At 30.1% G+C, this 243,793-nt stretch overlaps 14 protein-coding genes and 1 long non-coding RNA gene across 26 annotated transcripts; 7 read left to right on the forward strand and 8 right to left on the reverse strand.

Annotated features, from left to right (window-relative positions):
- The first annotated feature begins 33 nt into the window (after positions 1 to 33).
- LOC126838782 (uncharacterized) lies at positions 34 to 1,823 on the forward strand. The gene is made up of 4 exons (XR_007685730.1): positions 34 to 151; positions 339 to 378; positions 429 to 491; positions 679 to 1,823. It is a non-coding gene; the product is annotated as an uncharacterized LOC126838782 (long non-coding RNA).
- Positions 1,824 to 11,511: 9,688 nt separating this feature from the next.
- Positions 11,512 to 23,981, reverse strand: LOC126838870 (uncharacterized). The gene is made up of 2 exons (XM_050573635.1): positions 21,683 to 23,981; positions 11,512 to 12,781 (listed from the first exon to the last, which is right to left on the reverse strand). The coding sequence occupies exons 1-2, from the start codon at positions 23,725 to 23,727 to the stop codon at positions 12,718 to 12,720; spliced, it is 2,109 nt and encodes a 702-aa protein (XP_050429592.1). The 5' UTR covers positions 23,728 to 23,981; the 3' UTR covers positions 11,512 to 12,717.
- Positions 23,982 to 37,662: 13,681 nt separating this feature from the next.
- LOC126838495 (low choriolytic enzyme-like) lies at positions 37,663 to 45,459 on the reverse strand. Its single transcript, XM_050572986.1, has 5 exons — positions 45,251 to 45,459; positions 43,875 to 44,006; positions 41,786 to 42,130; positions 41,337 to 41,470; positions 37,663 to 37,860 (listed from the first exon to the last, which is right to left on the reverse strand). The coding sequence occupies exons 1-5, from the start codon at positions 45,423 to 45,425 to the stop codon at positions 37,717 to 37,719; spliced, it is 930 nt and encodes a 309-aa protein (XP_050428943.1). The 5' UTR covers positions 45,426 to 45,459; the 3' UTR covers positions 37,663 to 37,716.
- Positions 45,460 to 47,751: 2,292 nt separating this feature from the next.
- Positions 47,752 to 52,743, reverse strand: LOC126838353 (U11/U12 small nuclear ribonucleoprotein 48 kDa protein-like). Of its 2 annotated transcripts, none has more exons than XM_050572710.1 (6): positions 52,422 to 52,743; positions 52,173 to 52,341; positions 50,582 to 50,641; positions 50,164 to 50,311; positions 49,949 to 50,084; positions 47,752 to 48,537 (listed from the first exon to the last, which is right to left on the reverse strand). In XM_050572710.1, the coding sequence occupies exons 1-6, from the start codon at positions 52,551 to 52,553 to the stop codon at positions 47,842 to 47,844; spliced, it is 1,341 nt and encodes a 446-aa protein (XP_050428667.1). In that variant the 5' UTR covers positions 52,554 to 52,743; the 3' UTR covers positions 47,752 to 47,841. The 2 variants fall into 2 exon arrangements, with proteins under 2 accessions (XP_050428667.1, XP_050428666.1); XM_050572709.1 differs by having other exon boundaries at positions 49,949 to 50,087.
- Positions 52,744 to 52,849: 106 nt separating this feature from the next.
- On the forward strand, positions 52,850 to 57,126 carry LOC126838480 (replication factor C subunit 2). The gene is made up of 7 exons (XM_050572963.1): positions 52,850 to 53,144; positions 53,200 to 53,311; positions 54,453 to 54,661; positions 55,092 to 55,287; positions 55,356 to 55,565; positions 55,647 to 55,760; positions 56,594 to 57,126. Exons 1-7 carry the CDS (start codon positions 53,008 to 53,010, stop codon positions 56,705 to 56,707), a joined length of 1,092 nt encoding a protein of 363 aa, XP_050428920.1. The 5' UTR covers positions 52,850 to 53,007; the 3' UTR covers positions 56,708 to 57,126.
- On the reverse strand, positions 56,591 to 62,072 carry LOC126838481 (uncharacterized). The gene is made up of 6 exons (XM_050572964.1): positions 61,844 to 62,072; positions 61,668 to 61,785; positions 59,175 to 59,374; positions 58,730 to 58,858; positions 58,511 to 58,657; positions 56,591 to 58,451 (listed from the first exon to the last, which is right to left on the reverse strand). The coding sequence occupies exons 1-6, from the start codon at positions 61,901 to 61,903 to the stop codon at positions 58,020 to 58,022; spliced, it is 1,086 nt and encodes a 361-aa protein (XP_050428921.1). The 5' UTR covers positions 61,904 to 62,072; the 3' UTR covers positions 56,591 to 58,019.
- A 2,087-nt stretch (positions 62,073 to 64,159) lies between these two features.
- LOC126838252 (malectin-like) lies at positions 64,160 to 67,851 on the forward strand. Its single transcript, XM_050572542.1, has 4 exons — positions 64,160 to 64,811; positions 64,866 to 65,048; positions 65,739 to 65,796; positions 67,391 to 67,851. The coding sequence occupies exons 1-4, from the start codon at positions 64,473 to 64,475 to the stop codon at positions 67,633 to 67,635; spliced, it is 825 nt and encodes a 274-aa protein (XP_050428499.1). The 5' UTR covers positions 64,160 to 64,472; the 3' UTR covers positions 67,636 to 67,851.
- Positions 67,852 to 68,336: 485 nt separating this feature from the next.
- On the reverse strand, positions 68,337 to 80,267 carry LOC126838564 (serine/arginine repetitive matrix protein 2). Of its 9 annotated transcripts, none has more exons than XM_050573078.1 (10): positions 80,151 to 80,267; positions 79,491 to 79,732; positions 79,312 to 79,413; positions 77,853 to 78,092; positions 77,686 to 77,763; positions 73,815 to 73,889; positions 71,893 to 73,104; positions 70,093 to 70,641; positions 68,897 to 68,935; positions 68,344 to 68,818 (listed from the first exon to the last, which is right to left on the reverse strand). In XM_050573078.1, the coding sequence occupies exons 2-10, from the start codon at positions 79,727 to 79,729 to the stop codon at positions 68,710 to 68,712; spliced, it is 2,643 nt and encodes an 880-aa protein (XP_050429035.1). In that variant the 5' UTR covers positions 79,730 to 79,732; positions 80,151 to 80,267; the 3' UTR covers positions 68,344 to 68,709. The 9 variants fall into 9 exon arrangements, 7 of the variants coding, with proteins under 7 accessions (XP_050429030.1, XP_050429035.1, XP_050429034.1 ...); XM_050573077.1 differs by lacking the exon at positions 80,151 to 80,267 and adding an exon at positions 79,816 to 80,121 and having other exon boundaries at positions 68,345 to 68,818; XM_050573076.1 differs by lacking the exon at positions 80,151 to 80,267 and adding an exon at positions 79,795 to 80,121 and having other exon boundaries at positions 68,345 to 68,818.
- A 37-nt stretch (positions 80,268 to 80,304) lies between these two features.
- Positions 80,305 to 82,868, forward strand: LOC126838568 (39S ribosomal protein L19, mitochondrial). Its single transcript, XM_050573083.1, has 6 exons — positions 80,305 to 80,694; positions 80,758 to 81,006; positions 81,989 to 82,123; positions 82,204 to 82,391; positions 82,453 to 82,601; positions 82,673 to 82,868. Exons 1-6 carry the CDS (start codon positions 80,652 to 80,654, stop codon positions 82,800 to 82,802), a joined length of 894 nt encoding a protein of 297 aa, XP_050429040.1. The 5' UTR covers positions 80,305 to 80,651; the 3' UTR covers positions 82,803 to 82,868.
- Positions 82,869 to 85,028: 2,160 nt separating this feature from the next.
- LOC126838563 (ubiquitin-like modifier-activating enzyme 1) lies at positions 85,029 to 88,788 on the reverse strand. Its single transcript, XM_050573072.1, has 2 exons — positions 85,395 to 88,788; positions 85,029 to 85,291 (listed from the first exon to the last, which is right to left on the reverse strand). The coding sequence occupies exon 1, from the start codon at positions 88,533 to 88,535 to the stop codon at positions 85,398 to 85,400; it is 3,138 nt and encodes a 1,045-aa protein (XP_050429029.1). The 5' UTR covers positions 88,536 to 88,788; the 3' UTR covers positions 85,029 to 85,291; positions 85,395 to 85,397.
- Positions 88,789 to 90,466: 1,678 nt separating this feature from the next.
- LOC126838566 (DNA ligase 1) lies at positions 90,467 to 97,272 on the forward strand. The gene is made up of 14 exons (XM_050573081.1): positions 90,467 to 90,606; positions 90,663 to 90,734; positions 91,744 to 91,854; positions 91,931 to 92,200; positions 92,586 to 92,796; positions 93,270 to 93,455; positions 93,531 to 93,659; positions 94,000 to 94,139; positions 94,210 to 94,411; positions 94,494 to 94,700; positions 94,764 to 94,980; positions 95,137 to 95,372; positions 96,178 to 96,468; positions 97,075 to 97,272. Exons 1-14 carry the CDS (start codon positions 90,497 to 90,499, stop codon positions 97,150 to 97,152), a joined length of 2,460 nt encoding a protein of 819 aa, XP_050429038.1. The 5' UTR covers positions 90,467 to 90,496; the 3' UTR covers positions 97,153 to 97,272.
- A 170-nt stretch (positions 97,273 to 97,442) lies between these two features.
- On the reverse strand, positions 97,443 to 101,897 carry LOC126838569 (apolipoprotein D-like). Its single transcript, XM_050573084.1, has 4 exons — positions 101,197 to 101,897; positions 100,956 to 101,086; positions 99,790 to 99,992; positions 97,443 to 98,125 (listed from the first exon to the last, which is right to left on the reverse strand). Exons 1-4 carry the CDS (start codon positions 101,323 to 101,325, stop codon positions 97,983 to 97,985), a joined length of 606 nt encoding a protein of 201 aa, XP_050429041.1. The 5' UTR covers positions 101,326 to 101,897; the 3' UTR covers positions 97,443 to 97,982.
- Positions 101,898 to 105,388: 3,491 nt separating this feature from the next.
- Positions 105,389 to 109,526, forward strand: LOC126838567 (probable cytosolic Fe-S cluster assembly factor AGAP009023). Its single transcript, XM_050573082.1, has 9 exons — positions 105,389 to 105,596; positions 105,688 to 105,780; positions 106,227 to 106,382; positions 106,482 to 106,590; positions 107,024 to 107,182; positions 107,742 to 107,990; positions 108,332 to 108,548; positions 108,634 to 108,791; positions 109,003 to 109,526. Exons 1-9 carry the CDS (start codon positions 105,528 to 105,530, stop codon positions 109,233 to 109,235), a joined length of 1,443 nt encoding a protein of 480 aa, XP_050429039.1. The 5' UTR covers positions 105,389 to 105,527; the 3' UTR covers positions 109,236 to 109,526.
- Positions 109,527 to 121,950: 12,424 nt separating this feature from the next.
- LOC126837902 (uncharacterized) lies at positions 121,951 to 236,760 on the reverse strand. Of its 3 annotated transcripts, XM_050571880.1 has the most exons (7): positions 236,399 to 236,760; positions 223,479 to 223,743; positions 169,005 to 169,061; positions 155,332 to 155,358; positions 147,457 to 147,550; positions 123,799 to 124,084; positions 121,951 to 123,291 (listed from the first exon to the last, which is right to left on the reverse strand). In XM_050571880.1, the coding sequence occupies exons 2-7, from the start codon at positions 223,579 to 223,581 to the stop codon at positions 123,121 to 123,123; spliced, it is 738 nt and encodes a 245-aa protein (XP_050427837.1). In that variant the 5' UTR covers positions 223,582 to 223,743; positions 236,399 to 236,760; the 3' UTR covers positions 121,951 to 123,120. The 3 variants fall into 3 exon arrangements, with proteins under 3 accessions (XP_050427837.1, XP_050427839.1, XP_050427838.1); XM_050571881.1 differs by lacking the exons at positions 223,479 to 223,743; positions 236,399 to 236,760 and adding an exon at positions 206,222 to 206,732 and having other exon boundaries at positions 121,952 to 123,291; XM_050571882.1 differs by lacking the exons at positions 155,332 to 155,358; positions 169,005 to 169,061; positions 223,479 to 223,743; positions 236,399 to 236,760 and adding an exon at positions 153,101 to 153,581.
- LOC126837904 (uncharacterized) lies at positions 192,779 to 194,677 on the forward strand. The gene is made up of 3 exons (XM_050571883.1): positions 192,779 to 193,029; positions 193,113 to 193,263; positions 193,328 to 194,677. Exons 1-3 carry the CDS (start codon positions 192,900 to 192,902, stop codon positions 193,725 to 193,727), a joined length of 681 nt encoding a protein of 226 aa, XP_050427840.1. The 5' UTR covers positions 192,779 to 192,899; the 3' UTR covers positions 193,728 to 194,677.
- Positions 236,761 to 243,793: the final 7,033 nt, after the last annotated feature.

Below are 243,793 nucleotides of genomic sequence, written 5' to 3' on the forward strand. Positions count from 1 at the left end.
ATCATAAACATTTTTTTTATGGTCTAGACTCTAGTATAACGGGACGTAGCGTAGATTGGTTTATAAGTATTGTAATTGACGAGCTTGGATTAAATTATAATTTCAAGTGGATACAAATATACACAGAGACGACGCAAGTGATACAATATAGGTTGGTAGTATTAAATTAAATAGCTAAATAGTAAAGCAAGGTAAATTAAAAAAAAATGTTTAAATATATATTTTATTATACATTGTATTCATAAAACACTACAGAGTTTAAGGAAATCAAGGGAGAATTTGAAATTCAATTGAAATACTTAATGTTAAATAGCATTCGTTATATTTTTTACTTCCAGCTAAATTAATACAACAAGAGATTAAAGTCAATGAGAAAAAGTAAGAAACCCAATCAAAGTTACTAATAATTTAATTAAGTTTCCTGTAAGATGTTTCAGGTAGAATTTGCCAAGACGTAGAATGACATTAAATTGTATCCTAACTTATATTTTGTGAGTATGATCAAGGAAGTTATTATTGATTTAATGTTAAGTGAAACATTAAAGGAATGGTAGAGAAGTTTACTTATATTAATTTACAAACGGGTTATTTTTTTAACCCTATCGAATATGAGTTAATATAAATCTGATATGGCATGTATTATACTATAATTAAACTTGGATTTGGTTATGCTTTTAGAAATAGAAACAACTATTTACGCTGATCGCTATATAAATGGAAGAATCTGCGTCGAAAAAATCTAGGAGTTGATGGGTGGATAACGAGGGTAGGTTATCAAGCGGCTCCCCATCCCCATTGTGCTGGATTTTTTTGAAATTTAATGTTTTCAAAAATGTTTATTTTATAATTATTCTCTTAAAATTTAAGTTATTTAATTACTGTCTTAAATGTTAAGCTATATATAAGTTTATCGAATAGTAAACTGTGTCTAGCTGGCATCTAATGTTGCGTCAAAATTAAGAAGTCCACTTTACAAATATTTTTGAATAAAGTTGTTAATATCTATAATAATTTAAAGTAGTGTGTCAAATTACAAGACATGATATGTCTTACTATATGAAGATAATTAAAAAATAATTAGTAATCAGAGCCCCGAAGATGAAACCAGAAACATGCAAGTGTTTCGAAACGTTGGCCAACCAGTCGAGATAATCAAATGGGAATAATCGCAAGGTGTGTAAATATAATACCCCATTCAATTTTTAATAATTTTTTAAATAATTAGTGATTACTTTTATAATATAATATGTAGGTCATATGCCGATAATGAGGAACGTCAGTACTAAAATTATAGTTATTTATTTTTATTGCACTTGTTTAATGCAACTGTTTATCTTAAAGATTGCATTCGTTTTAGATCGGTTATATCATAAGAACTTATAAGTAATTTATATAATATTCCCGAATTATTGTTGCATTCATCACGATTCGTGTATAATAGCTTACGACACAATACCTACAATTACATTCATGGTGAAAATATATTTTACATATTGTATAGTCACATTTTGTCATTTTAAAATAGTTTTATATGTTAAAATCTGTGACATAATACAATTATGGTATACATCAAAAATTTAAACGCAGCGAGAGTAACTTAAAACTAAAATACCCCATCCACACAAGCTCTACTAGTAGGAGGCGCGTTAAAGATGAAAATAATTTCTTTACACCATACGCTTATGTATCCCATAGGTACGAGGCCCGTAAATTTGCTCGTACAGAAAAAGTGTTTAATCAATAGTTAGTAATAATAATTAATTGTTAATAATTTATGTCCATTTACAGTTACCGAATATCTGTATTCTTGAGAAAAATGTATTGAAATTTTGTACTTAATAATTTTTTTCGCCTAATACCTAATTATAACTTTTCTTCCTAAAGAATTTTTTATTAAAAAGCTAATACTATAATACCCACTAATTTCTTTAACTATAATCATTACAAATAAAACAGCCAGGTCATCAATTTTGTTTATTTATTTTTACTTAAAATTAATTCCTTTCATTTAAATCCGCGATTTACTGATGTGACATATTTAGCAACTCATCGACTAATTTGAATTATAACATTTTTTCGGCGGAAAAGGGAATTGTCGGGATAGGGCAAGATACGATCTTGGCGCCAAAGCGACTCTTATCTCGTTGGAGGGAAAGGGAAGTTACTGTTTTTGGTGGAAAACGGTCATGCTATTGTTATCAAAGTCGTCAATCCCTACCTAGTGCGGCTGTGCAAACAGTGATGGAAGCATCGCGGAGATAGGAAACCGGTAACAGAACGTTAAGATACCCGGCCGCCGCCAGGTACCGCTTTAAGATTTTACCTTACTAGACTATTGACAAAGCGGATATCGAACCAAACCTGTCTTATTTTCAGAAGAAAAAATCATTATTCACTGATATGAGATAAGAGATAGGGGTGAGTGATAGGGATGGGAGATAGGGGGTGAATGATAGGGGTTGGGCGATATGGGTGGAAGATAGGGGTGGGCAATAGGGATGAGTGATAGGGTGGGAGATAGGGGGTAAGTGGTAGGGGTGGGGGATAGGGGTTAGTGATTGGGACGGGAGATAGTGGGTAGGGGATAGGGGTAAGATATAGAAGATAAGATATAAGAGATATGTTGTACGTTCAACGTTCAAATTAGAACTAAATAATAAATTCAAAATAGTTTAATTCTCTATGTAAAGTTACTTTTGGCCAGATAATAAACACTACAATAGCCAGAAACTTGATTGTACATAATTTTTTAATCTCCTTGGCTTATGCTGTAACTGGAAGCTCCATGTAATTTTTTTTTTTTTTTAATTATAATTCCACAACTAATCTAAATTTATTCGGTACTTCAACGAGACATGAAAATGCTCTTTCGTGGTTGCAGACTCAGCTGAAAAACTTTTTTTAATAATTTTTTATACAATTTAAACAATAGCTAGACATGCTAGAACAATTCAGAGACTTAACTCAAAATCAGTTAAAAAAATTCGAAAAAAAAAATATGTAATCTGAAATTGTGTTGTACACTTTCAATTGTAATAAAGGATTAAAAGAATTAAATATAATTTATACAAAAACTTGGAAGATACTACGACAAAAAATGACTTTTAATTTCTAATTTTTATTATCAATTGTATTATTTTGTTTTTAAACCGGGTAATCGATAATATTATAATTAGTTTTTGTAGATATGGTATAACTGTAATTTGGGTCTGAGAAGCCAAAACTTATCATTTTCGTGCAATTGGAGGTCTTAACTTTTTTCTCCCATTTTTTTTATTTTTGTCTAGGTAGTGTCATTTTTTCACACAACATATAGGTTAATTTACTTACATATTATTTATTATTAAAAACTCATTTTGGCCGATGAGTTTTCTGATTGATTATGCTTTTTTCGACTCAATTGGCCGATATATTATATAGTACGCGTATACGAATTATATTTTGATAAACATGACGAGTACTGCTGTTCTGTACTATTAACTAGTACAGGTGCTGTAGTTCCCTTTGCAGCATGGTGTTTGATCTCTATCCCTACTTTATACCGACATTAACGACAAAGTAGTTCTGATTCCTGGATATTGTTTAAAAAAAAAAAAACCATAACGTTTACATAACCACTTGTTACGCATTGGTATTCCATAAAACGTGCACCAAAAGACACAACTTGTGTATACCTATTCATGTACGATAAAACCTAGAATTAGTTAGGAAGCAATTGAAATGTGGCCTTATCTATAGTATAAATGCTTACGAATTGTCTTTTATATGATTTGGAAAACAATTTCAACGTACATTTAGGCCTTACCTGGTTTCGAACGTAACTAGGATGTTGCAGCGTGGCCAAGGGCACGTACCATTCATGACAATCAAATTTTATTCCTGGAATCAGTTGTTCAAATAACGCTTTGTTTTCGAAATATTTTTTTTAAAGCCTCGGCATGTTGATCAAGTTTTGTTTGGATTTTAGCTTTTAGACACATTTTGTTCCCACAAGAGAATAATTTATGTTTATTTTAACATAAAAAATAATTTTACGAAAAACAAACTGTTGTACCATTTATTTTCCTGGAATAAGTGATATTTAAAAAAACATGTTTCCTAAATTAAGTTTATTAATAAATACTATCAACAGGCTATATTAAAACGGATAAATGACAATATTAAAAATTGGGTAGTTAAATACTACAATAAACTACACTACTCAATAGGTATTAATTTTTAATTATTGAATAATAAAATCTTAAGAATTCTGTTCAAACTTTCATGGATTTAACTATTAGTTTGATCATTTTCGGATCTATCCATGTTGTCATAAGTTAGCTGACGTCTTGAACTCATTGCAAGGTCTATCAGAGAAATTGTTACCATTCAATTTTTGCGATTATAACCTATATATAGACGAAAATATTGGCTTTTATATATCTATGTATATTTGTAACAGTGAAACGGTGACTATTTCTCTGAAGATGTACCCTGCTACCGGTTCGAAACGTCAGTTCACTAATGACAACATGAATAGATACGATAATGATCAAACTAATCTTTAGAGTTGTGTTTAAAAGTTTAAGAAGGAGGAGCTCTATCACATTTATAATATTTCAGTACTTTGATGAAGCATAAATAAAATACATATACTTATTACTTTATAGGAAAGCCTAAAAACCCAAAAAAGGCTGGATAGCTTGTAAACATTCAACAATGCAGCGGCTAACAGCGCAAGTTGAATTTTTCACTAAAAATTATTAAAATTTGTAAAATTTACATATTAGTAAGTCTGACAATTTGATATAGTATACTAATATGTATTTACAAATTCAACTATTAATTTATATAGTATTGATGTTTTATTCAAATTTAATAACATTGATGACTAGACAAGAAAAATATTAAGCCAAAGGCAAAAGCCTGGTATTATAATTTCAAAATTAAAGATATACATATATTATATACCACATCAAAAAAAAGTACCAAATAAAGTAACACCTAATTATGAAAAACATTGTCAATATACAGTGTAACAAGTATAACCATATTTTTTTTCAAGTTATCGCTAATTACAAATTACAATATCACTGATGTAAAGATATAATCTATTTAAATGTAATAGCTATATTTAAAAAAAAACTAGCATTTTACAAGAAAAAACTAATTTTAACTACCTCAGACTTATTCAACGTGTCAAGAAATAAACTTGTTTAATTAATAAGCCACCTTTTACCAAGACAAATATATGAGTATCCAAAAATGTATTCTATATAAGATATGATATTTTTATAACTAATTGTATTATGATACGCGGTAACCTGATTATAATAATGATATAGCTAGCATAAAAAAATAATAATACTGTTTAAATGTAGAGGACCTTACGAACCGAGGTATACTGAATATCAATGCTCCGTACAAAAAAATAATTAGGTAAAAAATTAATTACCTCAAATACGTGAATGGAGGTTCCATTATGCGCTATACAATGTTCCCAGCATCATAACATGAAAATTCACATTTTTCGCTTAGTTTGATGGAGTATTTCTTTTGCGTATCTTCGGTTTTATTTGTATGACCTTAACCTAAAACTTATCATGCCAATAATTTAAGCAGACAAAACATTTTTTTAAAGTTCTTGCCAAGAAAGAATTTGACAAGATACGTTTTATGTTATATACATTAGTAATGTATACGATCTACAGTGTATTATACCTGTTATATTAAAACAAGCCAATTCATTTAAAAATGCTATCAAAATACAAATTTGTATATTTGGATTTTAAAAAACTTTAAATTTCTTTTTAAAAATGTTAGTTAACTCACCTTTAAGTTCTTAAATATTTAGGTAAGCTTTTCTTTGTCATTCCGGTTGGTGTCAAATTAAAATTTTTTTCTAATTCTCAAGAATCTCTCTCGCATTTTTTTACTTTTTATTAGTTTATAACTCTTTTTTTATTATTTATAATTAGTGATTGAATAATTGTTTAATTATATTGCCTATCGTGAAACTATATATATTATCTTTAAAAAAACATCGTATAATATGAAACTTGCATCACTCAAAATGTCATTCAATATAATACCTAACAATAAAATGGCTTCGCCTATTGACATTTTTTTGAAATTTCAATATTAAATTTAATACTAGGTTTATAAAACAAGGTATCCAATATCTATCAACTTTTATTTTTATAATAAGATAATTATAGTAAACTCACTATGTCACTAAGTACCTAGTATTCTTAACCATATGTTTTGGTAAAGTAAAATGCCTAACTATACATTAGACAAGTGGAAAACCCTTCTATAACTGCAGTTCGAATTTAAGTTGGTCACGTGGCTATCTAAGAATGTCTCGTAAATGTAAAATTTACGTCGACCAAATTATGTATATGTATACAGTGTACCATGAGTAATAACGTCTAAGTCTCTAATGGACGATATGTATGCTGCTAATACTACTAAAGGGTGGTCCATAAAGAACGTTGAATTTTAAGTTGCTATTAATCAATTTTATTTTTGAAAAATATCATTTAAGACACACCATTCTCTTTAGGGCATATTAAGGTTTATACATGTAAAACAATATCGGCTATGTGACCCACCCCTCTCCTACTAGACGTACACCTAATTTCTCGGTCCATGAAATTCACCATGACCCGATCAAATATCTCCCTATTAAGTTCGTTGAGGACTCGTCGAATTTCTTCCTTAAATTCTACAAATTCCCGGGTTTGTTCTGGTAAAATTTTGACTTAGTGTACCCCCATGAGAAAATAATCACACGGTGTCAAGTCACAAGATCAGTAAGGTTGGTCTCCTCGCAACGAGATTATTCGGCCCAGGAACTTCTCACGCAGCACCGTGATGATGTTAAATCAATAACAGTAAATACTTAATACTAACATATTTTATTATTGAAATAGCAGGATGTTATATTATACCAACGCTAATAAAAGTGCCAGTTAAACCTGCCGGATGGAATAATCAACCAGTTGCTGTTCAGTAAGCTTTAAAATAACTGTCAGTTCTATAGATTTAGAATTAGTTTACTACAATATGTAATGTTTAACGCAATTTCTATTGAGCGATAGCTATATTTTGACTCGATAATGGTATTGGGTTTTAATTTTCTTCATCCTTATAGCATGCCAAAAGATACATAGGCGTGTTACAAATGCATTATTTTATGTTATGAAAAGGCACAATTTTGTAACTTTATATGACAGGTGTAACAGTTAAGAAAATTGGGTTTTTTTAATAAAAACTGGTCAATGTATTGTCAATGCGAAGAGAGTAGCGCTATGGTGTCTTGGTGCTGCTCTCTGGGGAGTTTTGCTAGTGGTTAAATTAAATTGGCCTAGTTTTCCGACGAGCAGAGTGACTATACTTAAAGGTCATTTTTATCAGTTGGTTATTTTTCGCAAAGTCACTGAGGGTTTTTTCTAGGAGAGTAAAATAAAGTTCTGTAGTCTTCAAAATATAAATATACTTATGTATAATCGTAATATTGTAGATTAAAATAATCGTATCATTATTATTATTACTACTAATCAACAATTATATAAAAAAAAGTTATAACAGTTATTAAATATTAACTTGCCGCTCGATTATAATATAAGCCTTGACCCATATTTGCTTCCATTTTAAATTATGTTTTTAATTCCTAGTCGAGTGTATCCTATACGGTGTCTGTACTGTCACAATAATAATAGGTTGTGAGCTTAAATAATTTACAATTCCGCTTGTGCGTAGTTTCCCATTGAAAGTCTACAGCGAAGCAGCGCAAAGCGTTCATCGTATATTATCGATTGACGAGTGTGTCACACTTCAAAAATTCAAGTCCTGCCATGGCTGGCTCCCTATAGATAGATAAATAATTTATTAATTTTTGAAGATTTAAATTTAACAAAAAGGATAGGCTACATTTTTGTTACCAGGGAAAAATATATAAAAAAATACCCAAAACTACTTGTAAGTAGTGATGTAAATGGCCGCCACGTTATAATCTTTTTGGAGAATTTTTGGTAATTTCCTTTAAAAACCTATGGTCTATAAATTTATTTTAAACAGAGAATGTTAACAAACTTATCAGTATTCAATTATTAGTTTTCAATTCACCATGTGTGTCTTTCACTCCTACAGTGTTGTCAAGTGTACAAATTACAAAACTTCATCAGGCGTGCAGTATTAATAAATTATCGCATTTCATTCAATATACTTCGAAATTATTTTAATTTCACAATTTTCAGAATATTCTCTCCGGTAATAATCTCCATGGGAATATTCTCGTGACCAAAAATATTCTTTTGAGAATATTCTATGCACACACCACTAATTGTAAGTACACGGGACTGAGTCAAGGGATCCCCACCCCTCCCCCCTTCTTTTTTATAGCTTATATAATATGTAATTTTTATATTATCATTATTAAATACATTTTTTTTAAAATTTAAATCGTTAATTTTTGTTTGTACCTCAGAAAATATAATTAATATTAAAACACCTAAAAATAAGAGGTGTATATCCTGTATTTATAAATATAAACATACATTTTCATGAATAATATATTAAATAATAATACAAATTCATAGATGGCTATAGCTACTGTTATTTTTTCTTTCTCTTTATAATTTTTGAGTTAGGGTAAATATTTGAGATTTGTATTTATTAGTAGGTATTATAATTGGTTGCATATATTTGCATGTGGTGTGTAGCGAACAATATATTATACTATAAACTCGGTAAACATACCGAAAAAAAGACCCTACAAGAAAAAAGCCTACCAGGATTTGCCCGGTATTTCGGTGAGCCTATCCGCCTATAATTTGAAAAATAATTAAATAAATAACAACAAATTACGTCAGTTTTCGACTTGTGTTATGAGTTCACAAAAAATGAAACTGATTGTTTTAATATTTACACATTTATAGCTAATAATTAAAATAAAATCTAAGAAGAATTAATGAGACAGTGGATCTAAAATTAATATAAGTCGTAAATCAAGATAACACTGATGTATTATATTATACTATGGAAACAATAATAATAAAAATTTCCCTGTTAAATTATTTGTCACGTATCATTACAACGGATTTACAGATATCATGTAAATTATCGCACCATATCATGTTTATCATCATGTTTATTATCTTACCTACCAGAGTTTTAATAAAGTACAAAACTAATTTAAATTTAATTAATGTGAAAATGGATTTAAAATTATTCTATCGATTAAAAAAAAAATTGTTTTCTAATAACCACGGAGTGTGCTCTTTAGGCTATGACAATATACAGATAATGTGTGTATTACAAACTATGTAATTTCAGGTGATTAAAATAAAACTATGCTCTTTTCGACCGCACTGGCTTATTTTAAACTAAACGTTTCGTCTTTCATGTCCTTACAAGTTGCCAACCATGTGTTGTCTGTACGTATAATTTCCTTGTTATTCCATTTAATAATTAACAAAATATTAATAAATAAATAATAATACTATCAAATAATGGTGCTCCTGTTTTCTGTATTTCCAACTAGTTACTTCCTCATGAGTGACAGTGTACATGCAATCTGTTTGTAAAGTTTATATAAGTGAACTTATGGGCTAAGCTTTGTCAAAAGCTTGAATCATATCAGGAAATAGATACCCCAAAGCATTATTCTCTTTTATAATGCCGAGTTTATTTATTTTATACCGCAATGGGTATAGATAAAATGTTCAAAGTGTAAAATGGGTAATGTGACAATATATTTTGTAGTTCTAATTAATTGAGGAGGAGGAGGAGTGGTCGAGTGGGTAAGGCGAGCAATCTTCCGGTGGAAAGGAACCGCCATCCCCCTCTCCAGCGACAGACTGACGATCCGTCCCGGACAGTGAACCTATCTAGAAACCACCATCCCACAATGGCAGCGTTTGGCCTTAAAGGCCCGTTAAGCTTGATGATGATGTTCTTATAAATTATAATATTTTATATAATACCGACAAACCACAGCGGATTTATTAACCTATTGTATTTATGTCGACTGTCAATATATCAAATTATTCGTAATTTCAATATGTGTTTTGTTCCACTCGTAACTTTCATAACAATCGATGATTTATTACTATTGATAACGCCAACTAAAATATCTGTTTTTTTTTGCCATACCGAATATTTCAATAGAATCTGCTGTACAATTTTAATATTTTTTCTGAAAGGTCAATAACATATTTCCATACGAGGCAACTCGTGTGGCTCGTTGGGATTTTATCATCATTTTCCTAAAATTGAATTGGGTATTGATTGCAACGTATCGTTTGCCTTTAGATGGTATAAGTTAATTATAGGTTATCATTTTAACACTGTTATAATTAAATTTCTAATGTTAATATATATTTTTAAATGTTTAGTTACCTAAATATACAGTATGGTAAAAATCAAAAGAATTTTTTAGAACACAAATAACGTCTAAAATTTTAATAATATAGTAAGAATTGAACTTTAGATAGGTAATAAGAAAATAATGCTTGGATTTTAATTTTTTTCAAATATAAAACTGTTGCGTTTATTTACTAATCATGAGAAACCTAACTAGTCCATTTTAGCTTTGGAAGTCTAATAGCTTTTTAATTTTATTATATTGAGAGAAATGGACTAGTATAAAAGACGTTGCTAAACAATTTTCAATTGAGGTTGAATACTTGTACTTGCACGTTACTGACAACGATTAATGCCGATTTATAAGTTGCGATTACATTATCATTTATCCAACATACTTACTTGTTAATATCATTATGAGATTAACTACACTCTTTTGTGTACAATTTTTGACAGCTGTTTTAACTTATTTAATTATTTTCAGTCAACTCATTTTAAAACTTTGTAACTTTGATTACATACATAGTTCCTGTTGTGTTGATATCTGAAGAAATAAAATAATAACCAAAAAAATAATTTACGCCGATATTTTGTAATTTTTATTTTATTATATTGTATAATAATAGTTTTTAATTTTTATCATTTCTTTTTAACGTATGAACAAATATATTTAGGTATACATATAGAAACATCAATGGAAAATAAAAAACGAATAAATAAATAAATAAATAATAAACATAAAATTAAATTAAAATCTAATCAGACTTTCTATAGGGTAGAGGAATAAAATAATCATACAAAAAATAATACAATTATTATTACATTTATAGGTAATAAAAAAAACACTGCATTGTTTCATAACAAAAAACCAATAATTTTTTAATCCTTGAGGAGAGGTATTACATAAAGAATGCTTAAAAATTATTTAAATTATATTTTTAGAAGTTACTAAAACAATTTTATCAATGAAGAAAAATGTCCATAAAAAAAATATTTATTTATTCTGATTCCTTAATTATGATAAAACTAATAGAATTTATACTAAGATAAATTATTTTATTTTATAATTTATCTTTAAATAACAGAATGTATTTCCTTAAGAACAGAACATTTTAAAATTTTTTTTTTAATTTTAAATAAAATTAAATACTAGGTGAAACTCATATATATATATATATATATATATTTATATAATCCGCAATAAAACAATTGTGGAATCCGAAAAGCTTACATACAATTAACTAGGAGTATAAAACAATGAAATATACATTATTGTTTTATGAACATTTTTCTAAATTAATTTAATTAAGGCTTAATAAAAAAAAAATAAACATGAGTGTAGAGATAATTTGATTTTCCTTAACAAACTACATAAAATGCTTATTTTTTTCGGCACGCAGAGGAATTTTTCAGTCCCGCTTTTATGTTAGGTACTAGATAGTAATAATTAAATTGTTATTATGAAATCCAAAATATTTCTACATTGGTGTATTACAGGAACAATAAATTATTATTATTAATTATTAGTTATTACTATTAATGACTGATTATAATTTAATAGCTATCTTCTAGAGTATTTTAACGTCATTAAAATAAAATAAATTAATGTATACATAGGTAAGCGCGTCACTTTTAAATAGACATTTCTTATACACACAAAATAATATATTTTTACCTTAAAATTAGGTGAGACTAGTACAGAAGACTGAAATGCCAATACATTGGTAAAAGAAACCGAAAATGTCGTACTTACATTTGCATGAGGTCTCAAAAGTTAAAGACAAACAAATAACTCATATTATAATACTATAATCTATTTTTAAACCTGTCAAAGTTAAACGATTAACCGACACATAAACATCAAACCCCATTCAATAATAATTTAACTTAAAAATACACAAAAACACAAAAGGACAACAAAAATAAAATTATACAAAAGAAAACATAAAACAAACAATATTTTTAATTATAACTACAGGTGGAATTTGTTTACATTAAACGAAATAAAAATAATAATTCAAAACTAAAATAAAAAGTCTACATTTTTTTCAGCACCACACTTATTAGCTCATACTTAGATGTTATCTTCTTTTCCAAAAACAGAAAAACGTCGTCCAAAAAGGCGAAGGCAAGATTTCAAAATCGATCGCTTTACAAATAATTATACTTTAAGTTTAGAAGGGAAAAATTGCGGGAAACAAACCCCGATACCGATTTCTTAAGGGTCAAGGACAATCGACAATCGATTTTTGTTTATTACACTACAATATACTGTATATCTATTCTACTATGGGGTATAATATTAACTTACAAGCAGGACATAATGTTGTTTCTATAATAATGGCACAATAACTTAATAATAATACGGTGTTAAGGATTATGCCATTGAGACATATTTGATGGTTCTGAATCTTCATTATTATGCGGTCTCGGGCTGAAATAAAAATTATAAAATCAAATTATTTGTTTATTAAATACAAACTATTTTTAAAACATTTGTTTTTAAATAAATACTTAAGCGCATTGTATTTTTTATGAAGTTTGTTTTAATTTAAAATGTTAAAACTGTTAGACCTCAAACGAAAATAAATAACATAACAAAGGCCAACAAATTTAAACCGTCGTAATTTTTTGATTTTCTTGGCCGATGTCGTAATTTAACAATTGGATTGTTCCACGATACCGAGTTCTCTAGCATTACTTAGCATAATACTTAATTGTCTATTATTGACTATCATCCGTTTTGTGAGCTAATTAGTATTTGGTATTCAATTAAATACTTTTATAAACAATTTTAAATAGCCGTGTCTAATTAAACGGAATTTTACAAATTGATCAAAACGATTAAGAGCAAGAAAAAAAATGAAAACGGTTCAAATAATGCACAGCAAGGTCAATATGCTAAATGCTGAGTAAACAAAAATATTAAGGAAATTCAGGATGTTTAGTTTTTCTATCATTTTTCTTCTGCTTTTGGAATGGGTTTGATGGAATATATATTATTCAAAATCGTCGTAAATTTATCACCAAATAAACTCACATAATAGAAGTGCTTTCAATTACTCTAACTACAAAAGACCTAACAACCATACATTTCACATATGCATGAGTTTTATTACTGTATTATCTTACCCAGCCCACGATTTCTTTTCCAGAAATCGTAAAAATGTAAGCACATCTTTTTTATTGTTATTTAGTTACTTTAGTTTTATCAAACTAATATACTGCATAGTTTGTTCAACAAAAACTATTTACAAACTTTTAAATTTCTAAAGAATATGTTGTAAATAAATATTAGCTTAATCAAAATACCAACTGCTTATTTTCATAAGATACTAATAATAATTTCAAAGTATATTTTATAAAACATACTCAAACTTATAACTGTTAATTTTTGTTTTTTAAATGATGAATTGAAATCGGCAAAATGGTTATTATTCAAAAATATAATTTTAGTTTTATTAGTGTACCTAAAATAGTGTAGCTTATAGATTTTTTAAATAAATACCCTTAGATATGTTTAATTGTATGCCATCTACTGATCTATAAGAGCAATTAAATGCAATGACAACTCATTAGTTTAAATTAAGATGCCTAATATATTTTTGTTTTAATGCTTACTCTTGGGAACTGTTTGCGGAACACGTTTCCATAAATTACATTTGTGATATTTTTAATTGAAGTTAATTATTAAATGCATGATAATTCTGTATAGAAGTCATTGGTTATTAAAAAAGTATTGTTAAGTTAAATATTTAAAAAAAAAACGAATTTAGCCTCATTAAAGTTTCTATGACAAATAATATATAGTATAATTTTTATTTTACCTTAGAATAAATACATTTAAAAAGGACGATATACCTCTGCTTTAAAAGAGTAAAAACATATATTACAAAATTGAAAGAAAATGACATTTTGGAGTGAATGCTATGTCTTGTTTTTTAAATGTACTAAAAAAAAGGTGTTAGTTTGTAAAAGTAAAATATGCGTTTTTTGAACATTAAATATTTAGCTGCATACATTGAAACACGGAGATGATGTTCTCTTCAAAATGTCATCATGAATCAATTTCATAACGGATGTTGTTGCTTAAAACCACCTTGGATCCAGTAAACCGTACCCCAACAATAACCTAATAGTGAATAGGCCAAATTCTAGACCGCTTCCCAAAAGAGTCAGCCCATCAAAGTAGTGATATTTACATTGGGGCCAAGTCTGCTATTTCTTTAGTACATAACCTCACTTCACTCTTACTTTCATGAGCAACACTGCTCTTTTATTTGTAATGCTTAACACTAGGCCAGTTACTGAATGAAACATGATCTTTCTGAGTGAGGCATAAAATAGACTTAGCCACAATGTAGATACAACTACTTTGATTGGCTGACTTTTAAGGAGGGGATCTAAACTTTTTTTCTTTTCTTCTGAGTTATCGCCTTCTTATCACCCATGTAACTCCTAAGTGAGTACATTTGATAATAATGTTTTATGCAGCTGTTTAAAATTAAAAATCAAACAGTTGGCTTTTATTTATAATAGTATTTAATTATCGATAGAACTATTTTTTTAAAACATTATAAAACTAAAAAAAATATGTTTTTAACTTTGACTTAAATTTTGAATCGGGGAAAAAATTTAGTTTTTCAACAAAAAAAATGTCACTTTTTTTAGCCTTGATTAATACAATATGGCGGCTCAACAATTACATATTATATTTAAGTTAACAAGTAGAATGATAAATATATAAAGTAGCATTTCATTATAACGGAGATAATTGGAAATGGACGGGAATTAAGAATATTCATTTATTTCCCTTTATTGTAGAAAAATGTCAATTCCTTGTTCTTAAAAAATATTTTATTAACTATTACTACAATGAACAGAACAAAAACAAAACTACAAATATGCAATTTTTAACGTTTTTTGTAGTAGATAATACATAATAATTTATAATATACTCCATGAGAAATCGGTTTGAAGATTTAATACTGGATACCTTTATTTTTATTTTTTATTTTAATAATAATAAGGTATACCAATTGGGTCCAATCAGATACTTAAAATATGTGAGTATGTGACACACAAATGTTAACAATAATATTGAAAATGTATTTGTGATCATTAAGAGGCTGATTTAGTGATTAGGATAATATTATAGTGCTTACTAAACTCCCCTAAACATTTGCTGATTTTTTAACTTTTAGTGTTTTCTTTTTATTATTTCGATTAAAATCGATCGAAATGACATTTTTATAAGACATTTAAGTGTCATGCCCTTACATACGGCTTTAACAATAGTCATAAAATGAAATGTCGCCAAACTCTCTACAAAAACGAGTAAAGATAAAAAGAATGTTTTTTTAATAATCAAATGCAATCTTCTAGTTATTTATAAAAACTTAGAAAATTGTAGTTCTAAAAGTATATTTTTATTAGCTATTAAAAACATTTATTCATCGCTTGTTGTAAATTGTGACATATTATAAAAAAACTAAGGCCCTATTTTCACTTGTTCATTTTTTTTAAAGTATTTTGATAATATTTTATATGCCAGATTTTATAATATATAGTAAAACTTATAAGATAGTACAATTTGTAATGATTAGACGACAATTTCTTTTATTATTATTATTATGTTTGTCTTTTAAAATTTAATTTGAGTTATTTGTTACTCCTTCATTTAAGGAGTTTTCAATCTCGTCTGATTATCTTGTGGCAAATGAGGTCTTAGGCGCCTATTTTTCGTTGTACCCAAATTAAATATTAAATATTAGAACTACTATAGGACAAGTTCATAAAATAATACTTAAATTTTCTTTTTGGAAAAATCATTTTTTGTCACTGTATATGTTTTGTGGGATTTAAATAAGTAAGGTATACAAAGTTGTATCACTATGATAAATATGTTTTAAACGCATATTGTATTAAATATGTTGAAGTATTAGACTTAATAACGTCAACCTAATTTTTCTACATTTATACAATTAAGATTTTATTTAGACTTGGAAATGGATGATTTATTTTAAAAACTATATTTAGAAACAGGGTTTCAAAACATTTGTAAAGTTGTTTCATGTTTGATCTTTGGCCAAAATTGTTTTATTAAATATTGCTCAAGTCAAAATTTAAATAAAGTCGCGATATTAAACATGCTATACATGTAACTTTATACTAAATCTGTTCAGTTCCTCAGAAAAGTGCATCTCTTAAAACATGATTTACACGCAAATAAAAAGTGGATTTAACGTGACGCCCTCTTAAAACAACAAATGCATAAAAATAATTATTTAACATGTTACTTTTTCATCCACAAAACATTTTCTTTAGTATTTAACCTTATATACGTAATACATTTTAAACGTGGTAATTATACAATAATATAACAGAATGAACATGTTTGAAATAGAATTAGAGCTCTCTTTTAAAAAAACTAAATTGTGAACTTACATATTTTTAATTTATATACAATTGTTAAGATTGTGGTCTTTGAAATAGTTCCCTTATAATATACTATTTTTCACAATACAACAAACTTTTAACAGGTATTTGCAATTTTTTTTGTTATGACTAAAGTTATAGATAGAGACGATTGGGAACAATTTTAATTATTTATCATTCAAATTTAATTCGATTAGTTAAGTGGATTTACAAAAATAGCTCGTCCTATGTAAAGGAAATCAAATCACACACATTAATGAATAAAGATTATTTACTTAACGTCCCAGCGGCCAGCTAATACAAAATTATTATTTATCAATAATTCTATGCTGTTTCTGTGCAAAAATAAGACATGATACATTAACGAAACCCAACATTAGCCTAAAGAGTACTACTGAGTATACATACTAGAAATAGCACATTAACAAAGGGTTTGTGAAAAGGGCTTCATATTATTATAAGTCCGTTGCTTAACTGTTGTTTCTTCAATGACTCATTCACAACATACTACCTCATTCAAAACTGTTATTCAATTTGCTAATTGCAATATTCTATAATAATTAGGGATACGATAAAAAAAAAATTATAAAAGAAGGGAGAACGGGTTTGGATACCTCTTTATTTTGTAAATAACTGATATCAGAAATTAAAAGGCTTTTTCCATATTTCACTTCTGTTAGTCCTAATTGTTTATAGACAAAAATCATATTTATGTGTTAATATAAACACGGTTCTATCATTACTCTTTTTGCTTACGTATAAGTTATAACATAACAAACAATTTCATAATTATTTTTAAAAAAGTGTAAGTAGAATTATTTTATAATATTTAACATACATTTCATAAAAATTATATTTTATGAAAGAGCTTACGACTATTACAACTTAATAATATTAATAAAAATTAGTATCATCTCTACTCTACTGGGAGCTGATTCCTGAATAAAAAATAATTTTATTTCATTTGACAAGATATTGTCACTACTCGATCGAGTAATGAAAGTAGTATTGTACATTTCGATACCTTAGAGAACACTAGTGCTATGTCCATTTTTTTCAAAATCATGATACCTATCCAATTTATATTTTCAATCGAAATAGGCGTTTTTAATGATTACTAATATTTTATATATTCAAAAGTTGTATCTTAAAAATAATGTAATTATAGAAATTGTGTATAAGTGTTAAATTGATTAACCGTTATCCATGAGAATCGCAGATGAACATATTATTAAAATGATGCTTATTAATAAACTATACATAATAAATACAAAAATTTACTTTAAATATAAACAAAAAATAATTAGTATACACAAAGTTAGAAATTATTTTAAAGCTATCAACAATAAATTGTAAACCGTGCCTAACTGCACTCATGATCCTATTTTCTGGAAAATAGTATTTGTAACCTAATGTTATTAAAACAAATATTGAGTTTTATTTTTACATAAATTTAATGTTAACATATTACAGTGTACAATATATAATATGTTTATTTATATATATATAAAATAAGAAGAAAATCACATTACCAATTAGTTTAGGTCTTAAGATGATAGTTACATAGGTTTTAAACGTGAAATTCAATTTCTTAATTTAAGTTTTATAAATATCGAGAGGGCTTAGTAAAATCTAAAAAAATGATCACGGCACCGTTTATATTAGATGCTATTTTCTATACTTGTATTACTTGGGTACACTTTACCCATACCGAAAATTACTTTTAATAGATTCTAATATCCTAAATATAAGTATTTGTAGAAACCCCTACCATTCAAAAACCTCTATGGCCCTAGAAGTTTTTTAAACGTTTAAAACCTCGTAGGATACCAATGTATAAAAAATAATCCTAAGTATTCATAAAAAAACTCAATTTTACGTTTTTTATCAGAAGTCCATTTATAAATATATATTTTGTATTAAAAAAGCAAAATAACATATTTTATTTCTATGTAAAATTTAACCATAATTACCCTATTTTGTATTCAATGTATTTTTAAACCCCTGTTAATAGTAATATATTTATAATCCCTAGGATTAGCATATTTAATCAAAATGGAATGGAAAGCTTTTATGGTTAAGAAATGTGGTTTTAAAGGTATTTAAATTTTAAAGTAGAAGTGAGAAAGGTGGGTGAGATTATGTAAGCATCATAACTTCATTAAACGTAACCATTTCTTTTATGAAACAAATTTGCATTTGTTTTTTAGTTTGTTATTTAGTAATAAAACATATTATCTTTTTTCTAGCGAGAAGCTTATATAATATAAATTAGTTACTGAATAATTCAAACAGGAAAAATGTTTTGTATTGTTTATAATTTGTAGGTAAATGGTAGTATAGACTTAAATATTCAACTATGAATTTTGGTAGATACAACTATGACATACAATATACTTACCTTGTTAACTAGGGACGGGCTAGCGTATGACTAGGCAAAAATTTAACAATATTCCTGAAATAATTGTTACATCAAAACAAGAAAATATTTTATAAATTAATAAAAAGACATTGCAATTAAGCAGCTTATAAACTTAAATGGATTTCCTCATGTTTTCTACTTAATGTATTTTTTAGCAACACTAAATAAAATCTATGATTATATATTATGCAGTGTCATCAATATTGTTACTATCTATGATCTGTCTCTTTAACAAATTTATAACTTCGGAAGAAAAATTTGAAAGTCTAAAGAAAACTTTATTTTTACAATGTAATATGTATAAAGATAATACATAAATGTACAGATTATAAGCAATTTTTCTGTTAAAAGTAGTATTATGGATTATAATACCAACAAAATTCCCCTTACGAAAATAGATTGATAGTTTTAAACTATGTATCTATCATCTATCGTACAAAATTAAAAAAAAAGTGGAGTACCTAGGCAGAAGAAGGGCTGACACAAGTATCACACATTACAAGTCATGGAAACAAGATTTTGCTCGCCCATAATTTGAAATCTGCAGATCAAACCAGACCCTACTTCAACCATTCGGATAATTGGATATCATTTTTTCTTAAGTATTTTACAGGTGAAATAACTCAAATAAGAAGCTTTAAATCATCTTTGGCAACGGTATAGGTGTGATAAAACATTTTCGAGTTGAGTTGTGGTAACTATTGTAATCGAATCGAAAATAATGTGTTTGCTATTCAATGGCACAATAAGACGGAGGAAGATGCTAGGAAATAATTCCCCTACTGGGTTGATCGAGCAGTGGATATTGGGGTGGACACCACTACAAATAAAATAAAAAAGGATAAATATTGAAAATATTTCTTTTCATCGACATAGTTAACATACGTTAAATTACGTTTGCAAGGTGTAATAGACAACAGTAGTCGTTGTATTATTACTTGGACTAAATTATAATATTGTTTAACGCTGTACGTGTCATGAACTGTTGATCAGATCGCCTTTAGAATATTCCTACAGATAAACTACTATCACACACCCAAGTTAAGTTAGGAATTGAGATATTGAACTCAATCATTATATTATCATATTGCAATATATTATTTGATGTATTTTTTTATTAAAACAAAAAATTAGTACAAATTGGTTTGACTCTGCCTTATAATATTTTGAATTAATCACATGGAATTCTTTGTTAAAGAAAATATCATCCTTAGATATCAGAAACTCAAGTCACTAGGATCTTATGCCTAAAAGCGTAAACACATTATTTTAGAGTTCTGCAACTGGTACTATTAGGTATATTTTTTCCTCACGTAAGTTTTCTAATTTTGAAATCATGACCAGTATAATATAAGGTCTTTACTCAAATAAAAATATTTTTATTTGCTCTAGATATTTTGTTTTATCATTAATTATACTGAACTAGACCTCAATAATATGACCCACTCTCGAAAAATAAAATAAAATATTTGTCATCTACAATTATGACGCCGCTATTAACTATAAGTAAATGTTTTCTCTCTTGCGCAAGTGAATCTTAGTAACCTGCTTTGATAGAGTTGATTACACATAGATAATTTAAACAAAAACCTACACCGAAGAAACTTTAGTTCAAATGCCGTTATCAAATATTTTAATATTGACAAAAAAAAAGATTATTCCGGAGAGTGGTTATGCTAAACAGTGACAAAACATTTACTACAGCGCACTTTAATATTGATATCTTAAAGTAGTATAACAATAGTACCTATATTAAATAGTGATCAGATCATTAAATAATCTGAACAATACTTAATGCTTGCTTTAAAAAGCGGGCACAACACATCTGCTATACATATTATTAACTGAATATATACTATTATATGTATTTAAAAAAACACAAAATTGTCTATTGAGTACGTTTGTCCAAGTGGTTCTAAATAATTTATACATACACACTTGGGAGTGATAAGTAGATAAGTAGATGTAATCCAGTGAACCTGTTCTAAGTAAAGCTCAAGCGTTATATATTAACGATATATAACGGGCGCGTGGGAAAAAGGGGTTAAGCCATGATTTTTGTTAATTGGAATAATATATAAAAGGCCGAAATAAATTCTATCGAAAATGGAAAAGATCTAACTTTGTTATCAATAACAGGTGTTGTTATCTTAGTCTGCACTTTGCTATATTTCACCTATTTCATGATTTATAGATGATAAAATAATATTGTAAGTGATTTTTTTTTCAAGTTTTTGTACAAGACTGTACAATAGTTTACAATTTTAATTGCCTGTTTCTTATGTTATAAATTAATTCTAATTTGTACTACGTCTCATTGAAAATTTTGTTTTTTTTTCTTAACTCTTTTTTCATCCACACCAAGCAATTGTAATATTCTATAAGACGGTTTTTATTTGTTGACCTTTATGGCGAATTAGTATTTGCAAAACGCGCGTTTTATGATTGTTTATAATAATAAATTATAATATTTACCTGCTATTGAACGGGTTCCATACACGAGAAGTCACTCTTACGTTTATTAAGTTTGTAGGAGGTGGAATTTCACGACTGTGATATGGAGTTCTGACTCTGATGATTGGCAGTTGTGGTGAAGGACAGCTGCCTTGGCTGCTTCTGGAAGGCGTGTTGTAGGAGGACTGATGGTGTTCAGATCCAGTATTAGAAGTAGCAGGAGACTGGCGATCACCGCTGCTATCACAACTGCTATTGCCGGTACTACTATTATCAATAGAGGGTTGGTGGTAGTTTAAACTAGTTTCTCGGAGAATGTGTTCACCCGGTGGTGGCGTATATGATATGGCCTGTTGTTGTGATAAATGTGATGGTGGAAGCAGCGGGTTATACGTCGATGCTAGCGTATCGGATGCGTTGTATGCGAGAGCGTGGTTGGCGGGATATTGTTTATAGTTTAGAATATTGTTGTTGATCGGATATGCGTTATGAGGTGTCTTCGGAGTGTCGTGAACAATTGGCGGGATTGCAAACGAATCGTAACCGGGTTTGGGCCAAAAGGTACCATAAGGAGCAGACGACTTGTTGCAACAAGACTTCTGTCGCTGTCTGGTCGGCCGTTTCATTGGCGAAGGCGATATAGTCGGAAAAGGTTGTTTACAGCATTCTCCCGGCTTATTACAATCGGTCGTAGGGTATGGAGGTGGCACCGGCTTAGGAGGACCAACGGGGTAAGAAGGATCTCGCCAAGAATTAATTTGCTGATTGTAACTGAATGCCTGTTGATCGGGTGCATAGTTAGATAACGGCAACATCATCTGTTCCGCAATCGATTCCGCTACGTCCTTAGGCGAATACTTTAACATATGGTTAATAAATTGCTCATTATCTTCAGTTTTTTGATCATTTTTCAAAAAAACATAATCTTTAAGCATCGCTTCTAAACTAGCAATCGGCACTTCCAACATTTCTCCGTCTTTTGAAGACGTAGGAGGCACACGCAAAAGACTGAATATTTCGTTTATCGGGTTAACCATAAGAGCGTTTAACCTACCCGAAGGTATTTTAATTGGATCAGTCATGGTAATACCCGAGTAGGAAAATAGTGACTTGAGATCAGTTAACGAATCAAAATCGTTGTACTCACTTATAGGAAGTGGAGTAACTGAAGGGGGTACCGTACGTTCCTTTTTGGCGGGTTGGCCTTCTAGTCTAGGCTCCAGCGAAGACCGTTTGCCCGAGGTTTCTAAATTAAGCGGTTCCTTTTGTTGTGGCTCCGGTGTAATTGTCAACTCGCCAAACGTGCATATCGGAGTCATAGGAGGCGGCTGACCCGGACTGACCGGCGTGCTGACGAATCCTTCATCCTTCACCTCGTGGATTGTGGTGCCTTCGGGCAACTTGATGATGTTCGAATCGATTAAGGATTCTTCAGATTTTACAACGCACTCAGATGAGTCCAGAAACTGTACGGTCCTATCGACGTAGGCTCTCCTTTCTTCGTTTTCGTTTTCTTCATCGTCGTCTATGACGAACGCGGTTTCCAATAACTCGACAGAGTTGTCGTTGACATCAAACAACTGGTCTTTGTCGCCGGATACGGGGCAGTCGACGTCGCCAGCGATTTCGACCATAGGAGAGTCGGGTTTTCCTTGGATTTTCTTCTGTACCGGAGCCGCCGCTATCGCCGGAGTGACACCGCCTGTCAAACCTTCCGAAACCGGCCCGGCTTTCCAAATATCACCGTTGACTCTCGTTATCCTTAAACTGATGTCGTGATCCGCGCAGACCACGTCGGTGATATTCATATTGTCGGTTTTAGCCCACACCGTCATAGGACTCACTCGGTTATGATCCTTACCGTTACGATTACTACGATGGTGATGACGTTTCTTGCGTTTCTTACCGGATTTGCGTTGGCTTATTAAGTATTCTTTCTCGGAGTCGGATGATTTGATTTCGACCACCTCGTCATCGGCCGTCATAACGTCTAGTTCACTGGATGCTCCATTCGTATCAGAAGATCCGGCCACTCTGGTAGTCTTCTTACTTCGCAGAGCTTTCATTTTTCCGGCAAAACCGTCGTCATCGGTCTTAACGGCGAATACGATAAACGCGAATCACTTGTCAACCGCGTTCGACACTAACCGATCGACCCGTTCATAGTTTTTACCTCTGGGTTCGGTACCAACGGATACACACTAGACGCCCGAGTCACCTAAACAATAATACGATAAACGCGCACACGGCGTACATACGCAAACACTGGGACATACGCGTACACAGACCGACACATAAAACAGCTGTATATACCACTATTAACCGGTAGGAGCCACTAGCCGGCGGCGCGGCGGCGGCGACGGCGCTGTTGACGGCTTGCGCTAACATTCCGTCGGCTCGGCTCATGTCGGCAACGGTCGACCCGGTTACCGTAAGCTATTGGTCGGCCGAGTTTTCACGTTTAGGCGTTACCGCGTTGTAGACGTTCCGAAAATATCCCCCGTCTCCCCCCGGTTTTCACTCTCCTCCCCCCGTCGTCCGGTCGACCTTTCCCGAGAAGGATGTGAATTTTCATCGGTGCTCTCTGGAAACGGCGGCCGGTGGTTATTTTCTGCTTCCGCCGCATCCGCCACCGCTCCATCGTATCGATCTCTCGCTCGGTTTAAAATTTACAAACTGTAAGGTCCCTCGTGATTTGCGGACTGTCATCAAAAATAACAATATTTGGCAATATATACAACATGGAACGGCCGGTCGTGGGGGCGTAGAGGGGGAATTAATGGATAATTTTGTTATCTAATAATCACGTCGACGTTATTTAGATTATTTGGAAACCGTATACATGTAATTCGAACACCATCCTTAAACACGTATCAAATAGATGAATGAGTGACAGTAAATTAATTAAACATAATTTCAATTTTAGTTAAAAATAATTAAAGATTTCATTTCAGACTTCACATAAGGCGCACTTATTATTTAGAACACTAGTTCGCTTAACTAGGAGAGCGATTATTGTAAAATTAAAATAATACAGGCTACTGGGCCGAAGTATAGTCGAATCGGAATAAATACGTATACATTATATACAGTCTACAGATTCGCATACATACGTTGTTGGATTTTTTTAAGAGAAATATAAGTTATAGTATATTTCTTGATGTCAAAAACAAATATAAATGTTTGAACAATTTTTTCGAAAATAAAAAAAAATATGTATGTAAAATTTCACAATAGAATTCAATGACTGTGACAACTTATTTTAAGTTTACCTTACATCAATATCACGAGTAGTTTAAAAAATGGTTAATGGTGTTTGCAAATTAAAAATAATAAATAAATTCATAATATTAAAACGATCAAATTGTACTATGGGATATTTTATGGATGCAAATTTTAAATGTCAATTGGGTAAATCTGATTTACCTAATATACCCCGTTAAGTAAATAATATGGTATATTTGGTAAATGTATTATCTAATGTAATAGTAATATACATTGTAATACTATTATTGTGTAATAATAGTATACATTCATATAATTTAACGTAATATTACACAATATATCTTTGTAAGTGTAGATCCTTGCCAGACCTGTAGATAAATAGTAATTTTATTGATGGACAGTAAAATAATAGTGAATTTTGAAATTATAGCGTTATCATGGAATAATCAAAACCAATAATTTATAAAATTCGGAAAAGTATCCATTTCTAAAAAAAAAAATTGAGGTCTTTAAAAAACATGTTGTTTTAAAAATGTACAAGTCAAATAGCATAAAAAAAATTTTAAATATTTTAATATAAAATTAAACGAATCACCATGGTTTGAATTTCAAAATAAAATGAATTTAATTGTTTTACTATACCTATCTAGCAAAGATAGGGATAGATACAATATTGTTTTATTTAGTTATCACTATATAATACAAACTTAATTTTTTTTCTTTTTTGCATCATTTGATACACATTTTATATGAAACCAAATAAAAACAAATGTAATTTAAGTTAACAAAGAAAGATAATGTTATTATTACAATTTTTTACTCAATGTTAAATCTTCATACAGGAAACATTTAATTTACTTTCTAACTGACACTTTAATAACTGTTTTTAATTGCTTATTTTATAGTATCAAAACATCTAGTATCGCCCCTTTTACAAATTTTTTGATTAAGTATTGATAAAAACTAAAATTACATTATCGCATGATAGAACAATTATTTTGTACGTACATCTAGTGCAATCAATGATTAATTAACACTATTTAAGCAACATGATTATTAATAATTTGAATTTTCATTAAAATATTTGATGCTATCATCTTTTATAGCATTTTTTTACAATTATTTGTAAAGTGTTGTTATTTACCATTGTTGGTTTTAAGGTATCGTTTTATATTACAGTTGGTATTTTATGAATTTATCGTGTACCTGTTTGTTTGTAGTTCTATTTTGAATAAAATAATATTTATTTTATCACTAATTTTTACTTAAACTTAAATAACTTAAAATATAATTTATACGAAAATTATCTGTTATGGATCATACATTTTAAATCAATAAGGATTCAGTCATGTTTGCGTGAATAAAATACCTCAACACATTTTAAGTAAGTTTTAACTACTGATAATGTGGGCCTTTTTTCCCTTCATACTTATATCTCATACTTAAATATTATCTAGAAGAGAGATACTTTACAGCTCATTCAAGCCTAGAACTATCTGAGATTTTCTCAATTAAAGCTGGCGTTCTTCAAGGAGCTGTAGCCACGCCATTACTGTCAACCTATTGACATCTGAAAAAAAACACCACCCTCCTCACTATCACGGCTGACTTCGTAGATGACAAAATTATTTATTAATCCTCCATCCAGATCTTAAGATGTCCTCAAATATTCTACTATGACATTTTTCTAGTATGAATAAGTTCTATACTAGTTTTTAAGTTCATAACATGGAAAACATGGTGGCTGTCTGGCTGGATGCCGATAGAGAGGTCGTCGGCGATAAGATATCGAATGCGTTCAAGGTCCACCGCCAGTTTTTGTAAAAATCACCATAATTTAATTATCATTTGCGCCGAGTGACGTATTATACGCCGTGAAACGGTAACCAAGTACTATAAAACCATGTTACCGAAAAATCGGTGTTACCCAGTCTGATAGATTAAAATATCATTATTCTACATATGAAATTGTGTACTTGAAATATTGTTTTCATTATGTGGCTACACTGATGTTGTCGTTTAGTACAAATGCTAAGAAGATAAATTGGTAATCACCATACGTTTACGCTCAGGCGCAAAGAATGTCCCATTATCACTCACAACAATATTCCCTTCCATATTGTTGCTTATCTTATCTTGGTTTACACATAGATCGCCTACTAACCTAGGCAACCCACATCCAAAACAAATGAACTACTCCAAACAATAGATTCCGTTAAATCGGATTTCTCTTCATATCACGTCTCAGCTTAAATAATAAAATTATTTTAAATAAAACACTACTCAACCCCATGTGGAATTATAGGGTCCAGCAATGGGACTCAGCCAAGTCTTCAAAAATAAATCATATGCAAACTTCTCAATTAAAATGTCTCCGTCAAAATTTTCAAAGCCCCATTCTATATCTACAACCACACACTTCATCATGATCTCTCTAACGCTGTTGTCTCCTCCTATAAAAGATTTCACTCCGTTCACAATATCACTAAATCACCTGATACGACTTGTAGTAAATTATGTTGTAACAATTTTATTGTTCAACATCAATATATTATTATAATTATAAAATATTTCATTTTTTTTACTATTATTTAAATTAATAAGAGATAATTAGTACTTGCAACTAAAAAACAAATTGGAATGCTGTCCTTAAATACGAATGCCTACTGCCTACAAATACTTATCAATACAAAAACCTTTTGTTACATGTACAAATACATCTTTTTAAGCATACATAATTGTAATGTATAGGTATGTTAAAATTCAAAGACAAAATATGAGTAAAAAAAGAATATGTAAACAAATATATTAGAGTTCCGAAAAAAGATAAAAATTATCGAGTATCCACACTACAAGCGGATACATAGACACATGTATATGTCTTTATATTCAAGTATAGGACCCTGGAACTTTTTGGTACTTTTCTTATCTCTAATCTCATATCTCTAATCTATTTTTGACATTTTATGTCTTTGCTTTGGCACACAACCTGAAAAATCGACAGTTTTTATCATAACGAAAATTTCTGATGATTTACTGATAAGATAAGAGAGATACGAGATAAGAGATTAAAGATAAAATGTCTCCCGTGGTTGCGGACTCGTACGCAAGCTGATGTAAAGGGATGGGGATGGGAATGGAGTTGAAGATGGAGTTGGAGTTGGTTTTACTTTTCTAAGATTTTCGAAGTTCCCCTTTTATTTGAAAATAGAGATTTGGATTTTGATCATTAATCAACATTTCTCCCCTCCTTTCTTAAAACCCTTAGATTTTTATCCCTTATCTCTTACCTTTAATCCATTATCTCTATTTTTATCTCTAATCTCTTTTCTATAATATCTTATCTCTAATCTATTATCTCTACTTTTATCTATAAAATATTGTCCCTTATTTCTCATCCCTAATCTATTTTCTCTATTTTTATCTCTAATTTCCCCCTCCTTCCTCCGCTGCCGCCGAGTGTGACATCCAGCGTTACGTTTCGGACAAATATTTAGCCCCCAGCGATAAAACATATTACTTATACATGTTATAACTAAAGCGAAGAATTATTAATGGAATTAAATATGAATAATGTAAAAAAGAAATCTAGAATCTATTTTTCCGTCCAGGCATTTATATCCTAAAGCTGATCATATATTTGAATACATTTTACCAAATATTTAAAAGAAGAGAAGTTAAGTATTCGAACTGTTTTATATTAAAGCACCGCAACATGTACAAAAATTAACTATTTTTTTATTTATCAATTAAAAAAGATCAAATGGGTTCAACTTATCATTTTTTTTTAAATAGATAACTTAAAATGTCTATTGTATTTTTGTAGTTTGTACCATTGGGAGATTTCATACAAAGCAATTCTCCCATTTAACAAATTTAACCTACAGAATGCATTATATATCATTACAATAATTATGAAAATAAACGAAGTATTGTGTAATCGTAAACGTGTTACAAAGAACCTTTTGTAAAAACAATAGCTCTGTAAAATAAATTTGATTTTTGTATTTAACGTTATTTACAGAGTTGTCGTTCTGGTCGTGCAAAAATACAATACATTATACAATAACCGCACAATACAATAATGGTGTATCAAGTGTGTTGTTTTGCAACTATATCTTTTGACAACATTATTTTGCTATTGTATATTATAATATATTATATAAAATAATAATCTAATGATTTGTATTCCTTTAAAGTTTAAATGATCGTCATTTATTGTTTTTATTTCAATAACTGTGGAATATAATGAATATAATTTTTTAGGGTACAGTAACACTATTTGATTCGACTGATCCGGTTAGATGGCCACACTATCCGTTTTGGTCATCAGTCGACCGGACGTCTATGGCAGCTTAATGCGTTAACATCGGATTCGTTTTTAATTTTTAACGTGGCCGGGGAAGACATGACATACAAAAAAAAATCACAATTTTAAATGCATCTTTTAAAATACAACAGTTTGTCTAGTAAAAACCACAAGCACATACTGAAAATTAAATTGATTGTAGAGATTTACGGTCTAAATATTGTACAACTTAAAATAAGTGTAATATATTAACAACTTTATTGAACCTTTAATCAACCAACCTAAACTAAACTAGCCCTAACTTAACTCCTAACTAATTTTTTTTATTTCGTGTCGTTTTTTGGCAAATTAGTCATCACAAAAGTAAATTCTATGCTAAAAATTGCAGCCACATCGTAAATCGAACCCGAGGCTCTCACATGTCATCCAGTCTCTCTAGTACTGAGCTATCCGACTCCATTTTCTTAATAAATGTGATAATACGCTTTTACATATAACGTTAACACACGTATCCTGTAGGTGTGTTTAATCTTATTTTCGTTGTATTTTATTTGAAGAGGAAACTTATTGAAGGAATATTATTTATCGTTTATTTTCAGTCGAATTGCTGCGTCAAATCCAACATTTATAATATATTAAAAAATAAATTTCTCTTAGTTGCAAATCCCTTTTGCTATTTTCGTGTCGTTTCACTAAACCCAAAGACCATAAGCAAACACATCTGAAAAGTTTCCTATTTGAAATGTCTGATTGAGATGCGGAGACGAGAAAAGAGTTGTGTAAACCACGGAATCGGTACAATACAGGCTTTATGTAAGTGTCAACAAAATACTTTAACTGTTGGTGACAAATTTTAAATTGATTTTATTGCGTATGATTCCGTAAAGGTTTTTAATAGAAAATATGATGAGATTATTTTGTAATCTTTAATATGAACGTTATATATATTTTGCTTGTACTCAAAATATAATTTCACTGTTTACAAAATTGACGGAATCTGACTTTACTACTTAATTATTTCAATATAATTATAAGTGCTATCACAAGTGGCAATGTCAATTATTTAATTTAAATTATTACTAATGCTAATAATAGCATTATACTACTGTACATTTTTACCAACGACTATCAAACTAACCTTAATGTTGTACATTGCAATGCTTTAACATTTAAAATTCAGGTAATTCATAATGTGAACTATTGAAATATCAAAGACAATATTTATTTTAAAAGTTTAGCATTACAATTTTATTAGTAGCTACAAACTACTTATTAATAATATATATTATTTAAACTACCAAAATACGTTTTAAAATTTTAACTTTAAATGGCCTATTTCCGTTCGTTTATAAAATAAAGGAATGATAATTTCACTACTAAATTCAGATTCAAATGTTTTGTTAGGAAAGCACTTAAATACGAAGAAATATTTTTATAAGATATAATTTCTCAATACTTGTGTGATCATAAGGAAGTAATAAGCGGATTTCCGATTTTATGAACATTACATATTTTATACATATAGGAAAACGGTAAAAACATAGGATCCTGATTGGAGTAATAAGGACTATTACAGCTTCTTGGACGACGTTTTTCACAATTCGTACTAACCTAATCATACATATCTACGCAGATACCGTTTAAAGTATTTTCGGTCCATTATGGTTTTAAAACAAACAACAGAAATTGTCAAAATCTCAAAAATAGTTTTTATCATTTCCCCAAACAAAAACTTTCGTTTTTAAATAGTTAATAGTCCCAGGTTTAGTTATTGAATGACGTTTCTAAAATCCGGCAAAATACTGCACTCAAAAATATTATATTCTTTCCATTTATAAAAATAGATTTTTTGATTATATTAATAGGCGTTTCAAAGTCAAAAGTAGCAAGCTGTCATCATAGGTTCCCATACAGTATTATTCTTCAAATGGTAAACTTGGTTAAAAACCAAGCAAAAAATAAAAGAACCACGAAGGGTGGGGGTAATACGGGACTTCGGCGTTAACCGTTATAAGTTATAACCAAAGTGGTCACTTGTTATCATTTGGGAACTTATGACCGAATGCCGTCAAAATCTAAGATTACGGGTAAGTGCGACCATGTGTTTTGTCAAGGTTGTATGTGCAGCGCTATTTTGAAAAATATCATGATTACTGATATAATTTTTTTTATTCGACAGGCGACTGTATGCAATTTAACGGTAAATGTAATTTTTTACGTTCGACATTAAGTTTGAAAAATCAACGGACGAAACGTTTCCAATTTTTCGTTCAACCTTTGCGCAGACATTGTTTCGTGCGCACACATTGGAAAACTTGTAGGAAATGACAATAAAAACGTATAGCGTCATGTTGTACTTCCTACCACGCAGTTGTTTTATGGCACCTCCAGCGCGGATCTGATACGTGTACGCACAAGACCCGTCAGGAAGGGATGGCCATCGCGGCAGCACATAACGTTCATACTTCATAGTAATATTCAACAAAGTGCGTACACGGTACACGACCCATTGTATAAATATTTGCTCTGTTATGTCCACATGGGCGAAAGAGCGTGCGCGTGCGCGCATACACAATTCATATTATTATCATCGTAGTCTGTGTCGTCTCAAGGGGAGGCGGTGGACAGAGCAAGGTGGCGGGACATGAGGAATACCGACGGGCGACGGTTCAGTGCGTGCGTGCGACACGGTGTACTTTGCCACCACGTTGCCATCCCAACACGTACAGGACAACGCCGCCGTACGACTGCGCACGCCGTAGGTCTCCCGTAATCCGACAGGTCGATTTTTATTTTTATTTTTTAACATTATTACACCAGACTTGTCACTCTCGGGCCACAGCTACGGCAGCCCTTCGTCTGAGCTTTCCGAAAATCCCCAGCTAAGTCGAGTGACGCGTTTTTACTCGTATATTCCACGAAATAGGAAATCTATTTTACACAGAGTACGTAGGTACGTCGGAGAACACCGCGCTACTAACATAATAATAACAATGTAATTATGCTCTTCAATTTGGTGTACGTCCCGCAGGTGTTCTTAAGAGCGGCGTACAACAATTTGATTTTAAACGAGTACGACGCCGTAATTCGATTTCTTCCCGGGTATACCTATCAAAAAATGATATTACTATGAAAATGACTACGGTAAAAATATCGCACGAAATCCCCCAGGAAAATTATTATTAAAAGCACAATACAGTCAACAGACAAAAAGTTATGTATTGTTATTAAGCGTCGCTAATGGTATTCATAACAACTGGATGAGTGATTTCAACTCGATATAATGGAAAAAAATGTCCAAACGCGATTATGAAACTCGACTTGATATAAATAACTTATAAGGAAATGGGATTGCAAAGGCTTCACTAACGCTCCAATAACATAATAATACATTAGTCATTACGTATTAACTTTTACGTAAATTGATGTACGGCATATCGGTTATCAGATAGCGTTAACGTTATTATTACCCTGCTTTCGCTTAACGTAAAATAATGTAGGTATCGGTTAGCGAATAACGCTAACGCACGCTATTAGAAAATATTTAATATTTTTAAATTGTAACAATACTCGTATGAATGTAAAAAACTTATCTTAATGGTTTGAGTTGTTACGAAATATTTAAATACTTAGTGGCTTTAAAAATTGTTTCTTCGATCAAATATAAATCTATTATTCTTGATTAAAATAGTTTTCGTTATTCCAAAATCTATTTTGACCAATCGCTTTACATTCATGCATATATCAGCCATACTTTGCAATCTAGTCACCAAATATGTGTCAAATATACTGACTTCGCTAAAGTTTTCGATTAAGGTAACCAAATCATTCTTTATAAATGGGTAAAGATTAGCTTTTGGTTTTTAAGATCCGTATTTATATTATAGCTGCATAATTTTTATTCTGATCAAATGTATGATGTCAAGTATAAAAATGTTGTCTCTATTTTTTTCCAATTACTTCTAGAATGCATGGAGGATTTCATCTAGCACTATTTCTGATCTTTAACTTTATAAATGATGATTTGTTATTTAATGATTTACATAAACGTATTTGCTGATTATCTAAAAATGTTCAAAGTTATCTCACCAATTTCCTACTCCACACAATCCCTGTCTTTTATTTTTAACGCCTACTCATTTCTTTAGTATAGCTCAACCTCTAAGTCCCTCAATAACTTATTCCAGGAAAGTATTTCCCGACGGCACGCCGAGTGCTGCTCAAATAGAATTAAACATCTATTACTCATTTTAATATTGCGTTTTCTCCAATCGCTAACATGCCAAAAACTATTCAATCTATTCTCACTCATTATTACTTATATTGGCACAACTTTTAAACCACCTCACGCTAATGCCTAATTTTATCTAACCTAGTTTATAGCTCATTCACACATTCACCTCAACTCAAAATTCGTACTACAGTTTCCTTTCATTTTTATTTCATCTATCATTAAAAATATAATGCCAGCACGCGTTTCCATACATTCTTCATTTTTAACTCATCTTATCAGTCTTAGAAGTAAAAAAATTGAAAATGTAATTTTTTCACCTAGTTGAACTTTTTCTCTATAATTTTATAAATGGAAATTTATAATTATAATATAAACATTATAAGCAGCAAGTCAAACATCTTGAAATGTGGTATGCAGTTTTTTTATGTTATGCGTGTGCCAGAAAAAACAAATGTTTTACTGTGATTCTCTTAAATCTTAATTAAATATTTGCATACTATTACGTTAATTTTTTCAAACAAATTCCAAGGAAAACAAATTGTCATTGAGTTAAAAATAATTGTTTTAAATATTCACTTACAAACTATTTGTATTCTAAGATATAATAAGGTAAACAGAAAAATATTGTATTACATTTTCCCGTTAATTGAGTGACTAAATGGATTTTAAGTAGAATAGAGTAATTTAGGCGTTTGGTGTAAGAAAATTTACGAATAAAATGTTACAATCGATCCCGTTAATTATTCGATTATTACTAATAATGAAAGCGAAAACAGAAATCAAAATTATTCTTCTATACCTTGAATGCATCCAATCTTATAAAAGCTTATTCCCAAAAATACCAGCAAATATATATTATATATACATTAGAACTTTAAATTGAACTGAACGCAAAGCTGTGTTAATTAACAATTAGTTTGTTCATTGAGTAATTTGTTGTATTTCTTTTCAAAATCAAGATGTGCATTTATAAAGTTAAAGGGCAATACGAACAACCAATACACGTTAACAAATTAGGTATATATATATATATATATATATATATATATATGTACATATATGTATATATGTATGGTTGTTCGTATTGCCCTTTAACTGGCTCCGCCTCTATTTCAAGTCCAATAAGTGTGATTGGAAAGAAAATCTGAATGGGCTGAGGGCTCTTAGGTCTGAGGGACGAGGGTGATAAGAAAGTGCCTCAGTATGTTTTAGACTCTATTTTGGCTGTTAATTATTATTTGGTGTTCAGAAGGAAAGAAAATGCCGTACAGCTACAACTTTCCGAAATGCGATGAAAAAATAACACAATATCACCCAATTTATCTTTTAATTATCAAATTATAATAAAATACTAAATTATCTAAGAAGGTTACAATTATAAAGCAAGACAACAAGTTTTAGTACAAGAACTTCCTCAATTTTCTGTTCCACAAAAAAAATGTGTAAATTATTTTTCCAGTCATTAAAGGAAGTAAACAGAGTCTAAAATGTATCGGACCCAAAACATCTGCATGGTAAGTCGACATATCGAGTAAATAGTATACAAAATTAATCTTAACGTGCGTTTCTACTAGACCAGAATGATTAGCCAATCGCTATATCAGTAAATGAAGTACAATGGAGGATTTAAACCACATCATAGAACTGAAAGGTTTTGAATTGGAGCAAAATATAGTTCGACAAGAAGATAATATGCAAAATCCAACAACACAGAAACAAATTAAAAAGAATCGTCACAATAAAATAACAATACAATTAAACGCCAGCATAATGGAGTCAAACGAAACGCACGTTTCAAAAATGATTAAAAAACGAGCAAAATATAAAAAATATCGAAGGATTTTAAATAAATTGGGTATTCTTAATCAGCTAAGTAATTTTTCATCATGGAGAATTCCTAAAATAACTAAACAACCAATATAGACAGAATATAAATTATAATTCCAAAACTCACGTACAACATTCTTAAGAACTAAATACATTATACACACCGTCATAAAACAACACATCAAAAAGAATTAGAAAATGCTAAATTGCAAGTTGGAATACAAGAATTAGTGGAATTAATTTCGTGATTCAAACAAGCTGTCATTACTGAAATATCTTTGTAAGTTTATCATAATTTCATATTATGTTTAAAATTGTTTAATATTATTGTAACGTTATATCTAAGTTTAATCCCGTAGCTTTTCTACAATTACTATACATTGTAAAAGAAAATAAATAAAATTATTTAACATATCATGTTTTAATTATAGTTAAATTATTAACAAATTAAATTAAGAAATACACTATTTTAAGGAAGATAAATAAAATTAAACACCAATCATATAAAACTCAGCATGCTCAATTAAATAGGACTCAACAAATAAGACGATTTTTAAACAGCAACTTTATATTCTTACCTTCTTATCGAAATTTTTACTTCTTACCTTGGGAAGCAGTTTGGGTATCTTAATTACGTGTTTAGTATTTATTTGAATGGTATCTCAATTGATAAACAATTTTATGAATAAGGTTCTTTGTAGACTAAAGTTAAAAAAATCAACTCCTCTCTCGTGCAAATCTTTAAAATTACAACTTTGACAGTCTATGATTTTTTTCTCAATTTCACAAAATTAGGAAAAATAATACTTAAAAATAGATATGTTTGTTGCGCAATATTGTTTAAAACGTTTAAATTACATAGGTACTAACAATATAAGTGCTACTGGTATCAATACACGTTTGAAGACAATTCAGTTCGTTCAAAATTGAGCGTTATCTTTTATTTTTTCCACTATGATTCAACAAATTTAATCACATACATACTAATAGTGAAATTTGTCTACGAAATTAAAAGAAATATATTATTTTAATGAACTATACAAACTAAAATTGGATTTTAATAACTTTGCCTAAAAAATAACTCTATTAAGAGCTAGACTACCAAATGATTTCCTATTTAAATTTAATCATTTTATACAATAATAGTACCTATATTAAAATAATTAATTAGGTACCAACTGTCATCATAAATAGGTAGGAGATAGTATTCACAATATATTATAAAGAAGTCAAAATTTGTCTTGTTTGATGATAAAAAAGCAAATTTATTTACTTTTGCTTTTTTTCATCAATACACCCAGCCAGTCTAATTACTCATAACATTTAAATTCGTCGATGACGCCTAAAACCAATTTCACGAAGTGTGTTTTCTGTATATTGATGCACATATGCATTCAAAATAAGACAGTACTAAAAATAAAGTATCTTTTTATTATATTATAACATAATAATATCGTAACAATATACTAAATAGGTTGAAGTTAAATAATATATATTTAGGCTGTGACCTCGGGTCCCAAAAGACATTACACTGGCTAGCTGCCTGAACAATATTGAAATTTAGTTTACAGTGCCAAAATTAATATTATAGACCCAATAATTACATAGTAAACCTTAAATCACGTTAAGCAATATTCTAATAACATTTGAGACCGTTTAACAATATAGGATTACATGATCGTTTAATTAATCGAGGGTTTAGTTTAAAGCGTAGACTAAATTGAAATTTAGGTTTATGTAAAATCTAATATAATATTCTGAATTTGATTTAATCCTGTTTTACAATCTGAAAAAAAATCTCCAGAAGACAAACTAATATAAAACCAATGTTAGTCATGAATTACATTATAAAATGAACAGATCGACTGCTGTTTACTTTATAACGGTTAGACTTACCATTGCAACGTATCAATTTCTTTTTTAAATTACCCGGTAATGTGTTTTATGAACTTAAACTAAGGAAAAATGAATTGCTAAACTACAATTTGTTGCTGCTTAAAATTATATAAATCAGCTGGATTTCTATACAAAAATGTAGAAAGATTTATAGATAAATTGAGACCAATTTAATTGCTTCATTTTAGTCTTCAATTCAATAAATATCTTATCCTTAGTAATTAATATTAGGCAATATCAAAAATTAACGTCTAGTTTATTTTAATTTGAATACACGTTAAACTTGACAGCCTAGTTGTCTATTATTTTTACAACCTTTTTGTGAAACTTAATAATTGTATAATGGTAAACAGTAGTCGTGTTAAAATCGTACGTCCACTGCATATACCACATTTATGTGATCATGCATATAAGTATTAATTATTAAAAAACATATTAATATACATATATTGATTTTAGAAAATACAAAATTAGTCTTTTAACAGTAATAGTTTATTTAAAAATGTATGATCAGTGCATTTTTACAAAATTTCATTTTTTTTTAAATTATTATAGTTTGCGAATCTAAAATATTCGAAATGTATTACCTAAATAGTCACCAGAATTTGACATGGACGAAACTCCAGTACAGCTGTACATTGCATATACTTTTTGCAAATCAGTCGCTGTAGCTCCATTTCTTTGTCCGAGCGCCATATTCGGATCGTTCTAAAAAATTCAAAATTAGTCAATTAGAACAAACGAAGTGTACTTCAATAATAAATTACGAATATAATTCTGATGAAAGTGCACAGCAACACAGATGTGTTATGTACATTTTTTTTATCAATTAAATTATCTTAAAAAATCGACAAACAATAAATGTCGACACAAAATAAGTTTTAAAATTTTAGGGATGGTTAAAATGACAAATTTGTGAAATGTCATATGAATATGACATAATATCAACATTCAAACGTCGGTTTTGTAGAATTATTTAAAATACATACTTATCACCAACAAAGACTATGATAATCGGAAACCGCCTTAGCAGTCCAAGTAGGGCAATTATTAAAATTGTTTTTGTTATATTTTATAGCAAATTAAAATTCTCAGAAAACTGACTTTTATCGTGTACAGCCTACACAGAAAAAACATGGCTCCGTCGACTAAAATATATGACTAACATAACAACAGCCAGATGTTCTAGTTGACTTTAAACTAAATAAATAGTTCTCTAAATAAACTTTTAGTTAATGCAACTTTAATTTAGAAGATTGATATAATAATTATTTAAAAATTGAATGAACTATTTATTTAGTAAAGATAACTTTAAAATCAAAATTGTAACTACTTTTTTTCTCGAGTACTATTATTATATTATAGTATATTATATTGCCATACAATTTAGATAATTGTTAAATGAATATAATAGTTAGGCATAATTTTGTAAATTATTTGAGTAATTAAACACTATATTATATAGGTCAAACAAGCGAAAAGGTTTTTTTGCAAATGGGTAAATAATATATATACACACTACATCACCATGACAGATTTTTGTCAAGTACGCCCTCGCCATGGTTTGTTTTAATTTTATTTGACAGTACCTAATTATATAACTAGTACAACAACATGTCTAATTATTTGGCCTACAACTCATTTGAAGTATTGTACTACAGCCGTTACAAAAGCGGGCCATTAACATGTAAATAAGTTTTAAGTTAAGTTTATTCTAACTTAATAGTTCTAACTTATATTAAGTATTAATGTGATTAAATTATTCATAGCTTTACACTATCTAAGTAGTTAAACTAATGTAATCTGTTTTTTAAATCGTTTTGATTTGGAGCGTGAAGAATAGGATGGGTAAAAATAATTGATTTAATCAACTTTAAATGAAATAAGGGGTAAATATAGGCAATAATTGTTTAGAGTCCGTTATAAGATTACACTTAATAGTATACCCAAATATACAATTTCAAAAACATTAAGCTATAAGATATAAAAAAAATAGTTATTTATTACATCTAAGCATATTGTAATTATATAGTTGAAATAGCAATATTTAATCAGAATAAACTAAAGGGACAATTCGTTTTAAAATCGGATTTTTAACAATTCAGGAATGATTAAAACATATTTCTAAACTTTAATTTTTTAATTTTGTTTTATAGTTTTTCTTTAATCATTTTGAAAAAACTAAAACGTATTTTTAAAAACGCACTAAAGACATTTATTTAGGTTTACTATGCAATAATGGTATTTTGAAAAAGTTCTTGGATTTATTCCTTAGTAAAACTAAAAATTTTCCTGTTTTTATTAAATTATTTGGTGTCAACATTTGGTTCACAAGTTAATTGTTTCCATAATTAGAACTAACGTAAATTGGATGTATACACAATTTAAATAATTGATAAGTACATAAAACCGACATCATAACAGCTATGAGTTATTTTTGACACTATTTAAGTTTTGTAATTTATAATATTTTGCTATAAAAAGCAAGGGTGGAATCCACTTGAGAGTTTTCTTAAAATCTGACTTTTAAATTTTTTTGTTGTACCTTGTCTAAAGGATTTTCGATTAAAATTCAAATTGGTTCCATTGAATATCAATCAACATAGCCAACGCGCTTGTATGAGGCCAATTTTCATTAATATTTATATATTAAACACAAATATAAAACATGTAACGTGGAAAAAATAATTAGTTACATCAATACTATAGTTGAATCATTAGTGAAAAAAAACAAACAGTACAAGAACTAAAAAGGTTATTTTTGAAATTAACAGATTCATTATTTTGAAAGGACCACAAGCGTTCGTCGCTAGAAATTTAAGCCATTCTATTTTTATAAAAAAATGTTAATTTTAGATTTAAATGAAACATAATATTTATACATAGTTAACCGGATATATCCTTTGGCCGAGGGCCCGAGTTGAATTCATAAAAACAATTGTTAGTTCGTTTTCTGTTATTATAAAAAATAGAGATGGTATGTTCTTTACTTAGGGTCATAACAAAAAAAATACTCTACTCTTTGAAGTCGAGGGTAATAATTTAGTTGACTAATGCATAACTCGATTATCAGCCATAGATGCAGCTATTGGTGCCTATATTTTGCTAAAACCGAACTTATTTCATGCAACACATCATTTTGAGGTTGAATTTTCAAACCAGTGGTAAGAATTTTCGTTATTTCCCGTTATAATACAATTAATATTAAAGAATGTAGTTAAAAAATCCTAAGTTATAGTTAATCAATAATGAATAACGTGAACAATTTTTCTTTTACCTTTTTTTTTTTGTAAAAGCGGCCAACCTAAGGATACAAACATGTTTAGAAATAACATTTTACAAATATTTAAAGACTCGCTGTAACAACGAATAAGACAAGCTAACTTATATCTTTTTTAATAAAAAGAAACCCTGATTTTTATCTACCTATACTTATAATAGTATTATTGAAATTTTTACTATTTAGGTATACGTAAAAGAAGTATTATAAAGACTAGCCATTAGGTTAGCAATTAATATTTATTTGAGAATTGTAAATAAAATTATTATTCTTGTTAAAAATGTATTTATTTCTAACCATCATCTTTAAAAAACTTACCATGCTGTTATTTAAATAGATACTACATACTAGGTAATTTTTCAAAATCAGTTTTAATGCACCAGCAAAATAACAAAGTAAATTATTGAATTAAAACCTACTATCGAGAATTAAATTAAAATATGATAACCTTTAGAAATATATAACAATGAATTGATGCGAAATATGAATTTAACAAACGTTATATTGATGTTTGCTAATGATGTATGATGAGCACATTTTTTAATATATATTGTTATAACTTTGTTTACTTAATAAATATTCAAAAAATGTTTGGCAGACTATATTTGACTAATATCTAACATACGTAGGCCATTCATGGTAAACTAATGATTAAAGTAATTTAATTTTGTAATAATATTGCATTAATATTCTTAATTCACTATCCAACAACTATTAGGTGAGTACTCATATCATAATTTTTATTAATATTTGTATATTCCTCAAAATAAACTCATTGAACTGATAGTATGTTCCAATTGTCACTCTAGACTCTTTTTTTAATTAATAATAACTTTAAAATAGGTGTTTTTCTAAAATTAAATATGAAATAATTTAAGTGTTTATACTTTATGGTTTAACTTACTCTGGCAACGATAGTCTCCTTTCCATTTTTGGAAAAGGCATAACGTGGATAATGCATGACACTTGTGTAATCGTACGGTAGACCATATGTAGTAGTATAGTTATCCGCGACTTTATTAAAATCTGACCAATATGCTGCAAAAAAAATATTTAAGTTAATTAACCGTTTTGAAAATAACGCAATACAATACACTGTGACTAATAATGGCAAAATACAATATTTTATATTTTTCTTTTAATTAAAAAGCTGATTTGAGCTCAAATTTTATTTTTAAAAAAACTGATTTGTAAACATCTAAATTGGATGTGATAAATTACATTTATCGATACATTTCGATTGTAATCGGTGAATAATACAAGATATTTTAAAATACTGGCAGTAAAAAAACTTTAGCTCAAGTCAAAATTGATACAAAAATTAATTTTAGTATTTAAGACTGAAATAATTACTTTTATCTATATTTTCCCAATAAATAACCACAGCATTGTCGCGGTCATAACGTGACTGTTCGTGGAGCAACCCAGCCACGTGCAGGAGTTCATGCTGAATAGTGCCTTGGGTATTAAGACAAATTGGTGATTCCAGGTTCATCGTATGTGGCTTTCCAAAATTCTGTTGATAACCGATCATCGCGTAACAACCTTTCTTCAGTTCACGTGTGATAGACAAGTAATCGTTATGGGCCAGATTCATTGCTTGCATAGCCTTACCGTCATTCTTATCCACAAACTTCAAACATGTCTTTGACTCGATAGCGTCCATAGCTTTACGGATCTTTGACCGTTCTTCTATCGCTAATAATCATATTCAATCAAATGGTTATTATTATAGCTACTTTTTTAAACGACACTTTTTTAGTTGTTATTTTATATTAGTCTTACAAATAGCTGTAACAACTGTGAATAAATGTGTAAGTCGATTTCAGTGATTTTACAGGGGATCGATTTTAAACTTTGACCAGCTGCCATAAATCAGTATTTTATTTAAAATATTTGATTTTTTTATGATCCTCTTATATTCATAAATACTTTAGAGGTACTCAAGTGGTTTCTTTCGTGTTTAAAATCGCTCCCCTGTAAAATCACTGAAATCGACTTACACCATTATTCACAGTTATTACAGATATGTTGTAGAACTGGTATAGCACTTCGATGGCTAGCTGAGACCTGATCAGATTATAATTTCTCTGAGGCTTTAAAATTGTATCGGTATTCTGAAAGAAATTTAATTAAATATTCCCGCTTAGTGTCAGTCTACAAAACATTTACTAAAGCCTGATCAATAATAGTCTCAAGTATTTTCTCTGAAAATAACTCTGATCAAAAATGCATAGCCAATTAACCGAATGCATTTTTAGAAACCTCTATCCATTGCCACACGCAAGCAAATTGGGTCAAACTATGACGAACACGCCTAACCTTTTTTTTTCCTCCATGCATCCATTGCATTCCGGGGAGGAAGAACACACCTAACCTAACCGTTATGAATATCACGTATGATTGAAGTACACTTAACTAATTAAATTAGAACTTGGATACAGCTTTAAAACTTAAAATACCGCGTCAAATGACTCTTGATGCCTTTAACTTGAAACATGTTTTTTATTCGGTATTCTACAAAATAAACTGTACAGCAGTATGAGATTTGTTAAAGTGACATTAAATACATTTTTTTTCTTTTTTTACTAGTTTCTAAAGAAATCAACCAAAACTTTTAAGTCCATACTATAGTTGTATAATACATTTCTTATATACGTTTGCAAATAATAAACTTCATTCTATCTATAACTAGTTATTTAATATAGTTTTCTCTATTAAATATTTGTTTGTTGAATTATTATTTTATGACACTTATTTCTATATGGTGGTACTCAAGGCTTTTGGACGTTTCCAAAATGTATACATTTATTTATTTCGAATTATCTCAGACATAAGCGTGTTACGAAAATAGTTCAATATGATTCGCAACATGATGAGTATGGTAGTATGGTAGCAACATGAAATGGTCAGACAATGTAACATTTATAGGATTATTATACATTAAATAGTAGTTACAATAAAAGGATGTTATATAAGTCATGTTTTTTTTGACAACCGCTTATTGGGATTTCATAACGCTTCTCACTTAACATAATTTAAACTGCAAATATGAACTTAAATTCGAACATTTTTATATTTTTGTAATTATTAATGAATGAGCCAATATTAAAATATATTTATTTAAAATTTGTGTAATAATAATAATATACTCCTAAGTATATTCCCGTTCATTTTCTATAATCATAGGGTAAAAATTTAACCATTACAACTGGAACCTATTTACATATTGGCTATTATTATTTCGTAAACAAATTTCCTTTCCCAGACAAAATCAGAAATGATTAGTATATTTATATTTATATTAGTTAGGTATAAAAACAATTTAATGGCATGTTAACTAATCAATAGATAGTCGAATACAATATATACATCGAATAGTATCAAACATACATATTATTATCTACCAAGAAAATGTAATAGATGAGTTCAATCTACTTACTAAAATATGGCTGTATCGTGTAAGGAATAACTCCCCATGGCCATTTATAATAATTAGATATAATAGCATTTCTGGTAACGGGCAGCAAAATATCACCTTGATATAAATTTGACTTCAATTCTGGATATGATTCTAGTGAGAAAATAATACAACGATTTAATTCAACAAAAATAAATTGCATGTTTTTAATTTTAATCAATTATACGTTTAGTAATAAATTTTAAAAAATATCATTGCTTGACATAAATTGATTTAGAATAAAATTATAGCTAATAACCAGCGATACACCTATTCGAGGTAATTTGAAGATAATGGGAATAAATAAATGTCCATCCCATTGCCTAGTATTACTACCGTCCAATACTACAATAATACGTCTTTTAACTAGGTATTTCAATATTTTCCATTTTACAATTTTACACTCATCTATCTCCTCTCTCCCTTATCGTTAGTAACTTTTTAATTAAAAATATAGGTAGTATAAAATACCTCTATCCACAGTTTATTACACATCAATTATAAGTCTGACACCAAGAAGTAAAGTTTGATTTTACAAAATCCAACATTGGTATAAAATGTTATAAACTTTTATCTTAATGAAAATCAGGTAAAAATAAAACCTGAAAACACGAGAGAGCATATAATTTATTTTACCCTTTCAATGTTTTTGTTAACATTTTATAATGCCATTTTTGGCGTATGTTTGACACAATGATCTTGACAGTTTACTCGTAAAATACTGATATAATACCATTGCCACCAATCATTGCGATCACCGTTGGTATAAACGTTTATATTATTAATTGATATCATTTAAATAATAAATACAACGTTAGCGTTACTCGAACTAGTCAAACTAACTACAAAACGGTATACCTAGCTCATTTATACGAAAAATTTACTATGATCGTTTTGCCCGCAACTCTTCATGTTTATTATCATTAAGTTTGGAAACCTTTTATAGTTGTTCTTACGATTTACTAGGTACATAGACATGGGATAACTGGTCGCTATTTATTCGTCTCGTTGATAGCGATCTTCCTGGATCTTCCGGTACGTAGATTATAAACGTATTATAAACTACGGAATATTGACATTTGAGCTTAGCCTATTCAATTTTCTTCTAATTGCGCCATGTGTGCCGCGCAATTTTATTACATGTTACACTTTACAATAGGTAAACGGCGTGTAATGAAAATATAACACCTGTAAAACAACGTGATATAGCATCGGGGCTGCTACAAAAAGTCTTGATGTATTAGGATGTCAATCATATGAAAAATATTGACTCAGAAAACTTATGTAGAAACGGCTAGTAAAAAGCGAGTAAAGAAAAATGATTTATGTTTTTATTTTCATATTATCATAGCATTTACCTGGGGTAAAATATGACGGCTTAGAGCTTTCCTTGAACTTCTCGTAAAACACTCCTAAAAACTTGCCCTCTGGACGAGCCTCGCAAAAACTCAACAACCATAAGGCTGCGTGAAAGGACAACGTAAGACCAATCATCGTGTAATGCAAATACAGACTTAGACGTATATTTTTCATAGGGAAATGCTTTGTGCGCAGTTAGGTAAGTGTTAATTTATCTTCTTCTTTTATGCTGCCGAATGTCGACCAGTGCCCTATTTTGGTTCCATTTAATTGTGCAAATATTCTATTTTATTCCGCTGATACGGACGAATGCATAACAATGCAGATAATAATCACATTATTCATTTAATATATAAATGGACGTGGATTGCTTTACCCTTGTTGAATAAATTATAACTAAGTGCCACAAAATAGTACTTATATTATTTACGACACTCACTTTAAAAATGTATATCAATAAATAATTAACACTTGTTCTACTAATGATATACCCAATGACCCTCATGTTATTCCACTTATTTTATTTTAAATTAAAAAAAAAACACATTTTATTTTCTCACGATCATACTGATTTCTTTGGATATTGTGTCACATTAACAGCTTATATTACCTATTGCATCTCCCATTACACTACTACAGATTACAATGGTATAAGTTAAAAAAAAAAAAATCTGTATCGTGAAATAAAAGTTGTATCTTTTGTTGGAAAATCTATAGGTAGCTGCCGGTACCCAAGAAAATTAAATTATATACATTTTGTCCCTCATACTATTTAATATGCAAGTTGATTATATGTAAACCTGTATGAAGTCAATTCAAAGTTGCTCACAAATAATATATTTCAAAAAAACAAGACAATAATAATCATAGACATTTTTTTTTATTTGTTAACATTAAATAACTTTTTTGAAATATTATTAGTTAATAATAATTGTTGTTTAGTTCAATATAATATGCAGAGAGAGAGAAGACAAAATACGAATTTTCAATCATCATTAGTAATAAAAAAAAATAATTTGTAATTAATGTGTAGTGTTCTAACTCCTATTTGTAAGATTTATGAGAAACTTTTTATTTTTTTTTTTAAACATTTACAATCTGTACATAAAAAAAAGTATACAATAAGCAAATATGTTAGCAATGTAAATATGTGACTTGAAGATTTTGGGTAGGGAAACTATCCAGCGATAGGACCCTATGACATGTTTCGGCTAGAAATTGAACGGTAGCATTACAATTTAGGAGGTCTCGACATCAACGTCTAATGAGAAACTTAAATTAACTTTTAATCTATTTGCGTTAATAGCAATTGGTATAAATAAAGGAGTAAGTGTTACTATTGTAATAATACATCTTATCGCTGAAAAAAAGAAAACTATTTTGGATGAAAGGGTAGTTCAAAAAAACAATTTTCCCTGATTATAATTTATAATCTCCTTGAAGTATTAATTGCTGTCATCGACATCGGATCATAAAAACTTTGTATGGACCATGCGATACTTTTTAGTTAGGTATGACTTATAAAGGGTAGTTACGCCAATTACCTACCTATAATCTTAACGTGTTGTTTTTTTTCTGGTACCTAGTATTTTCGTCAGCATTCGAATAGATTATTTTTAGTTTTTCCGTTAATTAGTATATTGCAGCTGGCTTTGATATCGTATTCTTGTAAATCTCACTTTTCAGCGAGATGGTAAACTTTATAATAGTAATTTTCATTATTTAATTTTATGAGAGACATTTTGTACTATAATATTAGGTACCGTTACTAACCACTTTTTGACTGACACAACGAACACGGTCAGCCTTGAACGTCATCTTGACTGATGTAAAACATTTAAACAAGTTTGAAATTTATCAAATTACAGAAAATTGACTGTAAATTATTAACATTTATATTTCATATTACATATATAGTCAGTTTTCATTGTCAATCCTCAAGACTAATAGCTAATCGTATATGGCCGGCTTGAGACGTGATTGGCAGCATATATTATAGTAGAGCGACGGTGGCAGTCAGTGCAGACGTAAGACGTTTACATTTTGTCTCGCTACTCAGTTATTAAATAATAACTTCAAATTTACCAATAAATTGTATTGTTACTTAACTCGGAGTAATAAACTACTATTTATAATATAGCATAGGATAAGCGTATGCTACCTCTAACGTCTTCGTTTCTTATTCTATCTTCTTTCGTCACTCCACTCATCCACTTAAGCATTATCATCTTCGCTACTGGCTACATTCATTTTCTGTTGTATTTTCCTGTCTACCGTCCAACGCTCCGTACCATACAACATAGTCGATCTCACCACCCTCCTGTAGAACTTACTTATTATAACCGTAGATTAAATATACAGTAGTGGTACAAGTAGTATACTTAATCTAAGTTATAACTTACGAGGAAATACAAAATAAGTCGATAATATTCATTTTTTATTTCTCAATACAAACCACATTAGTTGAGTACAAAAAATTAACGACAATTATTGAAAAAACTCAACTTCTGCTCAGTTTTAATATGTTAAACAAGAATAATATAAAACAATGTAACATAAAGTCTATGAGCGTTTCGATCTTTTATGACTTTCAGAATGCTTGGATTTCTTTTTTTTGTTTTTTTTTACTTGATTTTGTATCTTTATTTTTAGTTTCGTAGTGATTAGACCGGGATCTAGACCTATGCGATTTTGAACTAGATCTACGAGATCTAGACCCATGAGAGCTAGGCTCACGAGATCTTGAACTATGAGTAACTTTATGACTCCTGGAACGTTTTGTCTTTTTATTATGTTTATGTTTTGTATGAATAGATTCTGAATATGCATTGCAATTTTTATTGCAAGGTAACGCCAATTCCAATGATTCATTATGACTCATAGATTGATTATCTTTTTTTTTTGAATCAGACCATTCCGAATAAAACTTATACCTGGAATCTTCTTTTTTGTGTTGATTTGAAATTGAACTACTGATTGACCTTCTATGTAATATAGTTTGACTAGTTGATATTTCTTTTGAATTTTTTTCACTAGAACTAGCAGGGGTAAAGGAATCGTTACTTTTATTTTTTAAATAATCAAACAATTTTGATTCTTCTTTTTCGATAGTAATCCAACGAGTGTACGGATTTCCAGAAAAGAATTTACTTCCTTCATATTTATAATGTACTCGATCGCTGTTGGTTGGTTCTACGTTAGTCTCTTGCCAGTTCCCACAGTTTGTCTGCTGATCCTCGTGACATGTCATACTATTGATTTGTCCGTCGATGACTTCTTTTAAAACCTAAATAAAATATAAGTACTTGTATTATATCTAAACAATTAACTTCAATGTTTATTTCAGATTTGATGTATCAAGAAGGTATTATTTATAATTTTAGAGTGCTATTACAGTAATTTATTTTATAAGACTGATAAAATTAAAAACAGACTAGTAATAAAATATCGGTGTTTGCTTGTGTCGATAAGAAGACATAAAAGATAGACGGAAACAATATTCTATTGAGTTTGTTGAACAAAAAGTTTCCAAAAGAATTACAAGAAGTGGAAAGTTAGTAAATTAAATTAAGGAATAGGAAAAGCAAAAGTGGTAAATGTAATAGAAAGTGGTGTCTATCAGTCTATGGTTTGTGGATGATGTAGTTTTATTAAATAAGAGTACATATTGTTAGGAAACAAATTAGAGAAATGGGGGGAAGTTTCTTCTTCTTCTTTTAAAAGGAACGAATGTGAAATAGTAAAAAATGTTAAAGAGATCAAGATAGACCTAAGTTGTAATAAATGAAGACATGAAGGTGTACGGAGTTAATAAAGAAATTGCTGGCGAGGAATAGAGATTTAAGGAGAGAGTAAATTTGGTTCGCATCATTTGTAGGATAAGGCAAAGAAGACAACGATAAATAAAATTCCTACTCTGTTTTGTTATAATTATTTTAAATAATATTAAGTTAAAATAACGAAAAATAAAATATAAATATCTTGTGTTAATATAATACCAATAAATATTTAAATGTGGTATATCTACAAATCATAGTATAAAACAAAGGGTAAATTACTATTAAATGTTTTTAACAACAGATTACCAGACAATTCTAAATATAACCTACTGGAAATCAGCAGAGGTTTCCAAAAATGTGTACACTGGTTATCAGCAGTGGTTACACTCTGGTATAAAACATGTATATATGTTTTAGATATATTCAGAGATATTTTTTTAAAGTTTTGATGAGTAACAACATTATAGCTATTTGAAAAAAGTCAGTTTTTGTTCATAAATGTATTAAAATGTAAAAGTGTGGTATCCTCATAAATTTGGTGTTCGTTTTATTAAATAATACGAGTTTTCTCTAAACTATTATGGACTGTGCAAAACACATTATGTATAGCTATGTAGCTTAAATTATTTTCTAGTCCCATATACATCTCATAATTAATAATTTAAAAGAGTCAAAATATATTATCAAATTAATTAATTACTTTCAGAGAAAATAAATTAATCATCGAACAATATATTTTTTTTTCCAATTTAATTTTCAACGTTTATGACCCTCCAAATAAGCAGAGCTTTTGTGAAAAGTGGATAACATCTGCTTTGTAGTGAAGTAGGAATCGAGCCAGATATTTATAGTACCAAATTTGACTGCCTTATACACCCCCCTACACACATTAATCTCTTATTAAGTTATAATTGTTACTTCTAAGTATGATTTGCGATCAGTGTGAACCCGTTTTCCTCGATAAGCTACTCTTCTACGTTTGGCATCTCTTTGTTCTTGCAACAACTCAAGCTCTGTTTTTGTCTTTTCATTGTCCGTCTTATTAAATGTATCACTGCTGAAAAATTAAATAAAACAAATTTTTCTTATAGAAATACACAAAAAGATGGTAAATTACATTTATAGACATTTACTTATGTAAGACATTATCTGCAATATTACAATTTGGGCCCTTTGTATTCTGCACTGCATAATCATACAATACTCTACGCTCGTCCGGTGTGAAATCACAAACATAGCGCTCTATACTTTGAGATATACCCCTAAACTCTGATTTTACATCTAAAATAAAAATATACAAATATTTAAATATAACTTTAAAACTACTAGAATATAAAAATCAAAATATAATCTATAATCAAAATATTAAAAGGATACATTGGTGTAAACTTAAACTAAAATAAAAGGATATAGTATACATTTTTTGTCAAACGCATGAGAGAAATTATTTCAATATTTCATGACACTCACTTATTTGTATCTGAAAAATGATACAGGTGAAAAATGATAAGACTATAATACTCAACCATTTTTAATAATAACTATACCTACCCAATGTAAAATTGGACTCAATCTGAGACTTATTAATAATTTCCATTTGAGTTGATTCATCTGCAATCAATAAATGTTAGAACAATTAACATTTTATGCTATTTTATTATAGTTTCATTGTGGAGCTGAGACAGTATTGTTTTTACAATAATGTTTTTTTTTTTTTGTGAACCTATGATATCTTTTAAACCGCTGAACCAATTTCTTTATGTAGCAATTCTATAAGTTAGAAATCGTACCTAAGAGGTACTTTATTGGCCAAAAATATAAAAAAAGTTCACTCATTCCTCTTCAAAATCAACACCCAAAAGATATTTTTCAACTTAAAATTACAGTGCTATTTAACTTTTTTTAAATAATCGAATAAGTTTTAAATTTGTATGGAATATTTTTTAGATACAATACTATTGATATTTATATATTAATAAACAAAACAAAATATAAACTTTACTCATGAATGAAGTGGTGGGAAGTTTTTGTTCAGATTAAAGATACATCTATAGTATATAAAATTTTCTTGAAAACCTTAAATTATGCTTTTTTATGTGTTGTTTTAGGACTTAAGGTCTAAAATTAGATTGATGATTACAAATTTCTTAAAGATGTGTAGTCAACTTATTTTTTCAATAAAGAGAAACCAAAGAAAAATGGGAAATTACACGCTGACTGTAGTAAATGTCTAGGTGAGAGTGAATTAACAGTCAACTAAAAAAGAGTTTCATTGTGTTGTCAATTATACATAGACAGACAGTTCAATTCTAATCCTTCCACCCTAATACTAAAATAACAATTTTAAGCATATATTGTCATTACAATGCCTTTATCAATATTTGTATTTCTACTATGTATGATGTTTTTATTTGGTGTTTAAGTGATTTCATCACTTTCAGTTATAATAATTCCAGTATACCAATAACCTCCTCTGCCACAATACGCTCTGAACCCACAGTAGTGGCTTTTTTAATTTAAAAAGCATATTTAACAGATTTTATACAATTAATAACCCCAAAACCTCTACATGTTTGTATAACTAATTCAAGTAAAATAACAAAAATTACATAATTTTTTATTTAGGAAATTATAAAAAATGCCAAATATATAACCGTCTAAACCCAGTTTGGAGGGAGTATATAGTATAAAACATGAAAAAAAAGGATTTATTGAATATAAAATAATATCAAAATTTAAATTTAATATAAAGCACAATGGGGTCGGGACATAGTTGTAACATTGAGGTGTCAGGTGGCTATAAGGTGGATCATAAGTTTTCAGGAATAGTTGGGTATAACGGAAATTATTATCAGATTCCAAATGAATTACAAATATCTATAAAAGCATTGTAAATAAAACAATGTACTAATTGTAAATCCCCTTAATGTAATTCCCTTAATCCCAATATTACTCGAAAAAAAATATTCCACCCCTTCTAAGAGAAAGAGATTTTTATATTTATTAGTCAACAAATATATTGGTACTAATGATTTTTCCATAAAAATTTGAAACTAATTGCCACTTGTATAAAATGTAATAAGCCAAATGTTCATGAGCTGGTGGTTTCAGGTATAATAAATACAAATTAAATGTATTTTACCCATTTTAATAGTTTGAGTGTCTGGTACTGAACAGCCAAGCTCAGGGTACAGTAAATCTGTTTTGTTATAACCTTGTTGTTTAAATTTGCATAATTCCAAATGAGAGTCAATCTTTAATGATGGTATTTTATGTTCACTATTTATTGGACATTCCACCATTGAATCAGCCTAAAAAAAAATGTATAAATATTCATATAATATTCATTTTTTTATAGTGACAAATGAAAAAAATTAGGAATAATGATTACAGTTGTCGGTGTATCCTTCCATGACCATCCTATGGTATCCATAATATTTTGCATGATTTTATAACGGTCAGCCAAATTATCTTTAAACTGCTTTAATGTAGCTAGCCTACGCTGGAGTTCTGCTGGATCCATTTTACTTAACACACGCAATCTCAATAGTGACAATATTACACCTATATTTTATAACTACACAAATTAAGAAAATAATTTTTAAAAAATTGTATAAACTATAATATCTAGTCGATAGTTTTTTAATTTTACACTCATATTAAAACAGAATTAAATTACAATATAATAAAGAAATATTACAGTGTTATGATAATAATTGATAGGTATTTCAGTTTTCACTAAAAACATTATAATTTATAGTTGATAAAATTGTGATAGTATTATCACTTAATGAGTTATTATCAAATGGAAATCAAATTTCCCGCTTTTCGATAACAACACAACCTCACGAGAACTGCTGCTGTTGAGGGTTGCCACTTACCAGTTGCCGGTTGCCCGTTTATATTGTTCATATTTATTTATGTAGCACATTTATTTATGTATACATTATTTTATTAAACTAAAAAAACCGATAAATATGGAGACTATGGAAGTAGATTCTAGATCAGAAAATGATACTGTCAGCGAAAATGACCCAATGGAAGGTTCTTCAGGTACAAATGGAACAACTGAGCCATCCAAAGAAAAAAGAAAAAGTGATTTCAACATGCCATGGTAAGTTTTTGTAAATTATATTATTCAAATTAATTTATTGGTTTGTTCATTACAGGATAGAAAAGTATCGACCCAAAACATTCATGGACATTGTTGGAAATCAAGAGACTGTGTTACGACTAGAAAAATTTTCCACTTGTGGAAATGTACCTAACATAATTATTGCTGTACGTAAAGCAAACTTTACCTAAAATAAAAAATAATTATCATAATAGACTTGAATGTGTAGCTCAGATTATTGTTATTAGTTTCTAGTTATTGCATTTGGCTTAATTTGGTGTACAGCTTATAAATGCGTATTAAATATACAACAGAGACTGATAATTGATTAAGGCTATTGGGTACCGGCCAATTTTTCCATCAAAAACTACCCATTTAACTTCAATCGGTCTGATTGTTGTATTGAAGCGATAAGACTTCTGAAAACAGATTTGAATTCGGCATGAAGTCTACTTGAGATCGGTTGGAGTATTTTTTCAATTTTTAATTTTAACCCTTTTCAAATTTGATTTTTAAATTGGAATTTTATGTAATGTATTTTTTACATAGTTGGAATAAGTTATCAAAAAAGTACTCTGACCAACGTCAAGTAGACTTCATGGCGAATTCAAATCTATTTTCAGCTTACTTTTTGGATCACTGGTTCAGCCTGTGCGATGGAACAAAAAATGTATATTATATTATCTAAAATGCCTTTACTCATAGACAAAATTATTTAAATTAAAAATAATACCATGAAGCTTATACAAATTAACCGGTAAATTAATTGACATGGTCAAAATTAATTAAACTACTTTTTTCTTAAATATTACCTATACAAAACTCTTTAAAAATTGGCCAGTGCCCAATAGCCTTAATGTAGTTAAGTTAATTTTATAAAAGTATTGGTTTTATGTATAGTATATTTTATTTTAACAAAATATTTAATTATTAGAATGATACTAATGACTTGTAAATTAGGTAGGTATTTATATAAAATTAAAGATTTATTTTTAGGAACATCAGCACCAGGCAGAATGTTTTACTGGAAAATGGTACTTTTCTTTTAAAATAAAAAAGACTTTAAAAGTGATAAAATAACATTTACTAATCAAACAAACACCTGTACATTGAAAAGAATTTAGAAAATTAAAAAAATAAATATTATGAATTTGTTTAACCTTTCAACATACATACACTCTTTTCAATAGCTATTTGATGTTGTATATTTTACAATAGTGCGCCTGCTGGAAGGATAAGGCTTTCATAAATTTAAATATTATAAGCATTTTTATTTATAAATTAACATTTTTTTAAAAAATTTTTTAGGGTCCTCCGGGTGTTGGCAAAACTACAACTATATTAGCTCTCGCACGGATACTTTTGGGTAAATCCTTTAAAGAAGGTGTACTTGAATTAAATGCATCAAATGACCGTGGGATAGATACTGTAAGAAACAAAATCAAAATGTTTGCACAGCAAAAGGTCACATTGCCACCGGGAAGACATAAAATCATTATTTTAGATGAAGCAGATAGGTAGTTGTTTTGAACAATAACTATAAGAGGATAGATGAGTATTAAAAATAAAAAGCATATGGTAAAGTCGTAAGAGTACATACAGTATACAGCTTACAACTACACAATTAAAATAAAAGAGCCATTAACTCAATACCACTTTTACTAGTGTGGGGTAAAAATTTACCCCAATATAATATATCTGTTAAAATATATAATAAATTTGGGTATCCAGAAATTATTTTTAATAGAATATTTGTATACACAACAAACCTGTCAACATAAAAAGTTTTTCATTTCATAGTTAAAAATATATGTTCTTGATTTTTATTTTAGTAACCCACCCCGAAAAATATTTCTGTTTGCACTGCTGGCTTAAATAGTCACATTTTAAATCTTGCATATTTACATGAAATATATATGTAAAAATATTATGTTTATTTATAATTAGTATGACTGATGGAGCTCAACAAGCTCTTAGACGTACAATGGAATTGTGGAGTAATACAACCAGATTTGCTCTCGCCTGCAATAACAGTGATAAGATTATCGAAGCTATTCAATCACGTTGTGCTATGTTGCGATATGGAAAACTTTCCGACCAAGAAATAATGACTCAAATAGTAAAAGTTTGCCAAGCAGAAGAGGTTATTTTTTTTAATTACCTGATAGGCAAGAGCACAAGTGTATGTATTTAACTTGCATATTTTATTAGGTTTCTTACAGCGCAGATGGCTTGGAAGCTGTTGTATTCACAGCTCAAGGAGATATGCGTCAGGCATTGAATAATTTACAATCTACTTGGAATGGTTTTCGACATGTCGATAGCGCTAATGTCTTTAAAGTTTGTGATGAACCACATCCATTACTTGTCAAAGAAATGTTACTGGAATGTGTAGATAAAAATATTTCCAAAGCATATAAAGTACTTGCTTTTAAAATGATGTGTTTACAATTTGACTTACCAATTGTTACATTAATTGTATTTTTATTTATACCTAAACAGATTATGGCTCATTTATGGCGACTGGGATACGCACCAGAAGATATCATAACAAATATTTTTAGAGTAACCAAACATTTAGAAATTAAAGAGTCTTTAAAATTAAAATTTGTTCAGGTAAATTCTAGAGGAATATTTATTCTAAAATATATATTCATGCTTTCATACACAATATTTTTTAAAATATTTAAAATTTCATTTAACACTTTGGAATCGAAGCTTTTTCCAGAAAAAACAAATCATTTGTTAGACGTGTAATTCCTCTTTAGTCGTTAAACAGTCTTCAGTTGCAGATTGTGTACATTGTATATTTAACAAATAACAATAATAAAAATAGATGTTTATAGCTTAGACTTGATAATAATATGGACCGTGCATATCAGCCACCAACAATGTATTAAGATGAATCAAACATTACATATTATAATATAAGAGAGAGATATAGCTAGTTTGGGCAAAATGATAAGATTTAAAAACATGTCCAAATTACCTTTGTCTCTCTATGCGATGCTGAGCCACAATTAGTCAGAAAATCTCAGCAGTGTTTATTACTCTATTTCTACATTGATTAAATTGTATGAATTTTTTGGCATATAAAGAAAGTACTTTAATTCTTATGTATTATAATATGTATAGTTATTTAATTTTCATATTTTTGGTAGGGGATGTAATTGCACATAGGCTTGAACCACTAGTACCAGTCTTAACAATCTGTAAATAGCATTTACGTCAAGTTGTATAGCCATGATACTATTACACAAAATCAATAATCATATTGTACAATCAATTAAAAAATTGTTATTTATACCAATATGATAAAAAAAACAATGATTTTAACAAAAATATTGTTTTTGCTCTTTAGCTTGTATACGTCAGTCAATACATGTTATTTATTAATATTAGCTGAATTAGTCTATACAATAACTAATGAATAAAATTTATATTTACAGGAAATTGGCAAGGTACATATAAGAATTGTTGAAGGAATGAATTCATTATTACAGTTATCGGGATTATTGGCCAAGTTATGCACAGTTGCTTCTAAATCAGAAAATGAGAATTAAATACAATTATAATTATACCTTTTAGCATATAAGTGATTTAAAATTAAATAATATTTTACTACTAGCCAACATAATTTTGAATTATTTATTAAAATATGGTATTTTAAAACCATAAAAATTTTGAAAATCAAATATTAAACTTCCAAGTATAAATTGTTTAATACTCTTATCTGCATTACAAACATATATTTTATATTAAATTATCATTTATTTTTGCTGTTGTTTTTCCGTAGAAAAAATTAAACCATATTAAAATTGAAAAAATATACTATTATTTGCGTAAAGAGGTGTAAAGCTTCCCTTGGATATAAGCTATTATGTCCAAAAGCTTCATACGAATATTTTGATAATTAAACTAAGATAGTTTTGTAAAAAAAATTAAATGTCGTATATTCATGTTAGAAAAAATATAAAAACAAAACATTAGCATTCCAATATATCAGTTGTTAACTTTTTTAATTTCTTCACTTTATTAGAAAAAAATAAATTAATAATTAATCAATTTTTACATTTACTTGAATTGATTCAAACAGTTGGAAACTATAAATGTAGTCATACCGATTTGATTTTTAAAACAATGAGTAAAAAACTTAAATTTCTTATACTTTTTTAAATATAACTTTATTTTTGTTTTAAAGAAATAAAATAATTAATTAATAATTTATGCATTGTTTGAATTAGGATAAATGTTTTTAAATTATTGGTATAATTTAAATCATTAATCTGACAACTGAAAATTGATATTATGCCTGTACGTTTAACTTATAAAGGAAAAGGGGTAATCCCAATTTGTGCCTATTAAGTGTTGCTTATATAAATTGTTCATTTCACAATTTTAATTTAAAACATAAGGCTATAAGCTATAAGCAAATATATATATATAGCTTAGTGTTACTTTTTTGGTAATAATTACCCACAAGTGTGTTCTATTCTAGATGTTGAAAAAATTAAACCTGCTCAATTTGAATGTGTGCTTTTAATCTTTTTATTTAAAAACTTTAAATAAATCATATACTCTTGGTTGTTTACTTGAAAGGTTAGAAAAATATTTTCCAAAATAATATCTTAGAAAAATATTCTAATATAGTAATATATTAATGTAATAGAAATAAGGATAACACAATCGTGCTTTAATAAATTAATTTCTTGTAAAAACTAAACAAAAATATATTTTCCTTATTTAAGCTTACATTTAAATTAATGAGAACACGTTAAAGAATGTCTTAATGAATATTAATAAATAAAATTATACATTTTATTAATATATTAATAAAATATATTAACTCAAAACTTCAGATTTTCACAAATGTCATTAATATGAAAAATTTGCAGGTATTAATTTATTTAAAAAAACTGTATCATTCAAATTTGCAATATTTCGATATCCACTATTAAAACTTTCTTCTAAAACAGTTTTATATGGTGATAGCTGATGTTTATATGATAAACATATATTCATCAGCATTAAATGGTTGAGCAATAAGGTTAATTTGGATGGTATCAGATCACTAGCGGTATTATCAACACGCTTTATTGTCGGTGTAGGATTTAAATGGGTAGAAGGAATTATTGGATAATTTGGATCAGTCTTAATTTCTCTTTGCAAATCTCTTGCCAAATGTGTACTCCAACTTAATGGATCGGTTTTCAATTGCATAGCTGCTGTTGCAGTAACTACCGTTATAACTGTAGACATAGCAATCATTTGTTTAATTTTCTGACGCAAAACCTTCTTTCGATATAACTGAAAATAAAACAAATACTATGAGAAAATACTAATATAAGATATATTGATTCACAAACCTTTCTTATAGTCTGTGTAACTTTTGAAATCAACAGGAACATTTTAATGAGAATAGAATTTGATTTTTTTATATCACTGTATAATTCAAAAATTATTTCATTGTACTTTTTAGAATATTCCTCTTCGCTTATGTAAAACTCCCAATTCTATTATTAAACACAATAAATGTATATTAGACAAAACATAAACAGTTATAATAATTATATTTAAGCATATACCATTGCAGATAAATATTCTTTTTCCATTTGGTTAATATCCTTAAGGCTTATACCATATGCTGTAGCCCATTCACTATTAATTGCCGAATCTAATTCACCATCATCATGTAAATATTTACTTGCCACTAGCTATAAAACATATTAACAAACATTTGTTAACATACAACTTGTATATAAATTGAAGGGCACAGGGGAAAAACGGTAGTAGTCACATTATGAAAATTTTTTTTTCGATTTATGCCATTATTATTTTTTATTTATGTTAATAGATTGTTTAAATAAATACATTTATTATTAGAATAGGATTTAATGTGATTTTTTTGTTCTTGTGTTAAAGGGAGAGGAATTCTCAAACTTTGTTTTTGCTATACTCTAAAATTTCATAATGTGACAACTACTGTTTTTCTCCTGTGCCCTTCAATTGCTAACAACAAAATTGACTTACTAATGATATAAGGAATAATTCAGACGAATTTATTGATCTCAAGTATGTTGGATTAGACACTTTCAATCTTTCAAAATACATAATAGCCAATACGAATGAACATGTGTAAACAAAAGGTGACTCATCTTCTCCATCAGTATAATATTCAAACTCTTCAAATTTACTTATCAAATTCCCAGTTTTAAGTTCTTTTGCTAATTCTGTAAAAAAAAAATAAATCAAAATTAAATTGAGATTGTGAATTTATATATATATATATATATATATATATATATATATGGAAATTTAACAATTTACAATTGAGGAGGGTATAGGAGAATCAATTTTGTCAGAAAGGAGGTTTGTCAAGAATGAGATATCACCTGTCTATGGTTCGCTAAACTTGAAAAGTCAAGTGAATTAGTACAGGAAAGTTAATAATACATTTAAAATATAGGTTTTGGTCAGAAGAATTAATATTAAGAAGCAAGTGAATTTCTAACATCATAAACTTTAAAAAAAATGTAACTAGAGAGATTAGAACAGGAGACAGAAAAATGTTTAGGAGAGAAAAAGAAGAAAAAAAATGAACAAAACAAGTCTACACTAAAGAAAAGAATTTGAGAACAAATTGGCTGCAATAAAGGGAATAGAACTGGTAGTCACCAAACATATTAAATTAAAACTATGTAACGGAGCAACACACCACACGGCCGTACCGAACAGTAAACACAACGACAGAAAACCAGTAACAAAAAATCGACCAATGGGATTGCGGGGTTTTTATGAGAACAGCATAAATACCGACCGCAATCCCATAATCAGTACAGTCTTCTTCCAACCATCCAGGTATCTTATACACTGGATCAATTGGAAGCCGACACCTATACTATCAACCGCCAGCGTCTACCAGCAGTAGCAAGCGACACCAGCAGTAACCACAGCGACCCCAGCAGCAGCGGAACCGACAGAAGCGGCACCCGCAGCAGACGTGCCGACAGCTCTCACGGCTCCACTGACGATTCCACATCGAAGGCCGGACGGCCTTCTTAAAATACAGAGTCACTTATTAAAGTTGCGCTCTCCTCCCGGTGACTAGAGTCCGTAGGCGCTTATTCAAGCTGCCCTACCTTCCTCCTAGTCACCCCAACACATCCCCCACACTTCTGTATCCCCGGTAGGACAATATAGTACTATAACTGTGAGGTACATAGTGCCCGTTTCCCCAGCGTGAGAGGCGAACTTATGCGAGTCCCGCCCTCACCGTTACTTATTGTATTACCTAAAACCTCTGAATAATAAAAAACAACCGTAATATCAAGCATCCGTTTTATTATTCAACACACGACACGGCGAGGCACCCGCCACCCGTATCAACTATTGGTCAAAGAACATAATATATTAAAACATAAGTTATCAAATTGTATAACATTTTTTTATTTAATTACAGGAATAATACCTTTTAATATATTGACACAAAATAATTTAATATAGTATCATTAAAATTTAAAACAGTTTTCAACTGATAAAAATCCAACAGGTGTATACGTTTCTCATTGTTCTTTTTGTATTAACAAAAATAGTTTAAATTTACTACATAATAATTATAAACTACTTAAGTACATTTTCTATATTTATTCATGGAAAAAACTTTATTAAAATAATTATTCTGTTAATTATATAAATGGAAAGTGTTAAAACAAATGAGTTTAAAGTAAATTTATTATGCTGAACAAAAAAAAAACTTAAGCTCTTTGTTTAGCCAGCCAAAGTGTTGTTTTTTATTTTTGAGTAGATAAGGAAACATGCTACATTTGTAATAAGGACCAATATGCTGAAGGAGTTATATGCACAACTTATGAAATTGCATAAATAAAATAATTACAAAACAAATTAACTTGCATAGGTCAACTGTTCAATGCTATATTAACAACTAAAAGGAAAGTTAATTATAAAAAATGATGGAAAAAATTATTATTGTCCGGAAACTCATAATCAAAACATAGAACACTGAGACCCCTCTTTGGTTAGGTTTGGTGCTTTTATAACCTTAATTAGAGTTTATACCCATTGATCAGCATAATACAAGTTCATTAATTGCATTGCTAAGACTTAAGTTATTAATAAATATACACAGTTCTTTCACTTGTATAAATTCATAATGTACTTGTAAGCTACATTTACAGATATTAAGGCAGCTAGAATTAATTTTTAATAACGTTAGTTTACCTTTAAAAACTAACATTTTAATTTGATGGAACAAAAAAAATGAGAATCCCCCTAAAGCCTAGTCTAAAAAGTAAAAACTTAAATAGCACTGTGTTATAAAAATAAGATGATAGCATGACCCTGGCCTAAATATATTAATGACTGCTCTATTCTATTACTTTTTTCTAATACCAAAAAAACTATAAATTTAAATAATTTATACTCCAACAATAGATACTTGGGGAATAATAAAATAACAAGGCTGATACAAGAATTTTGATACATTAAAATATAAGTTCAACATACCTGATAGCGGAAGACGTCCCAAACTAGTATTCAGTGGAAATGTATTAAAATTTTCACAACAAAAGGCCTTATTTAGTTTTGACAAAAACATGTCATGGTCTTGATCTTTTTCTAATATCTAAAAACAATAAAATAATAAAACTTACTGTTGCACTTATTTGTATAACAAATATTACCTTTGAATTTGGAATTTTTATTCTATTACGATTTTTTAAACATAATTTTGAAGATGTCATTGTCGTTATTCCTAATATGGCTTTTGAAATCAGATTTACCTACAAGTACTGTTTTATCAATATAAGTCAAAACATCCCAATAATTAAAAAAAACAAATCTTTTCTAACGTGTTGTGTTGTGAACAGTAAAAAAAAAAGTGGTTTAGGCATCTGATAATATATGCACTATCTATAGGTGACTACATAGTCATTAGTCAATGATAATATTAATATTACGAAAGGTGATTACACTGTATTTTGTACACGGCTATCACGTCACTGCTGCTCACGTGTGACGTCACGTAAGAACTATTAAGTATAAGCAACCCAATAATACGTAAGCAAAGTGAAATATTATTTTATTTTTTATTTTAAAAAATAGTTATTTGAATGGCAAGTTATTAACTGGTAAGATTTTGATTTGCATCATTATTACAGACACCAGAGTGCAGTCTGCACAATGCGCACACGAGTCGCGTCTCAATCATCATAGATTATAGACATTTTTCATTTGATACAACAATAGTGCGTGCGAAAGTGCAGGTTATTCCATTAATTTGTAGATTTGACACATGAACATTTTACTTCTTGGCATAACTACTCCTTAAGTTATTAACACCAACATTAACTCGCTATCTATCCATGTGAGAACTCGAAGTTATTTTCTAAGGTTTAAGATGCATAGGCTAAAAACAAAAACACTTCCTTTCAGTCTTCCCACTCTTAACACTTGCAAATCTTCTTGAATTACAAAATCTAACTTTTTTTTTTGAACTAGGACTTTGCGGTTTTTCTATTTTAGAGCACTTTTTTTTTTTTTTGCTTTTGTCATTATAATTATTCGTAATCGGTACCTATTTTAAGCACTGGATTCTCCATTCTTCAATGAAACCGCCAACGCTCACTATAGACAAATAATTAAATAAGCAGCATTAACTCCCAGTAATTCCAATAAATATACTAAATTGATTTCCAAATACATCCAAGTCGTTGTTATTGCTTACTGCTTAGTATAGATCATGATTTAAATATACTAGGTTATTGTATTTCTACCCCTTCTTCACCGAAATTTTCGACGATAAAAATAAAACGGCAGCGTAAGGGTTAGCCAAAAAGAGTTATTGAGATTTATAAAGGAATCGGGACTATTCAACTTAGAAGGTTATTAACTAAGCAGGACATGGGCATGACAAACTATGTGAAACAGGACTTCGGTGAGAGGGTGTGCACAATGGACTTGTAGGTCTGAGTGCATGGGCCCATTCTGGGCCCACCCATTAACCAACTAAAACTAATGGTTAGCCAATCAAATTAATTTATTTTATAAAGGTATTATTTATAAATTTATCAAAAACAATGATGTACCCTTACGCTGCCATTTTATGAATTGATAATTTAATAAAGTGGGGATATGCAATAACCTTGTATATTTAAGCCATGGTATAGATGTCTATGATTATTATCAATGATAAATGATAATACAATTATAATTAATTTACAGTAATTTTGTCTATGAAATGCGCACCATCAAGGTGACGGATGTCCCACAAAGACCGGACAAATGAAATAACTTTTATTTTAGTGAATATATTTTTTTTAATTTATTTATACTCATTAGTGTAACGTTACACCGCGATTTGTATTGTTCTTAACTTTTACTTATTTATTTATTTTTTTGGTTATTTTAATGTTTTTAATTTTAAGATAGCCAGTATATTAAGAATAATTTACTGAACATTTTGACTGGTCGACAACTAGTTTTGGATAATTACTTTTCTAATTATTTAAGTTTTAACTCTAAGATGGGAGTTAGAGTGCGGTAGTGTAATGGGTGTAGATTAAAATAACTTTAATTATTAAAACTAGTCAACATTTTCATATTATGTAGGTAGTCGACATTTTGGTCTAAAATAAACCAAAATGGCTTTTGCTCATAGAACAAATTATTTAAATTTAAAATTATACCTTGGAGCCTATAAAAATTAATCGGTAAATGTATTGACATGTTCGACATTTTATAAAACCTCTTTTTTTCCTTAAATTTTGACTATACCAACTCCTTAAAAACAGTCACATGCGATCCTCTTAAATAATTTTCAAATAATTAGGTAATAAACGCAATATTATTTTTTATCAATGCGTAACTCCAACAAACAGCGTGACCAACTGAACCGTCAACCGGTACGTTCCGTATCCATGTTTTGTATTTACGCTTTTCATGGTCTAATTGGTGTACATAAAACGTCGTGGTTATCAGATTGTAGAAAATGTTGATAACGCACACAGACATGTTACTTATTATAATACAATATACATTATACATAGACAATTTTCAAATTTGTTTGTAAATTGTTATTATAATCTGAGTTTTACCGAATTTTACTGTTTGTTTGCTTAGTGACATTAATCATTAGTATGTAGTTGTTATAAAATGAACACGTCAGCGACACTAGTTTTGTATTGTTATAACTTATCTCTGATAACCTATTAAAATTCGATTGTCGGCCGATTTCACCGACAGAAATGATCTTTTTACGAACGTAACGGTTTGTTATTAAACGCTAAACGTGGAAGAACCCTTAATAGTAGAATGTGGTCGCTGCTAGTGTTGTTGCTTTATTTTAATGCACCCATACCCTGTTGGTGTCTAGACAAGGATGATATAATACTCGCCGTCAATGCTGGTGGCGACGGACATGTAGATAGCAATGGTATATTGTTTCAAAAAGATTTGAACACAGTGGGTACAGAGTCTGACTATGGAAAAAAATTGACAATACAAAGAGTTCAGCATCATGACCAAATACTTTACCAGACTGAAAGATATTCACATACAACATTTGGGTATGATATACCAATTAAGTATGATGGTGACTACGTGATGGTATTAAAATTCAGTGAGGTTTACTTCACTAAAGGTGGATTAAAGGTACTTGTCACTCTCTTTTAAAGTATATTATATGCTCATAACATTTTATTTCAGGTATTCGACGTTGTACTAAATAATCATCATATAGTAGTACCTCAACTAGACATTTTTGAACGAGTTGGTTTTGGAACAGCTCATGATGAAATTATAGAATTTAACGTCGTCGGTTCTACATTGTATTGGGGAGGAGAGATATCTGAAATTAAATCTAATATGGTTCGAGTAGACTTCATAAAAGTATGTATTGTAAAATAGTTTTAACTTTTATAATTGTGTTTTACTAATTTGCGTGTTTACATCATAACCACACAGTTAGCACTTTATTATAATACTAGTTGTTTTTTCAATTTTAATATTGTGAATTTTATTATTTTATTAATTTATTATTGACTTTCATGCATAGCCAAGCAGCAGGTATTAGTTATACAATATTGTGTCTTTTTGTGTCTTACCCATGATACCAAATTCTTCATGTAGTGAGTTTGAGTAAAAAAATTGAAGGGTTCAAGCTTTTAACATCCAGTTAAGTCCATTTTTATAAAAACAAATGTTTTCAAAGAAAAATGATTAAAAAAAATTACCTTCATTTGAAGATAACAAAGCAAAAAAGATGAAATTCATTTTTCTCAAACTGAGAAAAACAATTTTCAAAGTTCCAGTATCGTTGTTTTTGTGTTGTGGTCCAAAACTTTACAGCCTGATTGTGGCGAGGGAACTATACATTTTATTGTGGGAATCAGTTTAAAATAATTCCTTATTTATTTAATACTAAAATTTTATTTGACATTATAATATAAAAATAACGTTTTATATGTAATTGCAGTGCTGTGATATTTTTTCTTTAGTAAAAGCACTTAAAAAAAAATAAAAACGGAAAATATTATGTGTTGTTAAAATGTATAATATCCATTTGTATTTTATTTTTAGGGGGAACGTGATAATCCTAAAATAAATGCTATACTTGTAATCAGAGGCAAAATCTCAGGTAAGACCAAAATATGTTTGGAATATAAATTTAAAAAAAACTAGTAAATTCCTTTCACTAAGAAGAAAAAAAATATTGACACTTATGTTTACTTAAAATAGTCTTAATGTACAGTTTCAACAATCTTTAAGGCTCAGCACACGCAATGCAACTGTTTTGGGACTTTGCCAACGTAAAGTTGTAGGGATCAGCACACGAGGCGATTGGAATGAGAGTAGTTTGCAATCCGTTTCAAATCTGTTGTGCGCAATTGTTTTCCGCGGTTGCAGTTGGGTTGGTATTCAGTTGCACTGAACTACGAGGTTTTTTGTTTTTGATCATTTTTTTAATTGTTATTGTCAACATTAATGACTAAGAACTGAACTTGAAATTTGTTAGCTAGGTGGAGGCACACATTCACTCATTTTGTGTCCATCTTCTCTATGAAAGGGCCAACCATCCTTGCCAATTCCAGATAAGATTTTTTTGACATTCTGTAAAAAGCTATAAACTTTCTGTCTGTCTGAGACAGTTATTTTGCTGCTACGAACAGCCTAGGGTTCATATTTCTCTTTATGTATGGATGGACCCAATGCTTTCTCTGTACTCTGCGGTATTGATAATAATTAATGATGTCTTCCTCGTCTGAATCTGAGTTAGAAATAGCACAAACCGAAAAACCAACTGCACTGTTTGAATAGATAACACAAACAGATCCACAATCAGTGTTATCGGTGTGCAAAATGTTTCATATAAAAGTTTTGTTTTGGCTGTAAACTAGTTGTAGAATGAAACTGATTTGCAACCTTAGTCCCAAAACAGTTGCACCGTGTTTGCTGGGCCTAAGAGAGTCACATTAATTATTTTGTCAGACCATAGTAGCAAAATATGTTTTACTTGGTCTATGATGGTTTTAGACCAAAAATACCAATTATCAAAATGAGGTATCTTATTTTGTTACATTCATTATTGAACTTATTACGTCATGATGTTGTTAAAAATAAATGTCTATCATCATGATTATGTTATCTTCTATTTTTTTTAAAGATGTTTTTGCTACTACTATAGCCTGAATAAAACTCATCATGCGTGATTAGATTTTTGTGCTAAAAAAATGAGGGTATAATTTCCTCATAACAAATATTTTTAATCCCCATTAGGCAATGTTGCTAAAGTGTACAAGTAAAATTTGTACGTTTTTCTTCTTCAATATTTTGAAAACTTAGTATTATAAATTGATTTTCTGCATTGTAAGTTGTAGCTAACATATTAAAAAATACAAGAATAATTTTGTATTTAAAAAAAAAAAAAATGTTGGTAACCTACCAGACCATTGTATACCCTACTGGCTATACGAGTACTTATGGGGCTAAAGCTTTAAGTTTAATAAGTATTGTTAAATTATCGATTTTCAGCCAATTTCTTACTAAAAAATAATAAATCTATTAAAATTTAATTTTGAAACGACCATATTTTCAAATTTCAGTGGTTGAGGTATGCCTAAACGCACTCCTTTTAAACGTACATTATTGGTAAACATCTTAACAAACTGATTGCGCTGACAAACACATTTCATGTCTTGTATGTATTTATTATCAAGTTTTCTTTATTACAGATATACCAATACTACCGGACATGCATTCCGGATTTGAATCGCCACAATCACATAATGAGCGATATAAAGAGTTTGATGATGTTGTAGCTAATGACAAAGATCATATAAAATTAACACAACATGCTAGGTATCCTAGTGGTCCCAGATCTCCTGATCCTTATGAATCCACCAATATGAAACATGCTCCTTTTTTAATAGCATTAGGAGCTTTTTTTGTAGCTCTTGTTTTTCTTTGTAAACTTTAAAAAAACAATTTTTTTACAATTTATTAAGAACAGTATTTTATACATTTTTTTCTTTTTATATGTAGATATTTATTTTTAAAAAAAACAATACAAACGTATATTGCATACATGATACTTTGATTACATAAATTATTTTACCTTATTATTATGACGGGTTTCTATTAGACAAGTTTGAATTTTTCTTAGCATTAAAATTAATAACACAAATCTTATTTTTTAATTAAAAGAACTGAGCAAATATTTGTGTAAAATGTGTAATATATAATATATAATATATATATATATAGTTATTTAACCTACTTTGGAAGGTTATTATGAGTGTATGTAATAAGACTGTTTTTGTTTTAAAAGTAGTATGCTACTCATACAGATAATTACTATAGTATAATTTTAATAATAAATTAATAACTATAGAAATGTGGTTTTAATTAACACAATGTAAATAAATATTCTTTATATTAAATCAATACTCAAGTATTTTATTTTTATTTCACATTACATGCTTCTGCACTGGAGCATATTATATTATTTTTTTTTAATTATATTATAATAAAACTAATCATTATATAAAAAAATCTTTTAAAAACAAGCATTTTCTTATAAAATATTTTTTAATTAACTGTGATATTGGATAATACTTTTAATTTATAGGTCTGACTAAAAATGTCAAGTTTACAAATACATTTTTCAAAATAAATATCAGCCAAACAATAAAATAGTAGTAAACACTTAAGTAATTCCATAAAAAAAGTAAAATGAAGTAACTTTGATTACTGGTCAACATTATCATGTAATATTGTATTTTGTCTGTCAAAAATAAAAAATATCACAAGTGTAAAGTACAAACGTAAAATTAAATTGACTAGATTCAGTTAACGTCAAGACTATTGATGAGTAATGGCCTTAAATATTATGGAATGTAACAATGACATTTTCTTTTGACTAGATTGTTTTAATATTGTGGAATGTGGGTTACTGGTTAATTCACACTTTAACAATTGTTAACATAAAATTATTGCACTAAAACAAGCCATGAATAATTATTAATTACTAAGTTGTATTGTTAGTTCCCAATTAGTGATTTTCCACCAAAGGCGAATCATGCACGCTGATAACACTATCCGTATCAGAATTGGTAGAAAATGGTGTTAGCCTTGTATATGGAATTGGTCTTTTTCTGGCACTATAAAAATAATTTGCGCTGTTATTTCAGCACTGTTTATAAAATATACAAGTGTGAAAATAAAATGTTAATATTTACCAGCTTGAAAAAACTGCTAACAATAAAACTTTACCAAGACTAAATAATAAGAAAAAAAGTTTCAAAACTTCAAACGCACACAAATAACAATACATAATGCATGATTTATCTGAAAGCTAAAAATATAAATATAATAAAATAATAATAATAATACAAATGTATACTTTAGTAATATATGTACTTTTTCAACAATCTAAGGTAGTAGGTAACTCTTTGTGAAAGTGCAAGTCTACTGCACTTCTATGACTGGTGAGCAACGTGATGAGATGTTGAGTAATCACAAACGGTAAATAGTGCATTTTTTTCGTACGATTTTGCATTTATGATTTTATTGATTTTCAATAACATATTACATAAGTTGAAAGAAATTAAAATCGCACATTTTTTTCTTCAAATATTTATTAATAAATATACATCTATATAATCATGCATACAAATAATCTACTACAAATAATATGATATTTTAAGCACATAAGTAAAATATAAATAATAAAATAGTCAAATCAAAAAATGATTAGCTTTGCCATTAAAAAAAATTAGCAAACATTTTTTAACCTTTTCGTAAATATATGTATATATATATAAGGTGTAATATTCTAAAATCATGAATAAATATTTTTAATGCTATACCAGTTTGTCTAAAAAAAATGATTGTAAAATACTTAGTAGAGATTTCATTCCAATCACACTTTTCTCAAAACGTTTAAGCATAGTAACAAATCTAAGATAAGCCAATAAGTTGTCAAATATGTTATACTTAGTTTTTGGAATTTCTACAAAGTATTATTAAATAACAAATAAACATTCATAATCAAATATTTAGATAATTAACTTATTATTCAATTATTAAAAAAAAAAAAAAAAAAACCCATTAGGACACAACTAGAATTTACGCAAAGGCTATTTTATACACACTGGACATAAATTACACAAAAAAAAAAAAAAGAAATACTTAAACAGATAGCCTGATACCTGTGTTCCAGTCTCAAGATCCACATTGTGATTCGAGCATAATTAAAATGAGATAGGAACATAATTTTACTATTGTGTTTCAGTATTTATATTGAACAATAAATAAAAAAATTGAACATAATAGTTTTTGTTTAAGATATAATATGAACAAATTAAATTTAGCTTTGAAATGTTTCAATTAAAAATAAAACTGATAAATAACACACATAAAATGATAAAATTACCTTGTTATTCTTCTTCTATCCATAAAACTAGGCGAACCCCGTCGTCTAGGTATAGAAGCTGATCGAGACTTTGAAGAACTACGACTAGATGATGAGCTACTGCTGGAATCTCCACTTGAACTAGAACTTCGAGAATATTGGCTACTTGATGAACTACTAGAAGATGTTGAATGACTCGTAGAATAACTTCTCCTTTTTTTTTTGTATGATGTCCAAGAGTCATCACTACTACTAGAAGAACTACTACTGTCACTACTTCTTCTCCTACGTGATGATTGTTTGCGCTTTGATGATTTGCGCTTACGTTCTGGACTGGAGTCGCTACTAGAAGAAGCCCGTTTTTTTCGTGATCGTTCTTTTGAGCTAGATGACCTAGTTGGAGACCGGGATGTACTTCTTTTGGTTCTTCCACGTAACACTGTTGACTTTTTCTTAGAAGATTTTACTAAATGTTTTGTTGAGCGCTTTTGATCGGCACTAGAATCACTTGAACTACTGCTGCTACTTGACTGTGAACGTTTGGCCATTTTCTTCTTTTTCTTCATATCGCTAAAATAATATTATTTTTTTATAATTTGAAAATAAAAAAAACTGGTAGGTTGGTTGTACATTTTTATAGGAATACAAGTTTAATTAATAATATTATCAAAATTAAGCTAAATAGATATTTATCGACAATATTTTAAAATTAGTATAATTTAAGTTAATGCTGGGGGCATAGAAAGAGTCTCCTCATTAAATGTTCTTACACATGCAACCTTCATGACGCCTTGGGAAACAATGGTACAGCCTTCAAAAGCATATCATAAACCAATTTTTCCAACCCCAAGAAAACTCAATTTAGCCCAATAATAGTTTGTATAAAGAAAGTTTTTGCTTCTACAAAATTTTAATTCACACACCTGAGTGCAGCCATATCCATTGGGTATGGACCCAATGAATATATTTCTTTCATTAATTTTAATTTTCAACACACCCTTATTACAACCATTTATTAAGCAGAGCTTGTGCAAGGTGGAAGCAGCCAACATTTGTTTCGCAGTACTATGAAAATCAACCACGATACCTGTAGTGCCACATATCTACATACATCTTCTTGTGTATATATATTAACCTTCTAAAAACAGTGTACATATATGTACACTATATAACAGGCCCGTTTTTATCCCTCTTCTCCCCTTTACGCGCCCCAAAACCCTTGCGCCCCTAGGCAAGTGCCCATTTTGCCCAGTTATAGAATCGGGCCTGCTATATATACTAAAAATGTATTTATGTAGTTGTACAGAACGATATAACAATCAAATATTTACTTTTTTTAGTATTTTCCAGAGCTCTATCGACTTTTAAAATGTTGACGTATATATTTTAACATTTGCGATTGAAATTAAGAATGATTTTCTTAAAATATTGACTGGTCTATAAGCAGTTTTGGATATTTACTTTTAAAGTTATTTAAATTTAAAATTGAAGATGGAAGAAAGGCTGGAGTGTAGTAATATTTTGACTTGCACTCATTACTCTACCTCACTCCACCTTTCATCCTAAATATTAAACTTTAATAACTAAAAATAATTATCCAAAACCAATCAACATTTTTAACAATTAATTCTTAATTTAAAAATTGAATTAAATACTTATACTACCTTTTAAGTTACAAAAGTTGATAGAGCACTAGAAAATACTAAAAAGGTAAATATTTTATGGTTATATAATATTGTACAATTACATAAATCACTTCTAAGGAAATGAGTGACTTACGTTAAATTGTAACATTGTGTATATATAATGATTTGTACGCACCTGGCACTTGAAGAAGAATCACTAACATGAGTTCTTTTAACAGCTTTACTTTTTTTTGGCTCTTCATCTGAACTGTCGCTTGAACTAGAATACGATTTTATATTTTTTTTCTCCATCAATTTCTTCTTTAAATGTAGCAAAGCTTGCTCTTGTTTTTCATGAAGTTCAAAAACTTTTTTTATATTTTCAGTTGTAATTTCTTTAATTATATTTAGATCAATATCTTCTTCGAAATCACCATCTCCAGTAGACTCTACTGATTTCTTATCTAATTTCTCATAAGTTTTACGAGAGTCAAGTTTTTCGTCATTAATCACCGTTTTACCATCATTTTTAGAAGTTCGTTTCGATTCTTCTGATCGTCCATTAGATTTACTTACTACTACACTATCCTCACTGCCATCTTTTAGCGAAAATGTGTATTTAGTACTTTTCATTTCTTTATCTTCGGTTGCTTTGGATTGACTTGTCTTAATACTAGTGTTCATTATATTAGGTGGAGGTGTATAACAGGAATGATCACTGTCAGATTCAATGCAAGTTAACCTTTCACGTAGCACAGGTGGTTGTTTTCTATTTTTTTTAATAGGGCTCACGCTTTTTTTTGAACTGTATTTCCTATCATTTCTGTCATATTTCTTATCATTATTATCTCTGTCTTTATTTGATTTTATATCATTATTGTATTTTTGATGTCTGTATGAATATTTATCATACTCTCGTTCTCTATATCTACCACGATCTTTAATCGGTGTTCTACTTGTAGATCTATCTTGACCTTGATCCCTATATTTATCACGATTTTTAACTGGTGTTCTACTTTTAGATCTATTTTGTCCTCGTTCTTTATATCTATCACAATCTTTTACTGGTGTTTTATTTTTAGGTACAGTATCATGTTTTAAATTGTACAAATTTTTAGATTTATACTTGTTTGACTCTTCGCTAGGCTTAATATCCTTATAGGAATTTTTATAACGCTCTTTTTTGGAATCTTTCTTGTTGCTTTCCTCGCGATCACTTTTAAATTTGTTTTCTATTTCATTATGTTCATTTTTATGACTTTTTTCATAAAAGTTTTTCTTATGATTTTCATCAGACTCTTTCACAACTTTTTTATTACTCTCCTCAGTCTTGGTCTTTTTCAATTCTTCATCATCATTCTTAGATTTAACTTTTGAAGAATTTTTATCAACTTTAGGTTCTTCAACACTGAAAAAAATTTTATTAGTCCAGGTTAATAATATACTAAATATAAATAATATATTATAATATCTGTACTCTCAAATTATTATTAGGATGTTTAATTTTCATGTGTCAAGTTACATTTTAAATCTAAGCGGATTTCTTACCTTTATTAATTTAATATTAACAAAATTATTTTAACTATTAAAACAATGATGTGTTACATCTTCTTCCCTCCCATCATACAAATTATTTTAATCCCTTAACTATGGTATGGTAAGAATTAAATTACTAAGGTTTCAGTAATACTTCAACAATTGAATAGATTTCCTACAGCTTACCAATGGTATCTTATTCAAATAAAAAAATCCTCAAAATTTCAGATCTCTTGCTTAACTTTAAAAACTTCCTCAAGAATTTTTTTTTTTGAATTTAATTAAAATGGAAAATTTTAATTTTTCAATTTGAAAAAGATAGCAAGACTTTCTCCTTGCGCTTTTGCAAATAAATTAAAAAACTAAATATTCCAATTTTGGATAAAAATTTTTTTTTTTTAAATTACTCTTTTACCAAATAAATCAAAAGTAACATTTAAATTAAAGTATAGAAGTGTGTATTAAGTTATGTTTGCTAAACAGAAGGTGGTGGTCTTATAGTAGCTATAAACTCATAGATTATCTAGCTTCCAACAATAGTTAACCAAATTAACATATAAACCAAAAGAATTTAGTAATTACCTTGGACTGTTCTCTTTAGATGAATTGTGTTTCTTTTTATGCTTCTTAGATTTCTTTTTATCAACACTTTTTTCTCTATAAAAAAAAAACCTTTGAATTAATTTTCTTTTATTTACAAATAAAAGAATAAAATAAAATAAATATTGAGTTGTTAAAAAATGATGAATAATAAAAGTATAATATAATAAGTAAAAAATTGATATAGGTGTTTGTTTTTTAAGTATGGCTGATAAATAAAACTATTACCATATAATTATTTTTTCTTAAACTTTAAAAATGCTTAAGTTATTAATTTATTATGATAAGTACAACAATTTCTTAAAATTCAGTTCTTGGTATTTTTAACATCAATTAATTCTCAAAGGTAATACTGGTAAAAATCTTACACAATATGAAATAGTAAAATTTTATTAATTTTCTTTTAAAAGTTAAATTATTTTTATATCTGTAAAATAGTTATCCGGTTATGGGTGGACTAAAAAAGCCCCCGAGGGAAATTTAAGAAAATTTGAAAGGCTATTGGTTTTAAATTTTGTATGAAAAACTAACTTTGTAAACTTTTATATAATTTATAAATTAGACTAATGGCATAAGCTGTAATTAGAGACTCTAAGCCTTGTCCAAAATCACTATGTATGGGGTAAGACTGCATATTCAGTCAGAATTATGAAATTTAACGTTACAGTATTACTTAAACACCAGTTCATGAGTAATTAAGCAAGTTATTTGTTAGTATTAGCATTGTTTTTTTAAAATATACCGAGAAGCGATGCTATATAAAAAAACAGAAATGAATTTGCGCTGGCAGCAGAGGTATCCTCGTCATAGTTTAAGAAAGGGAATACCACATAAAAATGTTACCATTTTTATGTATAGTACCGCACATCTGTATATTTTAAAATCATTGCTACTATCAAATTGACTCTATGTTAGTCACCTTGTTGTTTTAGATTTAAGTTGGTAACATTTTATTTTATAGATTTTACTGATACTTTATAAAATTATATAATGATTCATGACAATTGACTAAGCACTATAATATATAGTAGGGTGCTTTTTTTTTTGCAACAATTTTTTTTTTTAGCTCCCATCCTAAAATTTTGTTGTAAATGCCAAAAAAAAAATTCCCTGAAAATATGAGCCCTAAATATTAAGTACTCTCCCATAACGTGAGAAGTATTTAAATAACGTATAAATTTAGATTTTTTTTTGTAAATTTCTATAACTCAGCGGCATTTTGTGCTATCATATCGTTCAAGGTCGCAAATTACTGATAATTAAGAGTTCTATAGAAGTGCCCATTACGATGTAACTGTATCTTACACTGGTGAGTTAGTACAACAGGTCACTGAAGTCAATTTTTGTATAAAATTCTTTTTTTTGTTATTTCATCAATGGCTAAACTTACAGAAAAAATGTTAGAATAGTAGTCCAGTCTACCTTTGCATTTAATCAATTTTTAAACTCAGGTCTCAGGATAATTAATAAAAAATTGCATTGTTATAATAATCAACCATATACAATGACTTTGTTGATAAAAAAAAAAAAATTAATAAAATAAAATAGGTTTTTAACTTAAACTTATATTTTGGTGTCATACCCTATAAACTTACCAACTTTGGAATTTTTATTATTAATATTTTACTAAACTTCAATAACTATGGAATGATATTAATTATTTGTCATTAATATTAAACAAAAATACTGTAATTATTAATACTGTATTATCATATATGTTTAGTAGAACATCATAATGCTGCATGGAAAATCACACCAAAACAAAAATTATTGTATGGAAAACATTGTAACTTACCACTATATAGTTTAATATCCTTTAATCAGTTTAACTAAACAGTAATCAACAAATTGCCTAATTAAAAATATAGTTTTTATTGTATCTACATTGTGTAACAACTATTAAAAAAGAAGGGAAATGATGATCAAAGGTAAATAAATATTATTTACACACATATTATTATAACTCTGGGTTGGTGGGAAACGATAGACGCGAAGTAATTTCTGCATGTCATATGAGATGACTATAAGAGTAAGTATTGAGGGGTGCAGCAGCTACTTCAGTACTGGCATATCAAATTGCTATAAGCAGATATGGTAGTTATCTTAATAAAGAAAAACGGAAACCAAAATATAATATAAATATCTAATATTTGCAGTAAAAATTGCTTCAATGATTCCAGACATAAAATAGTCTCATAATCGGATTTCCAGGTGGAGACTGCTTAAAGATACAAAATAAGATGAAAGAGTATAGGTAAGTTGAATGTTGTATCTTTGAGAATGTGGTTTAATCAAAAAATTTTAAATTAGAAATTAAAAGTATAAATCTTGGTGTTACTGAGATAAATGAAGTAAGATGGCTTAATCCAAGGAAATCAATACCGAAAACTATAGGTTTGTACATACAGGATCAATGGATGGATACATAGGGGTGCGAATTATTTTGAATATAAAAAGAATAAAATATAGAAAGAAACAGTCTTAAAATACCAATATTACCATAATAAAAATATATTCCACCCACAAAAACTAGGACAAATTTTAGTATAAAAACAAAATTAACTAATTTTTAACTAGTAGACCTCAAATAAAATATCAAAACTAAAAGATAGAAGAAAAATGGAATAGAATCAAAGATATAGTAAGATATAATGTAAATAATATCATATATTAAAACAAAAATGATACAAATTTACATCAAAATAGATCAATTATTAATAACTAAAAAAATAATAGTTGTAACAATGAAAAATGAAGAGCATACAACACTCAGCCTTCTCATAGATGTTAATTACGTCAAAAAAGACCAACTTAGAGAATGCAATACATTCAATTTAGGGATAGACTGATTTGGTTTTTGGAATATAAATTTTAATAGAAAAACAAATTGGAAGAAATATAGATACTTTGGTGGCCTCTGTTGATTTTGAAAAGGCATTCAACGATGTATTTTAGAATAAAATGTTTAAGAATGTAAAATTTAATGTCAAAAAAGCTGTTATAAACATCTTAGAAGCAATAAAATAATTGTACTAGTATGAATAGAATAGGTAGGCAAACTGTATTTGCACTTTATTTTGCTGATGGCTTCTACACTTAAGAAAAGAAAGATTTACATATTTCGCTACAAAAAACCTAAGAGATTCCTTAAATCTATGGGGGTAAAACTCATCCAAGATGGCTTACCATATTTATAAACAGATATCCTATTGAACAAGTGCAACACTATACTGAGTAGCATTACAGAGAAACTAAATAATCTATTAGTGACTATAACAGTATAGGACTGAATACTAGAAAAAACTTAACAAAGGCAAACATGTGGATTGTAGCACTAAACCTAAATAAGACCTGGCCAGTGAGTACCGTAGAATTGTGAAAATTGGAAACATTCTAAATGTGTGGTTACCGTAAGACACTCAAGATTGTAGGGAGGGAGAAAGTAATAACTGACCAAGTATTGAAGAGAATAAAGGAAAAACAAATTATAGCAAATAATAAAAAAATAGAAGTAATAATGTGATAGATAACACTAAATGATGTTTTGTTGAAATTAACTATTGAAGGTGACATAAAAGAAGTTAATTCAAAAGAGGACGACCAAAAAGTGAATATATGCGACAAATTCTTAGACATGTGACTGAAATGATTTCGAGAACAGAAGAATTTTAATTTAGACCGAGAGGTAGAGCTGCAGCCAACTAGTTTAGATTGAAAACCAGAAAAAGAATAAATATTATTAATACTTAACAGAAGTAAATAAAAAAATCTTTGATCATCAACTTAGTAGAAATAATTAAGTAATTAAAACACAATTACTTTAATAGTAAAAAAAATATTTAACCAAACATACTTATCAGTTTTATGAGATTTTGATGATTTATTTTTCTTTTTCTTCTTCTTTTGTTTCTTATGTTTTGGACTCTTGGAGCTAAAATAATAAAATATTTTTGACTATGTGCACATATCAAAATTTTTCTTCAAAAGAATATTTTAAGAAATAAAATTTACAACACTTACAGTAGTTCAACTTTTGGGCTACCATCTTTGTTTACTGAAGTGTCAGTGTCATTAATTTGTGTTTGCACAACTGTTTGTTCCACCTGCAATGCCTTCAACTGAGCTAGCGCTGCTTCTTTAGTTTTTCTTTCTGGGTCTAAACTAGAACCTTCGATGAAAAATTCAGAAATACCAAAAGCATCTCGTAGTCTGGCATTCTTTTTTAGTTGTTCATCAGCATATTGATGAGTGTCTTTCACACTATAAAAACAATAACAAGCAATAAAACATTAATTACCAGCAATAATATTTTATATTAAAACTAGTATTTATTTTTTCATAACACAAATATGTTAACATTTCACTGATTAAATTTACCTTGATAATGATTGAAAAGCATTAAAATCAGTGAAATGTAGTCCATTGAAATATACTGTATTGGGGCAACTTAAAGGTAAATTATGAAGAAATAGTGTTCCTTGTGCAATATTTGTTGGTAACAGACAGCCAATTTTATTTAATTTTTCAGTACAACAATTTTCACATAACGAGTTTTGTTTAACTTTTTTCTTTCGACGTCGCCTGGTTCGTTTTTTCTTAGTATTATCTTTGACTTGTTCGACAGATTTTGTTTCAGCCATTATAAAAGTATTATTTGGATTTTTAAGGACAGATTTTAATGTTTTGCTCCATACTCGTTTAAAACATTGTTGTTCAATAATTTTATTTGGTTCTGCCATTATTATTATATTATTTAAAAAAAAATTATTATATATTTATCACAATAATTTATGTTTGGAAGACTTGTTTTATACTATAGTAAATTGTATTTTATGGAAGACTAATGTTAATATAATTAATATTCTAATATCACAATAAAATTTGGAAGACTTGTTATATAATCATGGTGGCATATATTGTGGTTTTTTCATGTTTCACATAGTTATTAATTTAGTTTTTGTTGATTAAAATGTTTAGTCATAATCATCTAAAAACTAAAATGAAAAAAAAACAACTCACAACACTAACACACTCAATACACTGAGAAGGGTGGTGCCAGTGTGCCAACTAAAAGAGGGTGGATTCTAGTATTGATCCATGCAGGGCTGTACACTAGTGTGGTCATACTCCCCTTATGTACAGTCATACCTATGTATGTTATACATTACATGTACATTAATGCATAATTTAATAAATACAATAAAGATGTTTAATGAAATCATTTTAATAATTTAAAATTGATACTCATATAACTAAATATAGATTTAATCATTTTAATTTTCCTGATTTTTATAAACAAAATATTATTTTAAGCAAGAATAATTTAATTAATAACTGTACCTTAAAGATGTTATAGTTTTAAAAGAGTTTATTAATAATAAGGACTATTTAAATGGCTAACTAAATTAATGTTAGATTAAACTAAAATGTTATTACTACTTAATAAATTTATTATTGTCTAATTAATAAAGATACTTGCATTGGTCTTCCAAATTCATCATACTCGGTTGATGATTTTTGTTTTCCCAACAGAGTGACACGGAATGTATTAATTTTTTCAACAATTTCCTCTTGAGAATAACTACATGAAATTAAAATACAAAATAAAATATTTGTTAGGCTAAATTAATAATCTTACATATATTTAGAAATATATACCCTTGATCCTCCAAAGATTGTTCGAGTTCAATACATTTCAACTCAATTTTTCTTTTACGATCGTGGTCTAACAGCTCTTGATTAGGTTGACGATTAGTGGCTGAATCAATTTTTGCTAGTTCTTCTTCAGTTTTGAATGATGTCTGGTCTTTAACCTTTTTGATAGCAGCCCAGTTTCGTGTGACGTAGCCATTGGTACCTGAACCACGGGCCGTGGCCAAACCAATTCCGTTATACATTATCTGTAGATATTAAGTAAAATTGATAAATTTGTTTAAAATATTAGCACAACTGTATTACCTACTATTTATTGATTATTACCTACTCAATAATTTGTGTCTGCACGTTCAGAATATAATAATTAGGATAAATACAAGCACTAACTAATCAGATAGTTAGAACTCATAACACTAGCGCTATTATTTTAGCTATCAAAGCCTAGGTAAGTTTAAGGTAAAATAATAATGGTTTTTGTTGATATTAAAATTACAGTCGAGACTTATTAGTTATGATACAAAAACTTATCACAAATTTGTATTAATAATAATAATAAATTTAAATTATAATTGTTTATTCAAAATTTGTACTTAGCTACGGGAGAAGATAAAAATCTGGTTTAAAAGATTTTTATTTTCCACAGTGGTCTGTGGTAATACTTACATGGAAATGTAATAACCAATCAAACTTCAGACTTTCAAAGGGTGGCCCCCTACTCTATAAAAATAACGTTGATATATCAATGGTAGCTCTATGTACAATACAATGTACTATGTAGGCTATAACAAATATTTTGAGGTTAGACCACGGCACCGCTCAACATTTTATCAATAATCAGGTTTTTATTATCAATAATGGATGTCCCATTCTTTAAAAATAGTATAATTTATTGGAAGTTTTAACTGTGGTCTGCGGAGAGTCTTCAGTCCAGTTACATTTTACCCAGTCTTCATCCCAGGAGTCCGAATGTTTTAAGATTACACAGACTAAAGTATATTATTTTTATGTTGTGCCCTTTAATGTTAAAAATTATTTGGTCAATTGTCTATACGATATAATTACTCGGAATAGTTTTGAAAATGAGTAAACATAATAGCTGTTTAAAAATAAATACTTGCTAGTATATTTTAAAATAAACTCATTTTTAAGTATCTTAAAAAAATAATGTTGCTAAACACTTTTAAATTTTGTCGAGTCCAATGTTCGGGTAAGTAGTGGATGTACCTATAATAACCATGTACACACTACAAAATACATAAATTATTTGCAGTTATACAAGTATGTCGATCCTCTACTAAAGCCCAATCATTAGATAACCAGCAGTTTTCCAATGACAGTGCAAAAGAAAAACTATCAAAACCTGAAAGAAAATCAGTTGTTCCATCAAATTCCAGATATATTTATCCAGAATTTTTACCTGATCCTAAAATGGAATGGCGTAATAATTTGCGAGAAAAATTGGAGCGTATGGATATGATTCACAGAAGAAAACATATAGAAATACCAGAATTTTATGTTGGTGAGGAGTTTGTTAGCTGGCTTGACAGTTTTTTGTATTTGTTTAAAGTTAACACTTTTTAAATTGTAACAAGTTATTGTAGTAAGAGATCTAGCAGTTAAATAACAAATTATAACTGAAAAAATAAGATACAAATACATTCTTTATGAAAACAATTTTGTAATATCTCTAAGTCTAGTTATAAAATATACTTGCTTTATATGCACAGCTTAGGGATGGTCAAAATGTGAAACATCAATAATTTATATTTGTCATATTAGTCATGAGGAAAATCTATATTTTAACCATTGTTTTTTATTCTAAGAGTTTGCTAATTAACAAATGCTATTACAAATCTTGCTTTTTTTCATATTTATTGAATTTGATAACACTACATGATTCAATAAGGGTTCTGAAAACATATTTGAGTTTCTCTGACTCTTTACTAAGGAAGGCTTTCCCACATTTGTCAATTTTGTACTATAAATTGTCCGTTATTCAGTTACCCTGCTGCGATGTTTACACCAATCCCCATCTAGCTATGAGAAAATTTGTTTTGCCTATAGTGTTGATAATCTATCAACTAGAGAATAGCCAAAGTTACTTCAGGCTAACCTCTTGCATTTAAATGCAGTTCATTGTTTTTCAGTAAAGGTAGTATAAACACAACTGGTACAACTGCTAGGAGGCTAAAAAATAAAAATATTAACAATGAATTACACTTAATCCAAAAAATAAATGAAAAATTTAGAAAAATCGGCTACTAAAAAAGATTTTACAAATTTAAAATCTGTTTTCAGATTCCTTATAGCATCAGTATTGATTTATACATTAGATATGATGCGTGATACATTAGATACGTTGATATGTTGGAAAATATGATTAAATTCATGTACTGGACAGATAGTAACAGGATGTATATCCTGTTACTAAAACAGTATTGCTTTCCAATCCTCTTAAGTGAACTTATTTGATAAAACCAAATAATTTAATTTTTTTGTAGGCAGTATTATGGCAGTCACTTCATCTAATCAACATGCTCCTAATAAAGCAACACGCTTTGTAGGAATATGTATACAGCGTTTGGGATGTGGTCTTAGGGCAAATTTTACTCTTCGAAATGTTATAAAAAATGTTGGCAAGTATAATTTTTGTAGAAAACTCATAGTTTTGTGTAATACTGAATTCAAAATAAAACTTATACCAAATTCTTCACAGGTACTGAAATGAAATATCAATTGTATGATCCAACTATTCAAAAGATTGAGGTTTTACGATTAGAAAAACGGCTAGATGATGAGTTGTTGTATTTAAGAGATGCTCCAAATGAGTATAGTACATTTGATGAAAATATGGAAATAGAATATTTACCTGAAGGCGCGCCTATTCCTGTCAATACTACGATTGTAAAGAAATATTTGTATTTTTAATATGTTTTTAAAATAATTCTTTGTTTCTTAATAATAGGTTAAGTTAAAACCTAGACCATGGCGTGCTCGGTGGGAGAGAAAAGGCATGAAAGGATTAGCTGATTTAGGGTTAGAAGAACGTTTCTATAAACGTGCAGAGGAATTAGCCACTCCTTGGGAAAAATATGATTTAATGAAACAATACAGGTAAATTATTTAAATAGAATTTTATTAATAAAAAATTTTTGATCAAATAAAAATGCTAATTTTATGTACAGAAAAACAATACCGGAAGAAGAACAAAAAGAAATATTTGCAGAGGTATATTCAGAACTTCATGAAGTTGAAGTAATGCGGAAGAAGATGAAACGAAAGAAAGTTTTCATTAAGCCTACTAAAACTGCATAAACTGTATTGTAGAAAAAAAATTTTAATATATAGAAATATATCATATGGCTGAAATTGTTACATAAAGTATCATGATACTTATTTAATGTAATCATTCCGATCAAGCTAATGTCAACTAAAACGATGGGAATAGGCTTAAAAAAAAACTAAAACCCATTTGTAGGTATCACAAACAGCAGGTGTCTTGTTATTATGGCAAGGAAATTTTCATAACCTGTATGTGTACAAAATATTTAACCAAAATTATGGCCAGAAAATGTTTTGTCAATCATTAATCAGTTCTTCGAGACATTGACTGACCAACATTCAACATCATCTTCAATACAAACTATTAGGTTGTAGTTAGAGCTACAACGCAGATATTTGTGAATATGTCTTGCTGTCATCCTCGAGGAATTATCTATAAATTTAAAAACCTGCATGTAAATCAAGCTAGTAGTTTTCAGATATTTAGTAGGTGTAAAAACATCCTTTGCACAGTTCCCTCATCCACCTTAGGCTTCTTGTATAGCGCAATACTTATAAAGTAAATTTCAGACCTTGAAGGTTTTTCTCGATCTTGCCCGCCAATTACTTTAACATCTTAACTTGGAAATAGTGTTATGGCGACTAAAGTTTTCCCACATGAAATTAAACTAAACTGTAAATGTTCAAATATGGTTTTTTTTATTTATTTTTAACCGTTAATCTATAAACCTCTAAACTAGGCGATGAACTAGAAAAATTTGTAGGCGCCCATATAGGCTGCAGCAAGTGCCCCATAAAAGAAGCCAATATTCCAATGACATAGTCGAGGCAGGAGCCAGAGGGCTATATCCCTCTCCCCCATAAGAAGAACTATGTGTTTTACTAAAAACCTATTTAAGATCGCTAATGCTTAGGTAAGATTTAGACAAAACTAACATAAAATAATTATTATAAGTAATTAGGTATTTAAACAATGGGGGAAGTAATGCCCCCCCCCGGAACGCAAAGGATGCAAGTGTAAAAAAAAAAAAAAGTTATTTAAACGATAAAAAAAGTTACTTTATTCAATTTCAATTCACAAAAAAAAGTTAATTAGGTGTTTTCGCAAAACCTCAAAATTAAATATGGTAAACCGTTTATTGTCACCTCATAATGGACGAATAATGTAAGCGCTATCTGCTAAATAATACATTTCATTTTTTATTTAGCCCCGTCCATTAAAATAAAGAGTATGGTTAAGTTAAAATTATAATTTATATACTTAGTTACGCGTATAAAGTAGTTTATTCACTAGACTAATTTAGACAAATTACAAACGACAATTTTTTTCTATACATGTTCATTGTATAAATTACTTCATTATAAAAGGCTGGACTTAAAATGAAAGTATTTTTTCCCGGTTTTATGGGTTTAACTTTTTAAAATTGTTTAACACCGATATTTTATTTTTAGTGTTAATGTTCAACATGCAGTTGGTTGTTCTGTACTTTTCAGACCATTATTACGACCAACTAACTATTATTTAATAAATAATAAAGTGTATTATAAACAAAAATTATTCAAACTATTTCTCATATAAATTAATATTTTAGGGTTTTGATTTATTTTTTTTTAAATTTACACTTTGGTATTTTTGTTAAAATATGAATGTTATGGTTGTTCTTTTTCAGTTCCGTTTCCAAGTTTTACTAAGAGACAAAAAATGTGAAGCAGTGGCTAGGTACTTTTAGACAAAAGAACGGAATTCATAATTGTTAACATTAAAAATAATTAATAACTAGTTTTAGAAGCCTAAAATAAATAAAAACTAATATATTTCATTATTATCCTGAAATGTTGAGCTTTAATAAAATATTAAAGAGTAGGTACTAGCTTAATTACCATCAATTGTACACACAATACACATTAGTTTTTAATTTATTTAATTAAATAAAGAAAATTAACAATCTAATTGACTTAGACCAGCTTACGAAATGATGACTGTAAACAAACCTTTTTCAAACTTCTATCTTAAAATACCAATTCAATTTTTGTTAATAAAATAATTTCAAACACTATAAAGACAATTATATTATATAGTTATTTACAAAATTAGTAACCTATGAACTACATTTTTATAAAAATATTTTGTTTTTTTGAAAAAAGTATTGAGTAGCTTAATAAATAGTAATGTGATTGTACAAGTATTAATGTGTATAGTATCATGAATATTAATTGTAAAAAGGCAATATAAATACTTAAAATAAATCACATTTTACATTTTCTTTTTATCTAAATTTATTAATATACATTTAAACAAATATTTTTATTTTATTGTTAGACAGAACACCAAAGTTGAAAAAAAAGTATAATGTATATATGGTGATATTTTGGAATATAGATGTGAACTTAACTCATTAAGAATTTAAAAACCTTTAATGTAAAGCAAAATAGTACATAACCGTATCAATCATTTATTTAGTATTGTTTTATGTTAATTATAAGTATTTTATTGAAAACTGATTGCTGGATTCACTGATTATCTAAAATAATACAATAAAAATTAATAATAATCTTAGGAAAATAAAACCATAGATAATACAGAGAAATTAAAAATATATCAAAATAAAAGTTCACTTTACTCACATATTAGTATTGAAAGTCTTGGGGTAAGTTGTACTTCACATATGGTACTTCAACGTCTTCACCTTCCAAGTTGTTACAACATATTTCAAAAACCAAGGACTTCACATGTGGCTCAATTTTCTTCTTTGAAATATTACGTACAATTTCAGACATTTTTGTGTTAATACGTTCTTCTCTCTTGGCTTTGGGCATAAAGAATGAATACAACATACAGACTCCTTGAGACAGCATAGTGATTTCCAGAGAGTGCTTTTCTTTGAAATAATTTAAAAATTCATTCAATGTGAGTTCCCCTTCTACTTCAAAACGATCCCATAACGTCCATTCGTTTTCATAATATTTAAATTTGGGTGCAAGTAAAGGTTCTGAAAAACCAAAAAATGGTAAAGCTAAATTTACAAAGCCATTTTTATATTTTTCCAATTCTTTGCACCCCCAAGCCAACTTGATGAATTCTTGACAAACAAGACCAGCTACAACTGAAGTTGTTGTAGCAATAGCTGGAATAATTTTACCGGCAATGAGCTTACTGCGATGACGATCAGCAGGCTGAATTTCATAATTTGTCGCTCTTAAATTGGATGCTGCTACAACATAATCAATATGCAAATTACTATCATCATCTTTTTCAAAATCTAAAGGAATAATTTTCAAGTCTTTTAAAGCACTGACTGGTGGCAATTCCTTTTGCATTTTGTTAAGTTTATTGGAATCATAATTTGATGAACCATTAGTTATTTGTGAATCATTTTCAGCAATTCTCACTCCAGATTTCGGAACAAATTCAGGAACTTTAACCGACAATGCAACATTGGATATATAGGCTCGATCCCGGACCTGACTGATATTATAAGTCTCTGCTCTTAAATTAGCCGCTGCAAATATATAATCTAAATGTAGAATATTGTTTACATCAAATATGATCGGTTTTGGACAACGCTTTGGTCCAGACCAAAATGGTTGGCCACTAGATGTCATTTGGTCTGGTGGGAAATTGAACAAAAGTTGTTTTATTTGGTTTGTAAATTGTTCCTCAAAGTGTAGTCTAGCCCATGTAATGCAGTCGTCAATATTTTTTGGTCGTTCTGTTACTGATGATCTAACACTTTCTATAATTTCGACTGGCTGAAGTCCAGGTAAACGATTTGTTCGCTCCATAAAAGTTGGATCTTCCAAGTATTGTTTTACATTTTCAGGAGTCTGTTTGAATAGACCTTCAAATAAATCTCTAGCCCATTGTAATGTATGTTCTATAGCATTAGGGAAATTTTTAAGAGTACAAATTGGTATACTCTTTTCCGGAGGGTCCTGTGAAGTGCTATATGATTCAGTGAAGTTGGGAATAACCACTTGTGTATTGCCTTTTGTACCTAAAGTTCCAGATTCTAAAAGAGGTTTTTTGTAAAAAACACAACGTCTGTCCATGTATATACGTGCATCTACATTGTCTAGTGCATTAGCTACTCCATCTAAACTTTCAAAAAATGTGTCGTTATAGGTCGATTCTGTTTCAGGACATACTCTGTTGGTTTGTGGTTCAACATTCACATGTGGATTCATACATTTTATAGCCTTAGCTGCTGTTTCAGCTTTAGAATTCTGAACATCTTGAGGCCTGAATAAAAACTGTCTGTTTAAGTTTGATTTTTCAATTAAATCCATATCAGTAACATAAATTTTACCATTTCCACATCCAACTCCCATAATAGCAAAATTCTTTAACAATTCACATCCTATAGCTCCAGATCCAACAACAAAATATTTCAAGTTACCTAGAACACTTTGAAACTTTTGACCATATACAGCTACTTGTCCATCATAACGGTTTCCAATTGGTTTCGCATCTTTTTCTGTAACTTCTTCAGGTAAAGTTTCAAGCGCATCAAAATATAGCCATTGAAATATTGGACTAAATTTTCCAGAGCAAGATTTCATTATTTCTTGAGCTACGATTCCACCAACAAATGATGTCATTGGATTAATATTTCCAGCACAAACTTTAGAAAATTTTTTTATAAGTTCAACATCAATTTCAATAGAGTTTGAATTTTCACTTTCTACTATTTTTAAAAACATTTCAGCGTCATCTGTGCTCCATGGATTAGGCAAGCGGCTATTTCTTGCAATAAATTTATGAAGAGCAATGAATGCTAAATGCAATTGATTAGGCCTATCAAATTTCCCAAAATCAGATATTAAAAATTCGGGTTCTGTAATAGAGTTCTTTAAAGATTTGAAACTTAATTTTTTTGGCATTTTAACTTGAGTAGCAATTCCTCCCTTTAAGTAATTTGAAAAAGATGTAGTGTCGCCAATACTAAAAGTATATGGACCTAATACAGTAATTCTTTTTGGTTTGCATCCATTCAGTTCGCACATACCCTGTACTTCACAAAAAGTCACATAATCTCCATCTTCGAATCCGTGTCGAGATTCATCCATACAAGTAACAACACCTTGCTCGTCTTTTGTTATACCAGCTACCATAACAGAAATGGGGTTTTCGCCAGTTGAATCAGTTACAATAAACCCATCGCCAAAATCACAGAACACCTGAGAAAATACACCCCTCGTGTCAGCAACAATAAGAGCAATACTATTTGAATGTGTAATTTCTGATATGCGTAATTGTTCATCAAGCGTTGTTTCTGTCAATACAATTACTTTAAACTGTTTGATGTAGGATTCAGATAAGTCACCAGTGTAAGATTTCACTGGCACATAAGAATTGAGCTCCGCCAATTTAGGACAGCTCACTTCAGCTCTATTTTTACCAACATCGTTTTCACTCAAATAAAATTGAGCCGACAGATCTGAGAAAGTGCAGCTAACAGTGTCATGCAATGTAACTGATTTCACTCCGCCAAGAATGACATTCTTGGCAATTTCTACACCAAGACCGCCGAGACCGCTTATCAATATGTCGGAAGAGGCCATTTTTCGCATAGCATCATGCCCCAACACGTAAAGCTGCCGAGAGTACAAACCCTCATCGATTTCTCCCACACCGTTTTTATTAGACATTGTTACCTGAGCGTTGGATAATACCTCTAAAGACACTGTAGACGGTTCACCGGAAGCCAGTTTACGCTTCTTGGCCGGCAATTCACAAGAGGTGTCCAGTACTTCAGCACCAGACATCGGATAATAAAAAACCAAGATAGAATAATAATTATTTCTTCATAGAAGAGTGTAAAAAACAATGCACTAGTTAACACTTAATGATGATGATGATGATGAGTGAGTATTTGATGGCATTAAAGTAGAACGGGTAAGTCGAGATATACGCAATGACCGTAAATCAGCGGACGGAGCGGCAAACAAAACAGCGCAATGATGTAACGTGCGACAGAGAAAGACGACGACGGCTCTCGGCAACCGACCAATGGTAACGCGACAAACACTACCGGTCGACCGGCTTTGCTCACACAGCGATTACGCGTCACCGGTACAAAGCCACCGAAAGACGCGCTGTATGTCTGTCTCGATCGCACTCGAACATCATGTTTTATCACGTTACCACTATCCGACGATACTTCAATGACTAATAAATGGCCGGCGTTATTATAGTACTCCTTGGCCTCCACATCAGCTGTTCCTAATAACCGCTTACCGGGCTTATAACTATCGGTCTATTAACATTTTTACTCAATAAAAAATACGTATTTCCCTTTCCAGTTTCCACTATACAGTTTAGAATTTAGTTTTAATTAAAATATTTCTACCGAATAACTCGAAAATTAACGTATAGTTAAAAATGATACAAATTAAAAAGATAGTATTAAAAATTGAAATTTATTAATTTATTCCTCAAATTTATTTTAAAAAATATAAATTTGTAAATTTGAATGTACCTCAAACTTTACATTATTACTGTATTATTTTAGTTTGAAACACTGTCATGATCCTGATCCAACAATTATTTCATTTAGCAGTTGGAATTCAGGAACCCACCTATTGATATCTTGTCTATGCTATTGACCAAGTTTAAAATATTTTCAAGTTATAATATTAATTATTAATTAATGATTATTTAATTTAAAATTTGTATGGAATACCCTTTAAGCATATATACTACTACCGATAAACATACCCTATTTTCCTATAAGGGGTGGAAAGTTTTTCTTTATTTCTCTTTTTAAGGTGAAGTTTTAAGCTCAAGGCCTGGAAATTGGACTAAAGGTGGATCTAGAATGGAACTGTAAAATGAACAATTTACTCAAAAATTTGTAGTTAACTTTTTTTTTTAAAAAAGCAAAACCCCCAAAAAAGGGGAAATTAATAATTATACCTAGACCTTGATCAATTTCTAGTGCTAAAATATTTTCATCATATTGTTAATTCAATATAATATAAGTAACGACGGCAATAAATTATTATAGAACATAGAATTATACTAGAAAAAACTGTTAAGCAAACTTATGGTTAAATATATAGTAAAGATATAAAATCTACTTGAACCCTAAACCATAAAAATTTTACACTTCTTGCGTACACGTGTTACGACAACGATGTTGTCATCTTCAGCGCTAACAACAGACTGACAGACAGAGTCTGTTGTTAGCGCTGAAGATGACAACATCGTTGTCGTAACACGTGTACGCAAGAAGTGTATAATTTTTATAGTTTAGGGTTCAAGTAGATTTTATATCTTTACCATAGAATTATAGATATATTGCTTATAACATGTAAATTATGGTAGCAGCTGCAACTTGTGGGATAACACCATTTATTCCAAATTGCATACGTTACTACCAAGGACCATTTTTTCCATCGTACATTTTTTTTCAATGGACAATGACTAGTTTCTTATCAGACCTTTTTAATTTAACTTTTAACCTGTAACCTCCTCCTAGACTGTAGTCTGCAAACCTAGGATATTTTTAGTTAAGTGGAGTGGATTGGGCGAGTGCCCACAGCTCAACAACAAAAACAAAGTACAAACCCGGTGACCGTATCATTACAAAATTCGCTCACTGATAAGAAACTCGTCAGAGACATTGGTAATTTATGTAATTTGGGAAAAGTGGTAGCTCCCCAGCTTGAAAGATTATTAAGTTGATAACAGAAAATTATGATAAAAATATGATAAGATCAGAAGAATGCAAGCCGTTTTTTGGCGGTTTACTTGTAAACCCCTTCTAAAAACGATTTATTGTTCTACAGATGTCATATTATTAAAAAAACCAATAATGGCTCAAAGAACTTTACTGTAAGTTGGTTTAAAAGCATCATTCGAAATATTTTTTTAAAATACTTTTTGTGCAGGTCCTACTTCAGCTCGAAGAATACTACTGAGAAATCAGTGCCAGTCACTCTAATAAATGAAACTTCTCCAGAGTAAGTTTTAATACTTTATTTTATGCTGGTTTTAATTACTGAAAACCGCACTTTGTTTAGTTAACTAAGTTTGTCTTTGGTTCTAAACCAAAAACTATTCAGAGGTCAGCCAAATAGCAGTTTAAAACATTGAAATAAAAGTGATGAACAACTATCTTTTTTTTTTAAGTTACAATTTTTCTTGTTGGCAAAATTTTTCACATCATCCTTGGAGTATTATAAGGACAAGAGATTATGTTTTTTCTGGGAATATCATAGAGTGATTAAATCACGATTAACCCTTCACTGCATAATGTTCCATTTATGGAACAATTTTATTTATTGTTTATATCTGCTCATGCTATACATCTTTGATGCACAATATTCCATATTTGGTACAATTCTTTAATTAGCGTTTTCCATGAGACCAAAACTAAAAAAAAAATTATTTTTATATTTTTAAGTAGTATTAAGTACATTTATAGCATATGGTTAAAAAAAAAATTCACGCAGTGTAGGGTTAAATTAGCACTTAAATGTAAAACTGTAGATAATAAAAAAGTATTGAATATACTTTGATTGATAATAAATGAGTTTATAGCCATATTACTTGATTGGTTCCCTAGTTAAGAAAGCATTACTACAGATATTTAAAAATACAATTTTAAATAGGAACAATACATACTTAATTACGTTTTTGAGTTTAAACTAATAAGTAAATGATAGGGAAATAAGAAATTAATAATAAACATTTATACAAACTTTAACATCATGAAATAATTGTTTTTTAGTAATTCATTAATTCAGTAAAAACAAAAACAAAATTAAACCATATCACTGCAAAAAAATTCCTTCTCAGTTCCACATTAAAGCTAAAGTAGTAATTTGTAAAATATTTTTTGTGTGGAAAGTAGAGAAGAAGATTAGTATTCATCCTCAGCTGTAGAGCAAAGAATTTTTTTGATTTAAAATATTTATGTTATTAAAGTTACATCTACTTTATAATTTTCATTTGTTTTTTTACTTACAGAGAATTAGAAGTATCGCGTTCACTTATAAGTCCTGTAAAAACATATGGTAAAAGGAAGAAACAAGCAGTGTTATTTAGTGACAGTAGTGATGAAGACACAATTAAAGAAAAGTAAAAAAAAAAATGAGATCATATTTGAATAGCTTTTTGTTTTTATCGGAACCTAATTATGTACTATTTTTATTAGTAAAAGAGTATGTGAGAAAGATTCTCCGTTACACACAGAAAATTGTACCAATAAAACTGTTGATGATAAATCAGAAGAAATTAAAGACCTCAATAAAGATAAAGGATCAAGTCTTATTCCAAAGAAAGAAGAAATTACTAACAATGAGTTAAATTTAAAATTGTTAAATAATTCTCCAGAAAGTAAAAAAGAAATGTCTGAATGTAATTATGATCCTACGAAAAAAAAATATCATCCTATTAAAGATGCTTTTTGGAACCATGGTGAAGCGTAAGTGCATTATATAAGTTTACTACAATCGTAGGTGTTATTCTAAAATTATTTGTACTATTAAAGTATTACAGCATACATATGTAAGTTAAATTGTTTAAACTACAGAATTGTCCTTTAATGATGAGAAAGTTCCTTTTTTAATGAACTAGTTATTTTCATTCATGATTTTAGAAAACAATTTAAATTCCTAGTTGTTAAATTTAAAAGGAATTAATTAGTTCTAAGCTTCAATCCTATAAAATTAACTTTTACCAGGAATCTGTTTATTTTAAAATTCACTCCTTCTCAATGCTATTATACTATACCTTAATTTATTAATGTTAATAAATAAACATTTATTAAACAATATATTAAGTTTTGACTAGTGTTTTAATTTTTAAAGGACCCCATATTGCGCCCTGACAAAAACACTGATGTTCATCGAGGAAGTTAGTGCTAGACTGAAAATTATTGAAATTCTCTCCAATTACTTTCGTTCTGTAATTGTGCTTAGTCCTAATGACTTATTACCCAGTGTATATTTGTGCCTAAACAAAGTCGCTCCAGATTATGCTGGTTTGGAGTTAGGTATTGCAGAAACATCATTAATGAAGGTTTGTATAAAATAATTCTTACATCTAGTTACAGTTGCACAAATGTATTTTTTAAAACAACCTTTAAACAATACCTCATTATCTTGTATGTAACTTTGAGGAGTTTTAATTATGAACTTGAATTTTAAGTGGAGGATATTTTTTTAAGATTTATAATATACAGCATTTTTATATTTTTTTTTACTTATACTATGTAATTTTTCATCCTAAAACACTGTCAAATTTTGATTTATTTTAGTGTATCATTTGAATTTTAAAATAATGCTAATACTAATTTGTAAAAAATAATTTATTTGTGATTGTGGTTATGTCATTTTATAAACAAAAAAATGAGTTGCCCTGCTTATAATTGCAAGAGTCACATTGACAGGTTTATTTTAAGAATTAAATTTACATAAATAATAGTATTAAGCATGAAGCGTTATTATAGTAGTTAAATAGTTGTATTTATTTTAAAGTTTATTATATTCTAGGCGATTGTTCAAACAACTGGACGGAGTATGGCACAAGTAAAAATTGATGTTAGCAAAACAGGTGACCTTGGAACAGTTGCTGAAAAGAGTAAAAGTAATCAAAAAACTATGTTCAAGCCTGCTCGTTTAACAGTAAAAACAGTTTTTAACAAACTGAAAGAAATTTCGGAAATGACTGGTCATGCTGTAAATAAATTTTAATTATACAAAATAAAAAAAAAAATTGTTACTTGTTGGTTTTACGTTAATGTTTTTAAATAGGTATTAACAAAAAAAGTCGACAAAATACAATCAATGTTTATTGCTTGTCAGGACTCTGAAGCAAGATTCTTGATGCGATCACTAGCTGGTAAACTAAGAATAGGACTTGCAGAACAGTCTGTATTACAAGTGAGATTTTGTATTTGCTTACTTAAAATTCATTATCAACCCAGCATGTTGAAGCAAAACACAGTCAAAGTCCAGAATTAGTTTTTTTCTATTAATATGATTATTATTATTAATTATTATAAACTATTTAGAGCAACAGTAAATCACAGTTTGTTATCAACCAATAATGTCAAAAAGATTATAACAATGATTTACAAGGATTTTTAAATTTGAACTAAGTCTATTTTACAATATTCTCAACACACATAAACTATTAAGACAACATTTATGATTTTGCACTTGGTGTGTTTTGCATGAACGGGGTCAATTTATACTTTAAATTAATATACTTGTATTTTAGGCTCTCGCTTTAGCTTGTACAATAACACCACCGGCTCAAAATTACCCACCAAATATTATTAACATAACAAAAAAAATGAATGAAGAAAAATTTAAGAAGCTTTATGATGAAACATCCCTAACTATAAAGACTACTTATTGGTATGTATAAATATTGATCTGAAACTAAGTTAATAAATATTTTCAAATTTGAATAAAAAATGTATTTTAGTGAAAGTCCAAACTTAGATGCCATTATACCAATTATTCTTGAAAAGGGTGTTGATGTATTACCGGAGAACTGTAAACTAACCCCTGGAGTACCTTTAAAACCAATGTTAGCACATCCAACTAAAGGTGTACACGAAGTTCTTAATAGGTTTGATGGATTAAAATTCACTTGTGAATGGAAATATGATGGAGAACGAGCTCAGGTTGATAAAACTATAGTTTTTGATAATTTATTTTTACATAACATTTTTTGTCAATATTAAAATTACTTGTTTGGGTTTGAAGATTCATTTGACTGAAGATGGAAAAACATACATTTACAGTCGCAATCAAGAAAATAATACTAGTAAATATCCAGATATTTTGAATCGCCTGGATCTTGTAAAAGGGCCTAACGTCAAATCATTTGTAATGGATTCAGAAGCCGTTGCGTGGGATAGAGAAAAGAAAAAAATCATGCCTTTCCAAATTTTAAGTACTCGCAAAAGAAAAGTAAGTTTTTTATTGTATATAATATAATATATGTAATACTAAATTTTGTACACTATTGCGTAGAATGCTAATGAAGATGATATTAAAGTACAAGTTTGTGTATTCATGTTTGATTTACTTTATCTAAATGGTGAACCATTAGTTAAACGACCATTTTGTGAACGTCGCAAATTGTTAAAAGAAAATTTTGTTGAAGTAGAAGAACAATTTTTATTGGCTACATCATTAGATACTACTACCATGGAAGAAGTTCAAGACTTTTTAGAAGAATCTATTAAAGGTGTGTATTATTAGAAGACCTCGATGAATGCTACATAATACTTACTTTTCAATTTTAATTATAATTTTCTCTATATGCCTAGTTACCTTAAACTAAATGAATCACAAATGACGACTTTTTTAATATCTATATAAACTAATTAATTATTTTATTTAGGCAACTGTGAAGGTCTAATGGTTAAAACTCTAGAAGAAGATGCTACATATGAAATAGCGAAACGATCTCGTAATTGGTTAAAACTGAAGAAAGATTATTTAGATGGTGTTGGAGACACTATTGATGTAGTTGTCTTAGGTGGATATTTAGGTCGAGGAAAACGTACTGGTACTTATGGAGGTTTCTTATTGGCATGTTATGACCCAGATAGCGAAGAATATCAAAGCATATGTAAAGTAAGGATTATTACATTCTTTAATAGTTAATTAAATAAAAGTATATTTATTAATACATATCTTAAGAATCAGTGTTTAATCTGTTACTGCCAGAATATAGCTATATCATATATGAATAAAAACAGTGTTTACAACAGCCGGGGTCATAGAGTGTATGAGGAATGACCTTGTATGACTACAGAAGACCCTAAATTATGACAATTTAAAGTCATATCGATGGCCGCCACAGACACTATTTTCAGGAGAGCCAAATAACCTTATTTTCCTATTTAATATTATGTTCAATAGTTAAACTTAAGCTAAACTGATTAAATTTATGTGGACAGTCATTGTTATGATATTGTTGTCATATTCATGAAATTAAATGTAAAAAAAAAAATAATTTCAATTTAATTTATTAAATTGAAATTATTAGTTATTAATTATCAGATATGTCCACATTTTTTATTTCCTGGTTTTCTGCTTATATGTTTTTGTATTTACTTGACTCAGGGTTCAAACAGATGTATCCACTAATTTGGCTTGTACGTCCATTCAATGCCTGATTCTTTTATATCTGTTAAGAAAATATCAAAACAGGCAGATACTGCTTAAAGGAAAATTTTAATTTCTCGGTAATGGTTGTTTTAGCTACAGTCACTAGAGTGGGCTCATTCGATGTAGTTTGTTTTTTCTAATATTAATCTATTGCTATGGCGGATATGGCTGTTTGCCCTCAATATGGCGGTTAACATGTTAAATGTTAATGTATTCAAAGCTTTATACATGCTTACAAATTTTAATAGTACATTTATTATAACTATAGATTGGAACTGGATTTAGTGATGATGATCTGCAAAAGCATACAGAGTTCTTTAAAGAACATATTATTGAACAACCTAGAAGTTATTACCGTTATGATCAAAGTCATGAACCAGATCATTGGTTTGAAACTGTTCAAGTGTGGGAAATAAAATGTGCGGATTTATCACTTTCTCCAGTACATAGAGCAGCACTAGGTATTGTAGATCCAGAAAAAGGAATTTCTTTAAGATTTCCACGATTTCTCCGTGTACGAGATGATAAATCTATTGAACAATCTACATCAGCTCAACAGGTTAGAATTATAATTTTTAAGTTAAACTTCAAAAATTTTTAACAACATAAATTAATGTTATAATTGTTAAATTTACTAGATAGTAAATTAATAAATAATAAACAGTTTGGCTATTTATCATTGTTTTCTCTAATTTAATCTAATTTGTAATTTCTCGTTTTAGACTCCAAATATATGTATAATAAGATATAGGATAAGCTTATTATATAAAAATAATTGAAAAGTCCGTAAGATACAGTAGTATATTTTTAAATTGCTATAACTTTAATTTATTTTTATAACTTGTTTTCGTAAAAATATACAGACTTTCACAAACATTATATTATAATAGTATTTATCACGTTAACTAGAATAATTTTTATTTTTACTCATTTTATTTACAATTGATTAAGGTGCAAGATATGATACCCTGACAAAATATAAATTACATGCTTATTCAATGTTGGAAAACAAATTATATAAGTATAGGCACTATTGTTTTCAATATTTGGTTACAAAATTTTATTTCACACTGAAATAAAAACTACAAGAATTCATGAGATTTTTTTCTAGATATAAGAAATTATTTGTAAATACATCTTACATAATGTAACGAATGGATTTCAGATTGCGGAATTATATCATAGTCAAGTTCAGATTCAAAATCAAGGAAACTCGAATATTAATAAAGAAGATTTTTATTAAGTCAGTATACTATAAAATAGACTTAAGAATTAATAAAAAAATGCATGTAGTAATTTAAAAAATATTTCTTTATTAATGTATGCTTTATATTTATTTATAAACAATACACTTTGTACTTATTAATACTAGATTATATTTAAAAAAATATACATTTTACTACTATTTAAAAAAAATGTACGGTTTTATTTGTTGTTTAGTCTAAAATATAGTTTAAGATATTGCTAAGAATGAAAAGAAATACCCATTTAATTGTGTGGTTTTATATTATGATTGAATTGATCATATGCATATCAACGTCCACTAAAGTAATATATTTTATATTAAATCAAGTATAGAATAGGTCACTTTTTACGGACAGAATTTTAGATCTTTTTTAATATAGTTTAACAACTTATCGAATAAAACATTGTACACAACGTAAACCTAAAAGAATATAAACTTTTTTATTGGTAATCTTTATTCTTGTATAATACAAATTCCTCATTTGGCTGCAGTGAGCATACACTTAACATACAAAATAAAATAAATTTGAGTATGTGTGTGACAATGTGTTAAATACTTAAAAATTTTAATTACTTAGCTTAAATAATACATAAAATTTATATAAAATGAGCAACTTACAAAATTCAATAAAATATGTAAAACATAGTATTATATTTTTTCTTGGAATACAATAAAAAAACAAAGTACATTAAATATTTTGCGACTGTCGTTAAATTAAGTATTGATAATTAAAATATATAAGTAAAATATAATTTATTTTGTTGACTAGCACAATACGATTAAACAAAATACAAAATTAATTGATGAATATTTTACCTATTTTAGTTTCAATTGAAAAAGTCGTCACATTTTTCATGTTTAGTCAGTATTAGTCGGTCTGGGTTTAAACCAAAATCGTACAATAAACTGTATAGTTCTGCCCTGGAACTAGCTGTTAAATCTCTATCTCTTCCCAAAACCCAAACGATATCTGTAAATGAATTATTTTTAAATGTGGATAGTATCATAGATTAAGTACATTAAATAGTAATTTAATCTATAATATTATTAATAACGTTTAATTCGACCAAAATAATTTTCTAACGCATAAATTACCTATAGTTTGGAATAAAAATAGCCAACATTTTAATTACAAACAAAATAAAAATATTAATAAATAAATACTGCTTACAAAATAATTTTTACTTAAATTTTTTAATTTTGAAACAGATTAAACAAACTGATATTGTTCGGGATTGTTCATATTATGTTGTAGTAATTCTTAAGTTTCATACGGTAAGTTATTATTAGGTTATGGAGGAAAATAGATGAGCAATTAAGTTATGATTTTGTGTAAAATTAATATTTTAAGGCACTCAAAAACGTGGGGTGAGAAATTTTGTTACGTACCTACTCATTTAGGCGATATGAGTTGAGTATAGGCGAAAAACGATTAAAAATTTAGTTCGCATACTTAAATAGATAAAGAATCTTAGTAAGCCCCACACATAAATTTTCGTTCATATTTCTAAACTAGTAAATTATCTTAATATTTTCGGTTGTAACTCTAGAACGCTTTGGGATAAAACAGTTATGTTTATTAAAATATAAACCTTAAGACCTTTGATTTTGTATACATGTTTAATGTTATACAATACGGTTAAATTGTTTTTTTTTAAATTTATATTTCTTATTTTAGAGCCTTAAATTACCCATTCTCCTTTCTCTTGATTATTATTGTTAAAATAATATAAGAAAAAATCGTTTTAAAATTAATTTATAATAATATATAAGTGTATAAAATTTTTCTTCTAAATTGATCACATAATAAAAATATAAATCTGCGTTTAGGTAAGGAAAATAATTAAAAACTATTTTTTAATAGTTATAAAATAATTAATATTAATAAAGAATCGTCATAACTTATGACCATACTAATTTAAAATATACATAATTATTGTAGTAACGAAATTAATACTTCGCAATACATTGTCTATATAGTACTCTTTAACAAATGGGGTGTATACTTCATGTTTATACCTCTGGGTTCTCTAATTAAAACTCAAAATATAAAATACATTGCGTGCCTAGGGCCATCCCTACAACTTGCCGAGACTTGAAAACTTTAAATGCCTCGAGGCAAAAATTAAATAAATGTCCATTTTTTTTTTTAACTTAAAACAAAGTTGAAAACATTCTGTGCTTAAAAATGTGAGCAGTCACTGTCCTCTCTCTTCTTATTTAAACCTCTTTTATATAATAAAAGGTAGGTACTAAAGATCTCGACATCGTGACAAAAGTCCAAGTTGCACAGTCTTATTATATAGAAACGGTTTTGAGCTTAATGTATAAAATAATGCACTCGGAGAGCCAAAACCAAGTTCGTATATTTTATTTATAGTGTTAATAATAAATATAAAAATTTAGTCACGTTCAAATTAAGAGTGGTGTTGTGAATTATATTTTTTTTTCTCTTAGACCTAGTTAGTAGTTTTATGGTTTAACCGTTCTTTCCCGATGAACAGTTAATTGGCATCAATCAGACAATGTAATACGATTATCGTACGTGTAATTTGAGCGCGTCTTTGGAGCTGGTGCTTGAAAAATATGTAATCGCAGAACAACACAATATACTAGTTATTTTTAATTAGTTACCCGAGTGAAACAGCCCAAAACTCGTACACGACCATAATATTGTGTAATTCTTGTAGTCTGAGTATATTATGTAGTAGAGACCCGACGTGGGAGCCATGCGTGATAACACATTGGGCAACCGGCTGTCGGCCTGATACTTGAGCACTGCGTTATGTTTGGATATGAGCGTGGCGGTACCAGAAAACACATTAGGATTTCCAGTTCTACATTACAGCATAATAATAAATAACAAATTTAAACATGTTTTATTTAATCAGTGATCCGAAGTTGACTACGATTACAATATTCCTTAAAGAAAAAACATTTTTTAAAATTTATCCTAGACGAATATTGGCATTAACAGCTATTAGTCGCTACTTTTTTTTTTGCGTGAAAACAAGTCTAGGGAGATGGTACATTTCTCCAGAAAAATAAATCTCCTGAGACACGTTTATGAACAATAATGGGCAATGGGTAAACAACTGCGTTGTAATATTCAGAAACAAATATTATACATGTATAATAAAACAATATGGATTTATTTTTGCTATGGTAATTAACATTTAACATTCTACCATAATTTCAAAATTACCTAAGCAGCTAAGTTTTACTCTTTAATACAAATAGGTAAAGGCCTAAAAGAGGAAATAATGTCTAATACGTGATACCAGTAGGATAATTTAAAAAATATCTATGAATTAAAATTGTATAAAGATGTTATTGAGAAACGATTTATAATATCAACTGACTTTGTTCACACAAATTAAAAGTTCATACCTCTAATTGGATGTTTTTATTTTTCTCTATGGCTATTATTTGAGTGATACTGTTAAGTCAACTGTGTAGACCTTCTAATATAGCGTGACTTAATTCATATTAACTATTAATACTACATTAACTTTACCTATCGTGTTTTTAGAATAATAATGTATATTGTAAAATAATACTTAAAAGATTAACATTTATAAAATGCAATTCGTATAATATACTCAATTCTTTGTCGGAGTAAATATATATTGTAATACAATTTCTGATTATAGGATGATAATTAATATTATTTTAAATTTAAGATTTTAGTACAGATAATTTTGACTGGAGTCAATTCCGGACCACTCTAGCTCTAGGCTGTAAGCCAAAAGAAGCTACTAATGCGACTGCAGTTTTTATTAAAATAAAATATTACTCACATCCGGTTTTTAGTACCCACGTAGACTTTGAAAGATCCGTCGGCATTTGATGTAAAGTTAAACGAAGTACAACTGGCTGCCATTTCCATCATGTAAAATGATTTTTCTACTTCAAACCATTGTCCTTCAAACTAATTATACGCGGATATTATTGATCCGTTAAGTGTTTATAAATAATTATACAAATACATGTATACTACTAAATAACTTATAGCGCAATGTGTATTTCTATTTACTTTACCTCTTTCGTGTTGAAATTCTTCATCGTTTCTTTTTTCGGACATTTCCCCAGACTCTGGCTGACTACGCTGTCCAGGACTAGCACAAACCATAAAACCTGACATAACTTGATTACATTACAGTAACCCATAGCATAGCCGACCCGCGACCGAACTAGGCACTCGCAAGTCACAACTGACCACTCAAAAAAAAATAAAATACAAACTCTCCAAGAAAGGTCATCGGTCCACAAAGCCGTGTGTCAATAAGATTAGTCGCGGTGTTTTCTCGTTTTGTGGGGCCGACAGTAATAAAGAATAATGTTACCAGGTGAACGGGTTCCTTAACTACGCCGAAGCATAATAATCTAATATAGTCTCTCCTACTGGCATACATTTCAACTTCTACCACCACAAAAACCTACTCTCGACCATTTGAAATCCCAAAAAAAAAGAACAGCTCACTTTCGCTACATCTCATTTTCCAATCGCCAGACACTGACGCGTGCCTATTATCTGTTTAGTTATTCTTAATTACCGTAACCAACACACGTGCGGTAAAATTGGCTAGGTTATTAATTTTCATGTGTAAGCCATATGCCCATCTCGTCAAGTAGGTACTATTAGCCGCTATTCTGCCTATTTTGTTTTTATTAATTCAAATCAAATCAGTCAATAAATATATCATGCATAGGTAATATCTACATTGAATTGATGTAACGTACCAGTTAGGAAAGTTAAACCAGTTATTTGCCTTGTGTTGTAATTTTATGCTGAAAAGTAAAACCCTCCGTTAAATGATAAATTACCTTTAAATAATATTAAACTCGCCGCAACCTGTACAGTTAACATTTTGAAATCTATGATTGACAATCAAAGTATATATAGTATAGAAAAGTGTTTTAAACATTTTCAAGTTGTGTTTTTAAGGGGCAAGAGTTGATCATTTTATGCTAATTATAACATTTATTCAAATCGACTCTTATCCAAAATGACACTCCCCCCCCCAATTTCTTATTTAACTAACACTGTAATTAAGCATAGCAACTCAATTAGTTGGCAATAGGTCCAGTAGTGAGGTCAAGGTAAATCAATTAATCGAAAGTGGTACGATCATAGACCATAGCCACAAACACTTAGATGCGAATTTGGGAGGTCTACCGATTAGTACAAAAAAGTTCTATTAGAAATATTGGAATAGTATTTTTATAAATACTAACTGAAACTGAACTGTAAGTAAAAGAAATTCCCACAAAACGCCTATTTTTTACATTTATATTAATATTTGAATATTTTAATAAACTTAATTATTAAAAGTCTATAAAGTGCTATAAATAATTAACATCCTTATTAATGAAAAAGTCTAGAGAAAAAAATAAAAAATGATTATATCTATTATTTATTAATGAAACCCTATATGATATTACTCATTTTATTTAAAATACGAAAGTACACGTACATGAATATAAAAAGTAATAGACTTAGTACTGACTCGTTGGAAGTCCCAATGAGAAATTAACACAATACGTCCATAACCTCTCCGTGGCTCTTTCTAAATTAGTTTGATATTTGGTTCCTACTTGACGTTATCATTACAGCCACAACATTAAACAATTGCCATAAGCGCCTAATAACTCGGTACTCGGTAGTTTATAATATTTACCAGACAGTTGATACTATAAATGGTTCACTTGTTATTCTGGGAGCACATAGAAGTGAAACAGAATTAATTTAACATAGAATTAGCTTTAACTCTACGGTCAATATCACTACAATTTAGAAAACAAAATATATTCATGTTTGCATGTGTATCTTACAGTTAGCTTAAGCGCGTTTCTTAAGTTTTAACAAGCTTGTAAATTTTACCATTTCCGCGAAGCTACAAGACAAGATCTTTACAAGGTCTTTCATAAATTCTGTTACAGAAATATTTATTTTAGCCAAAAACATCTTTATTATTTTAAATGATAAACAATAAATGTTTAAGTTCAAATAATAATGTTAAATAAATAAATATGTTTATAAATAAAAAATATTGTTATTAATTATTGTTTTTAGCCTTTAGGAATAGATTTCGATGGGAACTTTAAAAGTTTAATTGCCAGCTAGTTATAAAACATTTTTTTTTACTTATGAAAAGAGCAGTTTAAAAGTTTCTAATTATACTTATTACGTTTACCTTATTGAAAAAAAGTTAGATGCACATTACTAAAAATTAAAGCTATTATACTAAAACCTAGAATTAAAAAATACTTCCTTAGTTCCAAAGCATACATTTTAAACATGTAATATAAACGATGGGTACAATTTTAAATATGTAATACAATAATTACATTTAAATTTGGTTAAAGCTTCCAGCAATGCGATGATTAATTACTTGTAATTGTTAAAAAGTAACATTAAAAGTAATTATCCAAAACTGGTTAGCGACCGGTCAACATTTTCAGAAAATTTGTATTAATTTGAAATGTTATTAAAATATGAATGTTACCATATAAGTTGATAAAGTCCTAAAAAATTACTAAAAAAGATAAAACCTTATATATTGTCTCATATTGTAATATAGCATAAACAAAAATCTTTTCAAAAAGAAAAATTACAAAATATCAATTATTTTTAAGAGAAAACTGGTGTAGGGCGTTAAAAGAATCATCCAGTCTATACAGCGAACAGTAGATATTTAGCCTTATAAAAAACCTATATTATTTATATTGTCTATTTTATTATACTCTTAAATCAAATTTGTATTGTTTTTTAAGTAAATATGAAAATGAGAGAAGAAAGTATATTATTTAATAACACAATAATAAGGAGAAAGTAAATGAATATTAAAAATTATTAAGTAAAAATCTCAATGCATTATTGACGCATGAACATGGATTAAGAGGACGCCATTCCCCTAATTTCTAAGGAGTAAATTATGGGCAATTTTTCGTAAAGTCTTAATTTAAAGCTTGTTTATTGTGTATACTTATTTATATGGTAATGATGATTCTTTATTGGTTGTTACTTTTTTGTCAGACTATCACAGTATTTTCTATAGGATAAATAACATCTATAAGAAGCTGTATCTGTGTCATAGCGTTTTTATTTTTTTATCAAGACTTATTATAACTTTAAATAAACAAATGAAAAAAAAACAATCTTTACGAATGAATAACATGAGTTGTGTACCTAGTTATCGACAAATTAAAAACGCTACGACACAGTTAATGTTCTTCTCTATGTACTGTAAAACTTTTGTAACTCTACTACGAGTACAGCCAAAACCTAACTTAATCTAAAATTGTCCTCCAACAACAAATCAACGGTTTTGCAGCCAAAATATGGGTGGTGTGGCATCCTCCTAATTTTTTTAAATTCCAATGTTTCAATAGTGCACGGCCAATAGATTTTTAAACTCTAAATTGATACCTATGAGATAAAAAACTACTTAACTTAATAATTAGTAATATAAGTTTTTTTTTATGGAAATAAGAACTATTTGACATCCTCCCATCACGCCCATACGTTTTTTAATATTAATTAATTACCATATTAGTTAATTAATGAATTTTTTAATATTTTATTAGCAGTGGGGTGTTTAAAACACCTCTAGCCCCTAGGACATGCAAATAACGGTTAATATTATGTGATATAAAACGTAAACCCTAATTAGCAATATATTATTAAAAAAATAATAAAAACAAAAACAAATAGAATAATGTATTATGCGAAGTATAACGGTAAATTTTTAATCGATACTAAGCGAATAATATTGTTGGAATAAATCACACAGTATAAGTGGATTATGGAATACAATAAAAAAAATTGTATAAAATATAATTTAATAGGTGGCATTTTTTTTTTGTCATAGTGGTATTATATTGAAACCACCCTTTAAATGTTTTTTTTGGGGGTTGTGAATTATAGAATCTTATTGAAACCACCATCAAAATAATTTGAAAAAATAAAAACAAAATTAATGTGTGACTCAATAGGGTTAAACAATAACTTGCCGAATCGTATAGTTTAAATGTATTCAGTCATGCAGTTTTCATTCAAATGATTATTTGATAGTTCGCATAAACTCAATATAGTCAAAAGTATTCAGTTGCGCCCATCACTAAACACGAATGACGGCGGGCGGCCGCTGAAAGGCAAATTTCTCAATAGAAAAGATTTTTTTATCATAGTTTGTGCCCGTTATCACATATTATTCTGTGGTTTTACCATATCAGTCTTATCTCTTATAACTTCCACAACTTAAAAGTCTCAAATTTTGAATTAATTAAAATAAAGTAAAGTAACGTAGTTGTATAAACAGTTTTTGTTTTATAAAACTAAAGTATTTAAATATATTTTTGTTATTACAATGATTTCCTCTGGCTTTAGTGGTGCTTTAAAGTTAACAGATTTAGATGATTTTATAACGCCCTCGCTGGTAAGTTATTTCCCATGTTATATGAAGTATTTAATTGTATAACATAAACCTACAAATTAAATTTGAGCATACAATATATATATTTTTACAGGAATGTATAAAGCCAGTACAGTTTGAAAAATCGATTGGTACAGGTGCTAAAATCAAGATTGGAGAAGATGGGTCTTATACACAAGAGACTATAGTAATAAACGATTTATAGTACTTATTTTTGGTTTTTGAAGCATAATTTTTCTCTTTTTTTTTTGTTTTTCTTTAATAAAAAAAAAGTTTGAATTCATGTTTTTGAGAAAATTGTATATGTTATAGCCGCATTCTAGATTTACCTAAATGTCATAATTTTTAAGTTGAAAAATATGTACATTGTTTGGGTGTTTTTCATGATTTTAAAGGGGTAAGGGAGAATTTTTTACATTCTTGGCCCTGTATAGTACTATTGGGTACGATTTCTGATCCATAAACTTGGTACATGAAGAAATCAGTTTAGAGATTTAAAAGATATCAATAGTCTAGACTCAAATAATTAAAATTAAATAAAACTGATCATTGTAAAAACAATACATTCTCAGCTCCGTAATATTTTTCTACTATGTGTGTGATATTATTAACAAATAGTTTGTTTAATTTTAGAGTGGCAAAGTTGAAAAATTGAAGCAAGTAGAAATTTCATTAACAGACTGTTTAGCTTGCAGTGGTTGTATAACTTCAGCTGAAACTGTACTTATTCAACAACAAAGCACAGATGAGATGATGCGAGTTTTCAATGAACAACATGTACATATTTTGGTATTACAATTTTAGATTTATATTACCTGTACTAATAATGTGCTATATTTATTTTCTTAAATAACTAAATAATACAATATTATAATTGTATGACCATAGGATGAAATTAATAGAAAATTCATTGTAGTGTCATTATCCATCCAAGCTTGCATTTCATTTGCTGTTAGTAAAAAATTATCTGTTCAAGAGTCCACGTTGAAGTTATGTGGTATGATATACTTATTGAAGTAATTAATGTAAATTGAGTTTAAACTCAAGAACTTGGCCATTAAGAAGCAAATGTTAATTTTTATTATGTCAAGTTAAAATTATGTAGTTCTAATTTCTTAGAAAATATTTTTGCTGCTTGAATAATGGCCAAGTTAATGAGATTCTACTGTAATGTATTTTTATATTATACAGCAATACTTACAATTATGGGGGTCATGGTGAGAGCCTGCACGTGGCGTCCCCCACATAGCGATATAACCCAGACTAGGATATATCGCTAACTAATCTCACCACCACCGGGCGAATAAAGATGCTTACCAACAAAGCATCTATTTTATAGCCTGGACACGATAAGAAGAAGACTTACAATTACAATTATTGTTTATAATTAAAATTTATCAATAATTATTACTTTGCTATTTTATTTTAAGGATATTTCAAAAAATTGGGAGCAAACCTAGTATTTGATCTAAAGTTAGCTGAAGACTTGGCATTAATAGAATCGCAGAATGAATTTGTGGAAAGATATCAATCAGCTAAATGTCTGAAATCGAATAAAATACTACCTATGTTAGCATCATCATGCCCAGGTAAATGTTACTTTGACAAAAACTGGTTAGACTACTAAACATGTAACTTTAAACTCTACATATTGTATACAAATATGGTACACTTAGAATAAAAAGTTATGAAGAATTAGTCAAACATTCAAAATAAAGCCAAATTGAAAATTAAAAGTTAAAAGCTCATTTGCCTAAAGTGGCAATAAGTAAGAATGGCCTTTGTCCCCAAGTGAATAATATACTATATTATTTAAACTAATATTTAGTTATTTGATAGAAATTGTACTTCCCCTACATCAAGTATGACATGTAAAATCATCAATTATGTTCTTTAAATTTTAGACGGCGCAAACAATTTTATTTTCATCTAAATAACAAATGATTTAGTAGTGTAGTTATAAAGAAAGACAATGTGTGTACTCACTTTTCTATATACACATGTATTCATAACAAAAAATGCAAACCCTAAGCCCTAAGGCTACATCACTGATAATATTTTGTATAATTTAACTACATTTTCTAGGGAACAATAAGGTTTTGTTTATACATTTATTTTAATACTAACGCATTGTTTTATTATTTTTAGGTTGGGTATGTTATGCAGAAAAGACTCATGGTAATTTTATTCTACCCTACATTAGCCGTGTAAAATCACCTCAACAAATCATGGGTACACTCATAAAAAATTACATTTCAAAATTAAAGAATAAGTTGAAAAAAGATATATACCATATAACAGTTATGCCATGTTTTGACAAAAAATTGGAAGCATCTAGAGATCAATTTTTTGATGTAGATTCTCAGACTAAAGATGTTGACTGTGTAGTCACATCAAGTAAGTATAAACAAATTATAAAATAATCCGATATGTAAACGTGAAATGAGGTAAAATTTGTCATATTTGGTTTAGGAATACTGAATGAATTGCTCATATTATTAGAATATTCAAATTTGGTAAACATAAATAATAAATTTAATTATCTACATATTTGCAATCGTAGCATAAAGCGAACTCGGTACTAAAAGTATAATGTTCAGTTCCTGTACCACTATGAAAGAGATGTGCCATGTACTAGCTTTGCTTATTTAAAAGAGGAAAACATTAAGTTTTATTTCAATTTCATACACGAATTATACATTAATAATATTTGATTTATTTTCATATTATTATTTTAGTTGAGTTGGAAGCTTTAATGGTTAAGGAAAATATACATTTTGAAGATATTAGTTGTGAAGAGTTTGATATAATGATAGAAACAGATTTAAATTGTAATTCCCAATTGTCAACAAATACAGGATCTGGATCTGGTGGATATGCCCATAATATTTTTCGCCACGCTGCTCTCCAACTATTTAACATCAATGTTGAAAAAATTGTGTTCAAACCTCTTAGGTGATTTTAATAGAAGTTATACTGCCCATTACCATCTAGTATTATGATAGTGGTTCAAGAATAATGTGTTATTTATTCTCAACAGGAATTTCGATATGAAAGAAGCCATACTGGAAGTCAATGGAACTGTTCTTTTACGTTTTGCGATTGCCAATGGTTTTAGAAATATTCAAAATCTAGTACAAAAATTAAAAAGCAAAAGATGTCCTTATGATTATGTAGAAGTAATGGCATGTCCATCAGGTAAACTTGATAAAACTAATAAGCTAGGAAAAAAAATTTACTAAATAAGTGTAATATAATATATAGTTACAATGTTCATTACTTAAGGTAGGTTATTTGAGCAGCGAGAGTAAATTTACCTTATGAGTTTTACTATTAAAATTTAAAAAAAAAACATGGCGCTTTATATGTATGAGTTTTATAAAAAAATGTATAATATGATTTTTTCTAGGATGTCTTAATGGTGGTGCTCAAGTAAAACAAATAGAACTAAAGCCAAACAGAGAATTCATTAACAAATTGGAACATATTTATGATGATTTGCCTAAAACCTTTCCAGCAGACAGTATCAATGTAAAACATCTGTACACAAATTGGTTAAATGAGAATAACAAAAATGAGTATTTATGTACAACTTACAGAGAAATAAAAAAAATTGATCAACCATTAAATATTAAATGGTAGACTAATGCAACCTATAAAATTGTTTCTGTATTATAAATATTGATAAAGTTAGCTAATTATATATTTTTTTTGTGTGCATCATTCTTGTTTCTGTTAACCGTCCGTTGTATTACTTTAAATCACAAAAATAAGCTCAAGATTCCTTTTTTATTTTGCAATGTGTAATGTTTATAATTAAGTTGTATTATTTTATGAAGATGTCTTTAACAACGATAAAACCTTAATAATTGATTGTTCTATCTACAAAATTATCATAATATCATACAATATTAATACTTACTCGTAATTTTATTATGTATAAAATTTCGAAAAACAATGTTTAAATTAAACCATCGATATAATTTCTCAGATATTCAAAACCGCTAATAAAAAAAGTATAAAGGCAGTTTTATCATTCTGATAATCTCTTAAAAATAATAGTAATTAAATAATTAAATAATTAAAAAATGGTTCAGTAACTAAAAAAAACAATAAGATTAATTAGAAATAAAATATATGATAAAACTTTATGCAAATTGTGTTATCTTAAGATATCAAAAATAACGCTTTAAATAAAACAATTTTTATGTTTACATATTTTTTTTTAGAATTAAATAATTGTTATTTGTTTTTATTATGTAGTTATTATTTTCATTATGTCATTATAAAATTTTTATTATAAAAATCTCAGAAATCATCTATAATTATTAGTTGCAGACCTTTAGTAACAGTACAATACACAACACATTGGGTATTTTATAAATGTATATTGTCAATTACTATATTCGATCACTAAGCATATATCCTGTATCCATGTAAGAAAGCCTATAATATTAGTATAACTAATTAATATACTAATTTATAAACTTAACATGTAGCAACTATGCATAGGTACTTGTATGCCTCATATCTACAATAGATCTATTTTTTTTTTAAAGAAATATATATATATAATATGTAGTTAAAAATTACATTTAACCTTAACATGATGCCACTGCGATTCCTTGCTGAATTTATGCTGGAAAAATAAAAACACATCTGACACTCGTAAAGTGCAATTATTACAATTTTTTAAATAGGTTATTTTTATATTTAACCACACAGTAAAAAATGTAAAATAAATTTGCGGTTAAACCTTTAGGTTCTAAGTTGAAAGTTCTAACATATAATGCAACCGTAATATAATGTAACAGTAAATATACTGTTTTCAAGTATATTTACTATTTCTGCATTAGAAAAGTATGTATTAATAAAATATATTAAAAACAAAAAAATCATGTACAAATGCAGAAAGTTATTTTTCAAGTTTGATCCAATTTTCAAATAGCTAAAATCAAAGTAAGTTATTTTACTTTTTCTAGTAATGTTGACATGCTTTTTATAAATCTGAATAAACTAATCTAATGAATATTTAAAAGTCATCCAAAATTGTTTCCTCGTTCTGAAGTGACGTAGTTTGACAATAGATAATTGAGAAAGTTGTATGTTATGCCTTATTACACATTTAAAAAATTAAAAGGTTTAGGGGTCATTCCATGCCAAATCAACTAATGCGTGTGCGAGTGGATTTTTGAAATATCTCAAATTTACATATCCTATGCAGATAGTTCCATAAAATCAGAAAAGTGTAGAAAACAATTTTTTTTGGTCTTAGGCGATGCTATATTCCGGAAATTTGTTGTGAAAACAAATTAAGTTCATGATCACCTCACTTTATGAATAATTATGATATCGCAATTGAACTTTTACTAAACAATTTTAATTTAAGTGTTCTTTTTCATAATATACTAGACAATTTTTTTTTAAAAATATTTAAGTACTTAAAAACTGAAAAACTAATTCAAAGTTTTATGAATTTCATTCAATTTTTTTACTGACTTAAGATCAAAATTTCAAAACTTTTTTTATTCTGATACATCATACTATACTTGTTTGATTCATAACTTTTTTCTTATGTATAAGTAACCTTAAAGTTTGGCATTTTACTAAAAAGTGATATATTTAAGAGCCTATAACTTTTTATCACATGAACTAAAATTTTTGAAATTTTTACAGGACTTACTTATATGTATGTAGAACATTTGGTAAAAGTTTTGTAATGGAGACCATTCTTTTACTAGAAGCTGTGAGACTTTCAATTTCTCAAATTTCGTATTGTAGGACTATAATGAGAAATAATTTAAAACGTGGTTAATTATTTGGAAATATTTAAAAATTTTGCTCTTATATATAGCAATCATTGGTTTGCAAAATAAAGATGGAATGTAAGAAAAATATTTAAGTGGAAATTGGAATTTGAGGAGAAATTACGCTTTTCTAAAAAGTTATATTAAAAAACAGAAAATGGACTCTGTCTTGAAGTTTCTTTAATCTTTGGCATCGGTCTGTAGAATTTTTGATGTTAGGATTAGGAAAACAAAAACGGAAATAAAAGTCACCTTAACAACAGTTGAGTTATTACTTATTAAGCAAACGAATACATTCTAATAATCTATGAGATATGAGGTATGACAAATTGTGCAGTTCCCGTTTGCTCTTAAGTCATAATTGTACTGTGTCTCAGCTTCTAGGGTCTTTAAATATACTTTGTTATATTATAAATTACTATATAAATGTTATTATAATATTAAATAATGGTCAAATATTTTAATTTCATGAAGAAAAATTAAACCTAGAGTTAAATTACTATATTTTTAATACAGAATTACTGTCAATGCCAGGAAAGGGGAAATGTTTGTAATAATCCCCCCGGGCTCCGGAGATATAATTTTCATAGTAGGTCAATGAACTCTAAGCCACAGCAGGAGATCCTAAACTCGCCACCGTAAAAATGCAAAACGCATTATTTTCCTTCTTCGCTTGTACCATACTTATACAATACTAACACTTGTAATAATAATATACCTATTACATGGACTAATGTTGTACATATATAATTGATTACCTATTTGGTTTAAAATACTTCAGCAGCAGACAGATCCTATTGTAATAAGAATTTTGTAACGTCTATGGAAATGCATATAAATTGTTTAATAACTATCTGAAACGTTTAAGACTATTTCTTTCGCAAAAATAAATATTAGACTAAACAAGGACTAATATTAAACAAATCATACAAATTAAATCGACGTGCTAAAACTCAATGCACACATTAGCTCAGGCGCGGATCCAGCTTGTGTTAACGGGAGGGGCGGTTTAGTAATGCACTTATAAGATATATATATATATATATATATATATACAACGTATCCAATAAGACATTAGGACCTATTGAAGTATTGAACCCTGCGGTCAATATGAACGGCACGGGTTGTGCAGCTAGCGATAGGTACAAGATAATATTTGTAGACCAAACAATATAAAATCAGATTCTATTTTTGACAAAAAAAAAAGAAGACACATGGCAGTCCTCGGCCGCCGGTGTGAATATTAGTCTGCGTTCACTCTGATAGAGATTTTATTTGTAATATTACATAAAATTGATTTATGAACAATAAAAAACAAAAGTTTTGCCCCAAAATTAAAATAGCAAATACTATGATACAGCCAACGGGGGGGCGGCCGCCCCTACCGCCCCCCCCCCCTGAATCCGCGCCTGCATTAGCTATACCTAGGTACTGCTAGGCTAGCTGCTACAGCGTGGATATGCTTGTCGTCAATATTATAATTATTCATTGATAATTGAGTATTGATATATTATACCTATTATGACAAAAAAAAACAAGGTAGGTCAGTAACTCGTAATAATGATTGAAGAATTGCTGACGGCTTTCACGAGCTGACGTGTATTTCTAACGGTACTAAACTGGTATCTCATTCTGATAGTTAAAAATTCAAGTTTGCGTAGGTACATACCCCTAGTTTTAATTTGTGTGGTTTGTTGGAAGTGGTTTTGTTGTAGCTTTGCATAATGTGAAAAATAAAAACTTTATAAAAAGCAAACGGGACATTAGCCTTACTTGCATTAGCCATTAAGCTACAGGTAAATACATTAATGACCGTTTTTAAGAATGTGTGTCCAATTAGTTTAATTTAATTTATTTGATAACAAAGAAGAAACGTATTACATAATAAAACTAATAATAAGTGAAGTTAATTTGGTTTTTAAATTTTATATTTATTAGACTATACCTACTGTACCTAAATGCATTACATTTGTGGTCCAAACATTTGTATCCCAAGAATTATGTACATACATAGATTTTCATTTATTTAACAATAACATTACAATACAAAAAAAAATAACACAAAAGTTGTACATACTATATAAATATTACTCACTTAAGACTACCTACTTCTTCATCTTCGCCTTACATTCCCAATTACACGGGGTCGGCAACCCTAGTCCTACACCTCCATAGAGCTCATCTCCTACATCTCATTCAATCACTCCAGTCTCCAGCTATCCTCATATCACTCTCTATTTCGCCTATCCACCTTTTCTTCAGTCTTCCTATTTCTCTCTTTCCCTCTACATTCATCTTCAAACAACTCTCACTGCCTCTGCCTCATCTTTTTTCATAACATAACAAGAACCATCTCAACTTATTCTCTCTCATTTTCCCCACAATTGATGCAACTCTCTAGGAGTCTAGCTCCCCCTAATGTATTAATTTCTTATTCTATCCTCCCTAGTCACTCTATTCGTCCATCTTAGCATTCTCATCTCCGCTTCACACATCCTCTGTTTAATTTTCTTGTCTACTGCCCAACATTCCGACCCATATAAGTTATAACATTGCTGGCCTCACTACCGTTCTATAAAATTTACATTTCAATTTTATAGACATCTTCCTGTCACACAAAACGTCTGACGCTCCTCTCTAATTCATCCATTCACAATTTATTCTATTTTTCACATCCTCCTCAAAAAACCACCGTTTTCTGTACTACCGATCCTAAGTACATAAGCCTATCAACCTCACATATTTCATCATCATCCATCTGCATTACCTGTCTTGTCCTATAACTTTCTCCAAAATCAAACACGATTGTCTCCGTTTTACTCCTACTAATCCTCAGTCCTTTCCCTTCCAGTGCTTCTCTTTACTCTTAAAGTCTTATATCCAATTTTTCCGGACTTCTCCGCCATTGCTACGTCATCCGCAATTATCATACACCATGGCATTTCCCCCTGTCTATCTTTCGTAATCTTGTCTATTACTAAAGAGAACAAAAGGACTCAACGCTAACATTAACACTAAAATTTCTTCACTCTTGTACTTGCACCTTCATACATTTCCTCTATTATTTTACACACACCCTCAGCACTCCTTTTTTTCTTAAATTCCACCTCAAAACCTCACTCTATCATAGCCTTTTCTAAATCAATAAATACCGTACACCGTTTTCTTTTTTCTTCCTGTATATTTCCACAATGTACCTTATACCAAATATTGGTTTCTTAGTTTATTTCCCTATTATAAAGACAAACTGATTTTTTGATACTGTAGTCTCACTCAGTATACTCTTTTCTATAACTTTCATACTATGACTTATCAGTTTTATACCTATATAATTTCCACATCCTGCACATCTTTTTTGCCCTTAAATATTGGTACCAGAATACTTTTCCTCCACAAATTCCGGTATTTTCGCTTAAGACTATGATAAATAAATAATTCACTAAAAATAAATATTTCGTTCTATATGGATAACTTCAAAAATTATAAATTCTCTGTAAATATATATTTTAATAGTAAAATCACAAACATTATGATATATTATTTTACTATTATTTGCGAATAATAACGTTGTTTTAAATAATAATATAATATGTAGTCGTTAGAGTATTATTAAATTACACTTAAAAAGCGTAAAAATATATAAAATGTATAAAATTATACATAAAATATATTATTAGGGAATGGGCTTTACGCCTAGTGCAGCTGTTTTACCTATATGTATTACATCTACGAGGTTGATGTGTTTGTACGTTAGCTCAATATAATATTATATTTTACACATGTCCCGTAAGACGAATAGTAGACAGTAGTATATAGTGTATAATATTATACACAAAGACCGTTATGTGTTGTCGTCTCCTATATTATGTTTTAGACACAAGCAAACCAACCTCAAAAACTGTACCTATTTACACCTATACACTTATACACTTTACATAAAGTAATAATATAAGACAAAATAGGTATTATGTATAATGCGACTGGTGGTCTAAAATGTATAACACCAAACATGCTTGTGCTACGAGTAACATAAAAAAAACTACCAAGAAAAATAATACATGTTTTGAACAACTACTTAGAAATAAACGTTTTCGTTTCCAAACGAAAAAATACGATTTTTTAAATCTTCTTCTCCCGTTGATAACTTGCTGGTCATGTTGGCACAATGACTTCATTGTTCATAGCTGTCGGGGTCGAGAATAGTGAAAATAATTATTTTAATAATCACTTTATGTGTGATTACAGTATTATAAGTTACACACATAAGTTTTGTGTTTTTCATTCGGAATAATCAATATTACTTGTATAATAATTAATAGTACATTATTATTATAGAAAATGAATGTTCGGATTATTGAAACTTCGGCCCTTGAATTATATTATAGTTACAGCTACTGATATTTTTGCAGTAATATAGTATTACTCATATTATGCCACTTGTTAAACTTTCTATCTGTTGTAACATTATATCGTATAGCTGGTAACCTGACTATTTGTACAAAATGATATACACACGCAAACACATACAGTCATTGGATGCATCATATGCATGTATGGTTTGATTTTATATATTGTTATCTGACATGTGAAGGAGTAAATAAATTATGAGTAATAATTATTAGTTGTAATGAATAGACTCTATTAAAGATGTTTTTCAATATTCATATTATTATACATTATATTATTATATTATATTATATTATATTATAATAATATATTATTCAAATATTATGATTCATAGGCCATATAGATTATAGGCTGATAGTTATTTAGACCAATTTTCAGAGATACCGGTTGTCTCTATACATATATAACAATTTATTATTTTATTATAAAAAATAAAACATCTCGATCTTTACAAAACAGGTAATACAATAAATAACTATATTCTAGGTATAAATGAAACAACTACAGTAGGTAAAGTATAAAATAATTTATTATCTACAATCTAAGTATCAGAAAATATTTTCTCCTTTGCCTTTTACCAGTTATTTTTCACAATCGAGGTCGGCCCTCTGCCACACATACATCTCATGATCTACCATTATGACATTTCCAATAAATAAAAATGTTTGAAGTTAAATTATTTATAATAATAATAATTACATATAATAAATTACCTACTTCCTTGAAACTTGAGAGTTGAGTTTAATATATTTGATAATTTAACTACCGTAACCTAGTTGGGCTGGATAGTAGGTAGGGTTAATAGTTTAATCAGTTTATTTTTACATAAGTCACTAGGTATTTACCGTGAAATTGAGTGATCACGCAACAACCAACCTCAGGTAGCTTTGAGCAGAAGGGTATAGATAATTTCCCCTTAGACCCCTTCCCCTTCAACTCAAATGTACAGCACGCTAAAACGTTTTCAAAAATAGTCGTATTAGTTCCAATTTTGTATGGAATATTCTTTAGACATTATAGTACTATCAATTAACGTTAACAAACCAAAAAAATATCCTAAATTCTTTTCCCTCAGAAGAAGTGGAAACTTTTTATTAATTTCATTTTTGTAGGTAAAGTTTTAGGGCTTAAGGCCTGAAATTTAAACTAAAGGTAAATCTAGAATGACACAATATACAATACACACATATACAATTTTCTCAAAAATCTGCGGTCAAACTTCTTTTTTATTAAAGAAAACCTCCAAAAAAAGGGAAAATTACACTTTGACCGTAGTCAATATCTAGGATGTTAATGTGACTTGTGAGAATGAACAGTCAACGGGTAAATCATAAAAATACTGTAATCATATTTTTGGTCTGCCTATTGGTAATAACGGCAACGAATTATTAGAAAGACAGGCGATCAACCCTAATCGTATACATTATACAACCTTAAACTAAAAAAACAAATTTAAATAAATTATGGCTTTTACAATGATTTTTATCGATTTTAAATACTTACACGGTATACCATCTACAGATTCTCATCGAAACGTTTATTTTAATGATTTAAAAAAAAATTACAAGTAAAATATGTTTGTTTAAAAAATCACCAATAAGTTAAAAACTTTTTTTACCTAAAAAAACTTTCTAACCAGTCGGAGCACTGAATAAGATACAATATTTATATTATAAAATATAATTGTAGGAACCTTCAGTGGCATACATTCAACTTTCTAATAGGGGAGGGGGGAATTTAGGGATTTTAATGACACATTAATGTATTGAACATGACTTGTTTATACTTCATTATGCCTATTGGCTATTTTAATATTGTTTTTTTTTTTTGGTTCTGGAGGGGGATTTATCCCAACCCTCTCCTCCCATATATACGCCTCTGGGTACCTTAACGTATTATTTTACAGAAAATAAACAATAGATAAATAAGGGTTGGTAGCTGTTTTTATCTGATTCCTATGTATTGGTATTTTGATTAAGTAAATCGGTGGTAGCGGCATTTTTTACACTAAATTTAGTAGGATACCTCTGTTTTATTTTAGTTGTGCGCCGTCGTTTATCTGATGTAAGAAGTATACTGCAATGTGTCTGCCATCATATTATGTATAGGAATTAGGACATAGGTACATTATATTATATATATATTATATACACACTATATACTTACTTTCTCGGGTTTCGGTCGTCTGGATTTTTTGTTTACTCTTTGAAAACATGACCCACGAAGCCACCAGATCGACCTTTCAACAGGTGTTGGGTGTGTTTAAATCAACTCAAATTCGGTCTAGACTCGACGGTGCGGGAACGACTGGAGATCGACAAAAAAAATATTCAACAGAACCTAAGCCCACATAGAAAACCACCCAAACACGATAAATTCGTGTACAGCCAACAACTGTCGTCCAGCAATCATTATGTTGTTGGACACAATAGAGATGAGTAAATGTGTTGTGAGGTGGTACCTACAACATCTGTCCTAAATTGCATTGGTAAGGCATAACCGTGCTTTTAAATTTTAATAATACCTTTGCACGAGTCATGTACAAGTCGTACCTAGCTGCTAACGTCCCGTTTTGTTGTTACATTATATTATTATTTCAGAGTTTAACTGTGTAAGCTATTAAAAATAGTCAAAATATCTACCTATATTGTCACATGTATGTGGTAATATGGTATAATTGTATTCAGTGTGGAGTAAAATTTAAATCGAAAAAATAAAAAATAATTGTTCGACGATTAAATTATTTTTTACTCTCAAAACAAAATTATTTATAACTATAAATAACAGATAATTATAATAATAGATTTTTGTAATTTATAAATAATTATACAAAACATAATATTATCTTGGTTAATTAAAAATAATAATTTTGTAAGAAACAATAAATAAAAAATGTACTTAAATTACCTTTTTTATTTCAAATAATAAATTGTATTTAATACAATTAATAAAATTGTAAATTTTTTATCATTTTTTTTTCTTAAATAAAAAAAAACTTGTAATTATTACTTTTAAAATGTATTTAAAATCACTTCTTTAGTTAATAAAATAAATAACTAAGTTCTGAAGGTTAAGCGATTTTGGGTTCAATTTCGACTCAGCTTTGTGTTTGCACGAACCTTGCATAATACCAGACATAATACTTTGAAAAAATGATGAGGGCGCATCGATTTTCGAATACACCAAATTTCTATTACGTTATGGTTTTTTTAATACTAATCACAATTTTAAATTCGATTTTTTTAATGTAAAATGTTTTCTTTTTTCACGAGAAAATGTTAATCATAAAATGGGTGAGAAATGAGAATATATGCCGTACACGGTACGTTGACGGAAGTGTCTATTGTTGCAAAAACGGATGTACCTAACTATTTTTAGAAATGTGTTCAAAAAAAATGCCATGATAAATATAACAATTTGTACCCTTAAATACATTATAAAAAATCTCTCTTAGAATAAATATTGCGTACACTTTACCCCTTGTACCGGTAATACCGGCATCCATTAGCCTTAAATAAAAAATAATTTTTTGGTCAGCGGCTTGTCAGATAGATTCGAAAAATGCCTCACTCATTTGTGTCGTTTGACGATTTTTGGACTGCACACCAACTAAATTAATTTTCACCGGCCTCAATTCAATACCACTGATCATACACGATTGAAAAATAATTAATAATTTTTATCGATTACGAATGAAAATGATACAAAATGATTATTGACACTTATTACATAAATTATAGATTTTAATTTTTGTTGTATAGTAATGCGTTCAGTGCGTATACTGGCACATAAACATCAATGTGTTGTATGTGTTGCCACACACAGGGCCGGTGCTAAGAAATATGCAAGGGGGGGTGTCAAAATGAAGATGCCGACTAAAATATTTGAGTACTTTCGTAAATATTTTATAACATTTTACAACACAAGTCACAATTTTTTGCTAAAATTAATGGGAATTAATAATTGTTGAAAATTATTTTTTTTTTAACTTTGAATTATTATATTTTTAAGTATGAATAATACAAACAAATTTAGATTATAAAAAAACCATCAAAAGTTAAATTTTAATATGCCGTTTTTTTTTAATGCGGGTTATTTTCTTGTTATTTCTTCCAAATCAATTATATCGAGAATATCTCTGGTGGAGTTTAAAATCGCGGGAGTCATTTTTTATTATTTTTGAAAGAATAAGAAGAAGAAAAATGATAATGATGTGATATTGTGACTTGATTTTTTTGATTTTTAAAATGTTTTTGGAGCATAGAAATATTTTAGGCAGCTAACAAATTTATTTATTACTACATTTTCAGTTCTCAGTCACCAATACTAAAACAATTTGAGCCCTACTTTAAAAGCATTATTTTAAAAATGTTTGAATTTATTTAACATAATTATAACGTATTGCAGTTGAAACTGCAATTTAACAGAGATATAATCCAAATAGCCTTATTTTAAATAATTTTATAAAAAATAATGAAATTGTATTCAAAATTATTATTAAAACCGTTGAAATAAAAACAAAAGTGTATTTTTTTATAAATTATTATCTAAAAACAATTTTTTTTTTATTTTAGTTAGGTACACTATTTAAAAATAATGGTCATGTCTGCTCCCTGCTCGCTATATATATAGTATAGTAGGTAATATCCCACCGCAACGATAGTAATAAAGAAGAAACAAGACATAGTGAAGTAGTACCAAGGAACTCTCATAGGCCTTACAAATCTGGCCTAATGATTTATTCTAAATACGTATCCATCTCATAACTTTTGTTCAAAATTTACTCGGCCAGGCTCAAAAGGATTGTTAGCAGCTCCTTGGTGTTTCATATTCATTCTCTAACCATATATATATATATATATATATTAGATTACACACATTTATAACCAATACTTATTATTTTACACGCGCACACAGGACAAGCAAAAATAAACCCGCTAACTCTTTGCCTGCAGACTTAATACTATGGGTTATGTGATATGTCTAAAACAGAAGAGCAGGTTTTTTTTTTTATAGTAAGGAATCTTTTGGAATTTTAAAACTAAAATAAAAATATATACTTACAGAGGGATAGAATGTTTGTTTACAATAGACCAATAGGTCCCATGATCGAACATCGTTTGATATAATAATATACACCACAGTTATTATAAACAAATAATAATACTTCTGCTAAAATCGGGAATAACCGATAATGCATTGTTTTTTTTTTACTAAAAACTAAAATTATATTTTCGTATGGTCGTCCGTATGCCGACTATTCACTATTCGTCGCTAGATTCCAATAAAAATTATGTACCTACCTACTTTTATAAAATAAAAATAATAAATATGTTATTAGTATAATTTTACGGGGGTTATAATATTTACCGACTTTTTGTTCCGAATGTGCCGACTAGGTATACTTGAGTTTTCCGAGTGGGGGGGTGTCAAACCCCCCCACACCCCTCTTTAAGTCCGGCCCTGGCCACACACACTAATATTATAATATTTGATAGGTTGGTAAAATAAAATTGAGGTCTTATTATTATATAAAATTTATTTTAAAGTTGGCTTCTGAGTTAACATATCGAGACGCCATTTAAGTGGTGTGTGCACACATACTGTGGAGGTACACCTACTTTATAGAACATCAACTTTCTCTCAACTATTGTACGTGTGTGGCGTTTTTGAACAAGAAAAATCGATTATTTAATATATATATTTGTACTTGTCCGAGTTGTCTACAAGCTAAGTATAAGAAATTATTTTGCATTTTATGTTACACTTACTGTTACTTATTAATTTTTTTTTAAAGCTATCAATGATCGAACGAACGGACTAGTAATAATGGAAATGTAATTATATAACATTATTATGCTGTACAATTTTAATGGGCATAGATTTGTAAATCAGCCAAATGGTAATTTTATAATAAATAATTGACGAGATTGTACCTATAAAATATTAAAATTTATAGGTGCAAAATAAATAGAAATGTTTGGAACATTATTTTTTTATTATAAAATTTGATGTTGTATTTAGTACAAAAAGAAACTATATCACCCAAAATTCTTTGGGTTTGTAAGCTATTGCATACATTTGTAATCATCTACGTAATACAATATATAAGCAAAATAGTTGAATAATAAAACAAACAAAAAAATATGGTGAAGTATTTACTTTGTTTTTAAAACAAAACAATAGTACACAATTTATGAGCAAAAATATTGTACACATATTATTAAAAATTTCAAAAACGTTTGGTGATTTATCAATAATAGAAAAGGAGTAATTTATTACCAGATATACTTATTAAAAATGTTATTAAGTTTTTTCTTTATTAAAAATGATTTATACTCAGTTGTAGTAACATTTTCTGACCGGAGAACAGATTAGATTAAAAAATAAAAACTAATTCAGATATATATAATCCCAATTAGTCTATATGAAACATTTAAAACGATAACTTATTTCTATTGGGACTGGTTGTGATTTTGTGGAATTACTACAATGCAATAGACAATCATGTGATAATTTATAAAATACAGTCATGATTAAAAATAGCCTACAATATATCTAAATAATATTATGTAGACATTCTAGTATGTGTATTATTAATTATTATTCTTAATAAACACTGACGAGCACAATAAGGGATACAATATTTCAAGTCTTTCAAAGTTTATATTATTATTTCATTAAATTTATCACCATAAAGAAGCTCACAGTTTTCATATTCAAAATACTAAATTATATAGTGAAAATCTATATAAGTTATACATAGTAATAGTATATTTTACTAAAATTACTAACATACAATATTATAGGTATGGTCTTAACTATGCTATATATACATAACCTACCTACTACAAGTATTATAAATGTATATAGTAGTTGTATACAAATTAAAATCATATTTTTATATCTATATCACGAATTGAAAAAAAAATAGTAATAATAACATAATGAAATTAAAATGGCACCAGATTCTTCAAATTTAATTAACATTGCAAGTTTTCTCTTTATTTCATGTTTGTTTAATAGTCTACACAAAAAAAACAGATACTAGTTTGTTATAAATTGTGTTTTGTAAAATAATCAAATCAAAATTACAGCACTAGCTGGGTCAAATTTTATCTTGTATTGCTGTATATAATTAAATAAAAATTAACTTAAATTTCTAAGAGGAATGAAAATTTATTATTTAAGTAATTTATAAAAAACATACAAGATTACTTTGTCCACTTTCATAGAAAAAAATCATACAAATAAATAATAATAGATTGAAAATTTGATAGGTTGGTGGATTGTCTCGAAAAGCAATTGGAGGATCAGTAGACATAAATCTGTTTGAGCTGATCCCGTAATTCAGCAGGTATTTTATAGGCATCTTGTTGCTGTTGCTTTTTATGCACCAGCCTTCGCCATTTGCCTCGCAAGTTTTTGCGTATTCCTTTTCGGTGATCACCGTTTTCTTCGATGGGTATAGTGCACATTGTGTCCTAAATCAAAATAATCAATAAGTAAAATTAATAATTTAATTTTAAATGTAGAAATGTAGTAATAGGTACGATTATTAGTAATAGTATAAAACACTTTCTACTGTATTTTGAAATTCATTGTTCCCTTGAAATAATTTCCAAAACTATTGTGGGTCACCTGTGTATATTTTTAGTGTCTGTTATATTCTTACAAAACCACAACCAGTAGTTTGCAACAAACCATGTTTAACCTTCTACACACTATCCTTGCCTTGATGATACATTTTCTCCCACTTCCACACAGATAGGGAACATTTCTCGTTGTAGTAGAATACATTAATTATTGTTATTACTTTTTTATTATTTCTTGATCCTTGGTTGACATTTTAATAATATACACTCAATTTGATTAATTAATTTAATAATTGTTTAAAAGACAATATTATATTGTATTTTAATAAGATTGGTTACTGTAATGTACATTAAGTAAAGTAGATGTTTGTTTTTTTATGATAAACCTGATCTCACCTGATCAAAGTTGTACATCCTGTGAGGTGAATTGTACCCATTTGTACTCCTGGCTGCAGCGTTTTTGGCCGAGTATTGCCACAGGAAAGGCAAGGGTACAGGAGTCTCGCCCACTTCGCACGATACATTGGTAACAATTGTGGCCTCTAATGGCTGGGCATGTGGCAACTGGCAATCGACAACATTATTGTTGTTATTGTTGTTGACTACTGTAGGGGTGGTGGTGGTGGCTGAAGCAGCTGCTGTGGCAGCCGCTGCAGCAGTTTCCTCACGTTTCCTGAGCTTGCTGCGAACCAAACGAACGGTTAAGAATTTTGAACCGTTACTACCCACCATTTTCAAGCTATCCCTAAGCGTTCCTATACAATTAAAGCGCGCTTTGGTCTGCTCGATGGGTACACTAGCTGGCGTTTTTGGGTATGTGACGACACCTCCGAATGTAACCGTTTTAGCGGCACACATTTTTAAAATTGATATTACACTTAACAATCTGCCAAGTTACTCGACGTAAGCGCAATCCAACTTACTGTCGATATGTATCGATTGCCAAAATAATGATAGTGTAAATGTTTTTATTTCTTCTCAATTCTTTTAACGATTTAATATACATATAAATTTATAAATATTTATGTATTAATTTACCGCGCGAATATTTATATACTATGTTATATACATATATATGTATATATTTCTTGTATTTTATACGTTATTATATTTAAACGACTAGTTTCACTATCACAGCCTCGTGTTTAGCGCACGAATATACCGAACCCGCGGAATATTCGGCGTTACGTTATCTTAGAGGAAAATTTATAAAAAAAAAAAAAATAATAATATTATTTAAGTATATAACTAAAAAGTAATAATTAAATGTCAGTTAAGAAACAACGCGAACAAATTGTTGGTGCGTTTTTTGACGAGTTATTAACTGAACGGTTGGTGCATGGATTTCATCATTTTCCTGGACGTCCAAAGCGGCGGCCGCTGTAATAGGTATAAGTCGTATGCCGTGGACGACAACGACGACGGTAATTCGCGGCAACCGACGCACATTCGAAACAACAGTGTTCAACGAGACGGACAACTGGTGTTTGCGATTACGCTCGTGATACGCGTGTCGTCTCTAGCACACGATCACGATCACTGCGACGGCGGCGGCGGCGGCGGCGATACTCTCTATATGCCAGCGACGATTAGAAAACAGACTGGCGCGGGCGGCTCCGCATTAGCGACTGTACAGTGTACTGTGTACGCACGGGCTACGGCAATCGGCATATTACGTTGGCGGCTGGTGGTGCGAGCGAGAAGGAAGATTGGATGCCGCCGTTACTGCTATCGGTGCGGACTGCGGTGGGAGCGCCACTCCGAAGTCGTTGTCGCCACGTTGCCATGTTGGCCGGCGGACGGAACGACGCGACGTCGCTTCACCACGGTTACGCTATACACGTTTAAACCGCCAAAGGGTTAGGCCGGTACATAATACATTTACATTACCGACGCACCCCGTAGCCGTTATTTTGCAAATATTGCTCAATATTACTTACATAGTATCATATGCTGTAAGCAGCGGCAGTGGCGCCTAGGCCCTAGGATAGTGTATGCTCTAGTATGGATGATCAATTATGTGAACAATTTGCAACAATACACAATTTCAGAAAACATGATGATAGACTAGTGCCTCCAGATAGTGGTGTATTTAATGAGTAGAAAAAAAAAATAAACTCAACAAATGTTTGCATTTTAGCGTACAAGTTTTTGTGCATAGGTACCTAAAAAGAATTATTAACTGGATCGACTTTATTTCAAAGAAATCGGGTTATTGCCAATTCTGCATATTTTGGGCTTTTTTTTTAGAGGAAAGGCCGACTAAATCTATTTTTTTAAACATTCAGTATATTATCAATTGATTTGGGAGTGAATGGAGTATATCGTAAAAATCATCTAAACGGATCTTACAAGTTAACAAAAGCGACCGTCAAATCTACATTTTCATCTTTTTCGGTTGTATTGCTGTAAAATTATTTTTAGAACTAAATGGTTGTTTCGAACACAACTATATAGTACTGGTGACAACAATTATTGATATTACGATAAAATATATTATAATCTTATCGACCGTTGACTAATGCGACGATTATTGACACGTTTTTGTATAAACGAATAACCCATAGGGGTGTAGCTATATAGGCTGTGAAATGAGTACTAAAAACGTTGAGTAACAACGTCCACTTATAGAATTTTTAAAGTGCTCTTATTCCCAAAGTATCCAAGCAGTTATATTCACCAAATTCACTGTATATCCGTTGTCACTTCACACAATTCACGTACCACAGATGTAAATATCGTTTCTATGCATCTATATGCATCGGTAAATGGATATGGAAACCGCAATAAATGTGATTTTATATTCTTGACCTAACACACATCCAAGACAACTAAAGAAGGTATCAGGAACGTCTCTTCGTGTTTATTGTCAAATAATCTAATAGAAATAATAACGGTTGGCCTGTAAGTCAGTAACCCTGCTTATCCGTCGCATGCTAATGGAAACATTTTGAGTAAAACAGTGGTTCGTAAGTTCTCTATTAAACACCAATCGCAAGAGTACATTCTGTGCAAAAAAAAATATATACCGCTATTCATAAACGTGAGCAGAATTATACGACTTTCTCGGAATTAGAATGTAATCCAGTCAAACGACCTATTAAGTGCTCTCGAAATTAACTCTATTCTCGTTTCAGAGAACGGTGATAAAACATTAAAATTCATGCTCTATCTGGCACCGCAGATTCACACAGATCGTAATGTCACCCGGTCTCAACGAATTCATTTAATTATTGTAAATAACAGTAGTTACGCTGACCGCCATAAAAAACCGTAGTTAATTATTTTAAAAACTGGTTACTGTGATTTTAGTAATCCATTTTCGCTGGTAAAGAACTACTGAGCCGCTATATTTATTTGTACCAAAATAAATTCTTTTGAGTTCCAGAATACTAATATCTATTTAAGTTATGACCGATCGTGGAGCTGGATCAGTACTTGCGCAGAGTTTAATTGTAAGGTTTCGATTTCTATACTTTTGGCGATGTGTGGCGTACTTAAAGCCGTCATGTATAGAAGTGGCAGGTACGGAGTGTATTTTTACTCAGCTGTTTTTTAAGTGTATATTGCCCCGAACTGGACTCCAAAATTTGAAAACGAATTCTAGTGAGCAGACATGAACCAAAACGTAAATATGTAGGTACTGAGGCATTTGAAATAATCGGTTTGTTTAAAATATATTCGATTTATCATCTTGAAAAAAAAAATCAAAACCGACACTTTCTATTCGTATAATAACCGCTTGTAATCATACTGGCATAATAACACAATTATAATAACAAATAGGCATTGGAAATTGAAATTATAAACTAGTTTTTGTAAAAATAACTTTTTTGTTTTTATAAATAACAAAGTGCCAGTTTTTAACGAGAGCGTCCTATTATTTTGATACATATATAAATTATTTTTAAATAAGTTCATCTTTACAAAAATAGCCGACTAGCCGCGCCGAAATAAAACTAGTAGGACTAGGCGTTATCTATTTACTCGACCTCGTTAAACAAGGATTGTTTTTGGCGACGATTCATTTACATGTTTCTATTTAAATGGTATTGAAAAAAATAGACCATTCTAAACCCGTAAAGAATCGAAATGACCAATAAAAACAGTATCGCAAATTCAATAAATACACTTATTAAATTAGTCAACCCTGTTTCATCCTAACTCGGAGGACACAATTACTATAGCAAATTTCGTAGGAGTACATTCATAATTTCTAAACGCTAGGAGGCAAATCGGAATACAAATTTGCATTTCCATAGACTTGCAGTGTATGAGGTCTGTGACAATTTTAATATCAGTTTAAGATTGTAAAAATATACTTGCTCAGTACAAGTTAAAGTTGAAAAATTCCTTGGTGATATAATGGGAAGTTTAATGATGTTCTGATAATTAATTCGTTTAATGCGTATTTCTCATCCTGAACGGTCTTGGCTGAGACAGTCATAGGCTAAATATTCATCGTCACACGACATTGAACATTGGTTAAGACTAAAGAGTAAAAGAGTCGATAGTAAAACAGCCGTATGAGTATTATGCAGTGCAGGTATAGGTAAAATGGGTTTGTTATTATCAGTAACTGCGTTGTATAACGACTAATAATGGGGTAATTACACGTTCAATCGTTCTGACCAATAATATTACGTAGTAATGGTATAATATTGTTATTAACAAAGTGCAATATTATTATGCGGAACGCGAGATTGTTTTTAGTATTTACGGATAAACTCTCACAGGGCACAGAGATACGGTACTCGCGGTTTTCTTTGACCTCTATCGTTCTGGGGAGTCGGCTTAAAGTATATTTTTTTATACTATAAAAAAAAATTTAGCGGCCGACACGAGTAGCCGATAATGATGATAATAATAATAATTCATTTATTATTCATAATAAAGCGTGAAAAAAATAATGTGTTCCGTTTAAAGTTAGCTGAACGCGTTTCAACAAACAATGGACTTACGTGGATGTTTCATAATGATATATGATACAAAATAATAATTATTAACGTTTTTTTACCTTAACAAAACCTTCTTTCAACGAGAAAATAAAAAAATACTGAATTATTTCGTACGATGTACAATCCATGAACAAATGGTAGTAACGGATCGTAAAACGGCTATACACGATATTAAATTGGCGCCGAGAAAGTGCGCCAGCACGCAGACATGTACAACAAGCACACACGCAAAGTGTAATTAATACACTTCTTATTAAAATAAAAAATTATAACAATAATGTTATTATGCTAGCAGAACTCGACGGTTAAAAAAAACGTCGACCGGTTTTAACATAGGTACACCGTCGGCCATTAATTTAGAGTATCCGACGTTGGCGCCAGTAAATATACCTATACTCTCATTTACTGTAATATTGGGAGGAAGAAAGGAAAAAGGCAAATTTTTAGTTTTACTAGGAAACGTCCGATTGTTTTTTATTCTGTCGTCTACTAGAAATTGGATTACGAAATTAGCTATTAAAATACAAATAGGTAAGTTCTCTTTATAACAATCCTCTAATAAGGGCGTTTATTTAACCATATTTTAAGCCGAACAAATTCAAACAATAAAGCAGAGAACCTGGAAAACTATATTCATTTTATCATTAGGTGCCGACTGGTACTATTAAGTAGTAACTAGTAATTGGTTATTGTTATGAAACTTTTTGATTGCACAAATATAATCACAAATACTCGAGATTGGAAAATGAAAAGAATCTAGTGCAGTTTTTATCAAATAAAAATGATAAACCGGTAAATTGGAAGAAAGAAAAATATGAAATCGTTAGGAACAGAAAAACACAAGTATTGTAAAAATGTTATTTTTGTACAAAAAACTGTATATAATATCCACTAGTTAGAATGGCATCTTTACTAGGCGATTTATGAAAAATATATGAAAAATATAGTTTTATTTAAATAGCAAGAAATTAAATCATTTAAATAAAAATCGGTTTCCAACAAAAGCTAGTAAATAAGAAGCCAACGAACTCGGTATCTTTTTATAGAGTTGAAATCAACACTTTTAAGTAGTCGACATTTTGTAAGGCTTTACATAATTTTTTTGGTCTAAATTATATGTTGCGCGTGTTTCACGTGGACAGATAAAAAAATTATAGTTTCAAAATTATTAAAATTATCTTAAGTCTGTTAAACTTTTTATTCTTTTATACCTCAGAACAACAATTTAACATGGACATTTATAGTTTATACCAACTATATCAAAAGTTAAACGATGAATCAACAGACATTTGTTTAATTAACAGTTATTCCTTTAACATCATTTAGTAACCCGTGATGGGTCAATTAAATTTTAATAAACCATTAAATTTATCATTTTTTTTTTTGTGCAACCCGGCAAAAAGAGATCTAAAACCGGTTATAAGTTGATCTATCATTCACAGTTCACTGTCATTTGAAAATGGCCAATATCAGATTATCAGCGCAAACAACGACAAATAGAAATCATCAGCTGATTTCACTCGGTGTAACTGGTACGGTGCCTCTTTTTCCGTCGATAATGTCATCAATTATTGAATAAATATAATGTAAGCGTAATGGTTTTATTTTTCTATCGTCTCGGACGCACGCCATCGAGTAAACAAACAGGACATTTTCTTAACGAAAATAATTCAGTGCAAAAGAACATATATAAGTTATAGTTTATTTGTATAGGGTTGTTGCAGATAAAGAAGAGAGGCAAGTGCGGTTCGTGCAATCCCCTATGATGATAATAATGATGGAGGCACGTGGACAACAACGGAGGCGATAAACATTGTCACGGGGCAGAACGCGTGATACGACTTGCAAATTTTCGTTAACCCTATTCAAGTATAATATTATAACCACGACCCTTTGTTAAAAAAATAAATATTGTTTGTGCGATTAAACACGTGCGGTCGTTGCACAACAGGTTCCGCCGAGAAGGCTTCTGGGGTGAAGTCAGTTACTGGAACGATAGTCGTTTTAGCGAGTTGTCGTCACCGCCCCATATGGGGCCATATAATGAAAAGCCTCGCAAAATGTAATTCAAATTTTATTGTCAAAGCACGCACACACACTCAGGCTTACTTATAGGAAGACCTTTTCAATATAAGATCTTGTATATAACCATGTAAACACATTAAGTTGCATTAGCTGTTGTCGGCACTCGGCTGTTATTGAAAATCATACTTTGTCAGCCGTCACAGCAGCTCGTGTCGTTCCCTTTTTTTTTTTTTTTACTAAACCGACCAAGGTCCGCGTAACGTGTTTTGTTGTTGTTATTATATACGGTAATTATTGTATTATTTTATTGTTTTATAAAGATATTATTATTTATTATATTCCTCCATATAACCTCGCGTATACACAGAAAGCCGTGTTGCACGACAATGGTGGTTGTTGTTAAATAAAATAATAATAATCACAATATTATAATATGAAAATGCAAAATTGGGACGCTTGGCGCTTACGAGTGTTTTTTTAACGATAATATTCTTTACGCAATTTTTTTTTTGCCGCCGTTATTTACTTCTAGAGACGAACAAACATTACATTTTGTTTTTTAAACAGCGACGACGCGTTGGCACTGCGTGCAAATAACGGGTTAAGGTTGATTGGCCCGGCACACACGCTGAATTTCGGGCCGCACAAAAAAAAAATGTAATACTTATACAAAAAAGCACGACAGCTACCGCTCTGATTTTGGCGGGCACGGATTGCAATTGCACAAAGAGAAGGAGGAGGAGGAAGTGTTCGTGGAAGGCAAGGTCATCGGCTGGACGCCTCTGACAGACGTTATTATGGATGATAACGAGACCTCGATAGTGTTTTATTACTTCTGTTGACTTAAAAAAAAAAATACCCGACCTTTCACAATTTTGTCGATAACGACCAACCCTGAGCACGTCTTCAGCTATTCAATGAAAAAATACTACCCTCGGCTAACGTCATCCAACACACCGCACTGGGAAAAGTATACAATACAAAACATGACGAGACCTTTGACGACTTTGTATGGTGTGCCTCGTGTCCTATCGCCCCAACCGAGTTTTTTTAATAACAAAAAGTCGTATCTTCGCACATGCGCTTATTATCGTCGGACGTACCGATAAGACACGGTCCGAAAAATACATTAATAATAATTTATTAGATAGGTTCATTATACACTTCGTTAGAAAACCAATTTTCGACCGCGTGCTTTTTATTATTATGGCATGGTATAATTTTTAATACTTAGGAGGCCTGGTTCCGTTTCGCGTTGTAGTACTTACATTATTTGAACAGCCTCGTTGCTCTGCAACTCATCGAAACGGCATAGTGTATTATTAGAGAGGCCTATATATCCGTCGCCTGTATGTGTACACGTATAGATAGTAATGACGACAAAAGGCCGCGTGACAAAAATTCCGTTATATATAGTAGATTTCTTGTGTGCAAAACGTTTAGGCGAAATTATTCGAAGGTTTCGTTGTAAACGTAAAATGCGTGTATTGATTGGAGTTTAATGTGTTACCGATGTAGGTACGAAAATTCGTTAGTTATATAACTAAGACTGAATAAGTAGATCCTTCGATTAACTAGATCTGTAGGCTGTAACAGTGTGGCATGATTTTATTTTTTAGACAATGCGTTAACCCTACACTAGATAAATAAATTAAAACAAATTATTTTTCAGTGCCAAGTGGACAATGTGCTAAGAGAAGTGGAAATGCTAAGCATCAATAATCTTACTGAGTATCTTACAACTTAAGGATTAAAATAATTTTTGGGGGTGCTAATTTGTTTCGAAAGAATAGGTTTTAAACACACCCGAGCCTCTAAATTGCGCTTTAAATCAACGTATTAAAGTATGTAGGTAATATTAAATATAAGTAATGTAGGAATAACATATTATTGAGATAATAGTATTGTATCATGCTAGTGATATTTAGTGAGGAAGTGTGAGAAAAATGATCCTAATAGTATATATAGATAATACATCTCGAGTAATAAAGTACAATTTGGAGTAGATTTTTTTTGATAAAATATTAAATTACAATACGATTGCACAGCTTTTTCTCAAAATTTGTTTTTGGACATAGTTTTTGTTATTATCAAAGAGGTATAAACTAAATACAACTGTGACATATTATGTAGTAAAAGAGATATGCCAATGAAAGCAACTATCTAAATTCATACATTAACTGAATTTGTATACTTAAAAATACTGTGCAACATAGGACAATACTACGCATACTATAATAAAAGAAACTACAATAATTATAGTATTATAGATACAACTAAACGTGTGTGTTTAACAAACTCCGTCGGAGGAGATTACTTGAGTAAACACTGAATATTGTTGTGTCTGTTTCCGATACAAGTTGTGTAAACAACATCTAAAAGCCGGGTTTGTTGTTTTTCCGGATTCAAGAAAATCGGTCACGTCATTGTTTATCGCCGTGCGCCCGCCCACGCTTTTTGCCAAAATTATTTTGTTCGGACCAAATTCCAAATGGTTACCGAATTACATCCACTTAAAAAGAAACCCTCTACATTTGTACATTTGACCTAGCTATTTACACCACACGGGTTCTACGGCGTGTCCATCTCAATCAAATCCGCCGGTGCGTTAAATACATCTGCGTTGTTCACCATTGCGTGAGTTTTATATTTTCATAATATGCACAAACGTTGTTTGGCCGATTCTTTATTTTTTTGCACAAACCATTGCGTCACAGCGCCTTAATTTACACTTCGAGCCTGACGGTCAAGTATAATACTAAATGTTGCACTGTTGTGCAGACCGGATGTGGGCAAATTTTATGACGACAAACAGTTGGAAAACGTCGGCGTTACTTTTGTTTACGTCGAAAATTCACTTTGCACACCTACAACCGAAACCGTAACTCTTGTACTCTTGTATATAATATTGTTATGTGTTTGGGAAGACATCAAGCGCGGTAATGGCTGTCGCCGTCCCTTTGACACGGGCAAACAAGCGGGACGGGTTCCAAAAAAATAAAATAAAAACAGGGAGACAGTGGCGGGTGTCCAATTTTCCGGGTCATCGTTGACGTCAGAGGCCTTTTATTTTCCGAAGGTCCGATTATTTTTAATGAGTTATATAGCGGGTATTATTCGACCAAGTCGCCGACGACGGTTTGTCTGCTTCTTGTGTGCCCTCTGCAGCCGTATATTATTGTGTGTATTTGTTTGGTGGCACCAAACCGCCGGTTAGAAATTAATATTACACAGTCCGTCGTCCGACCGTCACCGATATTTTTGTACGCCAGTTCAAAAATAATATAACAAATCGGTAGCCAGAACGACCACAAAACTCTACCGTTACATTATAATATTATAATAATTTAACGCTTACAGCTATCCGAGAATATTCTTCCGAGAAACGAAACTCTTCATAAAATCAAAACCACATGAATAACCCGGCAGCGGGATAGTGTAATCAACCTGCGTGGAGTCTCTAAAGACGACAGAATTAGCCGAAAATTAATTATTTGTTTTTAATTCCGCTGAAGCGTTCCGCCCAAAAGATCTATCCACGTACCAGAGTGAGGTATCGCTAATTTGTGTTGGCCGACATTCTTTCTATATATACTTAGAGATTTAAATGTCACTGAACAAATGACAAGCAAAGAACTCGATAGCGACTTCGTTGGCGATAGTCATTGAAGTATGGTCAAGGGTTAATATAGGGCGTTTACAAAAAGTATTGAATCCACCGATATGAGTTCCCTAAGTTTTTACATCAGTTAAACACGGTTAGTCTGAACTGAAGATAATAAATATGGTGATGCGTTTATGAAAATATAAATTCGTTTGTGGTGACTAAAAGTGTGTAGCGTGATTAAATGGTCTTCAGAATAAAGGTAAAAGGCGTAATGAGGTTGGCATTAGGCGGTCATGTATTTAGAACTGCCAGCCAATGGAAATAGTACATCAAGTGAGTTACTTTATTTGATAACATCAGGAATAAGACCAAAGTCTTATATAGCATTTTATATTATAGGCTAACTAAAATAGTTTGAGTACGTCTAAAGAAGAAAATAAAGGATAGAAAGTGATGAAGTTATCGAGAAACAATAAATGTAGAGAGAGAAAGGCCCAAGAAAGAGTGGGTGCAGATTATTGAAGAATACGCGGGAATTAATGGAGCCAGAGAGCGGAGAAGGGAGAGAAAGCTAGAGGGGTGAAAATAATGGTGTATTTATTGGCTTTGTTGATGTATAACGTGAATAATATGAAAGCCAGTTTTTAATAAAATATAATAATAATATCCTGTTGTTTTTACAATATTTCTATGGTTTAGTTACGAAAAATATAAACTGAGTTGATAAATTTAGAAATGATAATTTCAGTAATTTATTTCCCACCTATATATTTTAGCTTTTTTTTGCCTGGCATTAATGTTATTACTTATTACCATCCGGTATTCATGGTTATGGACATTGGCTTGAACACAATGGTTGTGGTCACCTTGTATATTATCTATGACATGACAACAACCTACATATTATCCGAAACGAATGCGGAACGATGCTTATATACAGAAAGGATTAAACAATAACGTTTTATCATATTCATATATTATATTATATATTATACCGGTGGCTTGTGTAGTGCTTAGTCAAAGACAGACGGTCATACGTCTGATGCAGTTTTTTAGAAATCCTGTATCTATATTATATAGTGTCTCTTTCTCTACGGCATAATAGTCTTATACAACACACACTCAATATAATAACAACAGTAGTTAATTATTATTATTGTAATCAAGACTGTCTCGAAAGTTTAATGTTTGTGTAAAAACGGTGAGACAATAATTGACACCTCAGTGGTGAAAAGATCTCGAGTAGGTTTTAAGGTTCCATATTATTATCGTATACTTTTACAAAACTCTTACGACGAAAACAGCAATGCGAAAATGAGTTACTTTTGAGTACACAATAAACGGTGTTGTTATTTTTGATTTTTTTTTCTCAAAAAGAACAACCAAAACGGTCGTTGTAAACATTTGATAACCACACACGAAGTTTAGGCATGGTACGCCAATCAGTAAAACTTAAAACGTAAGCGCTCGCGTATTATCTAAAAACATTTCTTGTGCGTGTGTTTAATAATTTGTGTCGGTGTGTGCGTTTACCTACGCGCGTGACTAATTATTTAGAAGTAAAAAAAAAATAATAATAAAAAGCACACACACATGTAGAATAGCTTTGCAAAATAAAATGTGTACGTTTAAGCCGAAAGCGGTTTGCTTTTGTCGAACGTTTTGCATGATGATAACAATAAATTGTCGAACTAATCGATATACACATTACACACAAAAAAAAAACATTACCACCACACAACTGTATGAACGTCATACAGCCAGACCGTACGTGGCGATATAAATATTCAATAATAAGTAAAATAACAATACCAAAACCAATAAATTGGTGCAAATAAAAAAAAAATGATGAATTGAAGAATTATATCCGTTTACTGTCGGTACACAACGCGAAGCTTTTACAGCCGAGCAGAGTACATTCTGTAAAGTAATTTTCGATGTTCGTTCTCCTTTTATTGGCGAGAATAACGCGTTGGCCTCGGTCGACGTGGGTCAAAACAAATTTCCTTCGTCACACGGTAGCTTACATAAGTGTAGACCACAATTTTTTTAAAATCTACATAGTTATTATAAAACTAAACCTCTAACCAGTGGAATACAATTACCATACATATAGAAATGGTAATATAGATATGTATATACACCATATAGTTAAATTTAAATAATTTAAGCGTGTATCACTAAAATGAAACAATGATTACAGAGAGACGCGTGGACTCGATGGCAATGGACCAGACGGCACGACGTTCGGCTAGACTTGGCATACGACCCAAAAGCTGAGACATGGCGTTTTATTATTCAATGTTTGTTTTTTATTGCCGTACTTTGTGAATGTCATGTCGTCTTTACCCATTTCGTCGTTTTTATTTTCTATACTGGGTTCCATTAGCGTTAAAAAAAACTATTTTTGTACACTCTCAGAACGTGGAACCATTTCGGTCACCCAGAGAAAAGACAAAAAAAATGTTAAACAAAGAAAATGGATTTGCAGGCGCGACATGACATTCCGAAAGGATCAACCGAAAGGACGCCTGCACCTTGGGTCACGCCTAATTAAATCTTAATCCTTCAATATGATTATATGAAAGAAAAAGAACAAACAGGTATTATCTGGCGATCATGCATAAGGTTTGTGGAGGACCACGTGGCTCTTTTGTCGAATGATAATTAAAATATCAGCTCATGAAGAAGTCATTCGTGTGATATCGGCCCCTCTTTTTGGGTATCATAAAAGAATTTTGCTATAATACAACGTTATAATTGATTTTTCAGAAGTCGTTGTTTGCAAATAATCGTCGTATAGCAATGTCACATCAGAACAACACAAAATGACGTCGTGTAAACCAAAGCAAACTTTCATAGTTAATTGCCTCTGATTACTGGATACGCTCGAGTTGGGACGGTCGCGACGAAGGTAAACATATATAAAGATATATAATACAGGACGGGGACGACGAATTCTATAGGTCGCTGCTTTCACTTCCGAAACCAAATTAGTGAAATCCGCTTATGCGTCGGTTGAAAACGCTAATTTTTTACCGGTTTAATTTAAAGTTTTAGCACACTTATGTCCGTTTATCATTTAAGATTCAAGGGGCGATCAGAAATGGTTAATCTATACAATTTTATAAAACAGTAATTACAATTTTGTTTTTTTCTATAAATGCGGGCACTACGTTAATTTTGGCAGATTAATAAATAGACAATTAAAAGAAAAAAATTATCAATTATGTTAGCTTTAAAGGTTTGGTGAACTATTCTTTCCTATGCGACTAATACTATACTGCCTGAGTATTGCTGAGAAAACACACACTATTCTCAAACCTCAGTTGGTAAAAAACTTTTAATAATTATGTTACTGCCCACAATAGAAATGTTACTTACAGTGGCTATGATGAGACGACCACCCACCAAAAATCTAAAAAATACATGATGCTGTGGATTATCAGAAAATCTCTTCACCACGCCACATTTAGTCAGATCCATTATCTATCTAAATATTTATACATATAACCTCCGTGAAAGCAGTTTTTTATATTTTAAATATTATTTTCACATTAACATTTTAAATGGAAATTTGAAATGAATGTACATTTTTTTATTCAAGCCAATCACGCTAAACATTGCCAATCGATTGTTCAACGTTTTAGAGGTTCTCCATGGTGTTTTTGGAGCACGTACAGACAACGCAAATATCGAAATAACGGTTTAACCGAAACCTCGCGAAAACGATCATAGGACTCGCCTAAAGGTCAACCGCTTTAAGAAGATCTCTTCAGCTTCCGTAATAGCACTATTAAAGAGAAGTACAATTGCAAAAAAAATATTTTTAATCGCCCGCCCGTGTTTTAAGACGCGTTACATAAATGTCTTATCACCGTCGATAATATCGAAAAAAATATTATCTTATAACTGACGAATCAAGCCTTTACTTATACACAGTTAACACCATTAATGTCTAAGTAATAGAAATAGATATCAATTAGATTAGTCTTTAATTTAGATTTAGTCTTTAATGATTCCTAAAAAATTGTACAGAAAAACACATATAGAAGAAAACGTATTATCTAACGTTGTATCATTATCTAGTTGCACTTAAAAATAAGATTCACTGTGTTACTTGACTAATTTTACAAAAAAAATATACGTTTTTTAAACACCTGCCGAAAAACAAATATCACAGGAAACTGACGTTAAATATAATTAAAGTTTAATCATTTAATGTAGTACTTCAAGTATTTTTGAATTAATAACATAGTTCTTATCCGCAGATAGCAAATTATAATCGAAAGCAAGTTGACTTTAAAGATTTTCCTTGTACTATTTTTAAAATGAATTGTTTTCTTTTATCGTTATTAATTTCTTAATTTCTTAACGACTTTAACAGTCACGGGACTGGTATAATGGATAGCCAGTATATATTTGTATACGTATGAAATATATGTGCAGACTTTTGGACAAAGAGTGCCAGTAATCACAATGTTATTGTGGCTATTGAAATTGTATAGGCGTTTTTACACGGAGCCGTAGAAAAAGTACAACTAATATTGTTAATAGATTCAGCGGTCAATAATCAATAAAACCTTCAACTTGAAATACCTGTCCATGCGTTCCATTCTAATTCCGTTACTCGTCACAAAAAACTAGCCTTGTAATAATATTATATTGCACGCGATTTGCTTTATATTGTGTTTTGTAATTATTATTTTCGCCGAACGCACAATATTGTATCCTTCTGGCAAACGACGTTTGCGGAAAACTAATACGCACTAACACTCATTGCATATGGTTTACAACCCATAAATGGTGTGAATTGTATGAGTATATAATTGATTTATTATTTGCCAGTCGATGTAAAAAAAATAGACGACCGTTGTCGACGGATAGACCAGAGTACACAATGACTACCTTCTACGTACACAAATCGAACTGCGTGTAGGTGGCAAGCAGCGACAAAATGTGTTCACAGTTATTATAACCTAACCAGTTATCTGATTGTTTAAGCGAAAAAAAATTAAATTTGCCTGCGGTCTAATAATGGAGGCACATAGACAACGCAATTTGCTGTTGCGTGTGTAAATGTATTTTGGACGGATATCGGCGCAGTTAAAATGATATTAACCTTCCGTTGATAACTGATAACAGCGATAACGTTGGGGATACTCATCAGTACTCATCATCACCCTTGTTAGTTGTTACCAACAGAAGGTTAAATAATATATTTTTAATTATTCAATTTTTTTAGAATTCATTATTTTGTTTTTATACTCGTAACTCGTTTAAAACAGTTGGATGAATACCCACATTTTTAATGACCGGAAGGTGTTATTTGCTTTTAAAAACGTCAAAAACTAAAACGTAAGCCATTTATTGTTTTTTTAAAGGTAATTCGTTTTAAACCAAAAGCAAATGTGATTTCAAGTAAACAAAATTGTTCAAAGTACATGCACTAAGAATACGAAGGAGGGTAAAGCAAAATGTTGGCATTTGCCATTTAGCAAAAAAAAAAAGAAAACTTTTGTCATTGCATACAAGGCCTTATTTACGCCAGGACATTATGGGTATTAGTCCAGGGTCCATGCGGTTTAGGGGCCCACCTACTAGATTTAATAATTTTTATTTAATTTTCAATTTATATTAATAGGCCCATTTTTTTCTTTTGTCCGGGGCCTCAAAAATGCTAAATCAGGATTCCATAAAATATAGCGCACGCGTACGATTGAACTTTGAAATTAGTAAAATGAACGCTTGTTGACTATACGGACTATTTTTTTTTTTAGTGTACTATTGTTTAAAATAATTTAAGCATTAACACTGAGAGTGTCAGTCAATCGACGCCAACAGAAAGCGTTATGTATTTTTGTGTTTGTCTATAGATGGTCGGTAATTGCGTTTCATTTTTGTACTCGAAAGTTGACAACCCATGTATTTATTTCGTTACGAACGCCGTTGTAGATTTATAATATAAAAAACGGTGAATGCATGTATATTATTATTTACAGCGGCGATGAAAAGACGGGAGCTGCACTCTAGTTTCGGGAACCGCAGGACCTTTTTCCTATTCGGTTGATATATTTTTGGCATAATTATATCCAGGAAAGAAAGGCCGGTGTATGACGCATAGTATTTTCATTCGGTAAAAACATGTTGAGCGAAAAGCTTATTTTTTATTTATTGTTAGCGGACATACATATTATGACACATAATAATATGTGTTATTATTTATAATCATGATCGATTCGCCTTGAGTTTTGTTAGAGAGACAATTAAGGTGTCCGACTCGCGCGTCACGGCGATGACAAAGGTCGGCCATCAGTTGTGTGTGTGTATGTTCCGTTGTAAATAACTACAACGGAATGATGGTACGACGGGACTTTTTATTTTTATTGATCGTGTCGGGCACTGGGCAGATCGACAAACCAGTGACCACTAGAAGTTGGCCATTGCGTTATAAGTAATACGTTATGTACAAATACTATTCAATCGTCACAGGCTCCGTGACTAATTAAAGCTAGACGATGAAATGAGGGCACAATTTAATATAGCACAGCAAACGCCAAAACGACCAACAAACTTTGACTGTTGAAATTACACAAGAGAAGAGACGGGAGTACACATAACGTGCTCGCTTGGCGATGGAATAAACGCAATCCACGTGACCCGTCGGTTTTCCTCTTGCTTAGATGTATTCGATTGATGCACAGTCCCTGTTTGTACACAGAATGCAAATTAATTCGCGTCTGCCAATGATAGTTATACAGGCGCCAAACAACAGCAACATGATGAGGTTCATCGTCCCCTCGGCACTAAAATAATATAGTGTTACCACACGTGCAGCGGTATAATACGACGGATACGACGGATCCTTAGAAATGCGGTAGTAAAGTCTGGTAGGCGGCGGCCGTTTACACGGTATATCGACAGAGTGCAAGTCGTGTAGAATGTATGGAAAAAAGTCTATGGAAATCGTTATTGCCCCTCGCAGTCCAGTCCCCTAGTATTAAGAGACCGCATAACTTGTATTTTTTAATAAAGGGATTTCTCTTCAGAATTGAACAACGATTGCGAACCTTACCTAACAATCTCACATTGAAGCGCTAACTAAAAATTTGTATTGTTAATAATTAATTGTACATTTTGTCAGATTCCCCCAATACCTATACTATTTCCGATAAAATAAAAATAAAATCCCGTTTCCTCATTTGTAATATGGTCGTTATGACTTATAAACTTATGGCCATAGGAAAAAAAAAAGTTTACCGTGTACAAGAAACGATGTCCGTTGCGTTAAATATTAAGCTAATCGTTTCTATGCAAAAAGGTGTAAGCGGTTAGTTTTTGTTAACAATTTAAGCATGAAATTATAGAATATTTGACTATATAATAATTTGACTTATGGAAACTTACCATATACCTATACCGACAGCTGTATCAAGAACTATTCCCAGTCCAGCTGTTCAGGAGCAAGTTATTTGCATATGCAACGTGGCAAACAGAAATACATAATAATATAAATTATTTATTAACTACTTAAATTATAGTTTAGAAATCAATAATGGTTTTTAAGAGTCTCAAATACTAAATAATTATTTAGTAATTCAGATTGAAAAATTGTTTATCGACATGAATATATTTTGATGAAAATGTCTTCCAAAGACAAAAGATGACTCTTTAAAGGTTGAACAAAAATAAAATTTAAACGGCAATTTGCACGCGTGTATAAAATAGCTATGATGTTACAATTAATACGACCGATTTGTAAGCACACCGTGTTTGGCTTTTAATTATTTTAACTTCACTTCCGGCCATTGAACAAATATTTGTGCAAATGCAATTACTAAAATCCATCAATTACAATATGTTTCTCGCGGGGAAAAAGAACTTCTAAAAAGTTTTTGTGGTAGAAAAATGTTATTTTTTCCCTAAAACTTTATTTTTTAATTTTAATATAATTTATCTGCTGTTACTATATTCAATTAAGAAATTCTAAAACACATACAAGACAAATAACGATCAATATATTATTTTAGAGACCACGAGTATAATCAATTGGGGCTTCATAAGTTTTAAGTTTTGCTTATAACCACTAATACAGTGTAGTAACAATACATATACATTAGGAGTATACGTCAGAGTTCTAAAAAAAGGGTAATTTATTATTTATTCTTATAACTACTACCATATTATACAAAGAGCAATAAAGCGTAGGCAGGATACTTATCACAAAATTTAATACTCGAAACGTTACTTTTTCAATAATATAAAAGTATAATATATTTTCTTAACTGACGAGCTGTCATAGTGAGCAAATTTACAATTAAAGACAAAAATATCCGGTAAATTGTAAAAAAATCATCAGTTACTTTTTTTATTTTCTGGACTAACAAGGGGTAAAGTTTAAATTGACCCTTCACTCTTCAGAATATTTTAACGATATAGTTATTATTTTTACTTATTAGTTATTACAAATAATTTAAAATGTATTCCCTATAAGAGGTCGTCATGTCATTTTTTCCGGCACGTAAAAAATATCTTGGAGATGCACTTTTTTAAATATTTTCCTTTAAATACAATTCAAGACAAGAGTTTATCTAAACATTGTCAAGGTTACTAGGGACCAAGTAGTAAAGACTTCTTTAGATTGGATAGAATTTTACATTTTTCAAAGTCGTACAAATCTTCAATACAAAAAATGTTTTTGAAAAAAGTCTTTGTAAAAAAATTCTTGATACTCTAGTGCGTTCATAAGTAAATAAACCTAAAACTACGCCTAAAAATAGCGCATTTTCCTAAACATATTTTAGTAAAAAAAGAGGGCCGAATGAGTTATTAAAGTTGAAAAAAAAATGATTTTTGCATGGTTATTTGTTAATACGTGATTATAAAAATTGTAGCTTTATGTCAAGTTTTATCAAAAAGTGTTTGTAATTATCATTTACTCTTAATTTTTCATTTGGTTATTATGTAAGAGACTTACATAATAACTTACAACCGAGACGGTTTCACAAAAAAAAAAATGAATCATAGATGTAATCGATACAATTGTTAATGTAAGTCAGTATCATGCCTCAATAATTATGATATTTTTTTTTAATCTGAGAGACTTGCGTGGTGATAAAGAAAATACTTTTGTCAGCTTTATTGAACCAAACGCACACGTTAGTACTTTTATCTTGGTTAACCCACTTATAAGCCAAAATGTGCAACAACTAATATAGTTATGTTAAACACGTAGAGAACATTGCCTCAATTATAAATCGGTACTAGATTCTATTGTCATTTGTCATAGACATACGGATGACTGTTGAAGTAGGTAAGTATTTTTATTAAAAAATCATTAAGTACTCGGCATAAAAAAACAATTTGCTATCGATAAAGCCAAATAGCTCAAGGATCTTGTCTCCGTCATATAGTTCAAGGCGTATACGATATTAAAAAATAAAAAATGGCTTATTAGGTTAAAAGGCAACGCAACGGCGTGCGTTTTATTCATATAGTTTTTTACTGTACATCAAACGGACGGCACAAAACGAAAGTATTGATGAAAGAGAATAGACTGTTATAAAGTTTTGATGGCTATCAGCTACCAAAAAAGAATATTGTCGGTTGTTAGCTAGCGATGAATTGATTTTTTTTTATAAAACCAACGTTTAATAGCATACAGCTATTATGATGGTTGGATTACTTGCGAGTTGTGTGTACATTATTCACGTGTTTAATAGCAGTCGCGGCCGTTTATTTGCGAAAGTCGTTTTGTTTTAAGTTTAAACGGCGGGACGCTACTCATTTATATGTATACAATACAATATATTATACACACACAGCACACTAGGTAGGTATATAGTACCTAAGTAGTTACACGGAGTAACTGTTACTACAGAGTACAGCTGATATTATAGTAGTTAACTGCAGTGGTATTTGGAAATGTTTGCGACAGGATATATTGCGCGGTTAGCGATGATATTAATATAAACTATGTCCTTTTTTTAAATTTTATATAATATACCCTTTTATCCTTCCACATGGGTACCCCATATTGTATGCGTTTGGAAGGTGGTGTACACGAATATAATATTCACTATTCAGTTGATATAAATATAACATCTCAAATGCGGAAAATACACGGCGAATCGATCCACGGCCGAAGCGCCGTCGAGTAATGACGTCATTGTTCACCTAGGCAACCCCCGTTTACACTCGAGTCGGCCATCTGCACATGTACAACTGAATGAACGACGTGCACGGTTTATAACTTTTTACATCGATCTTTGGGTTATTTTTGGTTGCCCCCAACCACGTTTGTGTAAAACGTACAATCACTATAGGACCGAGTTTTATTTGGAAACTCCATCGTAGAAATCCATTCCGACGGTTATCGTACGTTACAACACCCTGTGACGGTCGATCAGAACCGATCTTGTTAAATCATATTATTATTATATATACTGTCCGGGGATGCTATATTCTGGGGGCTTTCCAATTCATATACACAAGTGTCATGGGGCGAACGGCTTCAATATTCCCATCCGTGTTAGTTGTGCTAGGTTTGTTGATCCAAGACCGTTTACATCAAGATTCCTCCAAATCCATATTGATATGTTCTGATTCAACATCGTTATTAAACGTTATGTGGCACCAACGTGGTGAGCTTTTTATCTTCATGGTCGGCTAAGTTGCTTTATTTCTCTTTCGAAGTCTTTTCTAACTATCTTCAATGATTTTACGGTTATTAGTTCAAACAAAATGCTATTTTACGTATAAAATATGAAGATAAACTAAAATTGTTTATTAATTGATTTCCCATATGATCATAATTGATCCTTCATGTTTCTTCGATGGTATATATGTTATTTCCACCAGAGTAAGACATACTTTAAAGACTCAATCGTGTCAGTTAGCGTCCAAAATGAGTTAGATGGATTATAGCATCTTAATCGGCAACTAAATTCTACAACATAATATGTTAAAACTGAGGCGATGGATATATTTTTTTATGGCAAGGGCCGGACAGTTTGTGGTCATATGTTTGTAACGGTACATGTTTATACTGTTAAACGTCACAAACCCGAACTTCAATCATCGAACAAGTTTGGTTAAAATCAATTTTACGTACTGCTTTTTAAACTTACAACATATATGACCGTTTCAGTAAAACTACATGCTTAAACAAACTACGTTAATAAAAAGAACCTCGAATGTGGATGCACTGTTAACCGTTTATTGTAACAGGGTGTCAAATACTTGTGCATCGTTCAGTATCAGTATGGTTGGTCACTGATTTACGTTTCACGATGTAGTAACAGAAAGAAAAGTATTGACATTGACGGTGTCATCAACATTCAGGAATCGTAGTCTATTATGAAATGGTTTTGTTTATATGTTAAAAGTAAAATATTATACTATACAGTATTAGTATGTATTTGGTACGTCTTTTAAACGCATCAACAACCCATCAAGGACTCGGTTTATATTTCTTGAAGAGAAATCGGCCACAGTCGGCACCGTCGAGAAATCTGAACACCAAATGCGAACACAATTTCTCTTCTGCTTGCAAATAAATAACCATTATAAGTCGGACTTTATTATTACTAATCGAATACTTGACAAGCATTACATCATATCCTTTAGCTACACAGCCTGTATAGTAATATATTAATTAAACCGATATTGCACAAAATTGTTTTTTTGCACATTGATATAACTAATAATACTAGCCAGTAGCCGTATCGTTTTATACATACCATTTAGAACTAAATTTAAAACAGATTATTTTATTCACCTGTTTGCCAACAATCCGGTAACCTCTATTACGTTTCAGGAACTAGGAAGTACATCATCTGTATATACGTATACACATAGTCATATATTTATAAATGTATTTTGTAAATCAACTTACATAAACACGGTTATTGAATTTAACACCTAATTCCTTTGCGCAGTCTATTTTCATATTAAAAAAGAGATAAAAAAAGAAGAACGTTTAAAGATGAACAACGGATAGAGCCAAAACGTCAATCACGGTGACTATTACGGTGAAATGTAAACACATTGAACGAATTTAAAGGTTAAGTTAAAAAAAAATACATATATTTTATGTTATAAATGGTTACAGACAAACAGAAGACACATAAATGTATATTTATATACATAAATTGTATATACCTATTACGAAGCGATCATTCATAAATATTATAATATAAGGTTGACAGAATGCATTTTTCTATATTTATATTTTACAAGGTCTATTAACGACCTGTATTAACGACATTGGATAAGAAAAAAAGGTTATATTGTTATTTAACCAGGGCCATAGTTAAGATGCTGTCGACGCCGTATTCAAACGCCTTGGAATCCGTAGTAAGTGTAACTTTTTCATTTAAAAATTGAATAATTAATATATTATGTCTCATTCATTTACTATAGTTCTGAGGAAGCAGGATTTCTTTTTTTTTAGAAGCAAAAAACCTAGTGTACATTTATTCCGTGTCAAAATGTACACAGTTCTAACAATTCGGAAAAACGTTCGTTGACGACTAACAATTACAAATAATTTTTCGGCGGTTACTTTGACAAAGAGTGTAGACTGTAAAGTGCAAAACTTTGTAAAACTGTATGGTTTTGAACACGAGTCCTAGCTAAGACATGAGAGCAAGACTCGACCTATCTGACCACGTGATGTTGAACTTTAAACGGACAAGTACCTATAAACCTTGCATACATAGATTATTTGAATAACAAATTATTGAGCAAAAGAAATTTGTGTTTGAATAATTTTGATCTTTTCCGCCTCTCGTTTATATGTAATACATTCGTCATTATATCTAATGGATACTCTATAATTACTGATCCTATTATATTATGTTAGATAAACTGCAACTCGGATAACCCTTAGCGTCGACCCTGGCATTGATTTAACCGAGAAAATCAGGTGTATCGCGTTTTGACCCTATTTTTCTCTGACCACCTCTATAACAGTACATATAATATGTATCATATATATGTAAATAATGTATGTACTCTAAATTCGCGTCCAAAATTTTAAATGCAATTAAGTCGTATAATAAAAAAATCAGATAATATTACAACCAACCGTGTATTAATATTGTATATCCAATGAGGTACATATTGGGTTACGCTTACACATAATATAATATTATCGTCTACGTTTGAAACAAAGAACATGGGAGCGAGTGAGTGTGAGATTTCTTTAGGTTCAAGGATCTCTGGTATGGGTCTATCGTTTGTCATGCAGCAGTTGTGACCGTGTTACTACCTCGGTCAAACCCTGCTCCTTGTATCCACGAGTTTAATAATAATATAAATAATATTATTAAATTATTTAATAGTATTTAGTAATACGTAATTTTCCGCGGCGCGCAGACCAAAACGCTTTTAGTGGATATATATAGACATATTATAAAGCATTACATTGGTGCATTTATGTATTTTTATGCAGATATTTACCTTATAGTTACGGCCAATACTACTATTATCACAGCGACAAGCACCATTGCAATGAGAACACCGCATACCATGTATACTCCTTCATTTGGAGCATCTGTAAAAAAAAATCAAATAAATATATTAGATATTATAATTTTTAAACAGCATTAGACGATGATGGCAGATGAGTTTTATGAATATTGAAGGGAAATGAAAATGTTTAGTGAAAAATCTGCAGGCTAAATATTAATTTTTGTGTACTAAGATCTGTTATTTTCCTCAACTAAACGTCTCTATTATTACAGAATTTAAAGTGTATCATTTCACACTACCAATAATATCAATTGTCCCGAGTAATTTTATTTTATTTATCTTTTGTATTCGTCGAAGTTGATGAAACGACTGCAAAGTTTTACTACGCAATATCGCGTGTAATACAATATATTATACTTTACACGGGTAAACTATTGTAATGGACACTGGAGTCTGGACGTTGAGTAAGTAAACATGATAAATATATAATATCTTGCTATCATAACTCATAAGTTAAAACACAGTAGGATTCTATAAAAATTCAAAATAACAGATTAAAATGTAATGACGTTGCATAACGTCTTAATCATAAACGCATCTTCTACACATATGTTTCGCAAATGACACAAGTCAAAAAATCGTAATTTTTAGTTAATACCATGGTAAAAACAGCTCTAGAATTTTGAAATAACCATTTTTTGGAAAAATGATTAAAAATGTAAAATATGCTTTTTGATAGGCTCGGTTAACAATTTTCTCAACACATTTTTTGATTCGTGTCACAAAGCACATGTGCAATTTGAATTCAGGGTGTTTTTTTAAGTACATTTTTACATTTGTATTCTTATAATATGAACGTAAATGTTGCTGGCCTCGAAAAAAATGCACCCACCCAAACGTATTTTATTTCTTGGGGCTAAAGTGAGTTTTTATATAATATTATTTTTCCTTCGTTAGCAATAAGAACGATTCAGACGGGATCATCGACTCTCTCTGCAGGTCACTAACTTCCTCTCCCGTCTCCCTCCGGACGCGCCTCGTCCACATGTTTTGTCAGACACGCTCCATCCAGGGTTTCTCATCCCTACTCATTATCTTCATAGCGTTTCATTCCGCAGTTTCAAAAACGAGCATATACCTATGTACGTTTTAAATTTATATGACAGACAATAACATTAACGTTGTCCTTGACGGCTACAAAGACTCCTTTTTCTCGCGACTTAAACCCGATATCGTTTCCGATATGTTCGGTAAATTGAGAGTAAAAATAAAATTTATATTAGTCACTTGGGCCTTGGGCTCGAGTTTTTTGTTGACTCGGTAGTTTTAACAAAACTGTTTTGTATTTTATGTAATACGAAAATATTGCAGTTGTCAGCTCATATGCCCACGTGCTTCTATGCGACTCCTTAGTTTTTCTCTAATTCGTCATTATAAGCTACAAAATATTTTTTAAAAAAATGATATACAAAACGATCATTCAGTTCCATAAGAGAAAAGCTGATAACCATTACGCCCGTTCTTTCCCTACATTTTATAATACAATAGCTACAGAATAGGGTATAGGTACACTTGCTGACGTATGGTTATATTTTGTTTGGGGTTCGAAAAAATTAAAAATACGGAAACCATATATTATAATGTGCGAGCCATCCAATGTGGAATACATCCCACATAATATGGGACATGATGTTAAACCACGGTTATTAGACCGTAGAACGGTAACAGGAATAACGGTTAATCCATAATTCGAATGGCGTGCCGAATTCGATTGTATTGAATATAGGCAATGCGTTTGTCGTTAATTTAACAATAATATATTTTAAATGTGTATTACAAATTATCACACAAACGCTGCCCAAACCGTAAACGACCAGTTGTATGACACTATAGTCTGTAGAAGTTTCCTATTTGATAGCTGAGGTTTGATAGCTCATGTCTATACAGCTGTTCAGAAAGTATTGTGTATATTTCATTATGCATGCACAGAAAATTCATATCAAGTAATCATTTAAATATAAGTAAAAAAAACGTTAATAGAATATAGGTACTGCGTAACATGTATACATCCAATGATATCAAGTATCACTTATCAGCGTTCTGTGTTAACGAGGCGCTGTTAACGCATTTATTTATTTTTTCAGTTTTATAAACTTTTTCATTTATTTAATATCGTATGATGCATTATTATGATATAAATATAAATACACGTAGATGGGTCAAATATGTATAGCTTTATTATGAATTGTATGACGAAAACCACTATAAAGATTATAGTCACATTAATTTAAAGAAAATCTACAAAAACTAAGTAATACTACTTAGCCAGTTTCTGAAATTCATAGAGAATAGTCACTTAGTCACGTCTAAAAATGTCTACGTCTAGCGCTACTTGTAAACTAATAAAGAATCGCATTCTACTTAGCGTCTCGTTAGCATGTCAACCGTACAGAAATGATCAAATCAACGCTAAACGGCACATTTTCTTCGACTCGTGAATGTTGTGATGTTATTCAATCAGCTAATCATTTTCTCATTTAATTAAACAGCACATTAAAATTGTATGTTTTTAGTTTTAAGACTCAAGAATACTTTTAACATATTTTTTTACGTCTAATACTTATGACCTTTTATTGGCAATTTTAACATAAAGCTTTTAAAATATTTGCCTGTAATCAAGCTGAAAATAATTTCATGTTGTTTTTTCATTCCCCTGATTATCCGACGTCATAGTTTCTACTTTCCAAATTCGTATAACAAAAATAAAGCGGTAAGCAATGCAGTACAATTTATATGTCCACAGTATTATTTTGGTTGGTTGGCTATAATAATATTATGGCGGCGTAGACATTTTTTCTCGTTTCACAACGGAGGTTTATATTGTCAAGAAGGTCTGTCCTATGATTTTTGTATGGCTTAAGTAGTCGTTCAAAACGTGACCATTGGAGCGCTGAGTGTATTTCTGGAAAAAAAGTAAACGATTGGCAACACTGATTTATGACGTTCAAATTCGTGGTATCATAATTTAAAAGTGTTCATAAAGTCAGTTCGTTTTGTTTAGTGAATTGTGTTTTAAAGCAATTCATGTGCGTAATTTTATTAAAGTTTATTCCGCTAGATACTATTATGAATTATCAACAAGATATAAGTCCTTTCTACAATTCGATTTCAGTAAAACACGAGGATGTTAACTCTAGTTACTCCACTTCAACCTCTTTTTTTGATCGTTCGCTAACTCTTATTCGTGAAGCGTTTTGTAAGAAAAGTTTATTCCCCTGTCACCTTTGTATACAAAATTACCTTCAATATAAAAATATAGAACGCGGAGAGCTACTGATCACAGAATACATCAAGGGGGGCGACAACTAAGATAAAAATAATGTAAATGACAAAATATTGTTTAACATTTTCCAAATTAAAAAAATTAACTGAAAAACCCCTATTTTTTTAAAGGACCCAAATATGTTTCAAATCTTGACAATTAATATACAATTGATATTAAATATGAAGATTTAAGTTTTTTCATTAATAAATATTTACCTTAACACAACATTTTTATTTTTTTCTAAATATTTTTGTACAAAAAAAAAATCATATAGTATTAGAAATTAGTACTAGAAATTTCATTTTCGTAAAAATTATTTTAAACAAAAAATTGTTTTGAAAAAATTAAGTAAATTAAGTTATTGCTTATAAGCTATAACTTACTTATATGCCTGTTAGACCTCTAAAATATGAATTTATCATTGTTTTCAGCGTACAAAAAAAAAAAAAAATATATATATATATATATTACAAAAATAATTTATTAAAAAATTGAACGAGGCAAACTATGCTTAGGTATGCCTAAATCTATCCCACGATTATCCAGTCTAATTAAAAGTAAGTCATTACAAGCGCGTGTTAGCATTAAAATTAAGATTTTTGGTAGCTCATTTTTTATGTATATGTAACCGATCTAGAGTGCTTTCTCGGTTGAAATTTCTAAATTCGCCAAATAAGACCATATTGATATTATTCTATACATATTTATAGTTTTCAACTTTTATACTAAATTATTTATGTTACGATATTTATATTTTATGTTAAAATATAAAATATTTATAATATACATAAATTTGAGTTTGCAATTTTAACTTGGAATAATTCATTTTTCACCTAACAATTTCCTGCATTTAACTCGTTAATCAGGTTGAATTACTTATAGTTGACTAACAGCTGTTCTCGAGCTATTATCGTATAATACAGGTGATACTACGTTGAGTATAATTCAGTCAATTAAATTTGACATTTGACAAGTCTAAGAATGATTAGAGTATAGTGTTAAACAAACTACTTATTAAATGGATTTTCGTATATATGCATAATCAAATTATAATGGAAATTATGTATAAAAGTGTTTTGTAAAAATGAATGACAGCGTTTATAAAACTGTATTAAGTTATATAACTCTATATGTATTTTTTAATGACAGCCAGTCGAATTACTGTTATTTAAATTATTGATATGTAATTCAACATTAATTAGAATGAAGATAATACTAAATCAAAACAAAACGTTTTATAATTTTATAATTTTTTTATCATATTTGACAATTTGAATTCTTTAGGAAACGTGGTACAGGGAAAATGACACAACTACCCAAATACTTAAAGGAAGATTAATCAAAATAAAAAATACGGTTCCTGGTTATTTGGATTTGGTCAAGCACATCTCGACAAATAACATGTAGATTACATAAATCATACAAAAAGCCAAAAGGGAATAAATAAATTAAAAGTACTACAAAGCCTAATGGCTTAAAATAAAAATGAATGAATCCAGAGTAAGGGGTATTTATTATGTGTGTAGTATGAGTAAAGAACTGTTTTATACAAATAATACATTAGTAATTTGTATTTCAAATACATTATAGTATTTCATTTATGTCTGTTATATCTACCTATTACTTTTGAAATATTAGTTGTTTAAGCCATTTTATATTACTTGCTCTCGATTACCAGGGATAATGTTAAATCATTATTAATTAATAATATTACACAATCGTGTACATTCTTTCTATATCTAATGCAGTAACATAACAATATTAATTTGTTGTAGAGCGTCGTGTAGATGTTTTGTAGATGCGTATATAGCTTTTTAATGAAACCAAATGTGGTAGTTCTAGTTATAAACGGAAAACGATTTAAGCTCGGAACCCATTAAAATTTTAGATTATTCTTGCAATTATTAATAATTGCAAGAATAGTTTGTTAAAATATACTTATGTTTGTATACGTAACAATTTGATTTTAGTGCTTCTTGTTTTTTAGACTTTGTGTGATGACCCGCGTACAGAGATAAATAGTAAAAAATTGCCGCAATAAATGAAAATGGCATGATTTTCACGATAGACAAATAGATATTTGGTGGGTTCGCGAGCAAATCATTATTATTAAATCACGTGTTAAGTGGAAATGAACACGGAAAGACTTATATCATCATGTGTGCCTATAACGGCCATCGGCTACATATCTATAGCAGCCAGAACTTACTTATCTGAGAGCATTGAGCAAAATAATTATATAATGTAAAAAATTACACCGTTAAACCGTTACACGATTATATTATAATTTATAGTATTGATATTTACCGGCCGTTATGGTTTTACACCACTGTTGAACGCGGACGTCTATCGCTCTTGGTATTAGTCGTGCCAGGTCGAAATGCCGCATTTGTCCGATTTGCTGTGGACTCCACGGGGCAAAAGTGTTTTTTTTTAAGAATTTTTTTTCGGGGAAAGGGGGGTTCAAAACGATTGGGATCGTTGGTGGCCGTCATTCACTTAGGAAAAAAACACACACACTTCACCACTCAAGGCTGTTTAAAACGGGCGTGCACGCGGTTGTAAAACGCCATATTTTTCCAAATGACAACTATATACTATAACTGGTCTTGAGCGTATTTCTTTTTAAATTTTTTTAATTATATCGGACCACAATGATACACATTACACATATTATAAAATACAATCACTATGACTAACGGCCAAGCCAATTGATCTACGCGTCGTTCATTGATAGTTTTTTTCCTCTTTGAGAGGCTATCGCTGTTTTAGGTCGTCGCCGATGATAACGAAAGACTAACAGTATTTTTTTGTCTTCGGCAATCAATTAATGCTCTCATTGTGAGCGTTGTCTTAATAGTAAATAAAATGATTTACGGAAAGTGGAGCGGCGATTTTTGAACAAACAACAGCCTTATCTTAATTCATTCACAGCTGATGAAAAGTGCTCGGTTGCGCACATGTACAGTACGGGTTATACGCATGTGCAATACAAATAATACATGTTTTTAAAATAAAATAAATTATTATCATTATTATTATACTTTATAAGGTACTTCGTACTCAACCAAGGATGTCGGCATGCTGTGTATAATCACGTGACCACAGGCACCGATAGCGTTTGTAAGCAGGCCTCTTGGGCGGTTGTTTGAAAAAAAGTTAAAAAATGTACATTTAAAATAGGTATAATGTGACGAAAAAAAAAGTTGAATTTTAATAAGCGAGTCGGTGTTTGACCGCCGTTAGTATCAGCGGAAATATACAGTGAAAAACCAGTTTCAAAATTAAAGAATATATATATATATATATATAAAATAGAGATGTATTATATAAAAAAGTACCTACCTATGTATTTAATATATCTACGTTTTCAATGCAAACGATATTCCAATTCAGTATAACATTAGAAACTCGGATTTTGTTAAAAAATATATCGGTGCGTTGTAAGTTATAACCTTGTTGAAACCTTGAAATTGATTTTGTACCACGCCGTTAAGTAGATGCAATTTTCATTTCAGGATAGAATAGTTCTACTCGTTAATGCAAAATTATAATATGATTGTCAAGGTCTATTTAAAAAAATAATCTAACCAATACTTAAATCAATAAAAAATCCTGCGACTTAATTATATAATGAAGAATAACTTTTTATGCTACATTATAAACATTGGTTAAATTATTTACAAATCATACATAAATAAAATAACATATGAAATTCTATAAACAAGTGACAGAGTTATTTTTAGTAATTTTTTTCATATTTTTTTAATTTGATGACTAGTAAATGACTTTGATAAACTATTGCGTAAGCCTCAACCCCTAGAAAAGTCCATCATTTAATTTATAGTAAAAGTTTCGTTTCAACTTGCACGGGAGAATGGGTGTATAGGTATTATAGAGAGGTGAATACATAGTATCTCATTGATAAAAAACAACATCTAACATAAACTAATAAACTAAGAGATCAATAATTCCTCCAATAAAATCCTAATATCTTAATAAGACCAATATCCAAAGTCGTCAAACGCATTACACTTAGTGTAAGTCGTACATTTTACATTCCCCTTTATTTTAATTTAATTTTGTTTTGTTTCTTTGTTTTTTATTGTAAGTATTTTTTGTTTATAGAAGTAAATATTAATAGATAGCATCACATGATGTCAATTAATGTGATACCTACATATTTAATGGTTCTGGTTCTGTACTGTCCATATTAAATTGTATTTGTTTATTTTACTACATTGGAAAATATTTAATGAATCCAACTTTCAAAATTGTAGACTGCATTAAAAGTAATATTAACGTTTGAACTCGACGAGAAAAAAATATGCGGATAATTAGATTGTGTTTATCAGTAAAACTAAAAAAATGTATGATTTAAGGTAGTTTATTATTATTGAGTACTATAATGTATAAACCCTAATTTATTGTCGAATTTTTCAGTTATTTTTATTAATTATTTTAATCAAAATTGTTCTTTATTACCAAATTGGCCAGTGTATTAATAAATAAAGAAATAATTATAGTGTATGACTTACCGACATGTTCGGATGAGTATTCTTGATCTGAAAAAGAAAATCGTATTACATTAAAATAAGAAACAAAACCATAGTTGATATCATTTAAACTGTAAAGATGTAAAATTATTAAGGTGTAAAGTATAGGTAATTTTTAGCAAAATCTGAATTTAAGCCTTAACCTTATAGTGTACAGTATAAATGAATACAGTAATAGGTATTCTTTATTGGTTTTTATTTTTTTTGTCACAGAAAATTCTATAGGAAAATTATGATTGTGTTTTCATTAAAATTGCTTTGCGCAGGATTACGCGGGCAATATTCACAGTAGATTTACCCAATTGTCACAATATGTTATAAATAATATATAACATAACTTTGTCTGTCTTTTATCTGTGTAGTAGTAATTTGTTGATATCAATATTTATTACATTTTAATAAACAAAAAAAAAAGGGCATGTGTTTAAATTATAAAAAAAATAAAAACGTTACGACACAGGTAAAATTCTTTACCGTGCACTGTAAACATTTTATAATTCACATACAAATACAGCCCGAAAAACCTTGTCTGTTGCACAACAAATTAATATAAGTCTTAATACATCCGTTTTTAAAATATTAAGTTAAAAACCATACATCACAACGTTATATAATGATATGAAAAAAATGATATTATAATATGAATTTACTGGTAGACACAAAAATAATAGTAGTTTTAAAGTTTTTCTTTATTTGGAAAATATGTTTTATATTAGTTTTTTTAAACCTTTTTAGAATTTTAAATTTGTTTCTTAATGGCGTGTGACCTCTACGTCGTGCCCAGGGCTTTATTATTATTATTATTATTATTGTTATTATTATTTGATACCTACATCGTTTTCTTGAGAAATTTACTTTTTTTCTGTAGTAATAACGTATCATAGTAAACATTTTAATAATAATAATTATGAAACACTCAGTAGGTAATAGAGCAAATACGACTAGTATACAATAACAAACAATGTTATGGTCGATTTCTTGATAACCGATTAGCTAATACAATTTAACACTAAAACAATAAAAATGTGTAATAGTATTTTCATAATTCATGGTCATATTTATCTTAATACTTTTTTAACTTCAAAAATATTAATAATGGTGCATTTATGATAACTTTTGGGTCAAATTGCCTACTTTCATTGAGAGCATTAAATTATATCTTGTATATAAATCAAATAGTTGTTATTAACAATTATAAAATAATATAATAATTTACAAATATTTCCCTTTCTGAGTTATGACAGGTAATTTAGCAGGTCATAGTAAAAAAGTCAAGTTTATTTTATTATTGATAAAGTTGTACGTTTATACAGTCATTACATAGTACAGTTGTATATTACGTTTATACTTGTTAACCATAATTAACTTAATGCGCATTAAGTTATGACGAATTCTAGTGTGGTCATAGATACATCTCGCATAATATTACACATAAAAGGCACATAATATGATTTTAAGTTATTATTTTATAATAATTATTCTATGATAGTCGGTTGATAACTTAGGTTAGGTTAGGTAAACTAACCTAACCTACAAATTCATGACCTGAAATATGAGTTATAAAATGAATATTTATTATGGGTACTTCCTTAAAATTACAAGCTATTTAATAAGGTTGGCGAAAATTACCCCACTCCATCACACTATAGGTTGACTGCATTCGGTCAAACACGAGTAGATCGGTTAATTTGTATTTAATCAACTTAAATCTGATGAGATATCCAAAACGTTTCACAAATGAGTATTACAAATCTTCGTTATTTGCATAATAATGCATGACTTTAAGTTTACTGTTTTATAAGCATAATAATAGCTAGATTAGTACGAAATATAAAAGTACCGTTCTTAACTCGCTTCATTAATTCAATGTGAATTCGAATTTAAGTTTACGTGTAATTTTTTATGTAATAGAAAGGTTTATTTCGATTTTTGGAATCGAAAAAAATCATGAATTCCTATTAAGCAAGTTTCATTAAGAACGATTTTACAAGCATTTGCACCTAGGTTAACTTCACTCAAATAAACTACTGCATGTAAACGTGTTAATCGATTTAGCGTAATCTGAATTAATATTAATTCTTGAAGTTAGCTAATTAGGATTAAGCTAAAATCAACTTGTTTCCACGCATAACATACACTGATTTATCTAATTCGAAATTAACTAAATGGATAATAACTACTGTAATATAATATTATGAAATATTACTATGAGTACATGCAAGGATAAAACTGAAATGTGTAATGCGCATTCAATTAATACATTTTTACGTTGCAGTTTATAAGCAAGTATTAAAAGTTTATACATAAATTTAATAGAATGGAATTAAATTATTTTATTATTTATGTTCTATTTCATTTTTAAATAACGCACTTCTCCTATTTCTCTTAATGTAGTCTCAAACGTATGCACAATTATAAGACTATATAGTTAACAAGTATAAATAGTATAAGATTTTAGTGATGGGAAACCGAAAATCCGGATTTTTAAAAAAAAAACGCTTTTTAAGTCATTTGAAAATCCTATAATTGTTAAATACTATTACAATATAAACTGTGTACCTAAGTAAAATTTGTTGATAAATTTTTTTAAAAATAACTCTTAACTTTGTCTTTAAAATGCTTTCGGATTCCGGATTTTCGGATTTCAACAAATCCGTAATTCAAAAGCAGTTTATCTCTTTGGTGTTTTGTTTTATTTTCACATATTTATCAAAAAAATGTTACTTATATATAGAGCATTTATATTGTAAAATTATTTAACACTTATATGGTTTTTAAGTAGCTTAAATAGCGTTTTTTTGTGAAAATCCGGATTTTCCGATTCCCATAACTATAAGATTTTTATCAATCATGTGTCAAACGCAATATTTTTACATTTAAATTTCCCTGTTAACACCTTAGACATTTTTATGTTTCTAGTAATAAATTCTGATAAATAATATGCGTATGAAAAATCTGCCGGTTCATTTATGCATTTAGGCGAATCGTGAAGTAAAATATAAATCTAAAACGATTAGAGAATTTACTTTTATAGTTAACGTATTTGATATAACACGTCGATTTCAACGAAATCAATCAACCGTTGTCTCTTGGAAATCTTATAACAGCTTAACATAAAATCGAAAATAAACAATTAATAAAGCGAGGAATTGATATTAACTGAAAAATATCTTTACAAACTGTAAGCAGGTCAACTGTACAAGTCTTGAGACGTGCTTACACGTTCAGCTAAGCTGTGCAAACGAATTGTACGTACTTTGATTTGCACAAACTAATTGTGCGTGTGTTTAAAAATCGTTTGATTGCACAATTAAAACAAATGTAAACTGAGCGAGTACAAACGGTGCTCGAAAAAACTGTACAATCGCACAGTTTTCGGAGATTGCAAACGGATATCGTGGGATTAGAACTATAACTGAAAAAAAGTAAAAACTTAACGTGTAAATTCTAAATAATTTACTAATCTCATTTGCGCAAGTTGACTGCACAAAAATACCATAAACTAGTTTGCGCAGTTTAATTTACAAGCGCTTGCGTGTACGCAGTGTTAACATCCCTAGTTTTGGTACTTTTTTAATACAGAAATAACATAACGGTGTACGAAAACACCACAGCCTGACCGCCAACGAGATTTGTTAAGACGCGACTGCTTGGAGGTCTGCTTGAACGTGTAAACCCACCTTTATACTACGCAATCGGAAATTATAGTTGATTTATTATGAACATGTTCAATACGTGAAATAGGTGTTACTTGTTAATGCACTTGTATTTTGTTTAACGAAACCATTAAGTAATTAGCTAAGCTAACACATCGGATGCATAGCTAATCGTATTTTTTTGAAAGGGTTTAAAAAAAATATATATATATATATGTATGAATAACACGTTAATTAAAAACAATTATGATAATTTGTTGATTTTAAGCGTTTTATTCACGGTACGTAGAAAAATATTGGTAATTACTCAGTTCTTAAAAAGAGTTTTTATTTGTTACCCAATGGCCAAGAATGCGGACTGTGGTTATAATATTGTATTATATAATCGGGTTTTCCCAATCAAATAATTTGTTTGCGAGTATATAATCGTGTAAAATCTCAACAACGATCATACGGCGCAAATGAAGTACAATATATAAGTACATGATACGCGTGTGATTTTAATAATATAATATTATAAACAATATTGGTTTACGTTTTGTTTAATAAGGAGATTGTTTTCTCAAAAATCGAAATAAAAATACAATATCATGTCATCGAATTCGTGGTCGGTGTTACATTTGTTTTGGCGATTAATAATAGCCTTTTAAGAGTTACGTATATTTTTAAAGCGAATTTACATATTATTATTATTATTGCACACAGTGCGCTTGTATTAGTTAACCAACGTTCATGGAAATCTCGCGGTCCAGTTTATATATATATAATATTTTCTTTCGGTGCCAAGGACAGTTTATTATCGGCGTAACCCGATTGTAAAAACGGCTTAATCATAAGTCTCGTTTGAAGAAACCCCGGTTGTATGTGCGACCCGTGCACAACTGTCTCTGTCACGTTGAAGACTTTTAATACCGTGTACGTTATATCGCAGGCATGTTTTCAATCGTGTGTGTATGTGCGTGTGCCTTACATAATAGGTACATACGATAATGTAGTACACCTTTCAAGTACACGTCTTAAAATCGCGGGGGACGTTTATGACTCGGCAACCGCTAAAATTTTTACATAACGTTTAGTTGGGCAGACCGATATATGACGTTTGGCAACATTGAACGAGTATTTATTTTTTTATTATTGTATTCCTTCATTTACTTAATCAAACCTTACCTTGTCCACTAGTTTAGGTAAATCCATAACATGACTAAGCTGTAGAAAAAATAAACCCAAACGCCAAAACTAGTTAACGTGATAAATAGAATTATTATTTAAATAATTCGCAATATTTCTATTACCTAATAATACTCGTGTATTTTTATTTTTATCCGTACGCAAATTACATAGGAAATAGTCGAAGGTATATTGTAGTATTTCATATCGTTTTGCTCTGATAAAATTCTATAATAATTATTGTATACAATATCTGTGTTTTGGGTCTAAGAGAACCAATTTTCATTCACTGCCAAAAATAGTAATTTTAATATCTACGAACATTTATCTGTTGTACGACTCACTCGTGACTCGTCTAGAAAATATATTATAAGTATTATTATATGTTTATTGTTTAGAAAAGTCATTATATTATGGCTTTTAAAAATCAGGAAGCGGTTGTCAAAAACATTAATCAAAAAGCGACCAACAGAGATAATATATATTATGAGATTAAGAATAGACTAAAATTATAGGTATATGAATATATCTATTGAGTATTGACTTTATCGTGTCAGTCGTTTGTTAAACATGTATTATAATAATAATTATTTTTAATTATTAAAAAATGTTTATAGTGATAAAAAATGTATTAGAAAATTGAAATATTAATTCTTAAGTTCAAAGTTGTAGAACTCGACCTGGACACAACATTTTTAAATTAAAAATTACCATCACATATAAATTACTGAAGCTATGTTTTTGGCATTACTGTTGGAACATGCCATCCTTATTTATAAGCCACACAAGTCGACATCATAGTAAAAATTGTTATCTTGGTCACACGCGCGAGATTTAAAACAAAACAAGTATCGCCCGTTAGAATGGCCTACCGACTTGGTTTATAGGATAATAATTACCTAGTAACAAAAAAAAAACGATAATTGTATGTACATACATGCGCCTAGATAATAAGACATATTTTCGTTGTTCTTAAGCGGACGTTAAAATTCCAATGAAAATAAGTTAGACTTAAAAAATTACTATCTGGACTCGTAGGTAAAGTAAACGTTTAAAACAAATTTCATGTAAATTCGCGATTTATTTTCAAATTGGAATCGAAGTATATACAAACATACTGTTAAAAATTCTTTCTTACAATATTAACCGTTTTTGATTGATGGCGCATTTGATTGGGCCTGTGCTCTATAATTATCCATCGACTATTCGTATCTTCTGTTTTGAGTGTTAAACATGTAATTTACCATCACGGCCAAGTAATAATTAGTATGGTTTTTTTTGTTTATATTGATTTATTTTTTTTGGAAACATTTTTGATTGAATGCAAACTAATTAAATATTTAAATAAACCCTTAATCACAAAAATAATTCTGTATAGCGTATACGTATTTCGGCAGCAATGATACCATCTAATGATGATGCATACAACGACAGTCTGTTGTTATACGCTATAGAGTATTTTTGTGATTAAGGGTTTATTTAAATATTTAATTTTTTGATAATATATAACCACATTTGTTGCTTATGGTTTTTCTAGATTTTATTTAACGGTTAATTAGATTGTATATTTGTTTTCTCTTGCCTTGTAAATAATTGCCCGCCGTACCGTAGCTTTGATTATAAATTATAATGATGTATTCAATGTGATATTATATTATATACACTATAATAACTTATTATAATAAAACAAATTAAATATACTCCATTCAAGTTAGGAAACATAACTTGAATAGACTATAGAGACGTTTTATCCATTTACAAGGTAAAACGGCGTTTTTTACTTTGATTATTAAAACTTTGAAAGGAACTGCACATTGCAAACAAGTTAAAATTACAAGTCGATTGAATTTTTTTTAAATTTAAATGGCCGTGTTGTCGCGGTCACTTGTATCATCGTTAAAAATTATTGACTAATTACAGTATTGAGTATTTAGTTTTAATTAGTGTCGTACAATAGCCGCCGTTGTACGCTCTGCCAAATACCCGTTGCCATTAATTTCCGCAGTAACACACGTGACATTTAATAACGACGCACACGCACACCTAAACATTTTTAAATGAGAAGTAAGTACCAATACATTTTTCCTCGTCGGTTTGAGTTTCGGTAAAACCTTGCCAATAAATTCACGTGTAGAAAATTTGATAGTGATTTTTTTTTGCATCATTATGAATTCGCGTCTAGTGTAGACTTATGAAGTCGCAAAATCGTTATTATAATAATATATTTTCGGTTACTCTCATTGTTATTCCGGGTTGATCTATGTGTCCACAAGTTTACACTACTAATATGCTGTATGCGTCTAAAACGACTGACTGTTTTATTTTTTAACCAATTACCTGTGTACCCGGGTTAATATATATACAATTCCACGCATCAGTGTTTAATAATAATAAAAATTCTCATATTAGTTATCCAGGAATTACTAATGTTCCCTATCATCCCCACCACATCGCTTTCCCATTCATCCCATCTGCTTTTTACCGCTTAAAATATGACCTTAGCCCGGTCTGGGAACATATAAACTAAACAAAAAATCATAAAAAAAGTAACAATTTGTTGGCACATTATTCTAATATGCCCTCCCTATAACCTAACCAACGTCTCTCTCTAACGCCAAATACCCCATCAGTAGAAAAACCCCCATTTAACCACCGCCACTACGCTAACTTTTATCATAACTTTTACTATTTAATACAAAAAAATAAAACTACACAAATTTAAATAAAAATATGATGTTATAAATGTTAAACAGAGGTGCTCCCCGGAGCGCCAGGAGAAATTTACAACCTAAAGGGGAACTTTCGAGGATTCAATTAATATATGTATGTGCAAAGTTTGATCAACAAAAGTGCAGCCGTTTGGACGCCTATAAAAAGCACATATACATATGGGTACTAATTTTTGTTTATACATGAAGAATATATAGTATTCTTCATGTATAGATATTAATAATTAAACGGCGACTAAAGTCGGTGTGTAGATTTTGTTAAAATAAAAGCGTAGTAGAGAATTTATTTAAAAAACGAATCACGGTGCTCGTGTGAACTAGTCAGACTGAAAACATAGAAACACATATTATAATACGGATGTGGAACGTATGTGTGTGCTATTGTTTTTTTAATGATTACACAACCAGGTGTGTTGGCAGAAAATGAATTCTAGTCGCTACTGCATAAATAGTGCTATTTTATTCTTTTTTTCAATTTTTTTGCTCTTAATTAGAACAGTATAATATGAACACGGCACGTGCGCTTCGATAACGCCGAAATTGACAATAAGACTATTGTTATTATTTTTGTTGTGTGATCGCAGCACAGGCTGTTCTTTGTTTAATAATTCGAGTTTGTTTAAGCGCGATTATTAATTATTAATCATTAACGTTTCCTTAGTCGGCTCGGTGTACACATATTGTACATGCGACGATTACTGCCCAAAAGTGTTTGAAGAGCATTTAATAATTTTGCAATTGTCGCCGATAACCACTCGGCATAATACCCACCAACTGACTGACCGAGGTCGAATTGTTATAATTAAGTGTGCGTTACTAATTTACATTCATTATAGATCCATTTTCACACAGCTTGGATGACGAGTGACGTTAGCCGAAGGAATTTACACAAAAATAATACAATATTATAGTTTAGATTGGTGGCAATACAAGACGCGCTATCTAGTGTCAACGCCAGCAAAAGTGTTGTCTACAGCGCTCTACCGGTAAACCAACTCGTGACGATATTTTGTTTGTTTATTTGTCCGCCAGGTGGTACACAGTTGAACCAAATGTTAAAAAATAATAACATAATAATATCAGGTAAAATTAGTTTGCAAAAAATGTACATGATAAGAAATCGACACGAATAAAATCTATTTGTTCTGATGGTTTCGAAGAAAATGATCGGCCATGAAAAATTGAATTAAAACTTTTTTTTAAAAAAGTAAAATTATTGTCCGGTTCTGGGAAATATATTTGATTTTAAAATTAAAATATTTTTCTAGTTGGAGAATATAATGGGGAATTTTACCCCGGAAGTTATAGCCGTATAAAATAAATCGGTTTATAATTAATACGAATTACGATAGAGCCGATAGGCCATTGGTATTTGGCAAGTTCTTAAAAATACCAAAAGAATCTATTTAGAAAATTACAGGAAGTAGAAGAATCTATCGAATACCAGTGTTTAGTGTGAGAATCTAAGAATATGATACACAAATTTTTAAGAATTAATTGTTATACTATCCGATTTAACATGGGTCCAAAGACTGAACTACATATTTTCAAATGTTGAATAATGAACAAAATAATTAGGTAATAATAATAATAATGTCTTTATTTACGGAGATAAAACTCCATTTTGCATATTATAAATGAGTAACATAGATATGATAGTATTTGATTTTACAGATTTATAAATTGATTTATAATCGTTGGTATTTTAAGAGTAAAATAATTTGAATGTTTTTGTAATTTGATTTGTACAACAATTTGTTGTATAATAATTTATATTACCGAGAACTGAGAAGTTATTCTTGTTTCTGGATTATGTTTGAATATAATCGAGAACAAACTTTGTGTCTAAGTTGTCGGTTGTGTTCTACTATATTATTATTCATAAGTAATCGTTAAAAAAAAAATACTGTTATGTTTACATACTACTTAGAGTTGCCAATAACAATTAGCATAGGGCAATGATGTAATTTACCCGTAGGTATAATTTAATTTACGTAGTTACTAAACTAGGTATGGTGATGTTTACTGGTGTTGGGAAATTTTCTGATACAGTATCAACATATCGTCATAAGTTTATATCATGCACATACGTTATTGCTAGGTACTGGGCAGTAACAAGTAATCGATGGAGAATTTCATTCATAATCGGGTGATTCTACCAATATATCATTGACGCAATAATTGTTTTTATTTTATCACTATCATCCTACCTTATACAAATACCTATAAACATACTATTTAGTATAGAGCATTTACAAATGAAACCATTTAAAACTTAATGATGCTTATATCTAGATTAGAATTTGTATTACATTGTGTTATCTTATTTTGCGTTATAAGCATTTAATTATAATAACGTATTTGTTTAGCTACGATAAACTTATCAATATTGATTTGGATATAATATATATATATTAATATAAATATAAGTATAGATTTATTCTGTGTTGGAAAATCCCAATAGTTCATTTACGAAGCATAATTAAAAATATTATGATAATAATTAGCATTATTTAAATTTACATGCGTAATGCGTTCATATTTTTAATAATATCAACTACATAGGTATAACAACATACAACTCTATATTTCCTCAGAAAAATGCGTAATTTATTAGGAAATTTTAATAAATTTTAATATTTTTTTTGGTTTGTCGTCATGGCTACGTCAATTTTTGTCGTGACGGTTTTATAACAAGAATAAGCTGTTAGGAAGGTATGTCAAGCTAAAATTTGGATGAAATAATTTTTGATAAAAAGCTAAAGAAGTGATTATAATAAGAATTTTAAATAATTTAGGATACACAACTTTGTTTTAATGTTTTATAAAATGTTATAAACATACGTTTGTAATATCAACCTTTTTTATGTTAATGTTATATTATCAAATAAAAATAAAAAAATTAATAAAGCGGTTACCAAATCCGACAAGTTAAAAAAACGTCAGCAATGAAAATATACAGCCTTGCCTACGACCACACAAGATCTTTTTTTTCTATTTTCACGTTTAACGTTTGTTTATTTCCTATCGATTGGGGCTTAGACGGTTTATTGAATTTGACAATTTTTGAGGTTTACATCTGGCTGGCGACCTAATGCTTACCAAACAAGTTTGGCAGCGCACGAGAGAGATACCTGTGGCCATTTCTCCCCTTTCCCTCTTTTCTTTATAACCATTTAAGCTATAGTATATAACATTTTTAAAATAAGGACTGCTATGTTTCATTACAAATGATAGGATATAAATTAATTACAACTCAATAATAGTAATTGATTATGTTAAAACTTAATATGTGTATTATAATACCAAATAATATAATATCAATATATTATATTATCATACGATAATATTAACGTGAATTGGTTGTTGTTTGTTGATAACTTATTAAATGTCTGCGTGTTTATTTGTTTATAATTTGTCTCTTTCAATTGCTCATAAATAGAAAAAAACACCACCTTTTAATTAAAACCCAAATGACCTAACACAAGTTTAACATTTGAAATTTTATCCATAATTATTATCCATTATGTTATTTATATTCTACCGATGGAAAGTATGCGAGAGAAATTTAATACATTTTTATCTTCTCTCTTTGACTCGCGTCACCGGCCGTTGACAATCTCATAGTCATGTATGCTGTTTGTGTTGTATACACGAGCGCCGGAATAAGGTACAAATTAAATCTATTATTATGATTACTATTGTAACATGCACGCATTGCTGGCGATTATAGAATATTGTCTGCAATTTAACTGAAACCGGGTTAACATAATATAATATAAAATAACATAATATCACTAGCGACGGGTCAAAACCGTTAGAAAAACACTTGGTAGTAGGAAGTACCTAGACATATCAACAAAAACGTCAACCCATGCCAATCGGATTTAATTAAAAACTAGTAAAAAATAATGTAATACCCCAAAAGACAGATTTTCACAAAACCGAAATTTAAACCACATAATAAATGCGACAAAAAGTAAGGTTGGCACTTCTAGACCAAGTGGTACAAATTTATGTAAACAATTAATATATACATAAAATATTATTGGGTTGTTTACCTTCTGCGTTCATCGACTCATTTATATTAGGTAATGACATAGTGTACATCATACATGTATACTTGACATATTATGATCGTGACCATCAAAATTGATGCGTTTGTATTGTTTTAGTAGATTGATAGATTTGAGTTGATGTATGACGAGGGACACGACGTCATTATGGGTTAAGAGGAAATGGGGCTTGTTTTTCATTTCCGAATCCGCCGTTGAAAAATCAGTGAAAATATTGTTTTTCTAATTTGGTTTCTGGCACCAATAGCAGTAAATATGAATCCTAATAAATTAAGATGAATTGGGCATTTCGAAAAAAGTAATTAAAATAAAATAGTGAAAAGTGGTCGAGTCCCATTAGATGGATGTGTCGAAGAAGAATATAATACTTGGCACTTTTTAGAATTTCATTTCAACGTCTAGTTCTTAACCCTTTGAAGGCTTTCCCTATTCCACCGACCGTTGTAGTTAAGCACAATGCATACAGGTGTTTCTCGATACATAAACCAGAGCGTGTGTGGGGATTTAAAAAAAAAAAAAAGTTTTTATTAAGACATGCTACGCACGTACAAATTGCGAATACTCGTGTGAATATGAAGTCCGCGAAGTGGCATGGAACGGAAAACCTGTTTTGTAGTTAATAATATAATATTAAAATTTTATAATTAATAGTTGAACGGTTTGTAAGCAACATACGAAGCCAAAAGAAGAAGAGGAAAAAGAAGTGAAGACTATGCGCGTTATTTCTCGTTTTTAAAACTCAGAAACAGATAACTCAATTGGCATAATGTCAACAGCTACAATATTTTAGATTCGAAGAACACACGTCTTTTGCAAGATCCCCAGAGTAATGCTATGAGTTGAGGCCTATTGGCCTAGGTATACGGTTAAAGAAGGCAAAATTTAATTATTGCGATTTGAGACTTTTTAACCATATAACCGCACTACACAATACACATATATGAGCACGTACTTATCGGGATGCGTTAGCAATTTATTATATTTCAAACCCCATTAAAGTGTACACAAAAAAAAAAAACGTATATAATATAAGTATATACATTTTTAAATTCGTATGCTAGATGTCTCGGCAATGGCCCGAACATGTCACGCCCGCGAACCTGAAACCCTGATGACCTACCACGCCCATTAACGACTGACGTTGATCGGTTCTCTTATTTGTACGCACCTATATAAATTATAATAATGATTAATTTACATATAATTTGATAGGTAATAATCTAATATAGTCCGTTTGAATTATATAGACGATACGCGTGTCGCCCCTATTTGCGTCTTAACATGATTTCTAACAACCTCATTGTTTGTAACTATTGATAAATCTGCAACTTTATACTATATATTTGTTTGTTTTCAATAAAAGGTTGCTAATTAAATATTTCACAAAATTCTTCATAAATCTTTTCAACTTCTGACCTGGAAGTGTGTTTTATTTTAATAGTCTAATATTCATGTTTGTCAAAAATTGCCTTTGGTCTTTTTAGATCCAAAGTACAGGACTATCTAACAGCTGAAGTGCTTTATAATACGATACATCTATTATACATAGATACTCTGTTCATTCTGAATGTTACACAGTAAAAAATTAAATACAGCTACGCGCCCCATGTATTAAAGTAAAAAAATTGCAAAATAATAATTACAAGAATAATATATAATTTCAATGCTTTTCCTTATTCTTGACGTTTCATTTTATTACTGCGCCCATTATCGTCGACAATAGACGTTTTATTTGTTGAATAACAAATTTTCTGGGCCATTTTTGCCAAAGTTCGCAAAACCATATGATTATATTAGAAAACTGCACACATTTTACTTATTATTATTATTTTTTCGGTACTTATTTTTTTTAGGAATTGGGTTTGAAGAGAAAAATTACTAATAGGCGTTGGCCAAATTCTAACGGGTTACCTTCTATCGTAGTTACGTCCGAACAGTAATTATTCTAATAGTTATTACTCATTAGTCATTGTTTTTGAAAATAATTATATTTAACCGATTACATTTAAACGATCAAAAACACTTACTTGTGCCGTTGTTGACGAATCCTTGGAATAAATTATTGTTCGCATCACCGGACATAACTGAAAGAAAACAATAAAAATAACGTTAGTCGGTTAAATCATTGGGATAAAGTGATTAATTTTAATGTTTACAATTAAAACGTCATTATTAATTAAATATATTTTTTGTTAATACATAAATAGAAAACATGTATTTAGTAAATATATTTATCACAACACTCAAAAGCGTTTGAACTTAAAAGAAAAATGAATTGAGCAATAATTATTTTCAACCCGATTTAAGTAAACGTCATAACTTAATCAAAAACGTATTGTTTACTTGAATACTCGAATTGAAATATTGTATAATATATTAAATTTATTGTCGCGCTACAATTTATGTTTAATGGGCAAACGGGTTATATTTCTGCGGTCTGTTAAGTAAAAACAAATGAATTACCAACGGTAAATAATAAGACTTAATCATCTAAAATGTAAATCAATTATTTTTTTTATATTAATTCAAACATAAGACGTATTTTATAAGACTTGTACGCTAGCTCGTGTGGCATTAATTATATCGCATATTATTAAACAAAAAATAAAGAATCTCGTTTATTTTATAAAGAGAATCAAATGCAAAGTAAATTGCGTACATTTTCTGCAGTATCTTTGCGTTCAACGACTGTATATTGTCATTAGTCAGATGGGCACAGACGGCGTTTTTGATTAGCACGATCTGGAAGATTGCAGACGACCATGACCGTCGACCTAAAGCTGGCCAAACAAGTTTGGAACTCGGGCAAGAAGATGTTTTTTTTCTTTAGACGGTCGCCTTTTTAGCTATTAAAACCAACAACGAAATATGTCTGTCAAACTGGCAACCGTGCATATCACTACAACGCTGTTGCCTTATTGCAGCCGTCATTCATCAATATACGGATTTGCTTATTTATTATTATTTTTTTTTTAATAAAAAATATATTAATTTTTTAATTTTGACACTGATGTTTCTTTTATCGATATTGGAAGTTAAAGGTAGTGGCAGAATACGTATGACCGTATCAATTGGTCGTCGACTACTCGGAAAGTATGAATTTTGGTTGAGATTTCAAGTGCACGAAAAAAATAAATTTACAGAACCACAATCCGGTACATAGTGATGGCCTGCTATATTTAAGTAGCCGTCAAAATGTTGTACTAGTTGCCACCCGCGTTAGGTAATAAAATTTTTTTATCCGCATTATCTCCCGAGGATGTCTGATTTAAAAATTGTATTAATCATTCTTTTTTATGGTATTAGCTGTATTAGTTGCAATTTTGTACACTACAGTAATTTTTATTCTGACAAAAGATGACAAAGTAACGTTTGACGGTTGCCGTCTTATATTATCTGTGGGTATTCCGATATCAATAACTAAGTTATTGACAGGTGTTAATTTGGCGGCGATTGCGTGATAAATTATTTTTATTTAATTCGCGCAAATGTATAACGGTAGTTGCAGTTTTCTAGAAATGCAAGTGAAAAAGGAACAAAACACAACATTTTTAAATAGTTACAAATTTAACTTAAAAAAAACTTGTAAATGATGTCCCATGAAGGAACTGTACAACAAAGCAGTCGTACTTGCGAGTTGCGAGTTAAAAATCAACATAATATATGATTCTACTATGATAATTAGTTTCTTTTAAAAACTGAAAACCGTTTATAAAATTATTATTGATATTATACAAATATGTCACTTGATTATTTTTGAGTTGTATAATTAGAAGTTAAATTTTGATACTAAAAATCAGAAGCTATTGCGTATGCCCAATAGTAGGAGACAATGCAATACTTAAAAGCTATAATTTTATATTACCAAATAATTTATATATCATGATACATATATACAATGATCATTGTTATAAGATCTCGCAATATTAATTATATAATAACCCCACAGACTAATATACAATTGCTTGGTTTAATGTTTAGTCATTCTGAGATTATAATATACGTTTCAATTCGCGTGTTATTGTAATTATTACACAGGCGATACACAATATAAATATATACTCGTATAATATATAGTGTTTATTGTCAATTTGAGTGTAATTTGTTATATGTATTGTAACCGTATCGATATTTTTTTAATTTTATTATTTTTCTAACCCAAGTGCTAATTTGCATAATATTATGCGATAACTAATGACGGTATTGTTGTTATAATTTGTTATAACTGCGCTATAAAAATAATAGAAAATGTATAAGATAAATGATTAATATAGTTTTAAATATTTTTTGTTGTTTCTGCCCACAAAACGACTATCAGATTAACTTTTGTTTTGTTATTTAATGTAAATGTAAAAATAATGTTAGTGACACATTTGTAATTTTTCTAATAAATCATCAAAAATTAAAACAAATCTAGCGTAAAGCAACTGAAATACGAGACACCAAGAGAAATTTCGACGTCAAAATCATCCAGATTAACATATTAATATTGTTTATGACATAATTCCAATTAAAAATTATTAATCAATGTATTTATATGAAAGAAGACGTTTACCGGTCGTACTGTCGTTGTTGTTTTTAATTAAATTTGTTTTGTGTGTTACTCCTATATAATCAAACAATGAAATAAAGCTCATGCGCAAAAGGCGAATCTTCTTTTGTCCTGGACAAGCACATATATAATATTTTATAAATAAACACAAAAATAATGCAAATCATTTCAGTTTGTTAAAACAGACGGCATATTGATTAATAGAGTTCTGTGGGTTAAGGTCCTATTGAAACACATGTCCATGGTTTTGTGACGAAATATCAATAAAACCATGATATTATAATAATTTTTTTAAAAATTTCCAACTAAGACGACCATTGAAGGGAATTTGGTAACACTATTTTAATACAGCTAACCCGATGTATGCAATAACCAATATAATTTTTTTTATAATATAGAGTTTTGTATATTTTAATTAATCGAATTGACCTTCGCTGTTCAAAGTAAACGGTCGCATAGTCTAAACATTTACTCAAACAATTTGTTGTAATATACAAATAATTTATTAATTGTATTTTTTAATGATTTCTTTAAATATATATTTTTTTTGTTTGCAAAAATATAAGCCAAAGTTTTTTTTAGTGAATTGTTAGGTTTTATAAGGAGAACAAAAATACATTTCCGCAAATTAGTTTCCAAAATATATGGCATGTGCTCAACGTGTTATCAAAAACTATACAATATAACCTATATTATATTATGATATTTCGTCTCGTACATCTTTCGTTAAAACAAAAAATTTAATATTAATAATAGTGATAAATGATAATTATTAAATATTTTTTACTTCCTCTCAGTCTCACATTTAAATAACAGATACAAATGCAATTTGCCAGGAAGATGGTAGCTAAGCCTGTCACAAAAAAAAAAAAACAATCGTAAATCATCCCCCATAGAGTATTTGTTTATATTTAATGACTACGAGTAATGAATAACCCACAAAAAAGTAATGTGATTTCGACAAAATGTTGTATTTACCTTGGTCTGCCGGTTGGCCTTCCAGGTTTGACTTTAAACAAATATTAACATACAATATGATGACATTAGAAAATATCATTTTGAAGACACCAACACTAATTTAGTACTTGTTAAGGTTTAAACTATATTTTATGTGTATGTATTATATTATATATGTTATACTTTAGAATCAATGTTCTTCAAATCGTTTTAAACAGACATATTATAAGATGCATTTTTTTTTATCCGCGCAAAAAATTTATATCATTACGATTGTACATTAAACTCTTAGGTTTATGAGTTAAACACATAATTGTATGCATTGTAATTTGTAACTAATAATTTTGAGTGTATGTGTGTGTGTGTGTGTAGCTTGACGAGGAACGTAGTAATTAAAATGTATAGTATTATTATATGCTTCAGAGTGCGTGTCATATTGTTTTTAATTGTACAGGAAGTTTCTATTATAAAACAGAGGAGTGAGGACCCATAGTACGAGTATAGTGGCCGTATATAATATTATAATATACAACGTGAATCTTCTTATAAAAAAGTTTGATATTCCTGTCAAGGACGCGAAAACTAATGGTATATACAATATACCATTAATACGTGGCTAATCGCCTTCGTCGTTTCAGAGAAATTATAGAATTTTTACACACTTCGGTTAAGCGATTCATTGTTCGCATAACCGAAACGGGTTAATTAATTAATTCATTACTATGTTCCACAATGGCATATAATATTTCTGGTAAACAATATACGTCAAAGATGACAGTATTGATTTGTAAAATGCAAATGTTATGGCCTGTAGACATTGGTGTAATCAGTTTATTAACATAACATGCGAGATGATCCTATCCGCGATGGGCTATGAAATCTGGTTGCTATACGCATAAATAATATTGTACCCAGAAGAGGAAGACACCGGCAGTATTTTTATGACATATTAAATACATTATACCGGATCATTTGATAAAACATCTAAAAATAATCCAGTGTCATTACTTAGAAGTTAGAACTTCAACAAAGCATATAAGGATATAAAGAAATATATAAATACGTTTCTTTAAATAACAATATTGAATTTAGAGCTTGGAGATAAGATCTCAAAAGCAACCTTAAAGACCCTAAATGTTAGTTAACAAATGTATTGATTGTGGGCTAGACCGCAGCGTAGTTGCTGAAAGTAAAGGAGCTTCAAAGTTGTCTTATGCGTCTAAACTGACTCAGCCTACTTGCCTCAATTTCTAAAATCTTCCTCCCATATTTGTGTTAATGTTAATATTCTAGTAATGAGCGCTATGTGTGAAAGTAAAAAGTTTTATCTTAATTCATGGTGTATCTTAAAATTTTACTATTAAAAAAGTGAAAACCCATCGCTTCTTTCTTAGTTTTGTAAGTATAACAAAGTTTTAATAAAAAATACCAATGTTTGCCATTATTCAGTATGATACCATTGATTTATGATAATATTTAATATTACTACTGGAAGGTTTTTAGATACATACCGTATGTACACACTATATGTAAAAAATGTAGGTTTGATTATAGATGGGCGACGGCAGGTGGCTAATGTCATGGGGCGTATTTCTTCTATACTTATTCTATAAAACACTACAAAAACAATGTTGACTTTTTGTAAAATAACGAATAAAATATAGAAATTTACCTACAATTATTGTAATAGAATCTGATTTGGGAAGCGTTTGTTATAAATTATTATTACTATCCATTATTCAAACACAATTAGTTGCGACTTATGCGTTATGACTATAATAATGTATCTTAACTCAAACAGGTATATTTAATACAAAATTTAGGGAATATCAAAAACTCAAAAACGACCTTAGCGTGTCATATTCTATACAGAAAACCTGTAATAACATATGTAATAAAACGATGTAGATGTTTTTGATATACCGCTTATTATTTTTTTTATGTAATTTAGGTTTTAACTCAAAATGTAAAGACCGTTGATAATGATTTGTTTTTTATAAATAATTAAATTTTGATTTTCGTGGAGGACATGTGCAATCAATTAAAAATTTATGGGTTAAATGAGGGCATCCGGAAGGGTTTAGACTATCTTAAAGCACAAAAGCGTTTCAATTACTCAAGCATAAATTAAAAAAATCATAACAAAACGAACATAAAGCCTTTATTTACTGAGAGCGCTACTGTCTATAGATTGACGCATCAAACTTAGTCAATTAATTTATATAGAATTCGAGTATAACACTAAGTAACAAATATTAAAGGCTGTAATTAAGTCATATATACCAACCTACCATCGACCCAAGGCCATGTATGTGTATAATAGTCCCTATCTCCTCCATCGTCCTGCTTTTAGTAATTCATGACATATTTTGTTGATTTCTTTACACACTCTACATACTTTCAGCGCTACAATTGGTGAAGCATTATTTTTAAACTTATTCCTGCTATCAATAAAAATAAAATTGTGTCCATTTTTATTACGGGCATAAAATACTCTTGTTTTAGAATCCTTTATTTGGTAATAAAATAACAGGCCAGCACAGAGGGATCGGGCCATAGTGGGTATGACACATAATATTCGAACATAAGGTTCAAGGAGGTTACAGGTCTTCAGGAATTATTGAAAGTCATAATAAAAACACTTTCTAATAAACTCATTGATGCGAATCTGTATATAATAGAAACAATAAATATCTGTAAGAGCATTGTAAAGATTATAAAGTAATTAAAATTATATTCGTAGTATTTAGATGGACACGATTAGGGATACATCTAACCTAATTTACTTATTGCCATTAATACTCATAATATATCTTTGTACAAACTTTATGTTCTCAGCTTCGCATAGGAGCCAAAACAGCAGTTAATCGTGTATTTTTTTTAAGTTATCTGGTTATTTTTATGGGTTACCAGAATAATTACCATAAAAACATGACAAACTACTAAAGATAAGCGCCGGATTTTGACGTCTTAACCATGTCTCTGTGTTTGGCACGTCAAAATCATTGAATATGCATGATTTCACATGACGCGTTCGACCGCCGGTACCGTTAAAGTGTTGATATTCATGGAAAATGTGTATGGTTTTTGGCCTTTCATTAATTAATCGGACCGACAAGACTAGTATGGTCGCATCTTTTCGACGCCGGTCGATAATTAATGAATTTCGCAGAAGCTAAGTGCGTCGGCTGAAATAGTATGAAGTCATTCCGAGAATTTGGCAGAGGGTTAGGTCATGACGGGTTACCGCCGCCGTCGGACGGTTCTAAGTGGATGGAATGATTTTAACGGCATTATATTATGTCCAGAACTACTACCGAGCACCTATATAGTTTTGACCCGGAAAGTCGACGACTGAGGGCGCTTTAATCAGTTAAGAATTAATGATATTGTCAGGCAAAATACAGATAGTCTTTACTCTATCATAACTCATAAGCAATGGCCGCCGTACGCCGTAACGTCTCGATCGCCGGGGAGACCTGCAACTCAAAGTTTTCGAACCGAACAAAAATAAAAATTTTAGAAAAATCGAACATTTTGAAAATTCAAAACGGATGGCAGTATAACTAGTGTCAAAGAAACCACTGAGGGGGTGGACCAATTCCCCTAAACGAAAATTTAAAAATAATAACTTCAAACACCGCATCTTCGAATAAGACAGTTATTTACATGAATATTAAGTAAAAAAAGACAAGTCTTGTTATATAATGTATGTGTACGTAAAACATATTTTGTTGTATTGTTAGTTTTAAAAGCCAATCAAATGCAAGTCACAATTGCGCCATTAATGTTCCTTCCTATGAGTTGTTTACATAAGTAAAGTTGGTATTAATATATTAATGATATGTACAATTAATATATTAACATATAGCATAACCGGCACAATAAACTAATACTCGGTAACCTTGATAACCGCCAACGTGTTTTTAGCTTTGATGCGCAGCTAAGGTATTGTTTTTACAACAATGTGTTTATTTTTGGACCCACGATACATATTTTCTAGACATCTGAACCGATTTCTTCAGGTAGCAAGTCTATAAATTAGAAACCGAACCGGAAAGGTACTTTATTGGGCCAGACATTTAAAAAGTTTACTCCTTTCCCTACAAAATCAAAACATCCAAACAATTTAAATATCTTTCAACTAAAAATTACAGGACTTTATAACATTTTATTTTAAATAGTCGAATTAGTTAAAAATTTGTATGGAACATTCTTATGATAATACGATTTTTCAAAATCATACTTAAAATATAGGATACAGTTCAAGTTAATAATAATTATTTTGGTCCTATACTTGTCACTGCCAAAGGAGACCATTTATCTCCTATCCTTATATCCTACTTTTACTTTTTATAAACGACCTAAGCTCTGAATTCTGTTATTGCAATTATTTGTTGTTTGCAGATGACCTGAAACTTTATATATTCGTAAAGTGTCATGAAGATTAAAAACACCTTCAAAGCGACCTTAACCGGTTTAATGAATTGGATATAAATAATTTTCTGTATTTAAATAGTGACAAATTTAAACATATTTCGTTTAATCATAATCGTAGTCCATTGCATCACGAATATGTTATTAACAATAACAAACTAGAAGTGGTAAGGAACACAAAGGACTTAAGTATTATATTACCTTCAGATCTTTCGTTCAACACACTTATTAACGACACTTGTACAAAAACTGCCGCAGAAATGAAGGGTTTATGCAATGAATTTATGAACACTTACAATAATTTACAGTGCTTAAAAATGTTGTCCAATGCATTAGTTAGATCTGGACTTCAGCTCGGACTAGTGGTTTGGAACCTCATACAACTAGGTTAAGGGGACCGCAGCATGGTTTTTACAAAAAAATATTAAGTATAGATATAAAATAATTAAAACGTCATCCCATAGATAAAGTTTTTCTATATACATTGTGAGGATTTGGTAAATCTACCCCTTAAGGGGGTTGGAGCACAACTAGTTTTCATGCGTTCTAGACCATTAAGCAGTGCTAAATTAGACATACGTGCCAATGTTGGATTTTCGATTTAAAATTTGGTATGCCTAGAATAAATACAATTGTAATCCGGGAATTACTATTGAATTTTCAAAAATAATATCATAATTTTGAAGATCTTCAAAAGAGAAAATTGAAAATCGGCTTCCTAAGAAACCTAGACAATTTGTCAACAAATCTATACATACTTTAAAAATTAAAATCCAACATTGGGATGTAGTCAATAATTTAGCACCGCTTATTGGTCCAAAACATATGGAAACTAGTTGTGCTCCAAACCCCTTAAGGGGTAGATTTACCAAATTCTCACAACGTATACAGAACAACTTTATCAATGTGGTGGCGTTTTTATTTTTTTTATATCTAGGTATACTTAATATTTTTTTGTAAAAATCATGCTGCGGCCCCCTTAAGAAAATCAAATTAAAAAAAAATAAATAAATAAAACTTCCTATTTCTACTATTTCTTTATGTAACATGTAACGTGTAATGTGATAACATTGAAATTTAGGCGTCAATTTATTGATGACTTTTGTATTTATAATTTCTGATAATTATTGTATAGATAAACCAAATTTATTAAAAAGGATAACCTTGAATGTGCCATAAGTCAACACTTGCAATTTTCATACATTCTATATCAAGCTCGAAGTTAAATATTTTGTTCTAGGTAGCCCTATTTATCTAATTTCAAATTCATGCAAATAATGCAATGGTATATAATATATGTGATATGGATCAAATAGTTTGGATTTTTTTGTTGATGGTCAAGATAGTTGAAGTTTAGTATCTCAAACATATCATAGATCTTCTTAGTTGCTAAGTTTATCATTAATTAATTTACACTAGTTAAGTTATTTCATATTTGTCCCTTTTGTAAATACCTAATATTGTAATTTCTGTACTCTTCCCTTCCTCGAACGTGAATTATTTAATTAAAATGTAACAAAAACAAAGATAAAATACTATTAATAAGTTGATAAACCAAAAAAAATATCATAAGCTATTTCCCCTAGAAGGGATGGAAACTTTTTTTTTCATCTCTTTTTCCAGCGAAATTTTAGGACTTAAGACTGTTAATAAAACTGAAGGCAGATCTAAAATGAGGCTACAGGTGTTGTTGATTGCAAGATCAGCTATTCATGTGTTGTTACAACTTATAAGACTTACAAAGCACATACAGATGTCAATTTATACGTAGCTAATATGATTTTCAAAATTAATTGTGATATTAAGTTAAGTATTATTACTTATTATAGACATTAAATTAAATTTATTATTAGACATTCGACATTGATAAATGTACATAATAATATGTCACCGTCTAGCGTATAATACCGCGTTATTCCGATAAATTATTACCGTCTGCTATTCGTTAATTTATTATTATCTTTTGCTATTTTTTAAAAAAAAGTAATAATGTAAAAAATACAGTTAAAAATAATAATTGTAATCAGTCATCGTAGGAGAAACAATATCATTGTTTTCGCCGTTTGTTTAATCTTAAGATTGTTTCATCTGACCCTGTTGACAGTATTGATTCGATACAATGCTATTAACACTGATGTCATTGTATAACAATTTAATAAACAAATGCATTTTTGTTTGTTTGATTTTTTTGTCTTTAAAAAATACATTTTTTTGAACCGATTTAATAACTGATCGAACTGTTAGCGACCTATGCAATTATTTGTAATGAGATAATTATGTTATTGTAAATCATTGTTTATTAATAATTAAAAGCATTGTAAGCGACATAAATCAGTAAATATTTGTCATTGATCGATTAATAGTAGTACGACCCCCCCCCCCCGCAGTTCACATACGTCTAAATCCAAAGACACATATGTATTACATTTGTATATTATATATTAATTTCGTCCTACAGTTTTTTTGTCACGTATAATGATTCGCTGTCTGAGCCGTGAGTGGAAAATGCAAATATGCATAAAGTAATTTTCCTTGGGCTATTTACTCGCAAGCCGTTCTGTTAATTCGATCATCGACCCGTGCGATCGTTCTAAAAATAATTTAAATTACAAAAAAAAAACCATAATATCGGTTTAAAAAACTGGGCGGACGCAAGCGGTTAAGTCGAACCACTTTTATTATTTTCCGTTTATTATTTTACAGATGATCCATGTCGTAGAGGGTAAACTCTGTAATACGTTAGTTAATTATTGTATAGATACAAAACAAAGTGGGTCAGTGATTTCGAGTCTAGCTGTAACTGTGTGAGTGCGCTCAAGGAATTTGTCATAGGAGTCCCGAGTGTCACGATCAACGAAAAAATAAATTATATAATGTCCCTGAGTGGCGATGATCGATTGTTAACACAATAATATGCTCATTCTCCACTATTCGTTTTACCTATTATGTCACGTGGACATGATGGACGATTGTCTATGATAAACCGACACGAGGTTAGTATAATACTGTGGTGATCTTAAGTGCATCTAATTATCGGTAAACAACAATGACGGTAGCTTGACAAATTTGTTGGGAGACGACAATTGTGTTTTTTCAAGAGGGTAAACTATTATAGTTCAAATATACATAATGAAGGTACTTAATGAAGGTACTTAAAAGAGTTGAATACTCCTGCTTTCAATTTAATATAGACCTCTGGTAGATTTTATTGTTGTTTACACAATGTTAAATCTGACTTAAACCAATATTTTAACAAAAAGCAAATAAGCAAATTTCAACGGAAAACTTACGAATGACTTTCAAACGAATAACCATCATCTACAGTTTGACGCGAAAGTACTTTCTAGCAAAACTGTTATTTATTAGACATTAGATAACATTTTTTGAAAGTTATTTTATTAATCGCAGTTATGTAAAAAAAAACATATTTATTTTAACTTGAATTCGAATAATGTAGATAAATTGAATTTTAAATTATATTACAATAATGTATGTATTCATAAATGATTACAATATACCCGCGTCGAATGTTTATTTCTATGGTTATTGTTACTTGAACTCGATTTGGAATTAAATACAATAATGATTTATTAATTTGTATTTACTTTTTTTTTTACTAAATCCTGCGTGTAGACATTTACTACAATTATCATTTTTTGTAAGAACTATCATAATATGGAACATGGTTCTTGATTTGAGATTATTATAAGTTATAATGTGTTTCTCATAAGTGCCTTACGCTGTATTTAAAAAAATTAAATTGCCGCAATTCAATGGTTGTTTTTCGGGTCATTGAAACTTCAAATGTATGGAAATACCATAAATTGGTTCATGCGAACAACAATTTAGTCTACCATTGATTTTAATTTTTAACAAATAGTATTTAAATGTATAGGTCTAAAAAACATATTTTACAGCCATACACAGTCAGTAAAATTGTCTAAGAACCTTGTTATACCATCATCATAAGCTCTAATTATTATTTGATAATATATTTGTATCCATAGTATTATGCGAGTCAAGAAAATTTGATTCTATTTTATTTCAATCAAAAAATTAAAATACCATGGTTATCCTAGATGTATATTGTATACTAATTTTAACTATTTCATTTCTCAATATATGTTATAATAGACTATCCTATTATTATCATAATAATTATAATAATACTAGATAATTAAGCTATTTAGTTGCAATGCATTTCATTTTTTAACAGAGTGACAAACAGTGTACATACACAGTTTTTTCAGCTTCTAATGAATTAATTAACGTAATTCTATTTGTGGTTATAAATAAATACTACACGTTATTATACTTTTGGATTCAAATCCGATATTGTTTTTAAAATAAACTCTTTCCTCTACCTGAAATATACTAGTAGCTAGGGATTTATTTTTACAACTATTTGAAAGTCTTTTAATTTTTTTATTAATAGTTTTATTTAATAATTTTTTTTATAGCCTTTATTATAAATATTACAGCTCAACGATAACAAAGATTAATGATAGTATGATATACAAACTAAAATAAGAACGGAAAAATAAATACAAAAAATATACATTGTTAAAATAGCTTAACTTAGATAAGAAACCCAGCATCGAGCATGAATTTTAGGATAGATTGGATGATAGGAACTGAACGACGGGAGTTAAGAATATTAAAGGTGTTAGGGTCATTAATACTCAAAGGGGATAGGAAGTTAGAGAGAATAACTCTATGGGGAGAGTGTGAGACAGTGAAAAAGAAGATAAGAAAAATGATAAATGACTGGTAACTCATGAAAGGTGCAATGTGGTGAGGAGTTAAAGAAATGAGAAGGAGAAAGCGAGAAGGTTGTGTCAAAATCTTAAACGAGAAAGGAAGAATTTTCCTTACAAGTCAGATGGAGACCATGAAACCAAGGCCTGCGATGGATGATGGGGTAGATTGAGTGATGCTAAGGGGAAAGTTAGGAGGGAGGGAGGACTATTTGTCCTACCAAGCCTGTAATATAGTTTTATTAAAGCACGGTAGAAAGTAGGAAAAATAGTTTTAGCTCCTATCAGAATATTAAATTTTTCAGGAAACTCAAAAAACTGATTTTCTTTTTAATTCGTTTTAATAATACAACATTAAATGAACATTTAGAAGTACTATTTTCGAACCGGCGGCTGTTGTTTTTTTTAAATTCATCATTATTCATTATCATTTAGCATCATAGAAATGTTACATTTTTTTAAAAGTAACCATGCATTAATCATTGTCCATAAGTATACTGCTATAATCAATAAGCACATTAACTTATTGTGCAATTATATACTATATAATATTATACACTTCGGAGGGTTTCCCAGACAGTATATTTAGTATATAATTTGTTATTTTCCCGACCAATTATATTGAAGATATATTACCAGCATTTAGCTGCGTTCCAATCGTGAAACGCGTTAAAAACTAAGTGCACGTTTAAAAACCCGGTTCGACGGCAAATTGCTCTTAATTGATTACAATTGATGTTTCTATAGATATGTCTATAATAGATAATAATATATAATGTTTTGGATTTGCATAGTGACGTGGGTCACGAGGAGAATCGCCGAGGCTTTTTTATACTCGTTGGTCGTGTCTAATACTAATAGTTGTTCCAGAGATAATTCGTTAATTTAATTTAATAACAATAATAATAATATATATTTATTTTTGCGCATGTTAAGGCTCGTGCTGTGCCGTACGGCTTAATAGGTTTAGCTACCATTACAGGCAGTAATGATGCTTTGGTGCTTTACCTATATATTTTTACTTAACAGGTATTTCATCTGGTACATAATCAGTCGAACAAGGCGATATAAAATGTGTCGCAATGGTCACAGTGACTTATTTATAGGTTGCATGTATATTGTACAACTTACAGCTGCTATAGACCGTTCTTTATTTTTGTGTTACTAATAACAATTATTTATATTTTAAGGAATTTGGCCATTGAGAATAGGCAATAAAACAAATTTTTCGAGGGGGCACAACATTGATGTTCTCAGTCTTTGCTTTGGTGTCAAAATCATGCTTTACAACAACTTTGTGAATGCTTGTCCGCATAAAGCCAACCCGTGTTTTTACACCGTAACATTGCACTTGTATTGCCTCTAAAACCGTACATTGTAAATCTAAAAAAATTGCATCTACAAACAATATACCTAATTTGCTTACTATTTTGTACTTTGCACCGCATGGCGAAGCGATAGCGCCTTATTATTAACTCTGGCTGTCCTAATAGGTCCCATATAGACCATAATAATACATAGTAATAGGTTACATAGTATTAGCATATTGTAGGTACAGCAGCTGGTACCTATGTGTTATCGTCAACCGCAGTAGATTTTTAATAATATTGTTATTGTTATGTAACCCGAACAAAAATAAAACACAATGTTGTTATGAAACTTATGGAACGTTGTTGTTTACAAAAAAGTAAAATGCATATGATGATAACAAACAAGGATAAACGTTGTCCTGCCAACACCTTCTTCGATGCACGACTAACAAAGGAGATTCATATCAAAAATATTTCTATCGACCGTTAAAAGTGTGCTGCTATTTAGTAAATAGAATTTACTAATAATTGTTATAAAAGTTTAAACTAGTATACGAGTACATGCGTCTATTAACCGAGGTTATACGACTACTTAAAAACTACCCTAACCCAACCAGTAGGGGATCCAAAGGAAATACTAGGGGAAACTACTAGGAGTTTTCTACAACTCTTTCAGCATCTAAAACTAAGGCCTAAGCGTAATAATGTTGTCAAATAAGCAATATAAAATTATTATTTCTGATTGTGAATAATAATTAAGTATTTTTTTGTTTCATTTAGATATATGTAAATTAAGTGATCTCTATTTTTACTTAATTGGCCAAAATAATACCTAACCAATATGCCTAAATTAAATCTATAGTTCATTATCCGTTAAATATGACGTTAAGAATTTAATACAATATATAAGTCAATTGCACAGCCTAGTTATTTTAAGATCTCATTTTATAATCGCTCGGTTGGTTAGAAATCTTAATAAAAAAAGCTTACTATCGCTTTTACTAGAAGAAAATATGTTTACTTAAATTAAAAAAAACAACAACTATGTAGTCGTATATGTTATTATAATTTATAATTAATAACTTGACTTCATTACTAACTAGTCTGCGTCTGCTGTGATGTATATGCTTGTCAATAAAATGAAAGAGAAATCCCGATAATTACTCACACCCGCCTGGTTAGAGTTTTAATATTTGATAGTATTCAAGTATACTAGTACTTAAATCAATCAGTTTAATTTTTCGCGGTGAATTGATAATATAATTATCATATTTTCGATCGACATTCACTTATTCAACATCTAACGGATGGAAACGGTGTTTGAACTTGTTTAATTATGTTCATGTGTACATTCCATACAGAGGCGCATTTAAGGAGAGGGTCGTGGATGGAATACCTCCTGAGTTCTTAATAAAAGAAGAATACATTTTGCCAATTATTATACCCTACGGATAAGGTTATATTGACATTAAAGTAGCACTTAAGTATACCCTAAAAATGTTAAGTTAATTGAGCAATTGATTTAATGCAGCATACGTTATCAATAAATTATGATTATTTAAAAAGTTATATCTATCGGCTAATTATATACTGTTGGTTTTTTGTAACGGATATAACTTGTTAATACATAATTAGACTACACTGATAATGTTTCCCTGAAGCGCTAAGAATTCATCATTTTTCTACCAGGTCTCTCTCCAGCTGCCAAGTAAAACATTTTGAAGCTGTCAATAGATAACATTTCTTTTTTTTTTCTTTATACAAAACGTAAGCACCGCGGCTGAGGAACGTCACAATCTTTGTATACTTTGTCAAGGACAAGTGTGAAAAAAAGGACGGCCGAAGATAATAGACGAGAAAATAAAAAAAGAGGAACAATAACGTACGCGTGCTCGCTAGTTACACAATGGACTGAACTTTATAGAACATACGTTATATATTATAATATACACATGTGTATATTATAATTAATAAAGTTGTTTGCGCATTCGATAAACGATTATTGTCATCGTTCGCCTAATGATTAATTTTTCTCATTACAATAAACGCGCACCTCGTACAGACTATATAAAATTATAATAATACATTATTGATATTGTGTTTGACTGGGATTGATTCTCGGCATTCCTGGAACCGTCGCGTCACAATAAGAACATAAGCAATAGTAGTTGTCTCTGAACCGTCGACTATATGATGTTATAATATTTTTTATGTAGTCGGTAAGTATTCTTAACGCACGACCGTGAGTATTTGGAATAGGTCGTATGTTTTTTAAATGTTTAATACAATATTAAATAATAGAAAAAAAGCCGGAAAACTTGGTATAATACAATAACGTTGCCGTCAACGCATACCTAACCGATTTGATTTCTTTTGTAACTTAGCTAGAGGTTAACTTAAACTCTGAGGGATCCAAGTCAAACACCTCTAAATTACCAAAAATAAAGTTTTGTGGAATACACCACAATCCTTAATTCAGGCTTGATCGCGTGCGGCTATTTTAACGAATACGCCCGAGTTGCATTCTGGGTCTTTTATGATTGACAACCGAATTGCATGCCACATTACCTACTTAAAACTGTAACATTTTTTAAAATGTGTAACCGTATCAATTACAAAAAGTTTTTAATTTTTTCACTCAAACCCATATTATAAGCTCCGCACTGTTTTATTAAAAAAAAAGTCACTACATGTTTTGATAATAAACTAAACTTTTATCGATTTTCCATAACACATTATTCAATAATTAATATGATACAGTAAATCCATATGTTAATAATACTATCTACTTGTGTACTTGTATAATTATGTATGCAACTCAGTCATAACTCGCTTGTAACTCGGTTGTTTTGGTTTTTAACTCTTATCTTTCGCCCGCAATTTGAATGCGGCGCATTTTGGTTACTGACTTTTTTAGGACCTTTGAAGAGTCTATAAGCAGATTAAATCTCTCTATTTTCGCCAGCTGGTACAAAAGTCACTGAAGTCTTAACAGAAAGTTCCACATAATCGTTTATCAGTTCAACGGTGTTAGTTTATTGTTGACCAAAAGATGTAAGCAGATAAAATTAAAAAAAAAAACTGTTAATTTAATAACGAGTTTAAAATTAATTAAATTCTTTATTGATTAACTGATTTACTATTTAGGTCAAATAATTAATAAATTAGACCGTTCGTCAAAATGGATAACATCGAATTGAGTCCATCCTACTTTTAGTTATTTGAATTGAGTCCCGTTTCTTATCTTAATATGTTTGAATTGATTACGTAGATAAGATCGTAAGCATAGTCTCCTTTGCTATTATTAAGAGGGAATTTGAACGAACTATATTGAATTGAGTCCCAAATAAACAATGAAGTTGGACAGTTTCCCCCCAAAAATTTGGTGTGATTTTTCAGCAAGCACTAATCGGACAACTAACAGTTGTGAAAGTTTTCATGCAAAATTAAATGCATTGTTTCACTCAGGACATCCGAATACAAATATTCTTGTTGTCACCCTTCTAGGCATACAGTCAGATATATACCTATATTAAATTACGAAGCAATGCAACAACAAAAACATGTAAAAAAACATTGGAAAAAGAACAATTTTTACGGGAGCAGATTATCAAATATCAAAATAAAAAAAATAGCAGATTTTACTACTTAAAATCTGTTTCATTTAAATTTTTACCAGCAACTATTTAAACCCAGACATTATTTTAATTATTTTTAAAAATTATTAAAATAGAAAGTTTTTTTTGACAATTTATATACAAGCAAAGCATTTGTAAGCAAGCACACTCATTTTTGGGAGACTAATCAGCCAACCTCCACGTGGTGTCTCCTGGATAACGCTAATAAGCTGAAGGGACTCAACTCAAACAACCAAAAAAATATTTGTTGGACTCAATTCCGACAGCCCACAAATATTCGTGGGACTCATTTCAATATTTAGGACTCAATTCAATATCACCGGTCAAAATCGAATGGGACGATTATTGTAAGTCGATTGACTACCAAGAATAACTAAGAAAATGGTAATAAAGTGATCACTAAATATACGAGTTTAATCAAATTTTCTATGAAAGAGTAGACTGCGATTCCCGTGTTTAAATGTTAATCGATGCTTTGATATGGGTCCAATGACATCCTCTGTTCTAAAAAATCATATTCCATAAAAACGTCAAAGGATATAAATTATAAACATTAAATATTTGTAAAAATCCTTAAAAAAATACATAGTACTTAATACTAACTAAAGCGTAAGCTTAAATATGCAAATTTGTTCGTGTACATTGTTTTCAATACGATATTTGGACGGATCGCAGAAAACCAGCAGTTAAAAATAAATAATTCTCGCCAACAGTAATGAGACATAATAGTTAAATATGTGTACAAGAAATCAAGTTTTACACAGCTGTTCGTCTTTAGTCATAAAAATCAACCAAAAGAGTGCCAATTCTATTGTGCTGTGTAACAAACAAAATCCATTCGATTATATGAAAACACGTTTAACGCTCGCCTGACACTCTTCGGCGAGTCGTCCGTTTTCCTGACAAATTGCTTTGCCTTCTCTTAATGTTCGCCAATACACTTACCTGTGATTTACCTACCAAAGCCGATATGTTATGTTATATATCAAGTGCTTAGACGTGGCTATAGTAACAGCCGAGCCACTAAACCTTGTGAAGAAAAACGCTCTTTCTTTCTTTTTGTCTAAGCGATTCAGAAGTATAATTTTATAAAAACTAAAAAATAAAAATAAATATTTTTTTCTATACATAATTGTTATTTACTTTAAATGCAGAGCAGAGAAGGTATTGTTTTTACAATGGTTTTTTAAAAAAAAAATTGTATCTACTATCTTCTAAGCCGCTAAACCGATTTCTTCATACAACGAGTTTATACATCAGAAATCGTACCCAAAAAAGGTTTAACCATTTTAAAAATTCACCCCTTCTTCAAAATTTAGAAAAACTCCAAGAAATGTACAAATGATTCACTTTAGAATTATAGCGCCTTACAATTTATTTGGCCCTGTTCGCAAAAATGTCTAAGTCAAGCGGGTTGCGTGCAGCCTCTTAAAAAATGTATCATAATTTACAATAATTTGTTTTTGTGTTATAACTAGTGCCTGTGATTTTAAACGTGTAATTTAAATACACGTGTACACGAACCCCGTGTAATTAACATACACGTGTATAACACGTGTATTTAAAAAAAATTATTTTGTCAAAAATTTTAGTTTAAGTTAACGGATTTACACAATTATACTTGTGTTTGAGTTCGTGTAATTAAATAGACGTGATATTAAACGTAAAACTAAAATTAATAACAAAAATAAATTTTTTTGAATACACGTGTATGTTAATTACACGGGTTTCGCGTGTAATCGAATACACGTGTAATAGGGACCTCTAGTTATAACGTTTAAACTATGTATTTTTTTTTATTATTATTACTTATTAAAATTCGCTGTCCATCGTTCTTAGTCCTTACAAAATAAAAAAATACAAATCGACAATATTGCGTAAGACCACAAATAATTTACAAAGGCCAAGATGATTTGCGTCGTTTTGGACAACATATTATTAAGTAGATATAATATACCGCGAGCCACGGCAGTTATAAAAAATATGCTTCGCTAGTGTAAAAAATGAGTGCAATATATAGTGTATTCATTCAAATATAACCGGTCAAGCATAGTGGTAATACAAAACATGATACAAAAGCTTTATGAAAAAAAAAATTATCTCAGACATGCGTGCGACACAGAAAGTCCTTGCTTACCTTCCCTCTTAGACCTGTTGAGCTCCATCATGTCGGTTTCGATTCACTACTGTCGCTGTTTTGGACTCGCATATTCGCGAGCACACGAGTTGCGTGGGCGCGTGGGCGATTGCTCTTGATTGGGCGACACGTTATTAACAATATTGTAATATGTGTATTACGCATATAGAGCTGTATAGTGCGACGCTCTAGACTAGACCTCTCCGCACGATTAATAATAGTAATCAAAATACAAATAATAACAACCGCCAGTTTGACCGGAAAATAACTAGACTGACGACCGCGAATACAATATACATATTACGTGTATACGTAAGAACAATGCTCCAAGTTGTATTTTGTGTATGCCTAAATATACGTATATATTATAATATTAAATCTACTACAATAATACAACAAGTGGGATACCGGCAGCCTCCAGGGCGCGGACCGTAGAGTCTTTTGTTTTGGAAATCTTAATTACAGATCCGTCCTTGGCGGCGGCCACGGTGGCATTTTGTTTTTTTACAAAATCAAAAAGATCCGCTGACTGTTGCTTGTACAATATGATACGACCGTAGGCTGTCTGGCGTTTTCCTGTATTTAGTACCATGAGGTTCTTTATACGGGGTCGCAGCAATGAACAATTCTTTATTTAATTTTAGGAATATTTATGTTGGTAAAAGCTGAGCTAGAGTAATTAAAAGCCGTCGACCGGTAGGAATTTAAAAAATGTACACAGTGTATAAGCTTTATTGTAAGTCGCACGGACAGGATAATCATAGTATGGTCGCAGACTATGTCACTTCAAACGCCCAAAGGCACCCAAATTAGACGCATTTCGATAAATCGACATTAAGATTCTGCGTGTAACCTCATACCCGTATGGCGGGTTTAAACGGAATTAAAGGGCTTCTTTGATTTTTGATTATGACTTTATCGTCGATGAATAATTATAGGCACGAGTATTGTGTTTGCTGACAACGTTTATATATCTAGTTTAAACTATTTAACCGGCTTTGATATTTGTTTTTTTATGTTTTATCTTGGTCTAGTGATCATTGTATAATGCAAACAGGTAGAAGAGTCACGAAACTGTTTACAATGATTTTGGGTGCAGTTTTTAGCCATGATCAAGCGTGCAAGAGCCATATTTAAAACAATATTCTCACAATAGATAACATCTTGTTGCTAAAGGGGATTACAAGCATTTTCTTCATGTGCGATCTAGATCTAGAATTGCTCTTGTAGTCAGTTGACTACTTAATAGGCCTTAAGACAACAAAGCGGTCCACTATAATATAGTACCTACGTACCTAGTGTTGACACATAGGGCCCCTTCCTTACACGGTTATGGTCGCACGAGTAAGTACATGACGGCGACGATTGGATTAAAGAAATAAAAAAAGCTAGATATTAATCATACTTAAACCGAATTTAACTTCCAAGGCCGCCGTCACAAAGTAAACGCCATAAAAATATGTAAACAAGTGGCTGCTTGTACGTGGATCAATTTGCGCTAAACACGCGCGTTTACGACACACCCGAAGATTTCTGTTTACTTTTGCACTTTACAACTTGTCCTTGCGCGGATTCAACACAATATTATGTTATTATCTTCATTACATGCCGCCAACTCGGTACGCATTAAAGAGACTGTTCTAAACGGTAGTAGTATGTTTTTTTTTTTTTATCAACAAATCTTATGACGGTAATTAGTTTGTACTACGATCCTCTAATCTCACACGGTTAGCGTGGGCGTTAAACTGACATTATAAAATATAATACTCTAAACTGGTACCATTATGTCGAGTACGTAACATGGTACACTATTATAAATGCCCGTTGACAAATGTAATTGGTCAATAATTATACTATTGAATAAACGCCGTCGATTTTGCACACAACTGTTACATTTTTAACAATGCCGGCTAAAAATCGTTAAAATCACAAAATCCACACTATTAGATGAGATTTTTATATCATTTTCATACTATAACGCCAAAACTATAAACGAGTGTAATCAAATATTTTTAAGGGTGAAACTCTTAAAATGTCGTCTAGTAATAAACAAATAAGTCGTTTTGGTTGAGTAATCGCGGTAAGTCCGCGGGCGGTAACGTTATTTCTTAACCGTTTTAAGTGAGCTCGGTTTACATGACCCCATGCAGGTCACTATAGTTATATTAGCTTTTATATAAAAAGGGTTTACGCGTCTTCTTATTGTGTTCGGATTTACTGCTTCGTTTCCATTAATACAGAAAACACTCAATATAATATACCAAGTTCAGTTGTCATATAGATAGAGCAGTTGTACATTATAGAAAGGCCAGAGAAGAGTGGAGAAAAAAGTCCAGTCAATTGAACCTATGGGGATGAAGTGGGATATACCTAATGGCTAAATGTATTTCAAAATCTTTATTACAAGAGAGTTGCAGACTCAATAGTAAGACAACTCACATAAAAATGTGTAAATAAATTGTGTCACAATTTACTACAATTTATATTATATTAGTTATGCTTCATCGCAAATCTATGTGAGCATTCTAAGAAAAATGGCGACAGGAAATCCGAGTTCGATATTTTTTCTAATAAATGCGACCTTGTATATTATGTAAATGTTAAATGGCATTACAAATAATACTCTTATTGCGTTAATAGTCGGTGCTGACTAGGTAACAATTTGCTCCGAGACCCGAGTTTTGTATTATCTCTGTTACGTGCCTTTTATGTTTGAGTCCAAAAAGAATCGATTGGTAAAGATCAAAAGCTTTTTCAACTATAGAATTATCAAATTATGTGAACTGCGCTTTAACAGAGCAAACTGATATTGCCATTGAGTGAGATCAAAAAACTATAATTCATCCCCATTACAATTGAATAAATACATTTTTTCAAATAATAAATTCCAGTATTATGTTAAGTAATCATATTAAAGCATATCGATAAATTAAAAAAAAAATTACAATAAGCTGTGGTTACAGTAAAGTTATCAAAGGTGGTCACTAAATTTTAAAATGTCTAAATAAAATACTTAGATGTGATTTTCCTCTATTAAGTAACCTATCCAGTACCTACAGATTTGCATCGAAGAGTGTCTTCTACAAAGTACCAGTTGAACCAATAAGGAAAAACTTTAGAATATGGCTACCACCAAGTAAATAGAACTAGGGTGAAGTGGAGTTACAGCAATTATTAGTGTAACTGCAAACTAGACATGAAAATAACCATTTTTATTTAACGTTAAAATGCTTTAACATTAGTTAGTTAAATAATTTAATTTCAATTTAATATATTTTTAATTATTAATTTGAAAAATGTAGTAATGGCACATGAACAATTTAGTTGCACTTAATCCACTCAAAACCCATCTACGCGCAATATACTGGGTAAAATATACAATCTTAAGGTTGTTTTGAAGTCTTTTCTAATAACTTCTTTTTTTAAGTTATCAACAAGCCATAATATGAGTTCTATTTAATTCGTATACTATATGGGACGCGTTGTCCTTCTTTATCGTCGCGTTCCATCCAGGGCCGCCTCTGCCGTTCTTTCTTTGACGTTCTTTATTTTCTTCTTGCTAGGAAGACTCCTCGGAGTTGACATTTTTTTTTTTTTGTGGCGACGACCTAGTGCAAAAAAATAGTACCAATAAAACAGTTACGCCGGCGATCAATAAACGCGACGCTGGAACGTCGTACGCGTATCAAACACAAAATGGCGGGAAGAAGTGGACAATGCGTGCTGTTGTCGCTGACACGGTTGATGGCGCGTCGGCGGCAGCGACTTCGATGTCGTGCCATCGATTTTGTCGGCCGCCGAACTGGCGTACGCGTTGCCGTCGGTACGTCGTCGGCACGGTTGCGACACGCGGGTCACCCGTCGAGCTGTCCGGTACCGGTAGTGGCGGTGCCGTCGTCGGTATAGTTGCGCAGCGGCTCGTCGCGCACGCAACGATCCCGTCGCTGCGACACGACGCAGTGCACGCGCAGCCGGACCGCAGCGGATGCGGACGACCGCCGCCGTCGCCACAGCCGCCGCAGCAGCCGCCGTCGCAGTAGAGAAATCCGGCACGGACGGACAGCGCGTCGTTTGGACCGTATAAAATATCGCATTGGCGGTCGGACTCCGTGGAATATTATCACAACTGTCACTATGGAAGAACAGTTAATCAGCGAAATCGAGCGGCGGCCCGTGTTGTACGATAGAAGCGTGCAGGCGTGCAAAAAGATGTCAGCCAGAGACGACGCTTGGCGCGAAGTAGCGGACATCATGAAGCAAACGGGTACTTGTGCGGCGCCGTGACGAACGTACCAAATGATAACTTTTATACGTGTTTGTTTAATTATTTGTGTTTATTTTTTCCAGAGCCCGAAGTGAAAAAACGCTGGAGGACGCTTCGGGATTCTTTCATGCGGTTTCATCGGCTTCAAAGGACGTGTGGGCCCAAGGGCAAGAAGAAAACGTGGATGTACTATCACGAGATGGCGTTTTTGATACCGCACATCGAGCCCAGAGAGTGAGAGGCTTCTCTATGACTTAAGGGTCCGACCGCCGATTAACTTTACCTTTTGTTGACGCAGGTACAAGATGGCCGGTTTCGACGGCAACGAATACGACCAAGAGACAATGGACAACGGCCGACAGGATTCGCATGCCGCCGACATGGTATCCATAGCGTCCGATATGTGCGAGACCGAGCTAACGACGCCACCCATCGGCAGCGTGGTGCAGTGCCATTGTTTCGCCGACAGCCATGGTGGAGGTGGCGGAATGGGGCCTCAACTAGGAGCACAGGAACCCGTTGAGCACGGCGACAAGCGCAAGAGGCCAGCGGATGACCCGGATTCGGACGAACACTTTGCGCTCAGCTGCGTTGCCGCGTTGCGCAAGTTGACGGCGCGCAAAAACGCTGAAATCCGCATGAGGATACTGCAAATACTGTACGAAGCCGAATACGGAGAAGAGCCGGTGTTGAAATAACATAAAGCTAACTTACATGAACGTTAAAAGTATATACACTAATTTTTAATACTATAATATATACGGTATATGTTCCAGAATATCAGTAATTCAATTACAATCATACACGATTTTTACCATTAAAAAGACAATTTCAAAAAAAATACTGAGCTCAGATAGAGCTATATAGTATTGATACATCTATGCCCAATGATTTTGACTTAAAACAAATATTGGAGTGAGAAAAGACTGCAAAAGTTATTCTGGGACATAATGCATGCTTTGTGTTTAATATAATTGTACATTATATTTTATTGTAATATTTTACGGGTGTTCGTAGGACCCGAGTTAAATATCTTGTTTAAGATATCTATAAATATAATAACTATTTAATAACAAACACAGCGGAATAACGACTTTAATATGTCCGGCAGAAATCCGCCAAATTAATATTTAGTGTGAGCTACTTTGCAATCTGCAATAGCAACAACTCGTATACGAACCTTATACATCAATTTTACGTACATTAGCTTAGGGCTCAATGCTTTGTCGGTGGACCGATCCTATAGCGCGATTAAAAAAAATTCAACGGCATAACCTGCAAAAAGTTTCCTAAGACGAGCAGCGTGTCTCTTGTAGCTAACAAGATCCTACATACTGATAATCTTTGTACGGTATCTATATAGAACAACAGCAACTGAATGTAACAACATGGAAAAATAAACAGGTAAGTTGGTCACCTGAGTATTTATAAATTTTCACAATACTTATACCTGTCAAGCTACCGTTGAAAGATTTTTCTCCATAAGGAATGCTCCATCGTTTGATTACGCTATTCTGTTGTTTCCTAACTTATTATTTAAATTTCTGTTCGAGTAATGCCAAAGATTGCGCAAATGAAAATGAAACAATAAAAAAGCAAATAAAACAAAATATCTTAATAAATATATAGGTTATATACATTATATAGCTTATAAGGAGGCCGGATCCCCGAAACCGCGGCTGTTGTTTTTAAAATTATTTATTTTAGTTGTTTACTTGTAACTTATTGTTCTTACGTTATGACGGGTAGATATTAAATCCTTTTATAATTTATTAATTCCTAAATTATGGTAGTAAAGTAAAGAATAAAAAATGACTTCTTGATAATAATAAAACAATACCTACAGAAAATAGTATTATGCTATTTTTTTTTTGCTTTAATTATACTTATGAATGAATTAAAAAATGAAGTATTTAAAAATTGGACTCTTATTTGCTTTAAATGGTAACGTTGAATTAAAGTTTGATCAAAAACTTGTCAACCAAAAACTAGATAAAGAGCTCCAATTAAATTATACAACATATTAGAGAAACTCCTTCCGCCATCATATTCTAGAATCAATTATATTAAATTAAATTACTAAGTTATACTTTGCCCACGAAAATCAACTTTAATTTTTTTTTTTTTTGGTAAATGTGTAAAATTGTTTTTATTTGATAACTAGTTCGCGTTATCCCGGCATCGCGTTTACTGAAAAAACGTATGCAATATAATACGGTGGAATAATAATATGGCGGCAAATCAAACCACGGAAATATAAATTAGTAATCACTCACACACTATATTATTACAGTGTTCTAAGAACCGTACAAGGGTAAGAAACAATGCAGTAAATAGAGTCGATACATATTTTATATTGCGTCCTAAGTGTAACGTACATAAGTAAAACGGTATCGACCGACACAACGTGACGTCATTACTTAACCACTACAGCATCTGCAGTGACGTCAAACCGACTTAAACAGCGTGTTGCACTGGAAAAGGTCATTCGGTCAGATTACTTATGTTCACAAAACACTCCCTTTTAATTGAATATTTTTAAGACAGTCGCATATCAGTGAAAACTGAAACGTTTTTGTCAATTTTATTTTTCAGTTTTATTACTATCACCAATGTCTACGTACAAGATTAATTCAATTTTTTAATCGTTTATAGCTTGTTTTAGAAATAGTAATATGCACCTAAAAAAATGAATTCCAACCCTTAAGCTTTGAGGTGTGATTCCTATGAACGATCATAATTTTGGCCGTGTAGTCATTTTTTTAGTCACTGCACATCAATATAATTAGGTTAGGTTTGGTTAGTAAACAATATTTTGTTAGCACACATAATTATTGTATTGACAATTATATATTGTATATAATTATTCAATCATAACAAGTGTTATTATTTTAAACACGTTTTATAATTGTTATACTATTTATTATATACTATACACAATGAGTTATGCAAAAGATACACAGTTTAGGATTAAATTTTAATTATATTTCTTGTTTTTTTATCGCTGTTAAGGAATATGGTTAAAAAACATAATACATTGGTCTGATATAAAAATTAAAAATGGTACAATTTGTAAGATTTATTAATAAATTAGTCAGTCAGTTCATACAGATAACAAAATATGATATTTGAGGATAAAATGCACATTTTATTCAGTACTATTATTATTATAGCACACAAATATTATTTTATGTCAGTGATCAATAGAAATTATTAAATTAATTATTCAACTTACTGATTAGTTTTATTAATAACTATGCCTTTTAATTAATCATAATTAATCATAATTTAAATAATATATTATTATGTATTGTGGTTTTCAATTAAAATAAAGTCCGTATAATTAGATTAATAAACTTCAATGTTAAGTTTACTCGAAAAGACATTAATTATATTTTCTTTTGAAGATTTTTAAGATGTTCTCAAATCCAATTAAGAAATTTATAAATTACAACCAGACAACAGTTACCTATAATTTTAGGTACTACACGATTTATATGGTATAATAATTCATCGTTTGTTTAAACACTTAACGACTGCAAAAAAAAAATAATCGAAAAACTGTCCAATTCTCTTAGTTTTGGTTATACTTAATAACAGTTTTGTAACTATTACTTAATCGCACTGATAATAAGTGCAAACAAAAACATTCAACTGTAATATTGTCATTCTCGTTAATTAACTTAAAAAAACACAGTTTACTAGTCAATAATTTGGCGAGTCATTGTCGCTTTAATGCCATGAGGTAAGATTAAATAAAATTTGTTGACCGAGAAACAAAAATATGTAAAAGTATAATAAGTATTATTATACTATTATAGGTACCTTAAAGGTATGTAAAGCGCGTTAGTGCCAATATAGTAATTGACCTTGCCAGAGCGTGTTGACCGTTTAATTCATTTTAAACACAAAGCTAAAAGCATGTTAAAGAAGCCACAAAATCTCTAGAACGAACCGACAGATTGGAAAATTCGTCTCGATTGTTAAAGTTAACAAAAATAAAGTTATAGAAAAACAGTACATAACTACTAGTTTTTGTTCTTGATAGCAAAATACAATGAGCTAGAGAGTGATTTATGTAAAAATTAAATTAAACAAGTCACTTATGTATGTAATTTTAGTCATGTCGAAATTTAAAAATATGACATTGTTTTTCACAATGTGATAGTATAAACTATGGTGGTTAACATTTAATTCTAAAGTTAAACCTACGATATTATTATTATTAAACTGTAGTTAATTTTTAAGCTAAGCTGGCAAGAACAGTCATTTTATTGCTTATATCAGACTCGTTTAGTTTGTATAATTTGTTCGCTTTATGATTTGTGGAAAAATATTAGCACAATGAAAAGTCACGGTATTTGTTTAAAAATAGTAAATTTCTCTAAATTTTGGCTATAACGTTGAGCGAAAAATACTTTAAAAAATATTTTAAATATTTAAGGAATTTTCTAATAGTAATAACATTATTCAGTTGAGCATCTCTCATATATTTATCGAGGACGTCAAGTTTGTTTACGGAAGCGAAGACGAGATTTTATTTAACTTTAGAGCTTAGACCCTTTTCTAGTGACAGTTCTAAGAACGGTTGGTCGTGATCAAATAGGGTCGTTTATGAATAAACAAAATCTCAAAGATACGACTCCGCGTGACCTATAGAGAAAAAGTACATTGTTTTAGTGTATAATATTTCAAGACAACTAATTATAGACGTAACACAAACTTCAAATAGTTCGCATTTAATTAATTCGGCGTATGAACAAATATTGTAACCAACATAATGTTGTAGAATATAATATAATATAAACTTACATATTACCTATTATTTGAAAAAATCTTTTTACGGTTCATAGATTAGCTGCGGGTTTCTCAGAAATAATACACGACGCATATTACAACGGCAAAGATTATAATATTTTTAACAAATTATCTAGAGTTCATAAGTGTGACAAAATCGGACGTCCTTGGCGTTAAACCCTATTCGCACATTTCGAATACGCAAACCGCATTACTCCATCAAATTACATTTGGAATTACCGGCTGAATGGTTATTTTTTCATACAGATTTGTTTCCTAAAATATTAAAATATAGTATCTATAATTTCTCAATACACGCACAAACACATATTGCCTGCAACAATAACAACCGTTTCAAATAATGAAAAATCATTTAGTCTGCCATCCTACCGTAAAAATATGATAACATTATACCTAAATTGATTTTTAAACAGATAGTTAATTTTTGAAAAACATTTGGAATGCATCCTAAATATATAAAACAAATATTTTGATATTCTGTAAACATTTGTTCGTCAGTTGACCGGGGCCTATGGTCTTTGGTAAACTACTATGGCAGCCTAGGCATTTTGTGCACCCACTGTAACGTAGTTACGCCTTTATTGAGAGGTGCTTGATAATGTTATCTTGCGTCGGTACTACAACTGCCCAATAGTAAAAAATATGTATATGTAGTTTTGGGGGTTTGTATAACAAGAAAACGCTTAAGGCCTCCAACCGAATCGCTGAATTCGGACTTCCCATAAAGACCTCCAAGTTACTTTTTTTCAAAGCTTCCCTTTTGTCACATTACTACGGGGCCATTGCGTGCGCACCTTGTACACCCGGTAGTTTTGGCAATGAAGTTAGGTTGTCCTTGTGGTTTTTCTGCAAAAATCCGACTAAGGCTTTTACTTATGTCACCCTCTTATTAGATTATTGTATAGGATATGGTCGTCCTTGAGTATATATATATATATATATAAACAATATGAAGTGTGAACTTGCGAACGTTCCCAGTGCCAAAAAGATAAAGTAATGTTTGTATGTATTAACGTAATATTGTTCATGCCTAAGATAAATATAGGCCGATTTCCAAGTGCCCATATTTCTAAGTGTAAAAACTATTGTTTACACAGTGGTATTTATATTTGTGTACATTTTTATTGGGTCCCTTGGTCATTTTTTCTGTTACACCGCTAAAAACATTATAAAAGTGCACTTTTTAAACTACACCGAAATTCTGTGTATATGTAAAACATCTATTCGTTTTTCTCAAACCGTTACCGTAATAAATTGTCATGACATATTTTGTTAGGAGCGGATGCCGCTTAACGTTCATTTTTTCGACACAACGATTTATATTAGTTTTTATGATACTATTTTTGTTCTATTATATTTTGACCGACATTGAACAAGAACTATACATACTAAATACTCAGTACACTGTCTGTACACACGCCATGAACTGCACTCGTCGAATATTTGTCAATAAAACATTTATAAAAGTTGTTTTGCGTGTCGACAGGAATAAAACAAAATCTGCTACGGCCGATAGCTATCGGGCTGTTGAATACCGAACAAGCATGTCGAAAAACAAAATAAATACAAGGGTATATTGTTTATATTATTATTATATATTATAATATACATATATAATTATAATAATAATAGGATGCACGCGGGCGTTCACTCCGTTCGTTTACCGTTTTATAGGTGTTCATCGGCGATGCAGATTAATTGTACATAGTACACGTGTTGAACAAATCATGTAAACGGATATATGTAATTCAAAATGGTTTTCGCATTGCGGGTTCATTGGAATTTAGTTGTAAAACGACAAACAAATACACATTGCATTGGGTGGCATAAGGTTTCGTGACTTGCATAGAATTAATATCGTTAGCTTGTCACTGCGTACACTGTAAAAATACTAATGCTATTCCGACTTATATGTTCAAAAAAAGTACAAATAGCTACTGGAAAAAAATTAAAAATAATAAGAGCTCTTTTTTTTATATTAACTTCCTCGTTTATAAGTAAACGGAGAATAGTATATGTCATGTTAAATATGTATAGATGCGGATTTTTTTAGCAAAATACTGTATGACGGTATATTACAGGACCCATGGCATATAATACCTTGAGAACTGGTTATAGATATATGCACGAGCGGGTGGGTATAGAAAATGTTAAGCCCAACTTCTAAAATGAGTTCAACGCACCATTATAGTGTTTTCGTCCATCAACTAATAGGTCACTGTCATTACTGAGCGTTGCAGCCTATGTTTATGTAGAACGTAACGAGCCATCTTTTAACTGTTAATATTATGTTGGAAATTTAATCTGTTCTTCTATATACGTTTAATTTTATTTAACGTATTCGTCGGCGCTACTGTCTTTGGGAACTCACAAAAACGTTCATGATTTTTGTTGGACTTTGGAAACACACAGTTGACGGCTTTTGGTTTATAGAGTATATTTATTAATATATTAACTTGTCACCATAGTGTTGTCATTACCGTGATTATCATCCTGCACAGGAAACCGGAACACGCGGAAAAACGTCCTCCGCGGTTCATTTGCGCCTCGACCCGAGGTCGCCCTCCAGCGCAAATTGTTTATTAACACTTGTCACAATAAATATAATTCAACTTAAAATAATATTATGCACACTGCGGAGGCAAAAAATAAAAGAAGGAAGAAGAGGAACCACGACGGTTACAATTAAAAAATATTCGATCCTTCGCCGCACGCTGGCCTTGCGGGCCGTTTTAATTTGATTTCCTTATGATATACATGTTAATCAGTAGACTCGAAAATATAATAATAATAATGATAATATATGTACACCGTCCGAATACATCTGTTGTCTCTATTAAAAAAGTTCACACAGTCGGCTACACGACAAACAATGGCTATGGTATTCGGCCGGAATAATTGTTCGGTTGTGCACAAAAAAAAAAAAATACAAATCTAAGTTCAAGGTCACTCTTCGTTCTGGTCCGTCGCGTTATCATTATAAGACGTGCAAAAGCAAACGCAATTATCATTGTCCACGTCATCGTCATCGTAATATCATCACTCGCCGTGTACATAATATTATGTTGTATATTATACATGTTCAGACATACGCGGGAGGAACCTATTATCATTAGTATTATTACTATTATATAAAAAGCATAATAATGATAATTACAACGCATGCATAATAGTTGTCGTGTTAGATGCGGCCGACAGAGAGGTGGAGCCGAGGAGGTCGTGACGGGTTTCCTTTTTATCCTAGTGGCAAGTTCAACGGAAATGCGACAACAGCAGGTAGTATAAGGTACACACACAGGACGATATACTTAGCAAACTGGCTGGCAATAGACGGACGAGGTGAAGGCGTGCTACAGGCGAAGATCGTGCTGAAGCCGTCTGTAAATCCGGTCGTCTACGATCGACGGGCAAGCCCATACCCACTAATAGCCCGTACTATCCCACTATACTGTTAAACACAAATAACCACTAAGTATGTAACATTGCAGCCAATAAAATACCGTAGCAGAAGTTTCAACGGCTCCGACGAATAGGGTATAAGTTATGATATATATTCTAATAATAATAGTATTAAAGAGTAGTGGTGAACTCGAATGAAAATTTAGTACACACACCAAGCTTAAAGACAGACCGACTCACCGTTCGAGGCCCGTAAACACGTTTGTTAACGATTAAAAAAAAAAGAACATAATATGTATGTTGTTAACATGTGTAAATTGCAACTGACCAACCCTAGAGAATCTTTAGTAAGGCAGTAAATTAATATTATATTATTACAATTTTTTTATATAACCGAATACGAGCAGTATAGTTAATATACCACAACAGTATTAAGTCTAGTTTGGCACATTATATAATTAGGTTATTTCACAAAGTTTTCGAATCGTATTTTGGTAAGTCTATTTGCTTTTGCTGTGGACCTAATTTATTTTGTGTTCTATTCCGGTGCCACCTAATTAAGGACGGGGTTACTGCAAAACAATTAGTTTAAGTGCAGTTTGTTTCCTTTGTATTATTCAAGAGGACGCTATTTATGTTGGGTTTAGAGAAAAATCATCCATATTACATGTACAGAATATAATTATACTTCCAAGAGTTGTTAACGGATTTTTGATACATTGAATTGGTTTCTTATTATAACATAAGCAAAAACATAATTTTTATATATTTAAAATAAAAACTATAACCTTACTAAATAAATAGTAATTGAACTTCACCAACGTACAGCCCTCGGAAATAAAATACTCTAGAACTATTAAAAAATCTGTGTTTTGGCCAGGCTTTTTACATAAAAATGTATTAGTGTAACGTTCCCTTAACAGTAATTGCTGAAGTTAGATATTAAACGTTACCCAAATAGAAGCGGTTTAAGTTCTCCAAATAAAACTTAAGTTGATGCAAAGCCGTGCTTAAACTTTAATACACAGTGAAATCTCTATTGGTTGGCATTTCCCAGAAGAGAACGCGACTCACTTTAGCCAAGAGGTCTCTCCTTATATTTTATGATGTTTGGGATTCCAGCAGCGAACCAATAGTTTAAAAACGACGGACTAGACTACTATGCAAGTTGTTTTATTAAAAAAAATGCGCGCGTTATCCATAAAAACAAGTGTTCTACTCTCTAATAACACCCTGTAATAAAAAAGTTTTGCCCTACTAAAATGGGAGTGCCATTTCCTTTGTTGGCTATAAATTTGACTTAATTAAATTACTATAATCGTGTTGGCCATGCGATCAAACTATGGCCAAAAGTAAATGCCCCCAGGCTACAACTTCAATTGAATTAATAATGAAAATAATTTCGTATTCCGTCAAATAGATGATTTATACTTAGAGTTCAAAACGATCAGAACGGTGTAAAAAAATGTTGCGTTTAATATTTCATTAAAAGCTCTTGTATCTTTTGCGGCATTGAACCGGATTGGATGTAAAAAAAGTCGATTACCCAATTAAAAAAGCTTGGCATGGCTTCGTCGTGCACACATTTTCTTTAAAAGACCGCCACTTGGCCTTGACCGTGTACAAACAAACCTATAAGTACATTACATACACAAACCATCCACTCCATGCAAATACAAAATAAAATGACAATTATTTTTTCGATATTTGAAAATACTTGTGGTGAAATACTCAGGAAAATAATTGTTTTTTTTTTTTAAATATTTACATGTACACGTAAGTATAAAAAAAAGTGTAAACAATTATTATGCTGTATTGTCCATCATTTAATAATATAAATGTAATACTAAATTCGTTAAGGAAAATCGTATTATTTAAATTACAAATGTAAAGTTACTCTTTAAAAAAAATGTATGCTTATTAAATTCCAATTCATACTTAATCACATCATATTTTTATAGGAAAACATTCATTGTGTTGGTCATATTATATTATATATTTAGAGTAAATCATACATTATAATTTTTATACCTAATACGACTTACGTGTTATATATTTCTCGTTATATTGTTTAAAAAAACACACATCATTACAAAAATAACAAGTTCATTGTCTAAAACTCACACAATTACTTCACTATTTTTTAAAAATAATATCTCATAAAAATGTATAAACCAGGAAGGCGGAAGTTAAATACATGTCGGTTGGAAATAATTTAAAAAAATGTATAAATTTGGTATCATATTTTTATAATTTAATAATAACCGAAGAGTTTGAAGTTAAAGAATTACTGAAATGTCGGTTACTAAAGAAGTTTTAACTATTTTAGGTTTAGGCAGTGTGTTACGATATTATTACTTTGAATTGATTTAATCGTCGCTAAATGTGTATTAATTAAAGTTAATAAAAGCCTTAATGACTATTGCAACACTGACTAGTGGCTACTGCCATCATTTCAATTACTTACACTACCATAAACAATATAGTACTACAAAAGTAGCAGCAAGGACACAAACACATTTATTTAAAACTATTACGACTTTATGCAACAAACCTAAAACAAAAGCAAATGAAAAAAATAATATCGTCTTCTTTTTTAACTTCGATGTGGAGTTGGAAGGTATTGTTTTTACAATCATGTGTAAAACTGTTAGGGATTTTTAGTATTAATATTTAGGGTGATTTTTTTCTGTGTCTGGCTCTATGATACCTCCTAAGCCACTGAACCGATTTCATCATATTTCAAGTCTATATATAATATAAAATATCATACCTATAACTTATATGATACTTAATTGGGCCAAAAATTGAGAAAAACACTGTACAAATGAACACATTTTTCATTTTAAAATTACGACACTTAAAATTGTTTCAAAAAGCTAATATCTGTTATAGTTTACTGCGGTCCAATTCATTCATAAAAAAAAATCGTAAATAGAAAACAACATTGAGGAGTACAATATAAATAAAACATTCGTCGTAAAAAAAATCTTAACACAAAAATCTGCCGAGACACGTTATGACTTCCAGAAAAAAAGGCGAACGGTTCAATTACTTTTATCGCATTCTCTGGACAAACTAGGTACATCAAGGAAAAATAAATATTTTCTACCAGAAAGGATAAAAGTTTTCATTAGATACTTTTTATAAAAAATCGATTCCTTAGTAGGAAATATAGAACTTTAACCAATAACTCGCATAAATTTGTTTTTGTATAAAAAAAAATAATTCAATGGTAGTCAGTTTTTATGAAATCTTTAGATTCATTCTACAAACATGTTTATTTTCAAGAATATACCTACATATTATGTACAACTCGAGTTAAGCAATAGGGAAATTATATACTTGTGTAGGTTTAGAAGCAAATAAGTATCATTTAAAACAGAAATGTATTCATTAATTACGTGTGTGTATTGAATTCGTGAGAAAAAAAAGAATAATCGAGATTCGCTATATTTCACATATTGTGACAACATTGAAGGTCATTAATAAAAATAAAAAAACAAATCGTACACATCACACGGTTGACAGCTGACACGTTTGCATACAAAATTGGACATTACAATGGATTATTTGTACTTACATTTTATGCTACGTTCACGCCGTGATCAAACACATTTCGATTTAATGAGATTTAAACAACAACAGCTATCAACTGTACACATATTAGATTCGTCTTGTAGTTATTTGTATAGAAAACATACAGCCTGTTAGGCTGTATGTTTTCCATGGCTGTATAGAATCTGTACATGGGTTAACATAAACGTATCTACCATATTGTACCATGTTTGATTAAATCGAATAAAGTGATCAGATAAATAAATCCATCCGATGTATAGATCCATTGCGCTTTGATATCTAGTCCATTTATTTTGTCGGTTAAGCAAGTGATAAGGACGTGGTAGGTGTTCTTTTATCTTCTTTGTTTTGCTTTTATCTAAACGATAAAATGTGAATTTTATACTCGGATTAGTCCAAATCAAATAGAAATTAAGCTTAAATTCCTAAAATTCCATTATGACATTATGTCGAAAAACCAAAAACAATTAATTATCCTGAAATTCGTAATAATTTTTTTTTTATTATCTAGATTTTAAGCAAAATATTATCATTGATTTGGGGTTTCGAGATGTTTTCCGTATTATGATTAGAATAGGTACTCAAAAGGGTATTAACAAAACACGAGCGTCTATTGTTATTTAATCAATTTGCGTCCATCGAGATATGTTTATATTATTAAGATAGATACCGACTCGGAAATCAGCCAACCTTGTACCTGGTACCATACATAATACATATACATATTATATATGTATACTATTATTAATGTTGTTATCGGCCGCAAAACAAGAGACATTAATGATTATTCAAATGGTAAAAAATGACTTATGTAACAAGTACGCACAAAAATTATATATTTTTATTACAGCTGAAACATTTTAAATGGTAATTTATTCTAAATAATTTGTTTACCGAATATTTTGTACGAAATATGTATAAAACCAGTTTGGCTCATTTTTTCATAGGGTTGAGGAACGGAAATAATTGTGATTCGAATACCTAGTACCCATTTATGGACTATGCCGTATATTAATGCGAATGTATTATTTTTTAAATTCGTATTAAAGGATATTATATTTATTAGTATACCAGCAGTTGTAGATAAAAGAAAATATCGAAGCTAAAACTTGTATTGCACATCAAAATGAATATTATAAAAATATAAACAAAACACACAGCGTCATAGCCCAATGATACCAGCTGAAATGTACATAACAGCGTTATCAGTTTCGAGCACGTGCATTAAAAAGGCAAAGTAATATTCTACGAGATCGAGCCGTTCGGGTGGGAAAATCTCCGTGGGAAATTAAAGTGTAGGTACAATTTGTTTTTTATTTCGCTTAAACGTCAGTCGAGCTTTATTAAACGAGTAATACAAAAATACTATTTAGCGATTGTCAAGAGCTTAGCTTACCTTCGGAAATAAAATCGAATTTTAACAATTGAATAAAACGGAGTTGTGTAGTGGAGGTGGTGGTGTTGATGATGATGTCTTATCAGCATAGTTTGGCTGAACGATGAAAAAACGCGCGCATTCACACACGAACACGACGTGAATAATATATTTAATATCTTTATACAAAACACAATCGAATAAAAAATAAAGTAGAAGAAATTCGCCGAGCGGTCGAAAACGAAAAACCGAAATAAACAGAAATCTTGCGACGGTTTTGAAAATTTGAAAGAAAAATACAATCGGTTTTACACTTTTATATCATGTCTGGTGCAAAAATCATTTACGTTATTATTACTATTTTTTATGATTAGTATTATCGACACAATAACTATAATAAAAAAAAAAAATAAAAAACAATACTACGGACGACGCGCGCGGGAAAAAATAAGAAAAACACGGTTTACGAATTTTCACCCGTACGGCATTCGAGCAGTGGTGGCGGCGTACCGGCTTGGAGTATCACGACACCTGGCGGCACTTGAGCGACGACTGCGATTAACCTTAAAGCTTGGGTCCAAGCTCCACCTCCCGCCGCCGTCGACTACAGCTGCTGCTGCCGGCAGACAGACAGCGCGAGGCGACCATTCGCGATAATACAACGCGCGCAATAATAATCGCCTTGCTCGTGTGACGTCACGACGGCATATACGATCATAATAATATTATTATGATAGTGATGATGATGATGATGAAGATGATGTTGGCGATGGCTATCGGACTGAGCCGAACAAACTCGAGAGTACCCGTACGGACACGAAAACACTCTACCTATTATACCAGTTACTACTACTATAGCAGTGCCGCCGATCACGTCCTTATAGAGTCCGTATACCTACCTAGCGGATCTACTGTCTACACTACATGATATTGTTAACACGTTTATGCGTGTGTATGTACTATGCAAAGAATAATATTATTATGTAATATGTATTCGCTGTCGGTCGTGGTTCCGTCGAGTCCATTGGAACCCTCCGCCGCGGCCGCAACACATCTACCACTACTGCCCCTGGTCACGCTCCCTCCCAAAGTTTTACCCACGGACTCGTGTCGCACGTTTACAGTTTTCCGCACAAACCTTGTCCATGGCCAGTAATAAGGGAGGGGGTAAGCCGCTCCCGAAATATTGCTGTAGCCCCCTCGTTTTTGTTAGTGTTGATTTTTGTTACAACAAATTTATCATGAATACTTCTCGGGCGCGGAAAAAAAAGGTAAAATAAAATATTTCACTTCGTGCCTCATACATTTTTAACATTTTTCATACATTTAACATTTTTTAACAGGGAATATTTACTATTCGGATATTAACTCTCACGTCTTGTAGAGTAAGTCTTCCTATTTCCAGAAGAAAAAAAAATTATTGTAATCGAACAACTCTACGAGACGTGAGAATTTTCTTGTATAGAAGTTTTTACCCATAATAACAGGTCGCGTACAGGCTCTATAAAATAAAACGATTAGTCCATATGACCTGCACATTGCCTAAAATATATTACCGATAACCAGCATTAAAAGGTACCCAGTATCATGTATTTGACGTTAAAATATATGTAAAATCCAAAAACAGAATTATAAAATTAGTATTATGATATCTTATCGACAGTTAAAAACAGCCATTTAACTTTATTAGTAATTATAAGGATAAGTATACTATTTGCCTTGGAGTGCTTTTTAGGACATCGTGGGTAGTGGGTACGGTATACATGTTTAAAAAGCAAACCCGTTGACCCGTGACCGTGGTAGGCTCATCCCTAAAATACCTCTTTTCGTTAAATTTGAGTTACTATTGAGTAAAGTTGGTTGTTTAAATTTCACTCATTTCAAAAAAATTGCTTTACAAAAAGAAATATCTAATGTAAAATAAATAGTTTTTTTTAAAACACCGAAAACACTTTCAGTTATTCATTTTTCTTAGAAGTTTTTGGCTTACGTTACAAGATGCATATCTGTTTGAGCACTCTACGTTAATCATTAATCGTTAATCACTAAATGCTGCTAGTCGAACAACTTGTACAACATTCTTGTAAAAGTTGTTCATGAACATTCATGTACAACGTTCTTGGCACTGTAAGTAACTGTTATTATTATTTGGTATCCGAATGACAATGTATGATTTATGTAATATTTATTAAATAAAATGTTGACAAATTGCTTTATAAAAAAAAAAACATAGCTATTTGTTTTATAATAAATAACACCCAACAATCATCATCATCATGATCAAATTATTGCAATGGAACTGCTCTACAAGGTGCGAGAGTTTTCCGTTGTCTTAAATTACCACTACAAGGGCTTACACTCACAGAAAAAAATGTATACGTTGAAAATAATAGGCTTGTATGAATAAACCTGAAAATGATTGAACATGATCAAAATTGATTAAAACCACTTTTTTCTCATATATTTCTTACATTATGTCCCTCAATACATAGGAACAATCAAGCCTTCTCGACCTTGTAGGTTTACATTACCAGCGACATACTCGCGCAACGTCTACTCGCCCTTCCGTTTGCGCGAAACGTTGCGTGAAACAAGCACAAAATTGGTGAGCCGACAATTTGGGTGAGACAACCATGTTGGTTTATTTTCTTGCACTCAACAGCTGTCATCGACGTCCACACTACACGAAACGGCAGAAGCAATGTTTCTTTGATGCGCGTCCAAAATTCCTCTTGACGTGTTTCGCGCAATAAGTTTCAGGATGAAACTTACGTCCACAGACTACACTAGCAGTCGCCAACCTTTGGGACCACTACATTTTTAACTTTAAATTCCGCTGACCGCTCATGACATAAAATGTATCATTGATATGATTTATATATATATATATATATATATATATATATATATATATATATATATATAATTAAATTTACAATATTATAATAGTCAGAGAACTTCCATTGAGCACGTCCACACCATTGTATTATTTTTAATAACATTACCCTAAGAATAAAGTTAATCTAAAAATAGTGTAGGATATTAATTGTATACAATCGGTGTACTGACAGTCCGTTCCTAATGTGCAAAACGTGAAAAACAAATTAACCGAACAAAACACTAAGCATACTAGAGAGATATAACGAATTTTAAGTTATTTCAACACATAATTACAATGGATATAATAGAAAAATGGCGTGCCATTATAGAATCAATGACTTTTGCCGTTGTTCATCTATGTAATATACATATAGTACTTAAGTTTTATCATAACAACCAACAAGTATTTAAATCTTTAAAACCGTGAATAATTGTCCAATAAGTAAAACGACAAGTAAAACTATTATTGTATTGAACCCCTTTAAGTTAAAAATAAATAGTTTTTGTTTTGTTATCTTGGTCTTAACAAATTGTAGTTGAAGTCACTAACCTAATTAACTCTAGTTGTTCTTTTAACACATATATTATTATTGCTCTAAACCACTTTCGGCACAAAACCTAACATTTTCAAAACAGTTCTAATTTGTTTAACATTACTATTAGCATGCTGTATGATTAATAGTAATCGCAAACGTTTCAATAATATAAATATAAGGTGCGGTACTTAATCATTTACAAGCGTGAGGCCCATCAAATCACTATTTTTCAATGATTTTTTGTAATGATTTTAAGATGGCTGCCTACACTAATAATCAATTCGCTGAATATATATAGTACCTACACTCGTGCTTCAAGGATCTTCGTTTTTATAACATGAGCATAATTCAACTTTTTACATACATTCTTATACAAACATACATGACTGAATATTAAAATATGTTTACCACGAAATATGCGGTGATCTTTATGTCAAAACGGCTTGTTAACGTTTGTAAACAATTAATAAATAATACCACAACTATAATAATAAATGTACCATTGAATTATGATAAAATAAACACACAATATTACAAAACATGATTTCATAGTTACAAATAAAACATTAAATTAATATTGATATACCGTGTAAGTTGGTGTTACAAAATGTAAAAATCAATACGATCTGTTCAGTGTTTATGTAATGCAAATCAAAGAGAAAACAAATGTATGTCAAACATAAGTATACCGGGTGATATAGTTGAACTTTATTAATAATTTCTTTTTTATACTTTTATAGTTATTTGTTGGGATAAATTGAATATATTTTTAAAAAATATAACCCCATCCTTTATATGTTAAAACCGTATGAACTTAATTTTTTTATATGGTAACGTATATATTTGATTAACTTATTAAAATAATAATAATTTGCTGAACATTTTGACTGGTCGACAACCAGTTTTAAAAGATTATTTTCAAAGTTATTAAAAATTAAATTTTTGCTTGCCTGTCCTAAAGAAAATTACAAAATTAACGTTTTTATATTTCCATTATTTAAGTACACAGTAGTATACCGTAGTCCGTAGTTAACTATAATATGGCCCCTGATTGTATCACCAAACCAATATAATAGCATCAATCGTTGATCATTATCAAGTATTCTTATTGTGTTTTATATGACTTACAAATAAGAATAACTAATGTTGTAGCCTTATGCTCGGAGTTCGTGGAAGTTCAAAAGCAATGTTGTTTATTTAGCTAAACCAACAATGTTTATTTTGTTAAACCTGTATAGTATCGAGTATAACACTCTTGATCACGTTTAAATGTGCGAAACACTTGACGTACGTGCAAGATTGCATTGTAAGTACTTTTTTTGGAGGTTTCCACAATTATTTGTATACACTTCCTCACTTATGGGCCACAATGTTTTTTCATTTCACGCCGGTTAAGACCTAACAGTGTAAAATCAAATCGCTAGATTGACGTCATCGACGGAGAAAAAAAATGGACCATCGTGTTTGAATTCATCGTCGAATATTTTATTGCGTCTAGGTACCGACATAATACCACACCTATAACAAGACCGCCACAATTCGAAATGTATTAATTTTGAGATATAACTGCTTTCGAGTAGATCTAAAAAAAAAACTCTTTATATAACGCGAGAACGTCATATTATATATAATCATTCATTTGGCCACTAAAAATATGTGTAATAATAATATTCAAATTTGTTTCAAATGCGTAGGGAAAAAACCCTCTTATCTTTTCTAGATACTATAAAGCCTTTATTTTAGATTTTTTTCAAAACTATACATTTTGAGTTGTGGCGTTTTTGGTCCTAGGGTTATACAGCAATATCTCGAATATTATAATAATATATAATATACATATTTGTTATTATGCACACTTCAAGGCTCACTCTTGGTATCCATATATTAAAATCCGACGTATTAAAAAACAATAAAAGAACAAAACAAAATGTTATACTGTTCTCGGTCCATCAACAACGATTCGCTATGCACGCAACCTGCTATATCATTGCCTCGACTTGCGATTTTTATCAGCAAGTCGAAACACCTAATTCGTGCGCATTTTCTTATCACTCGAACGTGCATTTAACACAACGAAACGCATAACCGACAACGAATGGATGAAGTAAAAAAAGGGTTTTTTATGGTTATTGGTTTATTATTGCGGTGTCAGATTTAAGTCGGATTTTCCAACTGATTCCAACCGTTCACCGCAGTTGTTTAAAATTATTAACATGGCATCTCTTTTTTTATTTCAAATCGAGAAATGGTGGAGACGCATCAAGGTCGATGGAGTGTATTTTAAGTAGGAACTAAAAAGAAAAAGCATTTCACACGCAATAAGTGGTCTACCGGGTAATATAATATATAACATACCTTTTAATGTACGCCCACAACAACGCCCGCCGTTAGCTTTTCATTTATAATGGTATATGTCAGGTCGATAAGTGCGCCCCACAAAATATGTGTATTATATAGGGCAAACAAATAATTTTAAAAAAACACGGCGTGCATTTACTTAACCGGCAAAAGGTTAAACGGCCAAAAATCGTTTGTCCCGCCAAAATACGTGTATACACACTTACAAGTTAAAACAATGTCAATGCCTGCGCCCTTTCCACATCGTAGTCCTTCTTCGCGTGTGCTACCACCGCCCTTGCAACTTTCCATTACAATTGGATACAGTGGATTCGCTTGCTGTGTTGTTTATTGTTTACATACATTATTTGTTTGGAAAGTGGCCGCTTTTGGTCTAAAAATCAAGTAGCTTCTCCCTTTAGACCTCGCATAATATTAGTAAAAGTATAAGTTTGGTTGCTGAGTTCTTTTGGAGAACTTTTAATGGTTTAAACCCTAAAGCCTGAAAATTCTTCTACGGTCACGGTTAATTTATAATCGCACTGTATTGTTTATTTGTTGTTTTATGGATGCTAAGAGCTAACATATAATATGATACAGCTTTTGAGTAAGTACATATTCGATAGATAAAAAAAGTAAATTTTTTATTGCTTTAAAAAAGCTTGAGATATTTGATAGTATTGCTTTATAATGTTGTATTTATACCAGATCTACTAGTGTTTATTTGTGTAACAAAATTATAATAAATTGATCAACAACTTCCTCCATTACTATTGCCATCTTTACCCTAAGGGCACGAAGCCAGAGCTCCCGGCCTGATGGGGTCCCCGAAACAATAATATGTAATACAATTTAAGTCATTACGTATTTTGGTTTCTTAAAGGGCCTCCAAACTCTGCGTGCTTAAGGGGGCCCCCTGCATAGCCTAAAACAGCCCTTCGGCCTACGCGTTACTTATAATTTGTATTTTATTTGTAATAGACCCGATCCTGAAACATTTTCTTTTGCTATTATTATAAGACTTTGGTTGTATTATTAATCACATTATTTTTGCATGTCCTTTTCTTCATTATTTATGCACTACTTTTATCTCTATGCTTTGTCTATATTCTTGTCTGCAAAATATTTCTTTTGACGTATTATCGTAACGGGCTAAGTGCTATCCGTTGCAATATTACTTTATTCATTTAATAAAGTTCACATTCTATGACAGCCTATAAAGCATATCCCGAAAGTATTTGCAGTACTCATTTTCTTTGTTGCAAAATTTGACAAATATTATGTCAATAATTTTCTTTAGATTTTCACCACGTCAAATATTTTTTTCGTAAAAACAAATAGTTTTTAATGCATAATCAGAATGCAAAAAATTTAATTAGTCTTAGTTTACTTTTTTGTGTATTTTTAATGAGAAGATAGTGATGGAAACCGAAATTGACGTCTGGTAATTTTAATACCGAAAATTATATATACGTATATGTACGGCGGGAAAAAGTTGTATTTTTGTTTTGCAACTGTCAGTTTACCAGTTTCGGATGTCAGCCGGCAGGAAGGAATGCGAATGTTTTTACAGCAGAGTTCAAGGGCGCGGTTAGGTTCCATCGGACGAACCTAACGATGAACCGCCGCCGACATGCGGAGATTTCAGGCGAAAATCACCTAGTCATTCTCGTCGATCATCGTCGTCACATTATTATTATTATTATTATTATTATTATCATCACTGTATTGCGTTGCGAATAATAATATTATATGCCCCGGGTCGTAGAAATAATAGGTAATAACAACATTTGTATAGTATAGTTGTGACGTCAAAGCCCTTAGACACTCCCCCGTCCGCCGATCATGTGTCTGTGCTTCATACCTGTATGGCTCGTGTGGCCGTCCGGAATGGAAATCGGTGGCCGGACAGCATGCATTTTTGCTTTCTTATATCAATATCATTAATATTACTCATTATTATTATTATTATTATTATTATTATTATTATTATACATGTGTGTAACTATCGCAAACGCGAATGGCCTTCGGGGGTACCTACTGCCCGGCCGGTATACTGAAAAGTGACTTTAAGTATAACTGTATTTGCAACACGAGTATTGACGATAATTATTCGTTCTTTTTTTCCGTATTTTTTAATTGGCCCCTTACGACGACCTACGATGAATTTTTTATTTTTTATTTTTTTGCAACATGTTATAGCCTCAGGATTATCCGACGTAATACGCCCAAAAGAGTAGGGTGAAGGAAGGTATTTTCGTGGCATAAGCAATTTCGTGATATACTTTGTTTGATCGTATCGCGTAATTCCCTATTAGAAAATTGTCTTGAAAATCACACTGATTGTTAAAATAACTGTTATTTTAACAATCAGTGTGATTTTCAAGACAATTTTCTAATAGGGAATTACGCGATACGATCAAACAAAGTATATCACGAAATTGCTTATGCTACGAAAATACCTTCCTTCACCCTATACGGTTTTTCAGTCCGTTGCCGCTCGTATTAGCTAGGCTTATAAAATTATGACGTAGTGTATTTATCTCATAATCAAACTGTAAAACATGTTTTTTTTTTCAACTTGGGCGGATTTAATACGGCTCCGTACTTAACGTCACACCGGCGTGTATTTTGTACATCGGTAAACGAGCGCCTTTACCATTATACTGTATTTAGTATTCATGACCATGAATGTAATTTTGAGTAGTAACGAATTGGACAGAAGATCGCTTCCTCCGCCCTAACCGGACCACATTTTAAGTCTTAATATCTGAAGAAATGTAAAATTAAATTTAAAAAAGCGCCTTGCTACGTAGTATTAAGTTATGGAAATAAGTTTCCATTTCCCCCCCTCGGATAATTTAGATATCCGCCTGTGTAGTGTACAGAAAGTAAAAAGTTATTTCAAGCATAAACCAAGTACCATTACGAAATGTAATGTTGTATTTATTCAATGAGTGTCAGCTATTAATAAAAACTGAATTAGTTTAATATGTAATTGTTGATTTATTGTTATACATTTTTAGTTTTAATATTTTATTAAAAAATATATATTTAGGCTTAAAAAGTTTTAAAAAACTTAAACTTATACTACTAATTAAATTTTATAATATATGGTATTAAAAAAAAAAAATCACTAGTGAGTAATATTTAATAATATTGACATTGAAAAGACAAAATAATAAAAATTAATTTCACATTTATTTTTTATGAACTCTTGAAAAATGCAAGTTATTTGAAATAGTTGGTATCGTCGTATTAAATAGTGAACTACCGATTCCTCTATAGAGTGGTTTAAAACTTGTATTCTGTAAATGTATGCACGCCACTGCACTGACAGTAAACATTCATACAATTAACAATAAAAATCATTAACAGTCCAAGCATAATATTATCCGCATTACATGCGTCGACTTACAACCTTGAATCATCGTTTTTTTCACCAATAAATAAACTATTGTTATCTGTTTTTTTTTTCAAAAAATTTGCTCAAAACAACATAATACCAGCTATGTTTGCCAAAACCCAGGAAATGCTGAAAAACAGCCTAGTCGTTCCAAACACTGCACACCAAACGTTTGTCAAGGTGAATGTTGAATTTCGTAAATTGTTTTTTTTTTCATTTTATAAAGTATAGTAATATTTACATATGTACGAATGAATAATAGTTACGGTAGACGCGGCACGAAAAACGAATTTTCAAACATGGACGCTGAAATAAATGTAATGAATAAAAATGTCGTTTTCGATTTGAACTTTCGTGCCATGAACTTTCACGCCATATCAATCATACAAGATAGTAAGCGAAAATCAAATAAAAACACGAAAACTTACTCGAATTCAATATTTTTTTATACTTAATATATTCTATAGGATGTACAATTTATGTGTGATAAACCACTTCTAGAATATTGTGATGACCTTCGTTGGTGACACTGGCATCAAGACGCAAACGAAAACTTCGCATAGCTCGATCCGTCATTTCCCGTGGAATTCTTCATTAATTGCGGCATTAAGTTCTTCCAAATCTTTAGGACGGTATTTGTAGACCTCGGCCTTTAAGTGTCTCCGCAGAAAAAAATCGCAGGGGCCAGATCGGGGGACCTTGGAGCCAATTGATGTACCCTCTGCGGGAGATGACATGGGCCGGGAAGAGCTCGCGCACCAATGATCGAGTGGCTGTGTGGGCCGTAGCGCCATCCTGTTGGAACTAAACCTCATCTAAAACTTAAAGGCCGAGGTTTATAAACACCGTCCTAAAAACTTGGAAGAACTTAACGCCGCAATTAATGAAGAAATCGCAGAAATTCCACGGGAAATGGCGGAGCGAGCTATACTTCTTGATGCCTGTGCCAGAAGTGGTTTATCACACATAAATTGCACATCCTATGAAATATATTTAAAAAAAAAAATATTGGATTCGAGTATATTTTCGTGTTTTTATTAAACTTTACTTTCGTGTCCTGACTTCTGCCGGACCCTATACATATATTTTTTTAAAAATGCTTTTGACGTCATTAACAATTATCCTGCTCAATGCAATATTTATAAGTTATAATATTACCCAAATTATTTCAAATCAAAATATATGTGAACAAATAGAAATCCACACTTATTGACTATAATATTATAATATACTATTATGTGTTTTAACATATTATTATTTTGACCTCGTTTTTTATTGTTGTGTTTCTGACACGGAATATTATTAATTTATTGCTGTTGTGTATGGAATTGTAAAATGTAATATTAACTTATAATGCATTTGATAAACTCAGCATACGAAGGACTTGTAATGAAACTGAATGACGTTTGGCCGAATAAAAAATAACAGTCATGACATTATTGACTAGGTGCAGCAGTTAAGAACATTAATATAATACGATCACGTGATCAAAATTGTAATCTTCAATTGATTTTGGATTTTATTACGATAATTGATTAATATAAATAATTTTGTGATCTGCAATATCCGATAATAACAATAAACTTAAACAATAACTTTTATTTTAAAGAAATTTGAACATCCCATTCTTAGAAATATCACTGTAGAAATGATCCTAATCCATCTAATTTATCATAATTCCTTCATCACTGTTTGACATAATTATCACTAACACGGTAACACTTTTCTGAAAGAAGTAGAATTGATTATAACTTGTATGGGGTTCATAATAATTTCACTATTTACTATACCTCGAGGTTAACCTCGGGATATAGTAGATTAAAATGTATGCATTATTTAAAACTATCAGACCCGGAAATGTCTATCCATTTAAGTATTATAGAAATTTGAAAGTTAGTAATATGTAATAAGTAATAATTAATAACCGCAAAAGAGACTGAACGAAATGTATTAAATCTGAGAAAAACTAATAAGTACCAAAATTAGTTTTTCGACGAATACTGTAAATTCTTTCCATGCCCTTGTGTACAGTTTAATTTATATTACAGAAAATGCTTGTAAAAAAATAAAAGTAAGTAATTTAACTTGACCTTACATGCTTTATGTTTAAAACCAGAAATTATTTTTAAATGCGTTTCTTAAACTAGAATTAAAACTAATAAAAATAATTTTCTACTTTAAAATACATTTTCAAATTATAGTCAGGAATTAAACTTTAATTTATATAAAATAAACTTATAAATAATAATGTATTAGTATTTCGACACTGTGTTATGAATTAGTCTTTATTTATAATGATTAAGCAACAAGATAATCTTGTAAATTTCAACACCAAAGTATACAGGTAAATTTAAGTGCTTAAGTGAGGTAATAATATAATATTATCCCCGTGTTGCTATACACGGCAATTAGAAAAACACGTGTAGGCATAAACAGCTATCAGAACGTTACAAAACGTTTTTCCAGTTACAGATTTATTTTATGTAAATACTTCAGAACTATATTTTGTTGGAAATGAGCAAAGCAATAAAACATGTCAGATTATTTATCATGTGTATATACTGCAACAGTATTATTTTCTGCAGCTTAAGTCTAAGATCCTAGTGTTAAAAAATCAAGCGATTTTAAGGGCCTTAAATATTAATGTTATTACTCACAACGACGTTGTGGCAATAGAAATTATTTATAAAATATTTAATTACAAAAAATACCCATTAAATATGAATAATTTAGTGATTATGTTTTACAAGTACTAACTTGTTTTTATTATAATAGCATTTTATAGTTATTTTATGAGTTACTGTAATTTCAATACTTTAAAATTGGTTGTTTTACTTTCCAAAAAAATTAAAAACTAAAATTGCTGTATAAAAAAGAGTAGTGAGTACATTTAATTGACAATTTTTTTCTAAAATTTGTTTTATAAATTGTTAAGTAAAATTTTAATTTTATAGTTCTTTTTATAAATACTTAAAATCATTAAAAGAAAGCAACAATAACTTGTTTTCCTTTTTTTTACAATAAGTTAACGCTCAAATGCTTCTTTTCATATTTATGAGTTACAATATATTTTTTTTTCAATCCAGTTGTCATTTGAGATTATTGACCTTTTGGAGATATATAAAAGCGAATAATTCCTAATATTATTTGTTCAATATTAAATTAAGGATATAATATTGCATACGTTAGCTGCTTAAAATACCATAATAATAATTAAATAATACAGACTAGTCTTGGACAGCAGTTATACTAGTTTCTACTAGATAATGTCATTGATTTCAAAATCGAACCCATCAAGACGTATTTTATTGTTGAATTAGAAATTGGTCATTGAAGGTTAAAATAAAATAATAACAAATCTTTTTTCTCGACGCTTTCCAAAATTGTAATAATATTTCCATAGACCCAATTAACCCATTAATTGCAATGGTTAATTGTTCTGGAACAATGTTCTTGTTCAATGACAACAATGTTTGTCTTAAAAATTCGAATTTTTTAACAACATCGTAATAATTAAAAATAATAATAAAAAATAAAAATTGCCGTCTGCAGATTACACGACTTCAAGACGTGACCGTGTTTATGATAGTTACGTAAAGCCACACAACCGTTACTCGTTAGATTAGCAGGCATTGTAGTAAGTAATAATATGTATATGCGAATAAAGAAGAAACATCCATTGTCTATTACTTACCCAATTTTATTGGCATGTTTCCAATAAAAGTATTTCTGCGAAATTAATACGTTCAAACTACTTTCAAAACAAATTATTAAAATCAATAAAAAGTAAAAACTCCTAATAGAGTTTATACAATCTAATAATCTAAGATATTATGAAAATTTATTGGCAACTTTTTATATTTATTTGTGATTGTTCGTATCTACACTTGTATCTCAAACTGACAAAAACATAATCTGTTACTTAAACGTTATATTTCTTTCTAATGGTATGTGTTATACATTTAAAAATCAAACAACAATAATATTATATGGTTTTAGGATAAACCATAGATTACCTACGACTCTGGGTACTCTGAGATTGATATTTGGGCGTTGGCTATACCCCGAATCATAACGTAAATAAAAAAAAAGGTCAACGAAAAGTCCATTGACCCTTCCTCCCACCTTTATCCGTCATTAATCCGAATAAGCTTTTAGAATTTATCCACAAATGCTAAATACTCATTACTCATAATCGCTTAGATAATATTTCGACTATTCTGTGGGATTCTATGTATACATATGATACGAGTATACCTGCATTTACTATATGGTTCACGGTAAATGAGTTTAGTGGAAAATATATAGACTATACCTGTTCTTGAAACCGCCAAATATGAAGAATTCTTGATGTATTTTGGCACGAATTTGCTATTAACAAATAACTAGTATGATAAAAAACATACATATTTTAAAAATTGTTCGACCTATGTATCTTCCATGATCCGTTTAGACTTTTATTACGATAATATATCTACAAATGATTAGTAGGACAAGCAAGAACAAATAAATGAAATTTTACTATGTTTATTGTACTGAATTATTTAACAGACGAGCGTAACGACGCGGTTAAACCATCCGATGTAGGCAACTAAATAAACAATAATGGGAAGGTAGCCAATCTGTTAACTTACACGTTACTAAAAACCGAGGTTAAAAAACAAGTTGGAGTTAAATGAAATATAGAGTATGCATTGTCAACTGAATTTTAAAATAAATCGATAATTATTTTAAAGTGAATTTAAAAAAAAAAAAAATTTAAACAAAAGAAATCCTTCAAATGTACCTATAATGATTAAAAGTTAAAATATTATACCTATTATAAATTTTTTAATTGTAATATACCTATAATACCTATACAATTTAAAAATATGTTTTAACACCTTGATGAAAAACATACTTTTTAAGATAAAAATAATTTCTCTAAAGACAAAAACGTTAACATTTTTGGTATATTGAGTTAATTAATTAATTTGTTTGTTTATCAAAATTGGAGTGATGATTAATCAAAATAGTTACGTTAGTAGATTTGAAGTTATTTAGTAATCCAAGTCATCATATTTTGAAGTATTAAAGTAAAAATGTATTTAAAAAAATGATGTACTCTGTACAACAACAAAAATAAGCAAACAACGTAAAACCAAGTGTACTTTTCATACTCAGAATGGTTACAATGTTAAACACTCATTAAAGATAATTTTTTACCTTATGTTGTATAATAACCTAAAGACAATATTGTATGATAGTCGATAGTAATAATATTATGTCGTAGGCGTTCAATTAAAAATCACAGCCATAGTTTTGTAAATCCATATAACTTTTATAGTTATCAATTATGTAATTTTTTATTTAACTAACAAAATATGTCGATGCAAAAAGTATAGAGTTCCTAAAAAAATCATAAATTACATTTCACTTTGTACCTATAGGGTATTTCCTGATAAATGAGAATTTGTTTTGTTTTTTTAAGATCCACGGGTATCTAATTTTCTCTGTTCAACTTTCTGTTGATACACAAATACATAACTATAGCACTTCTATAATATAGTTACAGTTAAAAAAAAATTAAGAGGTAAATTTATAAATTGGAATGTGCAATCAAAAACTAAACCTAACAAGCATACTCATAATTTTACTCTTTAAGATAAAATATTATGTGTAGGTTTTTTTTTTTAACAGAAATCTACATTAAATGTATTAAAACTATTTTGTTAAGTAAAATATGTATATATGTGTAAATCTTGTTCCGGACTCTATAGTCTATGTGTAGTTATTCACTTTTCCAAATCCAATTTTAAACCACCTTCTACTGACAAAATCATCTACTACGTAGAATGTTTCGCCGTAGTAAAGTGTAGCCTTTTAGTTTTGTTCCTAGCCCGAGTGCATTAGTGCATATATTTCACGTTTTTATGTTATGTTACCATTTTATATCATCGTTAATTCTAAGATATACGTCACTACTGGCCAGTACGAAATTGGTACGAATTCAACCGTGTAAACCATATTAATTATTGATCGGTGTATATTTATAACAATTATGTCTGAAATGTCATTCATGGTCATCGAGGGGTACCGGTAAAGTGAAGAGGAGGGAGGAGCAGAGCGGTAAGCTTTAGGGGCCAAATGCGTGGCGTTCAAGGACTAAGTCGACGGGACTTGTAGTGAAAGTGCCTTTCGGAGACGTACCGGCGCCCGCAGGCGTTTCCATACTGGATCAGTGTTGTCGAGGAGGCCGTTTACCCACGACGCCTCGAGTAACAATTTCCCTCTCCATTCAAGTCTTTATGATATCATATATCCATACGTAATATTACATAGATCACCGCGTAATCCGATCCATAATGTTCCTTAATACGATTTTCGGTAATGCCTTCTCAATTAACGTTTGCACGCAGTTAAATAAGCGGTCGAAGTCGAATCTTGAGTGGACTTAACATTATTATACCTACGGTTCCGTGCAACTTTAAAGCAAACGTGAACACGCTACCACGCTTTGTAGAATGTACAAAGACTATATATTGTGTTAACACGGTAAATATACATAGTCATCACATCATGGAAAAAAAACGTATAAAAAAAATTATTTTCAGATAAACTACAAATCTGTGCGGTTAATATTGACCGATATTTGCAAATTATATTTCCTACGTATACCTGATAAATTATAGCAGTGCTACTTCGGTTCAATTTTACTGAAAACGGTAATTAAAATGTTTTATTAGTCTAAAATTCGTGGTCAGTTAATAGTTGTAGGTATATTAATATGGCACATATCAGACCGGCTATATATCCACACACGGTACATTGAGTGCACGACTCTTTATTAGGTATACTGTTATACTGTAACAACTTAAAATTACTAGCGTTTGACATAATATTATGCTTAATCCAATTACCGAATGCGTAGTTTAGAACATATTGTTATTTCTACATGTTTCGGTAATTATATTATTACTATTGCTTCACTCAAAACAATTTTTCTTTTAAAAACGAGTCTACTAAATAGTAAAAAAAAAAGTAAACATGTTTCAATCGCGTGTATGAGCTATTTTGTTTCGAAGAACTAGTTTGCTGTGTTAATTTTTCTTTTAGTCGAAAGGTTTTGTTTATGCTTTATTACACTTGTTAAAAACAACATTCGCGATAAATAACTATGATGGATACTTATAAATTACTGTCGTTTTTGGCAAATATAAAACGTTATTACTTCAAATGGTTACAATATATTTTATGGTTGATTGTTTTTATTTTAAACCTTTAAAATTTAAATTAAATAAAAAACTAATAGTAATAATTATTATTTTTATTGTTATTAAATACTGTTGGTAGGTATAAAATTCGAATTTAAACTCGCATGAGTAACACAAAAGTGAAATAAATACTCGGAGGGTGAAACTTTTACTCTGCTGACCGTTGTACAATACTATATGGATGGCATGATGCACTAATATTTATAAGTGCATTCTTAAAAATTTGACAGGAACGGTGTTTGAAAATTCATCATTTATTTTATTGTGTAATTACATGTATTTAATAAAATTGTAAGTTATCTAACAGAAAAACTATGAGTCGCCGACTTCTAAAATGTGTACAAATTACATAATGTGTACAAAGCCTTTTAAGTATTACTTGCTATACATAATTCGATTTCCCAACAAATGTAATTTGTGACATCAGTGCACTATGTCATTGATATGGATATTATAGTACCTATGTGTAAAAACATTACGTGTAAGTACAAAAAACATAAACAATGATTGGTCGGATTGCATAGAACGCTTGATTTGTTGGCTGCATTGACCTTCAAATTAAATTAAGGCAACTAATATTAAGGAAAAGCATTTCGAGAGCGGTACAGATTTCAGTATTTTCAGTTTTTTTTTTGTATAATGTGACCATTGTACCAAAACATAAAATATATGCGCGAATTTTTTATTTAAGGGGAAATCCACATAATGATTTGAAACCTATTTTTTATCTGTTAAATATGAGCGGTAGAAGGTCGGTTTTTTATTACATATATCAGTCACAAATCTATCTACTATTTGTTGTAATATTATACGCCGCAAGTCGAGAAAAAAAACATTTTCATATTTATCATTTGTACAGTACTTACTCGATGAATGTTCGTGGTGCTGCCGGTCATCCTGCAAGTGATGCTGAATCGAATCCACGTGGTGGTGGTGCAATATGCATTCCGGATCGGTACAGTTCAACATGTTTGTTCACAGTACTTACGATTTAAAAAACGTGTGCTTTGAGATGTCGTGTGCGTGAGTTTGTGTACCGTCGAAAGGGCGGTAAACGGTCGGTTCAAAGAGTCTTCACCCGTTTTCCATGCACATTTCTCACACACTCGACGGATCGCAGAATCACCAACCCTATAAAAAAACACATACAATTGTATTATACAACCGTGGGCTATGTGTACAAGAACGCGGAGACGACTAAAAAAAACATATAACAGTTGTAATCATATACATGTACAAAAATTAAAAAAGAAAAAAAACGATTATTTTTCTTCAGTTTTTTTTATCTGCATACATGCTAGGAACAAGTAAAATGCAGTTTATTTTGGTCGCTCGTTAGCAAGTGCGCCTATAGCGTGTACACAGAATTCTTCTACACACAACAGTGAACAGTTTTTCACAATAACACTTCTGTGCTTGGACATAGTAAGGTACGCACACACAAAATTAATACTTTATCATTTCTCTGTAAGCGTCAAATTTTCTTCGAGCCCGGGGCTAAATGTCGGGCCGGTCATGAGTCAAGATTAATTGTACGTTGTATTGCCGAGTGGCTCCGGAGAATCATAAACTGGGCAATCGACTTTGACAGTATCATAATAATATCATTATATCATAGTCGAAAAAAAGTGTATCATAATAATACTGATCATACGATATTATTATTTAACGTTGACGTACACCAAGTTCGGGCTGGTCGTCGTGAGCTCGCGAGGGGAGTAGCTTGATCGCAATAGACTATATATATGTGTGAGTGTGTGTGTTTATATAAACGTTAAGTTATATCTATGTATAATATTTTTATATGTATATATAATACTTTCTTTTCAAGTATTTGCCAAGCTCGGTTTTCCACCTACGGACAAGCGTTGCGAAAATTAAAGAAAACAAAAATATAATTACTGTACGCGCGCTGGGATCCCACGGATAAATCACAATGACTGTGCAGAGCTCATTAGACAAGACACAGGTATATCGTCATAACGGTTCGACTTGTGTATATTTCTTACTCGAGGGCCCCACCGATTTTCGTTAACGTATATATTTTAATTGACACACATTGACAATCCTATAAAGGGGGATCCGACGCAATTCAGCTGACGACGGCATGTCGACAATATAATGCAAGCAAATTTTGTATATGTACTATTAAGATACATATATATTAGTATATCCGCAGCACTCTAGAAATGTCTACAACAACAATATTGTGGATGTTTCTATTTGTTAGTACCTATATTTTTATATACATATATATGTTTACGCGACTTACGTCTACATGTATATATATTTATATTTTATAATTTGACACTTATAGACATAAGTGTTGTTTCTCGATACGATTTTTGCCTTATACAATAACAGTAGCGCATGAATGTATTATACTTTGCAACCGAGTAGCTATCACCTAAACTGCAGTCAATGTTATTGTATGGCTAATAATGTATATTTTGTTCTAATACAATATGTGCGTCGAAAAGCATGAACAATACCTACAAAAAAAATGTTAACACTGAAAAATAACTACTCGTTTTCTACATGCCGATAGACAAGCAAATTTATAAGAAATACCATAACGGATCGGAAGACCTGATAAAATAATTTTCATTAAAAGCCATTTGATCGAAATCGATGAGATTAACTATGAAACAAATATTCTTTATATTTCTTCAGTTTGAAGCAACTTGCATGAGTTTGAAAAAATAGAACATTCTGACATTATAAATGTAATCATTATTATAATATTCGTTCTCCTTAATAACAAATCGATAATTTAAATCTGTAAAAATTTCAGTATAAATAAACTACAGAGTTTTACATGGTAACTGTAATTTTAGACACAATGTATACTAATCAGTAGTGCAGCCAAAAATTATTTACCCTTCGTAGGAGTTATGTAAAAATTAAACCTCTCAAATAATTCTGAATTTTCTTAATAATTTTATTAATAATGATTTTATTTTGTAATCACCGAACTCCTCTCCCCCTCTCTTCTTTGCGCCTGTACGCCATAAATAGTATTTATAAAAGAATCAAGCTATGGACACCTAAAAAAAAACTTTGGATGTCTTGCAATAAGAAACTATTTTGGAATAACTCTAAAAACCGATTCAAAAATGACAAAGATTTATTCCTGTTAGCTTAAGTTTTAGGACTACTGTATAGTACTTTTATTTCCAAAAACGTGAATTTTTTGGTGTGTATCATGACAAAACAAATCAAATATCAACTTGGCATCCAAACTAAAACAAAAGAAGTAATCTAGAAGAAGACCTTCCTGTCTAGCTGGTATTTACATTTGAAAATCTCGGGCGTTTAAAATTACTCTGATATAATTGTTTAAGTTATGATAAGAAATGTAATAGATACCTGATAATTCAAACAATATTGTGTGGTTATTGGATAATTTTAATGTGTATATAATTTTACTTGTACTCTAATCTGTATAAGTTATTAATACATGTTATAATGTGTATTTTAAAACGTGTATTATAGGTATAATGATAACAGATATGATAATCTCTTCGTATTACTTCTTGATTGTAATAAAAGAAAAATGCGTTTGCAGTGACTTTTGAAAATTCAAAAGAATATTTATCTCTAAAATTATTTTTTATGTATTCTAATACCAATGGACAATGGTTAAAACACATTCCGGCTATAGTACACATATTATGATTCAGCAAAAAAAGTATGGTTTAAACTTTAAAATTAAATTGTTTGTCTAAATTATTCTAAATGATATCACCTCTTTACAAAAAAAAAAAAAAATTAGGTTAATATTTTTTTACCAAGTTATTCTTTCCAGAAATATTTAAAGGTATTTAACTTTTTATACAAACATATTATTCTAACTGTATAATAAATAATAATAATAGTACAGACAAGTTGAAAATAGGGAACTTTCTATTAGTTTCCCAACTTCCCGCTGCTATTAAGATCAGTATACATTTTGTAGTGTTTAATTACTTTTTAATGGAAAAACAATTCAGTGTGTATCTTTGGTTAGAATTTATTTTCACTCGTAAAAATTAGTTATTGAAATTCGAAAGTTAGTAGCAGTAAAAACGACTAGAACTTTTGATTGCAACAACATGTTATTCCATTTACAATAACGACCCTAGAAAGGTGCTGTTCAAGTGACTGTTTAATTTATAGCGTTTTCAGAGATTTTTATTTTTATTTTTAAATGTTTATGTATTTTACCAATCAAAGTTTAAAGGTAATTTTTCTAATAAAACTATATCCAGGCTCAGACTAGCTGAGATGCTAGGATGTGATCGCATCTTTTTTATCATGTTTATTTCCCCCTTTTCCAAATAGAACAACTACAAAAGTACTAAGGGGCCCTAGAAGTTTATTGTTTAAGTTAAGTTATATAAATTCGCGTTTAAAATAAGTATGAAAGTTAATTTTATTGTGTTTTGTATACATAGATAGCACGAGTAGGCTAAACAATATCACCCAAAACGATGTAGCACCACGCCTTTCTTTGCTAGTCCGCGCCCGAATATAGCCAAATAATATATTAATAAAATGTTATTTAAATAAAAACTATTTAAATGATTATTTTTTTTTGATAAATTATTCCAATAAAAATGTTAGTCACACAAATGTTTATTTGATTAAAATCTTGTGTGAAAAATCTGAGTGCATACATTTTTAAGAAAATCATCTTTTGACACAAAAGCCAAGATATTATTATTGTAAATCTAACAGTATTATATTCACTTCAAAGAATAAAATAGTTATAGTTATTTAGTAAGTATAACAAGTAATTTACCTCTCGAGGGGGGGAGGCACTAATTATTATTTAATATTAAGTATTAGGTACAGGTTTAGTGCGCCCGGGGTTCTGAGCTCCTACTGGCAGAAAGCCCCAAGCAGGTGATCCCATTAGGTATTGGTATTGTTCTAGTTTGGTGAAATTTTTATTATACAATAATAATATCATACCTCTTTTTGGTTTAGGGAGTTGGCGACGGGCTAATAGACAGAGATAAAATTGACAGTATGAGATAAAAACTGAGATAGACACGAAAGAAAACAGTAATTATTACAAGTGAAAAACAATAATATATCTAAAATGTGTTGGAGAAACAGGATACGATTACGCAAGTCATAAAACGAGAAACTGCACAGAAAGAATAATACTTTAAGTAGCGAATACAAACGGACAGACGTTGAAATAAAGATGGAGCCCTATTAACGGTTAAAGAAGAAATATTATGTAATTAAGTATGTGAAGAATATTTCAAACAGCATTTGAACTTTAGAGAACCAGAAAACCAATTATGGGTTTAAAGAACAGGAATTTATTAACAATAAGGATATGAGTACTAACATATACATAGACCAGTATACGTTTAAAAGGATAAAGAAATTTAAGTATATAGCTTACTTATGGCACATAATTTTCTTAGAAATGAAATACAAGCGGATATAATATGTTTATAACATGGCTTCAAGGCCGATGCTACAAAGAAGAAGAAGATATGTAGGTAAATCTAACGCACAGTCGTCGGAGCTAAATTAAGTAAATTTATTTACGTATGTAGCAAATTAATTATTGGCTAAAAACAGTTTGTATTTTATTATCTGGACTGCTTAGACTTTTGAAGTAATTTAGCGATATTCCAATTGATGCGCTGTATTGATGAAAACAAATTTGATTCTCTATAGCTGATTAGGTAAGCATATTATTTGTATTATGCTTTAAAAAATCGAATAAAATCCTATAATGATGATAAATTGCCGTATTGTAATACAACAGTCAAACAGTATGTTAATATTCCGTAATTTGTTATTTGCTTTTTAAAATATGTATGGTTGTAGTGCTGTTATGTTTTGCCTGGGGTATACCTACCTCTATATATGTATATGTATTTTTTCAACGGCTTCTGAAATTGCCATTTCAGTCCGGCGTTGTAGAATCGCTCCAAATTACTACTTCCGGTTTTTAATTTGCATCTTGGTAGGGAAAGAAATCATTTATGTAACCTAACCCATTATAGTAATGATGAACCTTCTCTAAATAATATTACAAGTTTAAACGCCATAACTCATAACAGAAGACAAATAGTGCATTTTAGACGTACATCGGAAGATAGGGCTACTCTTTAGGTAGTCAGACATTATTCAATATTGGTACTAGTGTTCAATATATAAGTAACATACAAATAAGTCTTCATAGTACAATGTTTGTTTCATTATGTTTCAATACAGTATTGTATTAAAAAAAATCAACTGAAAAAAACTTAATACACCTTCATGACGTTGTATTAGACCTATATATGAGTAATTAAGCAATCATAACACGTGTCCTTAGTACAGGTAGAAATGCTTATTAAGAATTGATTATTTATTTATTATAAATAAGGCTGTTATATTTTATTTTCGAATTTCCTAAAAAGTACACTTCATTAAAAAACACACATTGAAAAATATTTTATTACAGCCCATAAAACACACAAAACTAAGTTTAAACATAATAATAAATAACACTAAATACGAGTTTATTCGCCAATATTATTATATGCCAACTACTAACTAGTATATTGTTATAAAATAATTTTGAATAAAAAATAAATGCTATGTTTTACATAAGTAGGACAAATTATAGAAGCAAAACAGTAGTTACCGACACAGGAAATTTAGGTAAACAAAATCAATGACAACGTTTGCAAGTAAACCGTTTTTTTCCATGAAATACAATACAATATGTTATTATAAATAGTCAATAGTTTTTCAATTATACAATATTATTGAAGAAAACACATTTAAGTGAGAGTGTAGTAATATGGTAAAAACAAATTGTCTACCTACGTACAATTATGTACATATTGTAAACAAAAGGTGTTGGGGCGATGAATGTGTAAAGGCCATTCTGATTTCTGACTCATTCGTTATAAGTTATTAGTTATAACATAAACGTGACAAAAAATAAAGACAAAATCAATGGAAATGCTAAATCTTAACGTGACGGCTACTAATCATCTAACCCAAACTCTATTTTAAGAAATTATTTTCGGTTTTAACTAACCAAGGCCAAAATACAAGAATTTCATTTGTAATATATTATTTACAATAATTTATTAATTCTTAAAATTATTATGCAGATATTTTAATTTTATAACAACCGATAGATTTTAAGTGATTTAAAACATTAATCTAATTAATTGCCCTACAGCTTTCTGACATCATTCTGACTTATATCTGTAATCTGACAAACATTTCTATTAGTATGCTGTTATTTAACTGGTTTTAAGGCTTCCGTGAATCCGTGGCAGTAATTCAACAAATTATGAATATTAGTAGGTTAAAAATGTGTATGTCATACTTATACATATTACTAATTTGCATACTATTTAGTAAATCATAAGGTAATACAATCGTCCTATTAAAAGGTAACAAACAGATTACGCATACTATCCATATCGCCCATTGAAAGACTTAACTAAAGCCTAAATATCTCCTGACTTCGAAAACTCAAGACGATTTTAACGTACTTGGTATCACAGATAATTAAGATTTAAGATTGGATTGTTTCATTTGTAATAAGAACGGATGTCATTACAATCAGTTTGATAAAAAAATACTCTACCTCTTAGAGCGGGCATTTTGTAAGATATGAATTATTGTCTTTGTGTGTTCATTGTTAAATAATATGTAGAAACAGATTATGTTTTACTGCCTGTTTATTCGTTAAATATTGAGAACATAGTTGGAGCTACAAATCATGTAGAGTATCCGACTACACTTCCTTATTGCATAAGAGGTCTGCTTGAGCGGCAACATTTTAGCCCGTTCCCGATATTTTTCGTAAAAAAAAGGCTTAATTCAGTGATCAACATTATAATATATAAATTTGTGGCCCGACTTAGAGGTTTTTAAACGTAGTCTCTAGGACTATTGATGGTGGTAATCAACACTGCACACTTCATTAAAGTTCGTCATTTACCACCCACTTTACCTAAAGTGACACCGTTCAATTTTACTACCTGGAAGTCCATGAAATTAAATGTTTAAAATAATATTCGTTTGTTATTTGCGTAGCTAATGTAAGAACTAAAAACGGCGTACAAAGCTACCAGTCAGTTCAGGTTAAATTGTATTTCCGTGATCCAAATTTATTTTATTTGATATGAAAATAAATTCTTATACAAACATCAACTAACTAATAAATAGTGTACATATTTTAGATTGATATATTAAAACAATAACAAAAGTAAAATTTAAAGTGATAAACTATAAAAAATGTAAACAAATTGCAGAATTCGTTAATTAAAAATAACCAAATAGCTGAACTTAAATTATAACTTTTGTGTTATAATTTATTTCTCTACTGCATGCAATTACATTTAATTTATTACATTTATATATATATATATATATATATATATATATATATATATATATATATTATATATATATTTATACATAAATTTACATTCTAATATTTTTGAATATTTGTGTCCTATATTTAGTAATTAGTTTTGTATACCAGTATACATATATATATATATATATATATGTATACTTACTAAATATAGGACACAAATATTCAAAAATATTAGAATGTAAATTTGTACCCATTAAATTGTTTAAAATTTTTTTTTACTCTGTTTTATATTCTTATTTTTAAGTTAACTAATAATAATGTATTATAAAATGATTTTGGTTAATTAATATTTATCATCATTATGTAGCTTAATTAATATTAGTTTATAATTTAAAAATTTGTTGTGAGTTAATTTTTGACAAAATGGATTTGCACGCGTATAAAAAAGTGGTGACCAACATAATAAAACGCATCCCGTAATTGAAGGGTTTGCCAATAGCAGACGGCTCCATTTATATCAGTTTTTTTCTATATCATATTTGTCCAACATAGAAGTACGCACGGTTTCGATGAAAAAAGTGTCTAATGTCTATCCTCAATACCCACAGGCTTTAAGAATATGTTTTGAACGCGCGAAATATATAACTAGCTTGGTCATAATAATACAATAATTGTCAAATGATTGCGCATTCTTCACATTTGTACTATGCCCGCGGCAAACGACCCGAACACGTCATCAAGAACTCTCGGTTTATTCCCAGACGATACTGGAAAAGTATTTTATTTACCTAACTAGTAACGTTATCCGTCAATTCGGCCAAGCACAAGCGGTTCGGTTATTGCAAAATAAAACCTAGTAAAACCGGTTCACGTGTATTTTATACCTATTGGCTGCAACAGTTGTAGTCCTACGATGTGCCATTGCCAGCCGATGCCACTCCGAGGTTTTTGAACCTCAGTCATAAATGCACAATGTCATGCGGTGTATGCAACACTACCAATATTGAAACAGCTATTAATTAAAAACAATCTTGATTAACAAACATAAAAAATAACCCAGGAAAGTAGAATGTGTACATCAAAGTATGACAGAAGCACAATTCTTGACGTGGGCTGTCAATGAGTTGTAGGAAGTATTACGTTTAAAAATTATAAAATCACTTTCAAAAAAATCACTTAACGCTATTGTTAATAGACAGTTAGAAGTTCTGTAAAACCTGTAGAAGGGGAACAAAACCGTACAGTGCGTAAAGTGTCAATAAGAATCTGTATTGCGTTGAATATCGTGTTTTTGTGTTATTTTAGTAGTTTGAATGGATTTTAGGTTCCATTCTTGATTTTTTAATGTAATTGATAGGCGCATATTATCTAGACGTAACGAACAACTTAAATACAATTATTTGTAACTGTGTTTTACGTATGATCGCCTAATTTGATGGAGAAAAAGTGGACTTTCCTACTTCCAGACTAACGACAACATCAATGATCATATTTACAACTTACTATCGATGTATTGGAATATCAGTGCTACGGTTAAAAAATTATGAGAGAAAAGAATACCGGCATTGTAATACCTTCAGAGCCCCTCGTATCGAAATTTCTTAAGTGTCGGCGATGAGAGTACAAAAGTTAGTACCTTTCGCCCGCGGTCTAACTAATATTAAGCACAACGTTGCACGCCCATAATACTTCTATAATGTATAATATATATATATATATATATATATATAGTATAATACTTATATATATGTACACAATTATTTATTAAATAATTGTACTCTGTATGGATAGGTATAAGATATTGTTTTGCTCGAAATGCATTGGCAGACGCTATAGGTACGCGCACGCACGCACACTGGCGACAGCTTTAAATAGGAAAGGACCTTGCCGCCAAGTTCCTTATTGGTTTACTTCCTGTACAAACGAAACCTACCTGTGGCGTGTCAGCAATGAAATTGAATATAAAAGAAACCAATCGAAAATTTCATCGCAGGACTTTTATCTACTATCCGAGCCAGTTTGGAGTTACGGTTTTAAATTTAAATACACGCAATACATATATTATCGCATTCCAACAACCTAATTGATCGTTTTCAGTAAAGATTTGGTTTTGACTTTATTTTTATGTAACACTTGTTGGAGTTATCATTGTTGACGTTTTGTAAAGGATAATAATATATAATATTATGTGTATTATTATTATTATATAGTAGGTACACCCATACAGGGTACGACCTATGGTCTATGGAATACACGGGTGTAACTTATAAGGCAATGTGTGGTTTTACGTAAGTACGATAATCGCCGACATATCGCTTGTAGCATCAGAGGGTACCAAACCTCGTTATACGTTAAAATAATAATATTATTATCATCGTGGAACAAACGTCTAGATTGACATTTTTAATCGACGGGCGCGATAAACGTTCATAATATTATGTGTGTCATTTGAAATGAACGACAACAACGTACAATAATAAACTTTATTATTTTAACGTAACACTAAAGACTTCACTTCAGTTCCGGCGCTTTAAGGCATTATATTCTACTCTAGTTCGGTCAGCTTTCGATTAAGGCTTAGCGATACTTAATGTGAAATTCAAATCTATTATGTGAAAAAAAAATACTGAACAGCTTCTTTCTAGGTACGCTGGATTTTTACTGGAGTCCATTGAGAATAGACGGAATAATGTTTGCATTTATTTTATCGTCAGATTTATGTGTGGCAATGAAATGAAAATATAAAGCTCAAAAATACTGTGAAAAACTAAAGCCTGGAGTTGATTGGAGAACGGCTGCAATGAACGAAGAGAAGTGGAGAGACTTATGTTTGTTGGTATGGTCACAAATGGCTGTTTACCACGAAGAAGTAGAAGAAGAAAAATAATATTATTATTAAATAAAATATGATCGCAAAATCTGCCCGTTGGATAGCATAATTTCGGACAGCTACCAAACGGGGCACCTAACAACATCGTATACACTATACCATATACACGGTCACTGAGGCACGTGTCAAGAAACGCGGTAGCGACTATCTAAGCAGCTGATGGCCGTTATGCGTGTACGAATTGCATAGCTGTTCGCTGCGAGCACCATTCAAATTTCGGCTAATATATTTTTTATAATAATGAAAAATTATTTCAAGGCCGAACAACACGCTGTCCGGGTACTCGTTTGAGACAATACCAATAAAATATAGTAATATTACAATAACGTTATTTCATCTTATCATAATATCAGAATCTATAATTCAGTAATTTGCGCAAGTGTCGTTTGGTAATCGCGTTAAAGGTTGCGGCGTCCGAGAGAAAACAGTTTCTGTCAAATTGGTCTGTATTGCCAATATTATTCATCAGTCGTCATCATCATATACAGGTAAAACAACCGTTTTCCGCAAACCTTGTATGGAAAAGTGTTTAGATATCTTGTCAATATAGGTATCGAGGTAAGTATAGGTATCTGCAATACCCGTGCATCGAGATACATTTTTTATTGATCTCGCCAATGCTTGTGTGTGTGTATATAAACTGAGAAATGTGAAAGGTGAAAGAAGGTCTGCCGCGTATACGGTCTGCGAATATTATTAAGCGGTACAAAAACAAAATGGTTTTTATGTTATTTTAGATGAAAATATATCATACGATTATTTTCGAAAGTTGCGAAAATTTTAATCGAACCTGAACGCGAGTTGAGCCTAAACAGCTATGATAATAGGTGTCATACACACATAAGTCAGTGTCACAGTAATTAACAACAACGCGATGTACGAAATACCGTAGGATTAAATATTTTTAGATATATTACCACAGTGTACAAGCACAAACTGTATAATATTAGTTTTGAATTTTTAAACAGATACGCCGTACGACAAGTGAATACATAAAATTTAAAAATATCGTAACATTCGACGATAGTTACTTGTTAAATACAACCCAATCGCCTTGAAGCTCTATATATGATTTTTTTTTTTGTGTGTGTGTATGTAATTAGCATGATTTTGTCTTCCTCGTGTAGGGAACTTGGAAACTGTACTAAAATCTCGAGTCGTTCGCACGCCTCGGTATTTATATGGGTTGGTCTGGAAAATATAGTAATATATGTATATATATTATGTTATAATATGATAAAACACAATAGCGGTAGGTACGATTTTGGTAGCCGAACAAATAAATGTGAACATTGTACATTAGTCGGTAAACATTTTATGAGTAAGTACTATTTGCATTTAAACGTTTACCACGTGTCTTTTTACCCGTAGTAAGTTTCTTTTCATTCAGGTGTTGTGTTTTTAAACGTTAAGATATTTCATAAATTATACACGCGTTTAGTGTTTACGTTAAAAGTTGAGAGTTTGTCATTTTGTGATTGTAACCACTTAATACCAACAAACCAGTGACATTTTCAATATTTCATAGAGGGCTAGCATAATGAAGTTGGAATGTAAAAAGAAGAAAATAAACTGTATGCCTTTACATAGCATGTATTGAATGTTCTAAGAATAAAAGGTCAAAGTTCAACCTTTTAGAAATCTTGTCAAAAGTTAAAAGCCATTATCTTACAACTAGTAATAAAACGAAAATTAACGAAATCGTCGAGATCCGATTTGAGAAACATACATACATAAATCACTTTTTTCTTTTTTAATATACGGCATAACCAGCAAACTTAAACTGAAAAATTGATTTAAATTGTTGTGATTTAATGTCACATTTACCTGTCTTTCGTAGCCCTTGCAAAATGCCGGTTATTTTTAAAACAGGCCTTGGCCCACTTAAGCCTGTCCCTCGCAAATAAGTTTAAAAGGTCAAAAAAGTTGGATCAAAATAATTTTAAATCAGGGCCGTACTAAACATGAGGTGACATAAATTGAGCAATAAATCTGCGCACATTTAGGGAGCGTCAAATAAAATATGAGCTTACAATGTATATTGATTGCATTAAACAATTTCAACATTTAAAAACTAAAAAAAATTATCTTCTAAAAAATTGTCATTATTTAGTCTCGTCATAATTTTCGTATTCATCTAAACTATATACAAAAGACGCCACCAAAGGGTTGTCTACTTAATTAATGACTGAGGGGTGGCAAACATTGGTTGTCTATTGGGTACTTTAAATAATTATTACAGCGATGGTTGGAACAGTTTTTACACACTATGGTATACACATCCTAAATTGAAAAAAAATTAGACTCGAAAAAGTTAGGTCTGTTAAGCTCAATTGGCTCATTTCGACCGTAGTAGACAGTAAAAATATATTGATTTGGCCAATTGCTTAAGACTTTTTCGGCAATTAAAAGCAACGTCGACGCGGAGAACTCTATTATTTTTTTATTTGCAAAAATACCTAAGAAAATAATACTTTGAAAAAGGACAACACACAAATTTACTGATCGCCTAAACGCTTTGAAGCCGAACGTGCGCAAAATGTTACGTTACGAACCTTGTTGAGTTCGAGTCCACCGGGCGTGGACGATAATGAATATCATGCGAGCTGTACCGATTTATCCATAGGGCATATCCATAATCCAAGCAGAGTGTAAAATGTCAACGGAAATATCGCGACGAGCTAGTAGATATATAAAAACTTAGTGCAAACACTTACACGGGGAGTCCGTACGGAATAAAAAAAATTATATATTATTTTGTTTTTGTAACGAAAAAACGGATTTAAAATGTTTAAAAATAAAAAAACCGCGCGAGCTCTCGCAAATATTATGATTGACACGCACTGCCGCACACTGACCCGGTGAACATGTGTATATATTATGCGGTACGCTTACTGTGCACTGAGCGAGCGGACCGGAGGACGGCAATGTCAGACGAACTGACATGACACGGTGCGGTTGGGCATAGTGTACAAATGCACATACGGGCGGCAGCGGCCCCTTCCCCTCAGCCGCCGCGTTAATGGGCAACCGTCCCACCTTCGGGGCAACCGGTTCGCCGCTATCAATCTAAATGAAAAACTATCCGGCCCATGGTATAGGTCAATGGATTTACTATAGCACAATTACGCAAACAAATCTATTTTCCAGTTTCCGAGACAATTATAATAGTTAATATCAAAATATCGTTGTGACGAAACAAATAATAATAGTAGTAATAATAATAATAATAATAATAATAACAATAAAAATAACACGTTAATATTTGTTATTAGTACGTACAACTACGTTATTATAGTCCACAAACTTTTGCCTACTCTATAACAAAACGACGTCCCAGTTCCAAGCTAGAACAGGACAGAAAATGACTAATACTTTTGGTTATTCATTCGATTTTTCAAAAATCGAATTACCCCTATAGCACAGTTTTGTAACGATTATTAAGTGATTTTAAAATCGTTGTTCGCAAATAAACGTTCAACAACTTCAACAATTTAGCAAAAAAACGTTTACTTGAAAAAATTAAGCAATGTAAATATATACATGAACGAGAATACTACATATATAGCATATACAAAATTCTATACTCCTTAGTCCTTACATAGGACACAAATTAAGACAAAACAAAAAAATTAAATTTCGTTGCAAATATGTCAATGGTTGGTTTAGAGCCTAACTACAATCATTCAAAGATGAAAAGTTGTTGCAAGAAAGTTGTTGAAAAATATGATTAATTAGATACAAAAAAATGTTAGTTTATTGGAAAATATTAATCAACAATAAATTTTGGATTGTTGTTTATTCAAGAATACTCATTTTAAAAAACCCTAATCTTGTTTTTGCTTTAGAAAATTATTTTAAATAGATAACGACAATAATTGTTTATACATTTTTAAGTAGTAGCAATTTTGAACTTGGGCATAAGGTATTATTCGTATGTATGCCACTCCATCGTTTCGTGTTGTACTCGTGCAATGCATATTTCCAAGTACCCGTCTGTACAGATGATAATAAACAGATCCGCGTTTGACGATATTGTAATAATAGATAAAATATATTGCAATTACAATTTCGTTTTCCAACATGTCGTGATAGTATTGCTGAAACACAATAGCAAAATGCCCATGTGTTATACACATACAATACTGTACTAATATATATATATAACAATATAAATTATAATACAAGTTGTATTATACCTATCGGCCATCAATATAATGCCTACTATTTTATTTTATTGTTAATACATATAGTCCATAGATTTGCGTTAACCTATTAGGATTACACATAGAAGAGTACTTTTTTTTTGGATTTAATTAGTGGATTACTTACTTACTCATAAATAAAATTATTATAATAAGAAGTAATTCATCAAGTAAAGGGTTCATGGCGTCCTTGTTATAATAAAGATGCCAATACTGTTTATGTATTTCATGAGATCCTACGAGGGTTTCTTCTATCGTGTACACTATAGCTTCTTGCTACTTGTACTCTGGGACTCTTGTTATCAATCATAGAATACCTTCATTTACTCAACTGGTACTGTTTACAGTTGTATTTGACTTTTTGGGTTATTGTTACTATGTAGTGTCTAAAATAAGTTTCTCAGCTCAGTTATACTATAACCTAGGTATTTATTATTCATGAATTCTTCAATTTACTAAAGTAAAAAAAATCATTTTATATAACAAAAACAATGATATGCTACTAATATCTAGACTGCCAAATATTCAAGTACACTTGTATTAAAACGTCACATAATTTTTCACTAAAAAAAAAGGTAATTTTATCTGTACTTTATTTTTTAACATAAACTCGAAAACCTTTTATAGATTTCGATTATTGTTCACATAGAAACATGAATATAAAATCAGAAATTATTCGATATCCCAATTCTTGCTTATAATTTCAATCCAGTTCTGTATATTTTTAACGTTACTCATTAATAGAATATTATCAGCTAGCATGGTTATTAGTTTACCAATAACGGTCGTTATAGTCATGAAAAGACGTAGTACATATTATGTTTTTATCTAAAACGTTTTCACTTCAGAATCAGCTGACTTTGACAAAAAAAGTAGAAATTATCTAAAACGTTTTCACTTCAGAATCAGCTGACTTTGACAAAAAAAGTAGAAAGTACCTATAATTATTTTAAAAGTCTAACGACTTTAATCCATTAGCGGATGAAAAGATTCAAAAGTTTTCTCGAATGTTAGTGTTTTATGTTTAATTGTAGAGTAAGTTAAATGATAAGTAAATGGATACAGTATCGAACGTGCCAAACATGTAGTAAACAGATGTATTAGCTAAATTGATTTCGTTACTAACGAAGGATTAACTATATTTTCAAGTTAATATTTTAAAAGTTTGTACATTAATTATTAATTTATATTAAACAATTTATTGGTGAATTAAAGTATTGCCAACTCAGGGTCAACAAATGTTTTAAAATTAATACCATTCATAAAAACTTTACTAAAAACTAAGTGGTTATTACTCATAGTTCGGAAGTTAAATATAAGGCAAACTAAGTACTAAGTAGCAAAATCAAATCGTTATTAATTAGTCTCGATTATAATCAATAAGGTAGTTTTATGTACGAGGCACGTCCAGAAAGTAAAGATACAAGCCCCCCAAGACTTGATCGACATATATCACGAGAAAAATCCCTGTGACCAAAGTTTTCAACGTACTGAAATCATTTTGGTCTTATTTCGAAGGGGAGAAGTTAAGCTACACGACAATGTAGCCGACATAGCGAACAAATATTTCTTACGGCCGTGGGGGGGCTTGTATCTTTACTTTCTGGGCGTGCCTCGTATATAGACATAAACTGATCAATGTTATATTAAGACTTCAAACAAGTTTCTAAAAAAATAAATTAATAACAGTTTTAAATGTGCCAACAAAAAAATACAAAACAATACTTTACTACACTCAAACTTTTATAGTTAACAGTTTTAAGATAACTTAAGTTCAATATTTGTTCAATGTATCAACATTCAGTCTTCATGCTTTTTGGGTCAATCAGTTATACTAACTACTATACTGTAGAGTATACATTTCCTCTATCAGTGTTTACATGATACATGGTGATAAAATAACAACAACACTTAACAGTGATAAAACAAAATATGTGGTGTTCGGAATTAGACATTGATCCAATTAATTGTTTTCTTTAAACACAATTTATGTTTGAATGTTTATCACTCGCTTACTTGATGATTTTTATTTTTATCATTTTAATAGGTACTTACATTTGTTTATTGTTTAGTTAAATCAAATTAAAAATATATTTCTAACGGAAAATTGCCGTCTCGTAGATAAATAATAATTATATTTAACAAAAACATTATAGTAACATAATTATTTTACCTTTGGTTGTTTATTTCCTAAATTACCTATCCATGATCTATATTATAATACTAAAGCTATACATCCTAAAACTACGTTTTATGGATTTGTTTAAATACTAAATTATACAAACAATAATATAAATTATAAAATATATTAACTATTAAATAATTTTCCATTGTTGTTTGGCATATTGTATTAAATACAATTGTACTATTAATAGCCATAATCAATATCGTAAATTAGTGGTAATATTTATATCTGTTTTAGTTTTTACAATGTTTTTATAACAATAAATTTTGTTTTTTAATTCTACATATTTACTAAAACAATTAGTTATTCAATTCCGAGAATAAATTATTATTATTATTGTTATTCATAATAAGGTAAGTATAAATGTTTTTATGTTTTTTAGTGACAGCGAACTGTGATTATTTAACCTTGACACAAAAAAAAAATCGAAGTACAAAACGATAAAACGTATTAATGTGTACTAATTATTTAAAAAAAAAAAATCAAAGCGATTAGTAAAATAATAATTGTTACTTCAAATAAAAAAGTGGTATTTTAATACTATTATCTTCTCTTAGGACTTAGGTCAAACAAAAAATATGATTTACCTTCCGATCATTGTGATTTGTCAAGGCTGCGATTGAAAATGTATCATACACATGAGTGTATAGCGTGTGCGGTGTGTATAAATGCAATTTTCCTAATGAAGGACTGACGGTAACCTAGTGCAACAGACCATTTGTCAGTGTGCTTAACACGTCGACAATAATGTCATGGAATACAAAAACGCCACAAGGCACTTTTATACAACGTATCTGCTAAGTTGAGTTAGACGTTTGGCCAACAAAACAAATTTTAAACGGTGTATTTAGAGTTTCAACTCTTAATTATTGATCTTGGGAAGGGGCGGTCATAAAGAAAGAAAACTGTGGGAGCCTTCGCGATCCATACCGTACGCAATGTTACAAGTAGATATTTAATAAATTTGGGTATCACTCGCCGGTATTGTATTGTATTGTATAGCTCTCAAAATGCGATGTTTAAATATTTTTCATCTTTTATGAACTAAAAGACACTTTCTTTGCCTTATTAACATAAAGACATGTTTTATGAGGCTAACTATAGACATTATTTTTTGAAATATACATTTTAGAATGATGGATAGGGGGTAGAACCCTTGATTAATTTTTAGTCAATAGAGACTCAATTTGTTCTCACAAAATTAACACCAAATACGCCGTGTATGACACTCATTAATTAATATTAATTCACATCCTCAAACATTAAAATAAAAAAAAAATTTTTAAAAAAGGGTTTTTGATAGGTCACCAATATATGTTGCATAATTTCCCTTATTATTTTCGTTATTTACTATCACTCTGGTTTTTTGACATTTGGGGTTCAGAAAATGCATCCACAACTGGTGACTGCGTGATGCGCATTTTGTGCTGAGCCCTTTTTTTAAAAAGGTAAGCTGTAACGGGTAATGGTAAACGATATTACAATTGTAATGGTATCGCATTATGATCACCGAATTTTGTAGCCTCATTTTGACAAGGACAAGTCGTGGTTTCAGCACAAGGGTGGATGCCGCACGAGAAATTCCCGTCTCATCTCGAATCGTCTCAACTCACCTCGGGGGGAGGGGGGGACAGAACTAGTCAGTAAGGTTAAAACGAGATTTCATATTTTACAAGTTCATGTACTTTGTTGAAAAATTAAGTATTTTTTGGGCAATTTGAAAAAGCGTTATTTTTAGGACAACCTGTATGCATAATATAATATATTTAAGCAGAATAATATTGCAAAAAAATTTTAAAAAAGAAAAAGTTATTCGATAATTTATTATGCTTAATATTTTGTTTACTTTGATGTTTGCACAAATCGCAAAAGAGTATTGTTATTCGAGTAGTCGAATAAATAGAGCGAGTCTCCAACTGGCATGCATAATATTAATAATAATTTCTGAAATTCTTCTATGATATTTAAATAACTGTACAAACCACTTTGGCCATGTTGTAATTTTATACTTGCACGCATATTTCAAATTAACATTTATCACGCTTTTGAAAGGTGTCAATAAAGATAATGCAAACATATTATATTTGTGTTTACAGGTTTGAGATCTTTAAGTACACACTAATATTACATGTATAAGTTCTAAACCAAATCAAAGTTTTGGGAACTGTAAATAGAAATCGTCTACATAACAATTATATTATACGTTTACTTTAACCATTATCTTCGTCATCTAAATATGATGTAATATTTAATCACCCTATCCTTAAACAGACACTTTGCTAATTACGATAAATGTTTATAATAATTGTTATTGTATTATTGATAATGTCGTTTACTAGATTTAATAGTACACGAGAATGGAGTTGAACTATTAAAGAACTTTGGTGGTTAGAATGAGGTGCGAGTAAGGACGCAAATAACAAGGTGTGCCAATTAAAAAGGTACCGTTTAGGGTGAATGGAAAAAGTTGGAACGAAGCGTTGGACTGTCGTCATGAACGGAATCAATCACTAGAAGGCCTTGAGTATAAAAAAAACCGCGAAAGAAAAAATATGTAGTGAATTAACTATGAAGTACAACGGGTGAGTGGAGTTCCTGAATTAGATATTATTATTAGAAGTGCACAGGCAGTTTACACTTTGCACATTTTGCACGATAAAAGAGAGAAAAAAAACATTATGGCAAAAATAAAAGAGATAACCTTAGAAAAGTGTGACTGATAAAGTAAACCATCTCAAACAGCAAACCAAGAATATATATTTTGTATATTAGTTATGTTACACAAATATTTGTAGTTATGTTAGATAGTGAAATTATTATGGCCATAAAGAGTAAGGAAGTAAGGAGCGAAGAAATAGAAAAAGGAATCTCTTTGCCCCACTTGTATGAGTCAAGACGAAGAAAAACACTATATAATATCATATATTTATTATTTTAAAACAATATCCGTAAAATCTGAAACACGAAATCTCCAACTAAAAAGTAACTTTTTATACCATTTACAATTAAAATATGATAAGTAATTTATGAACATCATTTGGAGGGTACTGAGCAAAAGTGAACTAAGTCCATCACAGCTGATTTCTAGAATTGGCTCCTAAATTGTTTATCGCATAACCTGTGGTACAATACAGTAGTCAGTACACATGTTGTCATTTTACGGTATTGAAATGAACTAAGGACTTGGTTCACTAATGAAATGAGCCCTCCATTTTTATATTACATGTTTTTCTGATTATGAAATATCATCTATTGGTAATGAAAAAATAATAGATGAAACTAACTATAAAAACCAGTTGCTAGTTACCACTTAAATCTATAATTTTAATATATAATATGAAACGAAAAGGAACAAAAAAAAAATACTTAACGGATTCTAAGAGCAGGTATTTGTTATTATTATTATTATGAATTATACAGTCATCAATCAACATTATCAAAGATAGATCTTGAAATAAAACTGGTCTGCTAATTATACTGCACTGCGAATTAGATTTTGTTGGAATACCTAAATGACAAATGGCACTGTATAATTTTATAGCTTATGAAAATAATTATAA

This window comes from Adelges cooleyi, unplaced genomic scaffold (assembly GCF_023614345.1).
Source record: "Adelges cooleyi isolate 19-005CV unplaced genomic scaffold, UGA_ACOO_1.1 ACOO_flye_CR_arks_rails_tigmint_CR_PRNA_30, whole genome shotgun sequence".
In the NCBI taxonomy this organism is placed as follows: Eukaryota; Metazoa; Arthropoda; class Insecta; order Hemiptera; family Adelgidae; genus Adelges; species Adelges cooleyi.

Bases quoted from the DNA above. Each gene is read 5' to 3' on its own strand.
- LOC126838870 (XM_050573635.1), bottom strand. From the start codon at position 23,727: ATGAAAGCTCTGCGAAGTAAGAAGACTACCAGAGTGGCCGGATCTTCT. The intron at 12,782-21,682 runs GTAAATATTATA...TTTTTATTTCAG, and splicing joins TGGAACCCGTTCAATAGCAG to CCCGAGACCGCATAATAATG.
- LOC126838495 (XM_050572986.1), bottom strand. From the start codon at position 45,425: ATGAAAAATATACGTCTAAGTCTGTATTTGCATTACACGATGATTGGT. The intron at 44,007-45,250 runs GTAAATGCTATG...TTTTCTCACTAG, and splicing joins GCCGTCATATTTTACCCCAG to AATCATATCCAGAATTGAAG. The intron at 37,861-41,336 runs GTAAGTTAAACC...TGAATTTTTTAG, and splicing joins AGGAGACTATCGTTGCCAGA to AACGATCCGAATATGGCGCT.
- LOC126838353 (XM_050572709.1), bottom strand. From the start codon at position 52,553: ATGGATCCAGCAGAACTCCAGCGTAGGCTAGCTACATTAAAGCAGTTT. The intron at 50,642-52,172 runs GTAAAATACATT...TATTGATTGCAG, and splicing joins CACTCAAACTATTAAAATGG to ATGAATCAACTCAAATGGAA. The intron at 48,538-49,948 runs GTAACAATTATA...TATTTTATTTAG, and splicing joins ATCGCAAATCATACTTAGAA to GTTTTAAAAGAAGTCATCGA.
- LOC126838480 (XM_050572963.1), top strand. From the start codon at position 53,008: ATGGAGACTATGGAAGTAGATTCTAGATCAGAAAATGATACTGTCAGC. The intron at 54,662-55,091 runs GTAGTTGTTTTG...ATTTATAATTAG, and splicing joins ATTTTAGATGAAGCAGATAG to TATGACTGATGGAGCTCAAC. The intron at 55,566-55,646 runs GTACTTGCTTTT...ATACCTAAACAG, and splicing joins ATATTTCCAAAGCATATAAA to ATTATGGCTCATTTATGGCG.
- LOC126838481 (XM_050572964.1), bottom strand. From the start codon at position 61,903: ATGACATCTTCAAAATTATGTTTAAAAAATCGTAATAGAATAAAAATT. The intron at 59,375-61,667 runs GTATGTTGAACT...TTTTTTTTACAG, and splicing joins GGGACGTCTTCCGCTATCAG to AATTAGCAAAAGAACTTAAA. The intron at 58,859-59,174 runs GTAAGTCAATTT...TATGTTTTATAG, and splicing joins AATTATTCCTTATATCATTA to CTAGTGGCAAGTAAATATTT.
- LOC126838252 (XM_050572542.1), top strand. From the start codon at position 64,473: ATGTGGTCGCTGCTAGTGTTGTTGCTTTATTTTAATGCACCCATACCC. The intron at 64,812-64,865 runs GTACTTGTCACT...ATTTTATTTCAG, and splicing joins TCACTAAAGGTGGATTAAAG to GTATTCGACGTTGTACTAAA. The intron at 65,049-65,738 runs GTATGTATTGTA...TTTTATTTTTAG, and splicing joins TTCGAGTAGACTTCATAAAA to GGGGAACGTGATAATCCTAA.
- LOC126838564 (XM_050573073.1), bottom strand. From the start codon at position 78,571: ATGGCAGAACCAAATAAAATTATTGAACAACAATGTTTTAAACGAGTA. The intron at 77,764-77,852 runs GTAAGTGTTGTA...TTATTATTTTAG, and splicing joins AGCCCAAAAGTTGAACTACT to CTCCAAGAGTCCAAAACATA. The intron at 70,642-71,892 runs GTGCGTACAAAT...ATATTATTTTAG, and splicing joins GATTCTTCTTCAAGTGCCAG to CGATATGAAGAAAAAGAAGA.
- LOC126838568 (XM_050573083.1), top strand. From the start codon at position 80,652: ATGTTGCTAAACACTTTTAAATTTTGTCGAGTCCAATGTTCGG. The intron at 82,392-82,452 runs GTAAAGAAATAT...TCTTAATAATAG, and splicing joins TTCCTGTCAATACTACGATT to GTTAAGTTAAAACCTAGACC. The intron at 82,602-82,672 runs GTAAATTATTTA...TTTTATGTACAG, and splicing joins GATTTAATGAAACAATACAG to AAAAACAATACCGGAAGAAG.
- LOC126838563 (XM_050573072.1), bottom strand. From the start codon at position 88,535: ATGTCTGGTGCTGAAGTACTGGACACCTCTTGTGAATTGCCGGCCAAG.
- LOC126838566 (XM_050573081.1), top strand. From the start codon at position 90,497: ATGCAAGCCGTTTTTTGGCGGTTTACTTGTAAACCCCTTCTAAAAACG. The intron at 90,607-90,662 runs GTAAGTTGGTTT...CTTTTTGTGCAG, and splicing joins ATGGCTCAAAGAACTTTACT to GTCCTACTTCAGCTCGAAGA. The intron at 93,456-93,530 runs GTAAATAAATTT...GTTTTTAAATAG, and splicing joins CGGAAATGACTGGTCATGCT to GTATTAACAAAAAAAGTCGA.
- LOC126838569 (XM_050573084.1), bottom strand. From the start codon at position 101,325: ATGGGTTACTGTAATGTAATCAAGTTATGTCAGGTTTTATGGTTTGTG. The intron at 99,993-100,955 runs GTGAGTAATATT...GCTGTAATGTAG, and splicing joins GTGGGTACTAAAAACCGGAT to AACTGGAAATCCTAATGTGT. The intron at 98,126-99,789 runs GTAACTAATTAA...ATTCATTTACAG, and splicing joins TTTTGGGCTGTTTCACTCGG to ATATCGTTTGGGTTTTGGGA.
- LOC126838567 (XM_050573082.1), top strand. From the start codon at position 105,528: ATGATTTCCTCTGGCTTTAGTGGTGCTTTAAAGTTAACAGATTTAGAT. The intron at 106,383-106,481 runs GTATTACAATTT...GTATGACCATAG, and splicing joins AACAACATGTACATATTTTG to GATGAAATTAATAGAAAATT. The intron at 107,991-108,331 runs GTAAGTATAAAC...TTATTATTTTAG, and splicing joins TGACTGTGTAGTCACATCAA to TTGAGTTGGAAGCTTTAATG.
- LOC126837904 (XM_050571883.1), top strand. From the start codon at position 192,900: ATGGAAGAACAGTTAATCAGCGAAATCGAGCGGCGGCCCGTGTTGTAC. The intron at 193,030-193,112 runs GTACTTGTGCGG...TATTTTTTCCAG, and splicing joins GGACATCATGAAGCAAACGG to AGCCCGAAGTGAAAAAACGC. The intron at 193,264-193,327 runs GTGAGAGGCTTC...TTGTTGACGCAG, and splicing joins CCGCACATCGAGCCCAGAGA to GTACAAGATGGCCGGTTTCG.
- LOC126837902 (XM_050571880.1), bottom strand. From the start codon at position 223,581: ATGTTGAACTGTACCGATCCGGAATGCATATTGCACCACCACCACGTG. The intron at 169,062-223,478 runs GTAAGTACTGTA...GTTTTCTTTCAG, and splicing joins GCACCACGAACATTCATCGA to TTATGTCCGGTGATGCGAAC. The intron at 147,551-155,331 runs GTAAGTCATACA...TTTTTTTTACAG, and splicing joins ATACTCATCCGAACATGTCG to ATGCTCCAAATGAAGGAGTA.